The sequence below is a fragment of the Syngnathoides biaculeatus genome, chromosome 6 (assembly GCF_019802595.1).
Source record: "Syngnathoides biaculeatus isolate LvHL_M chromosome 6, ASM1980259v1, whole genome shotgun sequence".
Classification (NCBI taxonomy): domain Eukaryota; kingdom Metazoa; phylum Chordata; class Actinopteri; order Syngnathiformes; family Syngnathidae; genus Syngnathoides; species Syngnathoides biaculeatus.
The window spans coordinates 21,090,774-21,328,545 of record NC_084645.1 but is presented as its reverse complement, the minus strand read 5'-3'; the positions used below and the strand labels follow the sequence as shown (position 1 = coordinate 21,328,545).

The 237,772-nt window shown below is 44.6% G+C and overlaps 11 protein-coding genes and 2 long non-coding RNA genes across 31 annotated transcripts; 9 read left to right on the top strand and 4 right to left on the bottom strand.

The window, feature by feature from the left end:
* Positions 1–15,946: 15,946 nt before the first annotated feature.
* Positions 15,947–91,091, bottom strand: LOC133501744 (uncharacterized). Of its 2 annotated transcripts, none has more exons than XR_009795264.1 (3): positions 90,955–91,091; positions 73,442–73,547; positions 15,947–16,258 (listed from the first exon to the last, which is right to left on the bottom strand). It is a non-coding gene; the product is annotated as an uncharacterized LOC133501744 (long non-coding RNA). The 2 variants fall into 2 exon arrangements; XR_009795263.1 differs by lacking the exon at positions 15,947–16,258 and adding an exon at positions 52,935–53,185.
* Positions 90,944–100,020, top strand: arsa (arylsulfatase A). Of its 2 annotated transcripts, XM_061821662.1 has the most exons (9): positions 90,944–91,045; positions 91,493–91,662; positions 93,032–93,272; positions 94,809–95,027; positions 96,055–96,224; positions 97,060–97,184; positions 97,302–97,429; positions 97,854–97,956; positions 99,086–100,020. In XM_061821662.1, the coding sequence occupies exons 1-9, from the start codon at positions 91,010–91,012 to the stop codon at positions 99,379–99,381; spliced, it is 1,488 nt and encodes a 495-aa protein (XP_061677646.1). In that variant the 5' UTR covers positions 90,944–91,009; the 3' UTR covers positions 99,382–100,020. The 2 variants fall into 2 exon arrangements, with proteins under 2 accessions (XP_061677646.1, XP_061677644.1); XM_061821660.1 differs by lacking the exon at positions 90,944–91,045 and having other exon boundaries at positions 91,165–91,662.
* A 4,744-nt stretch (positions 100,021–104,764) lies between these two features.
* Positions 104,765–115,816, top strand: LOC133502667 (uncharacterized). The gene is made up of 3 exons (XR_009795529.1): positions 104,765–104,904; positions 106,622–106,880; positions 115,472–115,816. It is a non-coding gene; the product is annotated as an uncharacterized LOC133502667 (long non-coding RNA).
* On the bottom strand, positions 104,838–127,358 carry mapk8ip2 (mitogen-activated protein kinase 8 interacting protein 2). 2 transcript variants are annotated; one of them, XM_061823721.1, is made up of 14 exons: positions 126,928–127,358; positions 119,899–120,004; positions 113,740–113,976; positions 113,584–113,662; positions 112,268–112,471; positions 109,881–112,125; positions 109,163–109,371; positions 108,882–108,957; positions 108,386–108,558; positions 108,068–108,177; positions 107,719–107,841; positions 106,779–106,849; positions 106,603–106,701; positions 104,838–104,968 (listed from the first exon to the last, which is right to left on the bottom strand). In XM_061823721.1, the coding sequence occupies exons 1-14, from the start codon at positions 126,990–126,992 to the stop codon at positions 104,896–104,898; spliced, it is 3,870 nt and encodes a 1,289-aa protein (XP_061679705.1). In that variant the 5' UTR covers positions 126,993–127,358; the 3' UTR covers positions 104,838–104,895. The 2 variants fall into 2 exon arrangements, with proteins under 2 accessions (XP_061679705.1, XP_061679707.1); XM_061823723.1 differs by having other exon boundaries at positions 112,370–112,471.
* A 2,915-nt stretch (positions 127,359–130,273) lies between these two features.
* LOC133501934 (zona pellucida sperm-binding protein 3-like) lies at positions 130,274–147,802 on the bottom strand. Of its 2 annotated transcripts, XM_061822139.1 has the most exons (10): positions 147,665–147,802; positions 146,104–146,171; positions 136,492–138,370; positions 136,273–136,391; positions 135,639–135,742; positions 135,394–135,568; positions 134,917–135,034; positions 134,756–134,838; positions 130,530–131,899; positions 130,274–130,455 (listed from the first exon to the last, which is right to left on the bottom strand). In XM_061822139.1, exons 3-10 carry the CDS (start codon positions 136,867–136,869, stop codon positions 130,394–130,396), a joined length of 2,409 nt encoding a protein of 802 aa, XP_061678123.1. In that variant the 5' UTR covers positions 136,870–138,370; positions 146,104–146,171; positions 147,665–147,802; the 3' UTR covers positions 130,274–130,393. The 2 variants fall into 2 exon arrangements, with proteins under 2 accessions (XP_061678123.1, XP_061678125.1); XM_061822141.1 differs by lacking the exon at positions 130,274–130,455 and having other exon boundaries at positions 131,842–131,899; positions 134,917–135,008.
* Positions 140,037–146,166, top strand: LOC133501935 (zona pellucida sperm-binding protein 4-like). 2 transcript variants are annotated; one of them, XM_061822143.1, is made up of 8 exons: positions 140,037–140,724; positions 141,043–141,227; positions 141,299–141,396; positions 143,035–143,192; positions 143,273–143,465; positions 143,546–143,732; positions 144,900–144,975; positions 145,631–146,166. In XM_061822143.1, exons 1-8 carry the CDS (start codon positions 140,502–140,504, stop codon positions 145,720–145,722), a joined length of 1,212 nt encoding a protein of 403 aa, XP_061678127.1. In that variant the 5' UTR covers positions 140,037–140,501; the 3' UTR covers positions 145,723–146,166. The 2 variants fall into 2 exon arrangements, with proteins under 2 accessions (XP_061678127.1, XP_061678126.1); XM_061822142.1 differs by having other exon boundaries at positions 144,900–146,166.
* Positions 147,803–147,993: 191 nt separating the features above from the next.
* On the top strand, positions 147,994–153,263 carry LOC133501936 (axonemal dynein light intermediate polypeptide 1-like). 2 transcript variants are annotated; one of them, XM_061822144.1, is made up of 7 exons: positions 147,994–148,135; positions 149,765–149,901; positions 149,983–150,152; positions 151,205–151,383; positions 151,667–151,734; positions 152,826–152,990; positions 153,087–153,263. In XM_061822144.1, exons 1-7 carry the CDS (start codon positions 148,055–148,057, stop codon positions 153,106–153,108), a joined length of 822 nt encoding a protein of 273 aa, XP_061678128.1. In that variant the 5' UTR covers positions 147,994–148,054; the 3' UTR covers positions 153,109–153,263. The 2 variants fall into 2 exon arrangements, with proteins under 2 accessions (XP_061678128.1, XP_061678129.1); XM_061822145.1 differs by lacking the exon at positions 151,667–151,734 and having other exon boundaries at positions 153,087–153,257.
* Positions 153,264–155,489: 2,226 nt separating this feature from the next.
* On the top strand, positions 155,490–167,978 carry chkb (choline kinase beta). 2 transcript variants are annotated; one of them, XM_061823872.1, is made up of 11 exons: positions 155,491–155,954; positions 156,071–156,389; positions 160,117–160,339; positions 161,551–161,684; positions 161,755–161,859; positions 164,055–164,113; positions 164,835–164,922; positions 165,030–165,138; positions 166,057–166,157; positions 166,246–166,327; positions 166,820–167,978. In XM_061823872.1, exons 2-11 carry the CDS (start codon positions 156,112–156,114, stop codon positions 166,874–166,876), a joined length of 1,236 nt encoding a protein of 411 aa, XP_061679856.1. In that variant the 5' UTR covers positions 155,491–155,954; positions 156,071–156,111; the 3' UTR covers positions 166,877–167,978. The 2 variants fall into 2 exon arrangements, with proteins under 2 accessions (XP_061679855.1, XP_061679856.1); XM_061823871.1 differs by having other exon boundaries at positions 155,490–156,389.
* Positions 167,979–168,404: 426 nt separating this feature from the next.
* Positions 168,405–176,447, top strand: LOC133502732 (kelch-like protein 42). 2 transcript variants are annotated; one of them, XM_061823870.1, is made up of 9 exons: positions 168,405–169,510; positions 170,149–170,340; positions 170,423–170,607; positions 171,253–171,592; positions 172,075–172,220; positions 173,105–173,259; positions 173,819–173,976; positions 175,297–175,508; positions 176,366–176,447. In XM_061823870.1, exons 1-8 carry the CDS (start codon positions 169,232–169,234, stop codon positions 175,477–175,479), a joined length of 1,638 nt encoding a protein of 545 aa, XP_061679854.1. In that variant the 5' UTR covers positions 168,405–169,231; the 3' UTR covers positions 175,480–175,508; positions 176,366–176,447. The 2 variants fall into 2 exon arrangements, with proteins under 2 accessions (XP_061679854.1, XP_061679853.1); XM_061823869.1 differs by lacking the exon at positions 176,366–176,447 and having other exon boundaries at positions 175,297–175,878.
* Positions 176,448–176,483: 36 nt separating this feature from the next.
* cpt1b (carnitine palmitoyltransferase 1B (muscle)) lies at positions 176,484–191,738 on the top strand. Of its 4 annotated transcripts, none has more exons than XM_061823867.1 (21): positions 176,484–176,556; positions 176,643–176,690; positions 178,561–178,777; positions 179,977–180,129; positions 180,230–180,369; positions 181,070–181,241; positions 181,329–181,430; positions 182,874–183,011; positions 183,110–183,187; positions 183,285–183,392; positions 183,535–183,619; positions 184,328–184,523; positions 184,604–184,789; positions 184,920–185,025; positions 185,095–185,211; positions 186,331–186,495; positions 186,975–187,109; positions 188,624–188,776; positions 188,861–188,974; positions 190,739–190,831; positions 191,530–191,738. In XM_061823867.1, the coding sequence occupies exons 4-21, from the start codon at positions 179,989–179,991 to the stop codon at positions 191,596–191,598; spliced, it is 2,298 nt and encodes a 765-aa protein (XP_061679851.1). In that variant the 5' UTR covers positions 176,484–176,556; positions 176,643–176,690; positions 178,561–178,777; positions 179,977–179,988; the 3' UTR covers positions 191,599–191,738. The 4 variants fall into 4 exon arrangements, 3 of the variants coding, with proteins under 3 accessions (XP_061679851.1, XP_061679849.1, XP_061679850.1); XM_061823865.1 differs by having other exon boundaries at positions 191,467–191,738; XM_061823866.1 differs by having other exon boundaries at positions 179,952–180,129; positions 191,467–191,738.
* A 694-nt stretch (positions 191,739–192,432) lies between these two features.
* On the bottom strand, positions 192,433–199,741 carry sephs1 (selenophosphate synthetase 1). Of its 6 annotated transcripts, none has more exons than XM_061823879.1 (10): positions 199,722–199,741; positions 197,551–197,659; positions 197,356–197,452; positions 197,166–197,269; positions 195,643–195,750; positions 195,418–195,572; positions 194,845–194,935; positions 194,665–194,764; positions 194,353–194,565; positions 192,433–193,138 (listed from the first exon to the last, which is right to left on the bottom strand). In XM_061823879.1, the coding sequence occupies exons 2-10, from the start codon at positions 197,644–197,646 to the stop codon at positions 192,924–192,926; spliced, it is 1,179 nt and encodes a 392-aa protein (XP_061679863.1). In that variant the 5' UTR covers positions 197,647–197,659; positions 199,722–199,741; the 3' UTR covers positions 192,433–192,923. The 6 variants fall into 6 exon arrangements, with proteins under 6 accessions (XP_061679863.1, XP_061679859.1, XP_061679858.1 ...); XM_061823875.1 differs by having other exon boundaries at positions 197,356–197,470; positions 199,722–199,740; XM_061823874.1 differs by lacking the exon at positions 199,722–199,741 and adding an exon at positions 199,372–199,531 and having other exon boundaries at positions 197,356–197,470.
* A 1,006-nt stretch (positions 199,742–200,747) lies between these two features.
* On the top strand, positions 200,748–209,340 carry prpf18 (PRP18 pre-mRNA processing factor 18 homolog (yeast)). 3 transcript variants are annotated; one of them, XM_061823881.1, is made up of 11 exons: positions 200,748–200,839; positions 201,158–201,224; positions 201,772–201,849; positions 204,164–204,265; positions 204,543–204,656; positions 205,857–206,003; positions 206,327–206,395; positions 206,484–206,624; positions 206,775–206,846; positions 206,932–207,087; positions 208,730–209,340. In XM_061823881.1, exons 2-11 carry the CDS (start codon positions 201,159–201,161, stop codon positions 208,808–208,810), a joined length of 1,026 nt encoding a protein of 341 aa, XP_061679865.1. In that variant the 5' UTR covers positions 200,748–200,839; position 201,158; the 3' UTR covers positions 208,811–209,340. The 3 variants fall into 3 exon arrangements, with proteins under 3 accessions (XP_061679865.1, XP_061679864.1, XP_061679866.1); XM_061823880.1 differs by lacking the exon at positions 200,748–200,839 and having other exon boundaries at positions 201,006–201,224; XM_061823882.1 differs by lacking the exon at positions 200,748–200,839 and having other exon boundaries at positions 206,953–207,087.
* A 4,074-nt stretch (positions 209,341–213,414) lies between these two features.
* On the top strand, positions 213,415–225,972 carry si:dkey-234i14.6 (uncharacterized). The gene is made up of 5 exons (XM_061822638.1): positions 213,415–214,412; positions 217,159–217,335; positions 219,636–219,845; positions 223,364–223,577; positions 224,467–225,972. Exons 1-5 carry the CDS (start codon positions 213,813–213,815, stop codon positions 224,643–224,645), a joined length of 1,380 nt encoding a protein of 459 aa, XP_061678622.1. The 5' UTR covers positions 213,415–213,812; the 3' UTR covers positions 224,646–225,972.
* Positions 225,973–237,772: the final 11,800 nt, after the last annotated feature.

The window sequence follows — 237,772 nt, the reverse complement described above, 5'->3', positions numbered from 1 at the left end:
GGCAGCTATACAACCACACGTTGTTGGATTGAAATCAGAACACGCTGCAGTACCTGAAGAAGAAAAGTTGACCTTTAACCCATTCGTGGGCAACGTCGCATTTTTGGGACATCATGATTTTCACGCATTACATCCTCCATTTTTTTCCCTTGAAAATCATATCCTTTCATGAGCAAGGTCGACCGGCTAAGAAAACCCAAGTACCCTCTCGGGGGCAGCGTCCCATTTTTGGGACGAGATTATAAATTAGTAAAGTTATCATATAATTTAACCATAAACGAAAAGAAGTGTTATTTCTTTGATTGTGGCTCGTTAGGAGACTTTGATCTCAATGAAGCGAAAAAAATTGCCACCCTGCCTAAGAATGAGGTAAGAGTGAATAGATAGGAATTTGCACTAGCGTCACAAATCGGGGGTGGAGCACTGGTTCGAGTGTTGGCCTCACAGTTTGGAGGACAGGGGTTCAAATCCAAGCCCCACCTGCGTGGAGTTTGCATGTCCCCCCCCGTGCCTGCGTGGGGGTTTTTCCAGGCACTGCGGTTTCCTCCCACATCCCAAACACATGCATTCATTGGAGACTCTAAATTGCTCCTAGGTGTGCTTGCGAGTTCGACTGTTGCCTGTCTGCATGTGCCCTGCGATCGGCTGGCGACCGGTTCAGGGTGTACCCTGCCACCTGCCCGATGATGGCTGAGATTGGATTGGCTCCAGCACTCCCCCAACCCTTGTGAGGATAAGTGGATCAGAAAACGGATGGGTGTATGGATCAGACCGTGACTAGTGACACTTTGACACTAGGTTTACGGCCGCACTACCCCGAGAACGCTTGATATCGCCCGACAAGCGACCGCTTTGAACAGCCGTTCGATGCCGTCCTTTGATCGCATCTCGCCGAGCGTGAACTTTGCTGCAACGTGCAAAATGTCACGGCTGACACATCTGGCGGCAGACAAATTAATACGGCGCGGCGTGCGATCATCGCCATCATCTGCACAATCGTCTCGCAGAAGAAGGACGACGCGCGTCAGACCCCTTCTGGCGCTCGCACAATGCGGTCGAGCTGAGCGCTTCGCTGAGAAATGGCGCTGCTTTAATGAACGCCAACAAACACGCTTGACTCAAATTAAAAGGCGTGCCGCTGCGCTCCCTCTCTGACCCGCGACAGCAAACGCTCAACATCTGAGGCGCCGCGATGCACCCCTGAGACAAGGTAGTGGAAACGGCATTGATTCAATTAACTTGGATTCATGGCCCAGCACTGAGAATCGGACATCTTGAAAAACCTCCCTTGAACGTATAGTACACTTTATAACGAAAATGCTGAGGGTGGACTTTCACCCACCGCCCCGACCCCGCCCTGCCCCTCGCCCCTCGCGGACAGCCGTACGGGGTGAAAAATAAATCGGGACCGTTTAACACGTAAAGCCGGACGGACATTAATTTCTTTTTAGTGGCGTTTTGTCAAGGAAAGTGGATGCTTCAAGTTGTGCATGACGGGTCGCGAAGATTACAATGCAACACAAGGAGTGTAGCTAGTACTGCAAAAAAAAAACAAAAAACTTCACCTGCACACTAATTCTTATCAAGAAGAAGAAGGACATCTGTCGGTACACTGATCCATGTAGACTCAATCTCAGACCTTGTAGATATGAGTGCTGCCGGTGACCTAGTTGAAGGGAGGTCAAAGGAATGTGTCCGTTTTCTGGTCCTGCCTTAGCATGGTTCGAAATGCGCAAAAAAAAAAGAAAAAAAAAAAGTAAAATGTAATTGGTTTGAATGCGAAACCGCAACCAGTTTAGGGTGTACCCCGCCTCCTGCCTGTTGACAGCTGGGATAGACTCCCCGTGACCCTCGTGAGGATAAGCGTCAAAGAAAATGGATGGGTGGATGGATGGATGGATGGACAAATCCGAAACCGTTGGTCAGACCAAGTGTCAGTGGCACGTGGGGTTACCCAGGAGTCTATCCTAGGACTCCTTTTGTTCAATCTTTTCATGCTCCCCTAATAATGTGCAGGTGAATATGGACAACTGGACCGTCTTTGGAACTGCTTCTAATGTCACCGAGTGGATGCGCAACAACTTCAACTAAAGCCGAACAAGATTGAATTCAGTGTGTTTGGCCTACAAAACCAAGAGAAGGGTCAACAGTCATCTTAAATCTCCTACTTTAAAACATGAACCACGGATAAGAAATCAAGTCGTAACAATGGACTCGGACCTAAACTTTAATAGCCACAGCAAATCAAACCTCCCATAAGCCCTTTCACATCCAAAACAAAGGTTTACTGTGGAAAGCTGACACGGAGAGGCTTATCCGTGCAGGTTCGACGGCTAAAACGGCCTTCTCAGAGGTACATCCAGAATGCGTCTGGTAGTTTCCTGACTAGAAGAACCGAGCGAGGTCACGGCTGTCGCGTTAATTCGACAACAAATATCGTGACGGACAAGCGTGTCGCCACGCTAAATACGCTGCAACCGGTTGTGTACTTCTTAAGCAAGTGTTGCAAATAATTGGGCGGCAGCTTAGTTCGAGGTCCAGACACTTTACGAGAAATTGATCTGACAACCCGCTGCGACTGCACGTTAGAGCTCCGCTCGCACCTTGTTATGTAAGAAAGTTAAAAATACGTCAACGTACTGTACTTGGAAAAAAGTAAGGGAGATAAAATTTCGCTTGTAAAGTATGAATTTCATCTTGCATCAGCTTGCAACTTCCATCTGTAGCGTTCCTCTCGTGGATGCGAAAAAAAAACTTGAGTCCAAGACTGCTGGCTTTGAGCAAGAGGAAGGCTCATTTGGAATTGAACCCACAATACCTGCGTAAAAGTAAGGCAAAGTATTTTCATTTGAAAAAAAATACAGGTTAATTTTTGCAAAAACTTTTGGACCTATTTATTTATTTATTGTCTGGAGTTTTTTGTTTTTTTTGGGGGGGGGATAGTAGATTTCTGGAACGAAGATATTTTTCTCTTTATTTATTTAAAAATATTTTTTATGTAATTAAAACTTTTGTGAAGGAAAACTAGGATGTAATAAGAAAACCTCAGATGTATTTTTTTTTAAATTTGAAAATTCAATATTTTCTTAAGAAAAAAAAAGCTAATTTTTCCTCCCAAAAATATTCAAAGTATGACTATATTTTTGTGACATGATGATATTTCTTTTCCTTGATAAAAAAAAAAACATTATATAGAAGTACTATTTCTATTTCACAATTCTTGAATTTATAATTCCTTTTTTTTTTTCTTGGAATAAAAACGTGACTTTATCCGAATAGTAATTTCTTTTTCCTCATAAATGTCGTCTTCCATCGTAGGGTTTCTCCAATCAAGGAGGGTAAACCACTTCAAAAATGGTGTTCAAGTTATGAAATAGTCTTGCCGCTAAAAAGGCAATCTTTTCGAAACGGGTATGAAATTAGGCGAGCGGGGCACTCGACAATCGTAGTGCAGCTTTATTGGGAGTCGCCATTCGCGGCGAGGTAAAGAGCGCTGTCATAGAGTATTGGCTATAAAGATTAGCGCCATACATGCAATTACATCTTATACTTCTCATGAGATGATTTCATCCCTCAGCGGAGTCGACACTATCTTCCTGGAAAGGCAATCATATATTACCACCTAGTGTCCTCTCCTTTTTCTGGATGTGGATATTATATTACAACGGAGAATGATGCCCCCCCCCCCGCACGCACATACAATTTGTATCCTTACCAGATGCGCGAAATCTCGCCGAGTTTGGACCAATATTATCGTTTCCATCAACTCCAAAGCCTCCCACGGGAATGCGTACGTAATGAGAAATGGAGGAAAACAGGTAGCGGGAGAAGAAAGTCAGAAATGGATATGCTGGCAAAGCAGGCCGTGAGCAGATCGATAAAATAATCACAGTGTGTGGCTGAAGTGGGGTGACGCGTACCGATTAAACACGCAGGTGGCAACAGGTAAAAAAAAAAAATAAAAAAATAAAAAAAACTTTAAAAATGGAGACTACCCTATTTAAAAAAAAAAAAAAAAAAAAAGAGGGGGGTGGGGGAGTTTTATAGAAACGATAATGAGTTTTAATCCTGGAAAATTTGGGAGAGCCGTAAAAGAGCAAAATGAAATTTGAAGTGATGGAATCGGAAGTGCTAGAGGAACAGCAACAGCAGACAACGTATTAGTGAGCTGTAAAAACAAAATTACTCGATCTGATCATTTTGGGGGAAGCTCTTTGGGGGGCCCATGGAAGAGATGCTCAGGGACAAAAAAAAAATGTAATTAAAAAAAAAAATCTGACAAATGCTTTTTTTTCTCATTGTATTAAAACCTCTGTTGTTGTAAATCCAAAAATATATGTGATTGTCCGATCATTGTTCTGATCAGATCGGAGCGGAAAAATCCCTCTTATCACACCCAATATCTCAAGATAATCACTTGAGATCATCTTTGAGACATAATTGAGTCTTTTGCTGACTTTGATCAGAAGGCCAGAAAGGTACTCAAACCAATCCGGGTATACCCGTGTGTACGTGTACCCCACAAAACATTCAACTGTACCTTGATAATCCACAAACGTTCCGCCCTTAACGGAACAAGTCTGCAGCGTTTTGAGGTTGGCTTGAGACGAGAATCTCGTTTCAAAAACGTGACTCTTCTCTTTCTGCTTCATCAGTTTTTGGGAGGGCCCGAGAACAGATGCTCGGGGAGAGGAGGGAAGCGGGACGAGTGAGATAAGGATACTTGGAAAGGGATGTTACGCTACAGTCAACTCTTTCATGAGAGCGCGGGGGGGGAGGGGGAGAGGAATGCTAAATCATAACAACATGGAACGTGCCGCAAAAAAACACAAAAGGACGGCGGCCATACTTGCCACGGCCTGTCAGAACAGGGACTACATTGATCTCCGCACTCAAAGCGCTCTTAGGTCCGTGCGACGCGAACTCTTTGTGTCCTTTTTGACGCGGAAGTGTTTCAAGGATTACCTATATAAGGACGAGAAAGACGACTCGTTTCGACGGGGCTTCTCCGTACGACCTCGCCGCTGCTCCGGGAAACAACGCCGCTCGGAACGCTTGCCGCCTTTCGTTTTGGACCGGCCTCACTTGGAATACCCGCTGGGACGAACATTTGCTCGTTTGGGAACGCTCGTTCAACAGTGGTGACTATTCGCTGTTCTGGCTCAACTACTCTGTTAGCTATTTTATCGTGTCCGTGTTGATGTGTGAGAGATTAAATACTATACTGCTGCCTTGTCGCATTTTGCTGGTTTGAACAAAGTTAGCCTAAAGTCAAAACCCTTTACAACAGGAAGCTGAACTGGAGGTGGCAGAAATGAAGATGTTGAGGTTCTCGCTCGGAGTGAGCAGGTTGGATAGGATTAGAAATGAGCTCATTCGAGGGACAGCCAAAGCTGGATGTTTTGGAGACAAGATTCGAGAGAGCAGACTTCCATGGTTTGGACATGTTCAGAGGCGAGAGAGTGAGTATGTCGTTGGAACGGTGCTGAGGATGGAGCTCCCAGGCAAAAGAGCGAGAGGAAGACCAAAGAGAAGGTTTATGGATGTGGTGAGGGAAGACATGAGGGCAGTTGGGGTGTTAAGAGAGGAAGATGCAGGAGATAGGCTAAGGTGGCAAAAGATGACACGCTGTGGCGACCCCTAACGGGACAAGCCGAAAGGAAAAGAAGAAGAAGAAGAAGAGCCTAAATTCACACGTAACACCTTCACAAAGAAAAACGCCCCCACCCCCCACCCCCAATAACACGACTCCGGCATCAGAAATGATTTGCGGGTCATAAGACAGTGACAGAATTCTAAACACTGTTACAGTGAGGTTCTTTTGGACTAATACTTGAAATAAACACAATTCAGACTGTACCCTTAGCTTTTTTTTTTTTTGCAATGCTGAGAAACGTTTCTTTAAATACAAATATCCCACACTCATGAATGCATCGCCTGCATTTTGTTCTCGACCGAACATATTTTGCTCATTCATGACCTAAAAAGAGTTTTTGATATTCTTCGGTCAAAATAAAGACTAAAGAGCAAAATGAAGTGACGGAATTGAAAATGTTGGAGTAAGAGGTCATCTTCAAAGTCATTTGACACACTGGTTCAAATATTTCAATTTGGAGGGGGGGGGGGGCAGTTATTCCTCAATAGCGAGAACAATTTTTTTTTATTCCAATGAAATCCTGTGGCAGTGCTAAAGCATTGCAACACTAGTAGGTGTAGAAAATATTTAGTGACTTTACTGAACCCCCATTGAATTCACCCCCCCCCCCCCCACCAAAACAAAAAGCAATGAGCAACAAATCAAGTGACTTTTGCCGATTTTGGAATTCAGTTCCATTTTTATCCTCAGCGTTTTGCGCAACTCCCCCAAAAATCCGTCTGAATTGTGAACCCGAAGACCTTCGAGGCTTCCACTGCATAATCAATCAGGCCAACGCGAGACGATGATTTGCTCACTGCAGCACAAAACCCTCACGACGCTGCCAAGAATAAAAATAATAAACCATGAATGTTGGCATCGGGACCCTGTTGTAGTGCGCTGACGCGGTCACACAAGAAGAACTGCCACCTGCTGAAAGCCAAACCAAAGGTTTGAAACGCGGCAACATTGCCCACAGGCCGACATATTTCCAGGCAAAATATCCCAAAAAATGGAAACACGCATGTACAATCACTGGAACCTCGAAACAAGATGGAAAAAAGTATACTGTGTGTGCAAAGCCACTTCAAAACTCAAATCCTTGGGTTAAGGTTAGGGTTCGAACCCTAACCCTAATTTTCATGTTTCACACAATGTTAGTTAGTACAATGGACAACATGCCTCCATGAAGATTAGTTTCTTTTGGACTGTTTTTCTTGTTTTTTCTTGGTTTTGATCACCAAAACCGACATTATTTTACATGGATGACACATTTAAACGCTTTTCTTTTGCTTTCATGAGTGTGCTTCGGCCTGAGGAAGACTTCATTCAGTCGAAACTTTGCCCAGGGCACACTAATCTGACGTCATCTCATTTATTTTTGATGTAGTTTGTACTTTTATTACACCTTTTTTATTTGACTTTGGAAAATACCCAACTTTGAAATAAAAACATTTGTTGGTCCATCAACTCCCTCTGGATTGTTTTTGAGATGTCGAGCGAGTGGACGATGATCCGTTATGGCCGGCGTGCCCGAGCGGACCGCCGACAACAACAAAGGAGAGAAGAACAAGGTGGGTGGCGCAGGTTGACGGACCGTGCACCTCCCCCCCCCCCAATCCCGGGAGAGGGAGGGAGGGCTCGATTCCCTTCACCTAACCCTAATTTTTATGTTTCACACAACGTTACTACTTCATTGGAATCAGGGTTGGTAAGAATGTGGGTTTACTTCAATTTTTTCTTGCTGCACGTTCTCTATTTTTCCATCCTTCCATCCATCCAGCCATCATCTCAGCCGCTTATCCTCACAAGGGGAGTGCTGGCGCTTATCCCAGCTGTCAACGGGCAGGAGGCGGGGTACACCCTCGACTGGTTGCCAGCCAATCGCAGGGCATACATAGGGAGACAAACAGCCGCACTCACAATCACACCTAGGGGCAATTTAGAGTGTCCAATCAATGTTGCATGTTTTTGGGAAGTGGGAGGAAACCGGAGTGCCCAGAGAAAACCCACGCAAGGCACAGGGTAGAACATGCAAACTCCACACAGGCACGTCGGGGATCATTTTTTAAATTTATTCAAACATTCTTTAGCCTGGTAAGCGATTTGAGAAATGATTTTCATTTGCAAGAGCAGACAAAACAAAGTACAACATATATTCACATTCATGGACAACAAACTGTACAGTGTGATCTGGCTATATAAAAACCACAAGGTTCAAAATTGGCTAAAGACAGGTGGCGCTATTATGTGTAGTATTTCTCCCTCATGTTCCACTTATTTAGGGCAGAAAATTGAGGTTTGTTTAACTTATAGAACGGACAGTGCGGGTGGTGGTATGGATGGTGAGCAGACAGTTACCAATGAGTGTTTTTGTAGATGAATTAAGCGAAAATGAATTAACTTGCATTCACCCCCCCCCCCCAAAAAAAAAAAAACAGCCAGTTCTTCTAATATTACAACTACGCCACAATGATTAAATCGTCAGTATGTCAATATCTACAGTACCTGCTCTTATGCATTTAAAAAAAAAAAGAACATTTAAGCGGCTCTACTACGCGGTTCACTTTTAAATCGGTCACAATTGAGGAGTTTGGGGAGAACTGCAAGGAATCCACCTGGGCGCAGACGGGGCGTGTTTTATTTGAAGTGACTCACATCACACTCGAGGAAAGTGGGTGAATGATGAAAGAGGGCCCGCTAAAGAGGCAAAACGAGAATACGGATGCACGCGCAGTTAACAGTTGCACAGCAGCGACGCAGACTGTTTATGCCGGTGCCTCACTCGCCTCTGTTGAGAGATGAATAGCGGCCATTAGCAGGATTGGGATGTCGTCTCTTTTTGGCCCAATCATAGAAATGGACTTTTTGGTGGAGTTGGGAGATAATAAATGACAAAATATAAGCATGGGGGGGAAAAAAAAAAAAAAAAAAAAAAAAAGCAGTAACAACAACCTTTGCAAATAATCTGCCACGACAGTCTGATTAAACATGATGTTGAATTACTAATGCAACAAAAACAAATCTGCATCTGTTCAGGTTGGGAAATGAATAAAGATAACGTACACGGGTCATCAGTCGCAAGCGGACTTAATGTTGTCGGGGGGGGGGGGACCACTGTGTATTTACTGTTTTTCGGACTTTGCTAATCCATTAGCGTATGCGAGTGACACGCAACATCATATTCCGACTCGCGTACGAATTCTAGCTACATCTCCGCCTTCGTAAATTGAGGACCCTGTGTACTACTTCATATCTACAAAAATTAGAACTATTGTTAAAAAAAAAAAAAAGGAAAACTCCAATGGAGATTCAAAGGCGGATCTCCGTGCTGTGAGAAAAACAAAAACGGGTCTGTGTAACTTGAAAGTACAACGGACTCTTAAAGGTCAAGTGTCATGCCTAGAAACATTCTAAAATAAATACTGTAATGAAAAAAATATATATAACATTACTCACTTCAATGTCCACACGAAAAAATAAATATGAGCGGAGAGTGCGTCAAAGTTCCCGAAGTCCCATTCGACATCCAAGTGGTCGCCATATTGCCTGCATCCTCCGTTCAGTACGTGACACCCCGACATTCGCCACTGAAAACACGCTGCGCCGCCTACCATGGAACACGGAAGCTCATTTTCAAACAAGAGAACATCTCACAATCGAGTGAAGTGACCAGGGCAGTAGTACCCTGTCGTTTCAAGCCATATTTAGATGATATGCGGATCACTTCTAACGAACAACAGACTCCCAGACAGTACGTATGGTCCAGCCCGGCCGAAGCCGTGCTCGGAGCCGACGGGTACATCGACACATTTAGCCCCCCTGACTTAAGTGCGTGGATCTTTTTGGTACATTCTGAGCGGATTACATGAGTTTTTTTTTTTTTTTTTTTTTTTTTTTTACTACCAGCATACACAACTACGTGTAATTTTGATCCCACGACGCTCTCGTCCTTTGCACCCGCGCAATCGATTTGTCACGACAACATTAATAACATACTAAAAATCACGCATTTGGTGACAGTGGCACTTTAAGAGTCTTAAATGTACGGTATGTATCCGTTACTTATTTCTGACCTGATTCAGAGCCTGAACCGCAACCAAATGAGAGTCGGAACTTCATTAACAGACGTGAATGAAATACCTTTGGTGTTTCATTAGTATTCAAAACGACGACGATGGCTTTCAGGACAAGTAGCACAGAACGGCCGTCCTGCAGGAATGCGTCCTGGATACTTTCGCCAGCATTTAATGTCACCGAAGAACCAGCGAAAGGATGAAGCCATTTTGGACTTGAAGCTTAACCCTGCAGGAGGTTCCTCGCTCGCTCTTTCTGCGGCCGAAAAGACAAAAAATGTCTGCGTCTGTGTTGTCCTCGCATGTCGCTTATCCTGATCCGTACTTAAAACACAGCTGGATGGCCGCAAGCCTACTTCAGGAGGACTTGCCAGCTATAATCTTCCGCTCGGTGTACAAGAGTCACTTTTTACTGCTCGAAAAAAGACACGGGTTTCGCTTATGTCATCCCCTGTCGCACCTAAAATGAGGATCTCTCGGTTTATGGATTATGAAATTTTCCTTGGGACGCAACGGGGATTTCGAGGAATACTGTACATTGGAATAAACCAAGAATTTACAGAATTGAAGGTTCCCTCTTTACCTATTTACTGCTGTCGACATTTATATTCCTCAGATGGAGTTGTACTTGTGATGTTGTACTTCGAATGGAGTGTTGTACCTGGAATCTACTTCCACTGACAAATATGTTTTTCAAAAGGTGTGCGCATCCGCACGTGAATATTTTTTTCCGTCACAGCTCCTTTGTCAGTCTTTTTTGTTGCTTCACAGTGTGAGATGTCAAAAAAAAAAAAAAAAAAAAAGCTACACTGTCGCTGTTCTGTATGGAAGTGTATTGCTGCCACAAAAAAAAAAAAAACACTCGTGATCACATTATAATGTGATATGTTTCACGTTATAATGTGGATGCTTCACATTATAACATGATGTGCTTCACGTTATAATGTGGTTAATTACACGTGATGATGTGAATCATTTCATGTTATAACGTGAAGTTTCATGTTATAATGTGAAAAGTTTCACGTTATAACGTAATCCATTTCACGTTATAGCTCTATGTTATGTGATTCGTTTCATGTTATAACATAGATTGGTTTCACGTTTTAACGTAGAAGATAAATTAGAAAATGAAATGATTCCTGTTATAATGTGTAATTAACCACGTTACAACGTGAAACGTATCATGTTACAACGTGAAACATCCACATGATACCATGAAACATATCACGTTATAACGGGATCGCGATAGCGACCCTTTTTTTTTTTTTTGGTGTGGCAGCAATACGCTTCCATAAGTTTTCATAAGCTAGAAATGAACTTTTTTTTTTCTGGTGAAAGAAGAATCTATTCTTTCTTTTCCGTTTGGTAGGTTGACTATTTACGTATATTGCCCATGAGAACAGCATTCTATGGGTCTTGAAAAAGCCTTGAAAATGGCTAGCTAGTTTGGGGAAATACACTTAAAACCCATCCGGTCATGAGGTACCTTGACTTAAGAGTGGCCCGACTTACTACTTTAACCAGTGAGCAGCCGTCGCTTGGGCCATTTTGTGCTGGCGTCGCGGGTCGCAATTTTACATAGTCAAGTTTTGGATACGCTGCCGCTTGGCTGAAGTGGAAAAAAGAATAAAGGAATGAAGATACTATGATGCTATTCCATGTGGGCCGGGATACCCATCTATATTTTAAAGATGTCTGCTTTTTCAAAAAGGAAAGGTTTATAATGATGCTTGAAAAGGATACCTTTCAATTTTGTAATTTGGAGCTTGACTTCTCCAGTAAATTCACGGAAAACCTTCTGAAAATTTACCCGGCATGTCCCAAGAGAAAAATTGTCTTTTGTTTTTTTGGTTCAGAGACAGCCATTTCCCGCGGCACCTTTGGGCAATTCTCGGCTTTCTTTTCAACTACCACTGCTGCTCCTTCGCCGTCCTTCGCTTGAATTTCACACAAGCCGCCCGCCACGGACGGATAATCAACAATAATAAACGGGAACGGCAGCCTGCAGAGCAAAAGACCGTAAAAAGGGTCCGCCTGCATTTCGCGCCGCCATTAGCGGACGAAGGCCTCCGGAGGGAATGCGAGAGAAGGTGAGCCGAGGACTGATGACAAGGGCCCGTTAGAACGAAAAAAAAAAAAAAAAAAAAAAAAAGTGTTGTTGCAGAAGAAAATCTCACCAGGAATTTTCTCCAGAAGTTGCCGCTTTTTGTGTGTCAAATGTTTACTTTATGTGGCTAAACGGAGACAATGGACTCTGTGAGCTGTTGAATGAAAACGCTTTTATGTGCACTGTGACTTTAATATCATTAAAGTGAGACAAACGGCGAGAAAATTAAATAAGGATCCACATTGCTACTGTCTAATGAATAGCACATGAGTGTACTTTATGACAATTTGCACATTTCAACGTAACGACATTCAGCGTTGTGGCCACGAACGGCTAACACCGGAGTGATGATGATGGTTGATGATGTGGAGGAATACGTGCTCACGCCGTACTTCCTGTTCTCCGTTTGATCGCTTTACACTTATGTCCTACAAGTGTTTTACATTTGAATATTTATAGTGAACGCCCATAACCAGTCACTCGCATTGGAAAAATGTACGGGTGTGGTCCGTCATGCTCGCAGATAACGTCGCGGGTGTGATTAGGGACGGAGTCTCAAAACCTTAAAATAACTTACTGGATTAATATAACGTAACTGTAAATGAAAAAATAATATAAACGAAAATCTCAAACTCAGAAATGATCGTTTCCAATTTCAACTGATATTAGTCGAACATGATGAACGGTATTTAAAAGTTTTCATCAATAAAAATTCTTGATCTGAAAAAGTTAAATTCACTGGCCTGTCAAGGAACGAACACAAATGTTTTGAAAATGCTGAAAAATTAGTTCCACATAATCGGCGTTAGTGGCGACAGGCTAGCGATACAATACAAACATTCCTGTCGGCAATCGTGACGTATTGCTATGATCTCGCGTAATTCACGCCGATATCTATTGTCAGTCCATTGGTGAAAGCGAGCAGAAGATGACCTGTATCTTCCTAAAGCGTGGAGAGGGGAAAAGTTTTCAACTTCAAGATAACGCGTACCACGGGGAAAATGACCGTTCGCGTTTCGATATACGGACACGACACACGTCTAACGTCATGATGTCATCAGACTTTTGACGTAAATGCACTCGCAGTACACGAAGAAGCTCTGAACATGCGCTTTCGGCATCACTTCCGAACATACTCACTACGGTTAACTTGCATTTCCTGTTACTGGGTGAATACCGATTGTTTAGGAGCAGCCTTGTTTGGTTAACGTTCATGAAATAAACACGGAAATTACTGTCAAAACGACACAAAATAAGCAACGTCTTTCAATATCTGTTTTTTCCACTCATAACAAATTTTACGCGGATGATTTTTCGTGCTCGCCTGTGCAGATTTACGAGCGCGACGGCTCAATTAGCCATATTCAAAAGGATTTTGGGGACCTGTTGAAAAACTCTGATTCGCTGTTTTTGTGCTCAGGCCAAAGCAAGAAGATTATTCATTTGCTGCCATTTAGTTAAATATTAGTGTTGTCAATGTTTGGTTGAGTTTTGTATTTATGACTTGCGAGTGACTTTCGCGCAACTATTGACTCTTAAGTGTGAGGTCAAGTCAACGACTGAGAAATTCGGTTTCCGCCGCTGCCTTCGCGAGCGTCGCAAGGACCCCGCCGCACTATCAACATTGCTAAGCACAAAAACCGATGAGTCACAATGTCATATTTTTATCGAGCATCTCCACCAAAGATGTCCTTCAAAACATGCTGTTCCGCTTCATACATTGCAGACTTATTTTGTTTGGAAGAACCGGTCGTCAAACGACCTGTGACGAAAATCGTGTTCTTGCGCAGATGGCAAACACGCAGGTCAAATCAGTCGAAGGAGGAATTATGAGGATTTTAATGTCAAATAAAGCAGCAAGCGGTGAGTGACGGGGACCTCGCAAGCGCCGCTTCCGTGAAAAAGCTGACCAGAGAAACTCGGCGATAAAGCGTCGCCCATCTGTCCAGTGTCTCCGCTTCCGATTTGGGTCAAATTTGGGTGAATTCCTTGGGAGGGGAGGAGTGGATCAATACACAAAATGATCCCCCGGAACTCCCCCAAACTACTGGACTTGGTTCCAACTAAAATGGACGACTTCCTGTTCAGTTTGTCTGGCTTTTATTTTTCCTGCAGCGTGTTATGACATACATGTCCGCCAACCCAAAAATGTCCTTGCTGCTATGCTTTTGTCAAAAATGGGAAAAGACAGCAAGCAAATGTCAGACTTGCAGCTCTTCCGTTAGAAATTGATACACTTGGCTGTTCATTTCGAGACGAGGAGGTGCCGTGCGCGATCCCAAAGATGCGATCGATGCCACCGGCTAATGGACTGAAGTATTTTAGGAAGAAGAATGTAAAGTTTGCCATTTGGGACGAAAACACGCACATCTACCTTTTAAGCGTCCTCAATGATTCTCGTAGTTTTGTCTCTTCTCTGTAACAAGGCCCCCCTCTCGGTGAAACCCTTACATAGTCTTTGGGTCAATTGTGAACGTTTTGACATTTAACAGCAATTTGAAGGATCATAGCGAAACAGATACAAGCAGCCGAAACGAGTTTCCACCGCAGCTCGGTCATCCGGGAGGGGCTCAGTGTCGAGCCGCTGCTCCTCCGCATTGAGAGGAGCCAGGTGAGGTGGCTGGGGCATCTGGTTCGGATTCCTGGTGAGGTGTTCCGGGCACGTCCCACCGGAAAGCGACCCCGGGGACGACCCAGGACACGCCGGAGAGACTACGTCTCTCGGCTGGCTCGGGAACGCCTCGGGATCCCTCCGGAAGAGATGGAAGAAGTGGCTGGGGAAAGGGAAGTCTGGGTATCCCGTCTGAAGCTTCTTCCTCCCGTGACCCGACCCGGAAAAGCGCTAGATAATGGATGGATGGATGGATCTCAAAACAGTAAAAGAATCCAAAAAATTTGAATGCGCATTTTTACGGGCAGCGGAGATGGTTTTCACAGGGGAGTTTGAAACAGTCCCAGAACTGTCTGTGTTACCACCACATCCGCACAAGGTTGCCACAGAAACATGGACGCATTGGTCCTTGAAGGGTCACGAGAGACTCTCAAAATGGTAGTCCGAGTCGTGTAGGAGTGTTTTTGCGGGACACCAATCATGGAGGGGGTGTAGGGGCTGCGAACAGTCTTTGTTCCCACCACATTTTCCACAGATTGCCGCAAAAACGTAGACCTCTTGGTCTTTCCTCCCGCATCCCAAAAACGTGCGACAATTAATTGGAGACTCTAAATTGCCCCTAGGTGTGATTGTGGGTGCGGCTGTTTGTCTCCATGTGCCCCACGATTGGCCGGCAACCAGTTCAGGGTGTACCCTGCTTCCTCCGCGTTGACAGCTGGGATAAGCTCCAGCACTCCCCGCCACCCTCATGAGGATAAGCGGCAAAGAAAATGGATGGATGGATGGATGGATGAAACATGCAGTAAGGAAAAGAAGTCATACACAGGTCAGAGGGCACCTTGACACAGGTTACATCTCCAAAAACCCGCTCAAACAAGTACCTGCAATGTTTACCCCGAAACGCTGATGAAGGACTAAGCACCCCGGTTTTAACGTCTGACAGGCTATTAATCAATTTTGAGAAGATCCATAGTTTCACGTGGACAATTATTCCGACGATGCTCGTGGTCGTGGAGCTGCATAGAAAACGAGGCGCGCGCAAGGGTTAAGTGGCCAATTGTCAAAGTCAGCTGAAGCCCAGTTAATGAACAGCGAGATTTATGAGCAGGGCTCGTGGAAGGCGGCGGGATGGTGAGGAAGAAAAACGTGCACACAACTCAACGCTAGTGAAGGTATGTATATGTATATATATATATTTAAAAAAAAAAAAAAAAAAACATTTTTTTGGAGGGGAAAGAAAAAGTAAGCCGAGAGAGGGGAGAGGCCAACGGTTCTCTCACCGTCTGTTGCAGGTCCGGGATTCCGATGCGGATCACGACCGTGTTGCCCGTGGGCTCCTCCATGGGTGCTGCGGCGCCGGGCGAGACGGGAACGGGAACGGGACCGGGAACGCCGCCGCCGCCGCCGCCGCCGCCGCCGCCACCCCGACCGCCGACGTCCTCTTCCAGGGAGCTGCCGCCGCTGTCGCTGCCGCTGCCGCTGCCGGTTCCCCGCCTGCCGTTTGCGGTGTGTGCGAAAGGGGAGTGCGCGCGCGGGGGGGCGTGCGCGCACTGATGCTGCCGCCGCCGCCGCTGCCGCTGCTGTTGCTGCTGCTGCTGCTGCTGCTGCTGCTGCTGCTCCTGGTGGTGGTGGTCCTGCCGAGGAGGGCTGCCTGGCTCATGTTTGCCGGCTGCCGGACGCAGCGGCATGCTCCGTCTCGGGGACTCGGACTCTGTCTCTCGCTCTCTCTCTTTCGCTTCCTCCCGCACATTCACGCACGGTTACACGCGGACCCTTGCGGCTGGCGCGCGCACGGAACGCACACGCCTCTTGCAGCAAACATCTTTTGGCTGGGAAACACAAAAGAAACCACAACAACAACAACAAAAAGGAAGGATCAGAAGTGCACAAGCATCGAGGAGGAGTCCAAATCAGCGCATAAAAGGGAATCACTACAATCAGCAGAGGGTGGTGGGGAAGCTTTTTTTTTTTTTTTTTTGGGGGGTGATGATGAAGTCCTCCGAGCGCCATTGTAGAAATTGAGCAAAGGTGACTTATGATCAGCAGAGGTGCTGAGTAAGTCAGGCAATACATTTACTCTCTTACATTTACTTTTTGGATAAACAACTAGTTTTAATGCAGCATCCGTTTTTTGGGGGAAAGGCAAAAAACGTTCATGAAATACATTTCGTCTGGGTTATTGAGCTACGTTCCACTCCACAATCTGTTGTTGCTTGCGTGTGTAATCTGCAGTTTATGTTTTGGCTCGTCAGAGACCTTCACCTTGGATGCTGTCACATGACTCCAACGCGACTACGAGTGACTGTCACGAGGCATCGGTGCGGGGGAGGACCCAAACGCAGGACTCCGAGGCAAAGGCATAATGCCCAGTGGGTTTTATTTCAGAAGCGGTGTCCGCGCCCGGTGACCCGGTGCAAAACTCAATGAACTGCCAAACGCCCGTGACAAAAACTCCAACATACAGAATCAATTAATATGCCGAATGCCAGAAGTGGCACCGCCCAGAGCGGTGACCAAGCCACGCCCCTCCTGGCAGTGCTTCCAGCCCCACTCATGACAGTGACATTTGACTCCATTGGACCAATCAAATGGAGCTAGGCAATCACGTGACTGCACACCAATGGGAACCAAACGGGTCATGACAGGCATCACTCATAAGTCAAGGAAACCGCTGTATATCGATGATGGCGGTTTTACATTTTATTGGGATACTATTGAAAAAACGTTGCACTTATAATATTATAAAAATATACTGCATCATAAGTGGTTCTGCAGCACGACATGGCCCACAGGACGTCGGTTTTTTCTGCTTTAAACAGAACAGTTATGCAAAAAATCAAAGGAGAAAGGGAAGAAGGTTCGTTTTATCCGTTGGTTAGCAAAGAAATACCCCGAAGAAATTGGAATCAATACATGAATGATCGTATTTTTTTTATTTTATTTTCAGAACCGGAAGGTTTGGGGTAGGCTAACCCGTGAATTCAAATATTCCTGTTTCATGAATTGGCAGCCCTGAGAGAATTCTTCATTTGTAAGACGCCAACGGGACACACTTTCACGTAGGGATCGGGACATGAACTCCACGTTGTGTAAAATGAATACTTCAAGGTTTTAACTATTACTCGTAACGTCACTAGTTGAACATGTGAGCTTCAGATGAGAGGAAAATGGCCCATAAAACATTTCTGGCAGGTTCCTGAATTATTAAGTGTGATCTTAAGTCGGTGGTGTGCTCCAAAGTATTCCGCTCACACTTGACCGTGCAGCCTCGGGACGAGAGCGTTCCCCCGATTGGTCGGAATATTAAACGACCGTGACATCAGCGGAGTGATGCAACTGCTGCTTCGCAGCAAAATGTGGTGAGAGATGGGAATGTATGAGTGGACAAAAAAAAAACAAAAAACGATGGAAGCAATCTGTAAATCAGGGTTCACACTCGCTCTGACCAAAAAAAAATGTAAGAGCTTTTTCGGGGCATTCTTAGGGGCCGACACGAAAAATTTAGGGCCGTCGTGGCAAATCTGTCACGGCCCATCGAGACGGAGGTAGGACCCAAAAGCAGGAGTACACGGGAGACGCAGAGGTAATTCGGGAAAAACGTTTATTGTTCCACGGTCGGGGATCGGGCAGGCAGTCAGCTGCAGCAGCGGTAGTCAGGACGTTTTTAAGGGCTCGACCGGTTTTCGGTGAATTTTAAGGACTTAGGGGCCCCTAAATGGACCCTCAGAAATTTAGGGGTTTTTAGGGACTTTTCAGGCTGCGTATGAACCTTGTAAATCTTTAACATAATTGATGTGAAGTAGTTAGGACATTAAAATAGAGAATAACAAGAAATTACACAGTTTAGCTCCAAAACTTGCAATTGTGTGCTTCCTGTCATGACCCATCGGAACAGAGGAAGGACCCAAATGCAGGAGTACACGGGAGACGCAGAGGTAATTCGGGAAAAACGTTTATTAATCCAAGGTGGGGGATCGGGGAGGCAGTCAGGTATAGCAGCGGTAATCAGGACGTCGGGCGTAGAGAGCAGATCAGGGGGCAGGCAGGAGTCGGTACACGGGAGATCGATCAAGGAAGGCAGAAGTGTCAAAGGAGTCAGGCTTACGGGGTCGCTCGGAGAACAGGCGGAGGTCGGTACACACAGGAATACGATCAGAGATACGGGGGTGCCGGAACGGGGCATGAACCTCAACCATCTGGCGGAGGACCAGTCGTCACCGGTCCTATAAGTCCCGGGCGTAACAAGGTGCAGGTGTGTGCCGACTAATTGGCTGGCCACGCCCATCCTGGGCAGGATGCCGGGAGCGTGACACTTCCTACTATTTAGTTGAGAATTCAGGTTCACCACGAACAGGTTGTTGCTGACAAAATGGAAAATTGACTTTCCGGTGTTGCAGTCGCGGTTTTCGTGTATTTCCACAAATTTTCACAAAGGAAAAGACACTCTCCTCAGAGACTTTCAGAGGGCGAGCATTGATGCTGTATCAGAATTTGACAGCTGGGTCCATTCATCCAGTTTTAACAGCCACATTTACAAGTGCTTTCGTCCGTTTGACTTTCAAACCACATTCATTTAAGACTCGTACGGAAATCCACTTTTTGTTTCATAATGCTTACAAACAACGGCCAACTGGGGTACGTCGCCAGTTACTTGATTTGAAAACGATGATGGAAAATGCATTTGGGGTTGCGCTGTCAGATACGAAAGGTTCGAGGTTTTTGGGGGGGATTTCCTTCAAGCAGAGGATGTGGTAAAAATGTGCTCCACCGAAAGTTGCGAGGCTGCAAGTGATTGCAGCTATTTCTTAAAAGACAGACTGGGGAACCGAACCTTCGTTATTGAGTTTCACAGATATGCAGAAAAATATTTGCTTGGGTTGTCTTTGACTGATTCATCTGACAAATCGCAAAATTGTCTTTCCGGTGCCTGCCAACGTCGGAAAATGTCTTGAAACAGTCCAGCGAAAGGCCTTCCGTCAAATTTTCTATGCAAATATCTCCAATTTTTTTTTTGGGGGGGGACTCGAACATACAGTGCAATTTCTCCGGCTGCCGTGTTTCAGCCAGCATTCGGTCTCAGTAGTCGTCATGGAAACGCAATGCTGCGCTTGCATTGGCACATCTCGCAGTACAGTCGGCTTGTGTGGCGCGAGCGGCGCCTTTTTTGCATTTCAGAGGACGGACCCTAAAAAAAACAAAAAAATGGCCGCTTTGAACGCGAAAGGGATGGTTTCTTTTCTAGAATTCTTGGGCCTTTGGGCATTTTTGACAAAAGCCATCAAGTTTTAATTAACACAAAGCACTGGAGTTGAAAATGCGCATGAAAAGTTGAGTTTTGCTTTGTGACAGTTCCCCCAGTACCGGGATTTATCTCTCAACCTTTAGTCTATCGGATAAAATATTATCTTCGATTGTTGGCAAAATACCACAGCTCCTAAATCAGAAAGAGACTTTGCAAAATGACGAGAAACATCCATCCTTACATCCATTTTCTACAGGGTTGAGCTTATCGGGTGAAGGAGAGCCTGTACTGGTCGGGTAGAACGAGACAATTCCGCACGGGAAAGTCGGAGAGACGATTCAAACTCAACACCTCAGATCTGTAATCAAAGCGCCAAAGCGCTATACTGCAAACAAAAATCCTAAATGTGGAACAACTGGAAAAGTTCACCGGGTCCGCCGGAAGTGATAAACTCGTGTCGAAGTTCCACCGAGCTGACAACGAGGCACGAGCGCAAAAGAATTCAACGCACGGCATGGGTGCCGCTGACCTGGAGACGGTTGTCGTCTATTTGGGCAAAAATGCTCTTATTGGTTGTCGTTAAAGGTGAACGATAAGCAAGCGACATGTTGTGCTTGGATTTCCCGTGAGTATGTCATATTTTCTTTTTCGCCTCGCAGAAGATGGAACCCTATTTTCATGGCAATATAGAGAAATTCAAATGTCTCACCGATGCTGCGCACTGAGCTGAATGTAGATGAAGAGCAGAGCATGACAGAGAGCCCGAATGCATCACTCGATCACTCCCAGCAGGGAAAGCTCGAGCCTGCCACAAGGCAGAATTATTCACTAACCGGCCAAATTTTGTACGCACAATCACTCTCATATCTCAATCACGATGTATTTCCCCCCCCAAAAAATGGAACGTCTGTGTGTGTGTGTGTGTGTGTGTGTAGTAAATACGAAGCCTTCAGCAGCAAGACTAAATCAATCGACACTTTGCAAATAGTGAGACAGCCTGTTTAATAAGCTAAAACGCACAGGATGGATCATTTCATCTGGATTGCATCATCACGCACAAGCAGAAAACTTCGGGGACGTCGGCGCCTGAGATGCAAAAAGTAGACGCGCATCTCTGTTAAAACTCTTTTCGTATTCTGAAGCGCGTATCCTGCTCCATAAAGCAGACGACGTCCTTCCGCCGTGGACCTGGTAGCCCGACAATCGCGGGGCGCATATAGAGACAGACACACTTTCACGCTATTTCTGGGTGGGAATTGAAGCGGCAGTTGGGCAGCGTGGAGCTCCCCGGACGGAAGTTGGCGCCGATAAATTACCGTGTACAAGGGAAATGAAGAAGACAATCATCACTGTACTTTGACGGTAAATCTGTTATTTAGTACACCATTGTAGCGTAATCTCTTATTTGGCACACCGTAAACGGCTTCAAACCCTACACCATCATCCCAGTCCCCAAGAAAAAAACCTGAAATCTCAGGTCTGAATGACAACAGGTCTGTCGCTTTGACATCTGTACTCATGAAGTCCTTTGAACACCTCGTGCTGGACCACCTCAAGAGCGTCACAGGTTCCTTGCTGGGCCCCCTGCACTTTGGCTACCAAGCAAACAGATCTCCAATCAATACGAGACTGCACTTCATTCTAGAACACCTCGACAGCGTGGGGACCTGAGCGAGGATCCTGTTAGCGGACTTCAGATCTACGTTCAACACCATCATCCCCGAACTCCTCTCTTCCAAGCTTCTCCAGATCGGCATAGTGTAGTATTGTGGACCACCATCGCAGTCTTGTTTGGGGGTGCCGCAAAAAAAGGACAAATTCCGACTGCAACGGAGAATCGAAACTACCGAAAGGATTACCCCGGACTTCCAGCTCCTTCCCTCAAGTAGGCGCGACTGAAAAATGCAAACTAAAACTAGCTTATTTCCTCTTGAACTTGACTTCTCAAAGAGATAAGTTTGCGGTCACGTTTCTGTCGGGCCAATTAGGTATTACTCATGCACTCACTTTAGGAGTCCCGCTACGCTGCACTATTTGCAAGTTTGTTGAGCACTACTGGCCACTCACGTGCCCGGGTAACATCCGCACCATTTGCACAATCGACTGTGGAGTATCTGCAACCTTTGTACACTCAATCTGATCCCTGTCTACATTTCTTAACGTCTCGTTTGCACAATGGTCATTGAACTGGAATATTGATCTATTAGTCATTCAAACTGCTCTCAAGATTATTAGTAACCTTTTATTGCTTTATTGCTCAGTTTTTCGCAATATCTCAAAAATATTTTCCGTCAGTTGACTGACTGTCTCTTCTCATACTAGAGCGGCTCCAATTACCGGAGACGAATTCCTTGTTTTGTTTTGACATACGTGGCAAACAAAGATGATTCGTATTCTACTCCACCAGCAGTTTTTAGTTTGGCTTTTTCCGAAGATGGATGGATGTTAAAACGCCACCAAATTTGAAATTGATCTGGATAAACCCGGAACCCGATTTCCGTGGATATTAAAAACAAAAACAAAAAAACAAAAAAACAGAGGGCGCAATAATACTGTGATCCCGCCTTATAGTCTCTCAAAGATGAATGCAGATCCACCGTCTGATTCACTCCGCCTGGGAAATTAGGCGAATGGCGAGCGGAATCGCGAGGAGGCTATCTTCCATGCCTCGGCGAGCAGCGAGCAGCGAGCAGCGAGCGCCTCACCGCCCCGTCGGCTGGCGTCGCTCACCCCATCTTTTGCACTCCGGCACGGCTAAAACAAAGTGAATAATTTATCGGGGCACACAAAGCTGCCCGAGGGGGGCTCCAGTCTAATGTATGCCGAAGAGACAGAGTCGCAACCTCTGATGCTTAGGTGGAGGGCAGCGGCAGCCCCTCGCGGGTGGCCGACCGCCGAGTTTAAAAAGCCCCAGTAAATGTGATAGCCCACAACAGTCTGCTTCGTGCTCCTCCGCCCCTGGTAAAGCAAATGTCACGGCCATTCGACAAGCCCGATCCTTCAGGGACGCATTTTTCTTTCTCACGCGTTCGCACACAGACTCTTTTTTTTTTGGAGGTTGGGGTGGGGGGGGCTGGGGGGCTCCCTCGCGATTGAGAGTGAATTTGGTAGTTGATTTCGACAGGCGGAGAGGCATTAAACATCAAGGGACAACGTGGATTTAGCACAGCCTCCTTTGTTTACGGCAAATTGGCGCTTTATGGCGCCGTAGTCTCCAGCTCGGCTCGAAATATCTTTCGGTCCTGTGATGAATGCGGCAGACGACTTGGATAGAATATGATGAATTTCATACTTGGACTCGTTATGGGAGCGCAACGTAATAAAGCAGTGGGCAGAGAATGAATCGCGGTGTTCAATTATATGCCCAACTAATCAAGGTTTTAAAATGTCATCACTTTAAAGCTCCCAAGCAACAGTTCCTTAGCTGTAGTCCTGTAAAACCAAATTAGATGAACATGAGACTGTATGTTTATGCACAATACACTTTTTACTTGTGAAAGACCGAACCTACGGGCAAGTAGCCACTCCAGTGACGTTTAAAGGTCAAGTGTCATGAAATGGATGATTTTTAGTATGTTATTAATGAAAAAAAAAAAAAAAAACGGCAGCCGGTATGGAGCCATCCGTTTTTTCACCACAAAACATGATTTTGACAGATATGGCTTTTTGTAACTCTCCAGGGATTTGTTTTCGAGAAGAAGCAGGAAGTGCCGTACGGGGCAGGAGCGCCCTCCAGCGGACTCGCTTGTTTCTATTGGTTTTATCTGCGGGAAGCTGGCGCGTTGTTCTTTCGTGTTAGCCAAAAGGCCGGCTCTTTGCATTGCTGGATCTTGCTCAAACACTCGGGAGGATGGATTTACCCTTCGTAAGTTTCCAAGAGACCCGGTTTGTCGTGAAAAACGGATTGCACGGGTGCAAAGGACGAGAGCTTCATTTGTTCCAAATGACAGGTAGGTGTGTATACAGCTACTAAAAAAAAAAAAAAAAAAACTAATAGTTTGGGGCAGATCACATAATCCGTCTCTCATAATGTAACAAAAGATCCACGTAGGTATGACAGGGGTGCTACATGTGTCGATGTGCGCGTAGGACGGCTGCCGCGTCGGCTCGCCGCCGAAGGGGCCGGCTATGAACAACGCTGCCGGCAATGGCGGACTCCACCCGCGTGCGACGACAACGCCGTAAAGCGGCCCGGCTTGGCGCCGTGATAAGCCACCTCGGCAGCGAAAATGTCGGCCGGGGTGGCTCGTCACTGCCCCGGGCTAATCTCTGCCGCGGAAGTGGATCGGACGGGGAGGCGGTTTGGCCGTGATCGCACGTCATCTGAATATGACCCAAAAGGACAGGGAGGCGGTTCGGCCGTGATCACGTATCATCTGAATGTAGCTCGAAACAATCGGTCGGGGCCACAGGGATGTCCGGCTGACGTCACGGACAGGAGATGCAGCCTACATAGCGACCACTTGGATGTCGTCGAATGACACTTCCGCAACTTTGCGCACGGATGACGCGCTCTCCGCTCATATTTATTTTTTCGCATCGACATTCAAGTGAATAATGCTACATGTATTTTTCATTAAAATATCTATTTTAGAATGTTTATACGGATGACACTTGACCTTTAAGGGACTGTGACGCCCTTACGTGTGGGCAAGGGGAGCGACGGCCGTCGATGTAATTTTAGCCGCTGACTGAACAAATACAAAAACAAATACATTACCCATTATAAAGCCCTGCGATTGGCTGGCGACCAGTTCAGGGTGTACCCCGCCCTCCTGCCCGTTGACAGCTGGGATACGCTCCAGCACTCCCCGTGACCCTAACTAAGAAAATGGATGGATGGATGGATGGATGAAAAAAACCCAAAGAAAAAGCAGTTACTCCTCTATCAACACGAGTTTTATTTATATGTTATTTGATTGTGTTGCTTTCGAGCCATTTGGTGTATTCAATCCAGTCAAGAAGTGTACGTGCACCGCTGAGCATAAAAAATATTCCCATCCAGCTGCGCAATTAGACTTGAAAATTCTATAATTCATGCCCACACTTCTGAGAATCATAACTCAACACATGCACACACACACACACACACACAGGCTCAAACAAACACATACTGTTTAATTGGCGCAAAGATTAGCCACATAGCACCCCCCCCCGCCCCCCCCACAAACGTCGCCTTTCCCATCAGGAATGCCGGGGCCACATGCGCACGCCGCGTATGGAAAATTAGCCATGCTGTACAGTAACCGAAGCGCCATCCCAAAGCCACGTTTCTGTCCAATTCACAAGCTCACGACACACACACTCACGGCCGTTATGGCGTTGAAGCGATTATGGCAAAAAGAAAGAAAAAGATGGACTCACCCAAGAGGACATTTTGGGGTTCATGAATAAATGTACAATACATGCAGACAAAGGTGTGATTTTTCAGTATTAGCTATTGATCTGATCTTAACGGCAGCTGGCTCTTTGATGCAGCGTGTCTATTAATAATCAATGGGGCTCTCCGGAGGGAATTTAATAAACCTGTCAGCCAATTAAACCGGTGCTACACGCAGACCAAATTTGGGAGGAATTTGAGCATTTTTTTCCTCATTTTTTCCATCAAAGCCTCAAAAGGATTCATTCTCAGATGCCTCCGAAAGATTATTTTTGAGTGATTATCCAGTGGCGTGGGAGTGTGTTGAGAGGCCCCCCCCCCCGGATCGGCACGGAAAATGGGCCGGACTGACAACTGCAAAAGGTTAAACGTGTTCAAGATTTATGACGGCGACTCTTTAGGCGCTGAGGTTGTGTGTGTGTGTGTCGTAGGGCGACCGCGTTGGTCACCTTGAGATGAGCACACCGCACATGATTTGGTTTTATTTAGCTTTGTTTTTCCTCTGCTGTGTACGGCCGGGTCGGCATTGCAAAGGCGGATCTGTTCTCGGTTGCCTTTCCTGAGATAAAGTATATCGGAGATTGTTTTTATTTGTTTTCATTTTCATTCGCCCCATATCTGACAAAAATGAACATGGCTTAGAGGCTACTATTATGTGACATGTACTGCACCCACCATTTACTGTATTAGTGCAGCACAGACATTTACAGGTATGTTTTAATTGTGTACTAGTGGACCAAGTAGTACTAGTAGTGGGGGGGGGGGAATTCAGGGGTTCCACTACAATGTGCTAATTCGCGGTGTCAAACTCAGGGCCCGGGGGCCAGATCCGGCCCCTCCACGTGATTTTTTTTGTGGCCCGTGGAGGCAAATCATGTGTATCAACTTCCACCATTTTAATTAAAATCCATCCCGAAATTTCAAATTGTCATGCCATAAATGATAACGTTGAGCTATTGCAAGCATTTTTGTGTTGCCAAACAACAATAGGTGGAAAACCCATTACGCTTGATTTCTGATTCCAAAACTAATTCAGAAATTTCATGTGTAAATTTGATGAGGCAGTTGAAGATTTTTGTGGTTTCACCAGTCATAATGGCCCTCCGAGGGAAACCCAAAGTAAAATGTGGCCCAGGACAAAACTGAGTTTGACACCCCTGTGCTAGTTGTTCTAACAGTGTGCTGAATTGTATTGAAAACAGGAAAAACTGTACTAGTACATGGACCTACTTTAAGAGTGATATAAATGATATTCACTCCATGTTCAAATGGCTTAATGGAAATTTAGCCATACGTCATTGTAATTTCTGAGAAGACTCGGCTGGAAATGGAAACAGTAAACGCAACCCACTCGGGCCGTCCTAAATACCTGTTGGGATAGTTTTTGATATTATGTCATATACCCGATAAATCACATGCATTTTATTCTCCCTTCTTAGGTCTGGATTTCTATCCTTAAACTGAGTATTTTGATATGAGGTGTATGATATAAACAGAGTTTGAGAGAACAAGATCGGCCTTTGCGCGATGGTTCGTGTTCACAATTAGCATTAGCATGCTCACAATTACAATTTTCAATTAAAAAAAAAAAAACAAAACAAAGAGCTCACTCGTGCATCGTTACACGTACATTAAACATCGAAAACTGTCTTGGAAATCACCTACAGATGCTCCCTTATGATTTTTGTCAATGTTTATCAGTGACAATTTTTTTGGAAAGGGTCTGTGCTAGTTAGCGTGTTGCGCTCTGACTCCATAAGTGGTCCTCCTCGTCTGTAAGATAATAGTCGTCGATTGAAAAAGAGGGCCCACGCAATCTCCCGACAAATCCGCCCCCTCCAGACCTCTCCGAGCCACGGAAGTGATGGGAAATTAATTAGATGAACGGCTAAATCATAAAATCTCAGATCAAATTATGGCTGGAGATGCAGCTGATCAATCACAATTGGCGGAAGGACACGCTAGACTCTGGTAGACGCCAAACAAGTAAGAGAAAAGAATTTCAGGCGTCTATTTTCATTCATTACGTCTGCTTCCAATTACAAGTTTTGGCGCTACGATCTGAACACCTCCCCGCGTATAAATATTTGATATTGTTTGTTCTGTTGCCCAAAACCAGAACACGGTGTTCTTTCGTTACGTTATCATCCGTTCAAAATTGAGGAAAATAATTACAGGCAGTTGGCGGCAGGGGAATCGACGCGCTAATGAGAGGAAGGGTAACCGTAAAATGACTTTTGTCCCTAATTAGCATAGCAAACGTACCGAAGGGGAAGACGCCGCGCTACGCGTTATCGCATCAAGATCAGGTCAGTTGATCCCTCTTAAACGGTGGCGTAAGCTTCTGCTAAGTCATCTGCTTCTGCTTCTGGCATTTTAGGACTATTGATTGGTCATTTGTGCAAGGGGAACGGTACCGGAGTCCTTGGAATACTGAAGTTTTGCCAGTGGCACACATCCACGTGGCCATTACAGAAACCTTAAATACATTATAAAATAAATAAATACCATTTTTGGAGTCGAAGACGGCTTTGACAAGTGTTGCTCTGACAAGCCAATCAGAGAACGGAAAAATGCTGAGATCAGAAACTTCGAGCTACTTTCATCCAACGCGAAAGCCAGTTTTGCGAACATACCGGGCTAACGTTTCCCGCTGCAGTCACGTGACCGTCTTCGGGAGACGTATTCTCCGAGCCGCTTGCTTCTCTCGTTGCACATCAGAGCTTGGTGGCGGGTTGCAACTACCGTAATGAACGCACGCAAATGCACATAAACAGAACTTCGATACGCTTTGGTGCCTTCATGAGAGCCGCAGGTTGCCCACCCCTTGCCTTAGGCAGTTAGAAAAGCGCCGGGGTTAAGCCCGGAATTCATCGGGAAATGTACTGTAAATTCTAAATCGGCTTTTACTTGTACCACCGCTAATCACGAGGGGTAATGACCGAGCCTCTCTATGCATTTTACGCTTGTATTTTTGTCTACGTTCAAATAGATTTGTTACAGAAGTGTGCTTAAGATTCAAATGAATTGGGGGTTTAATGTACAATTTATTAGAGACAGTCCACGGGTTAAGACGGTCTCGACCTAAAAAAACGTTTCGACTTGACAACGTCCGTCCCCCCCGTCCGCCATTTTGTCTGGCTAGTGCTTGTCCGTGTTTGTGCGCCAGGAGTACCTTCTCGTTTTTTGCCCTCCTTTTTATCATGATCGCCCCAAAGAGGAAAGCTGTCTCTTTGCAATGCTTCTGCAGCCCCCAAAAAAATCCATTACCATGGAAACGAAGCTCAAGATCATAAAAAGATCGGAGAAAGGAGAGACACCAACACCACCAAGGCTTCAGGCGGTCGACCGCGGTGACAATTATTAAAGACAAAGCCCGTATTTTAGCGGATGTGATGAAGGGTTCCGTTCCTACGGCGGATACAACGATCACGAAACAAGGTTCCTTGAGACTGGTCGAGATGGAGAGGATTGAGGACCAGGTTCCTTCGCGTTAGCTAAGCGCAGCCTCCCCTTCTTCTTCTCCATCCACCTCTCAACAGTAACGCTAAGTACATCATCTCGTTTATATCAATGCATATGGTTTTTTTTTTTATTACAAAGTATTTTGATGTCAATTCTGACTTTAATGGTGGAACCCGACTTAGGTCGAAATTCGACTGAGAACGGATCTCGGTCGTAGATCGAAGACTCCCTGTAGAGTGCTTAACTTTCCATTCTAACTTCATGAGGAGACATTTCCAGACGAGGCTTCTCTCGGACAAACTCTCCTCGGACATAAATCAATAGCAGCCTTAAAAAAATGCGCTGCATCTGCCGTGTTTGAATGGCCGCCAATTAGCGACGGTAACCGCGAGTGCGCTCGCTTAGCTGGTTGAACAAAAACAACCACACGAAAAAAAAAAAACAAAAAAAAAAAAAACCAAGCAACAGCTGGTAACACCTGAGAGGGCTCGGGCTGTTTTCGATGTTTCTATTTCGAGACGGCAGCAGGATAATTGTTGCCCGCGTTTGCGGCAGCGTGCTTGTGGATAGCCCAGATGCGCGCTAAACTACAAGCACTCACTGCGCCGACCAGCCTCACAGACCTCATTTTATTCAAAAAAAATATGCATTGATACACTTTTATGACCCAACAACTAGATTTAACTAGTGTAAATTTTGAAATTTTATTCATTTAACATCAAGGAAAGCTTCCATTCAGCGTATCCCGATTGAAAGCTAGAATTGTGAGCCAAAGACTCGCGAGCGCCTCAAATTTTGTCTCGCAGCGCACAGCAAAAATGACGTGATGGCGCTAAAGAGTGAGCGTCCCAATGATTTTGCTTCTCCATACTTCCTTTGAAAAATAAAATCACGAATGGCTCGTGCTCAACGGGCAGCACGGTGGATTTGCGGTTAGCATGTAGACGTAGCACGTATGTTTCAGAGTCGGGAGGTTCTAGTTTTGGATCTCAGCTTCAACCTTCTGAAATAAGCGACTTGCTCTCGCTGTGCTTGCTTCGCTGGTTTCTCCAAGGTTCTCCCAACCTCCCAAAAACTTTACGTTACGGCCATTGAAGACCCTAAATTGTGTGAATAACAAATACCTAACAACGGAAGACCGGAGGAGCAGCACGGCACGGTAAAACAGTTCCTGCTCCTGTTTTTATTTTTCTCATCTCCTCTCGTTCTGCTCCCCTCACTTTTACTCTCCGTCGAACGGTGGCCGCGAGCCCGACGCGTGGCGACTCGCTGCGAAGCGCGGCGGTCGGGGGAGCGAGGCGGAATGTCAGAAAGGTCTCCACGGTGGGCAAAAAGGGCTAAAAACGTGTCACGCTGCGTCAAACAGCTGGCTGCCGAGCGCCGGAGATGCCTTCATTTGAACATTTGTGGGGAAAAAAGTCACACGAGCGCCGTTTGTGGCGGGAAGCTCAACACAACTCGCCTCACAACAAGCAGATATTGAACAATCCTTCAAAGGCCTCAAGGAGAACAAAAAGCGTTGGCCTCACAGTTGCGAGGTCCCGGGTTCAATCCCGTGGAGTTTGCATGTTGTCCCCCGTGCCTGCGTGGGATTCCTCCGGGTGGGCACTCCGGTTTCCTCCCACATCCCAAAAACGTGCGGCATTAATCAGACGCTCTAAATTGCCCATAGGTGCGATTGTGAGTGCGGCCGTTTGTCTCCACGTGCCCTGCCATTGGCCGGCGACCGGTTCAGGGTGTACCCCGCCTCCTGCCTACTGACAGCTCTGATAGTCTCGAGTGCTCCCCGCGACCCTCGTGAGGATAAGCGGCAAAGAAAATGGATGGGTGGATGAGAATAATCAATGAAAGGGATCATTTGTCTTAGCACTATGAATTATGGCGCCATCTATCGATTGGGGGCTTAACACGGGAAAATTCACTTTGGGTGATGTTGTTAACAATTTCTTATTAGGATTGCTAACTTTTTTTTATTATTATTATTAAAAAAACATTGTTTTCAGAGCTCATTTCTAATTGTTTTGTCTTCAATCAATATCCTCCAAATAGCAATCTTTGCTTCAGAAAATTGTTTTGTGAAACGTTCCTCCTCTTTCACCTGGAGTTGCACATCTTTTGTGCTGTAATGCATATGAAAACTGACTGTTGACAGCTGGGACCCCGGTGAGGATAAGCGGCAAAGAAAATGGATGGATATTTGCCATTGATGGCTCGCTCAGCACTAAAAGATTCCCGACCCCTGCACTACAAAATCGTTGACTCACACTTCGATTAAATCTTCTTTTTTGTGTGTCATTTGAAGTACATCTTTTATGAATAACAATTCATGTTTTACAATTTCTAACGTCAACAAGCAGATTGGCTTATTGCGTTTGCATCCCAAATCGAATCTTTCGCAATGGGGCGCGCGTCTGTTTACATTTCTTTCCGTAACATTGCGACGGTTTTCCATTCGTGATCATTCTTTCTGCCTACGCGAATGATACGAAATCCTCAAAAGCGTTTCATCTCATTATCAGAAACAATATATTTGTATTTATTTATTTGTGTCCCGGTAGTATGCACTCTATTGTTATTGGATTTATACCACTCCAAGTGCCATGATGAGATAAGCACAACAACGTACTGTATTTGTCAATAAATGGAGATTTCATACGTTCCCTCGCTTTTTTTTTTCTTTCTCTCTCTCTCTCTCTCTCTCTCTCCTCTCTCTCTCTCTCTCTCTCACACACACACGCAAACACACACACACACACACACACACACACGCAAGTTGATGCATTGCCTATTACGCAGCAACGACCATTTCGGCATGCAGCCCAAAGCAGTGGATGCTTTATGATGTTTGGGGGAAATAATCCCCCCCTTAAAAATAACTTTATCATCAAATTGCGCCTCGGAGAGACAAGCGCGACGCGGACTAAGACGAGACGGCGACGCACACGAGGGGGGGTCCCGGAGTGCACTGTCACATTTCATGGGCGCTGACATTATAAAGGAAACGCCATTTGTAGCGGTGGAGGGCAACTATCGCTGCACGGGGCCTTCATAAATGCACTTTTCGATTACGCATCTGCTGTCACCTTATTGTCGTCCATCCTTGACTGTCACTTCTCGGCAAGCGCGACCACCTCGCTTGAGGGATGACGAAGGCCTCCGAGCAGCCCCCCCCACCTGCTTTTTCATAAATGATCATCAATCTTTCACACATGGAAGGTCATAGGCATAAAAGCTTTGTCATTTAGAAACATTTGGGGCTCTTTTGGGCAAATTCTGGAGTGGAGGTTAGTCAAAACGCGAATCCAGGAATTGGTCCAGGATGCCTTGCTTCTTGCGTCCTGTTCATTATTGAATAACTTCAGACTTTTTTTTTGCGTGTCCTGCATATCGTATATGCACATAGACACAATTTTGTACTTATCAATAAAACTGGGGCGGCACGGTGGATCAGCTGGAACGTGTTGGCCTCACAGTTCTGAGGACCCGCGTTCGATCCCGGCCCCGCCTGTGTGGAGTTTGCATGTTCTCCAGGTGCCTGCGTGGCTTTTCTCCGGGTGGGCACTGCGGTTTCCTCCCTCATCCCCAAAACATGCAACATTAATTGGACATTGTACATTGGCCAAAGTTCACTTCAGGGTGTACCCCGCATCCTGCCCGTAGAGGCTCCGGCACTCCCCGTAACCCTCGTGAGGATGATCCGCAAAGAAAATGCATGGATGGATATTTACAGTGAATGCGCGTACGTTCTCACTCACTGAGCCATATTCAAAGAATTTGGGGGACTCTGATTCGTTGTTTTTTTGTGCTCAGGCAATACGAGTATTAATTCGGCGCTATTTCGTGGAAAATTAGTGTCGTCATTGTTTGGGTGAGTTTTGTATTTATGGCTTACGAGTGACTTTCACGCAACGATTGACTCTTAAGTGCGAGGTCAAGTCAACAACTTGGAAATTCGGTTTCCGCCGCTGCCTTCGTGAGCGTCGCAAGGACCCCGCTGCACGATCAACGTTGCTAACCCCACCAACCTAAAGCCCTAAAAGTGTGATCGTGAGTTTGACTGTTGTCTGTCTTCATGTCCCCTGCGATTGGGTGGCGACCAGTTCAGGGTGTGCCCCGCCTCCTGCCTGTTGACAGCTGGGATAGGCTCCAGCACTCCCCGCGATCCTTGTGAGGATAAGCGGCGAAGAAAATGGATGGGTGGATCGATGGATTCAACTTCTTGCCCTGCGACTGACTGCCGACCAGTTCAGGGCGCAGTCGGCCTTTCCCCCAAATTCAGCTTTTGTACAATAGATTTGCATTCATTTTTCGAGATTTTGTCTTTTCCATTTTCCTATACTTAATTGGAGTCGTAACGTTCAAAGTGAATAATACTCCAGTGCCTTACAATGAATGATATTAAATCTACTCGCGCTCTTGGGAATATTAACTCTTGTTTTGGACGACTTCAAATACTCGGGGTCAACAATCCAGAGCAAAGGTGAGCGTGGTAAGGAAGTGAAGAAACGGGTCCAAGCGAGGCGGAACAGTTGGCGGAAGGTGTCTGGTGTTCTATGTGACAGAAGAGTCTCCGCTAGGATGAAGGGCAAAGTTTATAAAACAGCGGTGAGGCCGGCGGCCATGATGGACGGATTAGAGACGGCGGCACTGAAGAGACAACGGGAAGCAGAACTTGAGGATGTTGAGGTTCTCGCTCGGAGTGAACAGGTTAGCAGGATAGGGTTAGAAATGCGCTCATGAGAGGGACGACCAAAGTTGGATGTTTTGGAGACAAGGTGAGAGAGAGGAGACTTGGATGGTTTGGACATGTCCAGAGGCGAGAGACTCTGAGGAAATTGGTCAAGGAATGGTAAGGATGGAGCTACCAGGGAAGAGAGCGAGAGAGAGAGAGAGAGAGAGAGAGAGAAAGACCAAAGAAAAGGTTGAAGGATGTTGTGAGGGAAGACATGAGGACTGTGGGTGTCAGAGAGGAAGATGGAGCAAATGGGCTGTGGCGACCCCTAACGGGACAAGCCGAAGTTTTTGATGAACACATACTCGTACGCCTACTCCACTACTGTATTGAAATGTTTGATCATGGCGGTTCGAGACTGATGTATTTTCTTAGCCAGGTAACTTTCTAGAAAGAGTTTAAGAGCTACTAAATACACAAATGACCCTCAGAAACACACATTCATGAAAATACAGCACAGTATTTGAAAGTCAGATTGGCGACCTCACGAGAAGCCAAGATTATGATGTGTTCTTTTCAGCGACAATAATGAGACCAAAACCTGAGGAGCAGCGGGATGTATAAGGTGCCTTTGTGTATACATTTGTATGCAGACCTGACTACGTACACGTGCCGCATTTCAAATTGCCCTCGTTCAGGCAAAGAGCCAGCGGAGGAAAATCTCATTTCCCACTGATGAGAAATAAACGCCGCAAAGGGTCTACGGGAAAAAAAGTGGACGAGCAGATAAAAGTGACGGTGTAATAAAAGAGAGAAAGAAAGCAAAGTGCGAGCCATTCTTGCAGCCAGACGGCTTGCAATGAGGCCCGAACAAAAGCACTGAGCGCACGGCCACCGAGCCAGATGTTTACTGCATAAATGCATTCCCATCTTCGGGAGTGGTGCAATGAAGTCAACGCGCTAGACGGACCCCACAGGACTGACCTGCCCTAAAAACGACTATATTAGCATCAAAGTCAAATTTACATCGAGTGGCTCTCAGGTGCCTTGGCGGTCGGTGGGAAAGACTGGAAAAAAATGTGATGGCAACACGACTTTGCGATGATTGAGAACTGCTTTCTGACATATGAGGTCATCATGGTTAGCAAAGGCTAAATTAGCTGCCGTCTTGTCCTCCTGCGCCAAAGTGTCACTCCGCAGGAGATAATAGAGCTTTTCTGCCTTCCCCGTTCCGATCCAAACCCATTGTTGTTTTCTTGACCAGCAGCCAGCGCCGTTGTGCATGACTTTCAGTCATCTGCGGACCTCTCTCGCCAACAACGGTCGTCGCATATTCCAAACGTCCATTTTCTACTGCGCCTGTCCTTATGGCACCGCCACACCGTGACGTTCTGGTCAACGTCCTCTGAACATTTCAATCGTTCTATTTTTCAGCGTTCTCAAACGCGGATGACACATCTGGCGTGTGATTAACGTGTGTCTAAGCATCGGTTTACATACGCATGTGCACGGAAGTTCGGGAAACGCTCGAATGAAGCTCACTGGACGCCAAACGACGTTCGTTTGACTTTAGTTACACGCTGTGCGCGCTGCGGGATTGGTCAGTGGCCGTTGACAGGTCGCCAGCGAGTCGTTCACTGCACAGCAAACGATTAAGTAACAGCCAAGTAACGCTACAGTAACGACTGACTAACGATAGCCAAACTCATGCGACGCTTGGCGAACGTTAGTAAAACATCCCACGAACGTCCTTGAATGTTCTGCAGTGTTTAAAATTAAACGTTGATGAACGCTGGTCTCTGCGAGAACGTTTGTGCATGTTCAAAACTTTTTTTCAGGACCGGCGTTCTCCGCCGATTCCCGGCGATCATTGACGTTCACTCGCGTTCAAACAACGCTCTTCTGGAGCTATCCCGGCGACTACCAACGTTTCCTCAAACGCTACAGAACGCTGACCGGAACGTCATGGTGTGACGGGGCCATTACTGGGTTGGCGGGTGAACTAGAGCCTCCCTCGGCATCAAACTATCAGCGCAACCAAAAGTACAGAACCTTTTTTTTTTTTTTTTTTTTTTTAAGAGACTGCAGTCCCCAACACGTTTATACTCGTTGCTAACAGTGTGCAGAATCCGTGAGAGTTGACGCACAATTCGCTACCCGCCATTTCAGATCTCGGTAATTCAGGCCCTCGGTGTCAACTGAGGCTTTTTGTGGTCTTGAAAAACAGAGTCAGCTCGACAGACAACACAGAAATTGAACAGAAAGCGGGACACAGACATGTCTGATCCGCTTCCAAATGACTATTTACAGTAGCTAGCGCTTTCTATTTTAAACTTGGAACTGCGCCCGTCATTCCAGCAGAGAGACTAACAGACCATTAAAACACAAGGAAGCGTTCTCCATGTGTCTCTTCACACTTGAAATGGCTTTGAGTGAAAACTGCTCTTGCTGATTTGTTACCCTGACATTATCACCTGTTATCACAACAAATTACATGCTTCGAGTGCTGTCTTTCGGATGGGGGGAAAAAATGTGACACCGTAACATTTCAAAATGTCTATAAATTGGAAACCAACCAAAATTCTCGGAGTTGCTCAGTCAGCAGACTTTTACTCAGTAAGCATTTCAAGAATGAAACACTGTCTTGCGTTTTCGTTGGCATTTTTCCACATCTGTGTTTGCCGGGAAGCCACCATTGAAGGAAAGCAATCCCCGCATAGGGAAAAAAATATGACGCAAAATTTTGCCGCATGTAATGTGACGGTAGCTTATGGCCCAAAGTGTTTTGAGGTCTTGAGCTTATGGTAACGGTATGTATGTATGGTCACGAAAGCAGACTCATTTACTGATATACGCACTCGTTTTCTTTTGATTATTTCACATGTTTAGCCTAATATTTGTATGTTAGGTCAAGTCCATAAATACTTGGGGGTCAACAATCCAGGGCAACGGAGAGTGTGGTAAGGAAGTGAAGAAACGGGTCCAAGCAGGATGGAACAGTTGGGGGAAGGTGTCTGATGTTCTATGCGACTGAAGAGTCTCTCCCCTAGGATGAAGGGCAAAGTTTATAAAACAGCGGTGAGGACGGCGGCCATGATGGACGGATTAGAGACGGCGGCACTGAAGACACAACAGGAAGCAGAACTTGAGGTGGCAGAAATGAGGATGTCGAGGTTCTCGCTCGGAGTGAGCAGCTCGGATAGGATTGGAAATGAGTTCATTGGAGGGACGGCCAAAGTTGGATTTTTTTTGGAGACAAGAGTAGAGAGAGAGAGCAGACTTCAGATGGTTTGGACATGTCCAGAGGCCAGAGAGTGAGTAAATTGGTAGGAGCATGGTAAGGATGGAGCTACCAGGGAAGAGAGCGAGAGAGAGGAAGAACAAATAAAAAGTTGATGGATGTTGTGATGGAGGACATAAAGACTGCGGGTGTTAGTGAGGAAGATGCACCAGATGGAAAAAGATGAGACGGGACAAGCCGGAAGGAAAAGAAGACGAAGAAGAAGGTCAGGTCCGTGAAGTCCAGTGTTTTAGTGTTTTTGCTCGCTTGATTGTTGCCATCGTAACACGGGAGCTGCAAGACTGTGACTGTTAATAAAGGTGACACATCACAGTCAGATATATTTCTGTTCTTTCAATGAAGTCAAAGTTTGCCTCGTTTGTGCGTGCACCTCACGTCGATATCAAAGGTCTTCGCGAAAGTCCACCGTATCGTCGACCCCTCGCACCTGATTTGCAAGGCTCCATCTCCCTTACGGGGAGCTACGGTACTGTAAGTGGCGCTCGCTCGCTCGCTCGCTCGCTCAGGTGAATTGGCTCATCGCACACATTGAACATTTGCTCAGCGAAGGCCCCCACCGGCTTGCACCTGTCGTGCCGTAACTACCCAAAGGCGTCTTTCTAAGAGATGTTAAGCCTGATGCGTTCCGCCTTTCAGCGGCGCTGTAAAACACAGCAGTTCCTGTTTATTCATGCGGGGATGGAGGGAAGCGCAGCTGGCAATCAAGTTCACTTGAGTAGTTTGCGTGTGGATCACGATCAATGACGCCAGGGAGCTCGCTCGCTTACTTGGCACGAGTGTGGAGATTACAACGAGGGGGCTTGGGTTATTTCACGTGTTTGAATGTTTGGATCTTCTGTTTGGAGATGGCAAGTATGAACGTCATACGTATGAAAGTCATTTCCTGTCATTTGTTCCAAAAGGTGGAGCTGAAAATGGCACAAAGTCTTGCTTCCGCCAAGAAATGAAATCAACCAAAAATGAGTCTGCTTTTCCAGAAATGATTCCCATTTGCCATTCCCACCAGGGATTCCCATCCGGGCACACTCTGCCAGATATTTAGCAGACGTTCACTGAATTATAATAATTGGATTGATGGCGAAATGTCTTTTAAAAAAGCAGGATCCAGTCAGAGGTTTGGGAACACGAGAAACAGGACTCGGCTGAGCTGGATTTGGGCGATTTTTCAACTTCCTTGGCTAAAACTCGTGCAAAGACTTGGTGTTCATGGGACTGAACTTGACTTCAACTTGGAAAAACAACTCGAAATGCTTTGGCTGTTTACAGTTGACAATCTCCAGAACATTTTCAGGAAATTGTGCTTGTTTTATCTCTGAAGTAAGTCTTTTTTTTTTTTTTATGTGTAGTGCGGCTCAAACTCGGTCACCTCCTGAGTGCGCAAGCCACAATTATTACGCTTGGATTTAAGAATAATTCTGTATTCAGGAGGACATCAGGTTGCAAATTTGCAATTCAATGATAAAGATGAAAACTTTGTAGATGGTCAATTATTAACTAAGCTTTGTGTTTAATTGAGCAGATAATAAAGTGACAGGAGATACAAAGACTGGCTTGGGACTGGATTGTGAACGTGTTTGTACAGATGACTAGTGCAACAGCGAGAGTTGATGCTACGGGCCAATACGGAGCTCAAAGTGGCGAACATATTTACCGTATATGTGACTGGACAAGGTTGTATGACTTGCTACGTAACCGGACTGATTACCGCCTTCGATTCTACCTCGGTGGCAGTACATAAACATAAGCACAACTGTTCCTAAATCTGAAGTCAGACAAGCACAAGTGAAGAACGCTATCCGAAGGTCCACCGTCTACCGTCCGCCATCTTGCAACTGCGACACGCGCGTTTAGACCGCCACTTGCGACACGTACCGTGCAACGCAGCTTCTGTCTGGTCGTCAGTGCGCAGAATAAGCCACGGCGTCCGTGCGTAGCGTCGGACGGAGTGCAGCCTAAGCGAAGGTAACGCCTCGCGCCTAGCAAGGGAGGTAAAGACATAATAGGATCATGGGCGGACCATCTGGCCGCATTGCTGACACACGCCACATGACTATAAATACCAAATAATGTTATTAGCTGATTTTATCACTCTCGGGGCTTTGATTGATTGTATTGTCACGATGGCAACTCAGTAGAGGATTTTCCAACAGCGCTGGGTTGACATTACAGCGGGAGATGAACTCTTGAACCGCACCGTGGACCCTGGCAACACGCCGGTGTCCCTGACTTGACCGGCCTTGCATCAGCGCCACACAAGTGGCAGTCCTCGCTTGAACGGTGCTCCGCAAGACACCCCCGGAAGGCTGCCGCACACCGCACGATGCGGGTGACCCCGCTTGGACTAGTCCATCCCGGAAAAAATGACAGTTGGCGCGAATCCTCACATACTCACAGTTGTCGACCTCCAGATTCAGTTCGTTTTTCAATTGTTTTTTTTTTGTTTTGTTTTTTTCAATTATTTCTCTTTTCTGGAGGGGAACCAACCTCGAAAACACTTATAGGCAGTATTGTTGAAGATTTTTTTTGAATGCAATTACAACTATGCTTGGATTTTGGCCACTCGTGTTTCAGCCCGGTTCTTATCCCGTCCTATTAGCGACGGCACTCTGCACTTCACATTTTGACCCTCACAACAGGAGACGTTTGAGTTAAAGCGGCAAATACGCCATTTAATCTATCGCAGTTTTGAGAGATACCACCACAGGGCAGTTAATCTGTCGATCCATCTCTTCGGAGCTAATGTGGACTGATGATTGTCTACGGCTGCGGTTGATTTTCCTGGGGAAGCTTCTGCAGCCGGGCCGCGCTCGCGTCCATCATAACGGCACTGACAGATGTCAAGAAGCATCCCGCGAGCATACAAATGAGCAAAATACACACACTTCTGTCTCGCGTCGCATAGCGGAGGAAAAAAAAAAAAAAAAAAAAAAAAAATCAGGCACTCGCATGCGTGCGTCTCAGGGATGGAGAGAAACAAATAAATGAAGAGGGAGTCACTGCCGAGCGAGCCGATTCATCTACCGTGCTGCCCTACTCTGGTCTGTTGTGTGTGTCTTTGTGTGTCTACGTCAAATGCTAATTGCCTCCATAGGAATACGATAACAAGGGCCGCGCACAGAGAATGGCAAATGAGAGCTCCCGAACACAAAAGCCACTTCGCCGTGGTGCATGCAGTGAACCTCTCTCTATTTTGGCAACAACAGCAAAGATTTGCAAATCACGGACGCCCCCTCACTGAAAATGTGCATAATTGTGGTCGAAAACACTTATAGTAAATATTCATCTTCCAACATTCAAAACAAAACTGCCTCGCAGATGATTTGATTTTACAAAATGCGCCAGAAGTCGGAGGAAACGCTTTGGACTTTCGGACCGATAATTATTCCAAAGACTGCATTTTTAAACATGAGTTACAAATGAGTTGCGTTCCCCAGCCGATTCGGAATGTGCACTTCACATGTAAATTGACCTCTTTGCTGATTTTGCTATTCTCAGTTATTTACTGACAGTAAACGTATTTGCTGAAAAGCCCTCAGGTGCCACAAGACGGCACGAAAGCCCTGCCTAATAACATCAAGCAGTGCTTTGGCGCCTTCTTGTGAAGGATCGGTACCAAGGAACTACGCGATGGCCGTGATGGGATGAGAATCAGCACCTCCAAATCTGAGACCATGGTCCTTAGTCGGAAAATGGTGGCGTGCCCTCTCCAGGTCAGGGATGACATACTGCCCTAGGTGGAGCAGTACAAGATTGTTGGGCTCTTGAGGAAAGAATGGAACACCAGATCGACAAGGGGATCGGTGCAGCGTCTGCCGTCATGAGGACTTGGTATCGGTCCCTTGTGGTAAAGAGAGAGCTAAATTGAAAGCCAAAGCTCTTAATTTACCAGTCAATCTGCGTTCCCGCCCTCATTTATGCTCATGAGCTGTGGGGGTCATGACCGAAAGAACAAGGGTCGGATACAAGCGCCCGAAATGAGTTTCCCTCGCAGGGTGTCCAGGTTCTCCCTTAGAGATAGTGTGAAAAGCTCCGTCGTCCGGGAGGGGCTCCTCCGCATTGAGAGGAGCCAGATGAGGTGGCTGGGGCGTCCGTTTCGAATGCCTCCCGGATGCCTCCCTGGTGAGGTGTTCCGAGCAAGTCCTACCGGAAAGAGACCTGTGGGACAACCCAGGAAACCCTGGAGAGACTATGTCTCGCTTGGCTTCCGGGGCAACCCAGAAAACCCTGGAGAGACTATGTCTCGCTTGACTTGGGAATACCTCAGGATCCCTCCTGGTAGACCTGGATGAAGTGGCTGGGGAAAGGGAAATCTGGGCGACTGCCCCCGCAACTTAACCTTCGACAAGCGGGAGAAGATGGACGGATGGATCAGGGGGAGCTCTGGAGTATAAAAGACATGAAACAATCCTCGCAAAGGTGTTTCAAGTCCCATTTTGGGTCATTCTTGGTCACTCGCGCAGTTAAAAGACAACCGCCAGTCATCTTCATCGTCAACACGCGTAAATAAAATCCTGCCAAGGAGCCGGACGGGGCTCGGGAGATTCGCCCCCGAAGCCGCCGTTGTTTGAAAAGCAAAACGACATGAAACCTCGACCCCGGCGTGGAGACGCAAGAAGGTGCCACCGTCATGGCGCCGAGGGAGAGTTAATGATGTGGAATGCGTTAGCGTTATTGCGTTCCTAATTAGCTCCAGCGCCTTTGTGACAGGATGCAGCAAAAATGTTCGGAAGCCCTCTGACATCTGGCTGTCATTTTGACATTGTCATAATCATTTCTAAGCGTCATTGCATTGATGTTGGGAAAGTTCATTATTAGCCAGACATCATAAATTGAGTTAGTCAAACATGTCAGAATCTTAATTACACGTTGACATCACAAAATTGAACGTTTGTGTGGAAAACACAAACGTGTTGAGCATTATTCAAAGACAATATTCATCAAAAAAACATAAACGTGCTCGTATATGGAAGTATACTTCCATACTTGTAGCTCTAAATACGTCCAAATTTTAAGAAGTACATTGTTCCCATGTTATCACGCCGGTCAACTTTTGATTTGCACGTGCAAAATAACAAATCCAATATATATTTATTGAGGCACACGTCTGTGGTTTCAGCGTATTGTCTTACATATAAACTGTTTACTTTCCATGATGTGACGCTAATTGTTAACCTGCGTCCGTGTCATTACAGTCACGTGTTTTTTAAGAATCTGCTTTCTTCTGATACGCGTCCTCATTGGCCAAATATGAATGTACAGACCGTTATGCCACCAAGTGTCACATACATTAGCTGTATTCTGCAATTTGGGCTCACGCGGTTGCGCAAGATGCACCGACATATATTGTACATCAAAGAAATTCTCAATATGGGAATACCTTTTTATATATTTGCATTTCTATCATAGCTCCATCATTTTTATCAAGAGGTAGCTCACACCCCGATCGGCGCTATAACTGGACTCCAACATACAGGACGGGACACGTGTGTGTGTGTGTGTGTGTCTTTAGTAGCTTGTTGGAAATGTTAGTTTTTATACACAGACGTGTACTTCTTGACCAAAATGCTATTGAGTTGATGACTATTGTTGTATAATTTTATTTAAAAGAGAATAATCAGTAGCACTGTTGATAAAGCGTTGGCCTCACAGTTCTGAGGACCCGGGTTCAATCCCGGACCCGCCTGTGTGGAGTTTGCATGTTCTCCTCGTGCCTGTGTGGGTTTTCTCCGGGTGGGCACTCCGCTTTCCTCCCACATCCCAAAAACGTGCGACATTAATTGGACACTCCGAATTGCCCCGAGGTGTGATTGTGAGTGTGACTGTTTGTCTCTATGTGCCCTGCGATTGGCTGGCGACCAGTTCGGGGCGTACCCCGCCTCCTCCCCGTTGACAGCTGGGGATAGGCTCCGGCACTCCCCGCGACCCTCATGAGGATAAGCGGCAAAGAAAATGGATGGGTGGATGAGAGAGATCAATGACAAAAGCCACGAAATGGATCATATTTCCTGGTGTCTTGGCACCATGAATTATAGCGCCATCTATCTATCGGGGGTTTAACATGGGGAAATTCATTTTGGGTGATGTTTTTAACAATTTCTTATTAGGATTGCTAACTTTTTTTTATTATTAAAAACAACACTGTTTCCAGAGCACATTTCTAATTGTTTTGTTTGGAATCAATATCCTGCTAATATCAATCTTTGTTGAGGAAAATTGCGTCGTGAAACGTTGCTGCTCTATCACCCGGAGTTGCACGTCTTAGCACCGTACTGCATATGAAAAGTGATCGTTGAGTGCCGAATATGCTCCCTGCTTTTCAGTTAGTAAAACACGGAAAGTACAAGCCGGCAAAAGACTGCACCGAAAGATTTCAGTTCACTGGACTGCGTCGAGATAAGTGCTGGAGGGGAAAATGAGTACCGAGTGTGTTTCTAGGAGAGTGAAGGGGAGGGGGGGGGGTGGAATGACGGAAGATCCTACTTTACTTTCAAGGCCCGTCTTTATGAAAAATTAACTCTGACACTTCGGAAATCGAAAATCACGGCTCTCGCCGAGGAGGGCGACGGCGTACGTTGCCGCTCGTGTGTGGGAACGGAAGCGTGAGTGCGCGTTTACGCCTCTGAAAGCATTTCTTTTTAAATGTCCGTGACACCGGAACAACAAAGCGGAATAACAATTGCAATGACGCCCAATACAGAAATCCAAAACGAGCGCCACGCGAGCACACCTTGAGTCGGTCGGGCCACAGTTACATCTGCGTTCTCTTGCTGTTGAAACGTGAAAATACACAACGGCGTTAATGACAATACGCTGCTGTTCCTATAGTGCATCTCCTAGTAGAGCCGTGGTTCCCAAAGTGGGGTCCACGGACCCCCAAGGGGGTGAAAAACGTCTTTCCAGGGGGTCCGTGATGCGAAGACGAAAAAAATGAAAATCGTCTGGAAGCTAATCATGATGTGAGAATTGCCCTTTCCAGTGCGGAACCACGCTTTGATTTATTGTGCAAAAATAAAAAGCAAGCGCACGTGAGCCACTAAAATGGAGTATTTCTTTGTACCGGAATGGCATCGCTGTGTCCAGCACTACATTATTGGCAAAAGTTAAGCTTGGGGGTCTTTGGGAGCTTTTTGAACGACTCACTGGGGGTCCGGGCCCAGGTTGACTTTGGGAACCACTGAAGTCGGCACTGAAAGAGCGCAGCTAGTACACCCCAAAAGCTTTGTAATTTGGAATTTCTTTCAAATAATGAAAAGCATTGCAGAGGAACGTCCGCTTGAGGACGATTCAATCGAGCGGATTTCGTACTGACCTCTGCAGAGAAGACTCACTGTACCAAATGCATCGTAGCCGGATCGAAAAGGAGCGACTGGGAACCAAATCGTGTCGGCCGGTCGCCGGAGGGCGCTGGGGCGCTGCCCGGCCGCTGCCGTTGCTTCCTTTGTCGATAAAAAAATATACAGAAAATATGTGTCTGAAAATTTGTGTGTCTATTTTTCAATCAGCGTGGTAACTAGAAAGTCGGGTGAAGCTCTCCAGTTAATCTTTATCTCGACGGGAGTGTTACCGGCTCACTCTCACGTTGGCGCCGTCGTGCTTACTCAGTCGAGGCGAGTGAATAACATCATTTGTCGCTCTGGTTTAAGATAATGACAAAACATGACAGTAATGTCCTGCTCTGTCTGACAGCTGCTTTACGTTTTATTAGACCCCGATCTCGCAGTATTAGTGAAGGAGTAACCAGGGGCTGGTCATCTGCTGAGCAATGGGATTGTCTTCACACGGACGTACGTGCGTCTGCGGCCCCCCCTTGGCAGCGCTCACCTCATCAGCGGCTGTGTGATGTGGCAAAGCGACGCTCACGTCCATTCGGGCCCCAAGGAGCGCAAACGCAAACAGATGAGGATTGATGTTGTCCTCTGTGTCGCCTTGGCAAGCGCAGACCCCCCCACCCCCACCCCACCCCCACCCCATTCAGTCTCTGTCGCCTTCTCTAAAGAACTCTGCTGGACTGTTTCCCAGCATGCTTTGGAAAAGTCCCTCCAGAAGGGCCAGAACTTGCAGTCCTGTTTGGACTATTATTTAAGCTAAGGGCTATTGGACACAAACTGTTTCCTGTGTGTTTAGCCTCATGTGTCTGCTGCTGCTGCTGCTGCTGCTGCTGCTGCTGCGTGCGTGTGAGGCATTCTGTCCTCGTACTTTCTTTTTCTGCCCAGATCTCGTTCTCGTTGTGTTTTGTCTTCTGCTGGGTTCTCCGAATTAAGTCATTTAAATTCAATTTCCTTCTTTAGATGACTGTACACATTGTTTAGGGCCACCACGAGTTTAGGTGTTTAACGGGCCCTTTTCCATTTTCTCTGGGCTGGTAAAAGTGGTCGCACTTTTGTGCAAAACAAACCCAATGTTTCCTCTAGCCGAAGGGATTTCAGATGGGACGAAAGGCGCAGATTCTAATCCGGACACGGACAACGAAACAATTTGGATGATTATATGCCATTTTTCCACAGTTGGACTCACGACAGGATCGACGGAAGCGTCCTTGGCCCAGAATCATATTGGCACTGACCAAGAAAATGCAAAAGGAAGCCTGATCTTCCATAGGAAACATCCGAGCCAAGTTATATTTTGCAAAAAAACACACTTTACATCTCCCACACGCATTTGGGAAAATGTGTTAAATTTTGATGAAACCAATTCGTTAGCCATAATTCCCAACAGTGTGTTTACCCCAAAAACAACACATCTCAGTCATCACCAAAAGAACACCACAGCTACAGATAATCACGGATGTGGCAGCATGACGCTCTACAGCTAGAATGCTAGTCAGGGCCAAACGGCTGTGAGTGGTCGGACAAATTGTTTGCAACAAATGTTAAGAAAAGCCTTCTAGAACACCTGAACTTCATTTGCAGTGAATCAGAAGCATTTTAATTGGCTGCAAGTGTGCGCTGACTCAGTTGACATTAATGGTGGAAATTTTGCTTTCATATCTTGTTTGCAGATGATATTGTGAATGTGCAGTGAAAGCAGGGAGCAGGCAGAGGAACGGTTAGAAAGATGGAGGGACGCACTGGAAAGGAGAGGGATGAAGATTAGCCGAAGTAAAGCGGAATTTATGTGCGTGAATGAGAGGGGTGGAGGAGGAAGAGTGAAGCTCCAGGGAGAAGAGATGGCGAGGGTGGATGACTTCAAATATTTAGGGTCAACAATCCAGAGCAATGGTGAGTGTGGTAAGGGGTCCAAGCGGGGTGGAGCAGTTGGCGGAAGGTGTCTGGCGTTCTATGTGACAGAAGAGTCGCCGCTAGGATGAAGGGCAAAGTTTATAAAACGGCGGTGAGGCCGGCCATGATGGACGGATTAGAGACGGCGGCACCGAAGAAAGAACAGGAAGCAGAACTGGAGGTAGCAGAAATGAGGATGTTGAGGTTCTCGCTCGGAGTGAGCAGGTTGGATAGGGTTAAAAATGACCTCATGAGAGGGACAACCAAAGCTGGATGTTTTGGAGACAAGTGTAGAGAGAGCAGACTTCGATGGTTTGGACATGTCCAGAGGCGAGAGTGTGAGGAAATTGGAAGGAGGATGGGAAGGATGGAGCTACCAGGGAAGAGAGCGAGAGAGAGGAAGAACAAAGAAAAGGTTGATGGATGTGGTGAGGGAGGACATGAAGACTGCGGGTGTTAGTGAGGAAGATGCACCAGATGGGCTTAAATGGAAAAAGATGACATGCTGTGGTGAGCCCTAACAGGACAAGCCGAAAGAAAAAAAAAAGATCTTATATGACAAAACCATCAGTGTGTACACTTTATATCAATGGACATGTACATATCAGAATCAATTTCTTCCAAGTATGTTAAAAAGACACAATGAATTTGTCTCCAACAGGTGGAGCCGCTCTGCTACGTGATGAGGGCCCCCCCGCCCTTAACTTTTCAATCATATCGCAACGCTAGTGCAAGGACATCTGCACCGAAGAGTCGGCGTAATTGTAGCAGCGCGACTCCGTCATTGCATATAAATGAATCGGGATCATTGTTATCGAGCAAGCGGCGCCCGTGCACGGATGGCGAGTGACTGCACTCGAAATGAGTGACTGAGGACATCGATCATTTTTTTTTTTTTTTGGGGAGTTCAACAGAAACAAGCACAAGATAACAAGTCACATTGACCACAGGGAAGGACAAAAAAAAAAAAAAAAAATCAAATTAAAACGTCACAGAAGGCGTTCACGGGAAAACCTCAACAGATGGAAAAAATGAGTCCAAGATCAAATTGAGGTTGAATTCAGAATGGTAAAATCCATCTGTGAATTCCAAACGATCGATTCCTGAAAGGCCTCCCAAAAGAAGACCTTTGATAAGACCGGCATGAGGCTCTTGTGTGTATTTTGCAAAGGTTTGCTTCATTGCATCATCTGCTCTGCTCAAAGAGCAAGATTAAGAAGTGCAAACATGGATGGAGAGAAGCAACCCCTGCAGGAAAACATCCATTAATTGGTTATGAAAAAGGAGAAAATTCATTCTAATGAAATTTAGGCAAGAGAGAATGGGAGAAAAAAAAATAACTCTTCATGGAGAAGAAGTGTCAAAACAGAACGTGATCACGTAAGTATTTTCACCCACGGAGGCAGCGCTTCATACGATTGTCAATTCGCCAGGATCCGCGGCGGACACGTCGGCAAAAACAAACGCCAACCGTGCCCGCGACGTGTTGAAAACTTTGAGAACGTCACCGAGCAATCAAGTGTGTGCAGTTCGTAAGACTGTCAGAATCTCGGTTGTGCGCCACTGGTTACTTTTTGGCTTGTGCTTCAGATGGTGCAGTATAATAATTGATAAAGAGAGGGAGTCCTCAACCTGACACCTTTGCAGAAATAGATCAAATATTAACTCGGTTATTTACCTTCAGATGGCGGCATATACTCCAAAAAAGTATCTGAAAGTGGCTGCAGTTGAGATTTTACTTTTCAAATGACAATTTGACTGATGTCTCGAGAAAAAGAACAGAAGATTTGGACAGAGGAGCAAGCATGATGCAATCCCATCTCGAGGGTTTAGACAAATCCCAGCGTCCTCTGCTGTTAATCCATCATCAACTGTTCCTACATCCCTGCTGCCAGGCTGGAATGCGTGTGCAGAAAACGGGTAGAACACACAAGCTGCCAAACGACACCCAGAGAGAGAGAGAGAGAGAGAACCCAAATGGCCTGTTCTCCATTTCTAGCGGTAAATCATTGATTGGCCGGCGCCTGTGGGAGAATGTCAACGTTACAAATGGCCGTGATGTCACCTCACTTCGTATTTATTTAGCGGCAGCTTGCGAGCCGCAGAGGTGTCGAAGGCCCGCTGCGTACCGAGCGACGGCGCGGAACCGGGCGACCGCAAACAACCTGGCGCTTTGCCCATCGGACGCCCACCGACTCGCGGCAACGTGAAAAAGTTCATTCGTCAGGGAACAAATGTCTTGAGGACTCAAATGAAGAAGGGTTGACTATGACGTCACATGTACTTCAGTGGGATTGCACCAGCAGTATATTCAAATAAAAAAAAAAAAAAATCCTTGCGTCATTGGACAAAATTGCGAAAAGAGTCATAAGTCAAGACCCTGTTTCCACTGAGGCTTGCCCTTTGTCACTGATTCTGTTCGTAACCTTTACGGATAGAATTTCTAGGCACAGCCGAGTTGTCGGATGGGTCTGCAAAGTGCCAAACGTCTCACTGAGCAACTGAGCAGCATCGTCAGAATTCAGGGAGAGACGCGATAGTGTCACGAATTGAGGCGATTTTAAATACAAGTGCGAATTTGTGACATTAAAACACATTTTGTCAAGTTATTTGAATACAAAATGTGCGTGAATGAGAGGGGCGGAGGAGGAGGATGACTGAAGCTCCGGGGAGAAGAGATGGCGAGGGTGGATGACTTCAAATACTTGGGGTCAACGATACAGAGCAATGGAGAGTGTGGTAAGGAATTCATTGGAGTCTTAATGTTTAAAGTGAATAACACTAAAGTACCTTACAATTAATGATGTTAAATCTACTCATGCTTTTAGAAATAATAACTTGTTTTGGACGACTTCAAATACTTGGCGTCAACAATCCAGAGCAATGGTGAGTGTGGTAAGGAAGTGAATAAACGGGTCCAAGCGGGGTGGAAGAGTTGGCGGAAGGTGTCTGGTGTTCTATGTGACAGAAGAGTCGCCGCTAGGATGAAGGGCAAAGTCTATAAAACAGCGGTGAGGCCGGCGGCCATGATGGACGGATTAGAATCGGTGGCAGTGAAGAAACAACAAGAAGCAGAACTGGAGGTGGCAGGAATGAAGATGCTGAGGTTCTCGCTCGGAGTGAGCAGGTTTAGAAATGAGCTCATTCGAGGAATAGCCAAAGTTGGATGTTTTGGAGACAAGGTTCGAGAGAGCAGACTTCGATGGTTTGGACATGTCCAGAGGCGAGAGAGTTGAGGAAATTGGTAGGAGAATGGTAAGGATGGAGCTACCAGGGAAGAGAGCAAGAGAGAGGAAGAACAAAGGAAAGGTTGATGGATGTTGTGAGGGAGGACGTGAGGACAGTGGGTGTTAAGACGGGAAGATGCACCCGATGGGCTTAGATAGAAAAAGATGACAAGCAGTGGCGACTCCTAACAGGACAAGCCGAAAGGAAAAGAAGAAGATTCAAACACACAAATGTTAATTGCAATAATATGGGGGAAAATACCGTACTGTAACGGCTTGAAGAGGCGGGAGTGGTGAGCCTGCGTGGGAGTGTCTGGGTGAGAGCGGTGGCCGACAACAGCGCCTGCGTGTGGGCGGAACGTGTTTTATTGTTCTCCGGGTGTTCAACGTGGAGATGGAAAAGTGCATTCCAACTGTGGCTCTCTCTCTCTCTCTCTCTCTCTCTCTCTCTCTCTCAACCAGCCTTAACGACACCGATTGGGCCTTACTTACACGCACTTTCCTTCAAACTATTTAATAGAATCAATTATTTAAAAAAAAAAACTCAACACGTCTAATTTATATAGTAATTACATCTCTCTTACAATATCCGCCGAAATATTCTGCTATATTAGTGTCTCCAGCACACTCCAGTCTCTCCAACAGCAACGGGTTTTGGTCTTTGAAACAGCTGGCGGTGTTCATAAATTGAACAACTTTGTTTTCTACGTGCATTCGTGTGTGTGTGTGTGTGTGTGTTTACTGTGCCGCGGCAGAATAGATAAGTGCGACTGTGGGACTCGGACTTCAGCCATGCAGAACGCAGGAACAGCAATCTAACAGCTCAATAAACAGGACGGTGTGCGATCCGGGGGGGGGGGGGGGGGGGGGGGGTTAGTGTGTCACAAAAAAAGGGACCCATTCTGTCAAGTTGTTCAATTGTTCAGTTCAGAGAGCCATTTCCATTTGTTTAAAACAAACGGCACAACAGAACCTTGGTGTCGTGATGAGATCCCCACCTGATTTTCAACAGTCATCCATCTATCAGTTTTTTTTAGCCGCTTACCCTCACAAGGGTTGCGGGAGTCCTGGAGTCAATCCTAGCAGTCGTCGGGCAGTAGGCGGGGTACACCCTGAACTGGTTGCCAGCCAGTCGCAGGTCACATGGAGACACACCACAGTCGCACTCACAATTTAAAGTCTCCGTTGCATGTTTTTGGGATGTGGGAGGGAACTGAAGTGCCCGGGAAAAAACCCACGCAGGCACGGGGAGAACACGCAAACTCCACTCAGGCGGGGCCAGGATTCGAACCCCGGTCGTCAGAACTGTGAGGCCAACGCTCTGATGAGTTGCGCCACTGTGCCACCCACTTTCAACAGTTACGTCAAATCAATTATTAAGACTTCCTTTTTTGCATGTGTCAAGCAGACCAAGAAAAGCTCATCCAGGCTTTTATCTCAAGTAGACTTGACTATTGTAATGGTCTTCTGACGGGACTCCCCGGAAAAGAGCATTAAAGAGCTGCAGCTCATTCAAAATGCTCCAACTTGGGTTCTGACAAGAGCACATAGAACCCCAATCCTAAATTCCTTGCACTGGCTTCCAGTCAGTTTTAGAATATATTGTAAAGTTCTGGTACTGCTCTACGAATCACTAAATAGTTTAAGTCCTGAATACATGAAAGCAATGCTTATGGAATACAAACTCAGAAGGGCTCTGAGGTCGACTGACTCAGGTCAAATACTGGAGTGCAGTCCAAAGGAAATATGGTAAAGCGCCATTTAGCTATTATGATGTACACAAAGGAAAGTATTTGCCAACGGAGGTGACGTCAACCCCAAGTGGGAATGTTGTTTAAATCCACCTTGAAAACTCTTCTTTTTTCTCATGTGTTTTTAAGTGTTTCCACTGTTTTGAATATTTTATTTCTTTGTATTGAAACGCTTTTAAGTTCCAAACAGTGTAACCTTGCATGTCACTGAAGTTGAACAATTCAGTAATCATTCCAGAAACTAACTGCGATCTACTTTAAAAGTTCCACTGTATGTTTATAACAGCCCCCCCCCCCCCCCCCCAAAAAAAAAAAAAAAGTGCTCTATTTGCTTCTTGGTCCCCACAGATGAAAACGCCATTATCATTTGCGCTTAACCTCTAATCTGTAGTTAAAGGGCAACGTAGAAATGACAACCGTGCTCCCCGAGCCAATAAATAAAGAAGAGCTCGGAACCAACCCAAGAGTCCTACCTGATGAGAATTTGAACCGTGGATAAATTTGAATAATTATGCCTCTTTTGTTTGGCTGCAAAAGGTGTTCAGAGTTCACGGTGCAGGGGAAAGTCACTTGAGTGTAAGTGACTGCAAAAGCGAGGAAAAGTGCAAAAAGGCGGCACAGATTTTTTTTTTTTTCTTTCCATGACCCCTTTTGAAACGGGTTCATGATCCTCAGAACGTGTCACCATGGGGTAGATTAGGAAAAGAACACCCTACAGGTGACGGTGACGATAACGGAAGCAGCGTGCGCATACTCATCAACAACCGATGAACACGCCGTGATTACACACAAGTAATGCTAAATCCAGCTGGTTGATAACTTATGGAATTATGTTAATAAATGGGATATTTATAGGTGATTTTAAAGATGGTCTTGAAAATATGGCACAGTTTTCATGGCAACACTTGGCCTCATCTACGCCTTGATATTGCAGAACCTCATTGGAAGTCACTAAAGTTTAACACCTCGAACTAGCACAATGAATACATCTTTAAGATTATTTTTCTCAGATTGTACACAGCCTGATTTGAGTACTCATGTGTTGGTCTGGTTTGGTTTGGTTTGGTTGGTTTGGTTGGTTGGTTGGTTGGTAGGTACACATTTAGATGTAGATATATAAGACAAGAAGATACAGTATGTAGGTTGGCAGACATAAATATACTGCAGATAAGAAGGTAGGTTGGTAATAACATCATAGAAGTATGTAGCACAGTAGTTATGTAGGTAGTAAGTAAAGAGATTGGATGTATGCCAGTATTGTATGTAGGTTTATTTACAGACGTATGAGAAAATATAGCTAGCTGGAAATGTCGCTAGATACTTCACACGTGTACAGGAGGCATGTAGATGGATAAGGCCGGTTTCCATCGATACAGGATGTAGGTAACTCGATATGTGCAGTACATTGAAAATCGCTGTCACTCGGACATTTAGCACACCTGGAGGGAACTCAATGAGCGAGCGTCAAGTGTCTCTGTATTGTTTAGTTTATTTATTTATTCATCAAGGCATCTGTCAAATCCAGTGTCCCAAAATGTTGCGCGAGGATGCTTTTGTGGGAATGCAAACTGAGTGTTCCGCTCAGAACTCTTAACCGGCAGCTAAATGATGTGCGTCCTCATTAGCCTCAATTCATCTGAACCGTTGTCTTGTTAAGTGACACAAAAACAAACTCTGGCAGATGAAAGAGAAGCTGCCAATGACCTACTATTCACGCCCTCCGTGTTCTCTGTCTGGCTTTGCGTTTGTACTTTGAGCAGATGTGTGGTTTCAAGCTTGTGCGCGGCAGCTACTTAATGTACCAGATGTACGCTTTCCACTGAAGTGCACCGTATTCTTCCACATCCAGACAAGAGCGGCACAAGGACACTTACCTTTGAAGGTATCGGCTGTGGCGGAGTACGCGAGCGGGTCTTGTCACAAGCGCGAATGAAAGTGGACAGTGTCGGAATGGGGGGGGGGCTCTATTTCAGCCTATGGGAAATAATAAGTGATGATATACTCACACGGGAAGAGGATTAGAGAGCGTGTATACCGGTAACCTTGGAGACCGGAATGAAAGCTTCGTACTGATCAATTTGAGATATTTTTCCCAATGACCCCGTTTGCTTCCCTTGTTTTACAATAATTGCACAAAGACGCACAAATGAATACCCGGCCCGGCAAAATGTGAACCTGAGGGACATCTCCGTGGAAATAAAGCGACTCTTTCCGTAAGAGTCGGACATCACGCAATCTTCCTCGTGTGTTTCCTCTCTGAGATTTTGTTTGACTTGTTGCGATGGTGACAAAGACTTGAGAAGAGAGCAGCGGACCGAAGTGAGATTTTTTTCTGGGGGGGGGGGTTGTTAATCTCCGTCCCACATGGTGCCAGATGACACTGCACAAAGACTGGCGCACACTCCTATGTACACACTACAGTGCCCACCAGATCCGGACGGGTGCCAAAACATCCCAGATGATGCCGAGATGATCGCCAGGGAATGCTGCCACATGCCGACTTCACAAGAGGATGAGAGAGAGAGAGAGAGAGAGAGGAGAGAGAGAGAGAATTCAGCCGGGAACGGATAACCAGACAGAGATCAATGAGTCCCATTTGTCTATTAGTGCCAGTTAAGACGTTGTCGACGAACCCGCCTGTTAAAGTTTCCCGCTGGCTCATTTGTCTGGCAACTGATTCTTAAACGTGGTGTTAAACCGGCATTGGATTGAGGATAAACGACAACGGCAGACGATCGAAATCGACCAAAATAAAGTTCAAACACAGTAGTTGCGTCTTTACTTGCTTGGAATATTATTTCTCCCTACATTTATAGAATTTATTTATCGCGATGTACGACTATCGAGTGGCATTGGACTTTGGAAGTGGTAAACAGGTGATTCTAACCCCCCACAAAAAAAAAACAAGGTTCAAAATCCAGGTTGCAGTTACTTCATGAAAATAGGTGTCAGAAGTGGGATCAGTTCGAAGGACCCTTGGAACCGGTGACCCTGTGGGATCCAGAAGGTGGGACATGACGCGACTCGAGTTGCGTTACCGTTTCAGATACCACAAGCTATCGATTGTGGTCAGCGTACGTCTGTTTCTACACAGTAAAACGGTTTCAAATCTGGGTTGAGGGATCTCCATGCCAATTGGTGTCAGAAGTGGGACCATCCAATGAGACTGAGGCCTCTAGAAGGGTGAACACACAGTCATTACAGTTCTGGTCACGATCTGGTTGCCGTGCCAAACAAAAAGCTTGCGTATTTGCTGCCATGTCAGAGCGCAGGGTTCTCGCCAGTAAACCAAGTTCAAGTTTGGGTCAACTGTACTCCATGACAACTGCTGTTAAAACTCGTAGGCGCGCCAGTCTTTGGTAAGCAGGCCCTGGATATGCATGTTATTAATTGGCAAGTCCCTCTCAAGAGAAGATCTGTTGGAAATCAATTTTCAAACTAGCGAACTAATAAAAGGAAATGCGAAAACAATGTCTGACCAATTTAGAGTTGATGTGTTCCTGCTGTTAAAGAATACTCTCAAAAAATGAGATCACCTTTCCCTTACGTTAAAAGACCTTTAAAAAATGGGTTGTGTGGCGGCGAGGCAAATTTACATTCAAATCAAGACAAGTCCTGAGAAACCATTTACCGTCCACACGTGCCCAACTTATTGGCTTTGTTGTAAAACCATGTTAGATTACACACAACACAAGAACTCTGAAACCTCGCGCACTCTGCTTATTAAAAAAAAAAACAATAGAAGAAGGAGGAAGCTCTCTCGGCAGTCCAGTGCATCAAAAGCTACAATTACCGTCCACACTACACAAAAGCGCTCTCATGGAAACCGCTTCCTATCCTTTCAACCAGGGACTGTCATCGGACGGAGCAGAGCGCTGATTAGCTTAATAGGGCTCTGATTGACCTGACTTCTCTCCTGCGACGAACGGGAGGAAGTTACAACGCAAGATTGAAAGCGATTTTACACCATCTTGGACTCGCGCGGAACACTTGCCTCGGCGCAACACGTGAACAAAGAGAGACACAAAACCTCAAGGTCCACAATTTCCCCGCCTCGCGTTTGCTGCAGCGGTTTCGCTCGTCACTATGGTAACTTCAGTTTCCTGCCAAGACCATTTCCACTGCACCAGATTTGACACTCATCCGTTCTTCATTTCCTCTTTTCCCGTCCGTACCCCATCTGTGCAGTTTCCTGTTTTCACCCATGACTACCTCAAAGTTGAGATTTTTTTTTTTTTTAATTGAGAGGGGGGAGTTCAGAATTAGTTTGCAAATAACAATCCAAAACCATCAAATTCAAATGAGAATTTATCATGACTGTGTTGACCGGACGCTAATGAAAGAACGAACGAATGAGCTCGACCTGGGTGCTGTCCACACTACGGAATATGGCTCAGAGACACATTGAAGGAATTATGAATCAGTCGGATTGAATAGAAGGGTTGTTCGTGAGTTCCTTCGTGAGTAATGGATTTTAAACACTTTCTCACAGGTAAACTAGGTTGAGGGTATTCCGGCAAAACTGTTGTCAGAGGTGGGATGCGGCCCAATTTGAAGGAAGCAGGAAAATGCTAAACAGCTTAGCCACTTGCTATTACAGTCAGCGTACTGCTTGTATATTTCTCCCCGGTAATCAGACTTCTAAGTCCAGGTTGGTGATAGGCAGCCTTGACTGAGAGCTCCAGACTGATATGGGGTCAGTACAGTTGTGTGAATAATCTGGCTACCGTGCCAAATAGCCAAGCGATTCGGTGTTAGGGTCTGGGTACAGGTTTTGTGAGCCAGGTTGAGGGTACTCCGTGACATTTGATGTACTGTAAAAAGCGGAATTGTCAGCCGGAACCTGCATCCACGGTCCGGATTATGGCTCACACCTTTTTAGGAGGAACACAGAAATAGTTTGGGAAATTGCTCATTAAGGAACAATGAATAAGCGAGAAGCAATTGCAGGATCAATCGATCTTTGAACTATCACGTCGAAATTTTATCAGTCTCATCTTCTTTTGTGCCGACTCTGAGTCGATAGAACATAACAACTCCCTGTTCTTGGAGTCTTTAAACACTGGCAAATTGCGTGATGGAAATGTCCAACTTCTCATTTCACTCAGAAATGTTCATTTAGTCATAAATTGGGGGTCATTCATTAGGAGCAACTGGACTATTCTTGGTTGTTGAAGACATTTAAGAGTTAATCCAAAAGTTTTCTTCAGGTCTCTCAGGTGTGTATTTGCCGTATTTAGGTCTCCAGTTTTTTTTTTTTTTCTTCTCCCTTTTGGATACCGTAAACAAAATGGGGGAAAAAAAAAAGGTGTGGTTACCCTGATTTATTTTTCCGTATCATCATGACAAATGGTTGGAATGAAATCTGCCAAAGGATCTAAAAAGACTTGGAAACCGTATTCCTTTCCAAGAAGAACTTGGCAAAGTCAAAACCAAAAATGTTTCACTCCACTATTCTTTGACCTTACTGTCTGCAAAGCTGTCACTTAGCAACTAAGGCCTTCAGGAATATTCAGTGGGCAGAAGCTATGCGACGGACGCTACTTAATAAACGGCACCAATGCTGTGACCTACAGTAATCGGGCACTCAATGTTTCCCCCGGGCATCTGTTTTGCAAGGAAAGCACATTGTAAAGTCAAAGTAAAAACTTGTGGATACAGGCTTCGGAAAGCCTCTCACCGACGGCAGCAGTCGTAACTGCATGCGGTACTCATAGCGTGAGTGAATCCTGGCCAGAATCTTGATTTGTAACCTTCAGCCAACGGAGAAGCGTTTGGGTAATGACGTCTGAGAAACTTTTCTTTCAATTGAGGGAGGGGCGCGGCCACTCCGGCAGGACAAGACCCCTGTCAGTTTTACAAAAAGAGTACCGCATAACGTCTCAAAAACGTGATGAATCCAGGAGTCCGGGATCTGTAGCATGGGATGCAAAATCAGAACCGTCGGAAGTCCAAATTCTGGCTGACGACTGATTTGATTTCCGTGTGCTGAGACTGTGACGATGCCAAATGCAAATACGGTGCGTACTTATTATAAGCTTAGTTACAATCCCGTCGGACCCTCCACATCCTGGCCACCACCGCTTCCAGCTCTTCTCTCCGGAAGGCACTAGCGAACGCTGCAAAGCAAAACTAGCAGGCATTCCAACAGCTTCTTCCCTCTTGCAATTAAATTCTTGAACAGCTGACGTATAATTCAACTGCAAGGTGCTGCCAATTTTCGAGTTTTCGTGACGCTACACTATTTGCATATTTGTTGTTGACCAATACTGGCCCCTCGGGTGCCTGGGTAACATCCGCACCGTTTGCACAATCGACAGTAGTATCTGCAACATTTGCACAATCGACGTTGTCCCAAACTATCGCACGACTAGTTACTTTAAATTGCACAATCTCCTTGAAATCTTGACAGCCTTTGCTCAATGGTCTCTGCACTGGAGTTTCACTCTAATGGCCATTCGAACTGATCTAAATGCATCATTTGCACCACCGTGAGTTCAAAAAAACTTCTCTGTCAATTGACCGCTGTCGCACTCAACGTCTATGTGCTACTAGAGCAGCTCCAACCATCCATCCATCCATCCATTTTCTTAGCCGCTTATCCTCACGAGGGTCGCGGGGAGTGCTGGAGCCTATCCCAGCAGTCAACGGGCAGGAGGCGGGGCACACCCTGAACTGGTTGCTAGCCAATCGCAGGGCACATAGAGACAAATAGCCGCACTCACAATCACACCTAGGGGCAATTTTAGAGTGTCCAATCAACCGGAGTGCCCACCCCGAGAAAACCCACGCAGGCACGGAGAGAACGTGCAAACTCCACACAGGCGGGTCCGGGATCGAACCCAGGACCTCAGAACTTGTGAGGCCAACGTTTTCCAGCTGATCCACCGAGCCGCCCCAGCTCCAACTACCGGAAACATATTCCTCGTGTGTTGTTTACATACTCGTCCAATAAATCTGATCCTGACAATCAGTGTTTTAATAATTTTATACGCTATTGAGCTTGAAGGCAATCAAATGCAAGATGTCACGTGGGAAGAGCTTTGCACTCCTCCCGGCAATTACCTGCCCTTGAAATTTTATGCTTTCCTTCAACAATAATGTGCCTTTGGATACCCGTCTGCTTAAAATGTGTGGGTGAAATTTCCCTGCAGTGTCATTTTTTTTCAACCTGTGCTTAAATCTACCCCGGTACCCCGACTTACGATTTCGGTCCGTGGCACGATTACAGTACTTGCATCTCGAAACATGCTACAACATCTGCCCAGCATCCCGCATCCCTCCCCACATTTGGTGGTGGTGTATCTGGATCTCAAATTTTGGATCAAAACACAGCAAAGAAATAACAATAATCGACTGAACAACAGCGCTTGTGGCCCCGTCACACCATGACGTTCCGGTCAGCGTTCTACAGCGTTTGAGGAAACGTTGGTAGTCGCCCGGGATAGCGCCGGAAGAGCGTTGTTTGAACGCCAGTGAACGTCAATGATCGCCGGGAATCGGCGGAGAACGCCGGTCCGGGGAAAAAAAGTTTTGAACATGCACAAAAGTTCTCACCGAGACCAGCGTTCATCAACGTTTAATTTTAAACGCTGCAGAACGTTCGTGGAACGTTTTACTAAGGTTCGCCGAGCGTTGCACGCGTTTGGCTATCGTTTGTCAGTCGTTACTGTAGCGTTACTTGGCTGTTGGCTGTGAACGACTCGCTGGCGACCTGTCATCGACCACTGAACAATCCCGTAGCGCGCACAGCGTGTAACTAAAGTCAAACTAACGTCGTTTGGCGTCCATTGAGCTTCATTCGAGCGTTTCCCGAGCTTCCGTGCATATGCGTATGTAAACCGATGCTTTGCATTCTTACTTGCAGCGCTAGTCGCTGAAGTCTGCGCCCCACCTTTTTTTCCTTCTCGGCGGCATGATGCTGACTTTTCAAACTCACGAGAACACCTAAAGCGAGTATGAAATTTCCAACGTTTTCGTTCCCGTTCCACTGTAAAAATGACACGCCGGCAAAACGCTTTTCTGTCGTTATTCACCCGTTGGTCACACGCTCAAAACGCTCGTCTTACGTTGACAAATCGCTCGTCGCGCGCCAGTGACACGTTAGCGCACGCTAATGGTTTTTAGGGGTATCTTATTCGGTCGCTGTTACACGCTTCTCGTGCGTTAGACACACGTTAATCACACGGCAGATGTGTCATCCGCGTTTGAGAACGCTGAAAAATAGAACGATTGAAATGTTCAGAGGAGGTTGACCAGAACCTTTACGTAGGAAAATTCTTGAATGAAGGTACCACTGTGCTTACATCACTCTGTGAAGAAAACCTGAGCTTGACAAAAGTCCCCAGCGTCTGCATGGCAACAGCAACACAGCATTGCCCTGACTCACTTTTTTGGGGGAGGGGGGGGCATGTAGCTGGAAGGCCAGCAAAGGAGGAATGAGATTCTCTGTTTTCTCACTTTACTTTGCCCAACAGCTGAATCGTGATCCGTGTTGAGTTTAGAAGCTCGACGCCGACTTGACGGGGAGGAAGCAAAAAAAGATGGCGCGTTTGTTTGCTCGGCACAAGATTAGCCATTTGGCGCAAGCTGCACCGGCAATCACACACATCATGTGCTTCATAGACAGACCGCAGTCAACCAATCCGCACTGTCATTTTCTCCAATTTGTAACAGCGCGATGGGGCCCGGCAAAATGCTTTTGCCGCTTGGGCGTCTTTCAGCGTGACGGCTGCGTATTTTGTCTGTTTCCATTAGCACCAGGCTGTCGGTACCGCGGTCACCCTCTGTCTGAGAGCCACGTCCCAGAACAGATTGCGGTCAGACTTTTAGTTCTTTTTACTTTAAATAAGCACCATTGACTATATGACTATGATACAGTTACTTTCAATACAAACAATGGCATCGCCATTATTTGCTACCAAACATTAAAAAGAAAAAAAATGGATATACAGTACATACAGTATCGCGGTTCATGATTAGCTGATTTGGTTCACAATGGGCACAATTTAGGGATCAAATCCAGAAGACAAAATGTTTATCTTTTGTGTGAGCGGAAACAAATACAGTGATGTCTCGGTTCTCGACCACAATCCGTTCCAGAAAACGGTTCGAGAAGTGATTTGTTCGAAAACTGAATCGATGTTTCCCATTACAATGAGTGGAAAAGGAAATAATGCGTTCCAAGCCTAAAAAAAAAAAAAATGGGCTTTTTAAAGTTATTTTTTTTAGCTTTTTCTGATAATAAACTGCATAGTAGAAATACATGTACAGTTTAAATACTTTATAGGATGAAAAAAAATTAATAAATATATTTATTTTTTGCTTATAATGTATGCTTTAGTAGTAGAGTAGGCTAGGCTGGGAGTGCATTGCCGTATCTGTAGCGACTCGGCCCCCCAGCCTTGTAAACTTGTTTTGTATTAACAAAAGTGCAGAATAACTTTAAACAAGCAATAATGAGGGTGAAAAACAAATCAAAAAATATATATATTTTTTACAAAAAGTATCATAAAAAACATTAAGTCGTAACTCGGGTTAACGAAATCTTTGACTTGTATTTATTTTTTGCTTAAAATGTATGCTTTAGTAGTAGAGTAGGCTAGGCTGGGAGTGCATTGCCGCATCTGTAGCGACTAAACTTTTTTTTTTTTTATGAACAAAAGTGCAGAATAACTTTAAACAAGCAACTTACCTTCTTTGGAGCCATGATTGGGGGTTAATACGGTCGTCATCGCTCCATAAGAAGAAAAACAACAGTCACTACCGGGACACGTATGGCTGCGTTATGATACAGGATAACAAAAGTGCGCTGGTTGCGCCTTGTGCGTTATGTCATTGCCGGGATTTTTTTCGGGGGGCGTTCGAATTGACAATAACAAAACGCGTCAGGGGTGGGTCAGCTGTTTGCGCCGCGCACATTATGTTATTTCTGGGGGGGGTTTCTTCCCGGGCGTGGGAATTTACAACAAAGCGCGTCGTGGGTCAGCCGGTCTGGCCGCGCGCAATATGTTATTTCCGGGTTTTGTCGGGGGCGTTCGAGTACCGATTTTCGTTCGAAAACTGAGTTGTTCGAGAACCGAGGCTTTACTGTAAAAGTGTATTTAAAAACCCGGAACCAACCAACTGTAAATTCTAAATGGATAAAGTCCCGGATGAAATATGACAGCTTCAATCTGTTCTTTTTGGAAATGAACGATGCACACCAGCTTCAACAGATCTCACTGACAAAGCACAGAAATGCAAAATTCACAACAGGTGACCCAGGAAGAGACCAACAGACGTCCAAGGTGGCCCACTTCTCACTTTTCTGTGACTCTTCCAGTCTTTCTGTTTTCGACCTGATAATGACACTCCTCAGTGGCCACTCCCCTCTGACGCCCAAGGAAATTTTCATGACTCAAACACCTGTTGTGGATTTTCGTATTCTGGTTTTCGCGAGAGAACAACAACGAGCCGCAACGAACGCGGATTCGCACAAAAGGCAAGATGGCTAACGAGTTAGCCCATTAGCAGCCGGCCAATTCTACAGTACATTCTCATTCTCGTCACAGACAAAGACACTACAGTTTAGAACGTGATTGCAACTCCAGGTGGACAAAAAATAATGCCTACATCTCATGTGCGTATTTTTATTGGTATTATGCATAAAGCATTACAATATTTATAAAGGGCAAAATAAATAATCTCTGGTTGCTATTCCCCAGATTCTCATCTACCGCGGGGAGTTCTGTAAAGTCAACCCCGTGCCAAAGTTGGGAATGTTGTAGTGGTTTTATCGTAACACTTCTGACCATGTTGGGTGAAATAATTACTACTCTGAATCGGTCCATTGAAGTATTTCTCTATATTTAGATCGACATCTGCTTAACGTCGCATTTGGTATCACAACAGGCTCCGCGTCTGCCAGCAAGCCAAAGCCACAAGCAGCTGGTTCCGACCTTCACTCAGCCAAGTCATCAACACACTCTGGAGGCCATTTTGGTCAAAGGGGTGCAAGCGCGCTTTCCCGAAACCGCCGACAGTCGTATGAGTTTCGCGACGGAGAAAAACTTCAGTTTCCAATCAGTGTCCAACTGTGTTGTCTTCCACTGGCGAGCCCGACCACTCGGAAGCTAATGAATTCTCGCGTCAAAACAGCAGGTCGTGGCTGAGAGTTGGCCCTCCATCCGCTCATTGACAACCTTGGCCGCCGTTCCCCCACTCGCGCTGATTATAATGGAGCCGCGTGATATTCAAGCACTCCAGAAATTTGGAACGACTTCATTCTCCGACGCTATTGGACTGATACAAAACTGCAAAAAGAGTCGAAGAGCTAGCAGTTACTGAGCGCGAGTGAACACTATGGGATATCGTACAAATCGCGCTTGAACTTGCCTTTTTTTCCCCTTTACCGAATTGCAGAAATGCATTTACCGAATCCGTTTTCTAAATGGAATGCAGTGTTTGTCATCGATGGCGCCCCAATTGGTCAATTCATTTTATGAAATATTTTCATGGGATGTTCGAATCGCTCTATCTGAATTTTCTAACCTCTTGTTTCCATTCCGTGTACAGGTTGATGCTGGACTTCGGACAGAAGGCTGCGACTGAATCAATAGCGGCTCCGCTACTCTGTTTTTGTCCTTCTGCTTCTAGATGAATTCACAATTTCACAAAAATTGAGCAAAAATTTAATAACCATCAACTACTTTTTTATTATTTTGCCACCCGTAACACCATATTTCGCCGGCAAAATGGGTTCAGGGTATAAAATGAAAACCCAAATCAACTCAAATAAATTTGAGCGTTTCATTTTTCCATGAATTCTTGTTAGAACCGGGATGCATATTCATATCATATTCATCTTAGCCTTGACACAACTCTACAAGGCTGCGTGCTTTTATGACCACGATGCACCACGCACGGCGGACGAGGAAATGACGCACTAGAAAAGCTGCAGCAAAATCTTAATCGACACACGGCGCGATGCGTGTCACTTGACGGAGAACACGGCATCCGATCTGTGACGTCACGGCGACACGAAAATTAATTACACTGTAAAATAATTGATTTTTTTTTTCTTTCTTGTATTAAACCCTTGTTTTTAATTTGAAATATCGATCGGAACTCTGCCCTCTGTAATCATCGGAAGCACTTCTAACCCTGTACGGTAAATAAATTGTACACAGTCCAGTATTTGGGTCACTTGCGACCTGTAGTCCATTTTTTTCCGACTGGTGTTATACGCTATAAAAGATTATTTGACACGACCCACAACGCTGTTTAAAAAATGGGGACGCCAACATGATGGCGTTGAAAAATGTGTCGGACCCACCTCACGACTACTACTGCAAATAACACCTCGGTTTTATAGGGAGCTTTATGAAAATATGAACATCGTTTGTTTACATAATGAATTAAAATCATCCCCCAGGTCACCAAACTGCTACTTTGGTTGGGAATGTTGGGCCGCCCCAAATTGCGGAAGAATTTCCCTCATTATCAAATGCAAAAACAGGATGTAGCTGTTTTTAAAACCATAATGTACAGCTCTGGTAAAATAAAATAAATGAAACAAAATATGTGTGTACCCCGCCTCCTGCCCGGTGACGGCTGGGATAGGCTCCAGCACTCGCCGCGACCCTTGTGAGGATAAGCGCCTAAGAATTTGAATGGATGGATATATATGGACGGACGGACGGACGGACGGACGGAGGGACGGACAGACAGACAGACAGACAGACAGACAGACAGACAGACAGACAGACAGACAGACAGATAGATAGATATAGATAGATAGATAGTAGATAGATAGATAGATAGATAGATAGATAGATAGATAGATAGATAGATAGATAGATAGATAGATAGACAGATAGACAGATAGATAGATAGATAGATAGATAGATAGATAGATAGATAGATAGATAGATAGATAGATAGATAGATAGATAGATAGATAGATAGATAGAGAGGGAGGAACAGACAGATAGATGGATAATTTTCCATGTTTTGCAAATAAGTGTTTGTAATTTAAGGAGCTGTGTTGTCATTAGTTTATACAATAAACTGTATACCGGTATATCTTCCACAATCATACAGTGCAGTGGTACTTTGAGCTGTGTTTTTTTTTTTTTTAAGATGACAAGCTGTAGTTTGGTTGACTTTTTTTTTTCTCTTGCGATACAAGCAAAACAGAAAGATGTGAGTGCACTTCAACCCCCCCACCACTAGATGGTAGCAGCAAACTTCACGACATCTGGCCACTATCAATTCACATTGATTTCCTTGCAGAGAAATAGTCACGTTATGCTCTCATTTTCATTCATTTTTTGATTGTTTTCAGGAAATATTTGTTTTTATGCAGTACAATACTTTTGAGCACCATTTTTCTTCTGGAAAAAAATGGATTTCCATGAAAGTTACTGTACAAATGTTCGGAAATGCGGGCGTGTTCAGGGAACAAATTAAACTTGGATCTTGGAATTTAATAAGTTACTGGTATGTTGTTGGTATTTTATTTTTTTTATATTTTTACTCATAGATGTACTTGGAAAAACCTAAATCAGACCAAATGATAATTTTGCAATGGTCTCATTTTTTTCCAGTGCTGTGATAAAAATAAGATATAAGTACTTTTAGCCTTTGAGATAAAGTTGAAGAAAGTCAAAGTGGCTCTTGTATCCTTCCTTCAGTTTTTCAATTTGCAGGCCTCTGCGAGAAAAATTTGGACACCCCTGCCGCGGACCTCCTCCGGAGTGGCCCGAGACAGATGAAACGGACGACAGATGTGGGATCAATCGCGGCGAATAATACGTATCGTAAAAAGGGGTGGGAGAAATAAAGATGAGGAAAAAAAAGATGAGCGGGAAAATACGACAACCAAGCGGCGTGAAACCAAAGCTAGGGGCCGAGTCACCGCCGTCATCGGCGGGAGAGCGGAAGACACTCATCAGACCACGGCGGACGTGACCTTGGCGACTTAACTACCACTTTCTCCCCGGACTCGCGTCCCCAAAAACTGGCTCACGTGTTGCTGCGGCTGTGAATTACACAATTGCTCCAGCCCTTTATCTAAAGACCGTAATTATGCCGAGGCAGCTGCGGTAATGACATCGTAGTCCAGTAGTGGTGGCGCCGCACAGCGAGAGAACTCCTTTTATATTCTCCTTCCTTAGTGTCTTGCGGGTTTCAGCAGGGTAAACCTCACCTTGATTCAAATTAGGTTAACAATAATTCTTCAAAAAAGACATACATTATCTGAGCCGCTAAACCTCACAAGGCTCACGGGAGAGCCGTAGCCTATCCCAGCTAGCTTCAGGCGAAAGGCGGACTACACCCTGGACTGGTCGCCAGTCAGTCGCAGGGTAGATATCGGCACCATCACCGAGCGGGAATCGATCCCACGCTGCCCACGCCAAAGTCAGGCGTTGTGTACCACTACACCAGCACTGACCTAATTTATGGAAATCATACTTCAAATACAAGTTCAATCCATCTTTGATTTCCACCTTATTAAGAAACCAAAGATGAAAAACGGAACTACGATAAAAATTGCTGATCTGTTCGTTGTAGGATAATCACTTAGCTTATTTTGGAACTCGGTACGGTGTATTGTGTACAGTTGATCACCATGAACCATGTTGTCACCGTCATAAACGTTCAAATGCCAAGTATAAAAACATAACACGTCTTCTCAACCTCAACATATGAAGACTGCGAATTGCGTCGACGGACGGTAACTTGACGGATTGAATAAGAATTGGATAACTTCCGAGCTACCGATTGTTAAACTGCCTTGAAACAACCACTCGCAAAAGGCAGACGCACTGTTGATCCGGTCTTGGCTAGATTGCGGTCTGAAGACAAAGGACACGCAATCGTCAGTCCAGATACATCCAAGCGGACATCTGCTGCGTTGCAAATGTTGCATCGAAACGGGAATTCGGAACGTGTATTTTTAAAAAGTTGAGTAACGGAAAAACATCAAATATATCACAAAGGAATTCTTAAAGACACAGTTGCACAAGATACAGTACGTGCGCTATTTTGTCTGCACATCTTCTTCTTTACCTTTCGGCTTGTCCCGATTAGCGTGTCATCTTTTTCCATCTCAGCCTCTCTGGTGCATCTTCCTCTCCAACAACCACAGTCCTCATGTCCTCCCTCACCACATCCATCAACCTTTTCTCTGGTCTTCCTCTCTCTCTCTCGCTCTTTTGCCTGGCAGCTCCATCCTCGGCGCCCTGAACACCTCGGCAGTCGTCATTCCAGTCTTCCGGGAGCGCTTCCTGTCCATCTCTTGCCGAAGGGCCACACAACATTCTTCCTTTCTCAACTTCTCTGCTCTACTTTTGTCTTCTTAATCTTCCCACCCGCTACCAGAGTCACGCTACACAGCGCCATCCTGTGCTGTCGAGCTACACTCTCCGCCACCACTACATTACAGTGAGTAACCTCCTTCAGATGACATCATCTCCACAAAATCCAATCCACCTGCGTGCTTCTACCGCCGCTCTTGTAGGCCACTCTATGTTCTTGTCTCTTCTGGAAATAAGTGTTCACCACCACCTGACCCTCAAAGTTCCTTTGCTGGATACCGTACTTAGCCATCACTATTTATATTGGGCTATTTTGTCTGCATATACTGTCTTTTTTTGTTTTTTGTTTTTTTTTGCAAAATCATCTCCTTTATCATGGATGGATTCTCAGATGAAGACATTCTAATATACCCAAGTATTCCACCTTCTGCCATTCTTCTTCTTTTCGAGACAATCTTAGCCAGCTCTTCCTTTAAAATAACCCCTACTCCATTTCTCTTCCCATCTACTCTGTGGTAGAATAATTTAAACCCTGCTCCCAAACTTCTAGCCTTACTACCCTTCCACCTGCTCTCTTGGATGCACAGAATATCAACCTTTCTCCTAATCATCATGTCAACCAACTCCTGAGCTTTTCCTGTCATAGTCCCAACATTCAAAGTCCCTACACTCAGTTGTAGGCTCTGTGCATTCCTCTTTTTCTTCTGACGATGGAGTCGGTTTCCTCCTCTTCTTTGTCTTCGACCCACAGTAGGTGAATTTCCACCGACGCCCTGCAGGTTAGCAGCGCCTTCTGCCATTAACAGTGACAAATATTAGTTTGGGAGATGGCGAGCTCCGAAAAGACACCAGAAATGGGCTGTTTAGGAATTTGATCACTGAGAATTTTCAATCGTGTGGAATCATATTTATCGTTTCAATAAATTGAAAATTATGTGTAGGGCAAACGAACCGTAACAGTAAGCTTTTCCATGGCAAATGCTCGAATTGAACATCAAATTTGAGCGACGTTCACCCGCACTAAAAACGCTGATTTTAGATTGAAGACTTCAGATGCGTTTCCTGTTTCTGGAGTTTTGACCTGATGCGAATTTTTCTTCAATCCCTTTCTCCGCTGTTCCGGATGATTTATTTGTGTCCGTTGCGCTGCACACCTGCAATTCCACCTGACATCTCCTTGGAAGAGTAAGACAACATTTCCAATGTCAGAAATCTAAGGGGAGGGGGGGACGGGGGGTTTCACTTAAGCACGTACGAGATTGCAAAATCGTTACCCGGCCGCCGGGCGTTCCCGCGAACATTTTGCACCGGCGGCTTATCGCATCACCATGTAAAGTGCAGGCTTGCCTTTAATTGCCAGACATATTCTGCGTGGTGTTTGCCTCCACTGTGATATTTAACAAGCTGTCTGCAGGCCGGCGAGTGGGCCAGAGAAGTAAAAGTCATTAGCGTTCCTGATTCCATATCTCCTCTGCGCTTGAGGGAGAAGGTCATTAGCACTGCACCCTGTGTCAAAAGAGCCTCCGCATTGGTTCTATCGCCTTCTGCGCGCTGGCGTCACCCATTTGTGGAGCGCCCGGGCGTGCGGTGGGGGTGGGAGAACCAGCTGAGATGAGGTCGGATCACAAATAAAGAGGTCAGCTGTTTTTCTTTGAGCGGCGGGTCAAAACGAGCCCTTTTTGTTGCCCGGGCGATCAAACACACCGAGCGTCGTTCGTCACCGCCGCGACTGCCGGCGGCTCGCGTCGGACCAGCCTTGAAATGACTTTCTAACAATGAGGAAGAAAAGATTGGATTTGCTCGATGAGGGCAAAAAGAAAAGCGCATCATTTTTTTTCCTGATTCCATTTGGGCCTTTGCATATTGGCAAAGTCTTGTTAGCGCTACAGAGGAAGAGGCGGCTACAAAATGAGGGATCGTCACAATTTCTTTAAACTGCATTTGGCTACTTTCGCAACACACCGGAAAACGCCATTTGCAGTACGAATGGACGTTTCAACTGTTTATGCCGCCATTGAAAATACAGAGCACATACCTCACAAATGTCTTTTTTTTTTTTTTTTTTTTTTTTTGTACGAACAACACAATCATAAGTGGATATAGTTATGACAGCAAAAAAAGGGGAAAGAAAGATTACACAGCGGGATGCAGTAGTTTTTCATATGGTTGCTGGGGGCTTTTATTTACTCAACTACTAAGAATAACTATTAGGGGTAAGACTATTATGACTCTAAATTTCAAGTTGGAGTTTAAAACGGAATAAAACGCACATAATTTAATCATTGAAAGAAAAATAAATGAACAAATAGTCTCCACATAACCCGACTTCAAAGCTAATACTGCACTGGAAACTAGTTAACAGTATCTAAGCCGGTAAAACCTCCGACTGGGATCAATCCGAGAGACCAGGTGTAAAATGCAAAAAATATTGCAGTTTCACAGCATCATGGTATTGCTATTACAGTACTAAAATTGATTCTTTTGAAATGTTTTAGTATATAACAAGAACTTTGTTTTATCCCATCCGACAAGGTCTGTAAATACAAATTGTATGAAGAAAATAATTGAATAGTAGAGCAATCAAAGTATTTATTTCTCAGAAAAGTACTTCACTGCTATTTGGCAGTTTGTGAAGTTCTGAAGTTCCGGATAACACAAACTGACGTCCACCATGCAAGTTAGCTGGTTGATTAGTCATCTGTCTCAGTATCAACGATATCCTTTATTTCACCGAAGAGGATGCTATACAGTACCGTTACTTTGAATTTGTCGAAGAGTTTGTAAATGCGAGGTCAATACTCCTTCGAATAGCAGCCACTCTTAAAAAGAAAAATCCTTGCATTTTTGTAACTAGAACTTTGTAGAACCGCAGTACAGACCGGTAAGCAGCCCATACCTACGCGTGACCATGTATTCTTGCGCCACTGCACCGACTACATCACTGCGTGACGTACCACGTGAGACCTCGAAATGTCAGAATTACACTCGATAGAGTATTTTTTTTTTTCAATCTAATGAAAAAAACATCAAGTATGACTAACTGAGTGTATTCTCATACCAATCTGGAAAGTGTTCATTGACAGATATTCGTCGGGAGCATTGTAAACTGAGGACACCCCCGGACAATGACGCTTAACCAAACGAGCAGATTTCCTTCTGCTCTTAGCGGTGTGCACGCTAATTGGCAACGCTGGATAACGAGAATAAAGCTTTGGGCAACACATTCACTACTAATCCAATGAGGAGGCTGTCTGGAATACACTTTGGTACAACAAAGCACTGATAAAGAATTGGAAGTCCTGGGTGAACGGAAGCGAGGCGAGAAGAGCGACGGTAAGCGAGCCAGGCAGCGGATAAAGAATCCGTCTGTCTCGTATGCAGATTGTTGCCGACTGCCTGTCACGGTGGGCCCAAATTACCTTTGCTATCTCGCAAACGCTCGTGGCGGCTGCCTTGTCTTCCCCATTCCAGATCCAACGGCACAGCGCCACCAGAGACTCTTGTTTTTCCACACCTGCGTCACCGTGCACGTGCCATCGACCTCTATTGCTCCACCCCGCGCTCTGCCTAATTGAAACAGATGGACGGGCCGGGCCGGGCCGGGCCGGGCGAGGAGGCGCCCCTGAGGGGAACGCTGATGGAAAGAAGAGGCGAGAACGGGGACCTTGTTGAAGTTGTTACGAACGTAACGCATTTAAAGTGCCTCTCACTTGTCCAGAACGTGCCCACAAAAAATGCGCCACTGCTTGGAAGGCAGGAATACTCCAAGTAGTGGGGGGGGGGGGGGAGATCTGAACGCTAGCAATGACGTCATCAATCAAATTTTCGTTCCAGTTAGAGGAGACGAAGATTGTGTTTGGAATCATTTACTCGTTCATTACTCCCTCGTACAGATGGAAAGTCATAAGAATTGAGCAATTCTTATTTGATTAGTTACTGATTGGCTGGCAACCAATTCAGTGTGTACCCTGCCTCCTGTCCGTTGACAGCTGGGATAGGCTCCAGCACTCCCGTGGCCCTTGTGAGGATTAGCGGCTAAGAAAATGGATGGACGGATGGATGGATGGATGGATGGACAGATGGATGCTTACTGTATACCGTGTATTGATGGAATGCCTCTTCAATTGTCATTGGGTGAAGGTATGTAATAATACAAATGACACACGATACCAGTGATGTACTTTTATGGTACGGTCGTACTGAACACAAGTATTCCCCACCATTGGACAAATGAAGTTTTGCCAGTAAAGTATTGCAAGTATCATCTGTTCGTGTGAAGTATAGCCAAATTTTGAAAAAGTTCTCAACCAATATATGCATCCTCCGTGTGATGTCGTCACTCATTTTTGAGGAAAGAGAAATATCCGTCCATCTTCTGCTTATTGGCCGTTGGGTCGCGGGGGTGGGGGGGGGGGGGGGGCAACAGCTGAATCAGGGTAGCCCAGAATTCGCTCTCTCCAGGCACTCGGTCCAACTCTTCCAGGTGGATCCCGAGAATTTCCCAGGCCAGCCAGGATTATAAAGTCTTTACAGCGTGTCCTGGATCAGGGGTCGTGCCTGTAAAACCTCACCAGGTGTCCGGGGTGGGGTTTGGTACCCTAACCAGGTGCCCAAGCCACCTCATCTGGATCCTCTCAATGCAAAGGAGTAGCAGCTCCAATCTGAGCCTTTCCTAGATGAGTGGGGATTTCCTCGTATAGCCGAGGGAAAGACGCTTGCATCTGTGATCTTGTTCTTTCGGTCACGACCGTACCTCACGTGTGGAACGTAGATTGGCCAGCAAATTGAGAGCTTCACCTTTCCCCTTCGCAGCTTGTTCTTGAAGAACAGACTTTAATAACAGACTGATAAGGATTCAAATTCAACTCCAAATTAAAGTTGTTGATTTAACGGAAGGCTGTCCGATCCTGTGGCTCATAAAGCACACCCACCCCCGCATTGTCGTCATCAAACATTTGATTATATGTTAGTCATCAGAAGAGAAACGATGTTGGGTAAAATCTGTGATCCAAACATAACTAAATTCGGCCCTGCTTACCTTTTGGTTTGACATGGTGTCGCTTGGAATTGGCAGATCTTCGCCCAGGCTAGCTGGCAAGTTGTGGGTGGAAAAAAACTTTCTTTGCGGGCAGTATTAGGTAAATTGGCCACATTTTTGTCATAATACATAAGATTTCAGAACAGTACACTCCCTTTCTATGTGCATTAAAATGACTCTCGAGCCAAATCCTTTGTGAGGAGTTACAGCAACACCTTCTGTTGTGGTCCAGGGCACAAAAAAACATAAATGACATAGTTCTACGTCGCTGGGATCACATGAATGGGTTTTTAAATAATGCAGAACTACGTAATTGGTATTTTAATGCAAAAAGATATATACATCCAGGTTTTGGAGAAGCATACGCTGCCATCCAAGCAACGTCATTTTCATGGATACCCCTGCTTTTTTTCCAGCAAGACTATGCCAAACCACATTCTGCACATGTTACAGCGGAGTAAAAAACTGTTTGAACTACACTGGCCTGCCCGCAGTCCAGACCTGTCTCCCATTGGAAATGTGTGGCGCATTATGAAGTGTAAAATGTGACAAAGGAGACTCCGGACTGTTGGACAACTGAAGCGGGAATGTGACAGAATTCCACTTACAAAGCTTCAACAATGAGTGTCCTTGTGTATTGAATGTTGCGAAAAGAAAAGATGATTTAACACAGTTGTAAACGTGACCCTGTGCCAGCTTTTTAGAATGTCTTGCACCCAAAAAAAGGTCATTGTTAAAAACTAAAAACAATAAAAATGATGAATTTGTATATTAGATATCTAGTCTTTGTCACGAATTCAATGAAATAAAGTTTGATGTCCAAATCGGTGTATTCTATTTTTATTGATATTAAACGACTCACGACTCAATTTGATTGGAATTGGGGGTGTAACATAAAGGCAAAATTCAGAGCCGCCCCATCAAAACCTGAATTGAATTGTGAATAAAAAAATACCCAATCACGTGATTTTGTCACCTTGACTTCAATATTTCTAGCACAAGAATGTGGTCACTACGCTCTGTTTGATGGAAAAGAACGCCAAGCGCCTCCACACGTCGTTTACGTTGACATTCAGCTGCCCCCCTCCAGGACCCGCTTCAATGTTTCAGCCTTTTGACATTATACTGGCACTTTAATCTCCCGCTCTGCATCATGCATTGTTGGTGCAGTACACTGTCTTATGTTTGTGGACCTGAGATGTTAGTGTCGGTAAAATGTCAAAATGAAAACCGTACAAAAGAACCGATCACAGTGGGCTTAAGAGGCCCTTCAAGTGGTTGGACAGCAATCACAAAGGAATGCATTGTACTTCAAAAGCAAGGGGAAAGTATTCACCGTAGACAGCGGGTACATTGTTGCTCCAAATACAACGCGGTCATTATGTTAAACTTCAGCAGGAAAAACGTATTAATTGCAGTCGGAATCAGAATAATTGGGAAATGGTATCGATAATTGCGACTGTGTGATTCCTACCTGCGGAGCCGAACATCAAGAGGTGACAAAAAGAGCTTCAGGGTCTCATCAGGAGCAAAAAAAAAAAAAAAAAAAGTGGAAATAATTCTGTAATTGAATAGGAAGAGGCCCTAATTAATTAACAGCGTGAAAAAGAAAAGTGACTGCGTCTGCGCGTCTGCAAAGTGTGACTGCTGCCCCCGAGGCGAAGTCTGCGAGGGAGGAGGCGACGCCGGCCTCTCTTTGTCGGCAGCGGTAAGACGATCCCTGCTGGTGAAACGATAACCGGGCCGTTCGGACCGGGGCGGACGCGCTCGGCTGAGTCGAGCTGAGCCAGCCTTGGACGGACCATGAACCCCATTAAATGTAGGTGTGTGTGTGTGTGTGTATTGACTGAATATTTACTATCTGTGTGAGAGAAAAGAGAAGGACACAAGCCTGGCAGGATTGGTCAGTTATTAGCCATCAATACGTGTGTGTGTGTGTGTGTGTAGGTTTCCACATGAGGCAGGTTCAAAGGTCACATGGGAAGCAGAACTGGTTGGAAAAGAAAGTTTTGCGGAGGAAATTGGGTAAACAGCGCGCCAGATCACTTTTTTAACCAATGTTTAAACTCTCCCTCTCTAGGCAGTCGTGATCTACGCACGCATTAATAATTAAATACCGTGTGTTTGTGTGTGTGTGTGTGTGTGTGCGTGTTTGTGCGGGCCCGGGACGGATCCGAGTTTTTTTTTTTTTTTCCTCCGACTGCGGTTCTGTCGCCGAAAAAGTCAGCGAAATCTCACTCCCTTTGTCGGCAATTTGCCAGATCCAAATTAGGGGGATAAGGAGGATTTGCGTTTGATAATTATCACTTCTAAGTGGTGGCGTGACATTGTTATCAGCGCGGTTACATATTTTGTGTACACGCGGTCGCACACGGGCATGCACAAGCCGGCCCAATTATTCCTCTCGCTCTCCCACCTGAGAAGGGCGACGCCTGCCGCTCATGGCAATGAGCTTCGTGGCTATTTAACAGTCTGCGAATCAGCCCTCCTCCGAACTGATGTGGTCTGTAATTGAGCCCCTCCTGAAAATACAAAACACAATGAATAACACATTCTCGGCCAAGGATGGGGGTCACCTTCAAGGAAAGTTGATTCCCGCTGGGCTCGAGAGTACACAGGCACACGTATTAAACACGTTATGCTTCATGAACTGCAAGAAGAGCCGGAGGCCTTCACACTTACTGTCTAAGTTAGCAGGCCCTGGAAAAACTCAGGTGGGACATTTGTCATCAGGTGGATGGAGAGGCTCAAGGAAAAATATTTTACTGATCATCAGTAAGCACGAAACAACACCCGGATCAAAATTGGCCGCCTTGGAAATGGTCGAACCGCAAGGGGCCCCTTACAAATCCCAGAATTTGTGCCTCCGTTACGCTTACAGATATGAGTTCACAGTGATACCAAACTCACTATAATTACCATCGATGTAATGAAGGGCTTTAATATTATTACGATCATTACAGCGAGTCCTCGGTCTACGGCTGAGATCCGTTCCTACAGTAGCGACTGAACTCGAATTGCGACTTTAAGTCTGATTCCACCATTGAAGTTAGAATCAAGCGCATTTTTTAAGGCTTAAGTCGAGGCTGCTATTGATTTATGTCCAAGGAGTTTTCTTCCGAGAGAAGCCTCGTCTGGAAATGTCTCCTCACGAAGTTAAAATGGACAGTTAACCACTGTACAGGGAGTCTTCGATCTACGACTGAGATCCATTCTAAGGAAGAAGTGAGTAAGTCGGATTCCACCGTTAAAGTCAGAATTGACATCAAAATTCTCTGAATAAAAAAACAAATACATTGAAATAAACAAGACGATGTACTTAGCATTACTGCTGAGAGGTGGATGGAGACCAAGAAGGGGAGGCGGTGCTTAGCTATTGCCAAGGAATCCTCGATCTTCTCCATCTCGACCGGTCTCAAAGAACCTTGTTTTGTGATCATTGTGTCCGACGTAGGAACGGAACCTTTCACATGCGCTAAAATACGGGCTTTGTCTTTAATCACTGTCACCACGGTCGACCGACTGCAGCCTTGGAGGTGTTGCTGTCTCTCCTTTCTGCGATCTTTTTATGATGATTTCCATGGTAAAGGATTTTTCTTTTTGTTTTGGCTGAAGAAGCATTGCTAAGAGACATTATTGTTATTATTTGGGGCGATAATGATAAAGTAGGGGGAGAAATGCGAAGATACTCCCGGCGCACAAAATGGCGGACGGGGGACGGGCCTCTTAGGTCGAGACCGTCTTAACCCAAGGACCGAAACAATAGAAGCCTACTATGAAGATACAGTTCTTCGAAAGCCTCTTCAAACTGCATTTTGTGTGGCTACTTTTTCCTGTGACAGCCATCTGAGCCGAATGAGCAAAAGTAGTTTATGCTAGTCCAACGAAGTGAAGCAGCGCGAGGACAGAGGGAAACGCGGCTTGCTCGGCTAACGATTCTGAAATTGCGACCCGTCAAGCTCATTTAGGTCAGAACGCTACGGAAGCATTTCAGCTACATGCTTGAGGGGGGTGGAAATCACATCGTCGATAAGATCCACTCAAAGGGATTTGAAAGAATCCTCAAAGCCACGGCAAACACATCCAACATGTAATCGCACTTTTAAAGACACAATCCACAAATTGATCTCAGTGGGGCACTGGAGAAAATGGAGTTATGATTTCAATTTCAACTTTGGTGCATCGCTACAGTCTGAAAGAAATTTGATTTTTAAAAATCAGATGCCCACAAGCTTGCAAAAATTTGTTAAAAAAAGAGAGACGAGATATATGATAAGAAAGAAAAACAGCGTACAACTTCTAAGAAATATAAAGATGTATGAACAACAAAAATATCAGCAGTCCTAATTAAAATACAGATTTATCGCTACATTAGATGCTAATTTTCATGCGTGATATGTTATGATAAAATGTGGTAATGGGCTAAAATATGAGACAATAAAGGCTTTAAAACTGTCTCAAAAGCCCCGAATACTTTGTATTCATATGATACTATCGTATCATGGTGAAGTGGAGATTTCTGGAATAATGGCGACAAAACCAAAATTAGGGAGTGGAGTGGTCATAACTGAAATACTTCAGGTTCACTTCGCTCCTGATCTGGTTGTAGACATGTCACGAACCTCCGTTGGGGGGGGCGAACCCAAATGCAGGACTTTCGAGGCAGAGGCATAATGTTCAATGTGGTTTATTCCGGAAACTGGGTCATACACGGTGTCGCAGTCCGACAAGGCAGAGGCACAGAAACGCTGGGCTAGGCGGGATCCAAAAGACATACAGCAAGGGTTCGATGACGCTGAAGCAAACTAACTAACTCAGCAGGACAGGATCAAAGAAAAGGGCACAGAATCGCTGTGACTAGGGTTACTCTAACTTACACGTAGACAGGGAGAGTCCAACAGGCAGTGAATGCAACTCACTAACGCAAGGCAACGAACTGGAAAATGGCAGTGACAAAAACTCCAACTTAAATGCCTGTCTAATTACAGTCCGCTCATGACAAGACGTTAGCTGCATTTCAATGGTAAATAACCAACAATGAGCAGGCTCAGCTAAGTTGGGTCGCTAACAGTGTAGCAGTGTCGTTGCCTGGTTTACTGCAAGTGGAAGAACTGTGAGTGACTTCCCACTCGGTGACAGTGTCTAAATAATTACTCAAGAAGAGATTTTTCGGGGTTTGGTTTCAAATCGATGTTGGCTCACGTGAAAAGTACAGCCTATATAAATCTGAGATTGTTAAATTTCATTGATCATTGAAATTTTCTTTGTGGGTGTGGGAGGTATTTTATTGGGTCATAAACGACAGCGGGGGTCGGACCATCTGTTTTTGAACAGACTTACAGTTACTTTTGCACTTTTGTCGTACCTTGGTAATAACTTGATAATAAATCGAGGACAGTGAATTTGAAATCCGACCGAGTCATTTTTGGGCTGCATGGACACGTGTTGGCTGGAACTTTTGTTAAGTCTGTTTTTCGTGAAAACAGCGCCCTGGGATTGACCGGCGACCAGTCCAGGGGGTAGTCCGCTTTTTGCCCTAAGATGACTGGGATATGACTCCAGTTGACCCGTGACCCTGACCAGGATTAGCGGTATTGAAAATTAATGGATGAATAGCAGTCGGTCGGTGCCATGTGTTGGAAAAGGAACTATTCATCCCTTGGTGTTGTCAACTATACAAATACAGCATATGATTTCTATCCTAATCTAAGCATTTTTTTTTTCCTTTATTCCACTTTAAAGGATTGCTGTGCCACTGCATCGCCCCTCTCCACGGAGCTCTTTGTTCAGCGAGTTGTGTTCTTTACGCCATCACGACTTTATCCCCTGATGGAGCCCCCCCCCCCTCCCCCCTTTCCAGTTATTTTGTGTGGCGCTTCTGTTTTGTTGACAGCGCAGGACTCGATGTACATATCCATCTGCCTCGCCGGGGAGCGTGTAAGCCAGCGTTGTCAGAAGCGGAGACGCCTGCGTTTGCATCATGAATATTTTTTGCACAACAGCGGCCTCAGTGCCCAGAAGAAAGTGCACCAGGCCAAAAAAAAAAAAAAGTCTCCGGTGATGACGCCTATTGATCACGCTACAAAATGTTGAGCATATTTAAGCGGATGTGGGCGCATATTAGAGACTTCTTTCACGCGCTGACGGAGGACAATCAGGCTCGCTGTGTTCAACGGTGATGAGATGAACATTTTTTCATTCCCATTCGATTTGGCGCGACGGCGACTGCGATGACAGCGGGAAGTGAAAAACACACAAGAGTACTTCAAAGCGGAGTTCCTGGAGAAAACCCGCCCAGGCACGGGGAGAAGATGCAAACTCCGCGCGGGCGGGGGCCCGGGATTTCAACCCCGGTCCTCAGAGCTGTGAGGCCAACGCTCCAACCAGTCGCTCCACCGTGTCGCCTTTGGTAGACATAATTTTTGCAATTATGTCTACAGGTTGATCACAACCGGTTAAGAAATTCAGTTTACGTTGCTGCCATACGAAAGGAAATACAGTAGCCTTGACTAAGAGTTGAATTAGTTCCATGTTCACAATTTTAACTCGAAAGATTATCGTTATATCATCTGTCTGCATGTTTTGCGGCACTGTTTACATTGTTGTTCCTCTTAAAGCGCCATATAAATGCTATTCATTAGCCCCTTAATTGCATTTTTCATGGGATGTTAGCAGTAAGCTAGCATGTATCCATCCATCCAGCCATCCATTTTCTTCACCGCTTATCCTCACGGGGATGGCGGGGAGTGCTGGAGCCTATCCCAGATGTCAACGGACAGGAGGCGGGGTACACCCTGAAATGGTCGCCAGCCAATCGCAGGGCACAGAGAGACAGACAAACAGCCGCACTCACAATCACGCCTCGGGGCAATTTAGAGTGTCCAATTAATGTTGCATGTTTTTGGAATGTGGGAGGAAACCGGAGTGCCCACCCGGAGAAAACCCACACAGGCAGGGGGAGAACATGCAAAGTCCACACAGGCGGGTCCGGGATTGAACCCGGGACCTCAGAACTGTGAGCCCAGCGCTTTACCAGCTGATCCACCGTGCCGTCCAGCTAGCATGCAGCTGTTTTAAATACACGACTTGTCATACTTTTTTAGTTTGACAACAAATTTCAACTGCTAGTGGGAATAAACATATCGCCTTTTTTTTATTTTATATATTTATTTCCTTATGTGCCAAACTTCTGCTTATTGTGGACTGGGCTCAGTTTCTCAGTTTTTTTTTCTTGCAAGTTAATGCAAAAAATAATACTTCTATGCCCCAATGCAGTCACTCACATTTGAAAAATGTACAGGTGTGGTCAGTCATGCCCGCAGATATAAAGTTACGGGTGTGTGTCGTTTGCAATTATGAGTGTACCCCTTTAAGAGCCGAGGGGGGCGGTGTCAGGTAAACTAGGAAGTCGAGGTAGCCTGAGCAGCAGAGACCGTCTGCTTCCGTGTTTAAAAAACAAAACGTCATGCTGTGGTTCACTGCACTTGATCAGTTTTCATGTGCGCTGACATTGTGCGACAAGTGCGCAATTGCGCAGTGGCGCAGCTTAGAGGGAACATTGGGGAAGGGAGGGAAGTGATGTGTTTCAATATCCATGTATTTCTACTCGTAACAAATTTTATTCGCGAGTGCGATGGCGCACGGGCGCATACTCGCCCGTCAAATCGTAGTGATAGCCAATGACTAGTCAGGTCACTCGGAGGGTAACGTAGTACTGTAAACTGAGGATGCCACAGACCTGGATATTGCAGTCAGTGTAAAAAAAAAAAAAAAAAAAAAAGTGTTCACAAAAACTGCTTTTTTAAAGAGACAGTAACAATCCGCCTGTTACTGACATTTTCGGCGAGGACTTTCGAATGTGGCTCTTGTATTGGACTCCACAGGACAGCGCCTGTGAGATCCGTGAGACAAGCGAGAAGCTGCTTCAGCACTGCAAGATGAACAATGCGGGAAGACGTTATCAAGCGTGACACAAAGAAATAGGGTGTCACTTTGTGGGCACCGCATTGGTAATTGATTCAAGGTATGGCAGCTGACATGCGCTGTGATGACCCCGAAGAGCTATCGGGTGAACCTCCGTGGTTAATAGCGCGCCGTGCTAATTCAGAGTCAAGAATCCAGTTCGACACTTTGAGGCGTTATACTCGCTAATTCATTTAGGTTCAATAAGCTGCCGGCTTCCTCGCCAAATGAATTTCATGTGATTAAGCCGAGCAGACGCCGGAAATGCTAACGAGAACGATGAGCCGCCGCTCTGTACTCGAGTCAGCGGGGACGCTGACGGAGCCTCGTTATGGTGCGGAGCAATTCCGGCGTGGAAATTTTCACACTCGTTCGGTCCTCCGCCGGTGTTAATGATGACAGCGCTAACAGTTAATTCACCATTAAGGGGGATAAACGATGAAATATTTCCATGTAATGCCGTATGTTTCATATGACAACACATTTATGTGGTATTTGATTACGTTACAATAACATGACTCAAATAAAAGTGAAAAGTTGTCCTTCAAATAATTACTTCAGTACTATTGAGTATTGAGTAAAAAAAAACGACTCAAGTATTGAGTAACTAAGCCCAACAATATCCCCTTAAAACACAAATAAAGCCAATTTTCATAAAATAGCACAATTTAAGGAACGGCCACAACCAATCATTATTATATTAATTTCGTTTACGTTGATACAACAGCACTACAGCCTTCTCATAAATTACATTGAATATTATAACATGTTTTTTTTCGAGTTCAAAGTAGAGATTTTGTAGGCTGAAATGTCAACATTTTTAGGCAGTCACAGATGACAGCGCTCTACTCCTGAAATCAAAAAGCAATTATGATTCATTATTACTAAACTCATTTTTAAAGTTAAAGTTTTAATCACGTTGGGCAGAGTACCAAGAGAGGAACTGTGGTACTGCATGCGCAAGTCCGGTGTGGCAGAGAAATATGTTAGAATAGTACAGCAGAACAGTGGTGAGGTGTGACGGAAAAATTTAAGGTGGAGGTGGGACTGCATCAGGGATCCACTCTGAGCCCCTTCCTGTTTGCAGTGGTAATGGATAGGCTGACAGATGAGGTTAGACTGGATTCCCCTTGTGCAGTGAAAGCAGGGAGCAAGTGGAGGAAAAATTGGAAAGATGGAGGTACGCACCGGAAAGGAGAGGAATGAAGATTAGCCGAAGTAAAACAGAATATATGTGCGTGAATGAGAGGAGTGGAGGGGGAAGAGTGAGGCTACGGGGAGAAGAGATAGCGAGGGTGGACGACTTCAAATACTCGGGGTCAACAGTCCAGAGCAATGGTGAGTGCGGTAAGGAAGTGAAGAAACGGGTCCAAGCGGGGTGGAATAGTTGGCGGAAGGTGTCTGGTGTTCTATGTGACAGAAGAGTATCCGCTAGGATGAAGGGCAAAGTTTACAAAACAGTGGTGAGGACGGCCATGATGGACGAATTAGAGACGGTGGCACTGAAGCAACAACGGGATGCAGAACTGGAGGATGTTGAGGTTTGGATAGGGTTAGAAATGAGCTCATTCGAGGGACAGCCAAAGTTGGATGTTTTGGAGATAAGGTCGGAGAGAGCAGACTTGGATGGTTTGGACATGTCCAGAGGCGAGGGAGTGAGTATATTGGTAGAAGGGCGCTGAGGATGGAGCTGTCAAGGAAGAGAGAGCGACAGAGAGGAAAACCAAAGAAAAGGTTGATGGATGTTGTGAGGGAGGACGTGAGGACGGTTGGTGTTAGAGAGGAGGATGCGCCTGATGGAAAAAGATGACACGCTAATCGGGACAAGCCGAAAGGAAAAGAAGGCTCAACGCGTTTTTAAGATTGGTTCAAATGTTTTGGATACTTGCTCGTACACTAGCTTTAAAAAAATTGGAACAGTGAGGCCCATCCACTCATTTTTTTTCCAGAGAAGAAGTAGGTTAGAGGTACACAACATAGAACAAGAGAGCCGTCGGGGGGGGGGGGGGGAGCATAAAAGGTAATGGCTCTCTCTCTCTCTCTCTCTCTCTCTGTGTATATAGTGTACAGTATAATCAGCAGTAATCCCGAGATTGACGGTGGTTTCTATATCTTGCATTCACACATTACGCAAACTATTTGTGTAACCGCAGACATGTACAAATCGATGCCGGGTTATTTAGTTTTCTTTCCTTTTTTTTAATGGGTGGGGGGGGGGGGTAAAGTATATCGTCTACTCTTAATAGGATAATCCCGGTGCCCAGCGTGAGCAGCGAAGTCAGCCACGTCTACCACGAGCTGATCAAGATAACCTCTCGCACTGGCAAAAACTAATCGTGAGGCTCGCTCATGCATTTTGCATGTATTAAAGTACGCGCCTCCGAAGCCATTAGAGTGATCCGCTTGCGTACTGTAAGAGAGCAAAGCGCTGAACCTGCTAATGAAGAGCCGGGCAATCTTGTTTACATCTTCCAGTGTGAAATATATTCTGCGAGTGTTTATCGGTCTTTGACGTCGTTTTGCTCCGTGTGAGGAGTTGAAATTGTGAATACATTTGAATACGTTCGGAGTTTTGACACCCTAAATGCGTTACTGCGGGGGAAAACCGTGGGTTTTATGTTGCTGTGTGACAAAATACTGGGGGAAATAATATTTAATAAACGGTGTGACGCCTCGAGGGAAAGATTTAGGAAACAATTCATGAGAATGGTTTGAATACTGTATGAAGTAATTAAACAAAAACTGTTTCCATTTCATTGGAGTAAAGCCAAGTTCATTTGTAGATCAACAAAAGTTAAACACAAAAAAAAAAAACATCAAAACCATAATTTAGCGTCGCATTGTCATAGATGTAAAGGCCCAATCAAAAATATCATGTACGATGTGAGTGTTCACAAAAATTTTGTAACTATATTTCCAGATATAACGGGAGATCAAGCCGCCGACCACTAAGATTCGCCAATACAGTACTTCATATACAAGAAATATGTATCACGAATTAGATATGAACCTCGGGCGGCACAGTGGGTCAGCTGGAAAGCTTTGGCCTCACAGTTCTGAGGACCCGGGTTCGATCCCGGCCCCGCCTGTGTGGAGTTTTCGTGTTCCTCCCGTGCCTGCGTGGGTCTTCTCCGGGTGGGCACTCCGGTTTCCTCCCACATCCCGAAAACATGCAACATTAATTGGACACTCAAAAAATTGCCCGTAGGTGTGATTGTGAGTGCGGCTGTTAGTCTGTCTCTGTGTGCCCTGCGATTGGCTGGAGACCAGTTCAGGGTGTACCCCGCCTCCTGCCCGTTGAGGATAAGCGGTGAAGAAAATGGATGGATGGATGCATGGATACATGCTAGCTTATTGCTAACATACCATGAAAAATGCAATTGACGGGCTATTGAATAGCATTTATGTGGTGCTTTAAGACGAACAACAATTTAAACAGTGCCGCAACACATGCAGACAGATAATATAACGATCATCTTTCGAGTTAAAATTGTGAACATGGAACTAATTCAACTCTTATTATCGGCACTCTAATTTCCTCCCACATCCCCAAAACATGCCACATTCATTGGACACTCTAAGTTGCCCCTAGGTGTGATTGTGAGTCTCCATGTGCCCTGTGATTGGCTGGCAATCAGTTCAAGGTGTAGCCCGCTTCCTGCCTGTTGACATCTAGGATAGGCTCCAGCACTCCCTGCGACCCTCGTGAGGATAAGCGGTGAAGAAAATGGATGGATGGATGGATGGACGGTGGATGGATGGATGGATACAAGCTAGCTTATTGCTAACATACCATGAAAAATGCAATTGACGGGCTATTGAATAGCATTTATGTGGTGCTTTAAGACGAACAACAATTTAAACAGTGCCGCAACACATGCAGACAGATAATATAACGATCATCTTTCGAGTTAAAATTGTGAACATGGAACTAATTCAACTCTTATTATCGGCACTCTAATTTCCTCCCACATCCCCAAAACATGCCACATTCATTGGACACTCTAAGTTGCCCCTAGGTGTGATTGTGAGTCTCCATGTGCCCTGTGATTGGCTGGCAATCAGTTCAAGGTGTAGCCCGCTTCCTGCCCGTTGACATCTAGGATAGGCTCCAGCACTCCCTGCGACCCTCGTGAGGATAAGCGGTGAAGAAAATGGATGGATGGACGGTGGATGGATGGATGGATGGATGGATGGATGGATGGATGGATACATGCTAGCTTACTGCTAACATACCATGAAAAATGCAACGCTAATCTTTCGAGTTAAAATTGTGAACATGGAACTAATTCAACTCTTATTCAAGGCGACTCTATCGGCACTCCGCTTTCCTCCCACATCCCAAAAACGTGCAACAATTAATTGGAGACTCTAAATTGCCCCGAGGTGTGATAGCGAGTGCGGCTGTTTGTCTCCACATGCCCTGCGATTGGCTGGCAACAATTTCGGGGTGTACCCCGCCTCCTGCCCATTGACAGCTGGGATAAGTTCCAGCACTCCCTGTGACCCTCGTGAGGATAAGCGGCAAAAGTGTGGTCAGTAAGTGAGGCAACGATTGGCAACGGCCTCTCAAATATCGCCTCTGTTTTGCCAGTTTCATCCGTTTGTGTAGCTGCAGCAGCCAGGCCAATCCGCTTCTGCCTTGACAACCGCACCATGCTATTTGTTGCGCCTCGTAATACTGTTTACGAACAAAAACGCCAAAGGTCAAAGTCTGTCAGCTGCAACGAGATGGCGGCCGACCGTAATTTGCGTACAGATTAGCGGCAGCCAGCCGTAATGCTCGATGTGCGGCGGACCTCGGACGACACTAATGATGATAACGCGCGTTGGAAAATCGAAAGAAAAGGACAATTTGCTCCTAACAAAAAGACATTCGGGCCGATCGCGGGATTGGCGGCTTGAGGAGCGGGCCTTGGTGATGACGCACTGGTCGCAGACGATGATCGATTCCGACGGAGCCGTTTACAGTCGGGGACAAGCCCATCTCAAGGTGACGGCCACGATAAACCTTCAGACTCGAATCCCGCGTTTAGAATTTACCCCATGTAATAGTTAGCGAGATTTGCTGAAGCCGTACTCTTGGCATAAATCCGCCCCTCGTATCTTTCTACATATGCGAGTAAACTCGGTTTTTCCGTGGGCGCCTCGCTGTGGATCGCTCAGGAGCGGGGGACAGGCCCAGGACGCCGCCTGAAACTGAAAAGGAATAAATCACTTGTGGTGCTCGGCTGCGTGGCGGCGGACGAGACTGGAGGGCAAAAAGCCGTAGCCGCCGGGACGATTCCGGCTGCATTGCGATTCATTTTTTTTGTTTGTTTGTTTTTTTTAATATCACCAGGCAGGTCCAAACGGAAATGATCATTGGGACCGGCTGGAGTTGATTCAGACCCGCAAAGTGTGTCACAAAAGAAGTTGGGGTCAAGTCACACAAGTCAACGTATGAATAATTCATAAGTGAGGTTCGGGTTTGAGCCGTCAACTTTCAAGCAAGTCCTCAAGTTACTATTAAGGCTTGAACAGCAATTTGTTGTTGTTGTTTTTGTCATCCACAATAATGTGATGAAAACTGATCAGTCGATGATGTCATTGATATTTTTTCAGAAAAGCACTCGCCAACTGTTTTTTTCTTCACCGCGGATCAGATTGTTCTGTGTGTGGTGTATTTTTATTCTTTACTTTCCTTTCATACGTTGAAGTTATTACGATTCAGGTCTTTTGTGATGCGGAATTCTGGAATGTTCCGAGGAGTGCCTGTATGAGGACGAGAAAGACCCTCAACGGGGCTTCTTCCCACCCCACCTCTGCTTGGGACAAGTACAAGGACGCCGTCTGCGTTTTGTCTTTGGACATTTCTGCAACATTCGTCCACTAGGTGATACTTGCATTGGGTCTCCACTCCGTCACGTTCAGGTTCTTCCATTTTCTAATGATTGCTCCAACAGTGGCCCTTTTTCCACCAAGCTGCTTGGCAATTTCTCCGTCGCCCTTTCCAGCCGTGCGGAGTTGGACAACTGTTGTCTCTGGTGTCTTTGGACGGCTCTTTGGTCTTGGCCATGTTACAAGTTTGAGTCTTACAGATTGTACGGGGTGGACAGGTGTCTTTATGCAGCTTACGACCTCACACAGGTCCATCTGATTCAGCATAATACATGGTGTGGAGGTGGACTTCTAAAGACGGACTAACAGGTCTTTGAGGGTCAGAATTCTAGCTGATAGACAGGTGTTCAAATATTTATTTGCAGCTGTATCAGACAAATCGTTACAAAATCATACTTTGTGATTTCTGGATTTTTCTTTGTGGACATGAACCTACGATGAAAATTTCAGAGCCCTCCGTGATTTCGAAGTGGGAGAACTTGCAATACGGCAGGGTGTTCAAAGACTTATTTTCCTCACTGTAAACGCGACTTCAGTCAACGCGTGTGACTCGAGTCGCCCGCATCCCGTCAAATAACGAATCGCAAGGTCCGTTGGCAATTTTGTGCACGGGCGACGCCTTCTTGCCCGCATCTGTTGAGTTTGGAACAATGACGAGGCAAACGTGCGAGCTAATAATGTCAATATTAGCCCAGCAGCTCCTCAAACATTAATGAGTTCCCGGGCTCGCGTTGCTCCGCCGAGGCCCGTTTAGATTTCACTGCATGATTCCGCTCGCCTGCTCTTCCAGCGTCTGTCGCGCCAGATAGCGCCGCCGCCGCGGTTACCGGCGAGTTCTCCGTCGCCGGTCCCCCGGCGCACCAGCCAGACGACGCGCGATGACTTTCATCGCGGGGGCCGCTTGATAACCACTCGAGCAGGAAGACGGATGCAAAATACGCCTTGAACAAATACTTCGGGCTGCCACTGTACTCTACTCAATCTCTTGTACAAATAAAAGACTTCATGCTTACTTTTGATTGATACTCTGCTTTATTTAAGTACTTAACACGGAGCACGGATCTACAGCGCCCTGTTTTTTTAATAGTGGTCATAATCTACTCCAGCGGCTGTGCAACGCTTACTCGCCTGTGTTGAAAAGGTGGGTGGAAGGGTTACGGTATAAAAATGAAACAATGATAACTCACTCCTAATGGAAAGCAACAATACACGACTGATAAACGGAGGATGTGACTAAAAAAAAAAAAAATGTCAGGAAAAGCCTACAAGAACATCTGAAATTTATTTTGGGGTTAACCAGAAGCACTTTTGTTGGTGGGTATGTGCTAAATCCCATTCAATGAGTTTAAATGTCCAACCATTTTATTTGCCGCTTATCCTCACGAGGGTCGCGGGGAGTGCCGGAGCCTATCCCAGCTGTCGACGGGCAGGAGGCGGGGCACACCCTGAATCGGTTGCCAGCCAATCGAGACAAAACAGCCGCACTCGCAATTACACCTAGGGGCAATTTAGAGTGTCCGATTAATGTTGAATGTTTTTGGGATGTGGGAGGAAAGCGGAGTGCCCAGAGGACACCCACGCAGGCGGGTCCAGGATTAAACCCGGGACCTCAGAACTGTGAGGCCAACGCTTTACCAGCTGATCCAACCCGCTTACGAGTTTGAATCTGAACTTGATAAATCAATTTCAAACAGTGTTACATCACCATTTAAGAGGGTGTGCAAACATGTGCAACCACAAAACTAAAGTTTATTTTTACTTCACCTGTCACAAAGTTGTTGTTTTTTTTCAATGGATTTGTACAAGTTATAGGTCATATTCATAATGGAAAGAGTTTTAAAATGCTCTCATTTCTTGATATCACAAATAGCGGGCATCTGAACACGGGTGTGTAGACTTTTTATACGCACTGCATAAGTGTACAAAATGCTCGTTTGTACCCACGCAGTCGTGCAAAATGTACATTAACAATGCAGCATTGATCAAATTTCTCAGCGTTAGGTCATCAAAATGGAGCACGCGTGCGATAAATATGACTTTCTAGAGAAGAATGTGCTCCCTTTTGCTAACCCGGACATTCAAATCGATCATGGGAATGATAGTAAACCCAAATATTAATATTTCACACACACGTGTTAGATCTATGGCAGGATCAGCAAAAAACACACATCTGATTTCACAAATTGTGCGTGGAGTTGATGGGAGAGAAGCGGAAAGATTGAGTCGTTCTTCCCCTCGTCGAAAAGCCAACTTGTGATCTTTTAGCGCCCACTAGTGTTGGTTGGGCGACTTGCGTGTTTTTGGAGACGCTTTTTCACAGGCAAAGAGGTTGTGCACCTTCCTGAAAAAAAAGAGGAGGGAACATTGCCCTCTACCTCTATTCCATCCATCCATCCATCCATTTTCTTAGCCGCTCATCCTCACGAGGGTCGCGGGGAGCGCTGGAGCCGAGGTACACCATGAACTGGTTGCTAGCCAATCGCAGGGCACATAGAGACAGTCGCACTCACAATTACACCGAGGGGCATTTTCATCCATCCAGCCATTTTCTTTGCCGCTTATCCTCACGAGGGTCACGGGGAGTACTGGAGCCCGTCCCAGATGTCAACGGGCAGGAGGCAGCGTACAATTTACGTATTTATGCATGTTTTGGGGATGTGGGAGGAAACCCACGCAGGCACGGGGAGAACAGGCGAGGCAGGGCTCGAACCCGGGACCTCAGAAGTGTGAGGCCAACGCTTTACCAGCTGATCCACTGTGCCGCCCTAGGGGCAATTTAGAGTGTCCAATTATTGTTGCATGTTTTTGGGACGTGGGAGGAAACCGGAGCGCCCGCCCGGAGAAAACGCACGCAGGCATGGAGAGAACATGCAAACTCCACACAGTCGGGTCCGGGATCGAACCCGGGACCACAGTACTGTGAGGCCGACGCTTACCTCTATTAATTACGAATGAAAAAAAGTATCCATTTGGCTATGTGCTGATTTCACGGTTCATCTATTGTTATGTATTTATTTGACCGTTGCATTCGTACGATTCCCTCAAGGATTCGAATCGGGTTTCCAGGCCGGCGTTTGGCTTTCATTTGTGATTTGGTCATTTTTGTCTGCAGGCCTCCAGTTTGCGGCAGACGTTCCACCGGCCTGCGGACACGGAGAGAAGTTGAAAATCTTTGCGCAGCTACTCAAGACTCCCGAGCCCCACCGAGGGAATTCCAAAATCAGAAGACTCGGCGACCTGTCGCAGAGGGACGCCCGCGGCCGGGATCCGAAAAGCTGCAGCTCCCAGACACGCCGATTGATCCGTGCCAGCGTGTGTGTGTGTGTGTACGCTTTATTCCAGTACAGGAAATCAAGTGAGGTAAATTCCTCCGGGACGACGCCGTTGCATGACAGAGACGAAGTCCTGAGGATGGACAATTAAAGAAAAGAAAAAGAAAGTTTGGCCAAAAGTTTTGTGTTTGTGTGAAGAAAGATTTGCTCCCCAACTTGATGCGATCGTCATTTCGATGCATGTTCAGTTAAATCCTTTCAGGTTCTCGAATTCGGATCCAGGACTCGGAGACTCTTCCCGCTTAACTTTTATCTTCATCCATCGTTCCATCCATTTTTCCGTCCGGCTTATCCTCACGCCGGAGGCGATCACGGCTATCGTCGGGGTGCGCACCCTGAACTGGTCGCCGCCCACTCGCAGGCCGCGTAGAGACGGAAAACAGTCGCACTCGCAATCTCACCTACGGGCAATTTAGAGTGTCCAGTTCATGCAAGCATGTTTTTGGGGATGTGGGAGGAAACCGGAGAAAACTCCACACGGGCGAGGCTGGGATCTGAACCCTGGTCCTCAGAACTGTGAGGCAAACGCTCCAACCAGCCACCTTGACAGGAAACATCCATTTTCTTCGCTGCTTATCCTCACGAGGGTCGCGGAGAGTGCAGGAGCCTATCCCAGCTGTCAACGGGCAGGAGGCGGGGCACACCTTGAACTGGTCGCCACCCAATCGCAGGGCACGTAGAGACAAACAGCCGCACTCACGATCACACCTCGGTGCAATTTAGTGGGTCCAATTAATATTGCATGTTTTGGGAAGGTGGGTGGGAGGAAACCAGAGTGCCCGGAGAAAACCCACACAAGACCTCGGAACTCTGAGGCCAACGCTCTACCGGCTGATCCACTGTGCCGCCAAACAGGGAAATATGTATCAAAATTAATTTGAAGGATTCAAATTGGGTGGCACGGTGGCAGCACTCCCTGTAGCCCTCTTGAGGATAAGCGGTGAAGAAAATAGAAGGATGGATGGATAAATGATTTAAATCGGGGTCAATGGTGTATCAGCTGGAAAATGATGGCCTCGCAGTTCTGAGGACCCGGGTTCGATCCCCGCCCTCCCTGTGTGGAGTTTGCATGTTCTCCCCGTGCCTGCGTGGGTTTTCTCCGGGCGGGCACTCTGGTTTCCTCCCACATCCCAAAAACACGCAACATTAATTGGACACTCTAAATTGCCCGTAGGTGAGATTGAGAGTGTGACCGTTGTCTGTCTCCTTGTGGCCTCCGATTGGCTGGCAACCAGTTCAGGGTGTAACCCCGCCTCCTGCCCGCTGGCAGCCGGGAAAGGCTCCAGTGCTCCCTTGCATCCCTCGTGAGGATAAGCAGCTCAGAAAATGGATGGATATTTAAATCATTTGATTAAAATATATAAAATTGACTTGATTTTCCATTATTTTCTACGAGTAAAAAAATTTAAAAAAAATATCCAGCCAGCACCCTGGAACGGGTTGCATTCGACCGCAAAGCTTCGACTGTGAGAAAAAATGAATTAAAAAAAAAATGGTGAATAACTCACAAGTGACTATTAATGAGCAGAGTGAGAGATAAAAGCGCTCATTTGATTTCATTTGATTTCATCAATGGCCGTACGGCGCATGACTCGTTTGAACGCTTTCCTTTCGCAGCCTCACACACACACACACACTGAATTCGAAGCTGAATGTAGGTCAGTCCTGCAGAGGGACGTGAAAGTGAATTGGAAATCAAAACCATCAGCAGATGCTACGGCAACACGTTCCCCCCGCAGCGGAAGGGAATCGCACGCGCGCACGTGATCGCAAGCAGGAGGTGTCAAACGTACGTCCCGCGGGCGGGAACCGGGCCCCGCCGACGAGCGCTCGAATGGCGTTCCGAAATTGGCGGACACTCGGGATTTGACGGCCGGTGTTGTTGCGGCACCGGCGGAGGCGCAAAGGGGGCCACGTTCCGGGAGCCGAGTCAGCCCACTTTTAATAAAAAGCCCTGCGCATGCGCGTTTATAAATACATATAGAAATACAGGGTGGGCGGGTACGACGCCCTCTTTCTGAAAAGTTCCCACTTGTGAGTTTCGAAGGCATGCTGATTCATTTCAGGTTGTCAAGATTTCTCGACAGATATAGAAATTTGTATGCAAATTTAAAATCATTTCCGCGTTCTGCAAAATGAACATAGACTATACAAACGAGATGCAATGTGACGTGGAAATTGCACGGGTGAATGAAAAAAAACAGACTCACTGTATTCTAGAAATTGCGCTCAAGGGTCGGGGCGTCTAATTTGGGTCTGGAAAGAGGGTCAGGGTGTCAAAAGTGGGTTGAGGTTGAAATGAGATTTAGGGCACAGGTGTCAAGATCAAGGCCTGGGGGCCAGATCTGGCCCACCACATGATTTTATCTGGCCTCTCAACTCGCGTGATTCTTGTTCAAATCTGGACCAAATTGCCATATATTAAAAAAATGATAAAGTTGAGGAATTGCAAGCATGAACGATAGTTGAAAAACCAGTTCGCCTTGATTGATGATACCAAAACCTGTTCAAAAATTTGGGGTGTTGTGCTTGGGTTGAGGATTTAAGAAGCATTGGGGTTTCGATTTAGTTTAGAGACAGGTTGGGAGGTTTAAAATAAAGGTTTGAGTATCCAATTAGGGTCTCAAACTCAAATTCGGGGTTTCAGGGCAAGCTTCGGTTTGAAAATTGGGGTTTCGAGCCAGAGTTTGAGTTTGGAGTGCATTGCTTCAGTTCCCACAGAAGAAATCATAATAAGAAAAAGAAGAAAACTTACAGGAAGTGCATATTTTGCGAGGGAGACGGAATCCATCCACGGTCGTTGGCGGTTCATGTCGAGACAACAGCCCTTCTCCGTCTCCGCGGAGGTTAATGTTGCGCTTGTGCTGTCGTTTTTCATTTGTTTGGTGCCACAAAACTTTTGTTTTTCAAGAGATATCAATTGATTTGATCACGTGCTGCTAGCTAGCAAAGAGGTATGCGCACTCACACCAGGGCCTTTGGGTCATGTGGCGAGGTTAACACCACTTTTATTGATGAAATACAAATGAATATATTATTGAGATGATAATGTACGATACAGCATACAATATCGTTGTAGTTACGAGCAGAACGCTTGAATTTTGTGGTCTAAAGGAGAACGTGGAGGCCTGTGGACTACATTTCCGCATGTGGTGTGACGTCACATTTAAGCGACACGCCGTTTGTTGTGGTTCATCTTTTGTCTTTTGTGTATTTCGGTTTTTCATGTGACAAACATCGCAATGGACTTGACCCGTCTGGGGTTTTTGGCCTTGTTGTACTTTTGCGCGCAGGCCGCCTCGCCGCCCAATTTCGTCGTGATCTTCGCCGACGATTTGGGTTTTGGGGACTTGGGCTGCTACGGACACCCCAGCTCGCTCAGCCCCAATCTGGACCGACTCGCAGCGGGGGGGCTCCGCTTCACGAACTTCTACAGCACCAGCCCCATCTGCAGCCCGTCCAGGTTTCTACTCTGCGTTCTGTTATCATAAGATAGCGTTATTTGCTCGTCATATTTGAATAAGGGTGGCACGCACGCGCACTTTTCTTGAAAAACTCTGATTACTCCTTTGCGATTGTGGGTCTAAGTGCACCTAATGAAGTGTCTCTATGTTCACTTATTTTATTCAGTGAACAAATAACGATCAAATGACTAATTACGATGGATTACGTTGAGAAAATATGTATTTCAATGAATAATCTTCGGTGTTGTTATTGTTAATATTATTTAATGAGTAAGGGTTTGAAATAATATATATATATATATATTGTGTCGTGTCATATTTATGTTGCAATGGAGTCACTTCCTTATCATTATTGTTACTGCTGGTTTTACTGATATTTTTTAATCACCTTTGACTAAAAGACGGAAATTATACAGTCCGTACGATAACAAATATTACACATTGTGCATTATAATTCTGCAAGGCATGAAATTGAGTTTTTATTCCCTTATCATTCTATAATTATAAGGTAAAAGTGATACACTTATAAGGTCATTAGAATTTTTTTAGAAATAATGGTGTATTTTTTTGTAATTTCTTTGCTTTATTAAATTTACATCTTTATGATGATTTAATAACTAAACGGTAGGGGTGAAATAATTATTGCAATCAATAATAAAACAATGAATAATAATAATAAGATTGTGTTGTATTTTTGTAAAATATGAATATCTTTTATCGATGACTTGATTTCCTTCTCATTTGACAAAAATATATATCAACACTCCAGACATACTGTATATAAATACAAGCCAGTTGTATTATTTCCACTATATACCTATTTAATAAGAAGAAGAAGAAGGAAGGAAGGAAGGAAAAAGTAAGAATACAAAAATATAAAACAATCCCAATACATAACTATGATTTTTAATGATTAACAATCAAAAATGTACTGCTGGACATTGCTTCATTCTATTAGTGTTGACTGAATTTGTGAAGGCGGCACAGTGGAGCAACTGGTTTGAGTGTTTGTCTCACATTTGTGAGGACCCGGGTTTAAATCCCGGCACCGCCTGTGTGGAGTTTGCATGTTCTGCCCGTACCTGCGTGGGTCTTCTCCGGGTGGGCACTCCGATTTCTTCCCACATCCCAAAAACGTACGACATGAATTGGACACTCTAAATTGCCCATAGGTGTGATAGGGAGTGCAACTGTTGTCTGTCTCCACGTGCCCTGCGATTGGCTGGCGACCAGTTGAGGGTGTACCCCGCCTCCTGCCCAGTTGACAGCCGGGATAGGCTGCGGCACTCCCCGCGACCCTTGTGAGGATAAGCGTCTCAGAAAACAGATGGCTAGATGAACTTACGCGAATTTGCGTTGTCTGTCCAGGGCGTCGCTGCTGACGGGACGGTATCAGACCCGGTCGGGCATCTACCCCGGAGTTCTGTATCCCGGTTCCATAGGCGGCCTCCCGCTGAACGAGACCACCATCGCCGAGGTGCTGAAGCCTCTGGGCTACGCCACCGCCGCCGTGGGCAAGTGGCACCTGGGAGTCGGGCCCAACGGAACCTTCCTTCCCACCAGGCAGGGCTTCGACCAGTACCTGGGCATCCCGTACTCCCACGACATGGTCAGTGTTGCCAAGAGTACTCGAACCCGTGTGGTGGACGGCCGGGTGTGGACTATTTACGCTTACAAATGAGATGTGAAAAGTTACATTCGGGGGATTTGACAAGTAACACGTATATTGTATGGGTAAATAAATTTAAAAAAAAAAAAAAAAAAAAAGTTTTATCTTCATGCAAAATCGTATGAATTCAAAAGCATTTAAACAGATTTACTGTATGTGAGCCGCTGAGAACTCAAGTGGGATCAGCCCATTTTTGTTTTTATTTCCTTACCATTCAATAATTATAAGGTAAAAGTAATAAGGTATGAGTAAAAGTAAAATGTTTTATTAGTTGTAAATGTATTTTTTTGTAATTTTGTTTTGCTTTTTCATTAAAGTTACATCTTTTTTATTGTAGGAGTGAACTAATTTTTACAATCAATAATAAAACATTGAATAATAATAAGATTGTGTATTTTTGTAAAATATGAGTATCTTTTATCGATTACTTTCCTTCTTATTTAAAAAAAAATATATATATATATACACATAAAATAAATAAATAAAAAAACACTTATCTTAATGCAAAATCGTACGATTTCAAAAGAACTCAAGTGAGATAAGGCTATTTTTGTATGAAAGTTTAAAAGTAATAAGGTATGAGTAAAAGTAATTTTTATTAATCATAAATGTATTTTTTGTAATTGTTTTGCTTTTTTTATTAAATTTACAACATCTTTTTTATTATTTAATAACTAAATTGTAGGAGTGAAATAATTATTACAATCAATAATACAACAATGAATAATGGAAATGGAAAAAATATGAGTATCTTTTATCGAGGACTTTCCTTATTAAAAAAAATATATATATATATATATATATATATATATATATATATATACATAATTTTTTTTTTTAAAAAACACTTTGTTTTATCTTCATGCAAAATGGTACGAGTTCAAAAGAACTCAAGTGGGATAAGCCCATTTTTGTATGAAATGGAGTTTTTATTTTTTTGTATTTATTTCCTTATTCAATAATTATTAGGTAAAGGTAATAAGGTATGAGTAAATGTAACAAAGTTGATCGATAACTCATACAACTGAAAAATGGAGTCCGTGTTCTCGAGCATTTTGTTTTGTCATAAACAAATATCGACCACCAATTCCACGACTCACAACATGTCAACAGATTTGTTTGTAAGTAAACATCATTCAGTTTTGAATCTTGCTTTATGGAACAATTGATTATTAAACTGAATTAAATAATACACGACCACCCCTGAGCCAACACGGTGCAATTTTCTAGTTAAGTCATAATTTGAAAAAAATCAAATACATTTTTTAACGTCATTTTCCTTTTTTTTTTTTTTTTTTTTAATTTAAGGGGGTGGGTCAAGTAAAATATGATTTTAGGCCACCTCTCACCCCCCCAAAACAAGCCGTTCAAAAAGTCCGTTTGACGTCACGTCTGGGCGGCGCTGCGTGTTTGTCTTATTAAAATGAAGTTAAAAAAAAAAAAAAGATTTTTTCCGCTTTTGCTTTCCCGGGTCAGGGCCCGTGTCACAACCTGACCTGCTTCCCGCCGGACGTGAAGTGCTTCGGGCTGTGCGACCCGGGCACGGTTCTGGTCCCGCTGATGCGCGACGAAGACATCAAGGAGCAGCCCGTCAACTTCCTGGACCTGGAGCGAGCTTACGCCGACTTCGCGGCCGCCTTCGTCGCCTCGGCGGCCGAGAGGAAACGACCCTTTTTCCTGTATTATCCTTCCCATGTAGGCGGACATTTTTCACTTCAGTCTGAACACATTTCACTTTGACAATACTTTTACAATCCATTATCGTATTGATTCATGATTGAGTTATTGAATAATAATTGCCACCGTTATACGAACATGGCGCAACAAGTGTCGGCCTCACATTTCTGAGGTCCCGGGTTCGATCCCGGACCCGCCTGTGTGGAGTTTGCGTGGGTTTTCTCCGGGCGGGCACTCCGCTTTCCTCCCACATCCCAAAAATATGCGACATGAATTGGACACTCTAAATTGCCCCAAGGTGTGATTGTGAGTGCATCTGTTTGTCTCTATGTGCCCTGCGATTGTCTGGCGACCAGTTGAGGGTGTAACCGGCCTCCTGCCCGTTGACAGCTGGGATAGGCTCCGGCACTCCCCGCGAGCCTCCTGAGGATAAGCGGCGAAGAAAATGAATGAATTGATGGAATACTAACATGCAGGTTGGTACTGATTGTACGGTACAAATTTGGCGTACAAAATTTGAGACGAGATGTTAGCAATCCCGATGACCATTTATGCGTGAGATTACAGTTTTTGGTTGAAAAAATAAATAAATTTTAGCTCAGTCATATTTATCATTTAATGTGTATTTTATGCATCTAAAATCACTTCCTACATTTTGGTCCAATATTGTCACTGGGCCAACACCGTGTCCGTCCGCAATGCGCGACCGTGTGACACGCGGGTTCTGGAAGTGCAGACACACAATTCAGGGCGGAATTATGTCTCCAATGCAGAAATTTTGTGTCGGGATATTTTTGAGGTCGAGGCACTGATGGTGTAGCGGTACACGCGCCTGACTTTGCCGCGGGCAGAGTGGGTTCGATTCCCGCTCGGTGATGGTGTCAGATATCCGTTCAGGGTGTAGTCCGCCTTTTGCCCAAAGCTAGCTAGGATAGGCTCTGGCTCACTTGTGAGGATAAGCGGCTTGGATGATGGTTGAATGGATATTTTTGAAGTTGACAAGTTATTCCATTTTTTTTTTTTTTTTTTTTTTTCGGCGCACCAGCACACGCACTACCCGCAGTACGCAGGCCCGGGCGCCGCCGGGAAGACGTCGAGAGGCCCGTTCGGAGACTCGCTGCTGGAGTTTGACGACACTGTCGGAAAGCTGCTGGCCACCCTGGAGGAGAGCGGCGTCATCAACCACACGCTCGTCTTCTTCACGGCGGACAACGGGTCGGCTCTTGTCGGTGGATTTTTTTCTTTGCTTTGCCAGTTGTGGTTGGAGCGTTGGCCTCACGGTTCTGAGGTCCCGGGTTCGATCCTGGCCCCGCCTGTACTCCAAGTACCCGCGCGGGTTTTCTCCTGGCACTCCGGTTTCATCCCCCATCCCAAAAACATGAATGGAAATTAATAAGTCGCTAAATTGCCCCAAGGTGTGATTTGTGAGTGCAGCCGTTTGTCTCTGTGTGCCCTGTGATTGGCCGGCGACCAGTTCGGGGTGTGCCCCACCCGCCTCCTGCCCGTTGACAGCTGGGATAGTCTCCAGCACTCCCGTGACCCTTGTGAGGATAAGCAGCTCAGAAAATGGATGGATGACATTAAATCCCTTTTTTTTCCTCTTAAAACTGTGACTTTTCTCGTAACATTTGAGCTTCATCCATCGACCCATACATTTTCTTAGCCGCTTATCCTCACAGGGGTCAGAGGGAGTGCTGGAGCCTATCCCGGGTGACATCGAGACAAACAGCATCACTCACAATCACACCTAGGGGCAATTTAGAGTGTCCAATGAATGTTGCATGTTTTGAGGATGTGGGAGGAAAACGGAGTGTCCACCCGGAGGAAAGCCACGCAGGCAAGGGGAGAACATGCAAACTCCACACAGGCGGGGCCGGGATCGAACCCGGATCCTCAGAACTGCGCGCGTCCCACCCTACATTTGAACTTGATCCCATTTTATTTTGAAATGACGGGTTTTGTCTTCTTTTGTGACGCCGAAAGAGGCAAAAGTGGCGTCGTTTGCTACTTTTTCCTCGCACCTCACCGCCGTTTTTTTTTTTTGCGTCAGGCCTTCTCTGATGCGCATGTCCCGCGGCGGCAGCGCCGGCCCTCTGAGATGCGGCAAAGGCACCACGTACGAGGGCGGCACGAGGGAGCCCGCCATCGCCTTCTGGCCCGGCACCATCACGCCAGGTCTGCCGAAAGATGTGCAGCCCTAATTTGGACTCGCCTGTATACTGTAAAATCACATGCAGTATTTATTTTGGTTCGTTGTTGTCCGTAATGTACTTTTTGTTTGTTTATTTTCAGGTGTGACCCACGAGCTGGCCAGCACTCTGGACATCCTGCCCACCATCGCCAGGCTGGCCGGCGCCAGAGCGCCCCCGGTGGCGCTGGACGGTTTCGACATGACTGATATCCTCACCAGCCGTGGGAAGGTAAAAAGCCGTAAACTTTCAGAGTGAAGATTTCGCGTCATCTGATAGAAGGATGGATTTCAAAGAAAAATAAATTTTGCTTTTACAAGGGAAAAAAAAAAGAAATCAATTAAAAGAAACTACATTTTGCAAAAAAAAAAAAAAATTTTTTTTTTAAACAAAATTTGTCCTAATGCCAATGAATAAAATCAATTGTTTTTAAATAAAAATAAAATACTGGGACACTGGTGATATTACAAAAAAATAAATAATTTTATTGTAAAAATATTTGTGAAATTAAGAGCAAAAAGTCATTTTATTTTGAAAATAAAAAAAAAAAAATCAAAGATAAAGGTCTGATTTTTTTTCCCCCCCCACTTCTCAGTGGTCCAGAATACTTTGTGTCGATGTGAAAATTGTTGTGATTTTTTTTTGGGGTTTGCAGAGTCAAAGGGAGGCAGTCATGTTCTACCCGTCTGACCCCAGTGAAGCGTTGGGCCTGTTTGCTCTGCGACTCGGGAAGTACAAGGCGCACTTCTACACGAGAGGTGGGCTTCCAGTGGCTCCCCCCGCCCCGATGCAAATCACGCTTTTTCCTCTAACTTGGATACGTTTTGGCTTTTCCGTGATTTCTCCCTCGGGTGAGGTCACGTGACTCCACTCCCCCAATCCAATGCGACGGCTAGCAACGTTTGACTCCATTTGACCAACCAAATAGAGCCAGGAAGTCACATGACTGCACACCTTCTTCTTTTCCTTTCGGCTTGTCCCGTTAGGGGTCGCCACAACGTGTCGTGCATCTTCCTCGCTAACACCCACTGTCCTCACGTCTTCCCTCACTACATCCATCAACATGACTTTACACCAAAGCGACTAATTTACACAATGAGCGCGTGCGACTCACATTCAAAAACCAACAGCTGTCACGTACCTCCGGTACAGGGGTGGACCCGAACGCAGGACTTCGAGGCAGAGGCATGATGTTCAATGTAGTTTATTCCGGAAACTGGTAACACACGGTGTAGCAGTCCGACAAGGCAGAGGTACAGAAACGCTAGGCTAGGCTAGGCTAGGCTAGGCTAGGCGGGATCCAAAAGACATGCAGCAAGGTCCGATGACTATGGGGCAAACTAACAACTCAACGGTACGGGATCAAACGAAAGCGCACAGAATCACTGTGACTAGGGTTAATGCAACCCACTAATGCAAGGCAACAAACTGGGAAATGACAAAAACTCCCAACTTAAATGCCGGTCTGATCACAATCCCAATGTGAAACAGCTGTGAGCGGCGACAGAGCAGTGGCCTGGCCACGCCCCTCCCGGCAGTGGCCAAGCCTTGCTCATGACAACAGCTTTGTAAGACGCCCGCCCTCATTGGTGCCTGCCTAAAAATGCCTTCATTTCAACCTACAAAAGCTCCACTTTGGACTCGTGGCGTTCCAACGTTGTGACCTCTCTGAGCCTTGAATTCAAAGTGTTTCAGAAAAAGAATTCAATTCTGTTTTAAAAGTAAATGAATGAGGAGCTACGCAGTAGTTTGTGACGTTAGGAGTTCAGTTTTTTGGCAGATGACTTTTTAACTTTGACTCGAGTCCCATCAATTTGTAGCCGCGGTACTCTTACTTGAATCCAATTTGCGGCGACCCCGCTGGTCACAGTTGTTCCTCCCGGCCAGGCTCGACGCACAGCAGCACGACGCCCGACAAAGAATGCTCGGCGTTGTCCGCCCTGACCGCCCACGACCCGCCGCTGCTCTTCGACCTGGAGGCCGACCCCTCGGAGCGCTACCCGCTGGTGCCGGGCGGCCAGACGGACGTGCCGGCGTTGCTGCAGAGGATCAAGAAAGTCAAGGAGCGGTTCGAGGCGTCCATGTCGTTCGGGGAGAGTCAGAACGGGAAAGGCAGCGACCCGCGGCTGGAGCCCTGCTGCGCTCCGCAGTGCAGTCCCAAACCTCACTGCTGCCGGTGTTGACGCTCCGAAACAAATCCGTCAAGGAGTACAATGCACTTCTTCTTCTTTTTTTTTCTTTCTTTCTCTTCCTGTTGGCGCTTCAAATTTTACATATCATAAGCCCAACAGCAAAATTGCTCAAGTCAGACGTTCTCAAAAGTGTTGGACCACAAGTGTTATGCGAAAGAATCACTCAATTACTGGAGTTGTTCAATCTGTGCATGTTAGAGAGATGTAAACATGTTTTGGTTTCTTTTGTTTTTAATCCAGCACAGAAAAGGCGCTAAGCGCAGTTCAGCTGTCTTTAACTTTGAAGTGAAATTGTGAAAAAAGTGAAAATGAAAGTTGCATTTTTATCTTGTAGGACCGTCCTCAAAAAGGTTTTCAGGTACGGGATAAGCGGCTCGGAAAATGGAAAGGAAAAAGTATTATTCCCTATATTTACAAAAGAGCTAAGTTGTTGTTTTGTGGTGGTACTTGATTTAAAAAAAAAGTTTCACAACGACTGTCCTAACGAGATTTTTGCTCACACTTTCGTACTGTTCAAGTCAATTCTAACCCGTTTTGACCTTTGACAGCAATAAAATACTATTACAGTGTAATAATGATGTACCGGATGATTAAAAAATAAAGCGACTGAGGCTGTTCCTGTTTGTTGAATTGTTGAATTTGTTTTTTTTTTTTTTTTTTTGTACATATCTATGTTATGTACAGTATAGCCGCATTCAGTAAAACTGTCACCTCCAACCGTCTTTTATTGCATCCGCCACAATTTGGACTTTTCAGGAGCATAAAGTATTAAAAGAAATAGATGAGTCTTAATTTTGAGGTATTGTGCCACTGTCTAAATCAGAAAAATAAGCAAATGAGCCAAAATTTCCTTCAACTAAATCACAACAAAACTGAGACGGTTGTTTTTGGCAATAAAGAAAAGAGAATTGCTGTTAGTAAACACCTGGACTCTCTACCTTTAAAAACAAAAGACCAAGTCCGAAACCTTGGCGTTCTGATCGATCCCGACCCGACTTTCAACAGTCGTATCCAATCAATTACTACGACTTCCTTTTCCCATCTGAAGAACATGTCTAGAGTGAAGGCTTGCATGTGTCAAGCAGACCGGGAAAAAGCTCATCCATGCTTTTATCTCAAGTAGACTTGACTATTGTAACGGTCTTCTGACTGGACTCCCCAAAAAAGTGAGCAGAGAACAGAATGCTGCAGCTCGCGTTCTGACCAAAACAAAGCGGTCACGGCATGTGACTCCAATCCGAAAGTCCTTGCAGAGGCTCCCAGTCAGCTTTAGAAGAGATTTGAAAGTTCTGCTACTGGTCGATAAATCACTAAATGATTTTTAGCTCCTGAATACATGAAAGAAACGCTCACGGAATACAAACCCAGCAGAGCTCTGAGATCGACTGAGTCGGTCGGGTCAAATAGTGGAGCGCAGAGTCCAAAGCAAACATGGGGACTGCTTCACCATTTCGCCATTATGCTGCACAGAAATAATCGTGAAAATAAGTTGCCAACAGAGGTGAGGTCAGCCCCAAGTGTCAATCTTTTTAAATCCACGTTGAAAACTCATGCTTTTTAGAATATGTCCACTTTTTGATCAAATGACGTGCACTGTATATGCGGTTTTAATTGTCTTTTTTTTTTTTTTGGGGTATATTTTGTCATTTTTTTATCCCGTTTTAAATGTTTTATCTCTTTGTTTTCAAATGCCTTTAATCGTGTAAACCACATTGAGTTACCTCGTGTATGAAATGCGCCATACAAAAATATTTTGCTTTGCTTTAATTTACAATTTAAAAATATTTGCGAGAAGAAACTGAAATAACACAAGAAACAAAGTTTTGATAGCTAGTGCAGGGAAAAAAGATGTAAAAAGTCATAACAAAGAGTTTTCATTTTAAGAGCGTGACGTTAAAACAAACCTCGTGAAAATGAAGTATGATTGTTAAGAGCAAAAAAAAAAAAAAAAAAAAACATTTCAAGTGTGTGAATTTACAGTGAATGTGTGTTTTGTTGTAATAATAAAGACAAAATGAGGCGTTTTGGACACCAAGCATATATTTTATTCTGAAGACCAAATTCAAGACAAGGCGGACTCTTGTATTTTTTTTCTTCTTCCTTGAATTGTACAAGTTTTGAAAGGTAAAAGATATGTTGCTCAGTCACATACTGCACTGTATTCCTCTAATGTACGTAGTACTGCATACACAAACATCCTATCCAATTAGCAACGTTGCCACGCGGCGCCTTTTTGCCCCCGACCCCGTCGCCGCGTTGTGTCCCAAAAGTAATGCAAAAATAAAATAAAAATAAAATGTTGGGAAACATCCAATCATTGCACTCACATACATGAAACCTGTTGTTGTTTTCTTTTGAATCCATGACACGCTCATTAGCTGATAATAGACAAAAAAAAAAAAAAAAGGACACAACACGACTTGGGGAGTGTGAATGTTTTTATATAAATGACAGCATCGGGTCGAGCCTCGCCTTTTTCGTGACAGACAATTTTCATAAACCCTTCTGAGGTCCCAGGGAGCCCGTTCTACTAGTGTGTGCTAAATTGTCTCACTCGTGAGGGCGGAGACTAGGGTACTAGTGCGCGGACCTGAAGCTGGACAGCGAGGAAATGCAATAATACGTCGTCGATCCTTTTGGATGCGCGCCCTCGTGTACACAAGCCGCTAAATACGCTGCATACTGGAGATGACGAATATCACCTTGTCGCCACGCTAAAAGCAAGAAATAAGAAGGTGAGAGCGCGTGTGACGGCCGTACCCCCTTTTCCAACCCAAAAACCATCCACTCATCAGTTTTGTTTTTCTTTTCTTTTTTTTTTTTAGCTCGTTCAGAACAAAAACAAACAGACATGACGTTTTGTTTTGTTTTTTTAAACGACGCGCCACAACAGTCCTCGGAGTGAAAATATGGCTTTTCGCCGGGCCTCTGGGCCGGCTTAAGGACGAGAGACGAAAGTTCGACACTGGCTGCGGGCCGACCGACCGACCGACTTTGAGGGCCACACTGAAAAGAAAACGAAAAATAATTGAGAACGCCGCTGTGATGTGATGAGAAGGAAGCCAAAGGGAAAAGTCGCTTTGTTCACAAAAATTACCCATGGAAAAGTTGTTCTAATATTACAACTAAAAGTATATATATATATATATATATATATTTTTTTTTTTTGGGGGGGGGAGTGGGGGGGACATAAAAAAAAGTCCTATTTTTGTCAGGTAAAAACACGTCCTATATTTAAAGAAAAAAGTAAAAATATTACCGCAAAAAAATGTTCTATTTTTTTTTTGAGAGAAAAGGATCAGATTATTTTTATTATGTAATATTACACAAAAAAAGGGTTTGAAATTTGAAGAAAATGTTCTCTTGGGCAGAGAAAAAGATCCTGATCACTGGCGGGAAAAGAACATTTGTATTATTACAAGAAAGGTCAAAATGTCCTCATTTTCAAGGCTAAAGTAATAATGTAAAAAAAAAAAAAAGATCTATTTCTTTTCAAGAAAAAAAAAATCCCAATCCTACAACAACAAAAGTCCTATTTTTCAGAAAAAAATGCAATATTAGTATTACAAAAAAAGTTATATTTTTAAGTGTTGCAATAGCAATAAAAAACAATCTTGTGAGAAGAATGGCGCAATCTTGCATTAGTAAAGAAAGGAATGAAGGAATAATTATTTTAGAGAACAAAATCAGACATTTTTGGCAACAAATTCATGTTATAGTAAAAAAAAATTAAAATATGCAAGCTTGTGAGATTTTTAAAATCCGTAATCATAATAAATAAAACTAGCAAAAATTTGTAAAAAAAAAAATGAATACTAAGAGAAGAAAGTTGACTGCTGCCCCCTCCCCCCAAAAAAAACAGTTTGAGGTAACATTCTGTAAAAGGTTTCACGAGAAGATCTCATCTTTCTTGATCTAAGCGTGGATCCCAAGAAAGATTGTGAAAAGAGTTCATAAAAAAAAAAAAAAGTTTTGAAATTTGAAGAAAACCGCTGGGGCAGAGAAAAAAAGTCCTGATCACCGCTGGAAAAAGAAGATTTGTACTCTTACAAGAAAGATCAAAAAGTCCTCATCTTGCAAGCAAAAAAATCATAACAATACCACAAAAAGAAATGCAATACTAATATTACAAAAAAAGTCATATTTTTAAGTGTTGCAATAGCAATAAAAGCCATAATCATGTGCATCAATAAAGAAAGGAATGAAGGAATAATCATTTTAGAGAAAAAAAAATCCAGACATTTTTGACAACAAATTCATGTTGAAGTAAAAAAAAAAAAAAAAGAAATGCAAGATTGTGAGATTTTTTTAATCTATCATCATAATAAACAAAACTAGGAAAAATGAGTAGAAAAAAATGAATATTAAGAGAAGAACTCCCAAAAAACAAGAGAAAATTTCAACTTTCTTTATCTAAGTGTGGTTCCGAAGAAAGGTTGTGAAAAATTTCCATTTCAAACCTCTCAAAAAGACGGAGAAGCTGCTTGAATTTGGGAAAATGGGAAGATTAAGTCCAATGAAAGCGAGGTGAAACGTAGCAACGAAAGAAAGATGACCGTTTCTTTACATTCTATTGGAGTGGACGCCAAGTTTAATACAGCACAATCCCGTCCTGTGGTATTTTTCTTAAAAAAGATAAAGATAAGATCAAGAAAAATGTTTTTTGGGGGGCCCGCTGAGGCTTCACGGCTTTCCTATTTTGTCTCAAACGTGAAAGCTGATTCGGGAGGCAAAAGATTCGGATGAGTCAACCGTGACACCCCCCCCCCCCCCACCCCCCACCCCCCACCCCCATAACGAGATTTGGATGAGTCAACCCCCACGTGCCCCCCACGCCCGTAACACGACGACTTTACATATTGATACGTTTCCGACGTCTACCCGGTCATGTTGCGATGAATTCTTCTTTTCAGCGTGGCACCGAACGCGACCAATCGGTTTCGACCAGAGCGATTCGCGTGACGCTTTTCGCCGTCGGGTTCGTCGGCCGAGAACAACTCGCAGCCGCCGTGGTGCCTTCGCGGGTGCGGATGAGGCGCTTGTTTGTTTCTACGTCTACTTCCTATACATGTATTTACAGCACAGGTTGTACGCAACGCCGCGATCTCCGCCACTACGTCGCTGCCGTGCGACTACCTGTAGAAACCCCGGCGGCCTGGAACGTTACAACAAATACATATTTACAAACCTCGTCCGGCTGAATACGTGTCGCCGTGCGCGCGGAAAATCCTACAAGCCATGCGTTGGGGGGGGAGTGAACGGCCATCACGAGTAGGTGGGCGGCTAGGCAGGTCGGTGGTACACGTCGGAAGGGGAACTGACCTCCAAATAGCTCGGCGCTTTTTGAGTTTGTCTCGTAGAAAACGGTCAAAGGGACCATTCCGCTGAGATGGAACTAAGATGGATTTGCCGTCGGAACTGAAGAGGCCGGTCTCAGAGGGGCAAGACGAAGAAGAAGACGACCGAGAAGAAGAAGACGGAGAAGAAGAAGCCCTCCGATGAGCGTTACTCCAGGTAGATGTCCTCAGTGGGGCAGGCGTACTCCACGTGTTCCTGGTAGTATTCCTGGAAAGCCCGACTGAACACACAAACAACACACACCAATAAATGTCTTTACTGATAATCAGCGGAAGTATTAGCAGACGTACACAGAGGTTACTCTGGATCGAGTAAGCTAATGTGGTCCAGTCACTCACGTTTGAAAAATGTACGCGTGTGGTCAGTCACGCCCGCAGATATGAAGTTGCCGGTGTGTGTCTTCTGTTTGTAATTATGAGTGTACCCCTTTAAGAGCGGAGGGGGGCGGTGTCAGATAAACTAGGAAGTAGAAGTAGGCTGAGCAGAAGCTCGTTATAGTCGTAGGCGTCCGTGTTTTAAAATAAAAAAAAAGACATCAGGTTGGGGTTGACTGCGCTGGATCGGTTTTCATGTGCGCGACAAGCGCGCAATTGCGCGGTGGCGGAGCACAGAGGGCACTTTGGTCAAGACTACACAAAATAAGCGACGTCTTTCAATACCTACGTAGTTCTACTCGTAACAAATTTTACGGGCGTGATTTTTCGTGCTCGACAGTGCAGATTTGCGAGTGCGATGGGGCAAATCACAGTGACTGGTGGTCATATTTTCAAACTGATCACGTCAAAGGAATTTAAACTCTCACTCATAATAAAACTTGATGTTGTCTGAATATTTTGACCTCTATGCTTTCTCAATATGTTTATTTACATGGTACTACTCTTGCCCAAGTAATGTTGCAGTACTATTCTACTTTTAGTGTACTTTTGCACCATTGGCGCACTAATACCGTAAATTTCCAGCCTATTAGCTGCCATTTTTTCCACACGCTTTCAACTCTGCAGCTTATGCGGTGATGCGGCCGATTTGTGCGTTTTTTTTCTAATGCCCGCAAGGGGACACTCGAGCGGAAAAGGTCAGAGTGAGACCGGTGGAATATATGTGCCGAGGGAGTGACTTTTACCGGTCCGGCCCTTTTCGCGGTGTGCTAGCGTGTTACTCCCGTGTCTCGGTGATTTTTATCAGTGCGTTTTGGTTTTGTTTTAACCAGCCCTGTTAGCGCGGCGGCGCTGGTGTTAAACTCTCTGTTTTTCTTAAATATCTCGTGTTTCAATGTGGGAACTGGCTGTTATGTATGTAGCAAATGGTATTTCCTTTACAACTGTACTGGGGGAAGTTTATAACCAGGTGCGCTCTGTAGACTGGGAATTACAGTACATACAATATGTCCTTCTGCTGTCTTAGCGTTTCCCAACACCTTTGCTTTCCTAATGTTTTTGTACTTGTACATTTACGCTAAATGTATACCAAAACTTTCTTCTTACCGTTTCGCGGTATTTTTATTTTCACTGAGTGCCTCAATCCTACTTTTTCCCCCAAACGCCGTCCCAATACTTTCAAGCACCGCAGAAATAAATCTCTCCAAATTAACAGGGTGCGGGCTGATCACAAGTATTGGGACAGCATGTGGACAAAAGTATTGGGACACCATCACGGCAAAATTATGCGCCAATACTTTTGCCGTGATGGTGTTCTGATGCTTTAATCCCTCCTAACCATACAAATCAAATTCTACAATGGTTAACGTCTTTTTGCACTGCGAATTGGACTCGTGTCACTTCGAACTTTCCTAAAGCCGTTACGATTGGCACAGTTGGCTAAACTCGGCTATCGCAATTTGCTAGTTTCGCCACTCACCCGACGCACTCCGCCACAGGTCGCATGGACTCCTGGGAGACAAACACGTGGCACGCGAACCTGCTCAGCATGGGGTGCTTCGTGATGAAGCCAAAGTAGCTGCACAAAAAGGAGGCGCGAACGTCAGAAGACGCCTCACCGGTGGCGCTAGAGAGACGGCGGATCCGTCCGCTTACCAGTTGTTCCTCGGGTGACATCCGCAGAAGGAGATGTTCTTCATCTGGAAGAAGTGACTGCATCTGTCGAACTGACAACACAAACAGAACCAACGCAATCCGGTAAATGCACATCACTGCTTGAGGTAGCGACAATAAAAGGACATCTAGATTTATACGATGGTAAACCTTGTTCCCTTCTTCTTCTTCTTCTTTCGGCTTGTCCCGTTAGGGGTTGCCACAGCGTGTCATCTTATTCCATCTAAGCGCGACTTCTATTATAACTAATAATCATAATAATCACATTAATAATAGTCTGGGACACTGCCTCCATCTTGTTTGACACGTGGGGCATATCCGGGCGAATCCGGATTCCTGTACAAGTCACAATTGCACGTTTAGCGATTTAGCAAGTGGCTCTGCACCAAGCTGAGGCAATATGTTTCCAGGTTGTCGTCATGGTCACGAGCATTATCTCACTAACGCTTACGATTCTTCAAGTTTTCCAGTGGATTCTTATGAAGTGACATCACGGGTGAGCGACTGGTTCACGTGTCTGTCTCCCAGTTCTGAAGACCTGCTTTCCCTACAGTCATAAATCTCTTTTATGACTACGACGCCATGTCAAACTCAAGATTCCACAAAAATGACCAACCAATCACCGCAAGAAAAGCAGACGTTTATTGGAGATCTCCTGCAATGTGGAAAACCCTTTAAGAATTGATTCACTTGCCTCATTAAGTTCAATGTACTTGTACACGCTTTGTCCTCATTGGCAAGACAATTCAGCAGTTCCGAACAACAAAGTAGTGGGGTTAAAAAAAAACCAAAAAAAAACATGACTTGTCAGAGACTAAGACCACGTGCTAGCGTTCTCTCTCTTCGTCACAGTAGGAACATCGACCAAGATTCTACGTGCGCGTGTCACATTTGGAAGGTGGCGCAATCGAGTTCTCCTTACCTCGTCCAGACAGCCGTATTCATCCTCCAGACTCATGATCAGCTTCACCCCTTGCAAGCTGATCTCCAGCTCGCACAGGGACGGCGGCCGCACGTGCACCGTCCGCTTCCTGGACTGTGCAATCTTCCGCACAGGAGATATCGTCACAAACAAATAAAGGGCTTCTTCACTTCGCTCCAGTGGCGCCGTATCGGAAGTTCACTTGTTTAACTTCAATTTCAGCTCGCAACGGCAAGCAGGAAGAAAAAAAAAAATGCTAACGCCAGGGCTCGTAATTCACAAATTGGTAGTTTGGACCTCATCAGGTACCGCGTAGACAAATATACGTCTGTTGTAAATGTGTGCTTACCTTCTGCATGGCAGCGCAAAGAATTCCGTTGCCTTGATGCTGAGGGACCTCCACGGAACCCAAGAACTGCACGTCGAACGTCTCTATCCACGCCGGGTTACGTTTCATGGCTGGAAAGGACAGAAGTACACGTGTCAAACCCCGGATGCGGCGGCCCCGTACGTCATTTTCTTTCTTTCATTTTCAAAATCTTTGGGGTACTTTTTCCTAAAGCTCTCTTCGAATCCAACCGTAAAAATGTGACTTTAAAAAAAAATGCAAGTTCTCTATGTTCTCTATGTTTCAAAGAACCTTCAACCTCAGACGTTTTGCACTTACCCAACATTTCTTTGGAGTGACTAATGACCTCATGAGCGTAGAAGGCGGGGAAGATTCCGCGTTCTCCCGTGCGCATGTTGTAGCCTCGGTACCAGTAGTCGTCCTCTTCCTCCTCTACGTACAAAGGGTCGTCCACATCCAGCTCCAGCTCGTCTGCGTGTCTGGGGATAAACCTACAGTGGGATGCTCAAGGATTAGGACATCAGAAGACCCGGAGGGAGATCAACTCCATCAACACATTTTGGGATGTCGTCATGAGGGTGGCAGGTGAACTGGAGCCGATCCCAGGTTCCTTTTGGGCGAGAAGCTGAGCTCACAACCGTCTTTTTCAAATGTGGAAGCCCCAGTACCAGGAGAAACTGGGAGAACATAAACAACCCAGGACCACCTTGTCGATTGCTTCAGACATGATACATCAACAGCACCGGAAATCCATCTCTACTCTCTGACCAAAGGAACGAATCGGAGTGGGATGTCATTGGGTGATGTAGCTCACCTGTAAACCGCCCTGTGCGTTTGGTCCCTCTCCTCTCCGTTGATGGTGCAGGAGAAAAGTCCAAAGGATTCCGTGCCTACGTGAGAAAGACATGGGCAGCAGTTCTCCTAAATGTTCAACAATAACTAAATGATACAAGTAAAGTTATATCATGAATAACATACACCAGAGAATGGCCTTGTAAAAACCTTTTGGTAACGTTCACGTACATTTTCTGTGGCCTAATGACAGAACCCAAAGCTTTCCAAAACGTCACTAGCGTCGCTTTGCTTTTAACTCACTGGAGGAGCGTGACGTGCTATTGACGAAGACGTTGAGGAACTTCTTGGAAAACGGGAGTTCCGCCTCAGGGGAAGAGTCCTCGGAGGAACTGAGAAGGCCCGGCCTCGCCCCCTCGTCATCGCAACAATAGTCCACCCGACCCGTCCCCAAAGGCTCGTCGTCGCACAGTGTGGAGAGGTCGCTGTCGTCGCTCAGGACCGACGTGCACCTGAGAAGATGAAAGATGAAGGATTTGAAAAAGTGTCACACAGAAAAACGACCTGCCTGCCTGCACAGATTTTACAGTCAACCCTACTCTCCACTTTACATGTTTTGGTACAGTAAATATTTTGAAAGTCTAATAACAGTAACAAAAAAAAAAAAAATCATCTTGTAAAGATTGGTAATATTATCCCTCAGTCAGCATGCATTTATCGCTTGCCCCATGGGTGAGGTTTCCTTTTTTTTTCACCCTCTTATGTCAGCTTTTCAGACACTACTCGTGCAATTATTGGGCAGTCTATGTTTCAGTCTTTACGCAGAGAAAGGCTCACCCTACTCACCGGCTTACATGTTGCTCGTAGCATATTAAAGTAAATCGAAGTGAAAAATAGCACAAAGATTTAACGGATCGTGCCAATTGCTACCAAAAAGAGTCAGCCTTTTAAGAGGTTTGTCATATTTGATCTGTAATCCAATCTTTCCGTAGGATAATTTGATGTTCCGGCCATAGCGTACCTCCTAAGGCTGACGAGTTCCAGAGTTGTGTTTTCATCAACTACAAGCGTGTACTTCACAGAGTCATAGGCCAGTCCTTCATCTTCACTGGGCGGCTTTGGAGAAACGTCTTTCTCACACGGTGGAAGCTTTCGGTCAGGGCAGGGGTGATCCGGCACAGAGAACTCCGCAGGAGGTGAACCGTCGAGCTGTGAATCGCTACCCCTGTGGGACCGTCGCCTCAAGTCATCCAAGAATGGGTACGAGTCCTCTAGGTCATCTTCTTCGTCATTATCTGTGGAGTAAGTGAGGCTGAAGCAGCGGTTGGTCTGAGCAGTGGGTATGTCCAGTGTTAGGCTGTGTTTGACCTCCGTGATTCGTTCAAGGGAAGCGGTTGAGCGACTCGCCGTCCGAGGGTCCGTCTCCCGTCCGATATCTTTGTCGCTTAGGATGCTCTCGGTAAGGTTCGGAGAATCCAGGTCCTTCCTTTTCTCCAGCATCGTCAAGTCATTATTGGGCTCTTCGCTTTCCTCTGGTCTGTTCTTGTAGAGTTTATCTGATGTGTTCTTCCCCGTGTTGGGGACTCCGGGATTGCACGAGGAGTAGTCGGTGGTTTCTCTTAAATTCTCCGCACAGTGATCGAGACTCAGTGGTATGATCGTGTCACCGGTAGGGTTACACATATAGAGGCGAGAGTTCATGGCTACACCTTCATTTGAAGACTCCAACATCTTAATTCTCTCACCTAGCTCAACCTTGACGTTTCTGGGCCCTTCAACATCCTTCTCTGATCTAGCCATTTCTGGGTCCTCATCAGCAAAGCTGTCTTCCTCACTAATTTCTGAGGACGGCGAGATGGTATCTGACACGGATACCTCCCTCCTGAAGCACTCCTCAGGACAGCTGATTGGGTATGAGCCGGCTGAGATCATCCTGTTGACCAAATTGCTAAGCAGCCAGGGTGAGTCCGAGTTTTCACTCAGGTCATCCTCACTTTCTGATTCTGAATCCCCTTCACTGGTTTCATCGTAATCATCTCCGGCGGGCATGAGCCTGGGTCCCACTGGAAGATAGAAGGAGCGTTTGAAGCACTCGAGGCTGTGGTCGGGTTCTATCTTGAGCACCATTTGTCTGGACATGCTGTCCTCGCACTGTTGAGGAGGCAGAGTCTCATCTGGGTCAGCCAGGTGCTCGCCAGACAGATCGACATCCACATTCTGCAATTCCATCAGAGCTTGGTCATCATCATATGACTTGGGAGGCAAAACGGGGGAGTCAACAGGGGATGGGGTGGCAATCGTTGGAGAGGGTAAAGGAGACACAGTGGGAAGGGGAGACTCTTCTTTGATTGGATCGGGCTGGCCCAAAAACAGAGATTTTTTGAGGCCCACAATCCCACTGTCCTGCTCTAACTCTGCATCCGGGTCCAGCTCCTGGTCTGATGTCGGTGAGCTGGCCTCCTCAATGGAGTTGGTGAGATGAGAAGAGCGTCCACTGCTGCTATCGTCACTAGTCAGGTCGAGCTCAGTTTCTGAGATAGACGAGATCATATTGGAGTGCACGGGACCTTCACAGGCAAATGCTTTGTCCACTTCTTCATCAAGGTCAGAGTCAGAACCCGGTGAGCTCAGTTCCTTGTCCAGGTCTGAAGTCACATAACCTTGCTGGTTCATGTCTGCTATCCCAGGGTCCGACGACGGAGAGTGGGAATCATGGGCCAAAGCCACCAGATTTGCCAAGGCAGGAGAATCGGAACTTTTGGACTGGTCAGGAGCTTCTGAGGGGTTGGAGGATGCTGAGCTGGAGAAGACAGCCTGGTCATAGGGCTCAATGCATGGAAACTCCACATATGATGAAGGATTTTCCACATATGATGAAGGATTTTCCTTGCACACCATGTCATACGTCTCCCTGCACATGAACTCAACTTCAAAGTCCTTGTCGAGCTCGTCATCGGACAATGGGGTGTCGGCCCCATCATTGCCACCTAAAGGTGCAGTCGATGACAAGCAGTGACTGGTTCCCTCTGGATCCAGGTCATTCCCTGCTTCCGTAAAAGACTCGCTTGCAATTGTGTACGTGTCTGTGGCAAGCCGGTGAAGGTGTTTGTGGTTGTGGCCGTTGTTGAGATCGTGGTCCACCTCTGTGTCGGAACACTGGGAATTTTCATCGACCGAGGGCACTCTGGCGGGGTGAACCGAAGGGTCGGCCTTTGTTTGGATGACATCCCTGGGCCAAGGATGGGACTTCATTTGACCAAATGACCCTGAGAAAAACAAGTAAAGTACTCTAAAGGAAGATGTAGTTTGGAATTATGCAACGTTAACAGTAATCTGTTGGTGGGAATCACATTAATGTTGGATGGAATGAGTTCTAAACTAGTTGGGCCGGCCTTCTTTTTCTGTTACCGTGTGCAAACCTCTCCCGCCTGTTGCCCTCCATGTCACAGAGGAGGAGCCTGTGAGGGGAATGGGGGTTCCCACCTTCCCCTGCCTGTGTTGCTGGAGTACCTTGACTCTGGGACCCGGGTGACTCGGAAACCGATGAGGCTGGACACTGGCTTGTCACGTGGCTACCATCCTCCAGACATGAGCGGGTTGGACTTGTGCGGCCTGGAGACGGAGTCCAAGTTTGTCATGAATAATGAATAAGACTTACAATTCACGGCATATATTTATAATAGTTGAAAGCAAATGTAATGATGGCCTAAGGCTTTTGCAAAGTAATCTGTAAATATTATTCCAAGATTAAATGAGAATATGAAGATTAAAGCTACGCACAGCAAACCACGAAAGATCTTTGAGACGATCATTGAACTCTGAGGCCATTCTCGGGCCACGTTAGTTGGCGTCGGCAACAAAACCTTTCAAATTTAAAATTTCCCATGCGTCGACAATATCTGCTTTCATTCGGGGCTTATTTGGGTAAATCGTCTCATAAACTTGGGTGGAGTCGTCAAACCAAAATGGATAAGTTCCTGTCCAATTTAAAGCATGGGTAGTTGAGACCTTTTGTCCGCCATGCCAGTTTTGTGTGTCGGTGGAACTGGTTTCCATTTATCCATCCATTATCTCTGCTGCTTATCCTCACCGGGATCGCTGGTGTGCTGGAGCCTCTCCCAGCTGACTTTGGCCACCTTTAACTGGTAAGCAACCAATTACAATTCACATATTGACAAACAACCACGGTGGCGAAGCTGGAAACCGTTGGCCTCACAGTTCCGAGGACCCAGATTCAATCCCAGCCCTCCCTGTGTGGGGTTTGCATGTTCTCCCCGTGCCTGCATGGGTTTCTCCAGCTCCTCCAGTTTCCTCCCACTCCCAAAAACATTAATTGGACTCTCTAAATTGCCCCTAGGTGTGATTGTGAGTGCTGTTGTTTGGCTCCATGTGCCCTGCGATTGGCTGGCAAGCAGTTCAGGGTGTACCCCGCCTCCTGCCCATCGACCCGCGACCCTTGTGAGGATAGGCGGCTAAGAAAATCGCACATAGATAAAATTTGATCCTTGTTTTGGGGGTACCCAGCAAAAACCCACACGGGCATTGGGAAGAACAGACCTCTGAACTGGGAGGCGGATGTGGTAACCAGTCACTCCAGCATGCCGCTTGAAACTGGTCTAAAGGGCTGATATTTTTCTCACTTTCCAGGGTACACGACTGAGTAACTTTTGGAGTGTTGACTCTGATGCGTTTCAGGCCCTCTAAATCTCCAAAGCTGATCTCACCCTGTGAATTTGGGTTGCGCAGCGATTCCTGCCAGCTTCCTTTCTTTGGCGACAGACTGCTGTTGTTGTTGAGAGAATCCTAAGGACAGAAAAACTCGGTCATGCATGACAGTCCTGTATTAGAACATAGAGTTGGTCGTGTACGCAAAGGTGTACCTGCGACACAGCCGCGGTGAGGTTTAGCGTGGTGGGCCTGCTCTTTAGGGTGCCGAGGATCGGCGAGGGCGGAGGCGATGCCGAGGGAGATGGCGGCGCGTCGGGGTCCACTTCGTCCTCTTCATCCTCCTCTTCGTCGTCCTCATCTTCGTCGTCAATCATTTCAAACTCCTGGAAGTCATCCTGGAAGGAGCAGACCGGGTGGTGCGTGTCGCTCTTCTCCAGAATGAGGGCATCCTGGGACAAATAGCGGATGGGAGGCATGTTGGTATTTTAGCAGCACATTTACGAGTACGTGTGGTCATTTAATGGACTTTAGCGCCAAACGCTGGTACGATAGAAAAACTCGTACCATTAACCAAATATGGTACCCCACACACAGACGTGTGCGCTTCTGCATTCGTGAATTTGCATAATTGCTTCTTGGGGGGGTCGGTGGGGGGAGCTAACATCATTTACTTAAAATACCAAAACCATGAAGAAGTTTTGCAAACAACACGTTTACTGACCAAAAAAGAATGCGGGTGAAAAAAAAAAAAAAAAAAAAAATCAAAGAGCCGGGGGAAGCGGATCAATTTGACATGCGGCTCAGCTTTCAAAAGCTTTACGGGAAGGCCCAACGAACAGACCACACCTTCATCCCCACAAGTGAGTGCACAACCTGCACGTTATACATTATCGTGAATACGTTCAGTGGTGCAAAACTGCACCGCGTCACGTCACGAGTTGCTTCTAAATCTCACAAAGCAGTGACTGAGGACCAGTGATGGACAAAGTATTCAAAAATGGCCTTCCAGTAAGAGTACTGTCGCTTTAGAGTATGTCTCAAGTAGAAGTAAAAAGCAGTCCTCACAAAAACAAAAAAATTCCGGCCTATAAACTACGACTTTTTTCACACATTTTCAACCCTGCGGCTTATGAGGTGATGCATTTTTTCCTGACGGCCGCAAGGGGGCACTCGAGCGGAAAAGGTATGAGCGACGCCGGTGGAATATACGTATCGAGGAAGTGACTTTTACTGCTATGTTTTTTTTTAAACCGGCCCTGTTAGCGCTGTGCTAGCCTGTTGCTGCTGTGTTACTGCCGTGTCTCAGTGATTTTTACCAGTACGTTTTTTTTTTTTATCTCACCCTGTTAGTGTCGCACTAGCGTTAGCGCCATGCTAGCACGTTGCTGCTGTGTTGATGTCTCAGTGACTTCGGTATGGTTTGTTTTTAATCGGCCCTGTTAGTGGTGTCCTACCGTGTTTCTACTGTGTAGCTGGCGCGGCAATTTATTCTTAGTTTTTTTTTTTTACCAGCCCTGTTCATGCTACCGTGTTATTGCTATGTTAAGCTAAGCTAAGGTATTGAAACTATGAAAACGCTTTCTGTGTACCGTCTTTCTTTGGAAATCTCTTGTTTCAATGAGGGGACTTGCGGCTTTTATACAGGTGCGGCTTCTATTACTTTTGCAATGTATTGGGTGAGGCTTATATTGAGGTGGGCCCTGTAGGCCGTAAATTAGGGCGAGTATTCAGTGAAAAATAAGAAGATGAACATATCGTTATCAAATGGGAAATTAATGCAGTTGTTTGTTCCGCTGTTCCAGGCCACTGTAAGTCACTTTGAAAAAATTGCTTCTGGCGCCGTCAGATTGGTGAAACAGTGTCGCATGATTGCTCCCCGGATAAAAGTCTCTCTGAAAAGCCGAAGCAAATATATTTATGGATGGCATTCTCTGTCTTTTTCAGTGACCTGTGGACAGACTGAGGGAGAGGTGGGTACTAGAGCTACTCTCCTGTGCTAGTGACTCGCTCCCGCTTTCGGGGAGAGGCCCTTTACTCATCTGGTTCTAAGTCTCGGGACAGGCAGGCCCTCCATTTCACAACATGATCATCATCCTCCGGTCTTCAGGGAACCTTACAGACGCCATATGGACAAAATTATTGGGACATAATCCGTCAGGGACCTTGACCGAGTATCCCCTTCAGCCTGATGAGGACCCATTACAGAAAACGGACTTCATAAATGCTTCTGTTCAAAGAGTTAGGTCTGTGGACTGGCTGCCCACAAATCAGGTGTGTAATTACACACCAAGTTTCCCCGCCCATGACTTGCCATCTAGGCTGGGTGAAGAGCAGTAATTTTCAAGCAAAACTGCCTGAAATATGCCAAAGCCAAAAGCCAAGCTGCATTGACTTTCGTTAGACCTACAGATTCGCGTTGGCGTCTGATAAGTGGCACGTACTAAGGGCGTTCCTTCCAATCGTGCTCTTCCAAGTGTCGCAGCAGAAAAATGGGAGTCCCCAATGGGAGTCCCCAATGAGAGTCCCCAACGAGAGTCCCCAACGAGAGTGCTCTCCAGTACTCCAAAAGGGGAGAATTCTCGGAACTGGGGCATCAACAACAATCAGGACCGTCCCCTCACCCAAAGGCGGAGGGAGGCTCCCCTCTCGTCTACGGGGGTGAACTCCAGTGTGCAGGTGCCGAGCCGGTGGGTAATAAGTATGCCCGCGCCTCCTTGGTGCCCTTCACTGCGGGCAACTCCAGACAGAAGGCTGGTACCAGAGCCCAAGATGTGTGTAGCAGTGTCAGAACTTTTCAACCTCACGCACCAGCTCGGGCTATTTCTGTGGCACAGGGTGACATTTCATATCCCTAGCGCCAAGGTTCTGTAGCCAAGGATCGGACCAGGAAGGTCCCAACCTGCCACCACCGCCCAGCTCACGCTGCTTTGTGCCGTACGATCACTATTCTGTCTGTCAAAGCACAGCAACACTAGCGGCAGTAAAATGTGTCGGTTACCAAAATATTTTTTCCTTTATGTATTATTTCATTTCTCTTCTCTGTAGGTGTTTGGTTTTGAAATGGTCACGTGTCATGGACACTCCGAAGCAGTCTGCAAGAAGTCGTGAATCTATTTTTTTTCTTTTTGTCAGTGGCGCTTGTTTGCTTCTCCATCTGAACTTATCACGTATGTTCAAAACATCTTGACATGACGTGCAGCCATTATTGAACGGAGCAGAGAAGCGTTGTTTTGATGACTTCGTAGAGCCACAAAAAGCAACATCATAGCAACTGGCGGAGTCAACGTCACAGACATTTGTGGATTTTGATCTCTATTTTTACACAAACAAAAAGAAGAAGTGACTGATCGGGTTGGGAGTCTGCACGACGCAGCAGTTTTCTCTGGCTCTTGCCCTGCTGTCCTTTTAATGGACAAATCAAAAGCTCTCACATCACAGTTCCTGCTGACACCGGCTTTGCGTGCCACCCAAACGCTCGATCCTTTCCCAGGAGATCAACAAATCCTCATTCTGAGCTGATGTTAAGGCGTTGGTACTAGTCAAAATCCTCATTCCCTGTCCGTCTAACAAAATCCACCGTAGAAATAAGCAAACTATGCAAAGATTAATGCCACCGCCGCATTGTGAACGTGCCACTGATCCCGAGGATGACAACGATAACAATAATGGCTCCTGTCAGGTTGCATTTATTTGCATGGTCATTAAAAAGGCGTCATTATGAATGTTTCCATGAGAAAGGGGACGTATTTAAAACGGACTCTTTCATGTGATACAAATAGTTGGCGACTCTTCAAAGAGCCTGTCCACACACAAGAAACTTTTGTTGTGTGATTCTTTCTGAAAAATGAAATATGTCTACAAGAAAGTTCTCCAGCTTCTTTTGCTGCAATTTGATGTCACAGTGGGGGTTGTTTACATGATCCCGGCCACACATCGCCTTTCTCTGCCCACGAGTTGGGTAAAAATCCGCCATTTTCAAGCCACGCCCGGACAAACAGCCGCCATCAGACTACCCTGTCTGAAACACTATCACGTCAGAACCACAAAGTCAGCTGAGCTGGATCGAGCTTTGCTGGCTGGATGCAAAGATCAGCATTGGCTAACAGCGTTAGCTTCTGATATGCAGCATATATTCTGCACTATAATGCGCACCTGATTATAAGGTGCACCTTCAATTAATGGCCTATTTGAAAAACTTTTTTTTATATATAAGGCGCACCGCATTATAAGGCGCATAGAATACACACTAAAATGGAGGCTGGTGTCAGATGGAGTACCGCTAAAGGCGCAATATTGATCCAGGTATAAGCCGCACTGGATTATAAGGCAAAAATTAAAGACTCTTAGGTGGGCTTTATAGTGCAGAAAATACAATACTTGAATATTTTTCTTTGCCAATACGTGAATTTTACTATCACACTCAACTTTGTTCGAAACTCCATTACAAACAAAGCCCCATCTCCCGTCCGCTGTCGTCATATTATGACGGAAATGTTTTAATTTTTTGCCCTCGAATCAAAACCGCTCCCCCGATGAAATATCATTTGACAGCCTTTCATATATTTCCCTGAGTTGCTTTGTGCTCTTCAAAAAAATCACATCGATACGGGGGAGCGTCCCTGGACGCAGATCAGTTAGGGGAAAAAAAAAAAAAAACAATAAGTTGGCAAAACTTTTAGAGGTCTAATTAGCAAACCCGCCAGGCTAAATTTATGTTTCTGCTGCAGTCCAGCGGGTCATTAGATGGACGTTTGAGAATCGCTACGACTGTCGACACCTTGTAACCACGTAAATAAATGAGGCGATGCAGACATTAAGACAAAAATAAATATGGCAAATTCCCGCATACCTTCCAGACTGACCTGTTACGGGTGAAAATATGCTGCTATAACTGCTGGAAACAAATGTGTTAACGTGAACCGGTTTCATTTGCTTGATTGTTTGTTTGTTGTATCATTGCGCAAGCTCCTTTCAAGCGGGCAACAGTCCATATATGAAATCCTGAACCCCCAAAAACTAATTTGCATAAATCAGGTTTGGAGGTAGCGGTTCGAAAGATAATTTCACTCTTTAGGTTAGCTCATAACTATTTGCTGAATCAGCGCACGGAAGAGCGACTGCTGCAATGCTCTGAAGTGACGACGTGCAACAACAAAAAATCATCTGAAGTGTTGCGTGCGTGACACTTTCCCGTCTCGCTTTTGTCACCCTTTTTCCCCCGAATGTCCTTGCGCAGGTTTCAGGAGCAGCTGCCCGAGTCCGATCCAGCTCCTGTCAGCAAGATGGATGCCTCGGGGCTATGCTGCATCCTGACTTGCTTTTTTTTTTTTGGTGGCAGCCTGATGCCTACGATTGCGTGTCATATGCACAATGCACAAGTTGCGCATCAGGACATTTAAATCCCTATCAGGCCTCTGCTGCCTTTTGGTGCAAGTAAAAATATTTTGCACAAGGCTGGGACGTTTTCTTTCAACGTAAAGCGAGAGACGGGAAGAAGCAAGAAGGGTTAAAAGTGATCGAAAGGGAGGAAATTACTCCAAAACAAGGTGGAGGATGGAGTTGAGGAAAGAAAAGATAGAGGGCAAAGGAAGGAAAGTCAAAGAAAGAGAGAAAGGGGAAAGAGGGCAGAGATTCCAAGGAGAGAAGGAGGTATGGAAGGAAGTAGTTAGAGTTACATATGAAGAGGGGAGGAGATAAGACAGAACGTCGGACATGAAGGAAGTAGGGAAGGAATGAAAATGCAGCGAGGGAAAGAGGAGATGAAGAAGAAGGTATGACATGAAGGAGGGGGAAGAGAGGAAATGCGCGCAGGCACGAATGTGGCGGCAGAGAGGGGAGGTGGGAGGAAACGGTCGGAGGATGCCCCTCACTGACGGAAAAAAAAATAATAATAATAACCACGTCCTTGTTCGTCTGCCCTCTGCTGCTGTCGGAAGAAAAGATGAATGCGCAGAGCCGAAGAGTCGTGTCAGGATCTGAGAGGATGCTTGCTGGGAAACAGCCAAGTGACGACGAATGCTACATGCTACAGCTAACGACGCAATAATAGACGCGGTCGCGTCCTCATTTCGCAATTCTTACAAGCAGAGGCTTGTGACAACTGGTGCCGAAACTGAATTTCTTCAATGACAAAACGGCAATGAAGCAATGCAACGGAATTCCTTTTCCGCATAGTTTGAGGTCAGCCAGTCATCAAGGGGTCAAATGACACATCCACGTAAACTTCTGGAAATGTTTCTGTCAGCGAGCTCTTCTGAATTGTGATTGGAATTATTTTTGGTTTTTTGTTGAAGGTCTTTTTTTTTTTTTTTACCCGTCACTCCGTGCTCATAAGTGCTCCGAATCGGGACCCCCAGAAACGTCGGCCTCACCTTTTCGTAGGGATCCGAGTCGTAATTGAGGCCGATCCCGCAGTCGTCCGTGATCTCCGAGAGGTCTTCGTCGTCAAACTCCTCCAGGCTGATGTCGTGGGCTGGCCTAACAAACACACGGCGGACAGGCGACAGTCAGCGCGTTGTCGCAGAAAATATATCGGTTGGACGAGAAATGGGAGGATGCTGTGCAATGAAGAGTCAGGGTTGCTTGGAAATTGGCTTCATTGTTTTCATATTTTTTAATGAATTATTCAGTAAAAAAAAAAAAAATGTTGGTTTGCAGTTGGGACTCGTGACAATCAAACAAATTATCTATTCACATGAATGGTTTGTCAGTCACTGTGATTTAATGGGCGCGTACGCACCCGTGCGCCATCGCACTCAAAAATATGCACAGTCGAGCACGAAAAATCACGCTCATAAAATTTGTTATGAGTAGAAATACATAGATATTGAAAGACGTCGCTTATTCTGTGTAGTCTTGACCGATGTTCCCTCTAAGCCGAGCCCTCGAAGTGAACCACAGCTTGGCGTCTTTTTTTTTTAACTTTCTAGTTCACCTGACACCGCCCCCCTCTGCTCTTAAAGGGGTACACTCATAATTATAAACACAACACACACCTACAACTCTACATCTGCGGGCATGAGTGAGCGCACCCGTACATTTTTCAAATGTGAGCGACTGGTTTATGGTTGTTGGGATATTTACTCCAAAAGCCTCCATTTCACCATTTGGTGTGGGTGAAGATGAAAATTTAAAAAATGCATTCTTAAAGATATATATATTTGGAAAAAAAAAACCCTTGTTCAAAATCAACTCTGTCATGCTTCATTCATGTATTTTTTTTTTGCATTAAAGAAAATATAAACTAAAAATATCTTGTTAAAATACCCAAGTTACCATAAAAATTACAAGCCCAATATAAAAATAAATAAATAATGAAATACCAAAAATGCAAACCAACAATCTATTCTGGAATTCAGTTGCGTTAGGTCAGAGGTCAGGTGTTGTATTTAAAAAAAACACAGACACCAAAAAAATAAAAACCTATAGCACCTCAAAAAATACAAATACCAAAGTTAAGACCAAAACTACTTTTTAAATTTCTATTGCTGTTTTGGCTAGTTACATCTTTTTTTGCATTAGCAAATACAAAATCATGCCATTACTTTTAGTCATAAGTGTCGAAAAGTTAAAAAGATGAGCCGGAAGCGAGTTCATTGACTCGCGTTCGCAAGTCACAGCAAGCCAAGTCCATAAAGTTGACGTCGCGTGGAATGAGCTGGCGTCGTTAGCCTCCAATTCGACGGTGCCACATTAGCGGCGCCGCGCATTCCTTTACCACAGCAGCTGCCTTGCGGTTGTGTCACAAGGAAATGCTGCATTGCAGTCCTGCTAAACGGGGGGGGAAGACACTGCGTGCACCCTGCAGGGAAGCGTTTTAAGATGTCACTTTCATGCAAACGGACAGCTAAATGCAGTCCACAGCTGTCAGAGTTTGCGGCACAGCTGATCAAAGCCATCCAGGCGCTAATTTGACTTCATTTGGGCTGTGGCCAAGCTTGAAATTCACCTTTTATATGAAATTGTGACACCGTGTCAAATCCAAATAAAAACACAAATGAATGATTTTCCTCCAAAATGTGAAGTTTATCAGTTTGAACATTAACCCATTCATGGGCAGGGTGGCAATTTTTTTTTGCCTTATTGAGATAAAAGTCTCCTAACAGGCCACAATCAAGGAAATAAAACTTCTCTTTTGTTGATGATAACTTTACTAATTTATAATCTCGCTGGCCGCGAGAGGGTACTTGGGTTTTCTTCGTAGGTCATCCCGAAAACTAGAATCAGAATCAGATTAAAACACTTAAATATTTTGATATACTGAAGGATATAACGCGTGAAAATCATGGAAGATGCAGGAGATAGGCTAAGATGGCAAAAGATGACACGCTGTGGCGACCCCTAACGGGACAAGCCGAAAGGAAAAGAAGAAGAAGAAGATAACGTGTGAAAATCATGATGTCCCAAAAATGGGACGCTGCCCACGAATGGGTTAAATAATTTGACCGCAATTTGCAAAAGATTTGCAAATGGTCACAGAATGTTGTTATTTACGTTTCACACACGACCCAACTTCATCTGAATTGGGCTTCGCGTATGATATCTCAGAAAAGTGAATCACGAGGCTCGTCAAAGACGGCAGGAAAAAAATTTGTGAGGCGAGGGTGTGCTGTAATTGCTTGCTTTATTTTGGATTAAGGAGCTAAGACTCGCTGCTAACAGGACTGCAAATAGCGATTTAATGTTTATGAGTCTATCAAAAATATACTCCCTCATTTATTTTTTTTTTATGTGTGTGCGTGTAGTACTACAGTCCCTGATGATGTCGTGATTCACACGCCTGACTTTGGCGCCGACAGCGTGGGATCCATTCCCGATCAGCGACGATGTTCAAACGTGCCCTGCGACTGACCGGTGACCACTTCAGGGTGTCACCCGCCTTTTGCCCGAAGTTGGCTGGGATAGGCTCCAGCACTCCTGTGACCCTTGTGAGGATAAGCGGCTTGGGGAATGGGTGGATGGATGTAGTAACTACGGCGTGACTTAATGAAGCTAAGATGAATAAAACTCACAACTCTCGATTATTAATCATGCAACATTGCGATTAAAGCTTCACAACACCTTCCAAGTCCTGCCGGGTTCTCTTGGGTGGATTCAAACTGTGCCAACGTGCGTCGGCGTCGGTTCGGGCTCTGCGGGACGCGCAAACCGGCTACCAAACGCCTCATCTGTCAAATTGCGTGTGAAACTGCGCGCCGCGACTCCCTGAAACATTCCCGGATAATGCGACGAGATGCCGGCCAAATAAATTATTCAGGCTTCAAAATGATCAAATGGCAAGAGGAGGAGTCAGCGGTCGATCAACACATTTGGTGTGGTTTTTTTTATACGCCGCGTCGGACGTGGAACAGGAGATCTGACAATAAGCCCAAACAGAACCCAGCAAAGGTTTGATTATTGCTACAAACGAAAGCCGAAGAGAATACTAGACTGAACATTGTATGAATTTACATACTGAATAAAGTAACACACTGAAAAGGGGATCCAGAAAAAATTTGCAAACTACTGACACTGTCGAACAAGGTCTGTGATTTCCTATTGTTGCCACGAGATGGTGCCAAAGCCCTTTTTTCCTATTAGACAGCGATATGGTCTAAAACTAATGTAAGTTGCTTGGCAGCAAGTTGCTGCTGGATGTCGCAAATGAATTTTTAAGTCAATATAAAAGTTTTTCAGCGCATAACAGAGGGGCAGGTTCCAACATCCATCCATTTTCTTAGCCGCTTATCCTCACAAGCGTCACGGGGAGTGCTGGAGTTTATCCCTGCTGTCATCGGGCAGGAGGCGGGCGGGCTACGCCCTAAACTGGTTGCCAGCCAATCGCAGGGCACATCGAGACAAACAGCTGCACTCAGAATCACACCAGGGGGGAATTTAGAGTGTCCGATTAATGTCGCATGTTTTGGGGATGCGCTAGGCAACCGGACTGCCCGGAGGAAACCCACGCAGGAGGGTCCAGGATCGGAACCGGGGACCTCAGAACTGTGAGGCCGGCGCTTTCCAGCTTGCGCCACCGTGCCGCCCACAAAATATCATTAAGTGCGAATATTAAATGCAACCACGACGCGGCTGAGAACAATCAGTGGCGCAGCAGCTGCTCCGCGATGACATCATCATTCTTTAAAGAGCCAAGGACGTTTATTTCGTGAGTCACTCGGGGGGTCGATTTCGCTGGGCTTTTCACTCCGCTGTCACTCTCCGCTAATGTGTACGTGCACACGCACGCTCACTTGAGTCATGCCTTTGTTGAGCTTTCTCCCAGGTAAGTAAACGCATAGTGTGCATTCATACCGTCAAATGATCCAATGACACAACTATTCACGATCATATTCATGGAGAACATACAGTACGATCGGTCTGAACAAATGGATCAATGCTACAGCTCACAAAAATAGCCTACACTGCACTAAACATGTCCATTTGGTCAAATTTTGTCTCATCAAGCAACAGGAAATAATCATCCGAGAAACATTAAGAGGATTTAATACGACCAAATATACCTTCCGTTTTAGGTTGTACTGTATTTACATTGTGAGTAATATCGATTGAAGCTGTTGTTTTTGGTTTTACACAATGCATGCGTGTTGTGTCCTTGGAATACTTTTGATGAATTGCCTGATGGAAACGGAAAAATAGACGCATCTAAAAAGCAGTTGTTGTCTTTTTTTCAATTGCTTTTGTTAAGTAGTTGTAATACAAATTAATTTATTACAATTGTAGATATAGCCTTCACTTTATTTTACACGAGAAATGCAAATGTAGCAAATAATATCCACACGTCCCCCGGCGAACAGTTCAGGGCGGTGTCGGCCTTTCGCCCGAAGCTAGCCGGGATAGGCTCCGGCGTTCCCGCGACCCTTGCGAGGATAAGCGGCTTGGATAATGACATGACATGGCAAGGGTGTGTACGCTGGCTAAAAAAAGGACTACACCGCAATTGCCAGGTTTTGTGATGATAAAACGCGTGTCGAGTGGGATTCATTAGGAGCAATTTTTCATGCCAATCATCCATGTGAATCATATAAAAATAAAAATGAGACGTTTTTTTTTGACTGAGCGCATTGTTACATAAAGCAGATTACATGATAGGTGCATGTTTTCTCCTCATTTGTCACATTGCACATGTTCCACAACCTCGTATTGCAAAGACGCAAAAATCTGGATTGCATTTGTCATCACGACCATCATATTTTTGAGCCCGACGTGATTAGCAACAGCGGGGCCAATCATCTGTCGCTTCGCCGTGAGGTCACGTGTTTCCGGGTAGAATTGATCTCAACCCATGCGGAGATAAAGCTGCAACGTGAAAATAAATCCCTCAAAAGTGCACCGCGTTGGATAACAAATCCTCTGGGGTTGCTAATGTGATTGTGTGCATGAGAGAGAGAGAGAGAGCGAGAGAATACATATTTAAAGGATTTCTGCTGCCCTATTTTGTAACACAGAAATTAAAAAAAAAAATACATAGTGGGTTGTTTTTAGTTCATTTAGGAAATGTTTCAAGGTCAAATGGAAGGACATTTTGAAATAATATTGTTCGGCATATCTGCCTCACAGCTCCGAGGATCAGGGTTCAAATCTGCTGTGGAGCTTTCATGCCCCCCCCCCACCCCCCATGCCTATATGGCTTTTCTCCGGGTACTCCAGTTTCCTCCCAAAACATGCGTCACAGGTTCACTAAAGACTCAAATTTGACCGTAGGTGCCAACGGTGGTTTGTTTGCATGGATGGCGACCAGTCGAGGGTGGACCCCCAACACCCCAATTTTCTCACCCGAAGATATAGCCGGGATAGATTTCAGCGACCCAATGGACAGAAAATGGATGGATGTTTGGCTTTCTCGCATCAATATCAGTACACTCATGCACACGATATGAAAATTGTCAATGGGAAATTATATTTTTTCCCCCTCAATTAAATATCAATTTAATCTCATAAGTATCCGAAGATCCTCGATTTGCTTTTACTGTGCTCTGACTTTTATTCACTTAAGATTACCAGTTCTGTATATCTACATGGAAACATTTTTGGCAGTTTTTCTTTCTTTCCTTAACTTTATTGTGATAAAATCCGTTTTTTTCATGTGACATATTTGGACTTAAATCCTGTAGGGGTAAAAAAAAAAATAATAAATAAATAAAATGGCAGCTTCACCTCATGAAAGTGAGAACTATTTATTTTTCATGTAGCTAATGTTTCGGGCAACCAAAATATTAGGAACAGCTCTGGAACACTGAAGCACAAGTCCAATTGCTATAATAATGGAAATTATTTTTACTCAAACTATTATTGACAACATTTGAAATCATCATGTTACTATTAAATTATTGTGTAAATACAGTATTAAAAAATAAAATTTGACATGGTGATTGAAGCTATTTCAATAATTTGTTACGGTTATTGAAAATTAACCGTAATTGTTCTTGAAATGATGATAGAATTGATGATTGAATATTATTTTTGTTGATATTATTAGAGATCATTTAAATGTATTCACCCATGGAGTTCTTGCATCATTTGGAGTTGTGATTGCAACTTATTGGAAACATTCACATTATCACGAAAATTGTCAAGCGCTGCTTTTTTTCCAACAAAGTCCTTCCAAAATATTATCAGACGATATATGCAAATTCCTATTGAGCATGATGTATTTTGATACACTGTGTCCGATCATTTGTGACTGGAAATTGTGTCAAATATTATCCGACACCGCGATTATCTTAAATCTTATTTGACATAATTTCTAGGGTAATTTAGTTGTTTTTATTAACCATAAATTGAGCGGTTTTTCTGAGGGCATTTTATTCCTTTTCCCATAACTGTGCTTCCTTTGAAATAAACAATCGAGTAATGTGATTGATTAATTTTCACATCCAGCAGCTTGTCTGGGATGCCGCTGGCTCGTGCGGGCGTCCCTAATGTTGCGTCCTGACTGTTGCACTATAAGAACAATTCCGAGCGGCTGAAAAAGCGAAAGGAAGCCATTGCACTCCTTCTGTATCGATGACCGTTGCTAAGTAGTGCACCACCCTGATGATGAGGATGAGGATGAGGATGATGCCTGCATCCCACTCACGCTCCCGTTTTCAGGCATCATCATCATCATCATCATCATCATCACAATCACTTCCCAGCATCCTGCTTTGCGGACGCGATCAGGGCGTGGGCCTCCAGCCGCCAAAAGGCCGCCGCAGCAGCATCAGCAGCAGCAGCAGCAGAACCAACAGCACCACGCTCGTTATTCAGCTTTTGCGGTTCATTCTAAAACCAAGCGTGAAATTAACGCGGTGCGCCATCCTCCTTATGTTGCGCTCCGATGCGGCTTTTCCCATCCACCGACCCCCCCCCCCCCCCCAACCTCCGGCCCACGCGCGCGGCACCCACGCGGCGCCTTTTATTACCTGCAGCCCGGAGGAGAGAGGGAGTGGAACGTATTGAGGGAGAACATCTCAGCCCGGTCCGCCATCTTCTCTGACTCAAGAGGAGCCCACTATGTCGTGGAGACGATCACGGAGAGGAAGAAGCAGTCCATCCACGGCGAGAACCTCTCTGATGGCGCTTTTTTTTTTTTTTTTTTTTGCCGTTTGTTGTTTTTGTTTCCCCCTCCTTGTTCAGTCGCGGATGCTGCGCGTGCACCGGGAGTCGAGCATCCGCGCAGAAGGGAAGGGAGGGAGGGAGGGATAGGGAAAGGAGGGGAGAGGAGGGAGGGCCGTCTCGCTTTAAATAATCTGCATGGAATAGGAAGAAAGGAAAATATCCCCAGTTACGATCCAATGCGTCCGACAAGTCGTCTCTGCCGACCCCCACCCAGGACCGGGAAGAAGAGGGCGGAGGGGACGAAGATGCTGCCGGGGGACACGCGACGGATGCTCGCAGGCGGCAGTGCGGAGACGGGGCGGGGGCGGGGAAAGGGCGGTGGGGGAGGGAGGGGGCGTCGTTTGGCCGTGTGGGATGCGGGCAGAGGGGAGCGGAGGGGTAGTCCGCCGGCAATGACGTCACTGGGACCAGGACGCAACCTGCAAAAAAAAAAAAAAAAAGAAATGCAACTGAAACATCATGTAATGCTTCTTAAATATGATGCTGTATTGTCATTAGAAATTAGCATATTTTCAAACATTCAGTGGGTACAGACAGATATCCTTACATTTTTGACTTTTTTTTGGTATTGCAACCATTTGCTGAAAACATTTAAGTTGTACTCCAAGCACACTATGAAAAAAATAGCAATTGTTGATGATTTATTAAAAAGAAAAACTGAAATACCACAGTGAAAAGTATTCAGCCCCCTTTGCTGAATATGTGCTAATACAGTCATGAATCTTTTGGGGAATGATTCAACAGGTTTTTCGCACCTGCGTCTGGGGATCCTCTCCAGTTCTGTCAGGTCTGGCGGACGACGCTTGTCAGGTCTTTCCAGAGATGCTCAATTGAGTTTGGGTCAGGGTTCTGGCTGGGCCATGAAGGAACAGGAACAGAGTTGTTCTGAAAGCACTCCATTCTTGCTTGAAGGTGAACCCTCGCCCCAGTCTGAGTTTCTGAGCACCAGAGAAGGTTTTCATCCGGGATATCCCCGTACTTTGCCTCTTCGATCGCAACGAGTCTCCGTCTCCCTGCAACTGGAAAAGAAAACTCACAGCATGCCACCATGTTTCACATTTGGGACTGTGTTGGACGGGGGACGAGCACCGGTTTTCTCCACAAATACTGCTAAGAATCAGACCACAGAATCTTATTTCTCATCATTTTGGAGCCCTTCAGGTCTTCTGTTTTTATTTTTTAGTAAACTCCATCCGGGTTTTCTTGCGTCTTGCACTGAGGAGAGGCTACCGGTGAGCTACTCTGCCCGAAAGCCCGACTGGTGGAGGACCGCAGTGACAGTTGACTTTCTAGAACGTTCTCTTGTATCCCGACTGATTCTCTGGAACTCAGGGACAATGATCTCTGGGTTCTTCTTGACCTGTCTCACCAAGGCTCTTCTCCCCCAAATTGGTCTGTTTGGATGGACGGCCAGTTCTAGGAAGGGTTCTGGTCGTCTCCCATTTAAGGATTACGGAGGCCACTTTAGTGCAGCCCAATATTTTTGTAACCTTGGCCAGATCTGTGTCTTGACACAATTCTGTCTCTGAGCTCTTCAGGCACTTCTTTTGACCTCATTATTCTCAGTTGCACTGACATGCGCTGACCTGTAAGGTCGGTCTTAAACAGACCGGGGTGCCAAGTCAGATCAGTATCATCAAACACAGCTGGACTCAAATGAAGGTGGAGAACCACGTCAAGCATTGTCATAAGAAATGGACAGCAACAGAGTTAAATATATTAGTGTCACAGCCAAAGGTCTGAATACTTGTGATAATTCACTTTTTCTGTCATAATAAATCAGCAAATATTTCAACTATTCCATTTTTTCCCTATCAATATGGAGTGCTGTGTGTACATTATGGAAAAAAATTACTTAAATGATTTTAACAAATGGCTACAACATACAGTAACCGTCAAAAATTTAAGGGGTCTGAAAACTTTCCATATTACTACGTACTGTGTATGAAATTGTTGAGGATGTTCCATTTTTTTTTCTGAATAAAACCAGCAGACTAGTATTTTTGATACCCAACGTTTACGTGAAAACATTGATGTATAATTTTGAACAGACGCACAAGACGAGTCAAGGGTCGCGTCCCGTCCAAAGTGTCAATTGCGGCCTCCGTCGAGTTCGCCGCACAAAGGACGCAGCGGCAGCCGTTTCCCTCCATGTCCGCTTGTGCTGACATCACAGTCCCTAAATTGTTCCGTTTTTGTTTTCGCAGCTCATCTGAAGACCGCACGTGTGGCAAATTTGGGCTCGCGATACAAATCAAAATGTCAACAGACTGACGACTCGAAAAACTTGCAGTTGGGGCACTCGTAAGTCGAGGTAGAATATATATCTAGCCTAAAGGTTTGGAATCAGATCTGGACAAAGTTCCATAGAGCAGGTTGGTGAAAGTGGTAGATGTGTGATTTTTAACCATTTCTTGCAGTTAAAAAAATGATTATCTTAAACATTCTGTACAGAATTGCTACACCTCTGTGCTTTTATCTTTTGGTCGTCCTCCTGATAAGCAAAGCCAGTCCTTTGTGGGCTAAACATCGTTACGTCCAAACCAGGTGGAAAAGGCACCAGGCTACAACCTGTTAGGTAGCTTAGCAACCAGCGCCAAACAAAGAAATAATTGTGCCGGGCCGTTGTTGTTCCTGCGCTTCTGGTGAACGCCACGAAAATCAAGGGCAGCGTGAATAGGTCATTAGTCTCAGTCGAGAGTGATTACGTCCTTGACAACAATTACTCTTTTAGTGTTAGCCCAGTCTTTGGCGCTATCTTAGCATTATGGAAAAAGCATGAAAATGTGAGTTTTGCAACAAAAAAATCTGAAGATCGATTCCAAAGTAAAAAAATGTCAATTTGTGAATAGCGTGAGGGTAGCACGTACTTTTATGGTTTTGCAAACCGTTATCACAACCGTACTTGATATACTGCGCGTAGATTTCAAATTGAGAGGTTGTGATAAATGACTTTATGCAGATCATGACACCAGCGTTTCACACAATTATAATTTTATTCAAATCCCTGACTAGGGAAAAAAAAAAAAATATATATATATTATTACACAATGGCAATGTAAAATAAGTGACAGTTTGTGTTCCAAAAGTGTCTCTTTCTGAAGCGTGTCAAATTTTGAGTTGCCCCCCCCCCCCTTTGTTTTCTTTTTTTTTTTTTTTTTTTTTTTAATGGCGGCATTATGAAGAAGAGTTGCTATGCAGGGAATAACATCCAGTCAGCCATGATCCAATCAGAATGTTTATTTCGATCGCCATGGTCGGATGTTGACTTTAAGTGAGTTTTTCTGCAATTTCGAAGGGACCCAGTGTGACATCGCCTCTCCATTCATAAACTGAGAAAGAAAGATGGAACACGTGCATTACATATTAATATCAGACACTTTCAAGTAAGGACTGCCATACGTACCTTGAGCTTCTTTCACTGAACGGCCTTTCCTTCCACCGCTCCAGGAACCGCCTGAGCTGCCACTTCCACCTGTTTGAGAGCCGTCTCCCCCTACGGTGTTCCAGGTAGTGGTCCCTGGGCCAGTTCCTCCGGTGCCAGTGGCGGTCCAGGAAACGGTTTGTTTGCCAGTTTGGGTGGTTCCACTACTGCTCTGCCACGTAGTTCCTGTGCCACTTCCTCCAGAGTCAGTGGTGGTGGTCCAGGTAACGGTCTTTTTGCCTGTCTGGCCAGTCCCACCTCCGCCACCGGTTTGCCAGGTAGTGGTTCCTGTGCCACCTCCTCCAGTTCCAGTGGTGGTCCAGGTTTGTGTGCCTGTCTGGCCGCCGCCACCTGTTTGAGAGCCACTTCCACCACTGCTCTGCCACGTAGTTCCTGTTCCACTTCCTCCGGAGCCAACGGTGGTCCAGGTAACAGTTTTTTTGCCAGTCTGGCCACCGCCACCTGATTGAGAACCACCTCCGCCACTGCTTTGCCAGGTAGTAGTTCCTGTGCCGCTTCCTCCGGAGCCCGTGGTGGACCAGGTCACCGTTTTTTTGCCAGTCTGGCCACCGCCATCTGTTTGAGAACCACCTCCACCGCTGCTTTGCCAGGTAGTAGTTCCTGTGCCGCTTCCTCCGGAGCCAGTGGTGGACCAGGTCACCGTTTTTTTGCCAGTCTGGCCACCGCCATCTGTTTGAGAACCACCTCCACCGCTGCTTTGCCAGGTAGTAGTTCCTGTGCCGCTTCCTCCGGAGCCCGTGGTGGACCAGGTCACCGTTTTTTTGCCAGTCTGGCCACCGCCACCTGTTTGAGAACCACCTCCGCCACTGCTTTGCCAGGTGGTGGATCCTGTGCCGCTTCCATAGGTTCCAGAGCCACTGCCGCCACTACCACTTCCTCCAGAGCCACTGGAGGTCCATGAAGTGGTTTTTTTGGCTGTCTGGCCATCACCTACTTGAGAGCCACCACTGGTCTGCCAGGTAGTGGTTCCTGTGCCACCTGTACCGGAGCCAGTGGTGGTCCAGGTAACGGTTTTTTTGCCTGTCTGTCCACCACCGGTTTGAGAGCCGCCTCCGCCAGTGCTATGCCAATTATTGGTTCCTGTACCACTTCCAGAGCTACCACTACCAGTCCAGGAAGTACCTGTGGTGCCAGATCCTCCGGAGGTCCAGGAAACAGTTTGCTTCTCTCCACCTCCACCTCCACCAGTGTACCAGTTAACGCCACCTGTTTGAGTGCCACCACCAGTGTTCACATTGCCACCACCGGTGACTCCACCTCCGGTGATTTGTTGGTATCCACCCGCACCACAGGTTCCGCACGCAGAATCCACACCGCTAGCCTCCCTCCAGCTGGAATGGTACAAAAGCAGTGAGGACCACTTGCGCTACAGTATAAGTGCGTCTCAAAAAATGAGAATAGCTGTAAAAATATTTTTATTTCAGTGATTCAGTTTAGAAAGAGTGATTTTTTTGCAAATTTACTCACCAAGAGTGAAATGATTCATGATTGAAAGTGTTTGAATTTTGATGATTATAGCTTACAGCTAAGGAAACCCCACCATTCACCCTCTCCTGAAATGAATCCACCCACTTTTTTCCAGGCATAGGGTCACATCCCTGTCACAGCTAGTGAAAAACCATGACTAACGGACACTACTACCTATGTGAATTATTTAAACTGTAATTCTAAAACAAAATACAAGGATCCCAAAGCACTTTCAACGGTTTCAAATCCCTCTTGCATTAAAAGTACGTCTCGTGCGAAAACAACACAGGCTTATTTAGCTCTTCCATGATTTACAACGATGTTTCTAATTTCTGTCTTAGATCATTTTTCCCCACCCATGCTAATAATCTGTTCCAGCCTGCAACGACAAAACAATATTCCCAATATGTTTTTAATCAGGAAAATGGCACTCTATGTTACTGTACATGGTAAAAACAATTTATAGAGAATGTAAATTATTAAAAAGCTTGTGTAACACAATTACCATAATTTCACATGCATAATACGCATTTTATCCTCCAAACTTGTTCTAAGGTCATCCATCCATTCATCCATTTTCTTTACCACTTATCCTCACAAGGAGCCTATTCCAGCAAACTTGGGGCAGGAGGCGGGGCACACCGTGAACTGGTTGCCAGTCAATCTCAGGGCACATTGAAACAAATAACCATTCAGACCTGCGGTGGCAATTTGATCGGATTGGCCAATAATTGGCATTTTTTTGCTGATCGGTTTTGATGTCTATTTTGCCGATCTGATCAATGACATCATTGATCACCGCCGCAAAAGACATTTGCTCCACGTCTTGATCGTGCCCAGTATTTCTGAATCCAAAAGCTAGTTTATTTTTAGATACTCGTATTTAGCTTTTTTCGTGTCTTTTGACGTAGTGCTGTCAATATTTAATAGCAAATAGTTATTAAAAAATGGCATCTCAATGGGAGAAACAAGACGACGTAATGCATGGATCAGACTACAAGACAAATTCGTTCTTTCACGACAACAATACCAGTGCATCCATTTTTTTACGAACACTGGGCTTTTATCTGATCAGCTCAAATGATGACTGATATGCTCGTTACCATGGAGATGACAACACCAGTGGATCACGCCGATTGTGAATAAAAATGGGGAGAAAACGTGTGTTGGTAGTCACCGGTGGTGAGGACAGGAGGCTTGCCTGAGGTATGCCCACATACTTTTAACACCATAATCTCTTTTTGTCATGTAAAAGCCTGATTTGGGAATGTGGGAGGAAACCGCAGTGCCCGGAGAAAACCCGCGCAGGCACGGGGAGAACACGCAAACTCCACACAGGCGAGGTCGGGATTTGAATCCCGGTCCTCAGAACTGTGAGGCAGACGTTCTAACCAGTCATCCACCATGCCCCCTGCCAAAAGTCAGTAATGCGCATTATACATAGGTATAAGGAAAATGGGGGGTGGGCGGGAGTCACATTTTAGAAATGTATGGCTCCATGTAGTTATAAAGAAGATGTACACTTTCATTCTAGTATACCGTCGCCACCGAGAAGTCAAAAAAGTGTAGCCTCCACTTTCATTCCAAAATAACGGGGACATTTGCTCAAATATTTGTGCGTGTGCTCATAAGTTTACATACACAGACTGAATTTATAATTTGTTTAAAATTTATTTATTCATTTTAAACGTTTGTTGCCTTGAGGAACAACATCATCATTAATTTCTTTGTGGTTATGTTTTGTTTAGTGAAAAGCCTTTTTTGAAATGCATTACAATTTAATTTGAAACCCATTCAAATAAAATTAAATGTGTTTCGCCAGGTTCTTCATGTTTTTTGTTTACATCTTACAAATTCTGCCTGGGTGATCAAACATAAGAGCACAACTGTGTTTTGTCATTTACTAAATAAAACTGGGATTGTGAAATTAGTCATAAGAGCAAGGGAATAAAAATAATTTTGTGTTCAAATAAAGTGCTTAACTTAAGAATAACTCTAAATACAATATTTCATGTTTTGATCATACGAGCAGAAGTAAAATCATATATAGGTTGAAGGATTTTCCGAGAATTTTGAGGTCAACTTTGAGGGCGTGTATTGTACATGGGTGCGTATTATACACAAGAATTTATATAAATTCATTATGCCTTGGCCAACAGGTGGCAGTATAATGTAGAGGAAAAATGAAGAGGTTCTCTCACCTGCTGTAAGTAACTCAATAATGTGCAGTAATATATATATATATATATATATATATATATATATATATATATATAATAGTAATAATAATTTATTTGTGCATATTTAATAAATGTGTCCGTCTAACTTTGAATTACTACAGCACTCCAGTGACCCTCGTGAGGATAAGCAACTCAGAAAATGGATGATATTTTTTCAAATTATCATTCGACAATTATTTCTTTAACCAATAATTGACCTGAATTAAATCAGACTATTAAAAAATTATACCACAGTATTTAAAAATTATTATTCAAACTGTGATTTTAAAATTCCACTGTAAACATGTTTACTGAATATCATAAACATTAATATTCAAAATGGTTATCGAAATGAGCTATTGTGAATTGTATAAAAGCATCAATGTAATCCAAACTACATTTTCTACTCAAAAATTTAAAAAAAATTAAAATACTAATAATATAATGTAAAATTTTGTGCAGCATTATCAGAAAAATCTATTGCGATGAGTCATCACTCACCCGTTGATGAAGGAGCAGGCCCTGTGGTCAACGTCAATGTCGTGGCCTGTCGACGTTGCTCTCAAGTGGCACGTGATGTACAGCTGTTGTGCGAATGTCATTTTTTTTTTTTTTGGGGGGGGGATGGTTCAGGAATTTTTTTTCTTAAAATCTGTGCTCACCATTCCGCTGGCAACCCCCTGGAACCGGAAGGCCTCAAACTGGAACTGGAGCATGTTTTCTGCTGTGCGTTGCATGAACCTGGAGTCTGCGCCTGTGACAACCGCGTCGATTAAACACCTGCACGCAGGAGAGGCTGAGTAAAGAGTGTATCACAGTCTCAGATATGAAATTTTCTTTTTTTTAAAGACATAAATTGCTGTTAAAATGAGATTGACATGGTCACGTCAACAGCTGTGCACCCACTTTAATGTTTTGAATTTTCACAACTCGCTAAGGCCTATCATTCAGTATTTGAAAGAATACAAAGTATGCAGAGTATGGCAAAGACGGCCATGTGAAAAGCTAGATTAAAAAATGTCCGGCTTTCGAGTCTTGTGATTATAATTTTGAGGGAGCAATAAGATAAGATGCAAGCCAATTGATGTCTTTAGGTTGCAACGCTTGGTATCAAAGTTGCACATATTACCGTCTCTCACCCATTATCAAGGAAGGTATATCTGGGGCTGGAGTTCATATCGGGCGAGAGAGTCGCCGTGCAGGATTCCACAAAAACACGCAGGGGTACGTGGTGGTACTGCATGACAGAGGCCTCGATACGAATCATGTCTCCCAGGTAGTACTGGTAACGGGGCCTCTCGTACATCCAGTCGTCTGCAGGGAGGGACAGAATTCAGTCGGCGTGGTGAAAACGTACGCCGTAATACAAAAGCGCAGGACTCACCTGTCCTCAGGCTCAGCGTGAAGTACAAAAACTCCTCGGCAACCCTGACCGCAGAGAACGGGATCCATTTTGGGTCGAGAGGGAGGCTGCTCACGTTGTGGTGCCTGAAGATTGAAACCGGTGTCAAAGCTCGGATGGGACTGCGAGTTTCCTTTTGGATTTTTAACACGACTAAATTTGGAGACATTTTGCTTTTTGTTGCTCGTCTTTGAGTTCAACGCTTCTTTAGGAAGATGATGGAACATTTGATTAGCCTGTTTGGGTTATTTAATCAATTTTCCTCCCACTTCCCTCCAAAAGCATGTTATTGAGGACTGTACTTTGTCCATAAATGTGAATTTTTGTTCATTTATATGTGCCATGCCAATGGGCGCAATCAGTGCAGGATGTACCCTGCCTCTCACCCAAAGTCAACGGGGATAGATTGCAGCCCCTGTGACCACAAAATCAGCAGATGAACAGATTTTCAGAAAAACAGAAACGAATAACAACCCGTTATATTTTGCTCCATTTTCAGATAAAAGGTGCAAAATCTGCACTTGTTGTTTATTCGCTTTCAAACACAAACTACGGTTTTTTTTCCCCCGACATTTTTCTAAAATTCAGGTATTTTCCTGAGAAAATCGTGCGTCACCTGGGGTAGTGACATTCCACGTAAACAGCAGCTTCGTTGGTCCTCACAACGGGGGAGCCGCCCAGCGTTGTGGGGTTATAGTTGAGAGTGAAGGTGTAGATGAGCGCGTCATCTGTCGTCTGCGGAAGGGAAACAAACAAAAGCCATCAAATGTAGGATGACGCATTAAAAAAGCGACACAGGTTCAATATGGTTTCCGAATAACGCGTTGCAGCTTACCCGTAACACGCTGCCGCATTCTTGCAGCTCGGTCTCGAATATCAGCACATGGGTTTGAGGGTCCTCGCCCACTGCGTTACAGGGACCCAGGGTGAGATCCGAGGACTTGATGAACTGGCCTATTCCAAAAAAGTCCATCCGGGCCTCCACGCGTGCTTGCCTCTCCCCGCACTGCACCGAGACTGTTGCTGCCGGGATCGGGTGCCTCAGCTCAAAATCAGGGATGGGCTCCACTTGAACCGTAGGCCCTTCAGGGTACGTCCAGGTGAGCGGCTTCTCAAACAAATGCTTGGCCTGCTGCTGATCGTGCTGCATCTGACCGGAGCAGAGGCTGCCGAACAGCGCCAGTGCCACAAGGCACACAGCGGCGTGATTCATTGTCGTGGATTCACAACAACCAGTGAACCCCACAAGATGCTGTAAGAACCAGAGGGACCTTCTCCTACTTTTATAAGCCTGCCTTCTGTTTACTTCCCCTCCCGCCCCTTGCGTTGGACGGCTCCCATGACAGCTGATAAGCCAACGTGTCAGCCAATCCAGTTGAATTGACCGCAGTTGTGTGGCACTGAGCTTCAACTGTGATCCTGACCTCCACTCGCTGTGCCATCCAGTTGCATAACAAGATCACAATCTGGAGTGTGCCACAGCAAGACACGCTAAGCCAGTAGAATAGCAATAGTAGAGAATAACAAATGATTAAATGGTCAACCAACTGGAGATGTTCGCAGGACAGGGGTTCCTAAAAAAGCCAAATCATGTTTGACAGTCCCCCAAAGCGTAATGCACGGGTATATTCAGTAACAGCTCTTCAACCTAAATCATGTCTTTTATTTTCGGTACAGAAAAAAATAGGAAAGGACAAGATGATTTCTTGTTTCAGATGTCAAATTTTAGTTATTTACTTGCACTCCTGATCGCTGGGGGTTTTCCCCAAATAATGGAAATCACCGTTTGCAGCATCGTCTATTCAAGTGTTCAGGAAGGAAGGGTGGGTTAGGAAGTCGAATCTCAGATTCATGTGGAGCTGAGTGGTTTTGATGCCTATCCGTGGAACAGTCGACAAGCTCTACAGCCTTGGCAGGGTCCTGGAAGATGCGAGGGACTGAATCCATTAGAGTGTACCCCCTTGAGAGGGGTATCCTAGTAGTGTGGGGTACCGGACCGGTGATATGATCTGTCAGCCCCAATACTGTTGGACTTCGCCAAGGCTGCTCATCACAGTTTTTGTTCATAACCTATACCGACAAAGAAGGAAGGCACAGCCGAGATCTTGATGGGGTCCAATTTGGTGGCCTTCTGCTCGTTTCAATTTTTTCCAAGTGGTTCTGTTGGCTTCATCAAGCCATGATTTTTAAATCTTACAAGAGAGGTTTGGAGATGAGTGTGAAGCGGTAGTGATGGCGATCGGCATCTCAAAATCTGAGGCCGTAGTTGTAAAAGGATGAAAAGATTTCTCCAGATGCGATCATGACCCAAGTGGGGTAGTTCCAGTTTTCTTGGGGAAAATGCAGTGAGGGAAGAATGGATTGGCAGATCAAGATACAGATTGCTACAGCACCTGCAGTGACACGCCATGGTGAAGTAGGTCTTGATTTACCAGTGGATCTATATTCCTATCTTCACCTATGGTCATGAGTTGTGGGTCATGACTGAAAGAACAAGATCACGGATAGAAGTGTCTAAAAATGGGTTTTCGGGGTCCAGACTCTTCCTTAGAGCTAGGGTGAGAAGCTCAATCATCCAGGAGGACCGAGGAGTAAACCACTGACCCTCTGCACCGAGAGGAACCACATGAGGTTGCCTCCTGGACTTCTTCCTGGTGAGGAGTTCCAGTCCTCAGAAATGTGAGGCAGACGCTCAAACCAGTCGGCCACCTAGCCTGTCAAAATTAGTGGAGGAAAAAAAAACAAAAACATGTGTAGTAGTTTATAAACTACTTGTCAAAAAGAAGAGCAAAATTTCAAAATTGGAAAATGTATGACATTTTGCGATGTACTGCAATTGATGAATGAAGATAAAAAAAATATCTTTTTTTTTTATTTTTACATAATCAGAAGTATACTGATGGCGGACAGGTTATGTTGACAGTGGGTTAGGGCCACCTGCCCTCCGTGGTACACGTTACACTCTAGCTTCTGCCAAAGTACATTTGCGCTAATCGATGGTGGACCCGGCATCACAGCCGAACCATTAAAGTTGCAAAATAAGAACATCCAGACAGCTGTGCATGTTGTCCATTTTACATATAAAGGGAGCGCTGTAACGGCAAACGGCCTAACTTAAAATATCAGATGTGTTGTTCAAGGAAATGTTCAGAGCCACAAAAACGTATGAAGAATTTTTTTGTCCACCCCTCGCTTAGTGTTCTGGGAAACGTATTTGTATAGTAGATTAAGAAATGGAAAAGGAAGACATTTATTCAAACAATAATACAGTATGCTATTTTAATGAGGTTTGCAGTGGGATGTGACTCTAGTCCAAGATTTGAAGGATTCAGTTTGACGATGAAGCAATCTCTCGCCAAAACTTGTTCTCTTTCATCCAAGTCGTAGTATTCTCGGGGCAATGAATGAATCGCAACCGACTGTTGGAGTTCTCCTTAAACGTGTTTGTTTTCTTTGCCTCCCATTCAAGCAGGATTTATCAGATCATACACCGAGGCTAGATAGGACGGCACTACAGCCTAAAGTGTGGAAAGGCAAGTACAGTACGTATTTATACTGTTTAGAGAGAGGCATGGTCCGACCAAGAATGGGTTTTCTCTTTAATGACAGTCGTTATGGTACGTTGGAGAGAGCGAGGATGTTTGGGGGAACTCACACTTGTTCATTTCCATTGAGTTGTAACAATGGACTTGGAGGCATCCGCATGCGGCAACAGCAAGTCTATATTTGTTATTTTAGAGGCCAAATTGTTGAATTTCTTCAGAAGGGAGACAGGTTATATTGCAAGCCCCCTCCTCTTGAGAGATGGTTTGCTAAGCTTGATGTAATTCTCTTTTAAACAATCCATAATACTAAATGTCAGCATGTCTTTTTGCCCAAGAGTGCTGTTTCTGCTTGAGGTTTATCGATTTAGTTTTGGTGAATTGATGACGCCTGCTCAGATGAGGCAAAACGTTCGAAAGGACAACCGAACCTACCCACCGGCAGCATGGTGTGACTCGTGACTCCAGTTTGAATCTCAGCTACTTTTCTCCTGCTACATCCCAAACTTCAAAAGCAGGCATTTAAATGAACCTATCAGTAAAACTATAAACTGTTCATCTGTGTGAATGTTTGTTCATGCGCTTTTTGAGTGCCTGGTGACGTATCCAGTCCGCGAACTGGGATAAATTCACCCGAGACCCTAAGAAGTGCTGAAAAAACAAACACAAAAAAAAAGTTAAATGGATCAACGGACAGATGGATGGAAAGCTGTGCTGCTGCATTGCATAACTGGCGAATGATAGTTTTTGACAAATGATTATCAAGTATCTGGCCAAAGTATACAATCCCACCCCCCACCCCCCCAAACCCAACAAAATTCCATTTAAAAGGGGGCCATCGAGCTTTTCCAGTTAAATTCCTACCCAAGTGCGATGAGATTATAGCTTCAATTTGTTGTACGTTTCTATCAATGGCATAATGCACCTGTAGATAAGACCGGGTGTTTATTTTGTCAAAGCCACAAGATCACAGCTTACCCAGATAGCGTGACCCTAGCGGTGGTCGGTCATCCAGACCCATCAAAGGTTTTGATTATGTCATTACTCAAACAAGTTGGCGTTGTATTCATATGTGGTGCCAAGAGATTACTCAGCCATCGACGCCAAGTGTAAAATAGTCACGTGGGCCAAGGACTGAGGCATTTCTGAGATATTTTTACCAAAATTAGGCATCTTTCGGCTCTCACTATTGCTTCAGCATTTGCAACCAGTTCCTGGGAGGCAAATAGAAGGGATATTATGTCAGCATGACCCACACCATATAAAATCATTCAGTGCGAATGTGCTGCGACACTACGCGGCAATGAAGCGGTCCGTGCTCACCCTGCTGCTGGCCTGCATGGCTGCAGCTCAAAAGTCCACCGACCAGTGGCTCACGCCACCCTCCAACCCCCAAGAAACAGAACTTTCCTGCGAGGTGCAGGCGCACCACAAGATACGCTGTGGCCCTGACGGAATCTCGTCTACAGACTGCGAAGCCATCAACTGCTGCTTTGATGCTAACCTGTGCTACTACGGCAGACATGGTAGGTCAAAATCCATTTCCACGTATTGCTGTGTTGTATCAGCGGTTCCTCGCTTGCACCCCGAGTATACCACACACACACACAAACAGAAAATCATTTTTCATGGGTTTTTAGTGTATACACAGGAAACAGTATCCACAGTTTGGCATTTGAGAAGTCATTATTGTATTCCCAAATGATTCTCCGTTATTTGCTGAAACACCCATCAAGTTGCTGTTTTTGTGCTAGCAATATTAATTTTGGCCCCATCTAGTGGCAACTTTGTGTCAAGAGTGAATCGATGAACTGTTCCGCTGCGCCTTCTGGTGTTGTGTTCAGTGACTCTCCAGTGCACCAAGGATGCCCAGATGATCGTGGTTATCAGCAGAGACGCCAGCCTGCCCCGCATCGACTTGACGACCCTTTCGTTCATCTCCAGCGGGCCCGGTTGCGGACCGGTTGACAGCACGTCGGCTTTTTCCATCTACCAGTTTCCGGTCACGGCGTGCGGCACTGTAATCATGGTGAGGCCGGTTCGGATCGAATTGGGATTTATTCCAGCAAAATAGAGTGTAATGCTGCAAACTTGGTGTAGGAGGAGCCTGGTGCTATAACCTATGAAAACGCCATGTCGGCCTCCTACGAAGTCGATGTTGGACCGTATGGAGCGATTACCAGGGACAGCCGATTTGAGTATGTGCTTCTCTTTGTTCCCAATGCACTCAATAGACACTAGCCCAGGGAGGCATAGTGGAGTACTTTGGTAGATTATCTAAGGGGAAAACTACTAGTCTTTGAGGGGACATAACGTAAAGGCTTTTGGCTTGTATCCTCATAGTTGGGTCTCTTTGGAGTGCATGCCCCCCTCTCATGTGTGAGATGAGACTACAAAGTTAATTATTTTGTAAACGGTATATTTCCCTAAGCGCATTTGTCAGCAAGCCGTTCCGATTTTTTACATAACTGCGACCCCAAAAATTTTTTTCGTGAGGATAAGCGGTATGGCCAATGGATGGACGGATAGAAGGACTCGGCAGCTCCGTTGGGCGAAGGTCTACAACTTTCAAGAAACGGCTGGATTCCACTGAATCACATCTACTTTATGTCTATGAATGTGGAGATTGCGCGGGTATTTGTTGTTGGTGTCTCTACTGCATTCACAGACGCACAAACTATACTTGACAAGTGCAGCTTGTGCTCTACAAGTACTGTTCGAAAAGAGTTGGACCCTGGACCTCTGAATTGTGAGGTAGATGTGCTAACCATTAGGAACCAACATGGGTTTTTCATAAAAACACTTGAGAGCCAAAACTGAACATTTCTATCTGTGGACATTTTCAATGACCTTATCATCTTGATTAATAATGTGAAAACCCTTCGGTTGGCAAAAACTCGTTTGAAGCCGAACTTGCCGAAAATGTTGTTTTCTTCATGGCTGGTATCTCTAGACAAAAGTTGCCCATCTTAAGTTGAAGCAATCAATCTAAACGGGCAACTACAAACACCCATCCGTCACGTTTCAATACTTTTGCTGACTTGAAGAGTGGGTGGCTTCAAAAACAAAAGTTTTTTTTAACAAGCCTAGATGAAAATACCATGAAATAAAAGCTGACACTCCTCTGATCTGAAATGTCTTCAAGTATACAATAAAGACAAACCGGCCTTGGGGTTCAAATACATTTGGAGCATTTAAACATAAACATAAAGTCTAAACATTCAAAAACTGTTATCTTTGGTGTCTTTGTGGTAAAACCTGGTGTTCAAAAACATATTGGAGACGTATAATGTTCCTTGGTAATGCCCAAACCCGGAATAGTGCTTGGATCCACTTTGCTGCATGCAGAAGTATGTTAGCATGAATTAACTTTTTTTGTGGCTCACAACAATGGCCAGACACTCATTCTTTTATGGATCTGACACAGTTGTGTCCGAGAAGGCTACCTAGTTTTGTTTAACTAGTCAAACTAGTTACACTAGTCAAAGATAACTGACCAAACATTTTCTACATTCCTGTGAAAAAGAACGACCTGATGGTGGAGGTTTGGTTCCCCGTCTCTTCTGAAGTGGCAATTTGACCTCTGGAGTCTTGCAATTTTTTCTGTATCTATACCCATTTACAACATCCACTCAATTTGTCCGACCCACCCACAGATTCTGATCCCCAAATATTAAACCTTTCAGGGAATATCAATTAATGTTGAAGTTCAGGTTGAGAGTAGTCACCCGTGTCTGCTACCCTCGGTATCACGGTGTCTACACTTTCCAAACATGAAGACTCTACTGGATCTGATTGAATTGGGCAGGTGTATTGAATGTTCTGACTCCTTTCAGGCTAGCCGTTCAGTGCAGATATGTCGGCACTTGCGTTGAAGCCATTGTCACCAAGGTGGACAAGGTTCCGGGACCCCCTCCGGTTGCAGGTCTCGGCCCCTTGAAGGTGGAGCTCAGGCTGGGCAGCGGCCGACGCACAGTCAAGGGTATTATGGACGGTGGGTGAGAAAACTTTGCGGCATTAGCGAGCCATCAAAAGCAACGTCAAATTCATTGTTCTATCGCTCGGTCCAAACAGAGGACGTGGTCTTCAACGACTTCTACGCTGAAAGTGAATATCCGGTGACAAAGGAACTCAGGGAGCCTGTGTATGTTGAGGTCCGGATGCTGGAGAGGACCGATCCCAACCTGGTCCTGACTCTTAAGCGATGCTGGGGCACTGCACATTCCTACCCTTACAGCATGCCTCAGTGGGATTTGCTGGTTCATGGGTAAGAGTAAGTGCCACTCAGATTTTCATCATTTTTGATTGTTTAAGACTTGACATCTAACCCTATCCTTACGGTCTCAGGTGCCCATACGTCGAGGACCGCTACAAGACAACCCTGGTGCCGGTTGTCTCCTCATCACGCCTCGAGTTCCCCAGCCATTATCGCCGGTTTTTCTTTAAGATGTTCACGTTCATGTCCACCACGACAGACAATACTGGCAAGGGAGGATCAGCGGCTCAACAGATTATAAGTCCGCTCAAGGAAAAGGTATATGATGCCGAGGGTGCAGAACACAACCCGTATTTTCTCAAAAGCTGACTTCCACCAGAAACACATGAACCAGCAACTCAAAATGAACGTCACGCTTCAAATAGACGACACTAAAAATTCAAGTCCGTCCAAATCAGTCCGTCTAAAATAGTACCAAAAAATGCTTCAAAAATATAAAAAAAAAAAATATATATATATATATATATATATGAGTATTTTCTCACTGTCAGATGGAAGCCTCCTATGTCCCAAATTTGGTCACTTTCATATTTTTTCAATCCATATGTGGGTCAATTAATTTTAATTGAAAAGGGCAATTATTTGTTAAAAAAAGAAACACTCTAATGCTGTAATATTTTCCCAAAATACATTTGCATTGTTTAATTTTCTATTTCACAATTACTCAAGAAAAAAATTATTTTCATCTAATTACAATAAATGTACACATTTCCAAAGATCGTCCCGCAATATAGACATATTTATAAATTAAATTACAAGTAAAATAAATGTGTCTTATACTGTGCAATGAGTTGTGGAAAGATATGTTTGTGAAGTTCATTTTTATTCCTTGCATTTGATCATTTTTCAGTATTATTATAAAAAGGCAGATTCTGTACTAATAATTGTCCCGATACTCTTCAGGGAGTGAATCGGACCAGAACATTCCATAAAATTTCCAACAAAATAACATTCCCGAAGATTAGCTGTATTATGTAGGACTAGATGTTAATATCCCTCTATTTATGCATATTTACGTTCCGAAATATGGGTCAATAAAATTGATTAAATATTGTATGATACAGTATAGTATAGAAATATTGTAATTTTAAGTAGACTACCTAAATATTAGTGATTTATTTAAATATAATTGGACTGTAAAAACTGCCGTATTTTTAGTAATCAATGTATTCCCCAAATGAAGTCATGGCCCAATGGTTAACTTCCTCGCCTGCCGCCGTGGGGGGACCTGGACAGGACCATCCCCGATACTCACGGCTGTGGTGTCCTCTGAGCAAGACACAGATACCCCAAAGTGTTCCCCGAGCGCTTCAGCTACCCACTAACAACCATCTGTTATTCTCTGCAGTTGCGAAAAGAAGCACGCCAAGCCACAACGTGAGGAAATATACCGCATTTTATTTTCTCATTTTATTTTTCCACCAGGTATACATTCACTGTGACACGACAGTGTGCGTCCGCCAGCAGGGAAACAACTGCGAGCCTCAGTGCTACAGAGGGAGTAAGTCATGTTCCTATTTGATCTACGGTCATTTCCGGACTATAAGCCGCGGGGCTTATGCTAAGATGCGGATTTATTTTTGCATTCTTTGTAACGGCCGCCGGGGGCGCTCGAGCAGAAAAAGGTGGAATATATGTGTCGAGGAATACGCAACTTTAATGTAACGTCGTGCTTTGTGCATGAATAAACGTAAACTTGGCATAGATTAATCGACGGTGAGATGCTGGAAACGGCTGCGGGAAGAACTGGAGGGATGTAAAAAGACGAAAAAAGCTTTCGGAGGTAATAAAAGCAGGTAGCCTGAAGCGTGTTGCTGCTGTGTTATTGCTGCGTCACAGGCACTGTTTGGAAAGTAACGCTAAGGTACTTCAACTTTGAAAAGTCTTTCTGTGTACCATCTTTCTTTATAAATATCTCATGTTTCAATGTGGGCACATGCAGCTTATATACAGGTGCGGCTTATGCATGTACAAACTGGTGTTTCCTTTAAAAAAAAAATGTACTGGGTGAGGCTTATAATCAGGTGCGGCTTATAGTCCAGAAATTACGGTTTTTACAGTCAATCTAACTACACCATGTGCTGTCTTTTTAACTTTGTATTATGTGACCTCACAACTGCCCATAACGACAATGTTCAATTTTTATTCCCGCACAGAGCGAGACCTTGCCGTAACCAAACAACCAACCCCCGAGTTTGACAGCGCTCTGGTTAGCAGTCTGGAGATTCATTTTATAGACCCAAACTAAAAGCGTGGAACTGTATCCGCTGGGATCGACAAGAAATACATCCCGCTCTACAATAAAACGTGAGCGTTGAAAATAAACACTGACGTCAACGAAGGTGTTGCATCTTTGGTCATTATTTCCTAGTTGGAGACCACGAAATTGCTCAAGTGATATGATGTACAATTTGCATAAGAAAATTGCTTCAAAAACAAAATTATACTTCATACAGGATCGAAGTGGTGTTGTTTTCTACTCTGCAGCCACCTTGAAAAACTCCACATGTCATGATAGATATATCCACCCCTTTTCTTATCCTCACAAGGGTGATAATCCAGTAAAAATATGATTGTGAAAAATGTTCGAACAAACTCTTTCCTGACATAACTAAAAACCTTTGTATACCTCCACCTGGTCTTGAGCACTCCAAATGTCTTCCGTTGTGATTCACGTGACAGAGTGGCACAAGATGGCTGGGGAAGAAGTTTGATCATTAGTCGTTGAGTAGAACAGAGATATTGCAAGAGCTGTCTTATCATACAATCAGTTAATTTAGAAGTTTCCAAAAATCTTCTTGCTCATATTACATTTAATTTCATTTCACCATGCTCAGCCATCCAGATAAGGAAATAAGGGTATCACACGTCGTCCTATTTTAATGCGGTTATTTCTTGATGATTATAGACTAATGTTGATGACATAAAACGTTTCCGAGTCTATCCACTATTTTTTTCCCCCACATTGATTAATTACATATGCCACAAATCTGACATTTCTCAAAATTTCCAATTGATAAATGACGTTCGGAAACATCCATGGCAAGTAATACATTATTTCAAACCTCTATAATCAAAAGAATTACATATTCTTCTGTGATCTAGCCAGATTTTCTGGGTAACTGCTGCTGTCCCTTGTGATGTTACTTCGACTGGCATGACAGGTCAAAGTTGCTTCCAACACCCGTAGCATTAATTTCATAAACTAGAAATTCCACTTTTATGGGATTCATGTATATGTAATTGTATTTTAACTGTTTACAGATTGTTTGTTTATTTTCAGCTCTTTTTTTTTTTCAATGCATGTTTTCATACGGTGGAACAGTGGGGGAAGCTAGAGATCCTTGGCCTCATAGTCCTGAGGACTGGGGTTCAAATCCCGGCCCCGCCAGTGTGGAATTGGCATGTTCTCCCCGTGCTTACGTGGGTTTTCTCCAGGCACTCCGGTTTCCTCCCACATCCCAAAAACATGCATTATTGGAGACTGTAAATTGCCCATAGGTGTGATTGTGAGTGCGACTGTTGTCTGTCTTCACGGAGCCTGCGATTGGCTGGGAACCAGTTCAGGGTGTGCCCCACCTCCTACCCAATGAAAGCTGGAATAGGCTCCAGAACTCCCGTTGACGCGTGTGAGGATAAGCAACTCGGAAAAAGAATAAAAGTTTTCATAGCTGTAGATGACTAGTTTAAATTTTTCAAATTTAACTCTGTGATCATTAAAAGTAATGCTGTAAAGTTAGTTGTTTTTTTTTTTGGACTAATCAATATCCTGAATATTGTTGATTTACAGAAATGTTCCTTTCGAAAATCAATATTTGCTAGTCAATGTTTTTTTTCGGTCTGTGATTGTTACGTCCAAATAACAGCTAAAGGAACTTTGTATGATCATGATTACCAGGTTTCCAATTATAACGTTTTGAAAATATGATATATATTAGTAAAGTTATGAAAGAACGAGACTGTCTCAACCCCAAAAGGTTGTCTAGAAACGTGTACACTTTCACAGTAAATTATATTTGTAACACTGCAATCGTTTGTAAAACGTGTCTTGTTATATTGGTCTCATTGAAACCAAATCATTTTAAAAATAAAGTCACCATACAAGGACGGAAGTGACTTTACCGGCTAGCATGACGTAGGCTAGCGTGGCTAACTACGAAGAAAACGCGTCGGCTGTTTATCGTACATACCACAAAGTGTTTCGCGGCCATTACTCGACGTCTTCATTTCCAGGCCTTTCTCCCAACTAATTCCAGAAAAGGCCCAAAAGAATACATTTATTTCACTGCGGCATTGTTGTTAAAGCCTGCCCACAGCCGGCACGAGGCGTCGATAAACGTCATGTATCTCGGGCGATTTGTGATGACGTCAGAAGATGTCATACTCGTGGGGGAAATCATTTCAAACACTCCGCCCTCGAATTTGGTGACAAGGGTGACTGACGCGTTCAAACGAGAGCAAAGTGTCAACATGAGACTTGAATGGACATTTTTGTCTATTACGTATGCATTCATGAAGCCGAGTGCAGCGCTGCAGATTCCGCTGTAGATGTTTTATGATTTTTTTTTTTTTAAGGCACCATGTTCGAACCCCCCGAAACTCTGCTGAAATATGAGAACCCAGTTTTAATCAGCAAAACCACAGATAAAAAGTGTTCGAAGGTGAGTTTGCACTCTGTAAACCAGATAAACAAAATACACGCTACTTAAATAGAAGTACAGATACCTGCGTTGAAAATAAATATGTAAACAAATGCTGGACGGCACGGTGTGAGGGAGCGTTGGCCTCACAGTTCTCTTTTGCATGTTCTCCCCATGCCTGCGTGGATTTCCCTCCGGTTTCCTCCCACATCCTAAAAACATCCATTAATCGGAGACTCCAAATTGCCCCTAGGTGTGACTGTGAGTGTGACTTCAGGTTCAGGGTGTACACCACCCTGCCTCCTGCCCGATGACGACTTGGATTGGTTCCAGCACTCTCGTGGCCCTTGTGAGGACAAGCGGCTCAGAAAATGGATGGATGGATAAATCCTGGTTGAAACAACTTTACTTCAGTCAAAAGTTTTAAAAACAGACAAAGGACAGACTCAAATGTTACAGTGTGAAAGAAAATCATAATGCAATGGGGAAATAAATATGCAGAGAAAATAATTGTACAGTATTAATTACTCTGCTGGTTGTACTGCTGAAGGGGTGTGAAATTATTTGACTGGCCATCAAAATCACATATTCCTACAGCTTGGCTAAACAACTACAAAAAAAAAAATGCTAAATTAGCTGATGGTTGAAAAAAATACAACTCAGCTGTTTTTTTAAAAAAATTATTATTATTATTGTTATGATGAAATTAAGAATTTGGGATCACAAGAAGCTGATGTTCATTTTTCAGCCACAAATCATTTTTCGAGACAGAAACATCAAACAATTCAATTTATTTTCATTCATCCCTATCCCTAACTCTTGTGACATGGCCAAACTGTGCCCTTTGGACACATTTTCAAGTTTCACATATTCATATATTGTACTGTATTATTTGTTTATTGAACCATTATCAACATTGTGCGATTGTCAAGGAAGAAATAGATGAGTCTAGGGCAGTGGTCTCAAACTCAATTCGCCTCCGGGCTGCTGGAGGCACATTCTGGCTGAGGCCAGGCCGCACATGCACGCAATTTAAATGAGAAATTAAAAAAAAGTCATTTTATATTCCATCCAACCATCCATTTTATTCGTCGCTTATCCTCACAAGGGTCACAGACAATTAATGTTTTGGGGATGTGGGAGGAAAGCAGAGTCCCCGGAGAAAACCCACGCAATATACAAACTCCACACAGGCGGGTCCGGGATTGAACCCGGGAACTCGGAACTGTGAGGCCAACGCTTCCCAGCTGATCCACCGTATCTCAAATCATGTTTACATCATAAAAATAAATGAAAAATCGGTCGTTTTACCTCCCCCCAAAAACATTGCGTGTAAGGAGAATAGCACCGTATCATACCATATATTGTAATTTATCAAAACATACAGTAAACAGTTTTGACCAATTTGCTTCAAGTCAATGGCCATTGTGCTGCTCCTTCTGGCGCGAGCACCTTGGCCAATGTTTTCCACCGTGCCGCCAATTTATTTTCACTTCATAGATGTTTTGATTTCGTACTGAATTGAGTAATTCATAACTAAACCTTTCAAAAATGTTCCAAAGTGTAAACATGACAATAGAAAAGTGAGAAGAACACAAGAAAATACAAAGCAATGAGACAGACAGAGAAAAACAATTTGACTGTTTTCAGGGGGGTCGTCCTTTTAAAGTGAGCACCCAACCGCATGCCGACTCCCCCGTGCCGCCGCCGCCGAAAGCCAAATCCTCTGCAGCCGAAGCCCCCAGGCAGCAAAACGATGACATCCTCAACCTCATCTTTCCGCCCCGGTACCGCGCACTCCCCTGCCGCCGTCGACGACGCGCCACTCGACGGGTTCGCCGTTGATCCTCGTTCTCTCGCCGTTTCAGGGAATGGATGGAGGGAAACCAGCTGTTCGTGCAGCAGGTTTCGAGTGCGCCGTGCACGCGAGCGGACGTGGTGAACCTCGAGGAGCACCTGGACAGGAAACTGCAGCAGAGGCGGGCCATCGAGACGGGAATATGCCCGGTCCGAAGAGAGCTTTATACTCAGTGCTTCGGTAAGGACGCATGCAAGTACACCTCATTAGATTTTTAGACGGTTTTGGGCACTGTCAGTCGCACTTGCTTTCACGTGTGATTTGTGAGATCATATTTTTCCAATAGTTTTACCCCTGATTGATGATAAAACTCCATCCATTCATTTCCTTGGCCGCTTATCCTCACGAGGGTCGCTGGGAAGTGCCGGTGCTTATCCCAGCTGTCAACGGGCAGGAGGCGGGGTACACCCTGAACTGGTCGCCAGCCAATCGCAGGGCACATAGAGACATGCAGTCGCACTCACAATCACACCTCGGGGCGATTCAGAGTGTCCAATTATTGTTGCGTGTTTTTGGGATGTGAGAGGAAACCGGAGTGCCCACCCGGAGAAAACCCACGCAGGCACGGGGAGAACATGCAAACTCCACACAGGCGGGACCGGGATTGAACCCGGGTCCTCAGAACTGTGAGGCCAACGCCTTCCCAGCTGAGCCGCCCATGATGAAACTCACCTAAATGTGTTAAAACACACTTAAACACATTAATATACTTTTTAAAAAAAGATTCTTTTATCCTACCATCAACAAGTAGGAGATTATAGCATTACATCACTGAGGAAATGAAAAGAAGACTTAAAAAAAGAGGTCAAGTGTGCTTGCTTCAAGCTGTTTTGTCACTCCCCGTTTAAGTTTGCTCTAAAAGTGACTTATTAAACGAAATACATTTCTTTGAAGACTGCAAATTGTCCACTAGTGTAGTTTTTTCTTTGTATTTTTTGGTTTATTTTTGTCTGCATGTGCCTTGTAATTGCCTGGTAAGCAGTCGAGGTCAGGTGGTTACAAATCAGTTGAGAAAGTTTCCAGCACACCCGCAACCCCGTTGGGGATAAGTGGAATAGATAATGGATAGAATGATGGCTCTACTGTATATAAACACCAAAATATTCAATATTCAACCAAAGCATATCATTTTATCAAACGAAAGGCCGTTGTCTTCATGCTAGCACAAGGTTATGCTACACCGAACAATCGGCCCATTTCCGATCGGCGTTACAGCCTTGTTCTCCTCGTAGACGAGCTGATCCGGCAGGTGACCATCAACTGCGCCGAGCGGGGTCACCTGCTGTTGCGGGTTCGGGATGAGATCCAGATGACCATCGCCGCTTATCAGACCTTCTACGAGAGCAGCGTGGTTTTTGGCATGAGGAAAGCTCTGCAAGCCGAGCAGGACAAAGTGGACATGGAGAAAAGGGTAAGGACCTTTTCCTTCGCGTCGGCGTTCAAATAAATCTCGACTTTGGACTCGTAGCACTTAGCACATCTGCCTGACGGTTGAGATCCTGGGCCAGGATCTCGGCTCCGGCCCTTCTGCATGGAGGTTGCATGTTGTCCTTTGTGCTCACGCGAATTTTATTCAGATCTTCTCGCTTCCGCCCATATTTTAAAAAAGATGAACAATAAGTTGTCCGTAGGCGTGAGTGTGATTAAGATGAGAGAAAGTCCTGTATCTCAAATCCGTCCATCCATTTTCTTAGCCGCTTATCCTCACGAGGGTCGGAGTGCTGGAGCCTATCTCAGATGTCATCGGGAAGAGGCGGGCAGGGTACGCCCTGAACCGGTTGCCAGCCATTCGCAGGGCACATCGAGACAAACAGCTGCACTCAAGATCACACCTCGGGGCAATTTTCCATCCATCCATCCATTTTCTTAGCCGCTAATCCTCACAATGGCCCCGGGGAGTGCTGGAGCCTTTCCCAACGGGGAGGAGTCGGTGTAACACCCCAAACTGGTTGCCAGCCAATCGCAGGGCACATCGAGACAAACTGCTTCACTCACAATCACACCTAGGGGCAATTTAGAGTGTCCAATTAATATCGCATGTTTTCGGGATGTGGGATGAAACCAGGCGGGTCCGGGATTGAACCCGGGACCTCAGAACTGTGAGGCCAACGCTTTCCAGCTAATCCACCGTATCTCAAATCATCTTTACATCATAAAATAAATGAAAAATCGGTCCTTCGTTCTAGTTTTACCTCCCCCAAAAACATTGAGCGTAAGGAGAATAGCACCGTATAATATTGTAATTTATCAAAACATACAGGAAACAGTTTTGACCTTTTTTTTGCTTCAAGTCAATGGCCACTGTGCTGCTCCTTCTGGCGGGAGCGCCTTGGCCACCTGAGGGCAGTAAAATACAGATGTATGGAGAACTGTACATTGAGACAGTTACTCCTCAGTAAACTGCAGTAATAGTAGTCGTTCTTCTCGCCTGTGAGTATTTTAGTATTATTTGTTTGCATGTGTTGCGCCAGCATTTTTGTTCAAATATCTGTTGCTTAAAAGGTTCTACCACATGCTGCCAATTATGTTCGTTAGCCTGCCTATGGCATTTTGCATTGTTTCTTAGGATTAAACTAAATAGAATTTCCTTAGGCAATGCGTCACGTTTGTTTGTGTATTTCTCCTTCCTTGATGTATAGTTTGACAGTAAACATCTCGGAGTGGAAATGAACAGGTTGAACCCTCTTTCAAAGGAAGTATTTGACGCTTACTTGTTACTTTGGCTCGGGACAATCCAAAAAATAAAATTAAGCAACTGCTTTTGATTTAAAAAAAAAAACAACAACAACACATGCAAGTTTACGAGAGCATTTGCTCATCAGTGTAAGGCATGCTCACGATTGTCCTTCCTAGATTGCCGTGCTGGAGCAGCAGAAAGAGGAGCTGCAGAAAGAGTTGCGCGAAGAGAAGGCCAAATGCGAAGCCATCGAGAAGACCGAAGAGGAAAAACACGAAGTGCAGGAGAAGAAGTACACGGAACAGATTCAGTTCCTCAAGAGGACCAACCAGCAGCTTAAGGTGAGGACGCGTCACCGTCGCTTGACTCCATATCGACGGCGCCGAATCAAGCAAAGCTCTCAAAATCTTTTGTCTTTTTCATTCTGCCCTGTTCAGGCCCAGCTGGAGGGGGTTGTGACACCGAAGTAACTACAAGCGTCCATTTCGCAACGTGACACGTCACCGAACAATATATTTTTTATGAATGAATCTAACTTTGGGTAAAAATTGAGTATTAAATGTCATTTTTTTTTAAAGAATGAGAGTAAATGTGAGACTTTTTGGGTCCTCGTTGATGTGACAAAATTTTTGCAAGTGTGTGTATTCTAGTGTTTTGAGGTCAGAACATGGAAATTTTAAAAACTCACTAGTGCGTCCATCCATCCATTGTCTATCGCATTTCCGGGTCGGGTCGCAGGGGAAGTAGCTTAAGCTGGGAAACCCAGACTTCCCTTTGCCCAGCCACTTCTTCCAGCTCTTCCGGAGGGATCCCGAGGCGTTCCCAAGCCAGTTAAGAGACGTAGTCTCTCCAGCGTGTCCTGGGTCGTCCTCGGGGTCTCTTTCCGGTGGGACGTGCCTGGAACGCCTCACCAGGGAGGCGTCCGAATCAGATGCCCCAGCCAGCTCTCAACGCGGAGGAGCAGCGGCTCGACACTGAGCCCCTCCCGGATGACCGAGCTTCTCACCCTAACTCTCAGGGAGAGCCCCGACACCCTGCGGAGGAAACTCATTTCTGCCGCCACTTGAAAGGAAAAATTGCGAGCGACATGAAAATGGCCGGACGCGTCTGTCTTCACAGAACCCATCCCGAAAATGATCGGGAAGTCAGCATTCTGGTTTGACATTTGTTTTGGATCGGCGTGTGTAACCGGGCAACGTGAGTTACAAAGGCAATTTGTGCACAAATGTGTGCCGTACAGTTGCCTCAAAAGTTGTGGATCACGTTCTGGTAAGTTTCAGCGGAAGATTCTTGAGGTGTGTCTGTCAAAAAGAAGTTTCAGGCAAGAGATTATGTGCCAAAACACACCTATAAATATCTGTCGTGGGTGCTTGTGTTCACTAAGGCAGAAAAAAACACGTCAGACTTGTCAAATCGAGCTAACCTGAGCAAAAAAAAAACCTATTTTGTTTTTTTTGGGTGTTTTTTGTTTTTTAGCAATAATCTGTTAATGGCTGTCTTCAGAAATCCTTCAACTTTTTTTGTCTGACAACCTGGAGGTGTTCGACTTCACCAAGTCGACCACTGCCAAAGAACCCGGTTCTATAGTTGGGGAGGCAAACAATCCGTCGTTTACTGTCTGATCCTGTTTTGACAACCCAGTTGAACCTTTTTTATAAGTGCATATTTTATATTTACGTGGTGACGTTACTACAGCTTGCAATTTCTACTCACCACAGGTTCAAATGGATGAAGCAGCACTTTGTTTTTAGTTCCGGTTATCATTGTCAGTGCCGTTTCCCTTGATTTTGAAACAAATAAATAAAAATCTAAATAAAGTATGTATAAAATAGAAAATGAAAAAGAAAGTTAGCTACAAGCACAGTGCAGATAATTTGTATTAACCCATTCGTCGGCAGCGTCCCATTTTTGGGACATCATGCATTATGTCCTTCAGTATATCAAAATATTTGAGTTTTTTAATCTGAAGGCATAATTTGGTATCAGGTGAGGATAACTCATCGGGTCAAAGTTAACACGGAGTGATTTCTCTTTCCTTCCTGACCCAACATGCCTGCCTCAAGTACACGTGGAGTGTTTTCCGAGAGAAGAAAGGGAGAAAGGTCAGTATGCAAAATGCTAATCCATCAGTATTATTAATGGGTACGTATCGTTCTAAAATAAGAATTAATTGATAAACATATTGCTACTATGTACCACTTCACAGAACTGATAACATATTTGGGACGCTGCCCGCGAGAGGGTACATCTTTTTTTGCCCTTTGTTTTATGCGTTAAACGAAAAAGAAGTGTTATTTTCTTGATTGTGGCCTGTGAGGAGACTTTTATCTCAATAAGGCAAAAAAAATTGCCACCCTGCCCATGAATGGGTTAAGCAGTGACTCAAATGCGGGCTAGAATTATGCAAGAGAATCAATGAATTATATTCAAACTGGAATGCTGGAAGCATTTTTTTTTTGGTGTTGAAATTTAAGTACAGTAGTTTCAATTAAAATCAGTTTAGTACATTGACATTGAATTTGTAAGCACGTTTTTTTTTTTGCTCGCTTTCAAACATTTAGCTGCTATTTAGCCGCTTTATTTAACTTTTACACGCAATACATTTTAACCGAATCCATTCATGAAGTACAGATTGTTATTTTTCGATATTCAAACACGGTGTCCAACTTCAGACTGAATAATGTCACTATGCTGATATTGGGCAGGTATCTTTTGACTTAGGTCCTTCAACTTGGAAAAAGGTTTGAGACCCACATTATAAATCTACATTTAAATTTATGTGCAATTTATTACTAAGATGAGACTCTTGTAATCAATCAATAATAATACAACAAAGTGACTGAGCGGAAATTTGAGTGTTGACAATAGCTGGACTCTTTCAGATATTTTACAATGCTTAAAACAAACAATTTTTACAGGGTGTATCAACGTGGACAATACTCAATTTACAAGAAAACAAAACAATGATAAATATTAGTCATTAATAGACAGTCATTGAGACAGAACAATATAAAAGATGTAGTGGATTCACGGATTCGGATTTAAAAAAAATATTAAATGAAGAGCACAAAACGAAGAGGGTTTTGTTTTTCTTGACGAGTTGTTTTGTCTGGTTTCATTCAATATGAAAAAGTAAATAGATGACGTTCACGGTGCTCTCACGCGCACTGTTGGTGACGTAGCAACGGCACCACCAGACACTACCAATCAGCTTGTCCCTCAATCCGGAAATGAACTGCGATTGGACAGTTGTGTACGACGCACCAAGGCGGTCTCGGCGGATGACGACGACGACGACGACGACGGTACGTTGAGCCCATGCGATTATCTACCTCAGTATTTGTCCTCAGTCGGTTAGCGGGTCGTGCAGGCGGTGCCCGTCCGTCTCCACTCCTCTCTGGTCGCTCTCTCCGGTCCACAGTCCCCGCCGGTTCTCCTCTCCTATTCCCCCGGAAACTCGCGATGCAGGAGGGCGGTGGCGACGCGGCGGTCCCGGAGGACGAAAGAAAGCCGACCAGCTACGAATTGCTCATTCTCGCTCACGAGAGGACCTCCAGGACCCCCAGTCCACTTCTGGGGGCCAACGGCGACGACGACTCCGAGGCGGAGTCCTTCAAGGGCGGCAGAACCGAGGAAGTGGACCTGGACACGAAGCGGAAGGCGTTCGCCTGGTGCCGAGATTTCCTGTCCGGAGCGTGGAAGACCATTCAAATCATGGACTTTCAAATTAGCATCATCAGGTAACCACCGAATGAATCCTGTTTCCCCCTCACGATGCTTCCCCCCCCCAAAGTAAAAATGTATAAAAAAAAAAAAAATCGGGACACACAGCGGTCATTTTGACATACCATGCACCCTCGCTTATCGCGGACTGACCTTAGGTTAAAATACACGATATGGGGAGAACACTTAAAAAACATTTTTACCCCTCCCACACACTTTAACCTCTTTTAAAAAGACTTCAATTTATTAATACACATTTTAAAAGTGTTCTTAACTGTTTTCATGCACCTGTCAATTACTAGAAAACGGTGTATCTGAAATGAAGATTAGTTTACAAAGGTATTAGAATAAGAGATACTGCGTGCTTGCTTCAAGCTATTTTTTTGCACGACTGGTTACCAAATAAGAGGTGTTTACGCTGCAACTTTTGTAATCCGCACAAGAATTGAAACACTGCATATAAACACCGAAATGTTCACCCGAACCATCTAATAATGAAAGTCCCTGATCTTAACGCGCTCACACAATGCAGAACAACATACACGGAAGAACAGGATTTTGCATCGATGTAAAAAAGACACAGTGGACCCGCACTATTTGAGTTGGGTAGGTACAAACCCTCGCAGTTAATAGCAAAAAAGAAAAACTGAGTATTCACAAAAAAAAAAAAAATATTCCACGACAGTTTAATATCATTTCAAACTTATCTTACTACATACAGGTTAGATGGCTTACACATGACTTCATTTTTGGAAAAAAAAAAAAAAAATGGCCTGCAACTGGAATTTACCTACTCCACAACATACTTGCAAATATTTTTATATCCCAGTGGAGATATGTCCATTGCCACATTTACCAATTTCCTTTTAGCCAGGGCATTTTTGGTGTTGAATCTCAGGGCATTACTGGAATGTATTTATATTTATAAAATCCAGTATGTGTCGTATCCCACTGGGGCCTCCACTCCCTGAGAAGGCTTGCGTCAGGAAGGGCATCCGGCGTAAAAATTGTGCCAAACAAACATGTGCTTTCATCTGAGATGACACGCTGTGGCGACCCCGAAAGGGACAAGCCCAAAGAAACACACAGTACGTGCCTTGGCTTCATGAATTTGGACCAAGTGGCCCAAGTGGTGTCCACCAAACATCTCATGTTTTGTCTGTTTTTTTTTTTAATAATATATACTGTAATAGCATGATATCAGAGATAGCGCAATGTGTACCTGTTTTTGTCTCCATACTAGAGCAAAGTCCACATTATACACTGGTGCCTTGAGATACGAAATTAATTTGTCCCGTGACTGAGCTCTTATCTCAAGTTGCTTTTTTGTCAAAGCGGATTTCCCCATAGAAATTAGTATAAATGCCATTAATCGGTTATAAAACGCCACCCCATTTGATATTTTGTACATCTTTAAGTAAGAAAAGTGTATTTTTAAATAACAAATAGTGTATTGTATTGTGTAAAAACACAAAAGCAACTGTTTATATAAAGTGTACTTACCTTGAAGATGAGATGACTTTTGGTAACCGAAGATACTGGTGGAGGAGGTGGTTTCTCTGCCACTTTCGCTCAGTCTCTTCCTTAGACTATCTCTGTAATTTTTTTTTTGTTTTTCAAGTTTTGCTCAATTATGTTAGGGTATTTTCTCTTGCATTACTTTGGCCCTTTTTGCAACGCATTCATCAGTGTCAACAGAAGAATGGCCATTTAAGGAAAAAAAAAAAAAAAAAAAAAACCTGTCCGAGGAGGTTTGCAAGTTCCAAAGAAATATTTTTCATGCAAGCTGTCGTTGTCATAAACCATTTACTGCCCTAACAATGAAGTAACGTTTATGTAATTATTAACTGCAGACGGAGTGTAATCAGATTTTGACCTGTGTAATATGATTGTGGTTAAAGCATTAATCCCTAATGCATTTCAATGTATTAATTTTTTTTTGCCGTCATGTATTCTGTTGTATTCCATGCCAGCTGTCGTGACACACAAAGATGGTTCTGATTTTCTCTGTTTGAAGTTCAAAAAGTGGAGGCAGTTCCCAGGGTCAGCAGAATCGCCTCTAAAGTTGACTGCAGATATGAATGAAAGTTTCCCTGCATTCTTGCAAAGTAAATAACAGAGTTAAGAGTCATCCTCAACACGGCTACTGGCCAGCGGTCACCAGGAAGGATGTGTGTTCTCTCTCCGTTACCTTTTTCGGGTCTTCCCGTCATTCTTGTCTTCATTGCAGCTGCCTGCTCCTTCTCTGGCAGCAGAAATCGTGAAGCGGCCGTCGCGGTATCGCCCGACACTTTCTCTCGACCAGTGACGCTTTGCTATCAGTTTCTTTAGTTTCTCATGCGCACACGCACACACCTTACGTATTTCTCTGACAATTTCCCCATCATTATTATCAACAACTTTTGTTTTTTCCGGAGTAGCCAAACCAGTTCTCGAAACCACCACCGTGTTTGACATGGCAAATTAGCAGCCAGCTAAAAAACATTCTTTCCTCTACCCCGTAATAGACCTTTCTAATAGCCAATCAGATAGCCGCATTGTCTTGACCACTGGCTTGCCACGCCCCTCTCACCGTATTATCCCACAAATAATGCTAATTGTCAGTAGCGGGCGCTTGGAAAAGTTCATGCTATGAAGAAAATGGTCCTCAAATGTGCAATTCTGATGAAAGATATCCTCCTAGCTTACAAAGGGGTGCTTGATTCATTTTCCAAAGCCTAAAACCCAGTTGACGAAGTGTCTACAATGGATTAAGGCTTGCGGAAGAGCGCACGTACAATTAAATGTGGACAATATCAATAAACGCAAGGCTGTATGTTCGAAGGCAAGTGAGGGAGAAGTTCCTTCTCTGAGTTGGACTGAATTATTATCAGTGCTTTATACTTTGCAGGAGAACAACTTTCACTTCGTTAGCATATCAATGACCTGCTCAATGAAGTGTGCCATGTTTTATTCCGAAGAGTCGGGTTGGGGATACGTAAATGCGCAATGTCATGCAAGAGAAATGTCGATTTGTATCACATGGGACTTTTAAGACAGAGGACTGGGTTCCACTACGAACCAAGTCAAATGAATACACTCACTCACTTCTAAAGACTACAATGATATTACTTGTGATCTTTCCAAGTAAAAAGTACTCACCCTGCTTTACATGCGCAGTACGATTCCACTATTTGATCCTGTTGGATTTCAATATGAAGTTTGTGAGGCGTCAAGCTTTTTTTGCATCGATCGCCATCATTTCGCTGCAACTCCGACATTGCGTCCTGCTCCGTCCAAAATCTTAATTCCGTGTACATATCCTTGCGTAAAATAGTTGAGACGTCTCTGTAGAACTCTCTTGGACAGGTCTGACGCAATCGCCGTTTTGGAAGCTTGTGGGACATGGCTAAAAGGGCGGAGCTTAAGATCGGCACCGGAAATGCCCATCGAGAGAACGCTGCGGACGCACGGCTTTCACTGCTGATTGGCTGTCACCATTGCGCGACTTAGCAATTCGATTGGTCTGCGGGGGAGGAGAATGCCGACCGACGTGAGTAGTGACGGCAGGCAAAGGCGCGCCGCGGCTGCGTCGGATCCCAAAATTATGCAGTTTGAATTGATCGCTCCTTACTGACACTGATGTCCACTAAAATGCCAAATATCGGTCCCGTTAATCGACCTGGCCACTAAGTAGTTTATCAGTACTCCAACGTCAAGGTGTATACTGATGAACGTTGTCCGTTTTGTCGGTGTTTTTTGCAGTGGCGGTTTGAGTAATCTGCTGTACCTGTGCAGCCTGCCTGACCACGTGCAAAGTGTTGGCGAAGAGCCTCGCCAGGTGCTCCTCAGAATTTACGGTGCCATCCTCCAGGGCGTGGACTCTGTGGTGTTGGAGAGCGTCATGTTCGCCATCCTGGCCGAGCGGACCTTGGGACCCAAACTGTACGGCATCTTCCCGGAAGGGCGCTTGGAGCAGTATCTTCCGGTGCGACGCACGCACCAACCTGCATTAACCGCTTAAATTCTATTTGCTCCATTAAAATAGTATTCATTTTTTTTTCGTTTAGTAGCATTTCCCATGTATGTTTTTTGCTTAGGGGTCTCCGACTAGATTTCATCGTGTTTGTTGCCAAGTGAATCTAATCTGCCCAGGACCGTCAGAAACAGTCGTGCTGGCTCTTGTAACTTCAAATAATATTAGCGACGAAACTGTTGCTTTAACCAATCAGATTTCAGATTTGCCTCGGAAGACCAAGTGCAGTACAACCTCGGTTCTTGGCCACAATCCGTTCGAAGGCGGTTCGAGAACCGATTTGTTCGAAAACCAAATCGATATTTCCCACGTCTGCGTACAGAGGCTGCGTTACACACAATAACAACGCGCGTCGCGGATCAGCTGGTCGGGCCGAACGCATTACGTTCTTTCCGTTTTTTTTCGCGGTGCGTCCAAGTACCGATTTTCATTCGAAAACAGACTCAAAAAAAAAAAAAAAAAATCTAGAAATTTTCGTTCGAGAACCGAGTATTCACTAGAGCTGGTCCACAGTAGTCAGCATTTTTCTATGCTCTGGTTGGTCAGAGTAAAAACTCGTTAAAACCAGTAAAGAAGTCTCATTGGCTGACTCCCACGTGACTCACCAGATTATGCCCCCAATTTTTAAAGCTACACACACACAAAGTGGACAACGTGAATACTGTATATGAAACTCTCTTGGACATTTTTTGTTTGCTAACGCAGTGATTCCCAAACAGTGTGCCGGGGTACATTAGTGTGCCGTGGGAAGTTATCCAATTTTGTGTAATTGCTTAAAAAAAAAAAACATTTATTCCAAGAAATAGTGTATCTTTATTCATCTATTTATGCCAGTCGGGCACAATGACAGACAGAACAAAACAATCCTCTTCTATTAGCAGGAGGTACATATAGTAATTAATCGATCCATTTTTGGTGAAATGTACTTTTGTTGGTGTGCCGTAAGATTTTTTAAATTGTCAAGTATGTGCCCTGGTTCTACAAAGGTTGGAAATCGATGTGATAACTCATCTGAATCAGCAGAATCATGAATTCCAGCAATATTGCGTGGCTGTTTCAATCATGGTGACATAATTGTGGTGGTATTAAGACCCGACAAAAGTTCCAGGTACCAAAGGCACACACAACGGTTTGATGTTTTGCTATTTTTTTTCTCGTCCCAGAACACCCGCATGCGCACGGAGCAGCTGTCAGAGGCCGACATCTCCGCCGAGATTGCCACCAAGTTGGCGCGTTTTCATAAAATGGTGATGCCTTTCAACAAAGAGCCCACCTGGCTCTTCGGGACCATTAACAAGTAAGCGGTCGACTCAGCTGTCTACTCGCGCTCGTTTGAAAAAACGCCGCACGTTTGTTGCTTCCATCAGATACATGGATCAAGTGTTGACGCTGACTTTTACACGCGACACCCACGTGAAGAAGTACAAGAAGCTGATGAGGCTCAACCTGCCGACAGAGCTCAAGAACCTCCGGTCAGTGGACTTCGTGTCTCTGAATGGCACTTTTGAGCGATATATTTACACACGTATATTCAGTCATTATTAATAGTTGATAGTTCATTAAAACTGTAATGTGTTGGTTACATGATGAAGTGAAAATCTCAACATGAGAATCTGTCATTGAATTATCTGGGGATTCATTTTGAAGTAACAGCAATATATAAAATGAAATAACAGTTTGAGGAATTGAAAATAAAAGTGAATAAATATATTGATGGAAAATTAAAATAGCAAAATATACTCCAATGGTATTTTATTGATGGAGGGTATGAATACGTAAAATGTTCAATACAATTATTTCAGCTCCATGTTTTAAATGTGCAATGCAAATTTAATGAACATTTTAATGAGTTCGGTGACACATTTAATTTATTTTTGACATTTAAAGTCATATATTAACTGGCTTGTCTGAAAATTAATATTAAAGTGAAATACAATAAAAAAGCAGTACTGAACTTAAATTGTATTTATGGTGCACAAGTATGGGTAAGTTTAATTTGAAATAATTATGATTTTGACATTTTACTAATTTTCAAAACAAAGATTTTTCGATCATCTTTTGCATTCAAATGAATCTAACACTAGTGTACATGTTTTTTTTTTTATACAGGGTGTCCCAAAAAATGTAAACACACTTTAAATAATGATATTTGTAAATTATTTTAAATGTTAAAAATTATTCAAATTATAATAAACTTATTTAAAGTGTGTATACATTTTTTTAGGACACTATTTTTTCCCCTCCATTTATCTTATTTTGTATTGATTTAAAAACAAAACATGCTGATAATTGTATTACTGTTATTATTATTTTACCAAAAAAAGGAAAACTACATACCAACCGACTTCCAAGCAAGCTGCCTATCACAGCAGCAACAAATGCTCCCTCTTCCAAGATAATAATGCAGAATTTATTGTTATTGTACTTGTAATTATCGCTGTGTGCATAACACATAGTGGCTTAACTACAAATACAATAGCACAAATTGTGTAGGATGCTGTAGCCCAGAATGGTTCTGGTTGCAGCCGATCTGAGATGATGCCACGGACACACGGGCCCTTGAAACCGTCTCATTCCCCAATGCCGATATTTGACCCCACCTATAATGTGCTCATAAAAGCGCTTTATCTCGAATGGATAAGGGTGTTTTATAAACAACATCATCACATGTTTTTGCAAAGCTTCGGGAAGGTTCCAGCTCGATTTTTACTTTCCAAGGGGAACACCGCGGACCTTTGTCCCAGTGCCTTCTGGACGCAATCGTCCGCGTGGCCAATCAGGGCGCGGTGCCACACGCGCCTTTGTTTTCAATTGCTAAAACGAGGCTTGTGCTGCATTCCTAAGCGATAAAGCGCCGTGACAACCTTCACCTTGGAATCTTCTCGTCGGTTCGCCGTCGTGCGGGGATTGTAAGGGGAAAAAATGTTGTTGCGTGGGGGGCTGACAAATTCCGAGAATAAGACAAGCCATATTTATATGGACAAAGACAGACTTTGTTTGAGTAAAACATTATTACAACTTTGTTTGCTAAAATATTGTGTTAAAGTCAATGTTTTAAAAAGAGGAAGGAATCATCGTTATTCACGTGAATTTTGAAAATGGTGCCAAATAATATTCCATTTTTATTACGGAAAAGATGCCTTTGCTTTATTTGAAAAATAGACATTCTGGAAAATTAAAATTTCATAATATGCATGTGTAGTTGACAATGAAACATTTGAAGTTAAAGTGAATTTCTATATGGTGATTCAAACTGGGGAAATCACAAGAAAGTAGCAAAAGACAGTTTTTCTTTTTTTTTTCCTCCCTTTTCTTTTTCTTCATTTCTTTCTATTAAAAAAGATGGATACATTTGCAACATTATCCATGCCACTTTCAGCCATTTATCAAACTGGACAAAAAGTCATGCACACAAATACAAAATGAGAACACGTGCAAGGTGCTGCTCTAGGCCGCAACTCACGCCCAGACACTCACATGCAGACAAACAGAGTTATCTGAAAATATAAGTAATTTTTTTTTTTTTTTTTTTTTTTTGGGTCGTCTTTTCATTTCCATTTCGACAAAAACATTTCAACTCCAAATATGTCGCGTGTGTGATTCATTTGCACTTGAGTGTGTGTCCTGAGCCGTTTAATTGAAGTTCTCCTGCTCCTCTTTCACACAGCGAGTTACTGGCAGCGACGCCATCGCCTGTGGTCTTTTGCCACAACGACGTCCAAGAAGGTAAAAAAAACCAAAAATAAAATATAAAACTCACTTGGCCATCAATGATCAGTCATTAGACGTACATGATATATGCGTCAGTCAGTGCTGGGGATGTAACAAAGAACCAGTACCGTATTTTCCAGACTGTACAAGTCGGAACACCCATAAAATCCATAACAACGAAGATAAAAACGCATACAAGTCGCACTGACGTATAAGTCGAATTTTTAGGGGAAATTTATTTGATAAAAACAACACCAAGAACAGACATGTCATTTAACATTTACAGTAAATGACGAACGATTTAATATAAAAATAGAATAAAGGCAACAATCGGCTGAATGGTTTGCTTACGTTACATTACATACCTGAGAACGTGTCTGTTATGTTAACATATTAAGTTATTCCGATAACTATAGCATAAATAACATAGTAAGAAGTTTACCAAAACCGTCTGTGTCATAATGATGGATGTAATAATGTGTTAATAATTTCACATATAAGTCGTACCCCCGGCCAAAAAAAAAAAAAAAACTGCGACTTCTATTCTGAAAAATACGGTACTCCACTTAAGCAGCTTTTAAGCAGGTGTCTGTACTTACCTTGCGTATTGAGTTTTCTGACCGCTTTTTACTTACCTCACTTGAAGAAATTGTTCATTTGTCACCATTGGCAAGCATTTGTACTTTGACGGGAATACAGCGTAAGGGTGCTCGTGCCGTTGCTGGTATCCGTGCAGGTAATATTCTGATGCTGCACAAAGGGGACCAAACCTCGACAGACAGACTGATGCTGATCGATTTTGAGTACAGCAGCTACAACTACAGGTGAAGTCATCTTGAAAATGTTGCTTTATTTCAGTACATTGGGGTCCTGATTAATAGCACTTTTTTTTTTTTTTTTTTTTTTTTTTTTTTTTTTTTTTTTTTTTTAGGGGTTTTGATTTCGGGAACCATTTCTGCGAATGGATGTACGACTACACCTACAACCAGTGGCCTTTCTACAAAGCCACGCCAGAGGATTACCCCAGCAGAGAGCAGCAGGTCCGTCCACATTCTCCCCTCGCGAGGTCACACGTGTATCCATGCCAAGTAAAATGAAGCATTAGTATCTTTTGTAAAGGCAACATTTTTGGGACACGTTAGCTCTTTGGAGCACAATACAGTGTACAGCAGCCTCCAACTTTGCTAAGCTTGCAGAATTGTAATGAATCCCGCAGTGCCCTCTAGCGGAGTTTGGAGTCAACTTTTAACACGTTACTGAAAGGAATGTTTTGAAAATTAAATTAAACAAAGCCAAACATCCATCCATCCATTTTCTGTACCCTTTACCCTCACTACATTGAAGAATAAAATATATGATTGTATTTACAGGACATTGAAAACAACAACAACAAATGATCGTGAAGAAAATAGATGGAAATCAGTCATTAATTTGCAAGGAAAAAAAATGAAGAAAAAGTTCACAAATAATAAAAATAGAGTAATAATAAAATGGAGGTGGAGGGCGGTGGTACATACATATATATATATATATATTTTTTTTTTAATCTCACAATTTCATAAGATTAAGTTGCGTATTGTTAGATAAAAATTGTAATATTGGAAAAAAGTATATGAAGTGATCTTACAAGAAAAAACATTTCAAGAAAGGCATTGAGGGAAATTTATTTTGCAAGAAAAAAGGTAAAATCCTTTGACAGAGAGAAAAAATATTGCAAGAAAAACAAGTAATTTAGAAAAAAGAATTTCAGGAGATTGAATAACATTGAAAGACAGAAATTCCAATTCACTGACAGTTGCAAAGTTGCAGGAAAAAGGCAATTTAAGAGTATTGACTTCTCATATATAAATTTAAATATTTGTTAAAAAAAATAGACATTTTCACAGAATGGTTAAAAAAAAACACACTTAAGAATACCCCCCCCTTTTTTTTTTTTTTTTTTTTCTTCCCCCTGGCAGCTTCGTTTCATCAGAAGTTATCTGTCGGAGCACAGAGGTTGCGGCGATCAAAGTGCGAGCCAGAAACAAATCGAGGAGGACATTATCATCGAAGCCAACAGGTGACCCGTGCCGTCCGTCATATTGGCGAGAACACGAAAAAGAAAATGCAAAGCGCAATCCTGACGCCCGGTCCCGACTCCGGTGCAGGTATGCGTTGGCGTCGCACTTCCTGTGGGGCCTGTGGTCCATCATCCAAGCCAAGCTGTCCAAAATTGAGTTTGGCTACATGGTGAGGAGGAGCCCGTTGTTTCTTTGCTTCTATCTGTGGTACTTTGACTTACCGGTGCCTCAACTTTTTCAGATTGTGGGCCGTCGCTTGGTCCATTTTTGCATTTGCAAGTGAGGTTCAGATATGTTGCCGTGTCAATGAAGTGAGGGTGAAAAAAATATGACGCAATGAAGGTCCTGTAATGCCCTCCCCAAACGTGGGCAGAAAAAGAGCTGCAGTTGTCGATTTAAATTTCGGGTGTTTATTGAACGGGACCGTGCCAAACCCTAAATTGGCAAAACTGGGAAGGAGCTGCTGTAAGCCACCACCCGCACTCACGCAAAGTAACAGGCCAACCCGACTCCGGCGCCTGATTTTCACTTGGCCACAACTCTTAAAAGGCGCACATCCAACACGCAAATACTACTAATGGCATTTTTTTTTTTTTAAGTCAAAGTGCCACTGTATGCTTCCCACTGTGGGGTTATAATGCACGATGTGATCATTTACCAGGACTACGCCCAGGTCCGCTTTGATGCCTACTTCAAGCAAAAGAAGCTCTTCTCCTGAACAACGATCCCAATTTTCTTTTGGACTTTGTTTTCATATACATTTAAAAAGCTTCCGGTCTGTCCTGCGGGTGCTGAGAAGAGGTACTAACAATCAAACAATGTGATGTGTTCAAGTGAGTTGTGTAAATCCAGTTGGATTTCAAGGTCCCCTTCCCGTTGTCTCCCCCTCCCGATGCACTAGTCTCTCGTGGACCACTCTTTAACACGAGTCTTTGTCTGTAGTCTACCTCTGTCTACCTCTTTTGGTTTGATTTAGCGGTGTTCCGTCCACGTTTATATGAAGATGTACACTTTGACCGGGACTCTGAACGGTTCTCAAAAGGAACTGTGTACCATTTATTTAGCCTGCAGACTGTTCTGTACAAAGGAATATTGAAGATGTACTGGGGAAAAAAAAGTGACTATTATGAGAATAGAGTTGTAGTTTTGCGAGTGGAAAAAGTCCTAAATTAATAAGAAAACACATTTTCGTAGAGTAGTCCTAAAATTAAAAAAGAAACGAAAAAAAATTACATTTGCATTTTAAAAAAAAAAAAAAGAGGCGGAGGAATGGAATTATTTGACTTTTTGTAAATTGGCTAGAAAAAAATCACAATACTACAAATGTATAACATTTCTAATTCTTTTAGGACGGTTATTTTCATGTTTAGGTTTGTGTTCTTCCCCTTTTTTCTAGTCACGCTATAAACCAGTAACTGAAATTATAACTTTATTGTAGTAGTTTGACGATTCTCTAATATTTCAACTGACTTGATTGTTGTTATTCAATATATACTGAAATAAGCATTGCTAAGATTAGTTTTGCAACAAAGATGTGATTCCACAACTAGTAGTAAATTTCCAATAAAAGTTATTACAGAAAAATCTTTGGATTGAATGAACACGACTAGAAAAATATAACATTTTGAGATATTAGTAAAATTGCAGTTTTACAAAATAGTCACAAAAATTCCAAATGGAAATGTTTATTTCATGAGGAAAAAAGTCACAATTTTCCTAGTACAGAAAATTATTTCTGTATGACAAAGTAATTGTTCTTGTATCTCTTGAAAGGCACTGTTCTTTACGTTTACTATTAAAAGTACTACGACTGATTGTAATATGACGTCATTCTCGTGACTTGATTTGATTATTATTATTGTTTGTCTATTTTCAGTGCGGCCCCAATTCTCCTTTTATGCGACTGTATTTGAACGTGTTCGAGGTTGACTCGGCTTAAAATGTACTGCGGATCAAAAGGTTTGTGGGACAAAAGTTAACAAATACAATCAGACCAGGAAAAAAAGACTCAAAATAAGTGTTTTGTTCCTTTTCTCTCTCAATTATGTAGCTATGTAGATTTATTTTATTTATTTTTTTTTTTTTTTTTGCTGCATGATTTTTTTTTTTTTTTTTTTTTTTTTTTTTTTAGCAAAACTTAAAATGGAGTGTCTCGACGGTTATTTCTTTGGTGTGTCATGAACTGAATGTATTTGTTGTAACCCCAAAATAGCGGTATTATCTTTCTCTGGGAGAAGAAAGTATAAGTTGTACACTATTTAAATCTGGATGAAAGGTGCTCATCTTGCTCTAATTTTACAGAACTCCGATTGGTACTCTTTACTGCTTACAAATTAATAAACTGAAGTCTCCACAATCGGGTCAATCTTCTTCTTCCAAGGGCTGTGAACTGAAAAATCGAAGGATTAGAGGGTAATACATCCATTCGTCTAGTTGAAGGTATGTAAAGCAATTATTATTTTTTACTGTCAGGCGGAGATGCAATATGCAACAATGGTCCCAAAATTAAGCGTGGTTCTTCGTCAACGGGGACGGCAAAATCCGGAAATGTATTTTTAGCGTGTGAAAGTTTCTGTTTATTTTCATATTTTCGCCGCTATACTGGCTGGCGACCGGCCACTCGTGAAAATAAATGCACGGAGGTCGGTCGTGTTTGCGTCTGTGGCGCGTGAGCGATCAGAACGGGTTGCAGTATTATTTCTTGTTCGCTTCTCCCGCTTTGTCACACTGTGTAAAAAGTAAGAACAGCGCAATTCAGGCAGTATTTTAGTATTTAGCGCCCCCACCTTAGAAATGGGATTGCCCACGGGCCATAGTTTGGACGCCCTTCCTCTAGAACCTGGCTACTGTCCTTTGTGCCAGTTCAGCGGAGCATGCAGTAGGTTTAAGTTCCACGTTCCAAAAATAGAATCGACTACCCAGCTCGAGCGACAGGATCTTCTTTATTTTTCGGCGTAAACAAGAAAGTTTGAACAACGCGACACTCGTCTTTCCTCACAGCTGTAGAGCAGGAGAAGTTTACGGTACTTTTTTTCTCCCCCCCCAGATTTTGTCCATCCGTCTTGCATCTGACATGAACTTTATATGGAATTGTTTTGGGAAGCTGTTGGAGTGGATAAGCTTGTGGATGAAATATGGTCTGGGTAGACTTTGCGGAATTTTTCCCAGAGCTGGTACGTGGACGACAGGTGTCACCCACCCCCCCAACCACCACCACCAGCCCCACCGTCTCGGTGCATTACGCCGAGGCAACTCCGACCGTTGGAAAAGCAACATGGCACTTCGCACATATGACCTGGGAGGCCAAGGCAGAAGTATGGTCACGGTCCAAACGAGCACGCACGCATTCCGCGTAAGTGCCACAGCATACAGCAAACGCCCTCGCGTTCATGGTGTGCCTCTTTGCTATTCAGTAGGCAATTTATAGGGGCCCCCAAATAATCTCAAAGAGGATTAAGAACGTTTTCTTTGATATAAGGTAACCATTTTAGTCTTAACTAACAAAAAAACACCTCAAATCTGTTCAACTGGTCCCCCTCTCTTCTCATGCAATGGACTATTCCATTTGACGGCTCTGGCCCTATCCCCCACAAATAGCCGATCATTATATCCCCAATGGCGGCACGATGGCGCAGCTGTAGAGGCCTCACAGATAAAAAAATCCCGGCCCCCCCACGTGCGGAGTTTGCATGTTCTCCCCGTGCCTGTGTGGTTTTCTCAGTGCACTCCAATTTCCTCCCACGTCCCAAAAAAATGCGTTAATTGGAGACTCTAAATTGCCCCTCGGTGTGATTGTGAGTGCGACTTGTCTCCGTGTGCCCTGCGATTGGCTGGCAAGCAGTTCAGCGTGTACCCCGCATCATGCCCGATGACAGCTGGCATAGGTTCCAGCACTCCCGTGACCCTCGTGAGGATAGGCACCTCAGAAAATGGATGGATGTAATCCCAATCAGTCTTTTTCAATGTTTAAGAATTTCACTCTCCGAGCAGGTAGACCTGGGAAGACTCTCTGAGTGCAGCGAGTACTTCAGAGCTTTGTCCCAGTCCGGGATGAGGGAGGTCGCAGAGAATCTGGTCCACCTGGATCACGTTTCCTCATCTGTCTTTCACCACCTGCTGGAGTTTTACTTCCATGATACGTTTGAGATCCCGCAGGGGGAGGAATTAGGCCCACATATACAGGTAGGTATACAATATCCATGCGTGTTCCCACATTGAATCGGATCAGTGGTGGGTATTCAGTCGCTGTGCGTTGTTCGTGGAGGTCAGCGGCTACCTCCTGGCCGAGGCCTTCCTCGCGCACTGTCTGTCCGTGCTGGAACGTGAGCTGAGGCCAGAGAGGTGTCTGTCCTACCTGAGTCTGGCTCGGGAGATTTGCTGTGTGGAGCTGAGGAGCGTCGTGTTCGCCTACCTGAGCAGGAACCTGCTGGAGCTGCCTCGCGTCGTCAGGTTTTGCCACGTCTGCTTATTCATTCAGAACCCGTCTTCTGGAGAAAGAGGAGCTTGTCGTTCTGCAGCATTCAAATCAGATTACGAGGGGGAAAGTTGTTAGTCAAACTCAGTGACAAAAAGGGGCTGATTTCCGAGACAAAATTTCCGTCATTGCAAGAAAAGTCTGAAAATAGACAAAGATTATAGTTTTAAGAAAATTCAGTCATTGCCTACTTTGACAAAAGTCATAACAACAACAATTGCCATTTTAAAAAAATTAAAATGACACGAGACCAAAGAAATTACCAATTAATTTTTTTTACAAGAATAGTCACATAATTACATGCTAATAAACTTAATTTTAAGAACATAAAATCATCAGGTGAGAAATTTTAGATTGAAAAAAAGTCATAAAATTCCTGAAGATGTAATAAAATTTACAATTCGGCCATTTGAATCTTAAAAGAGTCAAGTCATGAAGAGAGAAAATTTGCAGGTTGGAAATAAAATGTAGGCACTGAAAAGCCGTCTCAGTCTAACATTATTAAACGTTATGTGAGTGTTACCTTTCAATAAAAAATTCCCATGGAAAGTTTCCCCAACTTGTGTCCCCAAGAAAATCTATCCTAAAAGTTTTTCCCAAACCACCTGCCGATCCCTCAGGTGTCTGAGCGACGAGGAGAGGGAGGAGCTCATCCAGCTGAGGACCCGAGAGAAGCCTCGTCTCTGCGGCCTCCGGAAGGAGAACCTGACGTCCTGGCAGGACCCGGCGACGGAGCGCGCCCGCCACATCTTCGCCGAGCAAAGCGGAGCGTGGCTTCCCGTCGCCGAGTTCCCCTTCAGGGCCGACAAGTGGTGCTTCACGGCCGTGGTCTTGTACAACTACTTGTACATCGTAGGAGGCTACAGGACCCCCGTGAGGAGGAGGTGGGACTTCAAAATAGCCACCTTCAGGTATAATCCTTTGACTCGGGAGTGGACTGCTGTCGCGCCGCTTATTAAGGTAAGACAGAGTTCCTACTGTATAGCCATCTATACGTTAACGTCATAATAAATAACTAAATAAATGTACATGCACAACCGACTTCTGCATTTGGCAAAACTGGCATCAGTACTTCCTACCAGTTCGGCTGAATGGCGAAGGGGCTTGTTCCAAATATCTTCATACAAATTGTCACAATCCAATCTTTTAGGCTTCATTTCCAATGAATGCTTATCTATTTCTATTAGTAAATGATAAACACAGATATAACATTTGTTCAAAGACACCAGCCGTAAAGAAAAAAATATTTGAGAAAGTGCGGCTTCGTGCTCGTTAGCGTTCCAGGTTTGATCATGTGATGTTCTGCCTCTAACAGATTGCAGTAATGACGAGATTTTAGTGTGTTTTGGACATTTGTTCAAGAAGTGCACAGTTCTGAAACCAGAGAGCTTCAATAGACAATTTAATTGGCCATTTTTTGTGGTCCCCCCCCCGATTCACAGCACAGAAGGCACTTCGCCGCCGTAGCCTGCCAGGGCCGTATCTACGCAGTGGGCGGCTGGTACTTGGACTCTCTGGTCACCCCGGACTCCAGCACGGCCCTGTACACGGCCGTGGAGTGCTACGATCCGTGGGAGAACACGTGGAGGTCTGGACAGGAAATGGCTGATCTCACGACTTTTCCATAATAGCTCAGCCAATTTTGAAACGCTATGCTAAGGTTATGCTAGGTTATTCTATGCTTTGATGTAATACTGTAATTTCCGCCCTATAAATTTATTTCACACGCGTTGAACCGTGCGGTTTATGCAGTGACGCGGCTAATTTTGTATTTTTTCTAACGGCCTCAAGGGGGCACTCAAGCCGAAAAGGTCAGCGCGAGACCGGTGGAATATGTGTGCTGAGGAATTGACTTTTACCGGTCAGGCCCTGTTAGTGCTGCGCTAGCGTATTACAGCCGTGTCTCAATGATTTTTATAGGTATGTTTTTTTTTTTTTTTTTTTAACTGGCCTTGTTAGCACGACGCTAGCATTTGCGTTAGCGCGGCGTAAACATTAGCACGCCGCGGCTCGCGTTAAGCTCTCAGTGTTCCGTCTTTCTTTGTAAATATCTCGTGTTTTAATGTCGGACTTTCAGTTTTTACACAGCTGCAGCGTATGTATGTACCAAATAGTATCTCCTTTAAAAATGTACTGGGTGAGGCTTATAACCAGGTGCGCTGTGTAGGCTGGGAATTATGGTACATTATGCTACATGTAGCGCTGTAATGTTACTCTATGATGTGTTTATTGTTAAAAAAAAAAAAAAAAATTATGCTTATGTTTGGCAATGCTATGCAGAGTTATTTTATACAGTACAACAATATGCAAGGCTATGTTCTCCTTTGCTGATTAAAATGGGCTACGCTGGACTAGGATATTGTCGGCTACGTTACGTTACGCTATGCTATCGCGAGGCCGGGCTGAAGTACATTTTGAATTTTCTGCGACACGGTTGTGTTCGTGTACTTTGAGAACGTCTGTGTGCTTCAGGCTTGTCTCGCCGTTGCCCCTCAGCGACTTCCAGTTCACCGTGTCTCTGTCCCACGACGTGCCCCTGACGACAAGTCTGGGGCACTGTCTCTACGTCCTGGGCAACATCCAGAGGACTGGAGAGAAACTGCTGCTCCAGTATGACACCAGGCAAGGTACGAGGACCAGTATCGCAATTGAAAATGTAAAAAAAGGTGTCCAATTTGTTCCATATCCTTGATAGCCATCTTAGCAGTAGTTGTGCTACTAGTCAAGCTAAGCAGAATTTGGTCTCGAATAACATGCACCTAGTGCACAGTTGCCAAACAAGCAAACATGTACTGTAGTTGCACGGCTGCTAGTGTGGGAAAGTTGTCTTACTACTATTGAGGACAAAGAATGCACTAGAACATGGACCTTAAGATGGATATCAAGTGAGTAATCAAAAGGCTTTCCTTAAGTGCACTATGGATATCTGTGTGATAGCAGTACTACTAGCGCTACGTTACATGATGTCACTAGTACACTTTTCAATTCGTGCAGTTTTGCTTCACTAGCAGCATATAGTTGTCGTACTAGTATGCCAAAGTTGCCCTACTAGTGAGACAAAGTGTACTAGTACATGGTTTGCTCTGTTTAGGCACAAGTAGTTTGAGCTGCATACGCAATAAATGTTCTTCTCTTTCCGTACTAAAAATAGTAAACCACTGAAATTTTTTTTGGGGTGCACGGAAGACTTGTGGCGTGAGCTGCTTCCCACGCTCAGCCGAGCGGACGCCGACCTCCCGGCTCTTTACTTCCTGGGCGCCTCCGACGACTTGCTGGTGATTGGTGGGAACAACTGGCACAACGTGGTCACGTCGTTTTGCGTCGGCTCGCGGAGATGGGCAAAGGTAGCGAGTGACTCTCCACCGCTTTGCGTAAAGTCATGTCAACCTCAACCATTCAGTCATTGACAGCAACCGGAAATTACCGTAATTTCCGGAACGATAAACCATGACTTTTGTCACGCGCTTTCAACGCTGCGGTTTATGTAAGGATGCGGCTAATTTATGCATTTTTTTTTTCTTGTGGCTGCTCGGGGCGCTCGAGCAGAAAAGATAAGAGTGAGACAGGTGGAATATGTGTGTCGAGGAAGACGCAAGTTTCATGTAACTTCGCGCTTTGTGCATGAATAAAATTAGCATGAACAGACACTCATCACGGAAAATGCAAGAAGAAATGCATATCACGCGGCTTTCAAGTTAAAAGCAATCGAGCTGGTCGATAAAGAAGGAAACGGAGCTGCTTAATCGACGGTGAGACGCTGGAAAGGGAAGCGGGAAGAACTGGAGCAATGTTAAAAAAAAACAAAAAAAAAAGCTTTGTCAATCTCGCATGTTTCAATGTGGGTACACGCGACTTATAGATAGGTGCATCTTATGCTTGTAAGAAATGGTTTTTCCTTTAAAAATGTACTGGGTGTGGCTTATAGTCCAGAATTTGAAATTGGAAGCTGATGCCTGATCCCTGAAGAAAAATAATGAAAAAAAATGTTTCAAAAATCAATAGCTACAAATAATATATTTTTATTCGTCTGTCTATGCCACTTAATTTTTTTTTTTTTTTAAAACAGGTGTACCTTAACTTATGAGTGAGGTGACTTGTGATTCTTTTTTTTTTTTTTTTTTTTTTTTTTCAAGATACAACCCCTGACATGGCTAATTTTCTTTTTTTGTGAGTGCGTCTCGAGTCGTGATTTTTTTTTCTCCAAGTGATAGCAGCAAACTGCAGCAGTTTGGCAGCTAGTGTAGAATTTTTCAAAATAGAAATGCTTGCTTCAAACTGTTCCTCACCACTCCCCGCTGAAGTTTGACTGTCGCTAAAAGGTTCTCTAGCCTAATGCTAACACGTAATGGGAAATGCTGGCAAAACTACAATCAATGTTGCAGTCATTTTAAACCTTGGAACATCTTAGTGGTCCAACGATCAAATTAATTGAAAATTATTTTTAGTCATAATAATATTTTAGAGACCTTGTTCCACTGAAAATTGTCCAATTCCTCAGAATTTGACCCTCTGGACAGTAACTATTAATAATTACATTGATTGTAATAATCAGTAGAAACTGATAATGAAATAAAGCAGACCGATTATTTCTGTGTTACACAAAAACAAGAGCTCCACGAATATCTTTTTTTACAATTTGCATTTTGTCTTGTAATTTTGCGCAGGCGCGCACCGTGCAGAAATTGGCGTTGGCGGGACAGGGGGCGCTGTTGGGCGAGCAGTTGGCGATGCCCAGCGCGGAGCACGACAGCGTCCTGATGATGGATGTGCAAACTCTGGCGCTGAAGGTTCTGCCCCCTTTGCCCATCCCCGTCTGCTACGAGGCCATCTTTTACCTGCACTTTTGATATCACACGCCGCTCTCCGGATACAGCGGGTACACGCTTGCTGCGCTCGGAACAAAAATGCTGATGGTCGGCTAGCATTCATTTATCATCGTTGTTATTATTATCATATGTTATGCTACTATGTTCCTCGCATGAGGCCTCACTGTGTCTTGAGTGAATGAACTTCAGTTGAATGTTGGCTGCAATACTTTGCCTTTAGTACATGTACAGTCTACCAAATAAATATTTCGCCATCCAATTTCATACATCTGGCCTTTTGTTCTCAAAGCTTTCTATTGTCAGACCTTTCAAATATTTATTTTGAACATTTCTAATCACGTCAGTTTTCTTGTTGAATTACGATAACTTATTTGAAATGTCTTTTTCATCGTTTCCTTCATGGAATATCTATATTTTCTATTCCGGCAGTTGATACAGTTTCGCCCCATGTCATGCTGTTTTTTTTTTTATAATTAAACTTTTTTTTTTTTTTAAGTCCTGCCTTTTTTTAAAATTTATTGTCTAATAATGCTTACTTTCTTCCCCAATTTCTATTATTTCTAATAATGGCCCCTTTTTCCATATACTTTTATATTTCCTAATAATGCCCTTTTCAAATGTTTATTCCATATTTTTCAAATGCCCCTTTTTCTAAAATGCATTTGAATGTTTTCCGGATAATTCTGTTTCCCGAAACTTGTTTTTCAACGCTGTTGCCGTCTTCATTTAGTTGTAAATGCGTTTTATACGGCAAAATCTTTGAATTTTCATTTTTTATGCAACAATCTGTAACGGGTTACACCCAGCACTAGAATTAGTAGAACAACTAAAAATAGAATCAATTTCTATGATGGTGTACTATATTTTTTTTTTGTGTGTGTGAAATAAAACGGGCATTTCTGTCAAGGTGGTCTTCCCGCTGTGGCGCATGTCAGCATGTCCGGCAGCCCTTTGAGCGTCATAAAGGTTGCCGGACGCGGCGCGATGTCGTCTTTGTGGCTGTCGCGTGTTTTTCTTTTTGTCATCACAGTGCCGCTTCCCCCTGCCAAGCGACACGCGAGCCAAGTGCCATGCTGCGAGGTGGCGGCCGCACGAGAGGTGAGAGAAGGCTGCTTCTTCCTCTTCTTCTTGTTATTATTATTATTATCATAATCGTCTGCAGAAGTAACACTTTGCTTTTCCAGCTTTTTACAGCTTGAAATACTACATGAGGTCGCGTCCAACGTGTCCGGGTAAGTGAACGTCATTTCAATATTCATATTTACAATCACTTGCCAAAATCCCCAAATGTTTTATATCTTTAATAATCTTGTTTCCCCTAATATTTCTTTCCATTTTAAATAATCCCCATTTATTCTAGTATTTCTCTATTTTTAATGATACCTTATTAAAAGGATTTTATTTATTAACTAACAATCCCTTTTTCATGACATTCATTTGTACATTTTCCAATAATTCCCTTTTAAATAAACATTTACACCTGCCTGTATTTTTAATCTTTTTCTAGTTTCTATATTTTTAAGGATGACTTTTTGTCATTCTTATTTAGATTTTAAAACAATATTTTTTACATTTGTTTTACAATTATTGCTGTATTGTAAGTAAGATACATTTTGTAATATTGGTTTTTCTTTTTAGTGAGGCCTTTTTAAAAATATTTTTCTTAATGTACTTTATTATAATTCTGTAATATAGCCCTTTCCCTCATATTTCTTTCAATATTTTGTTATAATGCCCCTTTCTACATTTTCTATTTAGTCCTATTTTTGTCTTTTTAACTTTACACTTATCATACATATATCTGATCATAGCACCGGTATCGAGCAAAATTTCGCATTTTATGATGATCGACTTTAATGTTTGTCTCCTTCAATGAAATCTTGTTTTCCGATTTTTACGATCGCCGGGCTTTATCTTGTCAACTTAAATGAAATGGATCGGATACTCTCGTTACCGTGGCGATGACAACACGAGTGGATCGCGCTGACTCTGTTATAAGAAGAAAACGTGGACGTTGGTTGAAGTCTTGCTTGAGGAATTTTCCCGTACTTTTAATACGCGAGCGAGTAACCAAATGTTACGTAGCCTAGCAAGCTATTGCTAGCGCTAACTGCCATTCTATTGAACTGTGCTCCAAAGTTTTGGTGTGTGTGAAGTCATTCATTATTATTATTATTATTATTATTTAAAGCAACTAAATCACAGTAAGTTAGCACCCATTATTTCTGTAATGTTGTAATGTTGCTTTGACCAGAGCAGCAACTTCCAAACCATATGGAGCCATATTTTGCGACAGAAAAAAATGTCACGAAAGCCCCCACAAACCAAAATGTCACAAAAAGTGGACACATTAATTAATGTTAATTAATTTATAATTCCTGCTATCTAATTTATTCTGTGCCTCACTGGCGTAAATAGATGAAGATGCATTATTGTAACTATAAGTTTTTTTTTAGCACTAACAATAAGTACCCAAGCATGTACAGTAAATGAACAAATTGCGCCATCTGATTTTTTTTTTTTTTACTCAGTGATCTGTGATTGGCCCAAAAATATCCTGCTCGAGTAAAGCTGCTCTGTGATTGGCCCCAAAATATCCTGCTTGTGTGAAGCTGCTCTGTGATTGGCCCAAAAATATCCCGCTCGAGCAAAGCTGCTCTGTGATTGGCCCAAAAATATCCTTCTTTTTGTAAAGCATTTTTTTTTTAACGGTAACCTTATTGTCTTTTTAATTTTATCATTATCCTCTTAATACCCATCTGTTCATTTTCCAACCCACTTATCCTCACAAGGGACACGGAGTGCTGGAGCCAATCGTAGGGCACATGAACTCAAAATCACACCTAGGGGCAATTTAGAGCGTCCAATGAATGTTGCATGTTTTTGGGATGTGGGTGGAAACCCAGGCAGGGACGGGGAGAGCATGAAACTTGAATTTGAACCCCGGACCTCAGAACTGTGAGGCCAAACGCTCTAGACCTCCTCCACCATGCCGCCCCTTTGACTATTTATCTCTGTATTTTGTTATTATGCCCACGTCTCAATATTTCTTCACAGTCTTTCTTTTGTAAACGTCAGCTGACCCGATCGCGTCTGTTTCAGCTTTGCGTGAGGTGAGCGGCGCCTCTGACGTCGGTCGGTGTCCTGTTACGCGACACGGAGGCCAAAGAAAAGAGAGAGCGACGCTGAGCCCAAGGGAGGGAGGGCGGCTGGGAGTTGCCACCTGAGGGCTTGGAAGCGCTTGAAGGGCGCGCAGAGGGAGGACGACTTCGTTGCAAAAAAAGTCACCACTGCATTTCTCCTTCACAGTCAAGCCAAGGTAAATGGAAACTCCTCTTTTTGTTGTTGTTGTCGTCGTCGTCGTCGTCAGCTCAGGATTACTAACGGAGAGTCGCGTGATGACGTTTATTGCCGTTGCCACGCTGGTGTTTCTGAGGCCTCCAGGCGGAAGCGTTTGGGCTATATCTGGCCGTTGAACTTTCACCCACTTTGGGTGAGTGACTCTGCGGTGGCGCGACGTGGAAAAAGTGATTTCACGCCGTCCCGCATGCTCTCCCGTAGACGTCAATATTATTGTCGGGCCACGTGTCGGTGTCGAAGAAGACTAAATCTGTGTCCAAGTTGGTGAGAGTGCACGTGGGGTCGTGTTAGGGAGATGCGCGCAGGGTGAAGCGCGCAACCAAACGAACGCCTTCTGTCCGTGATGAAGAATAACGGAATCAAATACATTTTCATGCGTGTTGACTCACCAGACACTTCATTAGGTACTCTCGCAAACACTAATGCCTAAAAAAAAACCCTGTTTTACAAAGTATTTCATATGTTCAGATTTTTTTGTTCAGAAAAGAAAAAAATTGACAAACACTTGAACCATATACAGTGCAACCTCTGTTCTCGACCACAATCCGTTCCAGAAGGCTGTCCGAAAAGTGATTTGTTCGAAAACCAAATCGATATTTCCCATTACAATGAATGGAAAAAGAAATAATCCGTTGTTTTTTTTTTTTAAAGGATTTTTTAACCTTTTCCTGATAATAAACTGCATAGTAGAAATAAATGTATACTTAATATAATGAAATACTTAAATAAATAAATAAATTATTTTTTTTTCTTAAAATGCATACTTCAGTAGTAGAGTAGGCCAGGCTGGGAGTGCATTGCCGTATCTGTAGCGACTCGGCCACCAGCCTTGTAAACTTTTTTTTTCTTTTTTCACAAAAGTGCAGAATAACATTAAACAAGCAACGATGAAGGGAAAAAAAGCAAAAAAAAAAAAAAGTAACCAAAAGTAACCTACAAAAACATGAACTCGTAACTCGAGTTAACAAAATCTTTGAAACAAAGCAAAAATGCACTGTACTCTAAATTGGGATCAGTTTATATTAACACATTAACTTATTAAAACATATTAACTTACATTAACATCATACACTCTCAATCTATAGTAATCGAATAGTATTTTAGTCCAACCGTGGCCTTTATTTATTCTCTAGTAACGTTCAGTTGCACGTCCGACAGTGATCGAGCGCAATGGCCGAGGCCCATCAGGCGGTGGGCTTCCGGTTCAGCGTCCATCCGGACGGCGTTGACCTCAAACTGAGCCAGGAGGCCATCACCAACATTTACCAGGCGGGACTGACGGCGTGGAAAAAGAGGGCCGTACAATTCAAGGTGACTTCAGCCTTCTTTGTTTTTTTTTTTTGCGATTTAAAGAAAATAAAGATGAGAAGGACCTGACAGTAGAATTATTCTGGGCGTTCTTATCGGGCAGAATGGCGTCTTGGCCGGCGTGTACCCGGCCAGCCCGTCCAGCTGGCTGATCGTGGTGATCGTGACGATGAGCGGCTTGTACACGGGCGTGGACCTCTCGCTCGGGGTCGTGCCCGCCATCCGGGAAATCTTGCCGCTCAGGTCGGAACGTGTTCCTGATGCTGCGCTACACATCTGCATTTCATAAAAACACCATCCACAACAAATTGCGGGTCATTTTTTTACAAACAAACAAAAAAAATCTATATTTTATCGTCATACTCCTGCTGCTGCTACTAAAATATTTTCAAGATTTAGTTCTAGAAAAAAAATAAAATATGCAATGTTATTCTGTTTTAAAAATGTCTACGTAAGACTGAATAATTTCACTGAAAGATTAAAAATAATTTTTACAATTGTTTTACAATGTAATAATGGTATGAGCTCGGCACGTATGGCATCTGTTACTACTACTAATGATAACAAAAATAATTACAATATAACCCGCAACACTCGTCAGGATAAGCGGTAAAGAAATGGATGGATGGATATTCTGAAAAGAAAAACATGCAATGTTCTATGACAATGAATACATTTGAAGAATGAACTTTCAAAAATATTCACTTTTAAATTGATGACATTGATACAAATATAGTAATGATGACATATTTGGTGTATATATGTATTCTTTGTAGTTATGTATTTTTGTACTACTGGAAAAACATGTATTGCGACGATTTTATTCATGCAATACAGCCACTACATTAAATTATGAACAACAGTACATATTATTATCTATATCATAATGTGAATTTGAAGTCTGCATTGCATTTTGCACGACCGTCGCGTCTTTTGTCCGTAGGAGCTCGCTGTCGGCGCAGACGCGCGCGGTGCTGAGCGCGCTGATTTCGGCCAGCGCGCTCTGGCTCTTCCTCATCTACCTGCTGAGGTACACGCTCAAAGCGCTGCTGTCCTACCACGGCTGGATCTTCGAATCCCACGGGAAGATGAGCGCCTCCACCAAAGTCTGGCTGGTACGTAGCGTCGTTCTTTCTCAGCCCGTCAAAAAGACGATCGTTCTTTTTGTCGCCTGTTGCTAAAGACTCTTGTTGCGCTCCCAGAACCTGGTGAAGATGTTTTCAGGGCGCCGACCGCTTCTTTACAGCTTCCAGGCGTCCTTACCCAGGCTGCCCGTGCCCAGGGTGGAAGACACCATCCGCAGGGTGCGTATTACGGTCATTTTCACGTCATTCCGTCGATAACGCACGTGTGAAAATCAATTTAGGATTACGATATTCCGGACTATAAGGTGCACCGCATTATAAGGCCCACCTTCAATGAATGGCCTATTTTAAAACTTTTTTCATGTGTCCAGCGCATCGCATTATAAGGCGCATAGAATGGATATTCTACAGTAGAGGCTGGGGTTATGTTATGCATCCATTAGATGGCGCTGTGCTAAAGAGAATCGCAACAAAACAGTCAGACAGGTCAGTCAATCTCTAATAATAGAGTACAAACCAACGTTCTGACAACTCCGTTCACTCCCAAAATGAATAAACAGCCCTTTTATTATTTTCACAGAGGTAAAGCAATCGACGTAGTATTGTAGTAGTAGTCGTATAGGAGCCGTTTTGAAGTATTGACACAAACACACACATGGAAATGAAATGGCATGTTTGGCGCAGTCATATATCCCAGCATGCACCGCGCACAACTTCTTCTACAGGGGAAAATGGGAGTCGGCGGCTGCTGACCGTAGTTGCGAGACCTGTTTCGGCTCAATATTGATCCATATATAAGGCGGGGGGGGGGGGGGGGAATCTTCTACCACACTCTAAATTGTCCCTAGGTGTGATTGGGAGTGCGGCTGTTTGTCTCGATGTGCCCTGCAATTGGCTGGCAACCAGTTCAGGGTGTACCCGAAGCCTCCTGCCTGCTCCAGCACTCCCCGCGACCCTCGTGAGGATAAGCGGCAGAGAAAGTTGATAGATGGATCTTCTACCAATAGTCTTCCTCTGTTACTGAAGCTGTCTTTACCTCATCAGTTGTTGCGTTAGACCACGGGGATCTTTTTACATGCACACAATAGGTAAACATTGATATTATTCGGGCGGTATGAATGAATATTTGGGAATTTGTGGGCGTCCCAACTACCTTTTAAGTGTTGCAATTCGAATTGTTTGTGTATCGTCGTATCCGCAGAGTTCAGAGGGCAAAAAACCTCAGCTGTGCAACAAGGGCGATTTTTATGACGTTCTTCATGGTTATGAAAAGAAGTGCTTTTCAATATTTACATTGTCAATAAAGATTGTTTTTGCTATAAATTGTAATGGTACTCTAAAATGTGAAATCACCGCTAACTTTTGGAACATAGGACTTTTACAGATATTTACCCGTGCAACACCCAGCCAACATGAAACTTTTTTTCAAGTTTTATTGATTGAATTACAAGAAAATTGCAACTTTTGGGTCATAAATGTTCAAAAGGAAACAATTTCTAGTTGTATCATGAGGCTGCTTGTCTGAAAACATTGCAATTGTGTATCTTTTTTTTTTTTTTTTTTTACGTTTGCAATACAAGTACTCCCGGAAGCCGTCTCTGCCCAGTCAAGTAATGCTCCTTTTATATATTTTTAAATGTATTTTGTTTTTTGCGTGTGCAGTACCTGGAGTCGGTCCGTCCTCTGCTCGACGATGACCGATACGAGCAAATGGAAATCTTAGCCAACGACTTCCGAGAGTCAGAAGCCACCCAGCTGCAGAGATACTTGATCCTCAAGTCCTGGTGGGCCAACAATTACGTGAGTACCTCACAACATGTCCACGCGCATCACGCGACGTACACGTGTACACGGGTGCATGTTTCGATTGCGTTTTGAAGGTACGTTTTGTCGTGTAGGTGAGTGATTGGTGGGAGGAGTACATTTACCTGAGAGGCAGGGGCCCAATTATGGTCAACAGTAACTTCTACATTATGGTATGTGGGGGGGGAGGGGGCAAAACACACTTCCCGACTTTGAGCTTTTCCTATATTTCTGCACGTCTCATAATATTGCCCTGTACGTTGCGCGCAGGACCTGCTGTACGTGACGCCGACACACCGCCAGGCAGCGCGGGCGGGCAACGTGGTGCACGCCATGCTGCAGTACAGGCGCAAACTGGAACGTGGCGAACACGCGCCGGTAACGGGCCGCACGTACGACTGGATGCGCTTTCCAAAACTTCTTTTATTTTTTTTTTTTTAGGCAACGGCATTCTCCATTTTCTTTGATCTAAAGTAATTTAAGTCTTTTTTTTTTGGGGGGGGGGGGTGTCACTGGCCAGCTGAGGGCTTTGGGGACAGTTCCCATGTGCTCTACTCAGATGGAGAGGATGTTCAACACCACCCGCATCCCCGGCATCGAAACAGGTACAGTCATCCCATCCATCGAGCCGCTTATCCTCACGTCCGTGAAGTTGACTTTCCTCCTTCATACGGGTGAATTTCCTTTTCGGGGCCGTTTTACCTGTTCCCTTTTGAGAACTCCTTCATTTGTGAGGTTGAATTTTCTCATATGGGAGGTATTAATATTTCTTATATTTCCTTTTCAATATGGGCGCATTTCCTCATCGATATGAAAGAATTTCTTTGACGTCACAGAAGAATATTTTTGGGTTGTTTTTTGTCTGTACGCTGAGTAATTCCTGTAAAAGTCCAGATCCGGTGTGATGGTCTGAGCGCTCCCCCGTGCTGAAAAGTCTCTTTGTGATAAATGCGCATGCGGTACTAACAGGGGAACTCTGGGTACGTAGCAGACGCTGACTTGGAACTCATCCGGTCTCATAGTTCCCCTTTTTCCCACATAGAGGGACCTTACATACGTTATAAAGCTAACCTTAAAACAAAACTTGATTTAAAAAAAAAAAAAAAAAGATACGTTCACTGTGTTCGGCTTTTTGAGACGTCCATAGCGAACATGAACGCTTGGCGACAAGTTGTCGAATGGCACACGTTAAAGCATGGGAGGAGACGTTTCAGACTGGCTGGAAGTTTACAAAATATATGCACAATCTATTAAATTTTAAGGAGTTTGTCGCATATTTGAAATATCATGGCACAATTTGTTTGGGTTTGCAGATGTGGTGCAGCACCTGAGTGACAGGAAACACGTGGTGGTGTACCACAAGGGTCGCTTCTTCCGGGTGTGGCTGTACACGGGCGGACGCCACCTCTTCCCCAGCGAACTGGAGACCCAGTTCGGCAGGATCCTCGAGGACACGTCGGCGCCGCAGCCCGGCGAGCTCAAATTGGCGGCGCTGACCGCGGGAAACCGGTAAACACATCGCTCGCCTCAACTATTCGGGTGAGGTGCCAGTTGCGCGATTCCGACGGCGTATTCGCCCCCGCAATTAGAGTTCCGTGGGCTCAGGCTCGGATGAAATACTTCAGCCAAGGAGTCAACAAAGCGTCGCTGGACGCGGTGGAGTCGGCCGCCTTCTTCCTGGCGCTGGACGACGAGCCTCAGGGTTACGACGCGACCAGGGGCGACTCCCTGGACCGCTACGCGAAGTCGCTGCTGCACGGGAAGTGCTACGACAGGTAAAAGCCGCCACGCTTGAGAAAGAAGAACTCTGCTCGGAACCAGACAGAACAAAAAAAAAAAAAAAAAAAGGGGGAAATCTCAAAGGATGAGTCAGCAAATACAGTATCAATCTTTCTGTTCTTACAGGTGGTTTGACAAATCTTTCACCCTCGTATCCTTCCCAAATGGCAAAATGGGAATAAACGCTGAGCATTCCTGGGCCGATGCCCCCATCGTGGGACACATGTGGGAGGTAATTTGCCCTTTCGCCGCCCGTAATCATTACTTTGATTCCCTCGATGAGTACGAGAGGTGTGCGTAGTACGTCCTTGCCACCGACTGCTTCCATCTGGGCTACACGGAAGAGGGCCACTGCAAAGGCGATGTCAACAAGGGCCTCCCTCATCCTTCACGACTCCACTGGGAAATTCCCAAGGAGGTACAACCTACTAGTGCTCTTTCAAGTTTGCAAATGGAATAGCCCATTGTGTGAGAAGAAGAGAGTGTTTTGAATGTGGGAATTACCATTCGTTGATTCATTTTCTAAGCCGCTTATCCTCACGAGGATCACTGGAGTGCTGGAGTCTATCCCAGCTGTCTTTGGGCAGGAGGCCGGGTAAAACCCTCAAATGGGTTCCAGGCAATCGCAGAGAACAGTCGCACTCACAATTACATCAATAGGGGCAATTTAGAGTCTCCGATACGGGGGACTTGGGAGGAAACTTCAGTTCCCGGGGGGAAAAAAAAGAGAATTACATATTGCGTGTTGAAAGCAACTACCGTAATTCCCGGCCTACAGAGCCCACCTGGTTATAAGCCTCACCCAGTGCATTTGTAAAGGAAATACCATTTGGTACATACATACGCCGCAGCCGCCTAAAAGCCGCAAGTGCCCACATTGAAACCTTGAGATATTTACAAAGAAAGACGGTGCACAGAGAGTTTAACGCTAGCGCCAACGCTAGTGCTGTGCTAACTGGGACGGTTAAAAAAAAAAATAATAATTTAAAAACATACCGGTAAAAGTCACTTCCTCGGCACATATATTCCACCGGTCTCACGCTTACTTTTTCCGCTCCAGTGCCCCCTTTTGGCCCTTCGAAAAAAAAATGCACAAATTAGCCGCTTCAACGCGTAAACCGCAGGGTTGACAGCGTGTGCGAAAAAAAAGTCACGGTTTATAGGCTGGAAATTTTTTTAAAAAAAATCTGCTAGCTTAATGTCAAGGCTAGCAAATAGCATGCGTAGCAAACGGTGGGGAAAGTCTGCCAGCTTGATGCTAGCATACAACAGGAAATTCCATTGTCCAGCTAATGAAAATTAGCCTGTGTTTTTTTTTTTCTGGTAATTAAAACTGCGGGTTTGATACAAGGAACAGCAACACACAGAAACGGCAAACGGTTGACTTTGGTATGATGGGGGAAGTCCCCTAGCTCGATGCGAAGGTATAATGTGAAATGCCATAGACTAGCTAACGGAAAGACAATCCTGGACTGTAATACGTCTCGATGTCTGTGTTCTTTTTTTTTGTTTGTTTGTTTGTTTGTTTTTTGTCCAGTGCCAAAAAGCGATCGAGCTATCCTACCTGTCCGCGTTAAAGATCGCGGACGACGTGGACTTCCACGGCCACCTGTTTCGCGCCTTCGGCAAAGGCCTGATCAAAAAGTGCAGGACCAGCCCGGATGCGTTCATCCAGCTGGCTCTGCAGCTGGCCCAGTTCAGGGTGCGCCCGCATTTTTTTTTGCCATTCTTTATTTCATCCGTTTCCACCGCACCTCCCCACCAATTTGTCAGCATTTTGATTCGTCTGAAAAATTGTTTTCCACATTCGCTAAAAATTTCCCTACAAATCAGACAGAGAATTACACACACACACACACACACACAAATTTGACGTGAATGAGACGTTTGACATTTCTGTTTTGTTCATTCAGAACAACGAGCGAATTATTATCCTCACGCCCCCAAATTGCGCACTTTTCCACAACGGAATTCTACACACTTAACTCTGTTTCCCACTTTCCAGAAATCTTTGGCTTTTCCCCCACACTAAAATTCCTCACTAGAGTTCCCGAATTTAACAGCCATCCTCCCCCGTTTTTCAGACCGACGTGGATCGTTCCAACTTTGAAGCCTCACAAAATGCATTTCAACTCTGCAGCGTTTTCGGTCTTTGGTGATTATTTGAATTCTGTCCGGCAGGACCAGCGAGAGTTCTGCCTGACGTACGAGTCGTCCATGACGCGGATGTTCAGGGACGGCCGCACGGAGACGGTGCGTTCGTGCACCTCCGAGGCCGTCGCCTTCGTCAGATCCATGGAAGACCGGCAAGCCACGGTGAGAACGGCGACTCGTGTACCGAGAAATTCGCGTCATGCCCGTCCGTCCCATTTACGCGCGCTTTCGCTATCATTTTTCAAACTCATTTTTGTCGCGGGCCACATTAGTTCCAGTTTCCCTCAGAATGGCCGTTATGACTGCGAAACCCTAAAAATCTTTCATCACCTCATCATAATGCACACGAAATTTATGAACTAGTTTTGGAATCAGAAATCAGCGCTAATAGGTTTGTTTAGCCATTGTTCATGTTTGGTACCTCACAAATGAATAGAATATCTCAACATTATCATTTATGATATATGACAATTTGAAATTTTGGTTCAGATTTTCACGAGAATCACGGAACCTGACAGGTGATTTGCCGTCGCGGCCCACGTATAATCGTGTGGCGGGCCGGATCTGGCCCCCGGGCCTTGAGTTTGACACCTGCGGATTAGGGTATGTCAGCGTTTTGGTGGGTCGCAAGCTTAGTACTTTTTCTACTTATTGTAGTCTATTTTTATACAAAATACTACATTGTTTGTCCGACCAAAAGAGGACTTTGAGTCATATTCAAGGAAAAAATAATTTTTTTTTTGTATTTATTGATGATTCTATTCAATTAATTTCAATGAATTTGCCATTTGGCTGAAATTGTATTTTATAAAAAAATAAACATTTAGACATCAAATGTTTTCTACGAGTTTTTTTTTTTTTTTTTTTTTTTTGTGCCACTAAATTGTCACGAGTCGACTCTCAAATGTCCGAAATCGACACCAAATTACCTTGAGTTCAAAGTACTGCTATACTTTGTGTGTATGTAAATATTTTGAGTGCATCAATGTGGAGAAAAGAATCACAAAACTTTGATTTTTGCACAGAATCCTTCTAAACCAGGGGTCTCAAAATGGCAGCCCGGGGGCCATTTGCGGCCCGTGAGGTAATATTTCCTGGCCCCCACCTTAACATAAAAGTTTAATGTTAGTGCGGCCCTCGAGTTGTACTGTATATTTTTACACTTTTACAGTGTTGTGTGCGGCACTGATGAGCCTACCGATCAGGGTGTATTTGGCTCTCAGGGCGCGTGACATCGACCGGGCTTGATACAAGCGGAGAAACATTTTTCATTGAGTGAAATTTACAGCAACGATGCCATGGAGGGTTTTATTCATAGTTTTGCACACAACTTTGTTGACACCGAGGTCCTTTCTGATCTTATTTTAGTGTTTAAAAATTAAGAGATACAGTTGGGAAGATTGGATTTTTTTAATTTTTTTTTTTTTTTTTTTTTAATTTGTAATGGCACCTGCGGTCCAGTATTGCTGTATTTTTGTGACCTCCATTCGTAGCATAAACATTTCAATTGACCACCCTCGTGCAAAAATATGTATCTGTTACCAAAGTAATGACTTAGAATTAGAAAACAAACAAAAAAAATAGTGGGGTTATATTTTGAACGACATTGATGTGCTCCCACCGCTTTGTATTTGCAAGCTTTTTTCTGTTTTCCGCCCTCTCTGCGTCCGTCACAGAACACGCAGAGGCTGGCGCTGTTTCGCAAAGCGGCCGACAAGCATCAGAACATGTACCGTCTGGCCATGACGGGTGCCGGCATCGACCGACACCTCTTCTGCCTCTACATCGTGTCCAAGTACCTGGGCGTGGACTCGCCGTTCCTAAAGCAGGCGAGCACGAACGCACGCGCACGGGCGCGGACGTGCCGGCGCGACGCTAACGTGGCTAACGGTTCCGCGGTTCCTCGCTCGCAGGTTCTGTCCGAGCCGTGGAAGTTGTCCACCAGTCAGACTCCGCAGCAGCAGCTCAACTTGGTGGACGTCAATAAGTTCCCCGAATACGTCGGGGCCGGAGGGGGATTCGGCCCCGTGAGTCCCGACGCCGCCGGACGTTTGGCGCATGTAGAACCGGAAGAAAGCCGCGTTGGCAAAATGCAAACGGGCCGAGTCCGAATTGCGTTTTAAGACTCCCGATACGTGTCCCAAAAAAAAAGCAAAACACTAAAAATACAGTGCAGGGAAAACAAAATAAATAGCATGGCCTAAACGAACAAGTCACACCACATTTAATGTCATTTCATAATGATTCGCTCCTGATGTATTTTACATAAATAGATGTGAAAATTAAATTTTTTCAATATTCTAAAACAAAGCAATTTGTGCATAACAACTCAGTTGACATAATTTTATACTTTAAACTAAATCAAGAAGTTCTGCTTTCTGGCACCAAAATTGAATTTCAAGTGCAATTTTTCCGTGTATTTTACATAAATTCAAATATTAAACAGACCTAATTTTTATATATTTAAAACAATATTTTGTGCATGACTGTTTATTTGATGTAATGTACTATAAATAAAACTGGTATTTTTCAAGCACCAAAATGCATGACACAAAATGTCAAGTGTTGTTAAACCCAAGGCACAAGTTGACCAAAAATGGATACTAATAGATTCCTACCAAATAAAATAAATTCATAAATACGTATCAATATAAAAAATAATTCAGTGTACAGTTTTATACATAGGAAAAAAAAAACTAAATCAAGAACTTCTCCTTTCAGGCACCCAAATCGAATTTCAAGTGGAATTTTTCCGTGTATTGTACATAAATTCAAATGTTAAACAGACGTAATTCGTACATTTTAAAACAATTATTTTGTGCATGAGTGTTTATTGAATACAATGTACTATAAATAAAAGTAATATTTTTGAAGCACCGAAAAGCATGACATAAAATGTCAAGTGTTGTTAAACCCAAGGCACAAATTGACCAAAAATGGATACTAATAGATTCTTACCAAATAAAATTAATTCATAAATACGTATCAATATAAAAAATAATTCAGTGTACAGTTTTATACATAGGAAAAAAAAAACTAAATCAAGAACTTCTCCTTTCAGGCACCCAAATCGATTCAACAATTTCAAGTACTTTTCTGTGTATTGTACATAAATTCAGACGTAATTTGTATATTTTAAAACAATAATTATTTTGTGCCTGTTTATTGAATATAATGTACTATAAATAAATAAATAAATAAATCAAGAACTTCTCCTTTCTGGCACCATTATAGATTTTAACAATTTCAAGTACTTTTCTCTGTATTGTGTATAAATTCAAATATTTAACACCTAATTTGTGTATTTTAAAACAATATTTTGTGCATGACTGTTTATTGGATATAATGTACGATAAATAAAATAATTCTTAAGCACCAAAATGCATGACATAAAATATCAAGTGTTGTTAAACCCAAGGCAACCAAAAATGGATACTAAAATACATTCATAAATATGTATCAATATTAAAAAAGTGTACAGTATATTTTAATATTAATACAAACATTTATTTTCCTTCCCTGCACCCAATTCAACAAAACGAAAATAAATTGGAATTGTTTTTAAAATGGACTTAAATGCCTGTCAAAAAGTCGCATGGTATTAAAATAAATCCCATATTGTTTAGTGATTAAAAAAAAAAGATGTATATCTTAAGATAGATGTAAAACCAAAAAAAAAAAAAAAAATCAAATAACATATGCAGCTGTGGTACCCGAAGACTTTGCGTATTGTTTAAAAAAAAAAAAAAAAAAAAACGACTTTTTATTATTTTTGCTTACCGGTTTCGCAGGTGGCAGACGACGGTTACGGCGTCTCTTACATCATCGTCGGGGAAAACCTCATCACATTCCACATCTCCTGCAAGTTCTCCAGCCCGGACACGGTAAACATTTTTTTTTAATATATATATATATTTTTTTTTTATACAGCAAGTATCACCTAAAACTACGTAGATATATTTCTCCCTCAATGTACATCATGACCAACAAGATACAGTGGCATAGAAGGCCCAAGTGTTCATAAAAATGAAAAAAAAATTACCCTACAAGTTTATTCTTAAATATATATATTTAAAGTTATGATACTACTACTGTTTGCACGGTGGATCAGCTGGCCTCACAGTTCTGAGGTCCCGGGTTCAATCCCGGTCCTCCCCGTGCTTGCGTGGGTTTTCTCCGGGTTCTCCGGTTTCCTCCCACATCCCCAAAACATGCAACATTAATTGGACGCTCTAAATTGCCCCTAGGTGTGATTGTGAGCGCGACTGTTTGTCTCTATGTGGCCTGTGTAGCCCGCCTCCTGCCCGTTGACAGCTGGGATAGGCTCCAGCACTCTCCGCGAGCCTCGTGAGGATAAGCGGCTAAGAAAACGGATGGCTAAGCAATTGTAGCTTTAAATAATGAGAAAGCAACCGGAGCCCAATCCAGGGGGTTGTGACACATTTGGTGCCGACGTCAGCCCGCCCGTGGCGTTTCGGCTTCCCCCGTCGCCGCTTAACTTCCCCGTTTTCGGCACCAGGACTCCTCCAGATTCGGCCAGCACATCGACAAGGCCATGATGGACATCCAAACGCTTTTCCAGGCCGCGGACGACAGGAGGACGACGGCGGGCTCGCCGACGCCGCTCAACAACGGCAAGAAGCACATGTAGCACGCCGGCGTGTGTGTAAGGTGTTTTGCACGCGTACGATGATGTCATCATTCCACGCGGTGACCCTGTAAGTTATTGCTCTGTGTATTGTGCTTCTGTCAAATAGGAACCTTGTAAATAAATCACCCACTCGTGTTTGATCCCGCCTCAAATACAGCCAAAATATTAGCAACAGCTCTCAGTATTACGCGGTACAGACGCACATCAAACTAGCCTTGCATCCATTTTGAATGGGGGCAGCTGAGCTGAAGTCTAACCCAATTAAAACGCAGCGTCAGTGTCCCCCCCCCCCCTCAACAAATGTCATGTTTTTTTTCACATTTGTAAATTTTTTAGCACATAATTTGACATTAGATACCTAGCACAGTATCTGCTGTTATCACTCATAAATGAAAAAAATAAGACCAAAATGTATCCGTCTATCATAAAAAGAACAGGCATATCTCATTTAGACAATGAAAAGTACTTTAAACTTCAAGCTGAGGGTGAAATTGAAAAATGAATTCAATATGTAGCCTGTAAAATATTCTAAAATGTAAAAAAAAAAAAAAAAGGATTTGTATAGGTCACTGATCGACAATGTAAGCAACCTGTATAAATCCTTTGCTACATGTTTAATCATCAGAATTATATTTGTAATGTATCTGAAAGCAGAGAGGAAAGGAATATTTCTTTTAATAAAAAAAAAAATTCTTACATTTATAGATCAGCATGTAGCAAAAGAAAGTTCTGTGCTTTTCACATAGAAGTGTAAATGTTCTGCCCTAAAATAATATCACGTGCTGGCCTGCATATTAATGTACTCGGAGGAGTGCCGAAAGAAAGCAGCTCATGTGTATTTTGAGTATTTATTCATTCCGATGGGGTCAATACAAAAAGTCAAAAGAAAAAAAATTCCGCTAACGCTTTCTTTCAAGGCATCAGTTACAGCGACAAAAGTTTTTTTTTTTTTTAAACTGTACAAACGTGGACAAACGAAACGAGACTTGGGCCCGCCTGCCGGACGACGGCAAAAAGTCCTGACAAGAATGACGAGCCAGGATGTGTGACGATCGATCAGCAGTATCGAACTGTTGTCTTCTGTCATTTTCAGAGGATGAAAAAGCAAAAAAAAAAAAAAAAAAAAAAAAACAAAAACAAAAGGCAAACGTGAGCATTTTTTCATTTCAATGATGGGAGTCCATAGAGTTGGCGCGATCCCGCCTGGGGCCACTGGGTGGGGCTGTTTGTCACGTACACCCCAGCCCGTTGCTTTAAACTAGTGGACACTCGTAACATGATTCTGAAGTTGCGCGAGTTTAAAAATCACCGTCGGACGGCGGGGATTAAGAGGTGGCGCCGGGCGTGGGGTTGACGCTCTGCGCGGCGGCCTGCGGCGCCACCTCGATGATCCGCGGCTTGTCGATGATGCGCGCCGTGCGGTTGCCCTTCTCCACGATGCCGATGATCCACGCCTGGTGGCCCTCGCCGTACTTGGGCGACTTGATCTCGGCGCAGAAGCGGGCCGCCTGCTCGCGGGGCAGGCAGATGAGAAGCCCCCCTGGGTGCGGATGGGGGTAGAAATGGGAGTTTTCTCTCAAAGGCGTGCCATAAATTACATTTTGTACCACGATTTTGATTTTAGTTATCAATATGAACATTTTAATCTTGTATATGCGCATCCGACAAAACCGCTTGAAGGACTTTCTCCTCGCATGGGTGAATGATGAAGGGGGACGTGAGCGCCCTGTGGAACTTTTTTTAACAAGATGTCAGCCACCTTTTACAATATCAGATATTCAGACTTTTATTTATGCACATCATATTTGTATAAATAAATCAAATACTTTAAATGTATTTAACTTTTGGCCAAAGACATCAGACATTAAAAAGGAGTTTTTCCCCCAAAAAATCATTCAGTTTTTTTTTTTATTTAACATTTATTAAATTTACCTTTTTAAACATAATATATATATATATATATATTTTAAAAAAGTACAAATATAGCAGCTGCAGAAGCTTTAGCCTAAAATAAAAATATAGATTTGTATGAGTATACATTAAAGCTTCGGTTCATTCGAACGAAAATTTAGATATTTTTTTTTTTTTTGCTTCTGTTTTCTAACAAAAATCAGTGGTTGGACGCCCCCGTATTGCGCGCGGCCAGACCAGCTGACCCAGACGGGCTTTGTTGTGAATTCCCACGCCGCCCAAAAAAAGCCAGAAAAAAACATGAGTCGCTACAGACACGGCAATGCACGCTCAGCCTAGCGTACTCTACTACTAAAGTATACATTTTAAGCCAAAAATATTTAAATGTTATTATATAAAGTATTTTAACTACAAATGTATTTCTACTACGTGTTTATTATCAGGAAAAGCAAAGAAAAAAATGCTTTAAATAGCTTAATTTTTTGAGGCTTGGAACGCATTATGTCTTTTTCCATTCATTGTAATGGGAAACATCGATTCGGTTTTCGAACGCATCATTTCTCAAACCGTTTTCTGGGACAGATTGTGGTCGAGAACCGAGGCGTCACTATTTGTTGCAAAACGTGTACATCCCATGTATCCAGGAGGCTTGACTGTTGCATTTAAGTCACGTTACTTTTGTGGGTCAGCGTGTGCTGCTGCGTGTTTAGCCAAAACAAATAAGAAGAAAGAGGGCAGCAGAAGCCATTTTGGCCTAGATTTTTCTGGAGATTTTGTTGACTGCGGGCATCTTTGTATTTTAGCCCAGCTTCGAGCGCCACGCGGCGGCGCGACTTAGCGTACCTGACGTCTCGGGGCAGGTGCCGTGCATGAGGCCGAACATGTTGCCGCACGCCTTGGACACGGCGGCCATCTTGGCGAGCACGGGCAGGTTGTGGATGACGAAGGACACCTCGCTGCGCTGTTGCTTGGCCAGCGTCTGGGCGTGGCCCAGGATGCCGAAGCCCGTGATGTCGGTGGCGGCGTGCGCGTTGAACGTGTGCATGAGGCTGGCGGCTGCGGGGAAGCGAAAGCAGACGCCGACGCTGCCGGTTTTCAAAACATGCCCGTCGTGAACGAAAGCCACGCAAGACGGCTGGCCGCTCTCTCCCTTACCCGTCCTGTTGAGTCGGGCCATGTTCATCATGGCTTCGTGGTAGGCCAGCTCGACGTCTTCCTGCGTGACCACCAACTTAATCTTGTTCCACTTCTCCGGCTGCGGACGGCGGAACGCGAGTGACGGCGTTAAGCGACTTCGTTTTGAGGACGCGCGTCGGCGCATTTGCTCACACGTACGATGTCCAGCCACTGGTGCACGGCCACGGCCACCTGCGTCCCCAGCGGCTTGGTCAGCACCAGGACGTCTCCCGGCACCGCGTTGTCTGGCCTGCGGGGCGTCACACAACGTCAAAATGTTTTCAACGTGAGCAAATACGTGATGGTCTGATTCTGTTGACAAAAAATATCCGTGGCTCATGTTACGCGCAGAGCGAATTCTCATCCCCGATCTTCTTGGGAAAACGATTGGTGGTGACTATCGTATATACAGAGAGTTTAACGCCGTCAACGCTAGCGCCACGCTAAAGGGCCGGTTTAAAAAAAAAAAAAACACTGGTGAAAGTCACCGAGACGTGGCAGTAACACGCTAGCGCAAAGGTAACCGGGCCGGACCGGTAAAAGTCACTTCCTCGGCACATATATTCCACCGGTCTCACTCTTACCTTTTCTGCTAGAGTGACCCCTTGTGGTCGCATCATTGCATAAATTGCAGGGTTGAAAGCGTGTGAAAAAAAAAAAATATCGCGGCGTGTAGGCCGGAGATGACGGCATTTACACATTTTCTGATGATAGTCGCGCAAAATAACTTACATGATGAATTCGTTGGGCTGGCACACGGTGGTGGCGACGCCGCCCAAGACCACCCAAGGGTTGAGCACCGTCTGTCCTCCCGTCACGGACGTGCCCGCCTCCTCCGCCGCGTCTTTGAAGCCCTGCATGACGAGAGGCATGACTTTGTCCCTCTCCTGCAACGACAAAACGGGGAGGCCAAATTCAAACAGTTTTCGTTTTTTCCGTCGGGTCGCGGCCGCTCACCTTGTCCGACATTTTGTTGCTGACGCCGAGCAGCATCAACATGTTGTCGCACTCCGTCACCCCCATCGCGTACAGGTCGCTGAGAACGTTTGCGCAGGCGATGCGACCCTGAAAACGAGGCAGCACGGGAAAAGGATCTTCTCGGGTCTCTCGCCAAGCCACGCGTTCCAAGTCACTCTTTTTGGACTAAGACTTTGAAAACCGCTTTCAGTTTTTCTGAAAACAACAGCGACTGTAAAATGTTTGTTTCATGTCTTGCAATTGTGACGGCAAAGTATTTTATTTGAATCCAATATTGTTCCAAAGGAGGTGGCACGGTGGAACAGCTGGTAAAGCATTGGCCTCACGGTTCTGAGGAACCGGGTTCGATCCTGGCCTTGCATGTTCTCCCCGTGCCTGAGTGGCTTTTCTCCGGGCACTCCGGTTTCCTCCCACACCCCAAAAACATGCAACATTAACTAAAGACTCTGAACTGCGATTGGCCGGCGACCAGTTCAGGGTGTACCCCGCCTCCTGCCCGTCGACAGCCGGGATGGGCTCCGGCATTCCCCGTGACCCTCGTGAGGACAAGTGGCTAAGAAAATGGATGGATTGTTCCAAAGAACATTTCTTGTACATGGTATACGTTTGAATTTTAATATAACTTGTTTCAAAGTAACAATTTGTCATTACCGACATTTTCCATCCAATTGGATATTCGCACATTTCACTTAAACCGGGCTGTAATGCATTTCAAGTCATGTGCTGTCTCCATTCGAACACTAGGAGGCACTATTCAAAAAGTGCAGACAGACAGATTAAAAACATTTTAATTTCTGGCCTACAAGCCGCAATCTCCCCCCCCCCACCCCCCACCCCACGGTTTCGACCCTGCGGTTTATGCGGCGAATTTGTGCATTTTCTTCGAGCGGCCGCCAGGGGTAAGAGTAAGACCGGTGGAATATATGTGCCGAGGAAGTGACTTTTACCGGCCCTGTTCGTGCTGCGCTAGGGTGTTGCTGCTGTGTTACGGAAAAGGCAAGCATGAGACCGGTGGAATATATGTGCCGAGGAAGTGGCTTTTGCCGGCCCTGTTAGTGCCGTATTTCAAGTGGATTTTACCGGTAAGTTTTATTTTAACCGGCCCTGTTAGCTTCAGCGTGGTAGCGTTAGCTGTTAAACTTTTCTGTGTACTGTTTTTCTTTGTAAATATCTCATGTTTCAATGTGACATTTTACACAGCTGCGGCGTATGCATGTACCAAATGGTATTTCCTTTACAAATGTACTCGCGTGCGCTCTTTCTTTCGGCCGGGAATTACGGTATTCTGTTGGATACACGAGTAGGTATACAGACGCCATGTTGTCAACCTTGTGTATATTAACGCTCCATAGAAACGGGGGACCATTTATTTCATTTTGAGTCCGAGATGTCGCGTACCCCCCCCTACGGACGGTCTGATTTTGGTTGTGAACGCAACTGTTGCTTCTGCTGTTGTCTCGGAAATTAAAAGGTGTGGAAACCGCTCCAGACGACATTCATACCATCATGTAGGGGTCGTCCACTATCGGGTAGATGTAGTCTGTGGTCTGGACGAGCGACAGTCCTCCGTGTCGTAGCGGGATCACGCAGGTGTCCATGCCGATGCCTGCGAAATGAAAAGTTGCTCATCTTGAGTTGCTTGCATCCGTTTTATTTTCATCCTTTGGAAGGAATATTTAGCGATCTAGTGACCTAATCGAGGCATGACGGCACCCAGGAACTGTTCATCTTCTTGGTAGTGGTTCTCCTGCAAGTTCTCTAAAAGCTTCTGTAAAACCTCTTGGGGCACCTGCGACATATACGGCGACTTTTATGAGGGGTAACGTGCGGACCGCCATCGGCGATTTATTTCAAACGTCGACCGTCGGGGGGGAAAAGGCCTCCCACCTTGCAACCCGTTCCCTTGAGCTCCGCGAAGCGCGTGAGCCGGAAGTTCTTGTCCAGCTCGTAGCTTTCGGGATTGAAGGACTCCCTCACCGACATGTCTGAAGATATTCTGGGCCGGAACAAATTTGAACAAGAAATTGACAAAAGGGAGGTAAAAAAAAAAAAAAAAAAAGTGAAAAAGATGGACATGGGAGTGAACAGCTAGAGACTGGCATTGAAAAACAACACATCCCCCCCCCCCAAATATTTACTGTAAAATTCTGTATTTTTTTTAAACATGCATTTCATTTTCTGACAAATCACTTGAGAAAATGCCACACTTTATTTTCACTGCCAAAACCCAAATGGCAACAACACCCCTGAATAAATATTATTCCACTGAGGGAAATTACAATGAATTAAAATTATTTTAAGAAAATATCCGGCAGCCATTTCCACCTTGGATCCAATTTTGAGGTCGCTGCTTTTTTATAAGAATTTAGTGAAGCTGGACATGGCCTCCAAAACACGTTAGCAGACGAATGTGTATCTTCATAAATTAGAATATTGCTCGTTCTATTTTAGCATTGCAATACCCAGAGTAAAAAAAAAAAAAAAAAAAAAAAAAAAAATTCATCCAGCACATATTAAACTGTTTATGTCCATCCATTTTATAAGCTGCTTATCCCCACAAGGATAGCGGGACATTATAATTGCTTGGAGATGGTAAAATGTGAATTATTATTTACTCTAAGCTAAAAACACAAAATCATCATTAAAAAAGGTTGCCCTGCAGTGAATCTATATCGATTTTTGTATGTATCGAACTACAGAAATACACGTTTTCTAATAATATTAAAAAAACAGAAAAACAGTACATTTGCAAACGGAGTACAGTATTGTTCAACACAGCCCTAATATTGTGTCCAGTTCAAATGTGGCAGAAGTACTCAAAAAGTACAGAGTCTGCTCCATTAAGTCAAAAGTCGTCGGGGAAAAAAATGAAAACTCAAGTATGGTAAATATTACTAAATAATCTACTGATGACGTATTTGTACTTCGTTACTTCTCACCACTGTGCCAAGTGTTACAGATCACGAGGTGGCAATAGTATTTACCTATAAGCATGGCAGTATCAAAAAGTCTGCACATAACAAATAGATGAAAAAAAACAACCATAATCTGTAAAATATTGTACCATTAATAACACGCTCGCCAGTTTTAAACCATTTGTCATTTGAGTCGGGCAAAACGCTGACCGAGTTCATTCAACCAAAGATCTCGTGGGCGAGAATTCACTTTATTCATCGCTTAAATATGACTTCTTTATATATTAGACACGTGCTGCAAGCATTGTATTCGCAATTGAGTGCGAGTTCTTGTTCGCCGACGACCAGCGCGTGAAGCGATTGTGCGCATTGTGCGTTTACAAGCTGAATTTTCCGAGCGCACGTAAACGTACGACGCCGAGCCCGTGGAAACGGGCGGCGTGGAATGGAAGCAAAACAAAGTCAAGTGCAAAGCGCACGAGGGGCGCGCTTTGCACGGGACGACATAACAATATGAATATTTCAAAAGTTTAAAAGTTGCCATTAGAGCGCCCAAGAAAAATGTCGGCGGCGGAAAAAATTAACCCTTTGCTGTCCCAACGCCATGCGACGTGCGCCACATCAGTTCGCCCCGGCAATCAAACGGCGCCCGGCGTGCCACGAGCGGAAAGCCGGCGACGCCGCCCTGCGCCCCGGATGCTCACAACGGCCGCGTTTGCAAATTGAGGGCCGAAGCGGCGGTATATTCGCGTCACGTTTCCCCTTTAATTGGAAGCGTCCGGTTGATCCTTACTAGCTTCAAGTCAGCGCCAGATCCCGACACAAGAGCGGGCACGACGGCGGCTTGCACCGGGCCTTCAGTTAGGCGGCCGCGGCGAAAGCCTGACAGTAAATGACAGACTTTTTTTCATTTTATAAACTCATCGGGGGAAAATTAGTGTGCAATTACGTCTAAAAACGCCACATATAGTCATTAAAAATATTAACCCACTGATTAAATTTATTTGGGAAAAACTATATCCTAAAATAAAACTAGGAAATGATCGAGATCGTCATGGGTCCTCGAGCTCCAGTGTGGCGCCTTCGACATCCCCTTTAACAAGTTCCTGAACCCGACAAGTGAATCTCGACAATGGCGTGTACCTTTAATTTCACGATGTTTCCCTCCAATTGTGGCGCTTCGATTTGTAATCTTTTTCATCCTAATTTGTCAAAACACAATTTTGAATAATTCCTCCACGTTATTTCGTAAACCACTTACACAGACCAAAAAAAAAAAAAAAAACAATCAACCTTTATTGACAATCGGTAGTCATATCCGACTTTATACACAGAGAGCACTGAAACGTGCTTTTTTTTTCTTTTTTTTTTTTTCCAAAAAAATCAAATAAATGTAAACTGAACAATGTAAGTCATTCCTTTAATGTCACTGTACATCATAAACTGTACAAAATGTGATCTTGTCAGTCGCCTCTGTGCCCCAAATAAACTTCATGATCAAATGTACTGATATAAAGCTGACCGATTTAACCAAATGAGCGATTCAAAAATATGGATAGGTTTCAGATGACGTCACATTTTTTCTACGACATAACTCTTAGGCCAGTCGGATAAATTAACGATATCAAAAAAATTGACGCTTCACCTATCACCTGCGTTCTTCTGACCTCTGTGACACACAAGATGGCGGCCGTCTCAATGCACGATGGTTAATTGGAATCCGAGCAATGCCTCGCACTCAACCTGTATGCCTTGTGTGCAAACAAACACAGTGCAGCTCAGCTTCTGGAAAACAGATGTCATAGCTCGTCCTGTTTTGTTGTTGTTGTTTTAAATCGCGCTTATCCTCACTAGCCACTCACAAAGTTTCTTGCTAGTCACTGTGTTATATGTATTTCCTTTCCTTTTTTTTTTTTTTGCCTTTCCATGTCGAATTAAAAATCCTTTATGTTACCAGAACTGGAAAAAAATGTTAAGTTCACACGACCAGTTTTAATTCTACGTGCCAAAGTTTGAGGAAAACCCCCGCCATAATCCAACCTGTAAACTATCAGCCACGCGTTTTCGGAGTACCAAGATGGCGGCCGATGGCTTCAACCAATCGACATGGCGCTAGATATGTATACGCTATCCATTTTTTTTTAGATCATTGTCCGTGACGACTGCGAAGCTGTGATTTCCTCTCCCCGATGTCCTTGTTGATCGTCTTCGGTGGATTCTGCTGATGTGAATTGTGTCAAGCAATGTTGATAAACAAGTTTGTAAGGGAAATATGTTGTCGTATGCATTAAAAGTGAATTTAAAAACTGCAATTTGAGCATATAAAGATTGCAGAACAAACATTTACTGCACATTCAATTTTATTTTGACTTTTATTTAAAAATAATTGAGCGACTATACAAATGTAAACTTTTTCCTGAAATCACATGAACCCTTTGGTTTTACTTCCGGGTGAGACGAGCTGCTGAATCCGCTACTGTTAGCGAGTGATTGGCAGCAACTTCTTCGACTGGAATATTTGGTAAAAAAAATTATTTTGCGGCGAATAACACAAACACCGATTGCTTTTATCAACGAAGGATGGACATACTTAAAGCTGAGATCGCGAGGAAGCGGAAACTCATCGAGGAAAAGCAGCTTGTCGACGTAAGTATGTAGAATATTTGGGCTCGTCTTTTAGTTCCTTTGCTAATGCTAACTGTTATTGTTATAATTATTATTGTTTTATCTACGGTGTCTCTTAATTTTTCTTGTGTCACTTCTGTCCCTCTTGTAGCTAAAATGTTCAATTTTAACGCTAAATACCGTCCGCAGAGGTAGAATGGTAGGAATTGGAAAAACTCGACAAATGTTGAGAAATAAACGAGCATTTATAGCAGTTGTCCTGTTGTTTTTAAATGCATAAGTAACAGCGTGTAATATGGATTTATGTGCATGTAAATTGTATATTGTGTGTCGGTGGCGACATCTGATAATTAGGCTGTCAGGCCTTTACCAACTTTGATACGAAGAGGAGAAAATGCTCAAATTCGGGCCCATTCTTGTTCTGTGTGTACTTTAGACTTTTTCTTTCTTTCCTTTTTTTAAGCACTCGATGTTTGAACGTGTACCTTGTGAATAAATGAATTAATATTTACGTTACCTCGGCAGCAGAAAAAAGTCTCAAGACTCCCTTTTTTTTTCTTGTTCCCAGGACTCCAAGAAGTTCTTCAAAAGGGCAGATCTTTCACGCAAGGAGCAAGAGGACTACTTCCGCAGATGTGGCTATAAGGTGGATTGTTGACTGTACCGTGACATAGGAACGCATCTCGTATTTGTCCAGTGTTTGGATTCAGTCGGGTGCACCCCAGCAAAGTGACGCGTTGCGGTGTGCATTTAGTGTTTGTATTTGTCTTCACTGTGCTGTTTCTCCTCAAATTGCCACCTGCATCTGTAGGTTCAGAAAGAGACTCCTGACAGCCAGGTATGGGTCTGGACAAGAGGAACTAGTCCACAGGATGCATGATTAAGCGTGTGATTTTTATTTTTTTTTTTACATTTTTTAAACACATACAGTGTGTCTTGCTGCTTCTACTTCCTTGCTACCTTTTTTCATCTCCAATGACTTTGATATAGTTCTCCACGGGGTTTTGTGATTTACAATAATCCGGTCTGCTCCTAAACACTTCCTGGACTTGTTTCGGGGAATTATTAAAAGTTAACAAGGAACAGAAGTGACAGCGTCAAATCAGGGCAGATCATCAGTGTGCCTTTTCGCATGGGTGCTGATTTGAAATTGGACGCATTTGTGTTGGAAAATGACTTTTTGTTTGTTTGTTTGTTTTATGCTTTGACTGTGACACTATTATTGGCAACAGCTTTTGTTGTTGTTGTTGTTGCTTTCCTTTTTTTAATTTGTGCTCTCACTGATTTATGGAAATGGTCATAAGCCCCTTTCACACCAGACTTGCAGAAAATTGATGAGATACCCGATAGTATTGGCACAAATTCTGTTTTCAGAACATATGGGCATGGACAGTCCATCTCTGGTGTTAACCATCAAGTCAAGTGAGTGTTGATTTATTCTTGTCCGGTGCCATGAAATGGCCCCCTTCTCAAATTATTATTATTATTTTTGCATATCTTCCACACTTTGTTTAAAATTGTCAAACAAATGTGAATATGACACAAGAATAGCCTAAGTGAACATAGAATGCAGTTTTTAAATGGTGATTTTCATTTATCGAGATTAAAAGTAGTCAAAGCTACTCGCTCTGTGTGAAAAAGTAATTGCCCTCTGGACCTTACAACTGGTTGGGCCACCGACCACAGCAACAAGTGATTTTTGTAGAACTGGCAACGTGCTTTTCACATCTCTGTGTGGATATTTTTGGCCCACTCTTCCTCAGAATTGTTTTAATTCAGAAAAATGTAGGGTTTTCACACGGGAACATCCTTTTTGAGATCAAGCCAGACCATTGCAAGCCCAAACTTTGACTAACCTTCATTTTTTTTTTCATTCCCCAAGTCATTCAGAAGTTGACTTTGTGGTGTATTTTGGATTCTTGCCCTGCTGCACATCCCAAGTGGGCTTCAAGTTGATGTCACAGACCGATTACAGGACATTCTCCTTTAGGATTTTCTGTTAAAGAGCAAATTGTCCAGGTCCTGAAGCAGAAAAGCAGCCCCAGACCGTCACATCTCACCACCATGTTTGACTGTTGGTACGATCCGATGGAGGATAAGCGGGCGGCATTCAATGGGATGTTACACAATGTCTTAATCAGCATGAGAATCTATTTCATGAACTGAATCTGTGCACTGTACCTACTTCGTTATGGGCAAGTAGGTGGGGTGGTTAGTCAGGCAGGGCGAGAGACAAGTTGTCAATGTCACACTCCGGTCCCTTACGGCGTGTGGCAGTCTGTTACGCCTCCGATACAACCACGGAGGACTGCAGCACTGCAAATTCGTGCGTCGCCATCAACACCCCAATCAGGTTTGGTACCTTATAAACAGGACGGTGGGCCGGCTTAGGTGACCAACCGCTAAGGGGCTTCTTCACATGCTGCATTCGGCTTCCGTTACGCCTCCTGATACAAAGTCCAAAGCTGTCAAATCTGCGGTTCGACTATAACTTCCCTTCTTTACGCAGAGAACACAGCAGCCTGTGAAAAAGTCGGCTCTGGTTGTCAGTGTGAAAGGGGCTATTGTTTGGAAGGCTTGTTTTCCCCCCACCCGTTTGCGTCAGTTAAACCCGATAAACATCTTAAAGAGCAGTGATGCATGCGCCTATAAGAGCATGATGGGGTCCAGTAACAGTATTTTATCTTTTAAGAAGCTCTAACTTAGCAACCACTTGCCATCAAGTTGAGGCTAGACTGTATTTTTTTTTTTTTTTTTTTTTTTTTTTTTTTTTTTTTAGGGATTAAAGGTAACGTATGCATGGAAGTCTGTGCTGTCGTCCTCTTGAATCCTCAGTTCCAAATGTCCTTGCACCTCAAATTACCTTAATTGAATCTACATCTCATAATAATATTTAAACTGCTTTTTGATTGTCAAACTGACCTGTCTGTTTTTTTTTTTTTTTTTTTAACCTGCTGAAGATTGACAAAAAAGAAGAGGATGACGCTTCCACCTCAGCTAATCCGGTGTTGGAGCTGGAACTGACAGAAGAGAAGCTGCCCATGACGCTGTCGCGGCAGGAGGCGAGTTCATGTGACTCCGTTTCACTTTTATTATTTATTCACTTTAATTTATTTTATTGACACATAACAGAGTAATAAGAGCAGCTTTGCTTAGTCATGCCGGTCAGGGTGTAGACTTCATTGAGCTATTTTGAAAGGCTGAAAGATGCACTTGGGTGCATGCAGCGTGTCTTCATAATCAAGTGAAGTAGAAGTTCAAAGAAGATTCACATGCAAAATCTCAGCGAGACGCTCATTGATCACCCAATTTGTCTTTCTTATTGGTCCGCGTGAGCAGGTCATCCGGCGCTTGAGGGAACGAGGCGAGCCCATCCGACTGTTCGGGGAGTCCGACTACGACGCCTTCCAGAGACTCCGCAAGATTGAGATTCTGACGCCAGAAGTAAACAAGGTACGTATGGCCTTATACATTTTTGCACCGGGGTATAATAGAATACAGTCGAGCCTCGGTTCTCGACCACAAAAAAAAAAAACAAAACGATTTGTTCGAAAACCGAATCAACCTCCGCGCGCGTTCTGTTATTTCCGGGGTTTTTTTTTCGGCGGGTGGGAATTCACAACAGAACGCGTCGTGGGTCAGCTGCTCTGGCCGCGCGCGTTCTCTTATTTCCAGCGTTTGTCAGGGGCGTTTGTTTGAGTACCGATTTTCGTTTGAAAACAGAAGCAAAAAAATCTCAAAATTTTCGTTCGAAAACCGATTTGTTCGAGAACGGGGACGTTTGGAGAACTGAGGCTGTACTGTACAGTGACACCGACTTCTTGTAGTCGGAAGCTGTCGCTTGGCCTCGTTTGATATTTTTGCTTTATGTTGCAAGCCACTCCAGTCAAGTCCATTTTTATATAGCACTAGTCTCAAAACAACTTCATAAGCCGTCAGTTTAAAACTCAAAGAAAAGCCATTTTGGGGGACTGGAAGAGAATTTTTGGGTTACAAGCAGGCTTGAAAATAGATGCAGCGTGAGCAACATGAATCACATGATATATGATGACAACAATGTAGATGTGGCATAATATTTCATTGAACCTCAAAGTTTTGTCTATTAAAAGAACAAAAACTGCAAAAATATTTTTTTACTAGTCCCAAATATTCCTGTTTTGCATCGGACATAAGTAATATACTCTAAGTACCTGCATCCATGAATGATTTTGGGTTCTGATGCGTGTGTACCTATGCAAGTACGTGTTTGTGTCGTGTGCATTTGTACAGTTTTACTGATTTAGGTATTATTTGTCTAATTTGAAGAGAGCTATTTGAACACTTGAACAAAACAATACAAATGTTATTTCTTGGGGGATTGGTGGAATTTCAATTGCTTTTTTGTGAAAATGAACTTGGTTCACAGAAAAAATGGAACCTGTAAGGCGAGGTACCTCCGTATTTCAAAAACATCCACATTGTGAACTTTACACTACTTTTCACACTCACACTTAGATGCAAGACCAGAGCAGTGTGATTTGAATTAAGAAGTTTTTGTGTTCCTCTGACAAAGTCTTTGAAACACTTGAGCGATAGAAACAACAACAGCCCTTGTACTAGACAGCGATTGACTCGTTTATCACGCGGATATTGCCTACGATCTGTGTGGCGTAGGGTTTGAGGAATGACCTGAAGGCGGCCATGGACAAGATCGACCAGCAGTACCTGAACGAAATCGTCGGCGGGACCGAGCCGGGAGAAGTCGACACGCAGCATGACCTCAAGGTTCACGAAGAAAACACCACCATAGAAGAACTGGAGGTACGCTGTCACGTCTGAGAACATTTGACACAAAACGGAGGCTGTCTCTTTTTGGAGCTTAAAGAGAGGTAACCCTCAAATTTGAGTCGCAGAATGAAGGAATCGACCACATTCAGGCCACATTCATGAACGTCTTAACAACAGCGTTCAATTTTCCCGTAATTTAACATTAATATGTTCGTACAAACGGTGCAGTATATATTTTGATAGCTAGATAAATACTTCATTGACCCACAGGGGAAAATATCAAAATATGCCCTTTAACTGTACTCTTGAGCTGCATACTTTCATGTCGTCTGATGCATCTTTTGCTTCCGACGCAGGCGATTGGCAAAACTCTGGGCAGAGGAGACGACGACGGAGACCAGGATGTTATCGACAAATTCCTGAGCGTAAGACCAACGAAGCCGATCGCAGCTGGGGGATTGCCGTCAAGCTCCCGACCCGTGGACTTCATCGTCATCTCTGTTCGGTTTCCAGTTCCTTCTCGGCGTGTGGGCCAAAGACCTGAACAGCCGTGAAGATCACGTGAAGCGCAGCGTTCAGGGGAAGCTGGCCAGTGCCACCCACTCCCAGACCGAGTCGTACCTCAAGCCTCTCTTCAGGAAGCTCCGGAAGAAGGTTGGCGTTGCAACCTTCAGTTCAGTCAATTCCCAAGTGTATTGCCCAAGTTTATGACTTTGGAAATCCCCAAATTTTGCAATGCTATCAGCTCACGTCGTAGTCACAGCAATTATATTCAAGTGGACTTCTCTTGGCATTTTATTTCAGAATTTGCCGGCTGACATCAAAGAGTCCATCACTGACATCATCAAATTCATGCTGGAGCGGGAATATGTAAAGGTGTGCGTTGCTTACGTTGTTGATTTGTGATGACGTTGCATTACCCGTCCGTCCTAAGACGCGTTTGCGCTCGCTGTACATCGAGGCAAACGACGCGTATCTCCAGATGGCCATCGGAAACGCGCCCTGGCCCATCGGCGTGACCATGGTGGGCATCCACGCCCGTACGGGCCGAGAGAAGATCTTCTCCAAGCACGTGGCCCACGTCCTCAACGACGAAACGCAGAGGAAGTATATTCAGGTGAGACAAAGCGCGGCAAAATACAGGACAGATACAAGTCGGGTTTACAAACAGCCAAACTAAATGACATAAAATTCATGAAGGCTGTCCTCCCATTTTGTATCGCGGTGGTCCTCATGTCGGGTTTGGGTGATTTGGAGAGGCGGGGTACAGCCTGGCCTAGTCGCCAGCCAGTCGCAGAGCATGTTCACGCTCACTTTGACGCCGACGGACGATTTAGTCTTCAGATAATCTTACGCGCATGCTACGTACCTGCAAACAAGGGCAGTACGTGAAAACTCGACACAGGGACGTCTGAGCCAAAATTCAAATCCCGAAGTCTCAGATGTGTAAGGTGTGCTACTCCATCAGGGCATATTACATTAAATCCTTGAGTTATCGTAACGGGATACGTTTAGAAAGAAGAAAGGCCACAGCAGACTTTTTAATAATTCTGTCGCTTTAAACTTATTCTAGCACACAATAACCGATTATGGCAAAATGTTTAAAGTATTTCTTTGCCTGCTGTTACTCTCGCTCTCACAGTTTTCCACACGAGAGGCAATCCGTGCTTGCCTCAAATAATTTGTCAGTTCACTGTCAAATTTACTCATCAAACAAATTAAACTCTGTGTGTCTATATTTCTGAAGTTCAGCCAAAGCCAATATGATAAGTCTTCAGCTCACTGACTTTATCTGGACAAAATGAAATGTAACATCTTATGTATAAAAAGCAAAATACCATAGATGGATCTAATGTAAATGAGCTAAAATGTTATGGTAATTATATACCTTCAAACAACTGCTACTTTATCACACAGCCATTTTCGCGAGTCACATGACCTACGTGCGCGGATGTGACGTTTACCGTGCCGCAACAAAAGCTCGATTACGTTGGACACCATTTATGGCCAGCGCCGATTTTCTCTTATTTATCCTCATCTGATGTAATAAAATAGCAGTATCGGTTGATCGGGAAGACAGAGGAATACTTCCATACAGATTCGAACCTGTGGCTGTAATTAATGTTGAATATTTGGACGGTTTTTCAGGTGGAATGACGTTTAGTCTGACTACTCGAAAATAGCAGCGCCCCTGAAAATTCATATTACATGACCTATTTTCTACACAGTTCATGCAAAGCACTGGATTTCCCCTTTGACAAAGAAAGACGGGACACAAAGAGTTTTACCGCAGTGCTAACAGGGCTCGTTTAAAAAAAAAAAATCACTGAGACACGGCAGTAACACGCTAGCACAGCGCTAACAGGGCCAGATCGGTAAAAGTCTCTTCCTCGGGATATATATTCCACCGGTCTCACTCTTTCCTTTTCCGCTCGAGTGGCCCCTTGCGGCCGTTTAAAAAAAAAATGCACAAATTAGCCGCATCACCGCATAAACCGCACGGTTGAAAGCGTGTGGAAAAAGTCGCGGCTTATTGGCGGGAAATTACGGTACCTGCGTGTCTAATTGCACACTTGACGGGCGGGGCAGACGTTCCACACACAAGCAATGAACTCATCAATTTTCCATCACGTCTGCTTCAAGAGTCTGATTGTAACGTTGCTCCTTTTGTTTTGGAGCTAATGAAGAGCTTTTAGCCTTCGTTGTGGCTGCGTACATTTGCTTTGGTTCCCCACCGTCCTCCTTCCTTCCCCCCACAGGGACTAAAGAGGCTGATGACCATCTGCCAGAAACACTTCACGACGGATCCGTCCAAGTGTGTGGAGTACAACGCTCTTTAATGTCGTGCCGCGAGCAAACATCGGGAACTTCCAAGCTGCTGGAGACGCCAACTTGTCGCAGAATCGATTCTGCCGGAGATGACGCCAATCCACTTCTTCCATTTGGCCTTCAGACTCATCACGACGCTCACGGGTTTGGCCAGCTTCTCATTTGCATGAGTAAATAGGAGGCCTTTGGTCTTTTGAGAGGATGCTCGTGTGCACATGCAGGAAATGGATTTCTTTTTCAGGAAACATTTTTTTGTTTTGCCTTTACTGTGAGGCGCAAGATCCTGTAGTGTAAGTTTTATTACACCCGCCGGCCACCACACAATCTTTTTGTCGAGTTTGTTGTTTTAAGACAATAAAAGTTGTATAAAGTTATCAATGTAATATCGTTCATAGCTGGAGTGTTTGTTGAACAGTTTAGTAACAAAAAAAAAAAAGTCATTTTGTATGTTTTCTCATTTTTTTGCGGGTTAAAATACTTTTATTTGTTGTGATTTGAATTTGTTTTTTAATTAGTAAGAGATAAATATCTTTTATCTTAATTTTTCTGTGACATCTTTTTTTTTTTTTTCTTCCAAAAACAAATGCAGTTTGAAACTTTTGCCATCCGCTTTAGCCAGCAGCAATAAATTCTCCGCAAATGTACAAAAATGTTATTCCGCCAGATGTTTAAAAGAGGCCGTCGTCAAGCTAATCCCGCGCAGCGATACGGACGTAGACGCTTCGGGTCTTGGCGGAGTGTGTCGCATCCGCCGTGACGCACTCCCTGACCTTATTACACGCTGGATGTAACCATGGCGATGCCGTGCTCCTGATGCAGCGACTCGTCTGGCGGGCGTCATCGCGGCCCCGACCTCGTCTGTTCCGCGCGTCATTACTCGCCGGTGCCGAGCAGGGGTAGCTCGACGGGCAAATTGCCGGCGTCAGGTTTTCCTCCGCTGACGTCCAAAGACGATTTAGTCTCACGGCGGGAATGCTGAAATGTTTGCGCACGGGCAGTGAGGTCATTGTGTTTGTTCAGCCACGGTGGCATTTATCCGGCCTTGAGTTAAGTAAGCGAAATATTTTGGCTGCGCTCCAGTCGGGCCGCGTGACGTGCGCAAAAGAACCCTGAACTGGAACGGCAGCGGCTCACGCAATTGCCTGCCGTCGTACTTCACACTTAGCACGCAAAAAGATATTTTGCAATGCAGACTTTTTTTTTTTTTTTTTTTAAATTAATATTATTAATATTGTTCCATCTTACTTTACCTGCACAGGTTTGAAATGCTGGTTGGCCATCCTCTTAACTCGTGTTTTAATTATTGTTTTGTAATTAAAAAAAAAACAAACACTTTTTTTGTATGTGAAACACAATTTCCTAACATATATGGCCAGCTACATATTTGACAATGAAAAGAAATATCATAAAAATCTAATGCGTCAGTTGAATAGCGGAAGAGGAATTAATAACTCTCTCAACTCAGTTGGGGGAATAGTTTAACGTAAATGTTATTTTTGCGAAAGGAATTTTCATAACACTTAGGTGAACTTGAATCATTTCCCGCAGCACATTAGAGTGAAAAATATAATAAAGGGATGTTAATTGACACGTTTTTTTGGGTGTTATCGTATCATTCAACTGCCGATGTCCTGTGTGAAGAGGGTGCAAAAATAGTGACACGCTGTACTTTGAAGTCAAAATACATACTTGTGGAAAAAAACTGGTAGAAGTACTGATTTAACTTGCTTAATTTAATCACTAACATTTCCAAACACTCGTATCCCAAATAATTTGCCCAGTTTAAATGAAATCTCTTTGAGCCCCACAAAAAATGCCACTTGAAAAAAACATTTTTTTTTTGTTTTGTTTTTTCATAAGCAAAGTTGCGCTCAACAATATTGTGCTGTACAAAAAAAAAACATTTCGTTTAAAATATTTTCTCTCCACAGAAAACGCAAACATGTTTTGTCCTTCTGTGTTCTTCTGCGGGCTTCAACGGCAGACAATGTGTCAGCGCCACCAAGTGGTATTGCGCTTCATAGCGGGGGAAACCAATGTGAATTGATGTTAGATTTCAGACTATGGAATATGTTGAAAAACTCGCAGGTCAAGACGCGCATACCTCGAATAACAGTTTTGATAAGATGCAAAAAAAAAAAAAAGGAAACAACTGTGTCAGGTGTAGTAATTAGACATTCATTAAATAGGACAAAAAAGGAAGCAAATATACCAGTTCAAGTTTGACAGCTCGCGAGGAGAGAGGAGAGGAAATGTCTCGTACAATTCGCCACTGCACTCTGATTATTTTCTCCTCAGCACCTCCACTTATTTAGCTTCAAAATGCCCCTTATTTACATGGATATTACAAGAAGGAGACTGCAAGCAAAACAAAGTATACGCGTTTGTTCGTGTGTGTGGTCATCGTTTCTTTAACAGACAACAGGTGCTCGTGGTTCTAACAGTTCTGATGATTCGATGATTTTGTTCTTGTGCCATCTCCTGCTAGGCGGCTGCCACCTTATCAAGAGCAGAGCAAAGCATTTCTTTATTGGAAGCAGATGTATGATAATTATATTCACAATTATCCCTACATTTCCCCCCTATTTATCCTACATTTGCTACCACGTTATCTAGAGCAGAGCAAAGCATTCTTCATTGCAGGCAGGAACAGTTACTTAATTGGAGCAGAGCAAAGCATTCTTCATTCCAGGCAGGGAGCAGTTACTTAATTGGAGCAGAGCAAAGCATTCGTCATTGCAGGCAGGAGCAGTTATTTAATTGGGGCAGAGCGAAGCATTCATCATTGCGGGCAGCTGCAGCTACTTAATTTTATTTATATTATATATAATCATTTCATCTTTTGTTTAGTAGTTAACTTTATTTTGACACATGAGTAGAACGCACAGGTTACTGTTTTAAGATCCAGGGAGTGAAAATAACACTAAACAAAAGTACAGCGGACTACAATCACAACGATGACTGAGAATGTACACAGTAAGCAAGTATTTGTACTTTTCTTTCTTCTCTCCACCGCATCCAATTGCTCCAGTGACGAGTATCTTGGTCTGTTTTCTTAATCCGAACAAGGAACGGGTCCTACTTTGCGTCGGATTCGCTACTTGGTCGTGCGCCGTGGCAACAGTGAGGCCTTACTGGTATTTTTCTCCTGACGAGGATGTGGGCATGCTGATTAAAAAAAAATGTGCTTTCTGTGCTCCTTTTGTTCAGGTTGGGCGATTGAATGACGGGAAGAAGAAAGCCGGGTTCCGTTAACGTATTCAAATCTTTCGTAGCACCTCGATCTCCGTGACCCTCCCGCTGCTTAATTGCGTCCGCTTGCTGACGCGGGTAACACGGCAACGGCGTGTTTGTGAATACTTTCAATTACAGCCCACGCATCCGGTCGGCAGCGCGGCCCGCTACGTCGCAGTTTTTTAAGGAATGATTTTGTCCAAATTTAGAGTTCCCCACCACCGAGGTTAACTGGAGGATGTGCATCCTTGACACCAAAAACAAGACAGAAGGTCCTTTACTGGGTGCCAGTAGTTGTTGGTACAGTATTGCAACAAGGAAGAGAGTATAGTTGGGACAAAACTGAGCAAAAAGTATTTGAGTACAGTATTTTGTTTCTACGTAGTGCTGCTCCACGTGTGGATTAACGTACTGTAGCAAATATTTGAAGCTTGATACTTAACAAATACATTGATTTTCATTCGCCCCTCTATGGCATTTTGCATTACGCAAGCAGACAGTTTTGTGTTAGAAAATACGTTGAATGCTGTGTACGGTAAACTTCTCGTGCGAATGACGCACGGTTAACTTTGAGCCACCTTGCCCCTTGTTTGGAGATACATTTAAAAATGTTATTCGCTCAAAAAAGATGTGTATTTGCTACAGTCCCGTGCCACGTCTCCTAAAATATTGCCTCGGTGTCGTATGCTGTCGTGTTGATGCTAAGAATCTGTTAAAATAATGGGAGGAGCTTTATTTTGTCACGCCGTATCTTTGTCTAATTTAAAAAAAAATGTTTGCTGCCATCATGTGGCATCTATAGTCAATTGCAAACTTTCTTTTTTTTGGTGCGTCGGCTATATTTACTCTGTACTTATTTATTGTAATGCCCTCTGGCATGCTGGGAAGAGGAGAGCCGCAATAACCGACGCACTTTTATTGAATGTAAAGTAAAGTAGACAAAAACAGTAAAATGACTTTCCGACATTCAGTGTCAGTCACGCAGTCGCCGCCAAACACTTGCAGACTCATTGACTTCATATTATTTGTTTTCAAGTCGCTATTTTCTTTTTCTCCAGTTCTATGCGTAAAATGGCTCAAAATGATGGAATAACATCACGGGTGAACGTTGACATCCATGCGTTTGGTCGATTTGAATCCACGTGTGACGATAACGTTGCTGAAATCTTCAACAGGCCCTTGTAAAAGTTACAATCCAGATGAATTTTATTTGTACAAGCACATTTCAAAACTTGATTTTGGAACAATATTTGAGCGGAAGCCATAGATGTACACAGAAAGAAAGAATAATATTGAAGATTTATTTTCACGATCCTCCAAAGAGAAACTTGTGCATGTGCATGGAAGCAAACACTTCAATGGAAAAACTGGAGACCGTGTCTTAAAAATTGGATCCAAGCTTAAATCTTAAATCTGACCCAATAGTTAAATTATAAAATTGACTCAACAGTGTGAGTGTAAAAGTAAGATGGGAGGGGAGAGGGGTAGGGGGGGGGGGTTTAAAAGTATGTACATTTCAGGCATTTAGATTTTCAAGATTCCCAACTTTTTCCTTGTTGTAACGCCGTCCATTTAAGTACTGTAGAACCGGGTCTAGCCTGGCCCCGAATAGCCTTGCTAATACGCATTTGTGTGTGTACATTTTTCATCCGTGTAGCTTGTGTCACTTGAAGAAAACTGTATGACATGTAGGTGGTTTTAAAAGTGCTATCAGGGGGGTTGAGTCGAGTTTGCGACTACTTTTGGCGTTCCTGCGAAAGCGAAGAGAGAGAAAGACAGATGAGGGGAGGGAAGAGAGAGAGGACGCAGCCTTCTCCCTCCCGGCCGGAGGACGAAATCCCAAAAAAAAAAAAGGAGACGGCTCTCCTCCTCCTCTCCACGCGGACGCATCCCCCTCCACGGGTCATGGACGGCGTGGCGGCGGCGTCGCAGCACGACGACGACGACGACGGCAGGTTCCGCGCCCTCGCCTACGACACGGCGCTGAGCACGCTGCTGGCCCTGGCCGTGTACGTGGCGCTCAAAGCGGGCCTGGACGGCGTCCGGCGGTGGCGCGCCCGCACGGCGGTGCTCGTGGTGGGCTCCGGTCCGGTGGGGCTGACGGCCGCCCTGGTCGCTGTCCGCTCGGGGAAAGTGCTGAAGCTGACCGTGCTGGACGAGCGCAGCCGGAGCGCGCTGCTCTGCCGGCCGCAGCAGATCGCCCTGGACCCGCGCAGCGTCGACTTTCTGCTGGGACTCGGCGTGGACTTCGACAACATGGAGGGCTGCTGGCACGACGAGCACTTCTTCACCAGGATGGGCGTGTTCCAGGAGTACCTGCTCAGCGTCCTGGAGCAGCAGAAGCCCGAGGTGGACGTCAGGGTGCAGCTCGGTACCAAGGTACGGTTCTTGAGTTCCGAACGCACGCACTTGTGCATTTCAATAAGAGTGCTGGAATGAAAAAAAAGTTCCGTTCACGTGCTACGTTGCATATATTTAATATGTACATAACAGGTATATATCATGCAGAACCGTGTGGGCGAGGAGCCTCTATTGAGTTAATAGTTGTACTGAAGAGAAGTCCACAAGCCTGCCTCAAGCTGATCTCAAACCGAGGTGATCATAAAATTTGCAGAAGTCTGCGCACCCTCCTGTAACTACTGTCGGCCTGCCTTCGGATTTTAGCGCATACTCTTGCTAACCGGGAGTTAGCACAGACTTTCCACGTCTAAAGTGTCTCTTCTTCAACACTAATACATTTCATTTGTTCCAGTAGGCTCTTCCTGACAATTCTTTCCTTTCGCACAGAAGTATGAACGTTTTGAACTAACACTGATCGCTACCTGGAATGGTTCATAGCTCCATCCATCTCCTCCCAGCACCCTGCTCCATCCAAAGAAAAACTGGTGTTCTTTTGGTCTAGCACACTGTTGTGTTTTCAACAAACATGCCTGCGGGAATTACAGCCGAGAAGTTTAATCGGGGTTTCATCAGTACTTTTCAAAGTCTTTATGCACGTACGAAAATGCATTATTGTCCGATAAAAACATCCACAGTCCAGTAATAAGAGGGTGTGCACACTTGTGCAACATTTTTTTTTTCCCCCTTCCCCTTCCCCTTTTGAAAATTATTCTTTCACTGGTTAAAAAGTTCCTATATTTAAAATAAAAACTGTCCTGATTAACAAATATTTCATAAAAAATCCTGATGCGTGCTCAGTGTGTACATAATTAACCTTTTCAGGTTTTTGCTCAAAAGAGAAACATATTTAACTATTCATATCCTACACATGGCTTTTTCATGCTGGACGTTCAGTGATGTAATACTTTGTGTCCTAATTGCTGCTTACCAAATTCTTGAGAATCCATAAGCCAAGTTTTTACGTGTTAGTTCTAAAATATCAAAACTGGTTGGAGTTACTGTGCTACCAAACTTTTCATTTGCACTTCTACTCACGTTTCCCAAGTACTGTACTTACATAAAAATGTCCCGGAGCTTGTCCTGAAATGAGAAACGTGGGAAGAAGAGTCGCGTATGTATGCGCAGCTTCTACAAAGCGGGACCGAAAGCTCACTGAATATTTGTGTCATGTTTTTGTCCTCCTTTCCGCCTCATTAATCAGCGCCGCTTGCGATCTAAACCCGCACGTGACCTTGTTGAACGTCCGCACGTCCGCATTCCAGCTGGGCGCCGATGATGACTTTGCAAGGTTGAGAGAGAGAGAGACTTTTATCCCCCCCCCCCCCCGAAAAAAAAAAAACAATTGTTCAGTTTCTTCATCTGTAGAGTTTTGCGCAGCGACTGTTTTGCAGGCCAACCTGCAATGTGTGAAAATGCGCGACACGCAGTTGAGAAACCATGGGGAAAAAATTGGGAATAATTTTATCAAAGTTAGCAGGCACCCTTTTGGAAAAAAAATCAGAAGTGTGTGCCTTTAGGAATAAGTGGCATTTGAGTTTGACACCTCTGAACTATGTTGAAGTCAGTTGAAGCACTTCGTACAGGAAAACAAAAGTACTCCTTTGGCACCATCTGGTGGCAGTCAGGGCTAAGTCTCGATTCCGCTTAATTGTGAAAGCAAAAACTTCAAGTTGTCATGTCGTTATCCAAGCCGCTCATCCTCACAAAGGCTGGCAGCTCGCTGTGGGCGAAAGGCAGACTACACCGTCATTTGCCCACAGCGAAGGCAAGCGTGTGTACCTCTCCAGCATCACTGACTGCAAAGCTTCAAGTTATTGTTTGAAAAAGTGATTACAGGAAGGGCAAGAATGATGAAGTGCGGCATCCCATTTGCTGATTAAGTTACGGAAGTGATGATTATTTATTTTACTCCCGACCTGTCGGTGTGCCCTTTAATGGACCCCCCCCCCCCCCCCGCCCTCTTAATGGCTTGAACCCTTTTAGCACACTTTGGCTTGGGCTGCTTGTGAGCCTTGACAGCCGCTGGCCTTTCTTTCTCCCTCTCACGTTCCGTCGCCCGTCGCTTTCTCCTCCCCTTCGCGGGCACCTGCTTCCTCTTTTACCCGAGGCCGCTGTCTCGCGTGGCCACGATTGGACGCTTATCCTCAGCCGAGTCGAGCGTCGTGGTTAGCAGGACTATCCATCCATCAATTTTCTTAACTGCTTATCCTAACGAGGGTCGCGGGGAGTGCTGGAGCCTATCCCAGCTGTCAACGGGAAGGAGGCGGGGCACACCCCGAACTGGTCGCCAGCCAATCGCAGGGCACACTGAGACAAACAGCCGCAGTCACAATCACACCTGGGGGCAATTTAGAGTCTCCAATTAATGTGGCATGTTTTGCACTCCCCGTGACCCTCGTGAGGATAAGCCGCAAAGAAGACGGATGGATGGATGGATTGACGGATGATTGGTTGGTCAGAACAAAACGTTACGGCAGAATTTGAACGGCAAAACTGTAGCGATCGTCACTCCTAAATGTATTTTAATCATCAGCATCTCTGGTGAGTATGATGGAAATGTTTATTGTGTTTTTGTTATGTGAATTATTAAATGGTGATGACATTTTTGCAGAGCATTGATCGCTTCAATGAGTGATTTTAAGCGGAGGATTTCGAGAAGTCAAGCGACGTCGGTTGACTTCCGCTGTGGATTTTTTCAAGGTTTATTTTTTTTTTCTTTCCGTAGTTCACAGACGATTACCTACGCCGCATCCCGGCCGGCGAGTGGCCACGCGTGATCGTGGTGGCCGACGGCTCGTGCGGCGACTCCTGCGCCGTGCTGGGCCTCAGCTCCGACTACGCCGTGGAGTCGTGCCACGCCTACGGGGCCAACGCCAGCATCGAGAGGCTGGACCAGAGACAGGTGGAATATGAACGCGCGCACGTCCACACACGCTGAGGTGTCCTGAGCGATAGGCCCGGAAACAGCGCATTGAAGTGATGAATATGTACACCGCGGGCCTTGCACGTCAACGTGGATATTTGACGTCTAAAGCCGTCGATGGGTGTTAACGGGTTCACAGTCTCGTCGGCAGAAAGATTTGACTTTGCGACAAGAGCTGTTGTTCTGATGGAGGCAGATGATGCCTTTTATTTGCAATTTGTACCCTGGATGTACTCACGCCAATGTAGTCATTTTCAATTGACATTATTTCCCCACATTCGCAACATGCTGTGTGGGTTCGACGCTGCAATCTCGCCCTGGAAATGATCATGGAGTAGATATGGAAAGTCCACACACTGCAGTTCAAATGCCTTTTTTTTTTTTTTGTGTGATTTAAAAAGATGTTACAACTTTCTCCACCATTAATGTGACCTATGACCTGTACAACCGATTTCAGTTCAAATGAATATTTAATAGTAAGAAAAAAAACCCCGAGATCACGTAGATGCACAAGTGCGCACACCCTTATATAACTGGATGTGGACGTGTTCACAACTATCCATCCATTTTCTTTGCCGCATATCCTCACGAGGGTTGCGGGGAGCGCTGGAGCCTATCCCGGCCGTCAACGGGCAGGAGGCGGGGCACACCGTGTACCGGTCGCCAACCAATTGCAAGGCACATGGAGACAGACCACAGTCGCACTCACAATCACACCGATGGTGCATTTCAGAGTGTCCAATTAATGTTGCATGTTTTTGGGATGTGGGAGCAAACCGGAGTGCCCACCCGGAGAAAAGCCACGCAGGCATCTGGGAGAACACGCAAACTCCACGCAGGCGGGTCCGGGATTGAACCCGGGACCTCGGAACTGTGAGGCCAACGCTTTACCGGCTGATCCAACGTCCCGCCATGTTTACAAGTTAGTGATCGTGTTCAAATTCAACGCAAACGGGACTCAATGTGCAACTGCTACCATTTAATGTGCCGAATAATGTTGAGCGGTTCTGACAGGCTTTTCCTCGCATCTTTTTTATTTTGCTTTCTAGAAGAAGCCCGTAGATTGGACTGACCTTTTTGAATTGTTCGTAATTCCTTGCAGCTCCAGTTCCAAATGACGGAAAACGTGGCCAAAAACAGCACCGTGCATCACATTGGCTATCAAGTTCTTTTGAGGATGAGCAGTGTTGTGTTTACGCCAATCAGACTTTTTGGAATTACGGCCAAAAGGTTCAACCTCTGTTTCTCGGACCATGAAAAAAAAAAAAAAAAAAATCTCTCAAACATTTGTGGAAATGTGTTAGAATCCGATTCATCCAAGACCCAGTTACCTTAAGTTAAAGATAAGTTTTCAATTGTTGCTTTATTATTATCATTTATTTATTTTTATTATATATAATCTTTTATGTGTGTTTCTTTGGGCTTGTCCCTTTCGGGGTCGCCACAGCGTGTCAGTGGGATACGAACCCACAACCAAACCAGTGCTCTAACCACTGAGCTACGGGGCCACGATATATATAATCTTTTACATGATTTATGTATTACTTATTTATTATTATTTATTGACTCACATTATGATTTCACAGTAACGGTGGAATTTTCAAAACCCCATCGTTGAACATGGGTGTGTAGACTTTTTATATCCAGCGTACATGCTGATCCGGAGCGATTTGATGGCATCGTAACGGTTCACGTCACATCCTCCATGCACAGACGTCGTGTGTCTGCTCTTTCGTTGACCCCCCCCCCCCCCCCCCCCGGGCTTGTTTCCTGTTCTGATTGAATTTACCTCCCGTTGGGTCCGGCTCACCGTCCTTCCCCCGTCCCCCCCCCTCCCCCCGCTAAATCCTGTTTGATCCCACCCGGATCTGCTTTACGTCGCCGCAAAAGCGATGGATCAATTCCGGCCGGAGGGAGGACTGAGACGCAGCCGTCTTGCGTGCTCTCGGCGTTCGCACCGGCACCGCTGACTTGGCAGAGTCGACAACTTGACCGAGCTTATCAGACGCTAATGCTAATCATCCAACAAAAGCCGACGCAGCTCTGCTTACCTTTTACCTTGACGTAATTGCAGGGGAGTCCCAAGTGAAAAAGTTACTTTTGGATCTTCACCCTGCCGAGCTCATCAAGTCATGGGCAACGGATCTCAATGCGAGGGTGGGATTATTTAAATTAGCCCCCCCCCCCCCCAAACCCCAAGTCCCCCTGCCGTTGCGCCCCAAAATTTCAATTGCAGCATCGTGCCACCCGCCTTGATGACGGCGCCGTCTCCCCGTCAGGTGCCCACTCCGGAGATCCGCGCCCACAGCCTCTACTTCGACCTGTCGGCGTACGGCGTGGAAGCCCTGCGGGAGCACCGCAGCGCCGCGGCCAAGCCGGGATTCCACGTGAAGATCTACGGCACCTTCCGGAACCGCTACATGGCCCTCGCCTGCCCCGCCTCCGACGCCAAGATGGTTCGCTTCCTCAGACACACCGCCAATTCCTCGGTGAGTTACTAGTGCGCTCTGTGTCGTTACTGTTCGGCTCACCAGTAGGCTGATCGTGTCTTCCCAGTAATGTTTTTCCCACTAGTGTGCTTGTGCTTAGTGGATGGCAGAAGTGGCAAAAATCTCACTAGTACACTCTTTGTACTTGCTAGTAGCACAATTCAGTGCACAAGTCGCATGATGGTGTGGTGCACTAGCAGTTGAGCTGTCTTACTACAGTTTTGCTTCATTGGTAGTCTCCAGTTTAAGGTGTTAATGGGAAAAAATTGTTTCTAGTAGAGTGATGCCTGGGTTCTCGACCACAATCCGTTTCAGAACCCAGTTCGAGAGGTGATTTGTTCAAAAACCGAATCGATGTTTCCCATTACAATGAATGGAAAAAGAAATAATGCATTCCAAGCCCAAACAATTGGGCTATTTATAGCATTTTTTAAAACGTTTTTTTGTGAAAATAAACTGCCTAGTTGAAATACATGTATAGTTGAAATAATTTATATATAATAAAATAATTTAAGAACTATTTAAATTTTTTTGTGTAAATGAATGCTTTAGTAGCAGAGTAGGCGAGACTGGGAGTGCATTGCCATATCTGTTGCGACATTTTTTCATTAACAAAAGTGCGGAATAGCTTTAAACAAGCAACTTGCCTTCTTTGGAGCCATGATTGGGGGTTAATACAGTAGTCCTTGATAAGACCGGGACACGTCTGTGTACAGAGGCTGCGTTGTACACAATAACACAAGTTCCCTGGTTGCGCTGCGCGCATTATTTCATTTCCGGGTATTTTTTCAGGTGGGCCAAACGCAGGGCATATAGAGACACACTCACAATCACACCTATGGGCAATTTAGAGTGTCCAATTATTGTTGCATGTTTTTAGGATGTGGGAGGAAACCGGAGTGGCTTATTTCTTAAATTATTTTATGATATCAAGCATTTAAAGTATACATGTATTTCTACTATGCAGTTTATGATCAGGAAAAGCTAAAAAACATGCTTTAAAAAGGCAAATTTTTTAGGCTTGGAACGCATTATTTCTTTTTCCATTCATTGCAATGGGAAACATCGATTCGGTTTTCGAACAAATCACTTCTCGAACCGTTTTCTGGAACGGATTGCGGTCGAGAACCGAGTCGTCACTGTACTAGTGTTCTCAACGAGGATGACAAAGCGTATTAGTCATGTATTTTTTCCTTCACTACTAGGCAGCCTGTTGTCAGTACGAGGAGAACTTTGGTACGCTAGTAGCAGAATTAAGTGAGGTAAAACTTTAATGTTTGATAACTGCCTGCTAAAGGTAAAATTGCGCACAGATGTCAACTAGCGTTGCGGATTCCCAATGACGACAACTTAACAAATTTACCTCGGGCGCCTTCCGGTCGTCCGGCTCAGGAAATGGGAGGAATTTGTCAAATTCCCGCTTTTCCAGTGCATCCGGCAAACATCCGAGGCCTGTTTGCAGTACACGCGCTCGGCAGATGGGCCATGCCATTAGCGTGTGCGTGCACTCGTGCGCACGTTCAAGACTGCAGATGCACTCGAGTGCATCCGACAAGAAGAACGGCGGGCCTTTTTGCGGCCAGGCGCTCCTGGTTGCCGCGTGGGCGTCCGTTCGCGTTGGCGACCGGCGTCACTCGGTAACAGACGCCCGCGCCTGCGACGAGCGTCACCGAAGGAGGAGCCGGCAACGCCGTTCCTCTTGAATGGGAAAACGCGCTGCTCTTCGGAGCTTTGCCGAGCCCAACCGTTCCCCAGCTGATTCAGTCATTTACAAAAAAAGGAAAAAAAAAAAAAAAAATCAATCAATTAAATCATAATTAATCCTCTGGGGTCTTTATGAGTGTCCGTCCACCTCGTCTTCCCCCCTTTTTTTTTTTTTTAAGAAAAAAGCCAAAAAAATTTAGCTCTGAAAATGCAAATGTCATGATACTTCCCAGTTTATTTTTTCATTTTCAACTTCAGCTTTTTAAGTAATTCACTGAACATTGACGACTTCCATCCATCCATTGTCTTTGTCGCTTATCCTCATGAGGGTTGCGGGGAGTGCTGGAGCCAATCCCAGCTATCAAGGTGCTAAGGTACGCCCTGAACTGGTCGCCAGCCAATCGCAGGGCACATAGAGACAAACATTCGCACTCACAATCACAAAATAAAATTAAGAATATGATATGAAATTAGCATAATGACCATCCATGCGTTCATTCATTTTCTTAGCTGCTTATCCTCAGGAGGGTCGCGGGGAGCGCCGGAGCCGATCCCAGCTGTCAACGGGCAGGAGGCGGGGTACACCCTGAACTGGTCGCCAGCCAATCGCAGGGCACATAGAGACAAACGGGCGCACTCACAATCACACCTTGGGGCAATTTAGAGTCTCCAATTAATGTTGCATGTTTTGGGGATGTGGGAAGAAATCGGCGTGCACACCCAGAGAAAACCCACGCAGGCACGGGGAGAACGTGCAAACTCCACACAGGCGGGGCCAGGACTGATCCCGGGACCTCATAACTGTGAGTCCAACGTGGGTTTTCTCCGGGTGGGCACGCCGATTTCCTCCCACATCCCAAAAAAACACGCGACATTAATTGGACACTCTAAATTGCCCCAAGGTGTGATTGTGAGTGAGAATGGTTGTTCGTCTGTATGTGCCCTGCGATTGGTTGCCGACCAGTTCAGGCCTCCAGCCCGTTGACAGCTGGGAAAGGCTCCAGCACTCCCCGCGACCCTCGTGAGGATAAGCGGTGAAGAAAATGGATGGCTGGATGTAGAAATTGTACATTTTGGCTCCTTTATCACCACCATTGGGCAAATGAAATATGAAAACTAAGATTTTGAATTGCTTGTTATTTGATCGGAGGTGAAGGAGTCATAAAATGGGTTTTGTTTTCCGACTCAATGAAATTAAAATTATTGTTCGTTATGATCATGTTGCCTATCATTTATCAACTTTTGGTCAAGATGCGGGCGGAACGATGGATCAGCTGGAAAGCGTTGGGTTCACAGTTCTGAGGTCCCGGGTTCGATCCTGGAACCGCCTGTGCGGACTTTGCATGTTCTCCCCGTGCCTGTGTGGGTTTTCTCTGGGTGGGCACTCCGATTCCCTCCCACATCCCAAAAAAACACGCAACATTAATTGGACACTCTAAATTGCCCCTAGGTGTGATTGTGAGTGCAACTGTTGTCTGTCTCCGTGTGCCCTGCGATTGGCTGGCGACCAGTTCAGGGTGTACCCCGCCTCCTGCCCGTTGACAGCTGGGATCGGCTCCGGCGCTCCCCGCGACCCTCCTGAGGATAAGCAGCTAAGAAAATGAATGAACGCGTGGATGGTCATTATGCTAATTTCATAACATATTCTCAATTTTACGAAAGAAGCATTTATTGGCTTACTGCACTCCAATGACGTATAAAAGGAGAACAGGTTGCTGGGTCAAAGATTGCTGCCTCTTCCAAGAGTAACGACTGTATTAGGAATGTCATAAAAAAAAGTGTAACGGGAAAATGCCAAACAATTTGTCGTTCAGATCATGAAGAACATCTTCCACCAGTCCTTCAACGCGTACAAAACGGACGTCGAGCCGCGGCTGAATGACGTGACGCTCTACCGCATGCAATGCAGCCGCCGCCTCTTCGAGATCCAGCTGTCGCATCGCCGGGTCAGCGCCGCCTACATCGAGGGGGACAACGTCGCCGTCACCGTGGAGGGCGAGGCGGCCCGCGTTCTCAACTTTGACACGGGTAAGCACCCCCCCCCCCCCACCCCCGCCCCCTCGCCGCGCCCTTAAAAGAGGTTCTGGGGAGAGTTCTGTTCACGGTTGAACTTTATTTGACCTTCTGTCAACTATTTAGGCACACGTTTAGCCGTATCTGGCATGTGCGTCATGTCCAAGTAATTTTTGTACAATTGTCTGTTGTCTACCAAGAAGCTGGAACGCAAAATCCGCAAGAGCCGTTTGATCCGCGAACATTCCCGCGTACGTCCGACTCGATGCCTTTCTGTGACTCTTCCGGCGTTTCACTATTACCGATGACACTTGAAGTCCAGTGGCCCGACGGATTTTGATTGAATTTTTATTTATAGTCTTTGTATGCTCCACATACAGTGATGCCTTGCTTCTGTACCACAATCCGTTCCAGAAAACGGTTCGAAAACTGAATCAATGTTTCCCATTACAATGACTGGAATGGGCCGAGTCGCTACAGATACGGCAATGCGCTCCCAGCCTCGCGTACTCTACTACTAAAGCATACATTTTAAGCAAAAAAATGTATCTATTTCTTAAATTATTTTATTATATAAATTATTTAAACTATACATGTTTTTATACTATGCAGTTTATTATCAGGAAAAGCTTAAAAAAAAATGCTTTAAAAAGCCCCAAAAATTTTAGGCTTGGAACGCATTATTTCTTTTCCCATTCATTGTAATGGGAAACATCGATTCGGTTTTCGAACAAATCCCTTCTCGTACCGTTTTGTGGGACAGATTTTGGTCGAGAACTGAGGCGTCGGCGTACTTATTCAAGGAAGGAGCGCCTTCCCCCGTTAGTCCGTGACATCGATGTCGCCCCGTCCAGCGATTTGGCGCAGCTCTCCGACTTGAGCGCGACCGCGTCGTGTCCTCCAGGTTGCGGCGTGAATCTGGGCCTGCGAGGGCTGGAGTCCATGGGCGCGTTCATCTACCGCACCGCCACGGCCGTGGACCAGCAGGACGTCCTGGAGGCCCTCGCGGCCAAGATGCAGCACTCCAGACAAGTGGCCCGCGCCTTCAGGCAGACGGGCCTGACCGAGTCCATGTTCGGCTGACGCAGGTGCAATGTCCCCTCCTAGTGGTCACACAGGGAAGGGAACGCAGGTACCGATGCGCACTGTACATGAGAGCGACTCACTTAAAAACACGCTGTAATGATTTTGCGACGATCTTTGCTGCAGTAGGATATTTTTCTGTGCTGGCCTGTTTCCATTTTCATATTTAAAAATGGGTCTTTAGAAACGAAACGAAACTTGACTCCGAAAACTCAAAAAACCTCAGCGTCAACAAAACCCGATGTTGAGGGGGTCCGGAAAGATTCTCTTGGGATTTTGATTTTTTGATTTTTCTTAAAGTCTCCTTTAAGGAAAATTTGTTTGATTATGTTGATACTCTTGTACCAATACAGGTGATATCATATGAATGCTCTTAATGTAAAGGGAATTAAATCAAATCCTTGTATCATTTTGTCTTTTTAACGAATCCAAAAATATATAGAACAATGATAATCTGAATTTAATTCGTGTTATAACCAATTAAGGGCTTAAAAAAAAAAGGCTGGCTGGCTCATTGGCCACCAAAACGCAAGTGGCCGGAAGCGGAAATCCGCCATCTTGGTACTCCCAAAACAACCGTGCTGACCAGTTTCGTTCCTGCGAGAAAACATTCCACAGGTAAATTAGAAAGATTTACTTTGACGCTGTTAAAGTTTGTTTGTAAAGGGTTTTTTTTTTTTCCTGATCTTAATTCACTTGAACGAAGTTTTGTTGACGGTTGTTGTTGTTCACTGTTCATTCTCTGCTTGACCTTTTTAGGCCGACGTTTTTTTCCGCTAAAAAGCAATGTAAATATTCTCCCAAACTCCATCAGTGGACAAGTAAGAAAACACATTTTCTGTGAAATTTTTTGATGAATTTCAGAATACAGAATTCAGCAAATTGAATTTTCAAATTTTCGAGGAAACAAGTTTTAAATGTTCTGTCTGAAATAGGACGTCGCGGAGGCAACAAATGAACTTTTAGCGTTAAGCATGTATTTTCCCATTGCAAGTCCTTATTTCCAAAAATATATCCAACTGATTGACTTAAAATGTAATGTTTTTAATGACAAAAAAATATGTAGTTTTTTTTGCTATGTCATGATGATCGTGCTTCACATCGTATTTTGGGAAAACTGAACATGTCACGGAAATCGGGCCCCAGGTCATGCGCGAGGTTTCTTGCTAGTCACGCTGTTCCGAAACTTCATCAGTGGATCAGCGAGAAAACACATTTTCTGTGAAATTTTTTGATGAATTCCATAATACGTAACTCTGCAAATTGAATTTGAGTTTCAAATGCGAGGAAACAAGTTTACATTTTTTGTCTAAAATAGGACGTCGCAGGGACAACAAATGAACGATGCGTACGTTCCCTTATTTCCAAAAAGATATCTAACTTATTGACTTAAAATGTAATGTTTTTATGGCATAAAAATGCTTAATTTTTTTGCTATATTATGATGATAGTGCTTCACAGCGTATTTTGGGAAAAGTTAACATGTCACCGAAATCGGGCCCGAGCTAATATGCAAGGTGTCTTGCTAGTCTATGTCTATGTTCTATGTCTCTCCTTTGCCTTTTTTCTTTGGCTTACCAAGTCGAAATAAATATCCTTTATGTTACCAGAACTGAAAAATAATTTTCCATGCCTAACTTTGAGGAAAAACCCCACCATAAACCAATTTATAAACCGTTTTCTCCACGCGTTTTGGGAGTACCAAGATGGCGGCCAACTGGCTTCAACCAATCGACACACCGCTAGATATGTATGCGCTACTTAGTCCACCAAAACCGTCCAAAGTCTCTTCCTCTCTGTTTGTTCAGTGCTTTCCATATGATCTCTCTCTCTCCTCTCTCTCTCTCTCTCTCTCTCTCTCTCTCTCTCTCTCTCTCTCTCTCTCTCTCTCTCTCTCTCTCTCTCTCTCTCTCTCTATATATAGTAATGCACTGCTTCCGCCTAGTGGTATTTATGACTACTACACGATAAACATACACTGGCATGGGAGTTCAATTACATTGAAATACGAACACTGGCAGTATCATAATCAGGCAGCATCTCGTTCCAATATATTTATGGATACATATGTATTGAAAACAAAAGCGTGCAATTCTGCCTTCCTGCTTCACGGGACCGGGTCGACGGAAGAATGCAGAGTTGGATTTAAATGCTTTCCGTTAATTGGACGCGGGCGGGACACCCGAATAAAGCATTAGTTTGTGGCTTTAAAAAGGTTGTTGGACAAATTCCCTGGACTGTGTCCCCTGCGGGGTTTGCCTTGTACCTGTTTCATCCTCCCACAGGAGGGCAGTGTTTGCCTGTTAAAAAGCTTCCCCGTTCTCAAACAACCTTCCAATAGCATAATATCATGCACAGACATGACAAAATAAATACAAAAATAAAATAAAAAATACACAGAATGAACAAAAAAATATAATATAAATATAAATATAAAAATATAATTGGAATGCAGTTACGAAATATTTGAAAAACAATTGTTGGATTTAGTTTTAAAAATAAGAATTGCCCGGTTTCTGTTGGGATTTGACATTGGCAAATGGTCAGCCTTGCACTTGGTCATGTCATGTCATTTATCCAAGCCGCTTGTCCTCACAAGGGTCGCGGGGAAAGCCTGAGACTATCCCAGCTAGCTTCGGGCAAAAGGCAGACTTCACCGTGAACGGTCGCCAGTCGGTCGCAGGGTAGATATCGACACCATCACCGAGCGGGAATCGATCCCACGCGACCCGAACCAAAGGCAGGCGTCCACTTGTTAAAAATAGTTTGAGCAAATTATTAATATTTCTTCAGCAGAATCCGAAAGTGAACAACATAAACGTCGCAATAGTTTCAGCTTGTCAAATAGTGAACCAAAACCTACATGCAATAGCCCTTTGTAACTAAATTCAGATTATTATTATTATTTTTTCATTTTTTTTTTACAAGGGTACATTATTTTTCTGTTACACTAGAATTATACTGTATAGTTGTAATTATTTTTTTTTTTTTTGCTAATTGACTGGGAAAGGCACACAGGGCAAAAAAAAATATATATCCTCCTAAAAATTGTCAATATGAAATGCAGATCTTTTCAAAATGTATCAAAGGCCGATCTGACATCAATAAAAGATAAATATGAATCAATGTTTCAGTGAAAAAGGGGCAAGTGTAGTTTGACCACAATTTTTTGTTGTTTCTGTTGAAAACATTGAATACCAATTGATATTTTGTTGATTTTGATCATGCCGGATTGCAGGCACTTGCTTTTCCCAGGTGACCTCTGACCTCTGACCTTTTTATGACTGCCTTTTGGTTTAAAAAGTTGTTTTACTCTTTCGCGGTTCTGAGACGGACGAACAGCAGGATCAAGTCCGAATGTGGTAAAAGGGAAATACTTCAAGGGGCTGCTTCAATCTCCCTATTGACCAGTGTTGCCCCCCCCCCAAAAAAAAAAAAATAAAAAACAAAACCCCAAAAACCTACTGTTACAAAATTCTCCCCATTTTCCTTCAATTGAACATGATGTTAAATCCAAAAGTCATTTTTGTATTTGTGGATCAAATTTCAACTGGAACAGTCTCAGGAACACAAACTTTATAGCACATATATCATTTTATTTTCCATTTCTCTGATAAAAAGTTTACACACCCCTGATTGTGCGATTTTTGTTACTGTGACTCAACATTGCACGTGTTGCGCTTTTTGGGAAATTTTCCTACGATCCGACGACATCAAGTTTGAACCTTTTGCGCACGGCTGCGCAAGTTCTGCCGCATTTGAGACTTGCTCCGGAGCTACGGCGAAATAACGTACGGCGGCGGCGGCGGCGTGCGTTTGGGCTGACAGATTTCATCACTCGTTCCAATTAGCAGTCCGTGATGGCCCAAAAGATAAAACAAACGAGGCTAACCCGAGCTATAAACATTTAAACGTTATTTGGGATTTTTTTTTTTTTTTTTTTAATCAGAACCACGACCGCTATTTATGATTTATATTTGAATGTGATTGGTTCATTTCCAGCACAGCTACATCCATAATTATTAGTGTGCGCGCTTGTGCAACCACAATCATATTTCTGGTTGTAAATATTGATCTACTGATTCAATTGTATTGTTTATATCTCACCTTAATGGTGTAGAATGTATTGAAATTATTTATATTTATATTTTCTCATCTAAAAGAAAAGGTGGCATTTGGACATTTGGAGTGTGTGGACTTAATTTGATCTATCTATCTATCTATCTATCTATCTATCTATCTATCTATCTATATCTATCTATCTATCTATCTATCTTCTATCTATCTATATCTATCTATCTATCTATCTATCTATCTATCTATCTATCTATCTATCTATCTATCTATCTATCTATCTATCTCTACCGAAACACCCTCCAATCTATCTATCTATCTATCTATCTATCTATCTATCTATCTATCTATCTATCTATCTATCTATCTATCTATCTATCTATCTATATCTATCTATCTATCTATCTATCTATCTATCTATCTATCTATCACTCCCTCCCTCTCTCTCAGGCATCCATCCATCCATCTATCCATCCATCCATCTATCCCTCCCTACCTTCCTCCTCTACATCTATCTCTATCTATCTATCTATCTATCTATCTATCTATCTATCTATCTATCTATCTACTATCTATCTATCTATCTATCTATCTATCTATCTATCTATCTATCTATATCTATCTATCTATCTATCTATCACTCCCTCCCTCTCTCTCAGGCATCCATCCTCCATCTATCCATCCATCCATCTATCCCTCCCTACCTTCCTCCCTCTACATCTATCTATCTATCTATCTATCTATCTATCTATCTATCTATCTATCTATCTATCTATCTATCTATCTATCTATCTATCTATCTATCTATCTATCTATCTATCTATCTATCTATCTATCTATCTATCTATCTATCTATCTATCTATCTATCTATTCATTTTTAATGAAATAACCAGGGCGGCATGGTGGATCAGCTGGAAAAGCATTGGCCTCACAGTTCTGAAGTCCCGGGTTCGATTTCCGGCCCCGCCTGTGTGGAGTTTACATGGGTGGGTTTTCTCCGGGTGGGGAACTCCAGTTTCCTCCCACGTCCCCCAAAAATATGCGACAATAATTGGACACTCTAAATTGCCCATAGGTGTGATTGTGAGTGCGGCTGTCTGTCTCGATGTGCCCTGCGATTGGCTGGCGACCAGTTCAGGGTGTACCTAGCCTCCTGCCCGTTAGGATAGGCTCCAGCGCTCCCCGCAACCCTCGTGAGCATAAGCGGTTGAGACAATGGATGTATGAAATAAGCACACAATCCAAATCAGCCCTCCAGATTAAAACAAGTCACAAGAGCGAGTGTGTCTGGTGTTTGGGAGGGTGGGGGTGAGTGGTTGGCTCGGGGGTGGTGGTGGTGGTGGTGGTGGTGGTGGTGGGGGGGGGGTTATAAGGGGAAGCTGTGCGTGTCACCGGTAGCCTGGGGGCCAAGTTGCCGTTGACAGGGATGGGATGGGGGGGGGGATCTCTGATTTGAGGCAAGTTGTCACTCCGGTGACTGCAGCTGCCTCCCCCGAGTGACACCTCCCTGTTGGTGGGGGGGGGGGGGGGGACATGCCGCTCTGCTCGAGTGTGTGTGTGTGTGTGTCGGGGGCCCCAGCGACCAATGAGGGGGGGGCAGACCTTCATGTTGCACACCTAAGTGTTCGGACACACCGGTCGAGCAGGTGGGCCCATCCACACAAGCAGCAGCACACGCCTCCGGCGGCGTAGCTCCCGTCCCACCTTATCTAATTTCATTAATGTGACCCCCTCGCCGCCGCCCCCTCCCCCCTTCCCCCCGCCCGTCTGGTGACGGCTTAATGGCCATTATTTGTGGCTGCCTTCGAATAAAGGCCCGGCCAGTAAATTGCAGTCTGTGGAAATCGAGATATAAACGCCGCCCTGCATTACTGTATAATATCTTTGCCTTTAATTAACTGAAAGCCGTGCTGACATTTATTGGATTGCAAGTTACTTGTTAATGGCTATAAATTGCGCCCCCCCCCCCCCAAAAAAAAAAAAAAAAAAAAGAATCGCTGCTTATTTTACATCAATAATTTGTGGACCTTTCGCTAATGATTATTCATCACCGGCCTACGGGGACTGTCGTGTTTGGGGAGCGAAAGTGAATGAAGTATGTAAAGATTTAAGTGGGCAGCGTCTACTTAGTCTTATGGCTTTTTTGTGGGGGGGGGGGGGGGGGGGCGGTGGCATGCATTAACTGCCGTGGCCCGGGTTGGCGTCCCACCCGCATTTTTGTTTCCCCGCCCCGTGGAAAAAAACGTGTCGGCCGTGAATTTATTGCGTGGCTTTCATTCCATCACCGTGCTGAGCTGCTATCATGCAGAAAGTGCTGTTTTTTTTTTTTTTTTAATTTATTTAATATAATAAATATAGTATAGTATATCGTATATTCTGTTGCGGTTCTGGTGAGAAGGAGGGAGTGCTGCCTACTTTTACCTTCGGTGTAGTGTCATGTACTTTGAGTACCATAAATGTAAAGTCATAAAAGTCAAAAAATGGAATGCGATTGTGTGCAGTTTTTGCTTGGAAAGGGAAAACTCATCCTAATTGTTTGTTAAAAACATCATCGAAAAGAATTTAATCCCTTAATTTATGAGCGGAACAGTGGATCAGATTGAATGGCTCACGGTTCTGAGGTGCCGGGTTCGATCCCGGACCCGCCTGTGTGGAGTTTGCATGTTCTCCCCGTGTCACGAGCAAGAATGGAGCACGGCCGAGAGGGGCGTGGCCTGGCCACCGCTTTGGGCCATGTGATTAGACCAAGTATCGAAGTCGGAGTCTCGTCACTGGCATTTGCCAGTTCGTTGCCTTGAGTTAGTGAGTTGCGTTCACAGCCGGCTGGAATCGCCACCCCCGAGAGAAAGTGTAGTGTGAGCTATCCTCGTCGCAGCGATTCTGTGCCACTATAGTTTAGTCCAGTCTGAGTTCATGTTTTCCAGGTTGCATCCCAGTCTTCAGACCTCACTTCACGTTTTTGGACTTTGCTTATAGCCTAGCGTTGTTGTGCCTCCGCCTTCTCGGACTGCTTACACCGTGTATGACCGCAGCTTTGGAAAAAAAGTACGCCTAACGACATGCTCTCGTCTCGGAGTCCTGCGTTTGGGTCCAGCTCCGCACCTTTGGTTCGTGACACCTCGTGCCTGCGTGGGTTTTCTCCTTGGCACTGGGGTTTCCTCCCACATCCCCAAAACATGCTTGCGTTAATTGGACACTCTAAATTGCCCCTAGGTGTGATTGTGAGTGCAATTGGTAATTTGTCTCCATGTGCCCTGCGATTGGCTGGCGAACAGTTCAGGGTGTGCCCTGCCTCCTGCCCGTTGACAGCTGGGATAGGCTCCAAAGCAATCCTGCGACCCTTGTGAGGATAAGCAGCTAAAGAAACTGGATGGATAACTTATGAATGCCCCAACTAAAGAATTTTTCGAGTTACGGTCGATTTTGTTCCTTTGTATCATGAGCAAAGTTTTGACTTATGAGTAAACATCGGGCCACCGTCAGCTCACAAGGAAAGTACAGACGAGAGAACTGAAGGGGGGGGGGGGTGGAACAGATTAATCCAATTGCTATTCAAAACAAGGGGGGAAAGTTATTTTACTTCCGAATGTGGTCAGAGAATGAATTAAACTCTTATCTCAAGGCAGCACTGTGCAAAAAAAAAATGAACTGATTAATCGACAGCTAATCGATCATCAAATTAATCGACGAGCTCAGTATTTTGATCTTGTATGATTGGTTTGGCGACATCATTTAACTTTCCAAATCGGATTTCAGCCCCTCAACAGTTAATATTTTGGGAGATTTCCTGTGCTTTGCATGAAAGCAAATTGATGTTTGTGTTCAATTAAAATGAGACATTTACAAAAAATCACATTTTCGGTATTTCGCAAACCAACGATCGACGTTTCTGCCAATTTTCTGACACGTTCCCGACCAAACCGATAAGTGGATCGTCCTCAATGTATGTTTCTGCATTTTCCTCGCTGTCGATTGGAAATCTCGTCCCATTTTTGAATCGAATCATGTCAATTAAAATCGTTTTATGACCGGATTCGTCGATTAGCGGAAGCAGCGATTAATCTGCGATTAAAGCAATCGCTAGTTGCAGCCCTAATTAATAATGTTGCAATTAGAGAACATCAACTTGTGGCCAACGAGTGAAGAATTTGTGGTGAGTGTCTGACGTACTTGCGGTCTCTAGTTTGTCATTGTAGTGTGGTTGTGTGCGTCCGTCACTCAGCCGCTACCAGGAGCAGATTCCCCGTCGTCGGCGGGCACCCGTCAGACGGGGGCGGGTGGCTCTCGTCACGCGCCGCCGCCGTTTGCCGGCGCTGGCATTGATCTGGCGTGGAGGGAGGCCGGATCTGACAGGCCTGCCACAAAAATCACAGGCCTCGCCAAGGCCCCGACTGCGGAAGACGCGAGCGCACCCCGACACGTTCGCCAAAGTCAAAAAGAGCAGTCGGTCCGTCAGTCAGTCGGTCGGCTCGGGCAGGCCCAACGTTTCCACGAAGAGACAGACAATCGAGTTCCATTATGGACCATCCGTCCATTTTCTCTGCCGCTTATCCTCACGTGGGTCGCGGAGAGTGCCTTTGCCTATCCCAGCTGTCAACAGGCAGGAGGCCAGTTAGACCCTGAACTGGTCGCCAGCCAATCGCAGGGCACATCGAGACAAACAGCCCCGCTCACAATCACGCCAAGGGACAATTTAGAGTGTCCAATGAATGCACGTTTTGGGGATGTGGGAGGAAACCGGAGTGCCCACCTGGAGGAAACCCACGTAGGGCACAGGGAGAGCATGTAAACTCCACACAGGCGGGTCCAGGATCGAACCCGGGTCTTCAGAACTGTGAGGCTAACGCTTTACAGCTACACCAATGTGCCAAACCATTTTGTATCATCCATCCATCAATTTTCTTAGCCGCTTATCCTCACGAGGCTAGGGGGAGTGCTGGAACCCATCCCAGCTGTCAACGGGCAGGAGGGCGGTTACACCATCTGAACTGGTCGCCAGCCAATCGCAGGGCACATGGAGACAAAGAGCTGCACCCGCAATCACACCGACGGGCAATTTAGAGTGTCCAGGAAACCGGAGTGCCCGGAGAAAACCCAGGCAAACTCCACGCAGTCGGGGCCGGGATTGAACCCACGTCCTCAGAACTGTGAGGCCAATGCCTTACAGCTACGCCAACGTGCCGTCTCATTATGTACAAAAAAAAAAAAAAAAAAAATCATCCTGATGTATGGACGGTCATTGCATGTTATGAAACTGTTTACTGTAATCCATCTATCGTGGGAGTCCAGCTTCCACCTTCGCAGTAGTCGAAATCTGCAAAGTAGTGACCAGGCGTCTATTCCGTTATTTACCAAGCGCAGGGCTCAGCAACCGTTTTGAGGGTGAGGGCTACTTCGATCGTATGAACTGTTTGCGGCAAATTTCAGACTCCGTTCATTTCACTTACATATAATATTTTTCTTTTAATTTATTGTAGCAAATGACACTACAGGTCTTTTCAAATTTTAATTCACGTAAGCAAGTCAGTTTCAGAATTTAAAGCACAAATAATAGTAACAATTTCTGGCCTTTGGTATTTTTTAGAACATACCTCGCGGGCGCCTTCCATGGTCCTCGCGGGCTACCATTGGCCCGCGTCACCGCGTTGGGGACCCCTGACCTAGCGTTCAAAATTTCCCACATTCTCGTCATCACCTACAGACAACACACTTCATGCGTGCGAAGAGCGAGTATTATTTCATTTGGTCATTGTCATCGTTAATTATGTAAATCTATGTACCCCATGTGGACTGAACCCACAATCCGTGCAATATAGGGATGGATTTCATCATATTCTTTTTATTATTATTATTGTGTTTTTATATCACACACACTTTCCCAAAGTCAAAAAGAGCTTCAGTCGGTCCGCCCGCCCCCTGTCAGCACGCATCGGCCGGACCGCGGAAGGCAGCCGAGCGGAAAACGCGCTTCAGATGATGGAACATGAGCGACCAGTCAGTCCCCCGGACCCCCCCCCCCCCCCCCGCAACCCCCGCCGCTCGGGTCCCACGTTACCACGCCGCTGCCCTTCGGGTGCTTCGGGCACTTCCTCTCGGACAGACGCGCATCCCCGCTCATGCCTTCTGACGCCAGCTGCGGATGAGCAACTGTGACAGCGACGTAAAAGTGGGGAGGGATCGGCGGGGGGGGGGGGGGGGGGGTCATGCTTGCTCCAACAAACATTAGAAGATGTTTTGTTTTTGCAAGCGTGACAAGAAATGTCAGCGGAAATGCTGAGCGGAGATCCTCCGTGAGTGACATGCATTGTGACTTTTTTAAGTGGGGGGGTGGGGGGGGGGCAATGCGCTTTTTTCCGGTCAAGTTGACTTTGGAATCCGGCGCAGGCTCGATCGCGTGTTGCGCACGGCAGCACTTTACGGACTGCTTCGCCCTCATTCGATGCCCGTCTGCTTTCGTAAGTTTCCGGCAGGTTTTCCCGTCACCAGTTTCCGCCGCACTCGACCGAATCACTCCTGAGCTGAGCTGTAAATGCTGCATTTGAGGCCCACACCGGCGTTGCGTTCGAGGTTCTGGCTACTCGTGAAAGGCTGCCGATACCAGCCATCGATGCGAAGAAAGAAAGAAAGAAAGAGAAAGCGTGAAATTCGATGTATCGGAAGTCGGCGTACGGCTCCCCGGGGAAGTGCGGCTGCCCTTCTGCGCCTGCGGCCCATCCGTCCGCCGCATTCATCCTTCGTCAATGCGGGTTAACGCAACGTAAACTGGCGATTGCTCGGATGGTTGCCGGTCGAGCGAGAATTCCGTCCGTCTTTCGAAAACAGTTCGGCCGCTCTGTTCACCAGGTTCTTGGGCAAATTTCGGACGAATCTGCCGATCCCGACTGTCCAGGGCGTGGTACCGGAGACCGTGCTCACCTTCGGTCTTCACTATGAGTACTCGGCCAAACGTGTCAACCCGTCGGAAGGGACGTACTCAAAGCCGTCTCCGGCTCAAACTGGGGCCCGACTGCCGAGACGCTCCCCGTGACGCCGTCGGAAGGTCCGTCCTCAACTACGGCGTCCGGTGCGGTTTCCCTCGCTGGAGCAATCGCACTGGAAGAAGCTCCAGACTCGGCGGAACGCCGCCCTCCGAGTCACCATCGGCTGCCTGGCCACGGCCGCCGAGGACCACCTGCATCGGGACGCCAAGAACCTACCGGTGAACTGACACAACGAACTAGTCGCCCGGCACGCTGCCAACTACTCGCGCACCCGTGCCATCAGGTGTCAAACAAACCACCTCAACCGCGCCTACTTCGCCATGACGTCCGCAAGACACGGCATTCGACGAACAACCCTACTGAGACTGGCTACGTAGTCTCCATCAACTCGGTGTCGGCTACAAACCTAACCGGTCGTCAATCCCCGAGGTAGACGAAAACCGAAGCCGATCTTCCGCGAGTCACAAGATCCGAACTGTCGCAACTGCGCTCCGGACGAATCCGCATGCTCAATGACTATCGGCAAGACTATCGTCAACCTCTACCCGAAATGCGGGACGGGACCATCACGATACGCAGCACATCCTCAACTGTGCGGCGGCTCCCACCACGCTAACCGCGATGGACCCGCGGAAACGCCCGAAGGAAGCTGGAACTAGAAGTCGACTCATCGACGCGATTGGCTGGCTACAACAACGGCATGTGAACTGGCGACCTTCAGGTTGCGGGACGTACGCAAGTAATTTATGCAAACGTTCAGACCAACGTTTAAAAGTGTAAATATGAGTCCAACGTTTTCAAAATCTCAGACAAACTACACTAACTACAAACACGTGTCAAACTCAAGGCCCAGGGGCCAGATCCGGACCCACCACGTGATTTTATGTGGCCCGCGAAGCTAAATCCAGTGCGTCAACTTCCGGGATTCTTCTGAAAATCTTTTCATATAGCATAAATTATAAAGTTGAGATATTACAAGCATTTTTTTGTTCCCGAACATGAACACGATTGAAAAAAAAAAACATCAACAAAAGCAAAAAAATTAATTCAGATATTTTATGTGTAAATACAATGAGGGGAATAAATATTTTAATGGTTTCCGTTATGACGGCCCTCCGAAGGAAAGCATGACCACAATGTGGCCTGCGACAAAAATGAGTTTGATTTTAATAATATCGCACCATTTGATGGCGCTTTGAGGTACGACGCACACATGACCAGAGAGAGCCAATCACAAGCGTCCTCTTTAGAAGGAGGAAGTGGAACAATAACAACAACAAAAATCCAAAGGTTTTTGCTGGCTATTTTTCAAATACTGTCTAACTAAAATTGAGATTTATTTCATACATAAAGTCACGACGTTACAGTGTCGTAACATGTAATGCAACCTTCCCAACACTGTTCAAAGTGCAGTCGAAAGCAACGTTGGTTATTTCTTTGCTTAGTCTCACTACGAACTTCACCTCAACAAGGTTTCAAACCCGCGTTAAGGTTCTTAACCGAGATGTGTGCTGACGGTGAGCGAATGCGGCGCACCCCAACGCGTTCACCGTCTACTATTTACGTCTTTTATTACTCCCGAGTGGGAGCGAGGGCCACATTTTGCACTTGTTTTGTTTCTCTCGATGCAACACACACACCGAAGTTCCCCGGCTCCCGTTAATTATTGCTCTTTAATTTGCGCGCTGCGTTTGCGCCATAAAGCTGCTCGTGGCGGCAGCTGATGCGCGGCAGCTTGTTGACGCACACTAAGCGTGAAATTTAAGAGCGGGTGAATCGCTAACGAGGCCGCCGGACGCTCGATTATGCGCCCCGAAACAAACTGCTGAGCAACAAAATGGCATCTGTTGCCTCTGCTACCGCATTTTTATCCATCCATCCATCCATCCATTTTCTTAGCCGCTTATCCTCACGAGGGTCGCGGGGAGTGCCGGAGCCTATCCCAGCTGTAAATGGGGAGGAGGCGGAGTTACACCCTGAACTGGTTTGCCAGCCAATCGCAGGGCACATGGCGAGAAACAGCCGCACTCGCAATCACACCTTGGGGCAATTTAGAGTGTGAATGAATGATT

Bases quoted from the DNA above. Each gene is read 5' to 3' on its own strand.
- arsa (XM_061821660.1), top strand. From the start codon at position 91,442: ATGGACTTGACCCGTCTGGGGTTTTTGGCCTTGTTGTACTTTTGCGCG. The intron at 95,028-96,054 runs GTAGGCGGACAT...TCGGCGCACCAG, and splicing joins TCCTGTATTATCCTTCCCAT to CACACGCACTACCCGCAGTA. The intron at 97,185-97,301 runs GTCTGCCGAAAG...GTTTATTTTCAG, and splicing joins GCCCGGCACCATCACGCCAG to GTGTGACCCACGAGCTGGCC.
- mapk8ip2 (XM_061823721.1), bottom strand. From the start codon at position 126,992: ATGGCGGACCGGGCTGAGATGTTCTCCCTCAATACGTTCCACTCCCTC. The intron at 120,005-126,927 runs GTAATAAAAGGC...TGTGTTTGTTAG, and splicing joins CTCTCTCCTCCGGGCTGCAG to GCCAGCCCACGACATCAGCC. The intron at 109,372-109,880 runs GTACGCTATGGC...TCATCTTCTCAG, and splicing joins GAACTCGTCAGCCTTAGGAG to GTGCACGTCGGTCCTGAGCG.
- LOC133501934 (XM_061822139.1), bottom strand. From the start codon at position 136,869: ATGAATCACGCCGCTGTGTGCCTTGTGGCACTGGCGCTGTTCGGCAGC. The intron at 136,392-136,491 runs GTAAGCTGCAAC...TCCCTTCCGCAG, and splicing joins AATGCGGCAGCGTGTTACGG to ACGACAGATGACGCGCTCAT. The intron at 135,569-135,638 runs GTGAGTCCTGCG...CCCTCCCTGCAG, and splicing joins CACGCTGAGCCTGAGGACAG to ACGACTGGATGTACGAGAGG.
- LOC133501935 (XM_061822142.1), top strand. From the start codon at position 140,502: ATGAAGCGGTCCGTGCTCACCCTGCTGCTGGCCTGCATGGCTGCAGCT. The intron at 140,725-141,042 runs GTAGGTCAAAAT...TGTTGTGTTCAG, and splicing joins GTGCTACTACGGCAGACATG to TGACTCTCCAGTGCACCAAG. The intron at 141,228-141,298 runs GTGAGGCCGGTT...AACTTGGTGTAG, and splicing joins CGTGCGGCACTGTAATCATG to GAGGAGCCTGGTGCTATAAC.
- LOC133501936 (XM_061822144.1), top strand. From the start codon at position 148,055: ATGTTCGAACCCCCCGAAACTCTGCTGAAATATGAGAACCCAGTTTTA. The intron at 149,902-149,982 runs GTACCGCGCACT...TCGCCGTTTCAG, and splicing joins AACCTCATCTTTCCGCCCCG to GGAATGGATGGAGGGAAACC. The intron at 152,991-153,086 runs GTGAGGACGCGT...TGCCCTGTTCAG, and splicing joins GGACCAACCAGCAGCTTAAG to GCCCAGCTGGAGGGGGTTGT.
- chkb (XM_061823871.1), top strand. From the start codon at position 155,968: ATGCGATTATCTACCTCAGTATTTGTCCTCAGTCGGTTAGCGGGTCGT. The intron at 164,114-164,834 runs GTAAAAAAAACC...GTATCCGTGCAG, and splicing joins CCACAACGACGTCCAAGAAG to GTAATATTCTGATGCTGCAC. The intron at 166,328-166,819 runs GTGAGGAGGAGC...ATCATTTACCAG, and splicing joins AAATTGAGTTTGGCTACATG to GACTACGCCCAGGTCCGCTT.
- LOC133502732 (XM_061823870.1), top strand. From the start codon at position 169,232: ATGAACTTTATATGGAATTGTTTTGGGAAGCTGTTGGAGTGGATAAGC. The intron at 170,608-171,252 runs GTTTTGCCACGT...CCGATCCCTCAG, and splicing joins GAGCTGCCTCGCGTCGTCAG to GTGTCTGAGCGACGAGGAGA. The intron at 171,593-172,074 runs GTAAGACAGAGT...CCCGATTCACAG, and splicing joins CTGTCGCGCCGCTTATTAAG to CACAGAAGGCACTTCGCCGC.
- cpt1b (XM_061823865.1), top strand. From the start codon at position 179,989: ATGGCCGAGGCCCATCAGGCGGTGGGCTTCCGGTTCAGCGTCCATCCG. The intron at 183,393-183,534 runs GTAACGGGCCGC...GTCACTGGCCAG, and splicing joins AACGTGGCGAACACGCGCCG to CTGAGGGCTTTGGGGACAGT. The intron at 184,790-184,919 runs GTAAAAGCCGCC...CTGTTCTTACAG, and splicing joins CACGGGAAGTGCTACGACAG to GTGGTTTGACAAATCTTTCA.
- sephs1 (XM_061823875.1), bottom strand. From the start codon at position 197,646: ATGTCGGTGAGGGAGTCCTTCAATCCCGAAAGCTACGAGCTGGACAAG. The intron at 197,471-197,550 runs GTGGGAGGCCTT...CCCTCATAAAAG, and splicing joins TCAAGGGAACGGGTTGCAAG to TCGCCGTATATGTCGCAGGT. The intron at 195,573-195,642 runs GTGAGCGGCCGC...TTGTCGTTGCAG, and splicing joins GCAACAAAATGTCGGACAAG to GAGAGGGACAAAGTCATGCC.
- prpf18 (XM_061823881.1), top strand. From the start codon at position 201,159: ATGGACATACTTAAAGCTGAGATCGCGAGGAAGCGGAAACTCATCGAG. The intron at 204,266-204,542 runs GCGAGTTCATGT...CCGCGTGAGCAG, and splicing joins TGACGCTGTCGCGGCAGGAG to GTCATCCGGCGCTTGAGGGA. The intron at 206,847-206,931 runs GTGTGCGTTGCT...CTGTACATCGAG, and splicing joins TGGAGCGGGAATATGTAAAG to GCAAACGACGCGTATCTCCA.
- si:dkey-234i14.6 (XM_061822638.1), top strand. From the start codon at position 213,813: ATGAGGGGAGGGAAGAGAGAGAGGACGCAGCCTTCTCCCTCCCGGCCG. The intron at 214,413-217,158 runs GTACGGTTCTTG...TTCTTTCCGTAG, and splicing joins GGGTGCAGCTCGGTACCAAG to TTCACAGACGATTACCTACG. The intron at 219,846-223,363 runs GTGAGTTACTAG...TTTGTCGTTCAG, and splicing joins GACACACCGCCAATTCCTCG to ATCATGAAGAACATCTTCCA.